At 43.2% G+C, this 288,358-nt stretch overlaps 1 protein-coding gene across 6 annotated transcripts; it reads right to left on the bottom strand.

The window, feature by feature from the left end:
- Window positions 1–20,782: 20,782 nt before the first annotated feature.
- Window positions 20,783–172,820, bottom strand: LOC115176735 (semaphorin-6D). 6 transcript variants are annotated; one of them, XM_029736973.1, is made up of 22 exons: window positions 172,594–172,820; window positions 150,289–150,394; window positions 101,140–101,336; window positions 69,464–69,630; window positions 67,630–67,838; window positions 63,893–64,007; window positions 63,467–63,524; window positions 53,693–53,749; window positions 53,189–53,290; window positions 51,003–51,093; window positions 50,616–50,738; window positions 50,258–50,346; window positions 48,464–48,681; window positions 48,019–48,150; window positions 47,669–47,824; window positions 46,642–46,815; window positions 46,160–46,297; window positions 44,024–44,101; window positions 41,255–41,313; window positions 40,817–40,867; window positions 36,405–36,569; window positions 20,783–24,545 (listed from the first exon to the last, which is right to left on the bottom strand). In XM_029736973.1, exons 5-22 carry the CDS (start codon window positions 67,775–67,777, stop codon window positions 23,179–23,181), a joined length of 3,321 nt encoding a protein of 1,106 aa, XP_029592833.1. In that variant the 5' UTR covers window positions 67,778–67,838; window positions 69,464–69,630; window positions 101,140–101,336; window positions 150,289–150,394; window positions 172,594–172,820; the 3' UTR covers window positions 20,783–23,178. The 6 variants fall into 6 exon arrangements, with proteins under 6 accessions (XP_029592833.1, XP_029592832.1, XP_029592838.1 ...); XM_029736972.1 differs by lacking the exon at window positions 69,464–69,630; XM_029736978.1 differs by lacking the exons at window positions 69,464–69,630; window positions 101,140–101,336.
- Between the last annotated feature and the right edge of the window lie 115,538 nt (window positions 172,821–288,358).

Consider the following 288,358-nt stretch of genomic DNA (forward strand, 5'->3'; position numbering starts at 1 on the left):
TTCAAGGGAGTTCCTTATGTGGGAGGGCCGTAGAGTATTATGTTCAACAATATCAAAACAAATGTGCCAAATCAAAAATGTTGTTTTTTCAACATTCATAAAACATTTTTAAATAAAAATGCTACTCATATTACAGAGCAAGCGGTAAAGCTTCATATTACACCAATTTTCATCTTTGCAGCCCATACAGATTAAACATTATGGCGTATTTAAGGAGGCCTGAGTAAGGCCAAAATGTCATAAATATGACAACTTTGATCAATTATTTTTCAATTATGCTTTTAGATACAAATGTCAAATATATGTCAACAATCATTCTTTCAAAGGACGAAATCTTTTTTCATCTATGGATGAAATCTTTTCTTTTTTTTATCAGCAAAATGATGGCCTTTTTTCCCCCTGGCTTCGTATGGAATCACTCGTATGTGTTGTCATTAGGGTGATAAGGGCTGGCTATTACTGCTCATGACTGCAGTAATTGGTGAAGGAATTGATATAGCATGTTACAATAGAGCAGACAAAGGCCTTAGGTGATGCATGCTCGAAGGCTGCATCTAATACAAAGGGGTCCCTGGTGGTTTGGCACCGGCAGTCATATAGCATGTGGTCCTTGGGCAAAATAGATAAACAAAGTTGCTCCACGAGCATTGCAATAGTTGTCAGTGCTTCAACTGCAATACAGTGTCGAGGGAGCTGCTTAGGTCCTCCTTAGACAATGCGGTAGTCAAACGTGTCCTTCTCTGTGTGGTCTGTCCAGTTGGAGGAGGGCATGCTGCGGTATGGGTCCAGCAGGATGCGGAAGCAGCGCACGATGAGCAAGGCCAGGGCGATGAAGAGGAGGAGAACGAAGACAAAGGCAGCCTTCCCCTCAGCCATCCTGGACCCCTCATCCATCTCGTCACTGCTCCTCCTGCCTTCCTCAGACAATCACTTACAGATGTGGGAAGATACTGGAGCACTGGTGGCTCCTGTAGGGAAAGCCAAACCAATCAAATATGAGTAAATGCATTGTATATAATCAGTGGCGAGCCGCCATTCAGGGCAGGTGGGGTTTGCCTGTTTTGCATGTTATTTTGGAGTTAATACATGTCACATATCAGTTTGCAAACAATGTAAAATATATATATTTGATTTAATTAAGCTGCATACAAACATGGTCTCTTTTTTGTTTTCTTGAGTAAGGCAGCTCCAAAATGCAGGTGTTTCAGCCTAGCTTAGTGCTTTCTGTGGTGGTGGGGCAAGCCAGCAGAAAATACGGAATGTTGCGCCATGACTGGCTCAGTGTTCTGTCACTCATGGGGACACTACGTCACCGCCAAGTCTAAGGGTAGACATCGGAAATTCTAGCCCCTTGGGTGCTGCCATAGAGTTGAATGCCCATCCAAGAAGGCTCAAGGTCATTGGCCACAGATAAAATGATGTCAAATCATGTTATACAGTAGCTTTGATTGGACTGATCATGTCAACATCATACTTTAAAAATCTTCACTAGCAGTCATCATCACGAATGGGCCAGCAGGTAGCCTAGTGGTTAGAATGTTGAACTAGTAACCGAAAGGATGCAAGATCAAATCCCCGAACTGACAAGGTAAAAATCTGTTGTTCTGCCCCTGAACAAGGCAGTTAAACCACTGTTCCTAAGCCGTCACTGAAAATAAGAATTTGTTCATAACTGACTTGCCTAGTTAAATAAATAAATGAATCAAGTTAATTGGCTAATCCTTGTCATATGAAGAGAAATAATGAAGAGAAATTATAGATAAAACTCATTGGACATAAACATTACACAACAAGTTGGAAATCGCAAATTCAACAATGAGTGGTTTGGAAGGAATCAGTAGCTAACTGAAAGCATTGCAAAGCAATCATTAGCCTGCTATTCAGTAGAGTGGCTGTGGCTGTGTGGTTCTAAGATTAAGGATCTCTTTTCCTAGTTTAAAATGATAAACATTCAACATTGACCGTGCTGTCAATGAAGCAAGATTTGTGCCGCGCTCAAAACAACTGTTAACTCGGAACTGCAAAATCTGACTTTAGTGAGTTCAAGACAACTGGGAACTCGGGAAAAACGAGTTACGACTGGGAAAATACGTTTGGAACTTTCACCCAACTCGGAATTGTAAATCCGGAACTCTTTCTAGAGCTACGACCTGAAGATCACTGACGTCATCATGATTCAAACTTTTTTTCCCCAGTTTCCAGTTGTCTTGAAAGCATCCTAAATCCAGAGAATGACAGACTTTTATGACAAAGTTTGATGACAAAATTTGCCCACGAAGAACCGCCATGTTCCTGTTCAAGTGAGCACAGCACAACAAGGTGAGTCCAAAAATGTCTTATATGCTGCTGCATAAATGATTTAATATGCCAGAAAGATATTTTTACTGTAGATAAGAAAGTAATAAAGTAATAAACTAAATGTATGTTGTGTAGTAATCTGTTAGTAGCCCATGTGCCTCACCCTAATAATTTGGTCTATTTTCACCTCTTAATTTTGCCTACTGTTCTGACTTGGTGGTAGCCTATAACTTGTTTTTGAGAAATGTAATCATTGAATATTGTAAGACCTTTCATTGTCTGCTCATATGCCCCCTTCATTTATCCTATGGTTCTGACTTGGTGTACAGGGAGAACACTGTAAGAACGGCCCATGTTCCGAATTCGGTCTCTGTACATTTCAAAAGTGCTGAACAAATAGTTATGTCGACTACGTCCGTCCTAGCTCGCTCATTAATGTCTTAATCGAAATTACGGATTGCCTCTGATCCGCTTGTCAACCCCCTTATGCCATAGATTGTACATCTCAATTGTCAGTAGAAACCACATTTGTTTAAGCAAATCAGCCATATCAGCTATGTTTTTTTAAAAGGCAGCAAATGTGGCTGAATGAACTGTTTCGCTGCCAGACAAGGCTTCGCTGATAGCCAGGTGTAGCAGTGGTATAGTGCAATTAATGTATATTTTTGTGTTGTGTAGTGGCTTTGTTGGCATGTATCCCACTTTTTTTTTTTGCCCCACCAAGATTTACGTGCTAAAATCGCCACAATGCTTTACAGTGGAAATAAAAATGTATTTTAGATTCTTTCTTGGTCTACTAATGTAGAGGCTTGGCAAGAATAGTAAATACTTGCAAGGGTAAAAAGTATTCTAACTACTGGCTTGTCTACATCAGAACACTGCAACATGGCCATGTAAAAGGACAAGCCAAGCGGGGGCAGCAAACACAATGCCAGCAGAGTGTGTGGTAACACTCTTAAACTGGAGCAGGGTGGCTCCCTGTTGCTTTGAATGGGTCAGGTTCCAAGCAGCAGCATTGTGTAAGAGTGTTTTGCTCTCTCGACTGTGAGCTTTAAGAGGCTCTTTTGGGCTGGATTTAGGCCTCATGGTTCTGTAAGCGTTAAGCGTTGTCACAGAGATTGAGAACGTCACCTGGGAGGGGATGACAGGCAAAGCCGGTGGTGTTATGTGATGGCTTATGGTGAGGAGGAAGACGAAAGAGCCCTTTGTTCTAGACATATCTCTGCCAGTGACTCTCGGGAGAGAAGCCTTCAACTCTGCTTCTCTGTGATGGGCAGAGGATGAACATCCTGTAATCCATCACACTTAGGGCTCAAGAATGATATTTCACCCTGCTGACTTATAGTGTTGCCAGAGGAAAGTGACAGGTGATGTAGCAGTAAGCACAGCTGAAGGAAAAGGAACCAAAATAATTTTTTGTCTGGTTTACTAAAAAAAAAAAAAAAATCAGTCTGATGTAAATCAATATTAGTTAATACAATATACTTGTTGATGAATGTAAGCTAATATCCATTTCTTACCATGATGAAATTAATAATTTAGACTACAAAAAAAAACATGTTTAAGCAGTGCTTTTGATATAAGCTACCTCCTCCGGTTCTTTAATTCTGTCCCTTCAAGGTACTTTCATTGAGCAATTAAGTCTAGCAACCGCATTTTACTCTGCTGATTGTTGTTAAGCAATATAAAATCCAGTCTCCTCACATTTACTTGACCTTTTTGCATTGTCATTGCATTATGGAAGCCTCAGTTACACAAAGAATAAAGGAGGCAGTTGACACATTAAAGAATATGATTGTTCATGCCTGTGTAGACATGGACAGAGTTGACTATGAAAGTGGCAAAAGAATGAGTTTTGTTTTGATTTATGATTTTATTCTACAGCTGACTTCTAGTGTCATTTTGTAGGGTGGGCTGTGAACAGCATTAATTAAATATGTTTTTATTAGTCAAACTGGAGAGAATAATACTTTTATAAGAGGGGTTCCATACGTTTTGTTACTGATTCTACAGTGTCGAGAATGCATAATGTAGGCTATATCTCATAAACACATACTTGCCTGGGATCTACTGACTTCTGATATAATGGAACAGAATGGCACGTGTTGCGCATTGACAAGCCACACCATTTTGATAATAGAAAACAGCTATTTTTAGAAAACAGGACACACCCTTAAATACATGTTTATTTTCAGATGTTTTGTAAGAGTTTATAGACTATTACAATAGCAATCGATATCAGAAAATATTCTATCAGTGCGACATTGGGAAATTAAAAGGAAAATTCAAGGCATTCTCTCGCCTGTGCGCAGGTGCCAAAATGACAATACACAAAAATAGGCAAGTTTGTCTCTTTAATGTCACTCAATGAGCAGCATGGCATTTAAATGCTAAAATAAATTACCAAAACATTATTCAAAATAATTTATGTATTAGGCCTACTTTAGACTAGTGAGAAGATGGCGTGACGCTTACCTGTTGTATCAGAAGAGCGCGGGAAATTCCGTCAGCGCGCGCACCAAAAGCAATACATTTATGAATAGCGTAATATTTTTCAGTATTTTGCGAGAAAAACAATAACAAGCATTTTATCTAAACATACCCATTTTCATTCTCTTTCTTTCAAGCTGTTAATATTTCTGCCTGCTCATCCACCCAGAGCTTTTGTCGTCCCCCTCACTCACTCCCACCAAAGAGATGTAGTAGGCTATCTCGTCGCCAGTGGCAACCTGTTGCCATAGTAATCCATCCGTACAGGTGTAAGTGCACGAGAGAAAGCAAGGTGTGGTTCTGTCTGTGTATTTCATGACATAGCAAATTGATAAGCTTCTATTTGAGACATATAAGAATAACTGGTTCTTCCACAACCTCATTGTTAGATAATTCTTGCAAAATGTTCAGAATATCTCAATAAATAGAGATAACACATCGAAAAGACTAATTTCTGGCCTTTGATTTAAAACATTTTTTTTACTTCGCTGGAAGAAACATGTGGAGAAACCTTGCACAGACTAGCATCTTGGTTTTGACTCATATCCCATTCCCTGAGTCCCACCATAGTCCAGGCAACAAACTATTACTTAATATCCGAATTATTTTTCATAAAAAAACAATGATGACCATGCAAGTCAGTTGCTTAATGGTCTGTGAGTAATAGGCTACAATAGACATACCTCAGTGGTAAGATGTGACTGAATTACTTAATTCATAATATAAGCAGACTAATACTGTTTTGGGTCACAGAGAGTGGGTTATTTGACCTCAGTGTTCGATGAACATGATTTTCTCTGAGCCAGACATGAAGCAGTTCGTCTTCCACATTTAAGAATGATGGGTCAGACTGCTTGCAAAAACCAAATCCCCATTGTTGTTCACTAATCTAAAACTCACTGATGGGCCTGGCATACAAAGCCCCACAGAGCTCTCTGGTGGTTATTTTATGCATTGTAGTTCAAAGCACACAATGGAGATGTACTCAATGTACAAAACAGGAACCTTTGCTCTTTACATGACATATACTGACCAGGTGAAAGCTATGATCCCCATTGATGTCAACTATTAAATCCACTTCAATCAGTGTAAAGGAAGGGAAGGAGCCTTGAGACAATTGAGACATGGACTGTGTATGTGTGCAATTCAAAGGGTGAATGGGCAAGACAAAAGATTTAAGTGCCTTTGAACTGTAACGGCTGTCTTCGTGAAGAGAGGACCAAGGCACAGCGGGTTGCGTGCTCAACATTATAATTTATTAAATGTGAACACCAAAAAAACAATAAACAAAGAACCGACAACAGGACACAGTTTTGCAGGCTACACCAACGCAATGCAAAAACAACTAGGACTCTCAATCAAAGGCAACTACAAACACCTGCCTTCAATTGAGAGTCCAACACCCAATTACCTAAGATAGAAAATACTAAACTAGAAAGAACATAGAATTACAAAACATAGAACATAACCCAAAACCCGGAAATAATAAATCAAACACCCTTCTAAACAAACCACCACCCCGAACCACATAAAACAAATACCCTCTGCACGTCCTGACCAAACTACAATCACAAATAACCCCTATACTGGTCAGGACGTGACATGAACGGGGTATGGTAGTAGGTGCCAGGCGCACCGGTTTGAGTGTGTCAAGAACTGCAACGCTGCAACAGTTTCCCTTGTGTATCAAGAATGGTCCACCACCCAAAGGACATCCAGCCAACTTGACACAACTGTGGGAAACAGCCTCAATTCATGCCCCGATGAATTGAGGCTGTTCTGACTGCAAAAGGGGGTGCAACTCAATATTAGGAAGGTGTTCTTCATGTTTTGTACACTCAGTGTATAAGAATATACTGTATAACCTGGTATTGAGACTCAGGCGTTTAGTTACCGGACAGCTATGGGCCTATACCAGTGCTGTCATTGACTCAAAGGGAAGCTGAATCTAAATAAATCTACACCCCCACTGCATGCAGGCTATTATTATGCAAAAACAATACACGTATAGGCAAACAATAGTTTTTTATGTTTAAGTAAGAATCAAAGGTGTACTTATTTGTTGATCCCTATAGAAGTTCCACTGTTAACACTTTGGAGATTTGTAGCCGCTGACTGTTTCTTGCTTTCTTTCCAATAGAGAACTGAAAACACAGTCTGATTACGTACCCTCTAATTAGAAGACATTCTCACTTTATCTTCTTTTCTGGAAATGAATTGAACCATTTGCATAGTTCATTCAAGAAGCTATATACACAAGAAGCTGGGTACATTTGACCATAACACTTTAGTTCACACGCCAAAAACAAACCCATATGAATTTACATTTGAAAGAGGAGCATAAAAAATACATTTTACCCAGGGGGAAGGTGGTTGCAGAACAGATGAAACAATTTTCAAACATGCACTCAGGCCATCCCTTGATAGATGCTTTTTATGTTGGCTACATAGCTTATAGAGCTTTAAGGTCAAATTTCTACTGAGAAATGAGTTTGCACATGTGCACACACACCCTCTCATGTGAAACACACCTTCACCCAACACACACACACACACACACACACACACACACACACACACACACACACACACACACACACACACACACACACACACACACACACACACACACACACACACACACACACACACACACACGAGGCTGCTGAGGGGAGGACGGCTCATAATGGCTGGAATCGAGTGAATGGAATGGTATCATACACATGGAAACCATATTTTTGATGAGTTCAATACCATTCCATTTATTCTATTCCAGCCGTTACTATGAGCCCATCCTCCCCAATTACAGATTTTTTAAAATCCCTTTGGTGCAATTTTCACAAGTACGTGGTACATTTTTACAACTCTTAGTACAAAACTCAAAACAGATCATCTACAGTGAGGGAAAAAGTATTTGATCGCCTGCTAATTTTGTACGTTTGCCCACTGACAAAGAAATTATCAGTCTATAATTTTAATGGTAGGTTTATTTGAACAGTGAGAGACAGAATAACAACAAAAAAATCCAGAAAAACGCATGTCAAAAATGTTATAAATTGATTTGCATTTTAATGAGGGAAATAAGTATTTGACCCCTCTGCAAAACATGACTTAGTACTTGGTGGCAAAACCCTTGTTGGCAATCACAGAGGTCAGACGTTTCTTGTAGTTGGCCACCAGGTTTGCACACATCTCAGGAGGGATTTTGTCCCACTCCTCTTTGCAGATCTTCTCCAAGTCATTAAGGTTTCGAGGCTGACGTTTGGCAACTCGAACCTTCAGCTCCCTCCACAGATTTTCTATGGGATTAAGGTCTGGAGACTGGCTAGGCCACTCCAGGACCTTAATGTGCTTCTTCTTGAGCCACTCCTTTGTTGCCTTGGCCGTGTGTTTTGGGTCATTGGGGGTGAATACATATGCACGCACCACTTTTCAGTTTTAAATTATTTTGAATTATTTGAAACAAGTTATTTTTTTCATTTCACTTCACCAATTTGGACGATTTTGTGTATGTCCATTACATGAAATCCAAATAAAAATCTATTTAAATTACAGGTTGTAATGCAACGAAATAGGAAAAACGCCAAGGGGGGTGAATACTTTGCAAGGCGCTGTACATGTGAAAATAGTACCAAAGCGCCAAAAGAAAGGTGCCACCAACCTCCTGTGAGACACACACACAACTAACCTTGTGGGGACACACAATTCAGTCCCATTCTAAATCATATTTTCCCTAACCCCTAACCCAAACTGTAACCTTAACCCAAAAACCTAACCTTAACCCTAGCTCTTAACCTTAACCCTAAACCCCCAGAGGTAACATCCACACATCCACACACACACACACACACACACACACACACACACACACACACACACACACACACACACACACACACACACACTCTTGTACAACTCATCTTATGGGGACACACAATTCAGTCCCGATCAAAATCCTATTTTCCCTAACCCCAAACCTAACCCGTACCCTGACCTTAACTGTAACCTTAAGCCAAAAACCTAACCTTAACCCTAACCCAAAACCTAACCCTAGCTCCTAACCTTAACCTTAACCCTAAAACTAACCCTAGTTCCTAGCCCTAACCCTAATTCTAACCTTAACCCTAAACCCCCTAGAAGTAGCCTGTGACATTGTGGGGACTAACAAAATGTCCCCCAGTTGGTCAAATTTTTGTTTGTTTACTATTTTTGTATAGTTAAACATGTCCACACACACACATAAATGCCCACTCAACAAAAACACACATATCCTCTCATGTGAAATCCTGATTTTCCTAAACTATTCATCAGGCATAGCCTCAATAATATTTTTTAATGTTATTCAAATTTTTTTAACTAGTGGGCTGAAATTAATTTCCTTTCATTATTTTTGTATGAATGTATGTATACTACCTGACCAAAAGTATATGGACACCTGCTCGTCGAACATCTCATTCCAAAATCATGGGCATTAATATGGAGTTGATCCCCTCTTTGCGGCTATAACAGCCTCCACTCTTCTGGGAAGGCTTTCCACTAGATGTTGGAACATTGCTGCAGGGACTTGCTTCCATTCAGAAAGAGCATTAGTGAGGTCGGGCACTGATGTTGGGCAATTAGGCCTGGCTCGCAGTTGGCGTTCCAATTCATCCCAAAGTTGTTTGATGGGGTTGAGGTCACGGCTCTGTGCAGGCCAGTGAAGTTGTTCCACACCGATCTTGACAAACCATTTCTGTATGGGCCTCGCTTTGTGCACAGGGGCATTGTCATGCTGAAACAGCAAAGGGCCTTCTCCAAACTGTTGCCACAAAGTTAGAAGCACAGAATCATCTAGAATGTCATTGTATACTGTAGCATTAAGATTTCCCTTCACTGGAACCATAAAAAACAGCCCAGACCACTATTCCTCCTCCACCAAACTTTACATTTGGCACTATGCATTCGGGCGGGTAGCATTCTCCTTGCATCTGCCAAACCCAGATTCCCCTGTCAGACTGCCAGATGGTGAAGCTTGATTCATCACTCCAGAGAACGTGTTTCCACTGCTCCAGAGTCCAATGGCAGCGAGCTTTACACCACTCATGTCTTCGCTTGGCATTGAGCATGTGTTAGGCTTGTGTACGCTGCTCGGCCATGGAAACCCATTTCATGAAGCTCCCGATGAACATTTCAGTTCTTGTGCTGGCGTTGCTTCCAGAGGCAGTTTGGAACTCGGTAGTGAGTGTTGCAACTGAGGACAGTCGATTTTAATGCTCTATGTGCTTCAGCACTTGGCGGTCCCATTCTGTCCTGTTCGGCTGTGTGCTCGATTTTATACACCTGACATCAACGGGTGTTGCTGAAATTTCCAAATACACAAATTTGAAGGGGTCCACATACTTTTGTATATATAGTGAATGTGTATGTATGCGTGCACATGCAGTATATTATTATTTTCTTTGCTACTGCAGATGCAGTGTTTTGTAAGCCCATGTGGGCTTGGCATCCTGAAGATGTGACACTATAGTAATGAAATCAATCAATCAAATCCCTGCTTTTCTTTAGGCATTTCCAGCTAAGACATACTTTGTCTGCCACCAATAGTTCCTCTCCATTCCATGTAGACTCATCTGTGTGTTCTCCCCAGCTTCAATTAATTAATAGCTTTGTGCTCACTTCAACAAATCTATTTCTTAGACAGAAATCCCGGTGGGAATAACCTGAATAATCTAATTTGGAGAGGAGTGTAATAGTCAGAGTCTGCTCAGACATGATTAAGTATTAGTTTGACTTTGAACCAAGAATAATACCTACAATGCACGTGTCCCACTTAGCAACACTCTTGAGACATATATTCAAGTGTGACAAGGAGAAATGTGTTGATGACATTTAAATGTGTTAATGAAAGGTCTATTTACTAGAATTACGTTTAGTGGCTTTGGGGCCTGAATGGACTAGGTGTGACGAACATATATTCTATTCGGAAACATACCTAACTCCACGTCTCAGTAGTCTGACTGATTTCATGTGTGTATTGTAGTAATATGCTATGTTGTTGGATGGTGTTGATCTGTCAGTAAACATGTGGTCTATTGAATGTGTAGTGAAAAAAATGTAAGTAAACCCTTGAATCTTGAACACGAATGTCAAAATAAAGAGAATTCATTATTGACAGTTCATGCAACAGTTAACATTACATTTGTCCATCGAAGAGCTCATATAAGGGCACGGAAGGACATCACAAATGGATTAATGGTTGCTACGTTTCTATCCACAAGAGGGCAGTATAATATCATACATCTCATGTACATATCCAAAAAGGACCTTTAGTCAGACGCCATTCATGTATAAAGCAGTAAATAAACATCTCAAATGTTTATTGACCATTGCCTAGATCCTGTCGAATATGGATTCTGCTACTCTGTAAATTTGATTAACAACAGCAGCCCTGAAAGTGGCTTTTGTGCCTGGAAAATATCCTGCATGTACTGTACAGGAAGTTTGACAAGTGTTTAATTTCCTGAAGTGACTGTCTGGGAGAGTTGTGGCCTCTATGCTCTTGGCAGCTCTGCAGCAGAGCAGGCCCACTGTATACAACTGGAGAACAGACCACAAAAAATATCAGTCCCAATTGCTCGCGCGCTCCCTCTATAAGTTATTACAGCATGTTTGCTTCTCTTCCATAAAAAATCTATGTAGAAATCACTGTACTCTCATCTTTAGTGGTGATGTGGAGCTAGTAATGTCTGGATGCTTTTGACTTGATCCTGCTCTGTTTACAATGTAAAATAAGGGGATCACAAGCGCTTTTAAAACATACACTTTGCTGTTAATTACCATGAGTAATCGACCTTTTGATTGCCACAACAGGATTCTATGATGTATCACATCATTTGAATTAACGAGGCAGAGAGCAGATACATTTGGTGTGAAAACAGAAATGAAATACAACATGAACTATCTGCCTCAGACTGCAGAATCCCTATTGGCGAGTATTCTTCATCACACAAAGATTCCTCTGTTCTGTGGCCCATCTTTATTTTGTGTTCTTGTACTTTGGGGGCAATCTACTGTATGTAATATCCATTGGCAGATGAATGACCGATTTCTTTGTGAAAGTGAGAAATTAGTAATTACATGATACACACCTCTGTGTTATCAGCAGCCTCGCACTATGCACGATGGACAATATACATTCATTCTTCACAAAAACAAGTTGAAAAATCAATGAGCTAAGGCTTCATGATCAATTCTTAGGCAGTGCTTCTGGTCTTCACGTTCCCCTCTCTCATTCTCTGGCTTGTTACCTGATGGAACTGTAGAGAATCCGGAAATAGCCCAACTCATTTAAAATGACAAAGACTAAAATGTTACCGCCTGAAAAGAAAATGAGCATTTCTCCAAACTGTCATCTCCTCAATCTCCCAAAGACAGTAATGATCCTTAGGCTGTGCAATTTAAGGAAAAAATTAGTTTGGGGAAAAAAACAAAGAAGGAATGATGTCTCGGGGAAGGATGGGAAGAGGTTCCGAATCATTAGCTCTGTGGAAGTGCCGCTGTTACGGGACTAATTGAGTGTCCGGGTGAGCCATCGTTGGGTCGGCCTCAAAGCGCTGGCGTCAGCATAACCAGGTGGGCGGCTGTAAAGCTAGGAAAATGAAGCCCCACTTCCAGGCAGGAGTGCATTTTAATAGGGGCGACTTTGAGCCGATTCAACCGATGAGCGGTGGGCGGCATAAAAGGTCATGAAAGGCAGAGCGAGGGAGTGTATGGCGTGTTAAGTGAGGTTAGGTACACGTACCGCTGAGTTAAGCAATTTAATTAGAATGTAAAAACACCTGAAGATGTGTAAGGAAGTGGAAAAATTGTCTATTGTCACAGTACACTCCCCGTTCTGTTTGATCTTGCTCATTTCAACAATGACTTTAAAATCCAGGTCACACCGCCTTTCTCAGACACTGGAACAAAGTGAACAGTGGTTGAATGCTTTAGCAGGATCTTATCTTTCTTCACTCCTTGCAGCCTAGAGTCTTGCAGAATCACCACACATGGGTGGAGGAGCTTTCAGCTTTGTTAGTTGTAGATCTTAACTTTTAAGATAATAATGATATCATTCCATTGCTTCACATCCTGCAAGTCACCTAAGCCATTTATATGACTCAGTGAACTTCACGTGAAGTTTATATACCCACTCTTTTTTTATGTCAAGAATTTAGAAATGGTGGTATTCCTCAAGAGCTATAACCACATAGCTGCTAGACGAGCTACCCACTGAGCTGGAAGTGGAAACCAATTTCATCATCCATTCCACTTCATCATCCACAACTGGGCAGGACGTATATCTCTGCATTCAGGATTTCAGTGCAGAGGGAGAGCCTGTTTTATTGCGCCTATCATTTTCAGAGCCAAGTTGAGAACGGCCTCTGTTTAACACTAGGATAACGGGACGCGCTGTGACCACCACTAACGGCCCATGATGAGAACACTCAACCTGTCACTTCCTGTTTCCTCTGTCTCTGATCACCTCTCTGTTTATGCTCCCCGGCCGTTCCATCATAGAGGCTTGGGGCAACACAGAACCAACCAAACAAACAATAATCACCCTGTCAGGTGTTAAAACCCAGAGGTGTTCACCACATCACAAGGCAAGACGCTCAACATACTTTCCCTGAAGACATCGATAGTTGATGTCGTGGTATTGGTGTCGGGATAATCGATTGTGGTCCGCTTTCGACTGCAACAGAAAGCCTTGGGTTTGTCTGAGGACACAGTCTAAATATAGGTGTAGCTTCCAGGGCAGCTGTGGTTGGGGTTAAGTGTTATGATAGATATCAGTGTGGACTGGACTGGCTGAAGGCTGTTTAGACTGGTTGTGCTGGGGGACTTCCAGTTGTCTGGCAGGTCTGAGGCTAGCAAGTGTTGTGTGTTGGGGGTTGTAACTGTGGCGGGATGTCCTGGTCTGGACAGGTGCAGGGTGAACAGGTTGAGATAGGCAGGGAACATGGGAAGAAATGGGAGGGGGCACAAAGGGCGAGGAGTGGGTGGTGAAGGAGGGAGGGGCAGAGGAGACTCGTCAGAAACAGACAAGCACAGGTGGCTTCTTGTCTCCGGGTGAAAGTGTCAGAAGTGCTGAGTCAAGACCTCTACTGTGCTGGAACGGGCCGGATTGAACCAGCACCCTTCCCCTCCGCCCTCTGCCAACTGGGGGTGTGCTACGGTCCACGGGCGCCGGACGTGCCAGGCATGCCAACCATACAGCATAGCTCTCTACTGACCTAAGCCCTTATTGTGACTGAGCCCAGCGCGACAAGCCTCCTCACCCCACAGTGTAAAGGCCACGTAGCTGGAACAGAGAGTGTAACACTGGATATGGGCATATGTTTCACATTCCCCGTTGAACAACATACACACAGTCTGTGGCTTTCTCAGTGGCTAGCTCACAAAGAATGAATGAATAAGCCAGTGAATTTAGTTAAACATAATAATCTTCCTGTAAGCTAATTTTATCCAAGCCCATTTTAAATGTACGGAATATACTGTGTGTTCTAGGTCCTGGAAATAGGATCTTGTTTTAGGCAATAGTTGAACATTTTGAAATAACCCTTGAGGTCAGATTTGTGGGCAGAAAAAAAGGAAAGCCATTTAGAAAGCCCTGAAGAGAATTATCCAATCAATCACAAAACAAGCAGAAGAGAAACAGAAACTGTCTGGTAAACCAATACGTTTCAGAGGGAGACTTGATGGTACGTGGTTGACTGCTTTGCAGTGGTAGGAGGCCAGAGGGTAAGAGAGGACAAGGTCAGCGTGATCGTGTTGGGCAAGCTACTGTAAGACCTGCATGGATCCAGAGTCAGATCAATGCTGAACAGGGGCCATAAGAGGCCACTATATGGTTAGTGTTAGTGTAAAAAGCCTCTCCCCATGAACCTATAGCCTAGCTGATAGGATTTCACCCTTAATTCATAGTAGGTATGCCTGTCAATTACCCTCGCACGACACGTTTGTGTTGGTGATGATGAATTTTGAACAGAGAATGGATCCTATAGTATCTATGTGGTGTAGATGAAATACTATTACAGCAAATTCCCCCCACATTCATTTCAGCATGAAAGGGTCTTTCATGAAAAGGCAATAAAGGAAGAAGGAGAGCATGAAAGAGACATGTAATATTTTTCATACTGCAATTTTCAGGAAAATTAAATGGTTTTCACCCTAGTAGGAAAGAGACTAGAGGCTGCTTGTCTCTGCTGTTGAAGCCTTGTGTTTCTCCACCAGTGTTTATGGGCCATTTAAAAGGCTCCAAATGTACTGTGGTTTGTGGCCTACTAGTCCTTCCCGACTCCTCGCTGGGAGCGAGGCCAAACTGGGCCTACTGTAAAAACAAATACTGCAGAAATAGTGAGGAGTTTGAGTTATGGTTTTGTGGATAGAGAGTTTTTGGCTTATATGTCTGTAAGCGCTTCCATCCTTCTGACATCCATTTTTATTTCACTGAGTATAGCTTCTACAGAGCTTAGCAATAATCTGGTCAATAAATGTTTTCATTTCTCAGAAGGAAACCATTCTGAGAGGATCTATTTCACATACTCAAGCACAAGACCAAAACAAGATATTTGAGGACGTGTCCCTCTTCTTCTCAAACAAATAATAAATACTATTCTTATCAAAGAAGAACATTATTAATTATGATTTTAAGTTATCTTGACTAAATGCACTAAGAGAGTCTGTAAGGAATGTTTTGCATCCAAGACCAATGTACAATAACAAGCATCATAGGGTACTGGACCAAATTAGTCATTTCAATAACCCCCCTATCTGTTCAGATGTGTACTAATGACCTTCAAAGCATACCAAAGTTAATTCAAAGCTGACTTGAAAAAAACCTAACCTTGGTTTCCTCATCCCCTTGTGATACATACTGACAGAAGATAGTATGCCACTGACTTTTAAGTGAAAACTTCTTTACTGTCAACTTCAGCAAGATGTTTCTGTCGCCAAATGAGATGAAAGCCTTAGTGGTGGAGTATAAAACAAGCTCAAATTAATATCCAGTTTAATGAGGAGCTTCCTCAGATCGTTTCCATCGAGTCTTGGGGGCATTCATAAATGGAGTCCTTGTATTCTACTCTCTAGAAAAAGCACAGTGTGAATTTGCCCTCAGAAGGCTGGCGTCGCTACATCTCTTAGTTGAAGCACACATGCGCTGACTGTGAAAAGAAAATGAGGAACTTTGAGGTTAGAGATTTTACAGTATTTATCATTCACCAAATAATGTGCAATCAAATAAAGCGTGTTAATATTGTAAAGCCTGGATTCACATTAGTTGACAACTCAATCAAATGTTCTCAGAAAATACTTCTTTATTCTGTGGTCATATTTGTTGTCTGGATTGTCAAACAGCAATGCTGTGGTCTGTATAGTGACAGCCAGGTGCGGTGAGGCCACCTTCTTTGTTTAAGGCCAGTGACAGTGATGAATGGGACTATATGAACGGGCCACAGAAAAACACAAGAAAGGTTGATGGAGGGAAAAGTATGAAAACAAGGAAGGGACAAGCAGCATTACACGTGTCCTGAAACCTGGATCAATGTTCTCAGCATCGTCTTTTTTTTGCAGGCAAAACCCTGTCAACTTTTCAGTGACAGTGATTATTTCACTGACAGGTCTCGCTGGTAAGAAATGGGGACTGCGTCTGCCCAGCCTTTCAGACGTTCCGTTGGGAGATATGTAATGAATTCTGATGCCAGCTGTCATTGTGCTGTCGCTAGGGTGGACACGTCGGGAATAGGAAGTCATTTTAAGGCGATTCCATGATTCCACTGGAGCTATATTTGTTAGGGGAGGGGTATGGGTTGGGTTGGGGGGAGTGGAATGGGTTGGGGGGTGCAGGTAGGTCACGATGGAATAGCTGACAGCATATAAACCTATGTAGAAGGAAAAAAATACATGGTTTGTGAAGTCAACAGTCATGCGGATTAAGGGAGGTGTGGGACCATGCAAGGTAATTGGAAAATGTATTTTTCTGTCAATCATACGTGGTGTTTTCTTACATCGGTATTCTATTAGTTTTTCTTCGATGTAGAAAAGTTGAAGGACCAATCTAGTTCTGGAATTTGCCAGACAGTGACTTATTTCAGGGCGTTTGATTTTTCTCATCAGGAGAAAAAGTGTAGGTGGTGTTCTGATCGAATTTGTTTCACATGAACTTCCAGGGGTGAAAATCCTTTATTTGAGGCCAGAGGGCTTTCTCATACACCCTCAATTCAAAGACGAGACACAGAAAAAAAACAGTCTTCCCATATGGATTCAAGTCACACAGGTGTAGGCTTGATTTGTGTCAGATAAACCAGCTTTCTGCGTAATAAACTGAATACAAGCAACTGAATATACTCTTTAGTTTCCCAAAGTAAAATATTTGCAGTTAAAAGCACCAAAATAAGGTTTATACATTTAAAAGGACGGCTCTTTCATTAAGGTGCAAAGTGGTTTAAGTGATATGTCTCTGATAAGCCATCATAAATTATTTCAAGGGTCTTCTACTTATTTGACCACAGCAGTAGACTCCTATTAAATAAACGCCTCACCTCTGTGTGAGTGGGGCCTTTTGACTCTGTACTCTCTCCTCACTCCCACCACTACCCCCATGCTAATGCAGTCATGATTACCCAACAGGCACTGAGGATAATTGTGTACGCTAATCAATACAGGCCTGTCAGGTGGAGCCAAAGTCAAGCATTTTCAGCGCAGCATTATTGTACCTCATCAACAACATGGAGAAGGTTTACAGCCAAGAGGACAATCCCAGGTCACATCAACACATGTAAACAGTCCTCTTGACTAGGATTGAATATTTTCCCGGTATTTTACAAATGTTCTATCCCAAAAATAAATCACTTTTATCCTGGGTAACCCAGTGTTTTCCCGCCAAAACCGGAAGTGTCATTCTAAAGCATACAAATACTGTCTGGATTTGATTCGAGCTTTGATCGGCATGAAAATTCAAGCCGGATGCTGCCTGATGAGCCATAGACTACGGACATTTTATGAGCTCTACAATAAATACATTTTATGAGCCCAAGCCCAATGAAGCCCAAATGATTGTGCAGTCATCCAATACATAACCTATGGTGACTCCCTGCTTATATAAAAGGTAAAATAAAATATATAGGTTACCTCACATTACGCACGACAGAAAACATAAAAGCCCATACATGTAGCTATTCTGTCTGAAACAAGCTCCAGTAGGCTACTTTTTTTGAGTGTGGATCAAGTCCATTCAGAGACTTTTCCAGAAGCCACTCCTGCGTTGTCTAGGCTGTGTGCTTAGGGTCGTTGTACTGTTGGAAGGTGAACCTTCGGCCTCAGTCTTAGTTCAATCTTGGTTTCATCAGACCAGAGAATCTTGTTTCTCATGGTCCGAGAGCCCTTTAGGTGGCTTTTGACAAACTCCAACTGGCCTGTCATGTGCCTTTTACTGAGGAACTGCTTCCGTCTGGTTACTGTACCATAAAGGCCTGATTGGAGGAATGCTGCAGAGATGGTTGTCCTTCTGGAAGGTTATCCCATCTCCACAGAGGAACTCTAGAGCTCTGTCTGAGTGACCATCGGGTTCTTGGTCAACTCCCTGACCAAGGCCCTTCTCCCCCGATTGCTCAGTTTTGTTGGTCAGCCAGCTCCAGGAAGAGTCTTGGTGGTTCCAAACTTCATCCATTTAAGAATGATGGAGGCCACTGTGTTTTTGGGGACCTTCAATGCTGCATAAATTCTTCGGCACCCTTCCCCAGATCTGTGCCTCAACACAATCCTCTCTCGGAGCTCTACGGACAATTCCTTCGACCTCATGGCTTGGTTTTTGCTCTGATATTAACAGGTGTGTGCCTTTCCAAATCATGTCCAATCAATTTAATTTATCACAGGTGGACTGCAATCAAGTTGTAGAAACATCTCAAGGATGATCAATGGAAACCAGATACACCTGAGCTCAATTTCAAGTCTCATAGCAAAGGGTCTGAATACTTATGTAAATAAGGTATTTCTGTTTTTTTCTAAAGACCCGTTTTTGCTGTGTCATTATGGGGTATTGCGTGTAGATTGCTGAGGATTATTATTATTTTTAAATCCATTTTAAAATAAGGTTGTAACGTAACAAAATGTGGAAAAAGGGAAGGGGTCTGAATACTTTCTGAAGGCACTGTATATAATATACACTGAACAAAAATATAAATGCAACATGTAAAAAGTGTTGGTCCCATGTTTCATGAGCTGAAATGAAAGATCCCAGAAATGTTCCATAAACACAAAAAGCTTTTTTCTCTAAAATGTTATGCACAAATTTGTTTACATCCTTGTTAGTGAGCATTTCTTCTTTGCCAAGATAATCCATCCAACTGACAGGTATGGCATAACAAGAAGCTGATTAAACAACATGATCATTACACAGGCGCACCCTATGATGGGGGCAATAAAAGGCCACTCTAAAATGTTCAGTTTTGTCACACAACACAATGCCACAGATGCCTCAAGTTGAGGGAGCATGCAAATGGCATGCTGACTGGCAGGAATGTCCACCAGAGTGGTTTCCAGAGAATATAATGTTAATTTCTCTACCATAAGCCACCTCCAACGTTGTTTTAGAGAATTTGTCAGCATGTCCAACCAGCATCACAACCAGGCGTCGTGTTGCCGAGGGGTTTGCTGATGTCAACGTCGTGAACAGAGTGCCCCATGGTGGCGGTGGGGTTATGGTATGGGCAGGCATAAGCTACGGACAACAAACACATTTGCATTTTATCGATGGCAATTTGAATGCACAGAGATACCGTGACGAGATCCTGAGGCCCATTGTCGTGCCATTCATCCGCCGCAATCACATCATGTTTCAGCATTATAATGCACGGCCCCACGTCTCAAGGATCTGTATACAATTCCTGGAAGCTGAAAATGTCCCCGTTCTTCCATGGCCTGCAGACTCACCATGGCCTGCATATTCACCAGACATGTCACCCATTGAGCATGTTTGGGATGCTTTGGATCGACGTGTATGACAGCATGTTCCAGTTCCAGCCAATATCCAGAAACAACACACAGCCATTAAAGAGGAGTGGGACAACATTCCACCGGCCACAACCAACAGCCTGATCAACTCTATATGAAGGAGATTTTTTGACCCAAGCCCATACTTTTTTTTTGATGGTATCTTCGACCAACAGATGCATATCTGTAATTCCCAGTCATGTGAAATCCATAGATTAGGGCGTAATTAATTTATTTCAATAGACTGATTTAATTATATGAACTGTAACTCAGAAAAGTCTTAGACATTTTTGCATGTTGCGTTTATATTTTTGTTCAGTATATATATAAATCTTGAATAGGATGATCTATTTGGGATGCCATTTGAATGAAATTGATGGAGAGGGGGAAACACTGAATGCTCAATTATCCACTGATTTAAAGCAATTATATTCGAGTGATAGGCTGTTAAAAAACTCTGCAGCTGCGAATAAAAATATAAATAATGTTACAATTAAAAAGTAAAGTGAACCCCGAAAGATGGAGATGTGTAAATTAGACGTCCATTCAGTCCTTATATTATCCTACTGTGGCAAAGGCTATGCTGCAGCTAATGTAGGGCTACCTGTCAAAAATAAGTTACCATGTTAAGATCATGCATTGGACTGCGCTTCATAGCCTACTGAGATGCGCTCTGTCCCAACCCTGAGCGTTGATGATTGATCATGCAGAGAGAAGGCCGGTGAGAAGCCAGATTTAGCCAGATATAATTTAACAGTTCAATTTCATGTCCTGCTGTTGATAGAAATAATGTATTACAATTTACGGGTTTTTCGGAAGTTATTTATTCCGGGGAAAAGGGAGTGGGTTTGGGCGGGAAGTCTCGGTAACCCTGTTCCCACTATTCAACTCTTGACAATGGTTAATAAAGTTGTTAAATAGTTTTGTAATAAAGCACAGGTAACTTCTATGTGAGAATAACATGACACACATCAGTCAGTGACACACTTGCAATGTATTTTCATTTATTTCTATTATAAGAGACATACAATGGTATTCTGTGAGACCAAATTCATAAAAGCCCAAGAGCTTCTGCCAAGAGAATGAAAACATTCTGCATCAACGAGTCCCCCCCCCCCCCAAGAGAATGTATTTACACTCTGTGCAATACTGATAGCTATTAAAAGTCAAATAGACCATTCCCTTTCCCATACAATCTCAATGCAAACTCAAATAAACTTCACGTCAACTCACCAATAAGTACTGTAGCTGCCCTTTTCCTGTCATGAGATATGGTCACATTCAAAATAAAATACTGGTTTCATGTGTAATGGGAGGGATCCATATGGTCTGTGAGGATTCTACTTATGCATGTGTTGCATCCACACAACTAGTTTGTCTAAAATGCAAGAATGTAGCCATCTATAACTAATGTTGTAGTTTAGGCTCATGTATCTATCGGTCAGCCCAAGGTGAATTCAAGTGTGAATGGTAAACTTGGGGTCAGACCAGCTTCAGGAATCTAGGGCATAAATACTATTTTCAGATACAGTAATAGTGTTTTTTTCTCTCTGAAATAATTGACCATGAATCCAGCAACCCATGAAGTAGCCCAGAAAGTGCAACAGCAGAGGGAGTGGTATTTCTGAGGCCGATCTGACTGCTTTCCCTCTCTCTCCCCGAGGAGAACGCCCGGCAGACGCTTCCGATCCCTTCCAGTCTATGCTCATCGGATCAGGGAGTCCATTCAATTTCTACCTAAAACAATTATAACATCTTCTGATCAGACAAGAAAACACTAAATCCCAACCTTCCGATCTTTTTCGCTACCTGTGGTGTTGAGGTTGAGACCAAGTGATATGTAGGGAGTATCAGAGAGCCTGAATAATCTTAACATCTGAGGGACTGATGTCCCCCTTTTAATCTATTGAGTAGCCTGCTATGCTACAAACAATCAAAAGGTAAAGTTAGCAATCAAGGAAAAAGCCAACCCAGTGAAAACACATGAAAAGGAGGCAAACAAAAAAGATGCAGCCTCAAGCTGTTGTAGTCACTATGCCAGTGTTGGCAGGCTCACAGTTCAGGGATATCAAAAACCCTAGTTAGAAATACAAATCTACAATAGATATGACACATTCCGACGACCATAACAAAAAAATCTAACACCTATTATATAGCATCTTGGCGCCTTGCATTTACCCCTACCCCATACCACATACTATATTAAATAAGGCACACATTTACACATACAATTAACATTTGGCTAGTATTATTCCTTTATTTACAACCAATAGCCAAAGTTAATAATTATAACTGCAGTCTGTACCATGTTGAGTGTTTTTTGGGGGGCGGATGGTCTGATCTTGATCTTGATTCTTTGGGGGTTGAGTGTCTGGTCCTCTTTGGGTGTGATACATGATAATTATATTAGAATTCATGAGGATCAACTAAGCACCAATGTGATAAAAACATTCTTTAGGAATTATAGTAGACCCTACTTCATAGACCAGCTGTATTAATGCCTTTCATCTGTTTCTCAGGACTTGGCAGGATAGTAGGGTCTCCATTTTCCAAAAAAGAGAAACGCCTAGCATAGTTGCTTTGAGTAGTTTCCTTTGCTTGTCAGTATCCACCATCTTGGCTCTCTTTTTGAATGTGAGTAGTACATTCACCATGAACTTGTTAATATGGTAAATGATTACTTATTCCCCTAGTCCACATACTAACCATGCTGAAACCGGGGCAGGCGGGGCCTTGCCTCATTTCGAGAACTTCTATTTGAGATGCGAAACACCAACTAGTAATGTATTTCAACATAATGGGTTCAGTTTCAAAGTAAGGCAAAAAGACAGAGCTACCTTTAAAGGAGTTTTGTTGATGTCGTTTCACGGGATACATATACTGCATATGTATATGTATACATATACGGTGTAGATAGAAACACACATATATATACACACACATGCATATATAGAAACACGTTAGGGGGATCAGGACTGTTTGTCAACACTACATAAGAAAAGGTAAGCAAAAGCAAGTTTCATAGGCATCGCAAGAAGCTCTAGATTCAATCTTAAGATGTCCGATGTTTGATGGCAAACCCTTCCATAACTAAGTTGCATGGTAAATCCACTGAGGACATTGGCAGCATAATATAAGGGGGTCACGTTTCACCAACCCCAGTCCCTCACCTTCTATAAGCAAATAGCTGAGCAATACCAATATGGTACAAAGATATTCATTGGACAAAAAGGGGGAAATAACAAGTTTGTTTGAGGTTTGTCGACAGCAAGAATGGCTGCCACAAATTCCAGGGCACGTCTTACACTTTTCAACCATTGAGAGGAGAGGACGAGGCACAGTCACTATTGTCCTGTTCTCCTCCTCTCCTCTTTCTCCTCAGTAGTTGAAGTTTCCCTGTTGGTTGACGGGAGAGGAGGCGGGGATGAAGAGGGGTTTGGGAGGGACGTCGGGTTTGAGGGAGGTGGTCCGGCGGACTATGGCCCCCCGGTGGAGGTATCCTCCGGTATCCTCCTGTTGCTCTCCATTGTAGCTCTGCTGGCGCGTCAGGTAACCATTGGGGATGAGCGGGTAGTGGATCTCGCAGGCGCTGCCGGTGGAGTTCATTCGAGCCAGCATAGGGGGCGGTTGGTGCTGGTGGCCGTTACGCTGGCTGAAGCTTTGCTGTCGGTGGACCATCCCTCCACCACCCCCTCCATTGGCAATCTTAGTGGCAGCGGTAATCAGTGAGTGTCTCTGGGAAGAGTGCCTCCGCTCCAGAGTGGACTGGTGGTGAGGGGGCATGTCCGGAGGTACGTCCATGCGGCGGGTCAGGCTGTCTCGGGGCAGGGTGGACGAGCTGTAGTAAGGCGCCGACTCCGTCTCTGGGATGTGCGGCTGGACGCGGTTGGCAAAAGCTAGTTGACCCCCATGGCACCCGCCGCTGGCTGACAGGCCGGATGAAGTCATGACCTGGGTGTTCTTGCTGGAGTTGGCCTCGTGGATGTGTTTGAGCAGCTCGTCCAGCGATGTGACCTCCATCACCTTCTGCGGGTAGCAGGGGTAAGGCTGCTGGACCAACATGCGCTCGGTATTGTGGATCTTGCGTTCCTCTAGGTGCTGGGGTCCACCGACCAAGGCATGCCCATTGGCCAGAGCTTGCCCATTGGAGAAGCTGTGAGAGTAGGGGTAGATCTGTTGGTGGAGAAGGCCTGAGCTGGGCCTGGAGCCTTGTCCCATGTTGTGGGACTTGGGCTCCTTGGCATTGTTACAGTTCTGGTTCTTCTCCCACTGGTTCTTGAAAGCCTTCATGTTCTTGATGGGCAGTTCAGGGGTGGAGTCTGGGGTGGGCAGACCAGAGAGCTCCGAAGAGTGGTGTAGGTGATGGGGGTGGACCAGGTCTCCCATGGTCATCCCTGGGTGGTGACCACCGTTCCGTCTGGGTGCTCCTTGACGATGCTCCTTCCCGTTCTGGAAGAAGGAGTTGTAGAGCTTGGGCGAGGACACCTCCATCTTATCCTCCTTGTTCTGGCTGTCCAGCAGGCCATTGAGCTTGGCCAGGCTGCGTAGGGACAGGGCGTGAGGGATGGGGGCCTCCGGGTCCTTGGCCAGCCTCTTGGTCTTGTTGCCGGTGTGGTTGCAGTAGCAGGAGACCAGAAAGCCTGAGAGGAAGGCTCCAAGGACAAAGGCCACCAGCACACAGGCGATCAGCAGGGTGTAGTGGACACTGTGGTTGGTCTTCTCCATCTCGGGAGGACGTCGGACACCTTCACAGAAACAGAGAGTGAGAACAAAATGGTCTTTAGTGTAATGAAACCAGAGATCTAGAAGAGACTATAATTTCTATGAGGTCAAGCAGGCAGCAGCTGGAAAATACCGGTTGTGTTTACAGAAGCTCTACTACGTGGGAAGCAGCATTGCAGAGGTGTTGGAACCAGCCCCTTGGCTTTCCTCCCTCTCTGTTAATGAATCAATAAAGTATTTCTTGCCAAGACCTCATCTTTCGTCTCCAACTGCAAAGAGTGGCAGAGGGCAAGAGCTCCCCAGTCAGTGAGAAATCAACTCCAAAATGAAATTGGGCTTTAAATATTGATGGGTGCACTGGCAGGAGTCTGATGTCATTCACACTGGCTGTGCTTTCAAATGCATGGATCAGGATGTGTGCACCTGCGATGAACTTGCCAAAAATAACCAACTCGACCAACCAGCTCATAGAATACATCACTCTTTAATTGAACGAGAATCTGACTGATTCAAATGGTTGTTTGGGAAAACAACTAAGCACCTGAAAATCTCAAGGTTATCTCAACACTATGAAAACGCCCTTGGATGGTGTGACCCTGCCACTATATTTGCCTAATGGCATCTGAGATTCGACAGGAGGAGTGATACTAGCCACCTCTCTCGCAATCAGAGCTCATTTACAAAGGCTGCTGCCATCTGTGGTGTCAGGCCCTTCTCCAACCTTAATGATAGTCTCTGTGAAATTGATAAGTCTGGGGAGGGGAATTGGCCCGCACTGGGAGGAGAAATGCAGGTGTCCCAAATAAGCTAATTTCATCCCGTAATGAGAGCTCAGGTTAGGCAGTAATGGGCAATGATAGTGCCAGCTTTAGACGTAATGGTGGTGATGGGATGTTGAAGATGATGAGGAGGAGGGTGGGGTGGGGGGGATTTAAATGATTGGGCCTAAGAGAGACTTGTCGAGGGTTTCTCTCTTTCGATGAAATTACAAAGAGCTGCCACATGCTTCAGCTTTAACAGAGTGAGGGCACTTGATTAGAAGGGAATTTCACTGAGGGAATTTACAATTAGGCGTTTAGCGGAATCAAACATCTCGTACAACAATTTCAATGACAGCAGTGTCTTACACTTCATAATTTCTTTAAATGGGTTTTGTTCAAATAGGTTGCCAATACATTATTCTGTCTGAATCAGAAAAACAATGTTGGGCCGAAAACTGGAGTCTGTGAGGGTAAATGCAGGCAGCATACCAATACCATTTGAAAGAAAGATATTCATTAATTTATAAGGGAAAGGGAGATGTGAATAATAACTCGCATGAATCTACAGTACATGGAGAACACTGCACAGAATGACCTTGGATACATTTTTTTAAATGTTCTTAGGTCAAGTGTGTGTGTATATCATTAGGTATATATGTGGAGAACAAGTATGCAGTGCACACACAGTATGTCTTCAGGTATATTCTGAATGTGGAGAACAGGTATGCAGTGCACACACACACACTGTAGGCTGAAGAAATGAGTAGCAAAGCTCCACTGCAGCTTCAAGCAGAAACTCATCATGAATCTATACAAGTAACAAAAGCACAACGGGAAAAATCTCAATGTGTCAATAGAGGAGCACTGGCATCAGCCTTGAAGCTCCTGGCACTTTGCTAGTAACTCTAAAGGGTACTTGTCACCATTACCGTTTTTCTTCGACAGCCTCTTAATACAAACAGAGAGAAGATGGGGCAGAATTAGCATCAAACAAGGCTTCGTTCTTTGGTCTTGAAGGAGCTGCCGACACAAGTGTCTCTTTGCCTGGTGTTGATGGAAAGTTATATGTAGGTCACAAAGTTACAGGAGAAGTGTCTGCTCCCCGTCTCTCTCCCAGCGCTCTCAGGACTGCAAAGCTCTCCATCACTATCAATTTGGCCATTTGCTCTACATCAGTGAGTAGAATAGTGAGTGCCATTCCCCTATAGAGAGATGCAATATACTGTACTATCACATTCTCCTGGCGATAATGTTAAATTCACAGAGTAAGTTTGACGTGCTGCTTTGAAATCGCGAGATCTATCCATTCATGTGCTATATCCATTGTATTTCTATGGCGTTGGCATGGCAATGCTTCGTTTATCCTATCTGTCCTAGGCCAGTGTGTCAGAGTGAGCCGAGGCAGTGTGGCAGCATGGGAGTTTTATGAATAATACAGACCAGGATGCCCATGTTTCTGTGTGGCTTCCCCCAGCCTCCCTGTGGCTCCCAGCTCCCAGTCCTGTGACTCATCTGGAGCCCTGACCAGGACCCTATGACTATTGAAGGGTTCCACATGGCTGAGGAGCTATGAGTCAAGCGACACAGTGGGGATACACAGATCTCCAACCTCACGCACAACCTGTCACAACACGTTTGGGGCTGGAGTGGATGACTCAATCGGGCCGTATGCGTGACATATGGTGGCATGGTCACAGTGAAATTAATACCCACTGAATCATGGCATGGGGGGACTGGTGTGCTGCTAGACGGCGCACAGGAGGTATAGCATGCAGGCAAACAGTATACTGCCAGTTGATGATAAAGCATTGCCTCAATACAGTGTTGAACGAAAATACCTTTAAAAAGGGTCAAATTAATGATTTTACGATCCAATATTGTATGAGACCTCTGATAAAGAGGCGAAACAAAAAGGTTTGAGAGCGCTGCTTTAATGTAACATGTGACCATTAATTGGAGTTGTCTGCACCTGTGTAGTGGTAGAGTTGCATTAAAAATGTTAGTAAAATATAGGTGTGTTATATAAAGATATGTGGTGCCGCAGGATAATTGAAGCTACTCAAAGCAAAAATAACCTCCTCTCAATGGTTTATATAATGTTAATAACAGTGTTTTTCCATGTTTGTTTTTCTCGGTTGTCACACTACATCTTTAGCCAAAGTGTGGGTTCGGCATGGTCTCTGCTGAACAGAGGCCTACTATACATGTAATGCGTGACGAACAAGACCACACACACATTAAGAACGCTCAAGTCTTCTGAAAGGTAAACACACATATGGTTGAGATTTGACAGGAGGGAAGGAGGGGAGAAATGGTGACAGAAAGGGAGAGAGAGGGGGGACAGGTGGAAGTATTCATGCTCGAGAGGAAGAGAGCGACAAAGAGAGAGAGATACAGTAGGGAGAGAAAATATAACTTCAGTAAGAAACTGCCAGGCAACAGAAAAGAGAGAAAGAGGAACAGGACAGAAAAGAGACGAGCAAGAGAACTAGAGAAAATAAAATGAAATAGAATGTGGCAGAAAGCTGGGGACAAAAAGTGACAGAAATAGAGTGTGAGAAAGAATGTGCAGGGAGCAGATTGTAAGGGGGAGGCTGGGAGATGATGATGGAGAGAGAGAGATGTGTCAAAGTGAGTGACAGATTGTCAGCCTGGTGGGTTTTGAAGCTTCGCTCTCAGAAGCAGCTGTGTTTTGGTACGTAGAAGGACCCCGCTTGACGCTCTTTACCATAATGGTAAAAATAGACAAGGCTGTGCATTATGTAACTGAGCTAAAGCGATACGCAACCTGGAGTCTGTTCTGCGTTTCACTAATTGGGGATGGGTTGGAGCGAGGAGCGATTCTGGAGTGTGAAGTGCTATTTCGGCAGGTGATAAAATAGCTCCAAAACAAACAAAAACAAAAGAAGTGAAACACAAACAATGCAAGCAGGGGTTTTCACCTTTGACTCAGATCTAACCCTTCTCTGAGATGCTTAAAACCGATAGTTATATAAATCATACAGATTCATTTATCTCCATAAAATGCCCAACTGAACTACTACTCTACATACCTTAGAAGTGTATCAGCGTCAAGCTGTGCTTTATTCTACTGCATGTGCACCATAGAATCAGCTAGCCATCTGCAGTGTTGACGGCCATATGGATGGTCTTGAGAATCAGGGATTTAGGATAAACTGGACATCAACCGATTATTGAGCTGGGATACTACGGTGCTTTTGGTAATCCTGATTGCTGATACCTAACTATGGTGAGGAATGTTGGAATATAGACACGGCTCGACTTTGGGACAATTACAAAGTACAGTACGCAAATGTTGTTTTCAAAGTCAACTATCCCTTTAAAGATAACTTTTCCATTGTGTCAATACACTGCTCAAGATCACACTTACAGTGCCTTCAGAAAGTATTGATACCCCTGTACTTATTCCACATTTTGTTGTGTTATAGCCTGAATTCAAAATGTATCAAATGTATTATTTTTCCTTTCCATCTACACACAATAATTACAAAATGGAAACATGTTTTTAGAAATTTGCAAAATGTATTGAAAATTCAAAACAGAAATAGCTAATTTAATTAAGTATTCACACCCCTGTCAATACTTTGTAGAAACAACTTTGGCAGCGATTAGAGCTGTGAGTCTTTCTGGGTAAGTCTCTAAGAGCTTTCCACACCTGGATTGTGCAACATTTGCCCATAATTCTTTAAAGAATTCGTCAAGCTCTTCAAGAATTCTTCAACAACTTTCAGGTCTTGCCATAGATTTTTAAGTAGATTTAAGTCAAAACAGTAACGTGGCCACTCAGGAAGATTTACGGTCTTCTTGGTAAGCAACCCCAGGTGTAGATTTGGCCTTGTGTTTTAGGTTATTGTCCTGCTGAAAGGTTAATTAATCTCCCAGTGTCTGATGGAAAGCAGACTGAACCAGGTTTTCCTCTAGGATTTTGCCTTGCTTAGCTCCATTCTGTTTCATTTTTATCTTGAACAACTTCCCAGTCCTTTAAGATTAAAAGCTTTACATTTTTTATGAATTTGTAAACATTTCGAAAAACATAATTCCACTTTGACATTATGGGGTATTGTGTGTAGGCCAGTGACCAAAAATCTAAATTTAATCCATTCAAAAATTCAGGCTGTAACACAACAAAATGTTGAAAAAGGGGTGTGAATACTTTCTGAAGGTACTGTAGCTAGGCACTGGAAACGACTCCTCAGTTATATATTTGCATCAAGTAAAGACGTTCCAAAATAGCCTAATTAGTTTCTGTTTCTCTACAGCTGAGGGGAGAATGTAATAGTTCCATTAAAGGGTACTTCATTCCATAGTGCTGCAATGAGTCAACATGGCCCCAGGCTTCGCAGGCAACTACTACCCCCAACTAATGCCAGAGATGTATTTTCTGCCGTGGAAAACACAACAACAAATCATCGGCTGATACACTACAAGCACTGTGAGTGTTTTCAAAATTAGACACGAACAGGAGTCTGCTAACAAAAATTTGGAGTACTTTGACAATTCAAATAGCTGATGCTTGGGTAATGATGAACACAGTTAACGCTCTGTGTTTGTGGTGTGTGAGCGTGTGCAAAAGGGGGTCTGGGTGTTCATGTCAATGAATTCAATCATGTACTCTCATTATTAAGAATATGCATAATATTACACATCAGTGCCCAACCAATTGGACGCAGCTTGATTTATGCACACACGAGGTAATATGATACGCTGTAATGTAACTGGTTCAGTCCAATTGAAAAATAGTGCTAATGAACATGGCATTTTATTAGAAGTGTGCTGATGCATGTGGAGCATCAAGAGGTTTCACTGAGGAGACTTGTGTTGAATACTAGTCCAAAAATGAAAAAGGCGCTAATGGAGAGATCGAGATGTACACAATAGTTACTTGGAGGAAAATGGGGGAGGGTCATGCTTTTTCTATTTCAGTCAGGGGGAGGGTTTAGTGTAACAACAATATCATGGAATAAAATATAATAAATTAGGAAATGATAGTTTCCCATAGACTGTTCATATATGCCTACCTGTTGTGTGGCTGCGGTGTTAAACAATGAATGGCTTTTCTCTTACTCATTGATGATCAGATACTTCAGCTGTAACTGATTCTGTTGTGATACATTTTAACAGTTGATCACTCTAGCACTGTTCCAAACTTAGACTATGCTCTATTTTTTGTGGTACTTTTACCATTTGTTCCTCCCCAATTTCGTGATATCCAATTTGTAGTTACAGTCTTGTCCCATCACTGCAACTCCCCTACGTACTCGGAAGAGGTGAAGGTCTAGAGCCATGCGTCCTCCAAAACAAGCCACAATGCTTCTTGACACACTGCTCGCTTAACCCGGAAGCCAGCCGCACCAATGTGTCGGAAGAAACACCGTCCAACTGGCGACCAGAGTCCGCTTGCAGGCGCCCGGTCCGCCACAAGGAGTCACTAGAGTGCGATGGGACAAGGAAATCCTGGCTGGCCAAACCCTCCCCTAACCTGGACGACACTGGGCCAATTGTGCGCCGCCTCATGGGTCTCCCGGTCACGGATGGCTGTGACACAGCATGGGATCGAAACCGAGTCTGTAGTGATGCTTCAAGCACTGCGATGCAGTGCCTTAGACCTCTGCGCTACTCGGTAAGCCGACTATCCTCTTTTTTAACAATAGCCAGAATTTAAATCTAAATGGCTTCGGTGCTGCAGCATGCGCACATTTGTTGTCATGCTCTGTTGTGGTATTAAAAAAGATTCTGCTTGTCTCCAGTCATTTTCATCGAAATGACGTAGAATTGCATAGAAATGCATTTATAAAAGGCATTTTTTTCGTAGACTAAGTGAATAAGAGGATAGATTCATGCAGTGCTTTTATTATAATGGATATCTTTTCACCCCCCCTTGTCCGTGGTGGTTTGAGAATCCACAACCTTCTGGCTACTTTGCATTGTAATTCTTACAAAAAGGCTCTCGTCTGTCCTAGGAGTGAGGGTAAACGGTAGGCATGTTTTTTGCTATCCACTTTATATTTTAATAATTATTTTGGGTATTGGGGAGTTTTTTTCCCTCAAACGTTCAGGGAGGGTCAGATAAAATATATTTTACTGAAGGGAAGGCCATCCATTTTAATTTCAGAGAGATCCGATTTTCTCCAAGTCTCCCTCGTTACAAATAACATACAATCCCTTAGAACCTGGAAAGTAGAGACCAATTTGCCATAATATCTCAGTACAGTACATCACTCAATGCTGACTTTGAAAACCAAGATATTATCAGTCAAAACATGAGTGATAATAAAGTTCAAAGACACATTTTACATTTTTCAAACTGCTTTGGAACAGACATAGTTCAAGTAGTGTCTGATAGCCTCATCATCCACCATCAAATCAAGCATGGCACTACATGCAGTGGGACATTTTACATGCAGTTGCATCAGGAATAAAATAGAGAGAATAATGAGGGCATTCACCATTCAGCACCTGGAAAAGCTACTGTATTCCAGAGCCAATCCCTAAACAAACATATTAACTGTCTGGAAAGAAAAGCAGTGCTGGAAGAACCATAGCTTTACCAAACAGTGGCCTGAAAGCACGCCTAAAGCCACAGAGAAACAACTGCTTGTAGGCAACAAAAACACACAAAGCACAGTTTCAGTCATAGGCTTTGAAACTGGGTAGAGAGGTCACAGGGGGAAAAGGGGAAGAGGATTCAACAAAGGAGGCAGATAAGGGTTAGTCAGTCCAACCGAAAAACAGGCAGGTTAATAGAGAACTATTCCCCAGGGGTCAGGGGTCGAGGAGACAGAAAGGGGTAAGGGGTCGGGGTTAGGAGTCAGGACAACTGCGTGTGTGGATCTGTACACTGTGGGCCCAAACGTCACTGGGACACTCAACACTGATGTTGACTAACACTCTGGTCTCCATGGTGTTAACATGATAATAAAAATGTAATGGTGACACTAAGCATTCTGAACTCAAGGGTGACAGTAAACATATAGGAAGTTTCCCAGACACAGATTAGGCCTAGTGCTGGATTAAAAAGCATGCTCAATGGAGAATCACCATCAGCTTTTTTTTGTCCAGGACTAGGGTTAATCTGTGAACGGGAAACCAGTCCCTAATGTTGACAAACAGGCAAGAACATGTTGTGAACAACTTTAGTATAGTGCATGTTTTGAGGTGTTCATATTGCTGCGTATGGAAAGATGTAGTATTGTGCATGTACTGTATATGACCCGTGGGGAGGTGTACAGTACAGAGCCCTACAGTGTGTGTTTTCATAGTAAAACCTGATGTTAATCATAGTTGTCATGAAGAGCGAGTAATTCGGGCAGAAGAATTAAAGGAAACTGTGATCTAGTTAAAGTGACCTTTATTTAGTGTCATTACCACATGATTAAGAAGTGATACTAAATTGGCTGTAACAGCTGTGACTGAGGCATTCTAGTGAGGTGGGCAACATTTTCCTGATTATGATGAATAGCTTAATTTACACACTCAGCTTGAGGAGGATGCTGCATAGGATTGTTGATATGCCTAAATTATCCACATTTTTTGAGTTTCTAATGCAAAACTTAAAATTAATTTAGCGACATAGCATGACTGATGATGTCGTAATCAAGAAGAAAGGTGATATGAAAGTTGAGTTGTATTGATGGCTAGACGGGAAGTGATGTAACCTGGTGTCTATATTCCTCGAGCCACTGAGATATAAAGAAGAGTAAGGAACTGGCACCGTCCCTCCAGGACACCAACCCCTTTTCAGCAGCAAAGAGAAGTTCAGCCCGAGTTCATTCTCTGCTGTTCTCCTAGGGCTTTAATGAGTTTCAAAGCCCTGCCTGCTTGCCTCTATTATCGAGTTGTCTCCCTGTACTTGTCAGCTAAATTAGCTACTAGCAAGGCTTCTTTTGCCGTACCCACACAGGTTCATTTGAATATGGAGACGACCCCGGAGGTCTGTTTAAAATAAGCTAAGCAGGAAATAACACTGGGAAAACAAACAGCGCGGTCTAAAAGCTGGGTCGAAATAACGTGCTTTTGCAAACGCGTAGGTTGAAGCATTCTGACACTATAGGGAGGTAGGCGTTCTCCCTGGATGGAAACACAGGGTCGAACCGCAGCTAAATGATTGCTGGAAATGTTCATAACAGCGAGGTCTCAAAAGGGGTGCTTGTACTTGTATTTTGGTCAGTCATAGTCTTTATATAATACATTGCTTCTATCCGTAGCTGGATGAATCATGTCACCTTGTATTTGCGTCTGTGTAGGCCTTACATAAAATAAAAACAAAAGCTGTTGGGATGCAATTCTAGAGGGCTTCAGAATTGCTATTACTGTAGCTTGCGGTAAATTGTTTTTGTTTATTGTGCCAAAGATGTTTCAAACCTGCCTCAAGGCCAGCCTTAAACTTACATCAGTGCTATCTAGGCTCTTCTCAAATTAACCTCAGTTTACAGAAGTACATTATGAGATGCATTGGTGCTGAGCTAGAACAAAAGCCTGCACCCACGGCTGCCCTCCAGGACCAGAGTTTCTTGACCCCTATTCTACCTACAGTATACTGCATCTCATCTGAAGTTATACACACATATATACACACACTGCTCAAAAAAATAAAGGGAACACTAAAATAACACATCCTAGATCTGAATGAATGAAATAATCTTATTAAATACTTTTTTCTTTACATAGTTGAATGTGCTGACAACAAAATCACACAAAAATAAATCAATGGAAATCCAATTTATCAACCCATGGAGGTCTGGATTTGGAGTCACACTCAAAATTAAAGTGGAAAACCACACTACAGGCTGATCCAACTTTGATGTAATGTCCTTAAAACAAGTCAAAATGAGGCTCAGTACTGTGTGTGGCCTCCACGTGCCTGTATGACCTCCCTACAACGCCTGGGCATGCTCCTGATGAGGTGGCGGATGGTCTCCTGAGGGATCTCCTCCCAGACCTGGACTAAAGCATCCTCCAACTCCTGGACAGTCTGTGGTGCAACGTTGCGTTGGTGGATGGAGCGAGACATGATGTACCAGATGTGCTCAATTGGATTCAGGTCTGGGGAACGGGTGGGCCAGTCCATAGCACCAATGCCTTCCTCTTGCAGGAACTGCTGACACACTCCAGCCACATGAGGTCTAGCATTGTCTTGCATTAGGAGGAACCCAGGGCCAACCGCACCAGCATATGGTCTCTCAAGGGGTCTGAGGATCTCATCTCGGTACCTAATGGCAGTCAGGCTACCTCTGGCGAGCACATGGAGGGCTGTGCGGCCCCCCAAAGAAATGCCACCCCACACCATGACTGACCCACCGCCAAACCGGTCATGCTGGAGGATGTTGCAGGCAGCAGAACGTTCTCCACGGCGTCTCCAGACTCTGTCACGTCTGTCACATGTGCTCAGTGTGCTTTCATCTGTGAAGAGCACAGGGCGCCAGTGGCGAATTTGCCAATCTTGGTGTTCTCTGGCAAATGCCAAACGTCCTGCACGGTGTTGGGCTGTAAGCACAACCCCCACCTGTGGACGTCGGGCCCTCATACCACCCTCATGGAGTCTGTTTCTGACCGTTTGAGCAAACACATGCACATTTGTGGCCTGCTGGAGCTCATTTCGCAGGGCTCTGGCAGTGCTCCTCCTGCTCCTCCTTGCACAAAGGCAGAGGTAGCGGTCCTGCTGCTGGGTTGTTGCCCTCCTACGGCCTCCTCCACATCTCCTGATGTACTGGCCTGTCTCCTGGTAGCGCCTCCATGCTCTGGACACTACGCTGACAGACACAGCAAACCTTCTTGCCACAGCTCGCATTGATATGCCATCCTGGATGAGCTGAGCCACTTGTGTGGGTTGTAGACTCCGTCTCATGCTACCACTAGAGTGAAAGCACCGCCAGCATTCAAAAGTGACCAAAACATCAGCCAGGAAGCATAGGAACTGAGAAGTGGTCTGTGGTCCACCTGCAGAACCACTCCTTTGTTGAGGGTGTCTTGCTAATTGCCTATAATTTCCACCTGTTGTCAATTCCATTTGCACAACAGCATGTGAAATTTATTGTCAATCAGTGTTGCTTCCTAAGTGGACAGTTTGATTTCACAGAAGTGTGATTGACTTGGAGTTACATTGTGTTGTTTAAGTGTTCCCTTTATTTTTTTGATCAGTATATATATATATATATATATATATATATATATATATATATAAAAATAAACACACACATACACATACACACACATACACACACACACGTGTGTGTCCTATAGCTAGCACAGTGTGTGGGTGCATCAGAGAGAGAGAGGCCTTCCTGGAACTGCCACGCTGTTACTTCCAGAATAGTTCCTCTCTCGCCTTATCAGCCGGGTCCCCCGTGCTTTTGATTGAACCGGCAGCCAGGCGACACTAGCCCATGCTGAAATAGATTGCGTTGCCCAAGTTTCTATTACGGTTTCCCCTTGTCCGCACGCCAGCTGCTGGTTATTTATTTGTTACAGGCTTTTCTCATTTGAGCCTGGGTGGCTCATCATTGCAGCCGGAGACTCTGTTGGTCTGAATGGAACCCATCACTACCAAGGATTTATGGACTCCTGACAAGGTGCCAGAGGAGCGCAGCAAGGAGAGCCTGGGCTAAAGGAAATAGCATCAACGAACAGCCTTCCCATCCTGCTGAATATTAGGAGCTCCGGTTGGTTTCCTATTGGGAGTAATCTGGGAATGACATTTAGGAAGCAGCGCTCTAGACAGCGTGAGAAGAGAAGACGCGCTTGGTCGTGTGTGATTGTTAAAAGTGTGTCCCGCTGGAGAGCGGAGAGTAATCTACCCTAGTATACGGACAAATTAAGAGATGAGGAGACAAGCAGGAGTCATTTTGTTTGGAGATTGATTGAAGAGTTAATTGAAGGGTTAATTGGAGCCAATGCAGTATCTATTTAAGTGATTAAGCCTCTCTAACTCATGGTTGCTTCATTAAGTGAGTGGATATATGGTTAAACGTTCAGTGTCCTACACACAGAGATTAGAGTGTTAGTGCTCAGCCTGGTTAGCAGTGTGCAGTGAAGCTTCAGGGCCCAACAATGCAATCCAGTGCAGGTCAAAGTTCAGCAGACACAGACACCCCACCCCCTTACCCTCCATCTCCACACTGATTGGTTCCGAGTCAGGTGACCCCTGGTCCCCAACTGGGACTGGAGGACCGCCATCTGGACCTGTACCTCTTTCAGAGTCACCTGCCACCTTTGGGAATGGGGCCACCTGATTGGTTGTGCTGGCGGTTGTTGTGGGTGTGGTCTTCCCTGTTGTTGTGCAGGTGGGGGAGGGGTAACAAAGTAACCCGTTAGTGAAATGGAAATGCAGCACACAAAAACACCTAAATATAATGTTGTTTTATGACAAGGGAAGGATTCTTAGTGCCTTGGAGAAAAAAAACATAAATCCAGCATGAAAAAAAGATTACTGTCATAATTACTGTTAAGCTGATGATGACAATGAGGACATTAACATAGAGTGCTTTGAAGACAATTCAACTGAATCCCTGATTGCAATAAATAAAGTAGGTAGCCTATACATTACACGTAAAGCACTCCTCCATAGGTGCAACATGATTCAGTGCATTAGAACCAACGTTTTTCCCCACTGTTTAATGCCCTTAATAGATAAAACATTCAGGCGTTGCAGCAATTACGAGTCATTGGAGAAATACACTCAGGGGCAATATGGTCATGATTTGGCTGCAGTGCCGGCCTTAAGATTTCCAAACCTGCTGCCTTTGTTACCGAACCAGTGAGAAATCTCTTGACACGGCACTGTAGCACATTCTACACAGCAAAACCCTGTTGTTGTGGACGCTACCAGCTGGTGCATGAATGACTCTTCCAGCACATACAAAGTTTGATATACAGTTACCTTTCACGGCCGATTTTCTTTGCTAAGTAGTTTGACAGATGAGGTGAAATAGATACCAGTAGCTGAGGTAATGGTAGGTAATGATTTACAGCAACTTTCAGTTCTCTGCTTCACTAAACTGTTTTACAGGTAGTTACCGTCTAACCTACATATGGAATGGTCTATGGAAAATGTGACAATGTTTACGGAAATGTGACAATGGCAACATATCCAATTAGCATCTATACTGGTACTGTGGGGTTATGTGGTGTCTGAGTCTGTGGATCCAATACGGGTCTGTACTGTGAGAGATCTGGCAGAAGAAAGCACTGTCATCGTCACAACACCCATCATGAGTGTCTTCCTAATTCTCTGACAGTGGATGTCCTTGAGGCCTTGTGTGCAGCACGCCGCTATTGACGTGGATGTTTCGCTAATAAGCCGGCCATAATGTTAGCATACTGGAGGGTGCCAGCCCAGATTGAAAGCGAAAGGCCCGCTCTCGATGCCAGTTGATAGTTTTCACTCTGAATAAGGTGCCCTGTCAGAGCACCATCTGCGCCAGGCAAATTAAAACTGCACACCGGGGAATTCAGCCTTGGCATGCCAGACAACAGCTCCAGGCCTGCATTATTACTTCAATTTATCAACATTGTGTGTGTGCCTGTGCATTGTTTTCTCCTTTGCAGAGAGAAAAGGAGAAAAGCACAATATGCAATGGGGAATGGTTTGATTGTCCACACTGCTGGGTGTTTGTCTCTCGCTGCTTTCTCTATGGGACGGGATTGTTCCATTCCGTGGAATAGTAAGAAAGAGCACTTAGGAACCAATGCACACCAGCGAGAATGGCATTGTTCAGCATTATGGGGTGTTTTATTGTGGGGAAACCTTGATCTTCAGCTTGGACTCAAAGGTTTTTGTCATTCTGCAAGTCTGTGTCTGAAGTATGACAGTGTGTGAAGTACTTCAAACAGAGTACAGAGGCATGGATGGAGTAATCGCCTGGCAGAATTAGCCAGTGGGCTAGTCCCACTGCCCACTGAGCGGCACTACTTCCTCCAGCAGAGAGGATACGGAGAACAAAGGCATTGTGAGAATGTGGAGGTCTGAGGCTAAGCTGCAGTGCAGACAGTATTGCTTCTGTTCTGAAGTAGATGGAAAGGCTGGACTGGACACTGGATGGGTGGTATTGTTGAGATATAATAATGGCCAGCAACTCTCACTAAGATGGTCTCAATGCTGTGTTTATCACTTCTAGGGATAAGCAGCCACCATCAGTACCCATGGATAATTTGTAAGGTGACAAAGGGATATACAGTTGAAGTCGGAAGTTTACTACATACACTTAGGTTGGAGTCATTAAAACTCATTTTTCAACCATTCCACACATTTCTTGTCAACAAACTATAGTTTTGGCAAGTCAGTTAGGACATCTACTTTGTGCATGACAAGTAATTTTTCCAACAATTGTTTACAGACAGATTATTTCATTTATAATTCACTGTATCACAATTCCAGTGGGTGAGAAGTTTACATACACTAAGTTGACTGTGCCTTTAAACAGCTTGGAAAATTCCAGAAAATGATATCATGGCTTTAGAAGCTTCTGATACGCTAATTTACATCATTTGAGTCAATTGGAGGTGTACCTGTGGATGTATTTCAAGGCCTACCTTCAAACTCAGTGCCTTTTTGCTTGACATCATGGGAAAATCTAAAGAAATCAGCTAAGACCTCAGAAAATTGTTGACATCTACAAATCTGGTTTATCCTTGGGAGCAATTTCCAAATGCCTGAAGGTACCACGTTCATCTGTACAAACAATAGTACGCAAGTATAAACCCCATGGGACCACGCAGCCGTCATACCGCTCAGGAAGGAGACGCGTTCTGATGAACGTACTTTGGTGTGAAAAGTTCAAATCAATCCCAGAACAACAGCAAAGGACCTTGTGAAGATGCTGGAGGAAACTGGTACAAAAGTATCTATATCCACAGTAAAACGAGTCCTATATCGACAAAACCTGAAAGGTCGCTCAGCAAGGAAGAAGCCACTGCTCGAAAACCGCCATAAAAAAAGCCAGACTACGGTTTGCAACTGCACATGGGAACAAAGATCATACTTTGTGGAGAAATGTCCTCTGGTCTAATGAAACAACAATAGAACTGCTTGGCCATAATGACCATCGTTATGTTTGGAGGAAAAAGGGGGAGGCTTGCAAGCCGAAGAACACCATCCCAACTGTGAAGCACGGGGGTGACAGCATCATGTTGTGGGGGTGCTTTGCTGCAGGAGGGACTGGTGCACTTCACAAAATAGATGGCATCATGAGGTAGGAAAATTACGTGGATATATTGAAGCAACATCTCAAGACATCAGTCAGGAAGTTAAAGCTTGGTCGTAAATGGGTCTTCCAGATGGACATTGATCCCAAGCATACTTCCAAAGTTGTGGCAAAATGACTTAAGGACAACAAAGTCAAGATATTGGAGTGGCCATCACAAAGCCCTGACCTCAATCCCATAGAAAAGTTGTGGGCAGAACTGAAAAAGCGTGTGCGAGCAAGGAGGCCTACAAACCTGACTCCATTACACCAGCTCTGTCAGGAGGAATGGGACAAAATTCACCCAACTTATAATGGGAAGCGTGTGGAAGGCTACCTGAAACATTTGACCCAAGTTAAACAATTTAAAGGCAATGCTACCAAATACTAATTGAGTGTATGTAAACTTCTGACCCACTGGGAATGTGATGAAAGAAATAAAAGCTGAAATAAATCACTCTACTATTATTCTGACATTTCATATTCTTAAAATAAAGTGGTGATCCTAACTGACCTAAGACAGGGAATTTTTACTAGGATTAAATGTCAGGAATTGTGAAACTGAGTTTAAATGTATTTGGCTATGTAAACTTCTGACTTCAACTGTATATATTTTTTTTAACCAGCAACTACTTTTGGGGAAAACTGTGGATTCCCATTGAATTAGACTGATAAGTAAGTTTGAGAGGAGTGAGCCTGAATGAGTTTGCCAATTGTATCACTACCTACCTGACTAGTTAACTAACTAGCCGGCTAACTCAGCTAACCGAAAACCATTGAGCTACGTCAATAAGAGCAGTAAACAATTCTGCTCTCTGACAGAAAACAATCATTAAGTCATGGCCCATGGATGTCATTATCATAATTTGAAGATAATTCTGCAGTAATTGTTTATTAATGCTACGTTAGAATACATCTCAGCTGAGAGCGCTAGCAATGTGCTTTAGCGCCTGCTGCCAGCCACTGAGCTCTGTAGACACCCTGCTCTATGGGCAGGCAGTGGGGAGTAATGGAGCGTTACAGGGATGATGATTCTCCTTGATAAAGGGAAGTAGGCAGCTTGGCCACTGGCGCTGCTAGCCTATTAAACAACCATGCTGGTGCTGCTGCCACGACTAGCTTTGGACAATAGCTCCAATGTTAAAGATAGCTGTTTGTGTGAGAGGTGGTGTTCTCTGCAACAAATATTCCTGAACTACTCATGTTGCATAACAAGTTCAAAAAAGGGGAATAGAGATGTTGCTTACCAGGCTTTGTTAGCGTTAGCCTGTTTGCTAACAACCTCAGACAGTTCGACAAGCTTTAAAAATAGAGGATAAAGAAATGTCAACTGACCATATGCAGAATCAGCAAGAGTGTTTTGCTTGCGTGTGGTCGCCAGGACGTCTAGAGAAGAAAATGGAAAGCAACAGACATATTGACAGAACAGTACATTGTGTAAGTCTGAGTAGTGGTTAAATACTCAAACTGTTTTTAGTTAAATGTATAATTGACTGCTTGTTTAACGTGACCATCTGCAAGGGAAAATTGAGAGCAAAATTCCCACCTGGGTACTCTCTTCAGGTAGGAAATGACAGGCTACTTATACTTGTATTGAGTTGCTGATTCATTTCATTGTAATATCATTCCCCAAGTATGGCAATCACTTTTTCTGTATCATTTTGGACAATTAAACGCACTTGATAAGCTTCGCTTGTTATGAAAGAGCTTTTATGATGGCTCTGTGTGCCAGTAGTGGAGAGTCATTAAGAACAGATGATTGGTCCACCTTACCGTGGCAGCTATCTGGGTAGTGAGGGTAGCCGTTCTCCACATCCTGCTCAAATCCGCCCCTGAGGAAAAACAAACAGAAGAGGACAAAACGGCCTGTCAGCGTGTATGTGTCATTCCTCTTTCACCATTTAAACACAACCTTCGCTTTCATTAATTAGGTACATTATCAAGCTTTACAAAATGGTTCTGTTGATGACAAAGACTAAAAGAAATTGTGCTGCAAAAGAAAACCATTTAATTGGTTTTGTCTCTGCAAGGTCAGGCTGACTGTTTTGTTAATTCACCTGAGTCCAAATTCAAATGGATGTGTCGAGGCGCTATCATCTAGCTAGAATAATGTTTCACCACCTTAACAGTGCATCCATGATGATTCTCTAGTTCTCCACTTTTTCTCTTATACAGCAAAATAAACACTGCATTCTGGTAAGACATTTAGTACCTCTAGTATTTATTTACATTTGGTTGTGCTCCAGTGCATTGGACACTTTCTTGGACATCCTTCTTCTATGAATCAAAGGCTTGTACACATTCAGAAATCATGCATTCCCCCTGGTGAGTAATGTGATTGCGTTGATGCACAGTGGAGTGAGTGGCCCCTTAGTCAAGCAGAACATAACATCAATGGCACTGAATCTTCTACAACGCAGTATCGACTGAGCAGGCAATCAAAGAAAATAACAGATATAAATACTCATGAACATTCACACATATGCAAACACACACACACAGACTTTCCAGGCGCGGCCAAAAACAAATTACATAAATGAAAAGCAGGCCTAGATGAGTGAATACAGACCCAGTGAGCAAATCAAGAGTGAAAAAGTAAAACATGGAATTCAGAGGGGAGGAATAATAAACTCAGAGAAATAATAACTTCACTTATCTTTCTATGCTCAGCAGTTGGCCCACTGACAGCCGATAGCATTAGTTGTATTACCACAGCAGAGTGGGTTTGTTTGTGAGTGAATAGGTCGGCCTGGGAGATTTTGCGTGATTGTGTGTCCGTGTGTGTGGACCACAACTAGTAACCAGTATTACCGTATGCCTCCATTCCCTTTCTGTCTGTTCTATTCATGTATTTCTTTCTTCTGAGAGTGTGAGAGAAAGAGCCATGGAGAGAGACCTAGACTGGCCTCTTTGGCACGCCATGTCCCCAGGCGTTGACAGTGATGGGAGAGAGACAGGAAACCATGGAAACGGTTCACCTCTGGCTCAACCCCCCCCCCCCCCCCCCCCCCCCCCCCAAGCAGCCGGCAGAATTTATGCCACCTCTGGAGCGAGAGAGTAAGGGAGGAGAGAGAAGGGGGGGATATGTCCCCTGTTGCTCTCCGGTCCAGCCCCATTACAGCCTTTATGAGCTGTTGCATCTGTTGTGGAGGCATGGCCATTCTCGGGTTCTGACTATTTCACACCATATCAACTCTCTCTCTGACGTGGACAGAGCAGGCACAGCGTAATAGCTCTACTGACTGCATGTATAATATTTGCCAATCTCTTCGGTTCCACTCCATTGGCTTGCTGCATGGCACTGTCCCGCTGGTTAAAAACGTGATAAATCAAGCCTCAGTCCAATTCTGATTACCTGCCCAGCACGTACACACCGCCGCACACACACATACACACTTTTGGAATCTTCCATTAACCTCTGGCTGTGAAGCTATGGCAAATAAAATCCATGGGTGGCCAATCACAGGATATGCAATAAGTCAATCCCCAGCAGAATAATCAATTTGAAGCAGTCCATATGACTATTAGGATAGTGACAGCTGCCTTTACTGTGATGCCTGTCCACCCATCCACACTAAGTTTACAGCCCATGTTTGCAGAGGTGAATACCAACAGCAGGTGATTTAAAGCCACACTGAAAATCAGAGGAACAGTGACAGCCCAGTCCCTGAGTGTCAGGAGGTAACATAGGAGGTGAAAGTGTATTCTACTGCCTCTCCTCCTCTACCTCTCTCCTTCCCTCCCTCACTCCCTCTGTTCGGAAAGAAAGTGAGGTACACACAACATGATTGAAATCCACCCAGCTGAGCATTACTTTCGATTCCATGCTACAGTGCAGAAAGAGAAAGACAGTGGGTCAGGAGGGAGTCTCAGACAGAGGAATTGATTGGCTTTTTGTTTGCACACACACACCCTGCTTGGCGCTGACGCTGAGCCAATCGATAGCTCTAAGTGTCAAATGGCTTCCTTCCAGTTCATCAGAATGGATCAGTAAATTACATTGAGGTCATTTTGATCGATGCCTTTCAGTCCCACCCCAGAGTGACGCACGACCCCTCCAAGCGGGTATTTGGGGTTTCATTTCCGAGTGATTGCAGACGTGATGTATGTCCGCCACTTAGAAATAAACAAGATGGATGCTCGTCCTATATGTGAAATGGAGCCGACAGACCAATGTTTTGACTGTAATTTAGAGGCCGTATTCATCACGTTGACAATTTGGGCAAGTCAAACTCCAGATTAGGTATCGATTATTGAAAGCATACAAGAAAGTGGTATGCAGAGTACTATGAAGCTACTGCTACTTCATTCATTTACTGTATGTTTCATTCAAGGTGATATGGCCATTTGATGTTGATAAATTGTCAGTAAAATGTTATTTTTCTGATCGAAGACTCAACAGTAATATTTGACAAATAGTACTCAACAAAACCAGGACCAAAGAGTAGGGGCTAGGGATGGGTTTGGTACTTGGCCTCTAAACCTAATCTCTTATGATTGGCTGCGTGGTGGGGTGGTGCTTATGCAGCGTCTGTGACTTACCTGAATCCGGGCACCACCGTAGCACAGCTCCCCGTCCTCTGCCACACGCAGTAAGGGTCCCTCGAGGACAGACAGCTCCTGCGAGACAGACAGACAATCAGAGTTCGGTGTGTGAACACTATCAAAAAGTAATAGAGACCAAATACATATTTTAATGAAGACTCTTTGGTAAGGCATGACCTGAAGTGACATGTGATATCTATTCACCTATCAACACCCCCATATTCTGGAGTGTCTCATTAACATTACAGGCCACAGTCACACCAGACGAAATAAAACAGATCAGGCCAGGGTGTCATTTTACCTCACAGAAAAAACCTGCCATTTCATTTTTTTCAACTGCCGGGTGAACCTAGCTTGTAACTCTCCTATCTAGGAGCTCAGAAAGAGGCAGAGATGAATATGAGAGATGGTCAATGTAGTGTGACTGTCTGTCGGTCTGTGAGGCTGCAGACAGCAGTGTTTGGTGAAAGCCCCCTGGGTGTCTGGTAGCCTGAGGCAGTCTTGGACAGGGACTCAGTGACACAGCCCAACTAACAGGCCAGTATGTAGAAGAGATGTATGGAGCCAGAGAGGAGGACTGAGAGTTAGGTCAGTCATGCTCAACATGGTTTACAATTCAGAGGGCCGTGTAGAGTGGGAGGGTGGAGGGGTCCCCACCAGACCAGCATAGACAACATGTCAGAGTTAAAAGGTAATGACCCCTCTCTGTAGGGGAGACTTGAAGCATTCCTGCTGGCTCCTTTTCTCTGTGCCTGTCAGGACATGATGAAGACACAGGTGTTCCTCTCACCTATGGATCACTAGAGCTGTGTATATATCCATAGCTCTGTATGGAACCACTCATTAGAAACTGTCTGTCTGGAAGAAAGGTCCACCATGTCTAGTCTCTCCTCTCTCTGTGGTGTAAATTCATGATGTCTCCTCCCTACATGTGGCTTGTCAGTTTTGCTGATTTCTGTTCTTTACTGAGAATATCACCCCTGGTCTGTGGGGTTACAGCTGACCTATTCTGGGGGTTCTCATTAATCCAGCACTGTGATGCAAAACAGATGCAAATGTGACAACTTTTTGTAACTTTAGTGCTACAATAACTAAAAAGGGGGGAAATAAAAATGTTATGAACATTGTGTGGGTCAGAGGGTTGAGAATGTCACACAACTTTTGATATCTCTCTTTGCCATCTTTTTCACTAAATCTCTTTTCTTTATATATTTCATTCAATGTGTTTCTGCTGTCTGAATCATATCCATTTCTGAACCCTAATAGAAACAGCAGCGAGAGCGAGAGATAGAAAAACGGTTTTGCTTTGTGCAAGATAGAGGCTACAGTAAGGTGGAGAGATGGACCAAACCAAACAAACCTAATTTGGAGGCAGACAGATGGAGAGTGTGGAGAGGAGGATATGGGCCTGAAACCTGACCCCTGCAAAGCATGATGGGGCTTAAGGGGCCCCTAATCCCTGGTTGATGTGCACTGGGCTGTTTCAGAGGGATCCAGCGATGGAGGGGCTTTAAGCCCTCTAAAGTGAGCAGGCCCTATCCTTCTCCTTGTCGCGTTGAAACCCTGGCCGTGGGTTGGCCTGCCGCCAATCAGCTGGTTCCAATTTGTGCGTAAATGCTGTTGAGCACTTCTCTAAGGCTCGCAATGAGGGTTTAGCATGCTATGGGGGATACGCATCCCTGTTCAAATTTTTCTTGGGAGGTTGGGTAGAGGCGGGGGGAAACATTCCGCCACAACCCCAAAATAGGACACAAGATTGTCGAGTACACTAGCTCGGACAAAAACAACCCTGACTAAACAAATCAGCTCCAGCAGTCGCTCTGACTGCAAGGAAGCCCTTTTCACTGCCCTCATAACAACGTCAGCTTCTAAACTCTTGGTTATTCATATTTTGAATATAGGTCTGTTGCATACAGCATATTTACAATTTGGCATAAATGATACCACCCTGCTGCTGATTGATTGTAAGTCGCACATGTGTAACTTCACATCACCATAGTAGCACTGGGGGAAGGAAGCCTCTATAGCGGCAAACACATGAAAAACAGAATTCCATTGCATTGTATTAACACACACTTGGCAACTGTTAACAGTGCAGTACTAGCTCTATATAATAGACCGGGTATCACTCACTCCTTGCAGGAGCCGTAGTCGTTGCAGCGGCTCAGAGGTACTCGGACCACACAGCTGGAGAAGGCCACGAACAGAGCGTGATGTTCCCTGTCCAGCTCCAATCCCAGAACCCGTCTGTCCTCTCCGCGGACGTTACATCTAGGAAAGAGGAAACAACAAACACGACTCATTATTTCCGAAATTTATGCTGATGGATGGTGACAACAACAACATCCTGGGAGACTATGCAAATGAGAGAGGAGTTGAAAAGCTGTTCAGGACACATACTAACAGCTCCACAACACATATCTCCGTCTTATTACAGCGGAGTCGGCTTGAAAGCATCACATACAATAACCATCCTCTTACAGTGGTCAAAAAACGAGGGACTTTTGTTTGTTGCTGAACCAATAAAAGTGAATGTTATGAGAGGAGTGCACTGTATTATAAAACAAATAGTTTGTATCATATATCTGAAAGAGAATGGAGAAAGGGAGGCTGACTTGGTGGGGTTGTAGACATCGATGTCCTCCAGTAGCTGTGTGCTGAAGGAGGCGTTGAGATGGGTGCTGGCCAGGATCTTTAGTACCCTGCCGTCCTCGCTCCCCAGGAACAGCACCGTGTGGTTCTTATAGGGCCCAGCTGACGTATCCACTGCTAGCTGGGTCAACTTGAACCTGGGTGGACACAACAACAGGGTTGTGGTTCGGGGTTAACATGACGATACCTCCGAAGAGACTAAGCATCTGCAATTAAAGATGTGAATTACTGTCAGAGTGTGTCCACGGACTGCAACGTCACACCACTGTGTAAGATTATGCAGGACACTATTGTAGGTAAAACCATTGTACAGCTGCTCTCAACTTTCCTTCAGTCCCACACAAGTTGACGACATGTTTACTCAGAACATCCCACTGACTAGCACTACGCTAGCTAAATGACTCAACAAAGTGACGCATTCATCGTTGAAGTTCCGTTGTTCAACTCGTCTTGGGAGAGTTCTGAAGCAGATGTGACGTTTGGAGGCAGATGTGAGACAGACAGCGTGCCCTCCCTCCGCTGTGTGAAGACGCCTGGTTGTCTGTCAGACTGGCTCGGCTTCACCATGTAAGTCACGGCAGGGGATCGAGCTAGGGGGCTGTCTGACAGCCCTCTGACACCCACTCTACATTCAGCACTGCTACATGGCTGGGCTTCTAATGAGCCACTGGAGCTATTTCCTGTGTTAGTCTGGTAGACCACATCCGGATGTTGTCTTTAATTGATGCGCTTTTCAGCTTTTCACAGACCCCCTTCTGGTTGGATCTATAATTTGGGGAGGCCCTATCCTGCTTGTGTCGATCTTTGATGTGGTGTTTTGGAAGACCCCATCCTGACTGCGTCTAACTTTTATATTTAAAGGGCTTTTCATGTTGATACAAGGCACCAACTGTTATCTATTTCACCAAGGAGATCGATTAAATAGTTTTCTACCCATCAATTTTCCCTTTTATCTTTTCATCCCTCCATCCACCCTGCTGCTGTAGCTACCTGCTGGTTGTGCGTGTGAAGTAGGGCCGGTGGTTGACGGAGGGAACCGCCTCATCCATCAGGGGGTGGTTCTTGATGAAGGTCAGGGTGTCGTCGGGGAAGGTCGTGGACGACTTGTAGGCAGCGGCAGAGCCATCGCCGGCACAGCAGCCTGGTCTGTGAGACAGAGAGGAGGAGAAGAAGCTAGTCAGTGGAGTTTCAAAGTCAGTGGGCTAGATTTACTAAGCATTCACGCTGAGGGAATATGATATTGTAGATGCAAACTTTTGTTGACAGTCTTTACACTGGAATAAAGTAAATATGTCTGGACTGAGGCTGTCAAAGTTCCCACTCATATGTGTTGGTCTTACCTGGGTTTGGGTACCTGCTCCTCAAGCACGGGCGTCCAGGTTGACTCACTGTTCCTCTGCTCCTTGAACTTCCCATTGAAGGCCTTCTCAATGTCGTCCATGTAGAATGCACATACTGCCGAGCCTGTGATACTGATGAGGAAAACAACAGAGACGGTCATGGGAAAGGCCCATATTAACCCAGGTTATAATGGATTGTATAGCTATAAAAGCATTCAAGACTGCTGCCCAGGGTTGTATAGGACATTAAACAACAATCTTATAAAATAGGCTTTTAAAAATATACAATATCAAGGGGTATGATATTGCAAATGTGAACATAATTTTTTTCTTTATATTTTCTAGAAGAGGTGGTACAGTAAAACCTCATTATACTCATTGTATGAGTATGTACTGTATATCTGTATGGCCGTCTGTAATGTTGCCGCTTGGTACTGTGACTGACCTGTTGGCCTGTGTAGTGAAGACCCCCAGCACGGCTGGTCTGTGATTGATCTGCAGCACGTTGGTCAGCGACTGCAGAACGTCAAAGTAGAAGAAGGAATCGCCCGGCACCGAGCAGTTGAGCCGCGTTTTGAGGAACGACGTCCAGTAACGCTCTAGAACTCTGGGAGAACCTCCGTTGTCGTTCTTACATACACGAGCCACTCTGGAAAACACAACCTGAGGGGGAAAGACAGAATGGAGAAAGGTTAGATTTTATAGGATTTTCCAACAAATTTTCATTCCTTTTGTGTTCATTCAGTAACAGAACATAGTGACAGGACATTACACTGTTTCACATGACATTACATTGCAGCCTATTCAATACATCATTATTGTCCATATGTTACAGTGAACAACAGAAGTTTTGTCTTCTTAACCCCCCCCCCCCCAGACAGCAGAGGTTCTCCCAGGGTTCTACAGTGTTACTGGACATTGTTCCTCAAAATAAAATTGATTGGACATGACTTGGAAAGGCAAACGCCTGTCTATATAAGGTCCACAGTTGACAGTGGATGTCAGGGCAAAAACCAAGCCATGAGGTCGAAGGAATTGTCCGTAGAGCGCCGAGACAGGATTGTGTCTAGGCACAGATCTGGTGACGGGTACCAAAACCTTTCTGCAGTATTGAAGGTCAAGAAGACAGTGAGCAATCGGGGAGAAGGGCCTTGGTCAGGGAGGTGACCAAGAACCCGATGGTCACTCTGACAGAGCTCCAGAGTTCCTCTGTAGAGATCTCTGTAGCACTCCATCAATCAGGCCTTTCTGGTAGAGTGGCCAGACAGAAGCCACTCCTTAGGAAAAGGCACATGATATCCCATCAGACCGATTCTCTGGTCTGATGAAACCAAGATTGAACTCCTTGGCCTGAATGCCAAGCGTCACGTCTGGAGGAAACCTGGCACCGCTCATCACCTGGCCAATACCATCCCTACGGTGAAGCATGGTGGAGGCAGCATCATGGTGTGGAGATGTTTTTCAGCGGCAGGGACTGGGAGACTAGTCAGGATCGAGAGAAAGATGAACGGAGCAAAGTACATCTCTGGAGAGACCTGAAAATAGCTGTGCAGCAATGCTCCCTATCCAACCTGACAGAGTTTGAGAGAATCTGCAGAGAAGAATGGGAGAAACCCCCCAAATACAGGTGTGCCAAGCTTGTAGCGTCATACCCAAGAAGAGTCAAGGCTGTAATCACTGCTAAGGTGCTTCAACAAAGTACTGAGTAAAGGGTCTGAATATTTATGTAAATAAGGTATTTCATTTTTATTGTATTTTTTATACATGATCAAAAATATTTAAAAAAACTGTTTTTGCTTCGTCATTATGGCGTATTGTGTGTAGATTATTTTTTACTGGTACAGGGTGATCTTCAGATGAGTCTTGAGGCTTGTCGGCGTCCTGGAGCAAAACAACGGACATGTACGTATTTGTGAGAAACTCACCTTTCCACAGAGTGGTCATATTAGTGTGTAAACTATGTGATTTTGATGGGGATTAAAAAAAAAAAAAATGCTAATTAGATTTTCATGGGGCTGCAGAAATCGAATCTAGGGGGTAAAGGGTCTTGCTCAAGGGCCCAACGGTAGGGGAATGTCTTGAGGATGAGAACCCAGCAGCCCTCTAGTTGCCAGATCAATTCTACCCTTTTTTCCAGCGCCCGTCCTGGGAATCGAATCGGCCACCTTTCGGCTACAGGTCATTAGCCGCTGGGCTACCTACCACCCCCTTCTGTAGTATTGAACTACAACTCTCTTACCTTGCCAAGTGTGGTGTACTCCACAGCAATCTCACTGAAGAAGAAGTACACGTAGTTCCCATACTCAATGGCATGGAGGAAATGAGGCTCTGAGGAGACAAAGGGAGAAATATGAAACAGTAACACTGACTGTACTACTTGGTATTCACAACAGTTAAGCATTAGGCAGTCAGTGTTTCGGTAGAAAGCATCACTCATGTGGGTACCACACTTTGATTTAGAATGAAATACTGCTCTAATATGTAATGTACTGCATACAAATAGATAATGATATTTGAGGAAGATTTTGAGGAAGATTCTAAAGGTAAATTCACAAGTTGGTTCAAATTAAGACCTAAGGCCAAGGCCAGGGGCTCACCTCGTAGCCATTTGGAGTCGTACTTCACGGTACGAAGCACCGGGCTGCTCTCTCCCAGACTACGGTAAATTACTGCATCACTCGCCAGGAAGTCTGTCATGGTGGCCGAGTAGAAATCCCCACCTGAGAGGAACAAAATTACTAATTTAAGAAAGGTTTGCTTTTTTCAAATGAACACAATTGCAATGAAGACTAGAAACCCATGCCTCCCAATGTGTATTTTTATTTCATGGCTACACTTGATGTAGGGGCTGTGCTGCTCTCAATAACACTGTGTGAACTATGTCTAAATGTCACTGGCAAATTGGCAAGATTGAGGGCAGGTTTAGTGATCAAGTTGCTGCCCCCAGCTGACATGTCTCTCTGTCTCTGTCCAGAGCAACTCACCAGCGAAGAGGCCGACGTTGGATTGGCGAGACTCAAAGGGACAGCGGGCCTGACCCACCACCTCCTCACCATCCTGTTCCAGTGTAGACATCTGAGAGGGAAGAAAGAGAAGAGGGTATTTCATAAAGCTATTAATAGGAGTGTAACTAAAACAAAATAACTCCAAGGAGCTTATATTGAAAAACCTCAACTAAAATAACTAGGTCAGTGTTTGCAGTTGTTAAGTTTACTGTTTTCCCCTTACTGAAAAATCGATTTCAGTCCAAACTTGAGTATTGTTCTGTTTTATATCAGGTTAGCTTTACTGCTAACTGCCAAGTTATAAAGTCGACTCCTTAAAGTCATGGACAGAATGTGCCTCTAGTCAATCCTGATGAATAAATAGGAACACCTGTCATAAAGATACCTTTTATTTAGTATGTTTTACACTGCATTGTAACAACAGTGAAGTCAAAAGGTCAGGAGTAACACTCCTGTCAGCCTGTGCTATGGCTGCTACTCTGGTGGCACTGTGAGGAGACAGTATCTCCTAACCACAGATCTTCAGCAGCTATTCCTGCCCCACAGTTAACAAGGTCGTAAACCTCGGCTCAGACAATGTGTGTGAATCCCGCTGTGGTGGGGGGGAGGGGGGGCAGAATGCGACCCGGAGGAGAGGTCATTCTCGGCAGCTCCAGCACACTCCAGCAAACAGCTACCTTCACAAACACACAGTGACAGCTGTCAACATGTGTGTTTATATTTAATGCTGTGTCACTGCTCAGTGTTCCCTGTGGGTACACTCTCTAAGTGAGAAATCCACCAATGTTACTGTGGCAGTTACATCTCTGATCTGTCTGCTAAACCATGGTTCTGGGGCTTCAGTACTACAGTACAGTGTGATTTAGACTAGAGGATACAGGTTTTCACTTCCTGGTCTAGCTACCATCTGGTCATACAACCCCTGTCTTTGATCCAGCTGGCTCATTGGGCAGTGTTTTGTGGTGATCAATTTACATGGAAAATGCACTCTGTGCAAAATAAAACATCTTCCACCCGTCCACACCCACAATCCAATCCCCTTCACCCTAACACACCCTCTCCTGACCCCACTGCCCTCCTCAGTCTTTCCAAGGAATGTTGCAGACAGATTGCATGATATGATTTACACTTCAGCACACTATTCCCAGTTCTCCGGGTAGTCATCGCTCCCGGTTTTTCCCGAGCCGGGAGGGAGCGGGACAGGGAGAGGAATTCGTTCTGGATAAAGTGTAAATCAACGTCTTCCATTGGGAGTCTATGGCGGAAAAGGTAAAGCCTCTGCAGTGGTCTGTATGGATTTAGCCAGCTCCCCATTGGACTTCTCACACTGTAGACGTTACATCCCCTCTTCCAAAAAACACACTGTGAATCATTGCCCAGAACCGTGATGTCATCTCAGCTCAACCAGACTTCTTTTGTATTGGTAGACATCCTGAGGAGTATGAGTCTATCTATGCACCGTTGTCACGATTAACGTATCGCTATTTTCCTATTGTATGTTTCCATTTAGCCGACATCTCTCTCTGGCACACTTTGGGTTGTTAATCATTTGAGCAGTCAGATAGCCATAGAGAGTAGGTGGCGTGAGTTCCTTTATGGAACTAAAGTAGTGGCTCCCCTGGGATTCTGACTCTAGTTTTCAGGCATGTTTTCTCTCTCTCTCTCCCCCCACTCTCTCCCCCCCACCCACTCTGTCCCTCAGTGGATGACAGGATCTCAAATCATCTGCGGTTGCAGTTTATTCCTCAGATGTGTGAATAAAGACTGTTATTATCATCCTGGATCTGTGTTCAGTCAACAGACCGTTGCCAACCTCGGGTTGAGTCAACATGTTTCTCCATCAACATCCAGGATAGCAGCACTCCTTTGAAGTGGTTCTGCAATCTGGAGCGCTATAGGGGCCTATCTGTGCACGACAATGTCGACTTGATGATTTTATACTGTAGATAAAGAGGGGACACTTTTTTCTCACAAAAAGTTAGAAAGTCAGGATGTCAACACCTGTAGGCATATGCTCTGACTGCAACGCCCTTAGCCACTAAACCTCCCCATGCGAACATTTTTTTTAACTAAGTTTATTTACCCCAGCTGTTATGTTTCAGAACAGTGCTTGGTATGGAGCTGGGGGCTTTAGATAGAAAGGTTACTGAGGTGTAGTGTCCTACCTTGTAGTTGCGGCAGGTGGGGTTAAAGGCGTTGGTCCCGCAGGCAAATAGCGTCTCATCGTTGCGTGGAACCAGAACTTTGATGTAGTTGTAGCATTCATCCTGTCAAAGGGAAAGAGCTGGGTTTCAGGGGACGGCAATGTGACTACTGGCTGCTGGTGTTATCACCCCACCTGCAGTGTCATTGCACAGCTTATTATGCACTGAATGGCATTTTGCTAAGGGCGCACACACGCACACACACATACACACAACCTCCCTCTCAGTCATACTTCTGTTCCTATTCTTGTCATTACCATAATCCCTGTGCTGATCTCTATGGTTTCACTAGAGCTCTGGGAGGCTGACGCTGCTTGTGCCAGAGACTGGTTCTGGAAGTACAGATACCTGTGGTGCTGATTTTGATAAGCAATCTATGCTATTGTTAGTGCTACCCTCCCACATCGCAGACCAGACAGTGGGAAAGCAAGAAACAGAGAGAAAGAAAGGGAGAGAGATACTCACGCTGTTCTTCCCCCTCACTGTGCATTTATCCACGTCCTTTGTCTTCCAAGTCAATTTCTGCAACACACAGACAGACAACCAACTGTCAGAGCAAGAAAGAGACCCTTTTTTCACCCAGCCATTCAAATGCTATTAGGAGACAGCTATAATGAAAATCTCATCAAGTTCAACTAAGCTTCTGACAAACAAACAAACGGACAAACATCTGAAACACATGAGGAGCTGTGTCTAACCTTGTCAGCATGCAACTAAAAACTATTGTTCCTCTACAATCCATCTCCCATACAATCCATCACAACCCACCTGTACTTCTTAACAACAAGACATCTCTACGGATAATTAGACCAACAAGAAGATCAAGGAATACGAAAGGAATCTGCAATGCATTCCTATGGGAAGTAGACTGCCCTGATACTAGCTATCTATGGTCCTCCTGGAAATCTTTATCTCCTAGCATTGGCCCCCCAGTGGGCCTCCGCTAGTGGAGTGAATAGGAAGAGATCCATCAACTTGTTAACAAGGTCGCCTGGTTGAAGGTGGTTTAATGCACTGCCCACCAGTGGAGATCCACTGTTCCACTGCCGACTGACTGGGAGGGTGATTTGCTGACCCCGCTGTCCTCTCTGCAGGAGCTCCAAACTCATCAACACCATGGGGCATGCTGGGAAATAAGATTTATCCAGAGACTAAGGTGAAATCCCTCTTTTGGCTCTAGACTCAACTGCTACCCTTCTGGGCCTTAAAGTGGAGTGAAATGTTTCCCCCAAGGCGCTTCTCACTTCCCTATTGAAGATCCAATATGATAGGATAAATAGGATAGACGTCAGCAATATGCTAATAGTTCCCCTTAGCACTCTGGCAGAGTGAGGTGGAGTTAGCTATTTATTGCTTTTACCCATCCAGGCCTTTGATATACAGTATCTCTGAGTGGGGGATCATGGTGGGCCTGGTGAGGAGACGGGATTAGAACTGGGCCATAGAAAAGGAATAGATCCATGATGAAGCAGACTGTGGGTTTTTGATTATGACTCAGGTGCACACTAATGAGCTCACTGAGACAGATAAGAAGCATGGGAAGGTGAGAAAGCCACGTTGGTATTATGGCTACTAGCCCTGGCCCGCTAGCTTTTCTGAACGCTGTGTCCCCTGCTCGCCTAGCATAGCAGTGACTACCGAAAGCCACCGTGACTCACCTATTGCTGCTCTTTTGACCCTATGATAATTTACATTTACATTTTAGTCATTTAGCAGACGCTCTTATCCAGAGCGACTTAAAGTAGTGAATGCATACATTTCATTTCATGCATTTAAAAAAATAATAATTTGTACTGGCCCCCCGTGGGGATCGAACCCACAACCCTGGCGTTGCACACACCATGCTGGCGTTGCAAACACCATGCTCTACCAACTGATCACTCGGCTACACAGCTGATGCCCCTAATTTTATTTACCTGTCGGCCCCAGCCTCAAACTCAGGTCCTGTATGTACCTAACTGACCCGCTCTGCCCATTCATCGCCATTTACCCGTTGTTGTCTTAGGTCTCCTGATCAACACCTGTGATTGCTTTATGCCTCTCTCTACTGTCAATATTTTTATTTATTTCACCTTTATTTAACCGGGTTGGCTAGTTGAGAGCAAGTTCTCATTTGCAACTGTGACCTGGCATATGCCTTGACTAAGGCTGTCTTGGCTAGTTCTTATTGTTTTATTTCACTGTAGAGCCCTCAGTCCCACTCACCTTGCCTTAGATAGCTCTTTTGTCCCACCCCACACACATGCGGCGACCTCACCTGGCTTAAATGGTGCCTCCAGAGACGAAGCCTTTCTCATCATCACTCAACGCCTAGGATTACCTCCACTGTACTCACATCCTACCACCATTGTCTGTACATGCCCTGAATCTATTCTACCACGCCCAGAAATCTGCTCCTTTTATTCTCTGTCCTCAACGCACTAGACGACCAGTTCTTATAGCCTTTAGCCGTACCCTTATCCTACTCCTCCTAAGTTCCTCTGGTGATGTAGAGGTTAACCCAGACCCTGTAGTCCCCAATTCCACTCCTATTCCCCAGGCACTATCATTTGTTGACTTCTGTAACCGTAAAAGCCTGGGTTTCATGCATGTTAACATCAGAAGCCTCCTCCCTAAGTGTGTTTTATTCACTGCTTTAGCACACTCCACCAACCCCAATGTCCTAGCCGTGTCTGAATCCTGGCTTAGGAAGGCCACCAAAAATTCCAACATTTCCATCCCCAACTACAACATTTTCCGCCAAGATGGAACTGCCAAAGGGGGTGGAGTTGCAATCTACCGCAGAGATGGTCTGTAGAGTTCGGTCATGCTATCCAGGTCTGTACCCAAACAGTTTGAGCTTCTACTTTTAAAAATCCACCTTTTCAGAAATAAGTCTCTCACTGTTGCCGCTTGTTATAGACCCCCCCTCAGCCCCCAGCTATGCCCTGGACACCATATGTGAATTAATTGCCCCCAATTTATCTTCAGAGTTTGTACTGTTAGGTAACCTAAACTGGGATATGCTTAACACCCGGGCCGTCCTACAATCTAAGCTAGATGCCCTCAATCTCACACAAATTATCAATGAACCTTCCAGGTACAACCCTAAATCTGTAAACACGGACACCCTCATAGATATCATCATGGCCAACTTGCCTTCTAAATACACCTCTGCCGTCTTCAACCAGGATCTCAGCAATCACTGCCTCATTGCCTGCGTCCGTAATGGGTCCGCGGTCAAACGACCACCCCTCATCACTGTCAAATGCTCCCTAAAACACTTCAGCAAGCAGACCTTTCTAATCGACCTGGCCCGGATATCCTGGTAGGATATTGACCTCATTCCGTCAGTAGAGGATACCTGGTTATTCTTTAAAAGTGCTTTCCTCACCATCTTAAATAAGCATGACCCATTAAACATTTTTTGAACTAGGAACAGATATAGCCCCTGGTTCACTCCAGACCTGACTGCCCTTGACCAGCCCAAAAACGTCAGGTGGCGTACTGCATTAGCACTGAATAGTCCCCGCGATATGAAACTTTTCAGGGAAGTTAGGAACCAATATACACAGGCAGTCAGGAAAGCAAAGGCTAGCTTTTTCAAAAAGAAATTTGTATCCTGTAGCACAAACTCCAAAAAATTCTGGGACACTGTAAAGTCCATGGAGAATAAGAACACCTCCTCCCAGCTGCCCACTGCTCTGAGGCTAGGAAATACTGTCACCGCCGATAAATCTACAATAATCGATAATTTCAATAAGCATCTTTCTACTGCTGGCCATGCTTTCCACCTGGCTACCCCTACCCCGGTTAACCTCTTATGGTTCCCTTCACGCGCCAATCCCTTTAGCAGGATCGATTTGACAACATCCAGTGAAATGGCAGCGTGCCAAATTCAAACTACAGGAAAATCAATATTGAACATTCACGAAAATATATGTGTAATACATCAAAATAAAGCTTAACCTATTGTTAATCCAGCCGCTGTGTCCGATTTCAAAAAGGCTTTACGGCGAAAGCTGAGGACAGCGCCCCGCATACAAACACATGAAAATAATTTTCCAACCAGGCAGGTGCGACACAAAAGTCAGAAATAAGTCAGAAATAGCCATATAATAAATGCCTTACCTTTGAATATCTTCTTTTTGCAATCCCAAATGTCTGATTGACACAATGAATGGTCGTTTTGTTCGATAAATTCCTTCTTTATATCCCCAAAATGTCCATTTATTTGGCGCGTTTGATTCAGAAATACATCGTTTCCAACTCGCCCAACATGAATCAAATCAAAGTTTATTTGTCACGTGCGCCAAATACAACAGGTGTAGACCTTACAGTGAAATGCTTACTACAGGAAAAAAGGTGTGTGTGTGTGTGTGTGGTGTAGGTAAGTAAAGAAATAAAACAACAGTAAAAAAACAATTGAAAATAAGAGTAGCAAGGCTATATACAGACACTGGTTAGTCAGGCTTATTGAGGTAGTATGTACATGTAGGTATGGTTAAAGTGACTATGCATATATGATGAAAAGAGAGTAGCAGTAGCGTAAAAAGAGGGGTTGGCGGGTGGTGGGACACAATACAGATAGCCCGGTTAGCCAATGTGCGGGAGCACTGGTTGGTCGGGCCAATTGAGGTAGTATGTACATGAATGTATAGTTAAAGTGACTATGCATATAAGATAAACAGAGATTAGCAGCAGCGTAAAAAAGGGGTTGGGGGAGGGGTCACAAAGCAAATAGTCCGGGTAACCATTTGGTTACCTGTTCAGGAGTCTTATGGTTTGGGGGTAAAAACTGTTGAGAAGCTTTTTTGTCCTAGACTTGACACTCCGGTACCGCTTGCCATGCGGTAGTAGATAGAACAGTCTATGACTGGGGTGTTTGACAATTTTTAGGGCCTTCCTCTGACACCGCCTGGTGTAGAGGTCCTGGATGGCAGGCAGCTTTGCCCCAGTGATGTACTGGGCCGTACGCACTACCCTCTGAAGTGCCTTGCGGTCGGAGGCCGAGCAATTGCCGTACCAGGCAGTGATGCAACCGGTCAGGATGCTCTCGATGTTGCAGCTGTAGAACCTTTTGAGGATCTCAGGACACATGCCAAATCTTTCTAGTTTCCTGAGGGGGAATAGGCTTTGTCGTCCCCTCTTCATGACTGTCTTGGTGTGTTTGGACCATTCTAGTTTGTTGTTGATGTGGACACCAAGGAATTTGAACCTGCTCCAACCTGCTCCACTACAGCCAAGTCGATGAGAATGGGGATGTGCTCGGTGCCTGGCCATGCAGACTTGGGTGAACAGGGAGTACAGGAGGGGACCTAGCACGCACCCCTGGGGAGCTCCAGTGTTGAGGATCAGCGTGGCAGATGTGTTGCTACCTACCCTCACCACCTGGGGGCGGCCCGTCAGGAAGTCCAGGATCCAGTTGCAGAGGGAGGTGTTTAGCTTTGATGAGCTTTGAGGGTACTACGGTGTTGAACGCTGAGCTGTAGTCAATGAATAGCATTCTCACATAGGTGTTCCTTTTGTCCAGGTGGGAAAGGGCAGTGTGGAGTGCAATATAGATTGCATCATCTGTGGATCTGTTTGGGCGGTATGCAAATTAGAGTGGGTCTAGGGTTTCTGGGATAATGGTGTTGATGTGAGCCATTACCAGCCTTTCAAAGCACTTCATGGCTACGGACGTGAGTGCTACGGGTCTGTAGTCATTTAGGCAATGTTGGTATTACAGACTCAATCAGGGACATGTTGAAAATGTCAGTGAAGACACCTGCCAGTTGGTCAGCACATGCCCGGAGCGCACGTCCTGGTAATCCGTCTGGCGCTGCAGTCTTGTGTATGTTGACCTGTTTAAAGGTCTTACTCACGTTGGCTACGGAGAGCGTGATCACACAGTCGTCCGGAACAGCTGATACATGTTTACATTTACATTTTAGTCATTTAGCAGACGCTCTTATCCAGAGCGACTTACAGTAGTGAATGCATACATTTCATAAACATTATTTTTTCCCCCCCCCGTACTGGTCCCCCGTGGGAATCGAACTGAGCCTCAGTTTTGCTTGCCTCGAAGCGAGCATAGAAGTGATTTAGCTCGTCTGGTAGGCTTGTGTCACTGGGCAGCTCGCGGCTGTGCTTCCCTTTGTAGTCTGTAATAGTTTGCAAGCCCTGCCGACAAGTGTCGGAGCCGGTGTAGTAGGATTTAATCTTAGCCCTGTATTGACGCTTTGCCTGTTTGATGGTTCGTCGCAGGGCATAGCGGGATTTCTTGTAAGCTTCCGGGTTAGAGTCCCGCACCTTAAAAGCGGCAGCTCTACCCTTTAGCTCAGTGCGAATGTTGCCTATAATCCATGGCTTCAGGTTGGGGTATGTACGTACAGTCACTGTGGGGACGACATCCTCAATGCACTTATTGATAAAGCCAGTGACTGATGTGGTGTATTCCTCAATGTCATCGGAAGAATCCCGGAACATGTTCCAGTCTGTGATAGCAAAACAGTCCTGTAGTTTAGCATCTGCTTCATCTGACCACTTTTTTATAGACCGAGTCACTGGTGCTTCCTGCTTTAATTTTTGCTTGTAAGCAGGAATCGGGAGGATAGAGTTGTGGTCGGATTTACCAAATGGAGGGCGAGCGAGAGCTTTGTACACGTCTCTGGGTGTGGATTATAGTTGATTTAGATTTTTTTCCCCTCTGGTTGCACATTTAACATGTTGATTTAAGTTTCCCTGAATTAAAGTCTCCGGCCACTAGGAGAGACGCCCTTGGGTGAGTGGTTTCCTGTTTGCTTATTTCCTTATGCAGCTGACTGAGTGTGGTCTTAATGCCAGCATCTGTTTGTGGTGGTAAATAAACAGCCACGAAAAGTATAGCTGAGAACTCTCCAGGCAAGTAGTGTGGCCTACAATTTATCACAATATACTCTACTTCAGGCGAGCAAAATCTAGAGACTTCCTTAGATTTCGTGTTTACAAATATGCACAGACCGCCCCCCCCTCGTCTTACCGGAGTGTGCTGTTCTATCCTGCCGGTGCAGCGTATATCCCGTTAGCTGAATATCCATGTCGTCATTCAGCCACGATTCCGTGAAACATAGGATATTACAGTTTTTGATGTCCCGTTGGTAGGATATTCGTGATCGTACCTCGTCTAGTTTATTGTCCAATGATTGCACGTTGGCGAGTAATATTGACGGTAACGGCAGCTTTCCTACTCGCCTTCTGCGGGTTCGGATGAGGCATCCGGCTCTTCGTCCTCTGCGTCGCTTCCTCTTGCGAATAATTGGGATATCTGCCCTGTGGGGTGTTTGGAGAATATTGTGAGTCCTGCTTGTTGTTGAAAAAAATATATTTGTCTAATCCGAGGTGAGTGATCGCTGTCCTGATATCCAGAAGCTCTTTTCTGCCGTAAGATATGGTTGCAGAAACATTATGTAAAAAATTATTTACAAATATCGCGAAAAAAAAAGACAATTGGTTAGGAGACAGTAAACCGGCGGCCATCTCCTCCGGCGCCATCTAGGGGAATGGCTACAAAGTATCTAATAAGTTACCTGTAAACTTGGTCCAAACATTTCAAACAACGTTCCTAATCCAACCTCAGGTATCCTAAAATGTAAATAATCTATAAAATTTAAGACGGAATAAACTGTTTCTAATACCGGATAAAAACAACATGAAGCGCGTTCCAGTTCACGCGCACCAAAACAATAGAGTCCACCTGGAGTGACACTTACAATGAATCTGACTACTTCTTCAATTCTCAAAAGAAAAACATTGACCAATTTCTAAAGACTGTTGACATCTAGTGGAAGCCATAGGAACTGCAACCAGGTTCCTCATAAATAGGGGTTCCCATAGAAACCCATTGGGAAATCCTATGACCTCAATTTTTTTCCCCCCCTGGATGGTTTGTCCTCGGGGTGTCACCTGCCAAATCAGTTCTGTTATACTCAAAGAACATTATTTTAACAGTTCTAGAAACGAGAAAAAGAAAAGAGTGTTTTCTATCCTAGCTTCTATCCTTGCTTCCGGGCCTGAGTAACAGGCAGTTTACTTTGGGCACGCTTTTCATCCGAACGTCAAAATACTGCCCCCTAGCCTTAAGAAGTTAAACAGATCACGACCATTTCGAATCCTACCGCACCTTCTCCGCTATGCAATCTGGTTTCCGAGCTGGTCACCTCAGCCACACTCAAGGTCCTAAACGATATCATAACCGCCATCGATAAAATACAATACTGTGCCTTCTTCGACCTGGCCAAGACTTTCGACTCTGTCAATCACCGCATTCTTATCGGCAGACTCAACAGCCTTGGTTTCTCAAATGACTGCCTCCCCAACTACTTCTCAGATAGAGTTTAGTGTGTCAAATCGGAGGGCCTGTTGTCCGGACCACTGGCAGTCTATGGGGGTGCCACAGGGTTCAATTCTTGGGCTAACTCTTTTCTCTGTATACATCAATGATGTCGGTCTCGCTGCTGGTGATTCTCTGATCCACCTCTACGCAGACGACACCATTCTGTATACATCTGGCCTTTCTTTGGACACTGTGTTAACAAACCTCCAGACGAGCTTCAATGCCATACAACACTCCTTCCGTGGCCTCCAACTGCTCTTAAATGCTAGTAAAACTAAATGCATGCTCTTCAACCGATCGCTGCCCGCACCTGCCCACCCGTCCAGCATCACTACTCTGGACGGTTCTGACTTAGAATATGTGGACAACTACTGTAAACTCTCCTTCCAGACTCACATTAAGCATCTACAATCCAAAAGTAAATCTAGAATCGGCTTCCTATTTCGCAACAAAGCATCCTTCACTCATGCTGCCAAACATACCCTCGTAAAACTGAGTATCCTACCGATCCTTGACTTCGGCGATGTCATTTACAAAATAGCCTCCAACACTCTACTCAGCAAATTGGATGTAGTCTATCACAGTGCCATCCGTTTGCCACCAAAGCCCCATATGCTACCCACCACTGCGATCTGTATGCTCTCGTTGGCTGGACCTCGCTTCATATTCGTCGCCAAACCCACTGGCTCCAGTACATCTATAAGTATTTTCTAGGTAAAGCCCCGCCTTATCTCAGCTCACTGGTCACCATAGCAGCACCCACCTGTAGCACGCGTTCCAGCAGGTATATTTCACTGGTCATCCCCAAAGCCAACTCCTCCTTTGGCCGCCTTTCCTTCCAGTTCTATGCTGCCAATGACTGGAACGAATTGCAAAAATCACTGAAGCTGGAGTCTTATATCTCCCTCACTAACTTTAAGCATCAGCTGTCAGAGCAGCTTACCGATCATTACACCTGTACACAGCCCATCTGTAAATAGCCCATCCAACTACCTCATCCCCCAATTATTATAATTTTTTTACCCTTTGCACCCCAGGATCTCTACTTGCACATTCATCTTCTGCAAATCCATCACTCCAGTGTTAATTGCTAAAGTGTAATTATTTTGCCACTATGGCCTATTTATTTCCTTACCTCCCTAATCTTACTACATTTGCACACACTGTATATTGATTTTTCTATTGTGTTATTGACTGTACGTTTGTTTATCCCATGTGTAACTCTGTGTTGTTTGTGTCGCACTGCTTTGCTTTATCTTGGCCAGGTCGCAGTTGTAAATGAGAACTTGTTCTCAACTGGCCTGGTTAAATAAAGGTGAAATAAAAAAATGCACAATGTACTATGCAATGCACATATTGTTAGTTCTCCTAACTTCTTTTAAAATACATACGTTCTCTTCTGACAATTCTCTGCACTACACATCATTCTGCTCATGTATTTCCACTGCAATCAAATACAAGTCAATAACGTTAGATCTCATTGATGTTGAGTGGGTCCCTTATGGGGATGACTCATGCTGTAAATGAATCTAAATACGATAGGGACAAGAAACACAAACCCAGGCCTTAAAGTGATTTTTATTTAAGAGCAATCGTGTTTGACAAATGGGATTCAGATGGAAGAGAGAGAGCACAGCACTTTAAAACCAGGAGTGCACGACATAACTTCTATTGGATATCTGTCTGAAGTGAAATGGCTTTGTATCTGCATGAATGAAGACACCGGCTGAGTAAGAAGAAAACGACACAAATAAACTATAATTAAAAGATGAGCAGAAAAGTAGGAGCCATTGAACCACCTGTAATGCTCTTATGTCCAGCCAGCTGCAATGATACACTACTCTATGACCCATGAGGTCATGACTCATGTAAACAATGTGTTTGTGAGACAACATAAGGCTTACCTGTTGTGGGACGATCTGCTCAGAGGAGGCGCTGAGACTGATAGCAAACACATGATCCCTGTAAGAGGTCAAAGGTCAGAAAACATTTGAAGATGTCTCCTCTCTGCCCTGAAACCCAACCCCACCACACCACACCCAAGCTGCCTGTTCTTAGCCTAAATTAGATTGATTAGGGTCAGTCACACAGTTCTTTAACGCAGGCTTATTGATGTAGAAGGGCTTCTTGCTGAGCCTGAGGAAACTTTTACATAATGAACCTACAGTATGACAATATGAACGTAATGGGAGCTATCCAATGCGGTTGACTGATACAATGACAGAAATACTACAAAGGGATTCAATGAAGAGTTGTCAATACAGGGATAATGTAAGGCAGTCCAGTGCATTGAAGATGAGTGAACAATACTGAGAGGCGTGTTGACTGACCTGGCGGCGATGTAGAGCATGTGGTTGATCCGGAGCATCCTCTGGAAGTCCAGGCCCAGTCGTACTGTATCATTGTCCGACATGAGGCCCTGGAAGCTTGGGTACAGGTAGGAGTCTGCATGGGGAGGGGGAAAGAGTAGCAAGCTCAGTTCAGTGACAGTGTTAATCAGGGGGAAAAAATCTCCATAACGACAAACCAAGCACTAAACAAATCAAGGGTGTGAATCTGAAAATAAGGTGTATTCAAGCACAAAAATAAAAATTGTTTGAGAGAGTACAAGAGAGAAAATAGGTTGTTGACTTGATATAACCCTCTGATTGCAGTATGCTTTCTCAGTTTCTATTTTGTATGCTTTTCCTTTGTCCTACATTTGCTGCAGATGCCTAGATTGCAATTTGTTCTAACTGTCATGTGATTGTTAATGTATCAGTCTGGTGTTTTCTGTATTGACCTTAGTGATCACTGTTTTACAGCCTGCGTTCGTAATGGCTGCTCAGTGAAATGACCTGTCCTGATTTGTCATAGATGCTTGCTGAAAAACTTTAATGAGCAAGCCTTCCTTCATGAACTGGCCTCTGTAAAATGGTATAGAATCAGCTTGATCCCCTCTGTCGAAGACGCTTGGAACTTCTTTTTTGATATTTTCAGTGGTATTGTTAACAAACATGCCCCCATAAAGGAAATTAAAATTCAAAACAGGTTCAGCCCCTGGTTCGACCGTGATCTTGCAGTATTACTCCACCTCAAGAATTGCATTTGGCAAAAGGCTCGGCACACACATACTTAGGCTGACTGGCTCTCGTTCAGGCAAATGAGAAATAAGTGCACTCAGGCTATCCGGATGGCCAAAGTTAGTTACTTTAAGGAGCAGTTCTCTCTCTGTGGGTCTAACCCCAAGAAGTTCAGGAAAACGGTTAAAGACCTGGAAAATTAACACCCCTCCTCACAGCTGCCCATGTCCCTTAATGTTGATGATGTGGTTGTTACTGACAAGAAGCACATGGCTGAGTTCTTTAATCACCACTTCATCAAGTCAGGATTCCTATTTGACTCAGCCATGCCTCCTTGCCCATCCAACATTTCCTCATCTCCCACCCCTTCTAATGCGACTAGCCCCGATGTTCCTCCCTCTTTTTCCCCTGCCCCACTACAAAGTTTCTCCCTGCAGGTGGTCACTAGGTGCTAAAAGGTGCTAAAGGAGCTCCTTAAACTTGACCCCATCATCGCCAAGCCTATCTCTGACCTTTTTAACCTGTCTCTCCTCTCTGGGGAGGTTCCCATTTTTTGGAAGGCAGCCACGGTTCGTCCTTTAGTTAAAGGGGGAGATAAAGCTGATCATAAGTGTTATAGGCCTCTTTCTATTTCGCCTTGTTTATGAAAAGTGTTGGGGAAAAAATGTCAATAATCAACTGACTGTCTATAGTATTCTCTCTGGTATGCAATCTAGTTTCCGCTCAGGTTATGGATGTGTCACTGCAACCTTAAAGGTCCTCAATGATGTCACCATTGCCCTTGATTCTAAGCAATGTTGTGATGCTATTTTTATTGACTTGGCCGAAGCTTTTGATACGGTAGACCATTCCATTCTTGTTGGCCGGCTAAGGAGATCTGGTGTCTCTGAGGGGTCTTTGGCCTGGTTTACTAAAGTCAGAACGCCTGCTGTCTCAGCCACTGCCTGTCACCAAGGGAGTACCCCAAGGCTCGATCCTAGGCCCCACACTCTTCTCAATTTACATCAACAAGATAGCTCAGGCAGTAGGAAGTGCTCTCATCCACTTATATGCAGATGATACAGTCTTATACTCAGCTGGCCCTTCCCCGGATGTTGTGTTAAATGCTCTACAACAAAGTTTTCTTAGTGTTCAACAAGATTTCTATGCCCTTAACCTTGTTCTGAACACCTCCAAAACAAAGGTCATGTGGTTTGGAAGAAGAATGTCCCTCTCCCCACAGGTGTGATTACTACCTCTGAGGGTTTAGAGCTGAGGTAGTAACCTCATACAAGTACTTGGGAGTATGGCTAGACGGTACACTGTCCTTCTCTCAGCACATATCAAAGCTGCAGGCTAAAGTTAAATCTAGACTTGGTTTCCTCTATCGTAATTGCTCCTCTCACCCCAGCTGTCAAACTAACCTATTCAGATGATCATCCTATCCATTCTAAATTATGGAGACGTAATTTATAGATCGGCAGGTAAGGGTGCCCTCGAGTGGCTAGATGTCCTTTACCATTCGGCCATCAGATTTGCCACCAATGCTCCGTATAGGACACATCACTGCACTCTATCCTCCTCTATACACTGGTCATCTCTGTATACCCGTCGCAAGACCCACTGGTTGATGCTTATTTATAAAACCCTCTTAGGCCTCACTCCCCCCATCTGAGATATCTACCGCAGCCCTCATCCTCCACATACAACACCCGTTCTGCCAGTCACATTCTGTTAAAGGTCCCTGGGTCGCTTCATTTCAGTTCACTGCAGCTAGCGACTGGAACGAGCTGCAACAAACACTCAAACTGGACAGTTTTATCTCAATCTCTTCATTCAAAGACTGTTGTGGCTGCTTTGCGTGATGTATTGTTGTCTCTACCTTCTTGCCCTTTGCGCTGTTGTCTGTGCCCAATAATGTTTGTACCATGTTTTGTGCTGCTACCATGTTGTGTTGCTACCATGCTGTGTTGTCATGTGTTGCTGTCATGCTATGTTGTCTTAGGTCTCTCTCTTGTCGTGATGTGTGTTTGGTCATATATTTATTATAATTTTTTTAATCCCAGCCCCCGTCCCCGCAGGAGGCCTAATGCCTTTTGGTAGGCCGTCATTGCAAATCAGAAAAATGAGTTTGACACCCCTGGCTTTGGCCTTCCTGTCCAACTTGGCAGTTGTAGCTGAATTAGCAGACCTCTAAAATGGGACACTATCTGAAATTATAATCTCCTCGGGGGAAGCATCTTTCCCCCAACCAAGAAAGTCCGACTCGACTGTTTAAAGATTTTAACTCGGGGGCGATTGGGTCAAGCAGAGCAGTGATTCGCTGTGGGGCAGAAAGGGAGAGGGATAAGTCCACCCCGGCGACCTCTCGTCCCTTTAAATTACTCCTCAGCACTTTCACTTCCTTTAAAGTTTTGGGCGCCACGTCGCCAAGGAAACCTCTAACCCAGTTCCTCCAATTAGCCTCTGTGAGGGAGATGATTCCGGCGGTGGAGCTGGGCGCTGGATGTATTACCATACATAATGGACATCCTGGGGAGTTGTGAGGGGTTCTGACGCCCAGACACCTTCAGACCTGCTGACAAATGGCCCTCATTACACCTGAGATGGGCTCCACATATAGATCTATTAGTGTGGCTATTTATGCTAATGTTCCACTCCTCCAGATAGATCAATTAAAGCGCCAGGCCTCAGTCTCTGTCAACTCTTAAATAAAGGATGGGGCTGGCGACTGTAAACACCAGGACCTCCTTACTACACCTCCTATTGATTAGGTGCCACTGATGGGCTGTACGCGTGGCCCAATCAGATGCTGTATTATGTCATATAGCTAAAATGTATAGCCATTTTATTTTGATAGTGGTAATTATGTATTTGAACAGGGCTGCCCAACCCTCTTTCTGTAAGACGACTGACAAAATATGTGTACATACAACTGACAAGATGCTGCCCTTTAACGGTACATCAGAACTTCATGCCCCCCTAAACTAAGGAGCAACATTGCATCATGACGGGCTTGCACTCACGTTCTCTCCCTACAATGCTGATTGGCTCCAGGTCCTGGGGGAAGGGTGTGACTCCCATGGCCAGGTGAGGTAAGAGGGCTGTGAGGGCTAGAGCCAGGCCCACTGCCAGAAGGGGGAGGGGCTGAGGCGACCCGGGCACCAGCCTCATGTTGGCAGGGGTTCACCACACCTCACCAGAACAGCATGGCCAACAGCGGGCACACCACCACCTAGAAGAGGAGAGAGAGTGAGACACAGGTTAACATAGCTACAACCAAAGTTAGCTATACCCATATCTGTTAAAACGGTCACAGGCTAATGTGAATGACTACAACAGCAGCATCGGCTTCATAATGATCACTATAATTCTGCTATCAAGTTCTACAGTAGCTGTTGGAACTTTCTGAGTTTGGATGCTAAGCTCTCATTAGCATGCGATGCTCATTGCCAGTGCGGCATTGTGATTGAGTGTTAGCTGAACTGTGATGGCAGTGTGAACACAGAGAGAGAGAGAGGGAGAGAGAGTGACAGGAACGGAGAGAGAGGTGAGGCCACAAGGGCCCCTGACTGGGACACCTGGCTCATTTACTCCCAGCCTTCAGTCTTTCACAGGTGACTTCACACAATTAACCACCGCCCCCACAGGGGAACGCGACTCCCTCTGTCTGCAACAAAACACCAGGCCCAAGGGGAGGCGACAGGTACCCACTTTCACCTAATATACAAAACAAACTATAAATTGTTTGACTAGATAGGAAAAACGAGCGGCTCCTGTAAGAAGGTCAGAAGATTCAAGTTTGAGCAAAGTTTACTCTGCATTATTAAATCACTCAGGTAAGCTATGCGTCAGACCTGAATTGTCTCAAAATGCTAATTTCCACATCTGCTTGATTTCTGAGATGAGACCGGGACAGATGGATGCGGATTGCGCAGGGATTTGTTCAACTAAATCTCCAGAATGCTGTGACCTGTGTTTTGGCACCAACTTAATAAGGGCAGCGTGTCCTCTAAGGGTTTCAACTCAGCACAGCCCAGATTGATGTACTGCACCAATGAGATCCTGCCACACAGCTTTTAAATGGGGAGCCGAAAACAAAGTCAACAGAGATATGAACCCCCATCAATATTGATAACGGGCTGCCTCATTCTGATTCAGAGGAGACGATTGCATTTAGCGATGAGGTCAAGCGATGATCACAGTGTCATAAATCGAGGGGAGGTGGTGTCTGCTCCTGTTTACTTCATGAATTACTGCCTCCTGCGTGTCCTGCCTGGGCGATATATGAGGACATTACTCCCGATGGATTAACTCACAGGCTTTTCGGCTTCTCAGAGGAGGCAGACAGCTTGAGCAAACAGGATATGATGCAGTGGCTTCCTGTCTGAGCAAGCCAAACAGCATGTCCCCTAAACACCACTGTCACCCCATCTAACCTGAATCTATCATTGAAGATCTAAGATCTTAGTACATGCTCTGATGGTTGAGCAATGCCCTGAAGTTAAAGAGTAGGCTCACATTTATACTGCTTATGCAAATGCTTGAGGGATCTTGAAATAAAAAAAAACACTTGGTGAAGTTGCAGTTAAAACATGCTAAATAAACTCAATAAAACGATGAAATTATTTGCGTAACTGTCTCTCTGCTCTCATGAATATGCATAGACTAGACCGACGATCATAAACATGTAGAGTGCGAAAATCAAAGGTTATGGAGACTGGGCAGAGATCAAATATCGACAAGTGCAGAGAATTTATCCAATGGATATAAAGCCAGGAAAATGCAAAGATGACTCACAACAAGACAAGCACAGTGCCTGCAGGAGCTTATGCAAGACAGACCAACAGATACACTGACCCTACAGACCCGCTGAGGCTTCTGGACCTTCCACAGATTTCCACACAAAGACTCTGAGTGGATGAGCTTCTTGGCGTGTTTATCAGCAGCACCCTGAAGAGTTGCTGTTTCTGTTTGTGACGTTCTCCACATGTTGACGAGCCTCACAGCTGGGGATGGATGTGGAGCTTGAGGAAGTGGAAAATGCTATTACGAAATGCCCAACGTAATCCAATTCAGTCCTAGCTATAGTAATGTAATATAAACCAGCATAAGTCCCTTTGATCTGCTGCATACACTGTTGTCCTGGGGTTCACTTCCAGACAGGTGCTGGTGGTGGGGATTTGGCAAGGAGCCTTTATCTAGGGCTTGATGACAGTGACATGGTAGAAAGAACCCTATCATGTAGACTTGCAACGTACTGTATGTGAGGCATGTCCAGTCTTTCATGCTGAGTGAGTGACAGATGTGATGGTAAGCATCACTGCGAGAGCAGGGGCCGACTTCCACCTCTTTAAAAGACATGTATAGACAGTCGACAGTGACAAAGTCAACATCTTTGGAAGTTCCAAAAGGGACAGAGACTCAGAGGCTCATTATGCTCAATCCCCATAATGTCAATGGCTTCATTTAACAGTCTTTTAAGATGTGGTTTTACATCTTTTACATATTTGGGGACTGCCTTCAAATTGCTCTGCATGTGGAGCATCTAATGTGTTCATGTTGTTTATTGCCTCAACCCGTAAATTCTTCAGTTTCTTCTCAATGGGATATTTCCATAGTGACAGGGGGCATGATCTAAAACCCGATACCAGGATCCAGCTGCTACCGCCACACCGAATGCCACGCGCCAAAACTTGCCAGGTCACAAACCCACCGTACCCTCCCCATAAACATGTAAACCATGCAGCACCCTTCAGGAATTTGTTGCTCTCCGTTTTCTTTCTCTAATCAATCGCCTTTTACAGAGTGAATGGGGAGGCAGGCTGATGAGCTGACAGCTGTCGGTGGGAAATAAGCCACTGCTTATCCCGACCCACACTCTCTCTCTGTGTTCTGTTTTGGATGGGAGGGGTGGGATCATTTTGTTTTTAATGAACTGGACTTGTCAAGCCATCTGGGAGATACTGGCAGTTGGGCCTCTTTGTAGGGCAAGGAATTGAGGGCCGCACATTGATTATCTGACATTCGTTTGGATTAGACCACAGTGCTGGTTCTGTGGTTTGATGAGCTGTCTTCAGTCTGGTGGTTTGAGGGCTTTTCACAGCACTGTGCGAAAAGGAAACTTCATGATGAAAAAATGGGAGCCTTTATGAGGGGTGGATGAGGCCACGGTGTCATCTTAAAAAAGGATCCATTTTAATTCGTACATAAACAAGTCACTCTTTATGACCCAGCTTCAGTTTGGCCAGGGACCACTGTTCCATAAAAAGATGCAATTAGATATTAAACGTCAATTTTATCCTCAAATCAACCGCTTTATGCACCTATCTCCTCCAGGGACGTTTATTTTCTGCCAACACCTGTCGTTCAAACTAAATAGAGGCGCATTATCCTAACGCAGACCCACCCCCTCTGACATGCTGTGACCTCACAAACTGAACACCGCTGCCGTTTCACTGGGGTGGAGGCTAATCCCTTCATTGTTTTGGATAACAGGGCAAAAGCTAGCCAACACCTCTCACCTCCCGCCTCTGTGCCTTGGGATGCCACAGGGCCCCAGAGAAGTAGGAATTGAATGAGTCCACCCCCAGTATACATGAGCCTACATAATGAGGGTGCATGTCTCTGGCCATGGACCATTACCCACCCGGGGCTCTGCTGGGGACTATCACATCACCATGGCGATGAGCAGGGACAGGGGGCCAGATGATCTGCCGCAGAATGTGTGTGTGGTCGGAGTGTGTAGGCCTTTGTGGATGTGTGTCTACCTCATTTGGGAAAGGGAACACTGCGATGCCTGTTTAGCTCTCTGACCATGTATCCCCTAGCTATCATGACTTTTCTCTGGTCTGTTTACTTTCAGTGCTCCAATGATCTTCACAACTCATAGCTTAGGAAGCACATTGTTTATTCAAGACTAAGGTTACCTCAGGACTTGGCACTCAGTTTTCTTTTCATTCCAACAAACAAGTTTAACCAACACCTTATACATTTTCTGCTGTGCAAAAACAGAAACAGAAAACTCATCCAAGACATGCATCTTGTGAGTGACCTTGCGCTACAAAAGATCCCGTTGTTAAGCATGGGCAACATCGTCCTTACCCTAATCTCTGAGAGTTCATCTGACTGTCGATATCTGAACACTGTCCCGTGATGCACCATCACAAGGCTGATGATTAGCTGCTGAATAGAGACCGTTTTCTAGTCTCACACACAACTCTCCTCTTACCTCGAGACATCCACTCCCCTACAGAGTCCTCACAGTGTGGCAGCACTGTATGCAGCTGATGAGTCACATATGTTTTTCAGGAAGTACGATGCTCCTCTTATCACTCTGAATTCTCAACTCTCCACCTTCGGTAGATTTTGTGTTAGATGCTACTTCTCAACAAGCCCCTCAACTGCCCGGGGGCCCTTTCAACTCTCTACATGACCCCCTCAGACAGAGGAACTTCGCTAATTAGATTTCCAATGGCTAACCACACAGACGCCGCCGAGGCAAATTGGAATTGGAATCAAGGAGCATTGGGCAATAATTGGGGAACAGACCCCACAGGACATGGAGGAGATTTCTATGGGTGATTTTCAGATGACTACTATTGGTAGTGCTAGGAGTTCATCCTACTGTTGCTCGTAAATTAACTTAGTTTAAGCCTGGAGACTGTGAAAGCACCTCTACGAGTTCAACCACATCCAGCAAGGCCAGCAGGCTTCAGGCCGTTTATAGCCTCTGCTGGTGTAACTACTTTCACAGTAGATTTAAAAACTTCTTTATCAGTTACTTCTGAATTCTACTCTCAGTTGGGGCAGGAGTGCAACAATGTTGGATGTCAGGGTCAGAGTTACAATATTGGCAGGCTTTGACAGGCCAAGTTCTGTGAATGAAGTCAACACTTGATCTAGATGAGGGACAGAAACTTAAACTTGCTGTTGAATAACAACATGTCAGTTGAAGTTGATGGGGAATTTCAGAGGCCCTGCAGTAGCAACATGAGAGCGGCTCAAGGGGGGTCTCAGAAAGCTCTATTAGCATGCCGGGTCAAGAGGGAGTGATGGCTGGCTGCTTTCCTTTTGGCCCCCATAGTACCTTAGTTCTGGAATTTGCATTTCAAACTGATGGGGGCTGTGTCGTGGATTCTCTCCTTATAGTCTTTATCTGAACAGTTGCATGGCCGGAGGAAAGAGTTTGGGGGAGGGGAGCGGAGATTTGGGGCACCGTGGCATCCAGGGCGAGATGTGTCTGTCAGTGGAGGTCAGGACCCTCCCTGCCATCACTGCCACTCAACTTGCCCCAATGGGATGCTGTGATGCCCTCCTCACCCATAGGGTTCAGACAAAGTGACGGGTCGTCCTGTGAGATGGGCCATCTATTGTCACCCTACGTAAGAGTGCTCTACACCTTCCACATGGAAGGGTCCCCACAGATTAAAGCCTGTTTGTCAGCCACGGGCAGCGCATCAAGCCTCCAACTCATCCCCACCAGCTCCTCTCTCTTGTAATGATGTTGAGCTGAATCAAGTTGACAGTGAGAGTCAACTAAAGTTGTACTGTAGGAAGAAGTGATACTGTACAAAGTCAGTGCGAAAACTTGTTCAGTAACCCTGGGCTGAAGGCTCTCTAAAAATGAGACAAAGGGAGCATCTAAACATTAGGTTGAAATATTGCATCAATGTTCAAGGGCCGAGAGATGTTGACAACTCAAACACAGGTTCCAAAATAACTGGCACCTGTTACTTTCTGTTTACTGGTATCAATCTCTGAGAAAAGTGCCTCTGCCACCAGTCTGGGCCTAAACCTGTAAGGCATCCCGCCACAGTGGGCGAGCTGGCCAGACTTCAGAATGGGATCTATGCGAGACACAGACACTGAGACGGTCGTCCGGTCGATCGGGAGAACCGCTGAGAGCGTCATCCATCGTCTTTGTGTCTACTTGAGATGAAAAAAGCCCCAAAGGCTATCAGCGAGAGAGAGATCAGACACACACTAATGTTATCCTCTACATTTGTCTGCCTCGTCTTCATTATTTATTTTTATCTTCAGACAAGCCCTGTAATTCACAGGCAAATCCCTCTCTCTGTCTATCCATCCATCTACACTATCTATCCATCTACAGTTCAAGTCGGAAGTTTAAATTCCAACCTGTGTCATTAAATCTCATTTTTCACCACTCCACAAATTTCTTGTCAACAAACTATAGTTTTGGCAAGTCAGTTAGGACTTCTACTTTGTGCATGACACAAGTCATTTTTCCAACAATTGTTTACAGACAGATTATTTCACTTCTAATTCACTATATCACAATTCCAGTTGGTCAGAAGTTTATATACACTAAGTTGACAGTGCCTTTAAACAGCTTGGAAAATTCCAGAAAATGATGTCATGGCTTTGGAAGCTTCTGATAGGCTAATTTACATAATTTGAGTCAATTGGAGGTGTACCTGTGGATGTATTTCAAGGCCTACCTTCAAGCTCAGTGCCTCTTTGCTTGACATCATGGGAAAATTAAAAGAAATCAGCCAAGACCACAGAAGGAACATTTGTAGCCCTCCACAAGTCTGGTTCATCCTTGGGAGCAATTTCCAAATGCCTGAAGGTACCACGTTCATCTGTACAAACAATAGTATGCAAGTATAAACACCATGGGACCATGCAGCTGTCATACCGCTCAGGAAGGAGACGCGTTCTGCCTCCTAGAGAAAAACGTACTTTGGTGCGAAAAGTGCAAATCAATCCCAGAACAACAGCAAAAGGACCTTGTGAAGATGCTGGAGAAAACAGGTACAAAACTATCTATATCCACAGTATAACGAGTCCTATATCAACATAACCTGAAAGGCCGCTCAGGTTATGTTGATATAGGACTCGTTATACTGCTCCAAAACCGCCATAAAAAAGCCAGACTACGGATTGCAACTGCACATGGGGACAAAGATCGTACTTTTTGGAGAAATGTCCTCTGGTCTGATGAAACAAAAATAGAACTGTTTGGCCATAATGACCATCATTATGTTTGGAGGAAAAAGGGGGATGCTTGCAAGCCGAACAACACCATCCCAACCGTGAAGCACGGGGGTGGCAGCATCATGTTGTGGGGGTGCTTTGCTGCAGGAGGGACTGGTGCACTTCACAAAATAGATGGCATCATGAGGTAGGAAAATTACGTGGATATATTGAAGCAACATCTCAAGACATCAGTCAAGAAGTTAAAGCTTGGTCGCAAATGGGTTTTCCAAATGGACATTGACCCCAAGCATACTTCCAAAGTTGTGGCAAAATGACTTAAGGACAACAAAGTCAAGGTATTGGAGTGGCCATCACAAAGCCCTGACCTCAACCCCATAGAAAATTTGTGGGCAGAACTGAAAAAGCGTGTGCGGCCTACAAACCTGACTCCGTTACACCAGCTCTGTCAGGAGGAATGGGCCAAAATTCACCCAACTTATTGTGGGAAGCTTGTGGAAGGCTACCCGAAACGTTTGACCGAAGTTAAACAATTTAAAGGCAATGCTAACAAATACTAATTGAGTGTATGTAAACTTCTGACCCACTGGGAATGTGATGAAAGAAATAAAAGCTGAAATAAATCACTACACTATTATTCTGACATTTCACATTCTTAAAATAAAGTGGTGATCCTAACTGACCTAAAATAGGGAATTTTTACTAGAATGAAATGTCAGAAATTGTGAAAAACTGAGTTTAAATGTAATTGGCTAAGGTGTTTGTAAACTTCTGACTTCAACTGTATCTATCTATCATCCATCTACAGTATCTATCCATCACACAGTATCCATCCATCTACAGTATCATCACACAGTATCTATCCATTAACAGTATCCATCCATCACACAGTATCCAGCCATCTACAGTATCCATCCAGCTACAGTATCCATCACACAGTATCTAGCCATCTACATTATCCATCCATCCACAGTATCCATCCATCCTTCCATCCACAGTATCCATCCATCTACAGTATCCATCCATCTACAGTATCCATCACTCCACAGTATCCATCAATCCACAGTATCCATCAATCCACAGTATCCATCACACAGTATCCATCCATCTACAGTATCTAGCCATCTACAGTATCCATCTACAGTATCCAGCCATCTACAGTATCCATCCATCTACAGTATCCATCCATCTACAGTATCCATCCATCTACAGTATCCATCCATCCATCCCCAGTGTCTATCCATCTACAGTATCCATCACACAGTATCTAGCCATCTACAGTATCCATCCATCATCCATCTACAGTATCCATCCATCTACAGTATCCATCCATCCACAGTATCCATCCATCCACAGTATCCATCCATCCACAGTATCCATCCATCATCCATCTACAGTATCCATCCATCTACAGTATCCATCCATCTACAGTATCCATCCATCTACAGTATCCATCCATCTACAGTATCCATCCATCTACAGTATATATCCATCCACAGTATCCATCCACAGTATCCATCACACAGTATCCATCCATCTACAGTATCTAGCCATCTACAGCATCCATCTACAGTATCAATCCATCTACAGTATCCATCCATCCACAGTATCCATCCATCTACAGTATCCATCCATCTACAGTATCCATCCATCATCCATCTACAGTATCCATCCATCTACAGTATCCATCACAGTATCCATCCATCTACAGTATCCATCCATCTACAGTATCCATCCATCTACAGTATCCATCACACAGTATCTAGCCATCTACAGTATCCATCTACAGTATCCATCTACAGTATCCATCACAGTATCCATCCATCACACAGTATCCATCGATCCACAGTATCCATCAATCCACAGTATCCATCACACAGTATTAGAGGTCGACCGATTAATCGGAATGGCCGATTAATTAGGGCCGATTTCAAGTTTTCATAACACATTTTTTTTTCAACCTTTATTTAACTAGGCAAGTCAGTTAAAGAACACATTCTTATTTTCAATGACGGCCTAGGAACGGTGGGTTAACTGCCTTGTTCAGGGGCCGAACGACAGATTTTTACCTTGTCAGCTTGGGGATGCAACCTTACGTTAACCAGCCCAACGCTCTAACCACCTGCTTTACATTGCCATGGTAAGTTGCTAGCTAGCATTAAACTTATCTTATAAAAAAAACAATCAATCAATCATAAACACTAGTTAACTATACATGGTTGATGATATTACTACTTTATCTAGCCTGTCCTGATTTGCATATAATGGATGTGGTGCGCATTCGCGAAAAAGGACTGTCTTTGCTCCGACGTGTACCTAACCATAAACATCAATGTCTTTCTTAAAATCAATACACAAGTATATATTTTTAAACCTGCATATTTAGTTAATATTGCCTGCTAACATGAATTTATTTTAACTAGGGAAAATGTGTCACTTCTCTTGCAAACAGAGTCAGGGTATATGCAGCAGTTTGGGCCGCCTGGCTTGTTACGAACTGTGAAGACAATTTCTTCCAAACAAAGACAGCAGACTTCGCCAAACGGGGATGATTTAACAAAAGCGCATTTGCGAAAAAAAGCACAATCGTTGCACGACTGTACCTAACCATAAACATCAATGCCTTTCTTAAAATCAATACACAGAAGTATATATTTTTAAACCTGCATATTTAGCTAAAAGAGATCCAGGTTAGCAGGCAATATTAACCAGGTGAAATTGTGTCAGTTCTCTTGCGTTCGTTGCACGCAGAATCAGGGTATACAGAATCTGGCTCGTTGCGAACTAATTTGCCAGAATTTTACGGAACTATGAAATAACATTGTAGGTTGTGAGATGTAACAGGAATATTTAGACTTATGGATGCCACCCGTTAGATAAAATACGTAACGGTTCCGTATGTTACTGAAAGAATAATGTTTGAGATGATAGTTTCCGCATTTGACCATATTAATGACCTAAGGTTTATTATATTATAGTTAAGTCTATGATTTGATATTTGATAGAGCAGTCTGACTGAGCGGTGGTAGGCAGCAGCAGGCTCGTAATAGTCAAAGGTATATGGTTTAGAGAGAAATAGTCGACGCGTCATAATTCCTGTAATAACTTGCGGCTGAACTTGAAAGGGGCTCCTTTGTTATTTTACCGTTCATGTCTTCCATAGAGAATGTCTTGATCTACTTCAAATAAGGTCTGTGTTTTGTGCTTAAACCGCCTCGGCGTTTTGATACCCGTGTAAATCTCACTAGGTAACGTTTGTCAACATATTTTCATAAATCCACTCTACAAAAAAATGTATCTTCGCTTATATTGATCAGAGTTATATCCTATGGATATCTACACAGTTATAAAATTGGCAAGGTGGTGTAAACCTAAACTAAACACAGACCTTATTTTAAGTTAATCAAAAAATATCCTATGGAATAAATGAAGGAACCGCTTTTCAGATTTTGCTAGAAGGTGTCATGGGAATTATGACTCGCACTTTGGTAGTCAATTCTTACCATGCCCATTATTAAAATAGGATTTCCTGCATATAGAAATTACAGTTTTTGTTTTCCGCATTCATCACAGGTAACTTAAACTCTATTTTTATTATTCAAACAGTTGAGAGTATTTGTCTCCTAAGCAGACTCTTCAGTATCGTTGTCACTTCAGAGCTGTGTGTGTGTGTGTGTGTGTATATATATATACACATATTAAAAAAATCACAATAATAAATTGGCCGATTAATCGGTATCGGTTTTTGGACCCGCCAATAATCGGTATCGGCGTTGAAAAATCATAATCGGTCGACCTCTACACAGTATCCATTCATAGTATCCATCACAGTATCCATCCACCCACAGTATCCATCCATCTACAGTATCCATCACACAGTATCCATCACAGTATCCATCCATCTACAGTATCCATCACACAGTATCTATCCATCTACAGTATCCATCCATCTACAGTATCCATCCATCACACAGTATCCATCCATCCACAGTATCCATCCATCCACAGTATCCATCCATCCACAGTATCCATCCATCCACAGTATCCATCCATCCATCCATCCATCTACAGTATCCATCTACAGTGTCATCCATCTACAGTGTATCCATCCATCTACAGTATCCATCTATCAACAGTATCCTCCATCCATCCACAGTATCCATCCATCCACAGTATCCATCCATCTACAGTATCCTCCATCCATCCACAGTATCCATCTACAGTAACCATCCATCCACAGTATCCATCCACAGTATCCATCCATCTCAATTTTCTTCTACTGTTTCTAGTGTGACATCTTCAGATGAGTGTAACCCCGGGTCACCTCATCAGACATACTGGCAGGAATATGCAGATGTCGTTCAAGCTCCCTCCTCGACCCTCCTCCCGTCGTCTCCACCTCATAACTAAAACTGAATGTTATCTACCTCCTCCTCTCAATCTCCCCATCATCAATAATTCAAAGTGTTATTGAGAAACACTACCTGGACCTCTATTGACAGAAACTCAAGCACTGTCATTCCCTCAAGGGCATCATAATTGGATCCTCAAAGTCTGCTGCTGCAGACCCAGGCGGGGGAACAGGAGTCTGTGTTTATGTTTTTTGTTGAGGTGTCATTGTGTGTGTGTGTGTGTGTGTGTGTGTGTGTGTGTGTGTGTGTGTGTGTGTGTGTGTGTGTGTGTGTGTGTGTGTGTGTGTGTGTGTGTGGTGTGTTTGTTTTTATTATTACATATTTATTTCAGTTCTCCAAACCGGCTGCCTCCAGACCCAACAGCACACAGCAGGAGCCATCCCGTGCATAGAGAGACTCGGCTGGTCTTAGGACCATTCCCCCCAGGGGTGTTTTAAAGGTGGGCGGGAAAGTGTTTGGTTATCTAGCACCGTGGAGAAAGGATTGTGGAGGGATTGCGGATGTGTCAGATTGGGAAGGGCAGTGAAGCTCTTTATCAATTGCAGTACTGCACTTTCTCAAACCTGGAGAGGGCAATTGTTTGGCACAAGTCAAAGGGTGAAGAGAGGTGCATTGCAAGCAGGAGTGACAGCTTTTGAGAAGCTTACAATTCTGAGAGTTTGATTTCACAAAGCAACTCCCACAGTACATGCTTAAAAATAACAGGCTCACCAGTATGACATACAATTGTATCATAACATGCAGTATGTCAACAGCTTTAATATTTCAGTGTTGATGCGGGTGGTAGAACAAAAAAAAAATACAGCATTCATAGAGCTAGATTAAAGTTTAAACAATAGCAAAACTGTCAAAAACGGAACTACAGTATTCACACTAAACATCTTCAACGACAAAGTCAGTGGTATTCAAAGCCTCGCTTTTATGCACAATATACAAATATGGCAAACTCAACACTGCTGTCGTGCAGTGTCCTCTCCTTTGACAGCTCAACAATAGGAACAGAGATAGTGCTCCCTCCCACTACGCTTTGTAGACTATAGTACCAGAGGAGCCTATTTCACCAGAACTGCCGACCGCCCGGAGGGGAGGGGAGAGGCGGGTAGAGGAGAGAGCAGCCAGATGAAGATGCTATTCACCCCACTCCTGCTGGGAAAGATGAAACGCGCTGCACCGATAGAGCGAGGGAGAGTAGAACGGGAAGAGAGGATGAGGTGAATAAGCAGCGATGTCAGTGCTCATCAGGTTGCTGATCGCTCAGCGTTCTCCAGTGGCTCTTTATTACCACCAAGGGGGGGCTAGCCCTGGACCCTCCTATCACTTAGGACCCCTGTGTTCAGCCTGGGTGGTACTGTACAGTGCAGCAGCGGGGTGGAGCTGTGTCTTCCTGCTGGTGCCAGGGCCCCTTGGGTGGCGGTGCAAGCTAATGGGCGGGGGGACCAAGCTAAGCGGCTGGTCTGCCTCCCTGTGATTAGATTTGGGCTCGTTGAGAGAGAGAGAGAGTGAGAGCGAGAGAGCGAGCAAGTGTGTGTGTGTGTGTGTGTGTGTGTGTGTGGTGCTGATCCCCCTCATCACACGGCTCTGATTAGGCACTGCGGTGGTTCTCTGGCTTGGCAAGCCCTCGTTCTGCTGCCAATACAGAAAGCGAGCGCCCAAAATAAAGCCCGTCTATCAGCGCATCGGAGCTAGGCTGATTCTGAAGGACAACAGTAACTATGCTCACTGCAGAGCGATGAGAAATAGAAGAAACGAAGTTTACTGTTATGGCCAACCTTGAACTGTACAGTAGGTTTAAGAACTAAATGTTCTCACATGACGAAAGGAGCAATTCATGAAGGAGACGGAGTGTTCTCTGCTAAATGTTTCTCTACTTTTCTATACCATGGCCGTACAAGGAGAGATATTGAGACTGAGCCCCATAGAAATGGGGTTAATTAAGTAAATAAAATGTTTTAAAACATGTGGAGAGCAACCTTTCTTTATGGCCCTTAATGGTGCTTGAGCTGAGGACTGCTGTGATGATGCCCTCATGATGCCTTCGTTTCCGTCTTCGTATTTAAGGTGGGGAACAATGAGAGAGTGCGACATCTCTATTAACAGAAAGCTCTTTGATCTCCATCTTTCTCTATGCTCTCCAGCAAATGGAACCTCCCCAGGCACCAATTAGATGGGTGCACTGTTTGCACTTCAATCTTTGCGTTCCAATTCTGAAAGTTGGAAGACACATGAATTATCGATGTTGCAGATCTTTTGATCCCCCCCCCCCGATAAAAAAGTGTATTTGGAGTGTCACGGTGTTCCGGAGTTAGGTTTCATCTGCGAGTGAACTTTAGAGGTAGTGAAGGAAGATAAGTCAAACCCCTCAATTTACTCATCTCTGCCAATTGAATATCTTTTTTTCATTCTGTTTGAAGGACCTGCACCATGTTCGTCAGAGCCATAGACAGCGCCCTTATAACGCAGGACAAGCACACAATGATACGTGTGAAAACATGTAGAAAGCACCTAGTCAAGGGCTCAGGCGTAACATTAGAGACAGAATAGTTGTGAAAGGAAGATAAATAGCGTCTGCAATCACACTGCCATCACCCACCAGATCCATCCTTATCACATTATCACACCCGAAAATATAATTTAAAAAAGGAAGAGTGGGCAAGACGGGTTGGTGACAGCAGTATGTTCCGAGGATCTTTAGCAGCCGGCGCACAAAATGGCCGACCTCTTTAATAAATGAAAGATTTTCCAATCTAAGAAGTCGATGCTGATGAAGGGACATATAAATCAGGTGAGGAGCGGCGGAGGGGTTCTGGAGAATGCTCCTCGCTGTAATGGTATTATCATGCCTGCGTGCTTCACTGTTCCCGTGGAGATTAAACGCTTTATCATTGTCTTGGCTACAAACAGTCCCCATTCCCAACATACATCCCATAATCAAACACCTTCCCATTCAGACCCACCAGGCTGCCTCTCTTAACAGCACCATCACACACCGCCTGAGGGAGAAAGAGAGGGAGCGAGCAAGAGAGAGCATGGGGTTATCAGGGCATCCCTACGTCCGGGGTTATGGCCTAGTGGATGAACCTGACATCATTAACGCCTTCTCACAACTGATGACATCATCGAGAAGCATCTCTGAGGCCCCGGGGACGTTTTGCTCCATTTATCTCATGTTATTGCTGTGGCACTTCTTTCTCAGCTCAAGAAAGTCCATGACCATTGGCTACTCATACACAGAATGTGAAGTGAGGCTCTTCTCGGTGTGCTGAAGGCTATATTTTGTCAGTCTGAAGTACTATCAAAATGCTTGGGTTGGTAGTGCAGGCCTGTCTGACTATGTCCTGGGGACATGTTGTCTAGCCCTGTTGTGCTGAGAAAGAACCAGTCGCTGTAAATGAGGATGATGTCTGTGACCTCGCAGTGCACTGATCTGGAATCAGCCAGGCAATCAATCGTCCCACTCAATCTCAGTTCAGCAGATGTACTGACAGCTCCACACAACATTGAGAGGTTAAGGTTCCAAAACAACAGCAGCTAACAAAACAGGCACACTAGAATAACACTACCTCTAATATTATTTTAGGACATATTTTATTTCATTTCTGGATGGTGTATTACAGTAAACAATGGATCTCATGACTCTAGCCCAGACCAGAGCTAAAATTGCACCAGACCAGAGCTAAAGGTGCACTGGAAGAGAAAGGAGTCATTGAGGAGCAGGACTTTCATACCAGTATCGCGATACTCGTTAGTGTCGTGGCAAGGAAACAAAACATGAAGAGGATTTAACTTCTTTAGGAAAACAACCCTAATGTTGAAAACAAACATCATTATGTTGTCATCCAGTCACATTCATTTATTTTCCAAGCAATAGCACACAATATTTTACATACAGCAGGATTTTAAAGGACCAAAGAGTTTGGTCTGCTTGGCGTTTTCATTTTTGCCATGGAAAAAAATATGATGATACTGGTATCGTCCCGGCCCTACTAGTTGGTAGTTTGTGTGTGTGTGTCTGAGCTGTTAAAGTGAATCTCTGATCACAGTGCAGATATTGTAGATCCTGCAGCCGTTAGGGAGGATAAGCTCTTATCTTTTGGCTAAATCCCAAAAATCGTTAAGGGGCGCCGGAGCTGCTTAGAAGTCCAACTAATTAGAGTTCAAATCATTTTCGGTAACACTTTACTTGACACCTAGCGTCATAACACGTAATGACACGGCCATAACCATGTCATAACAGCTGACATAACCTGTCATAACCTGTCATAATATGGTCATAACACTGTCATGACAAATACATTTAGATCTGTGACATATATTGCGTTATTTTATGGCTGGTTATGACACCTACATAACAAGGCAAAACATTCCATTACACCCTAGCCGACTTGTCAACAGTATGTTTATGTTATATACAATTTTCAGAAATTGACCATATTAAATTATCATTGTAATCGCGCACAAATCAGACATGCACCTAGCCCATTGATCTGTTGCTGATGACTGGGATAAATGCAGGAGTAGATTTCAGGAGCAGGACAAGACACCCTCTGTTAGACTGATGACTGATATAAGGGCATGTACGTGATAGGTCTATCTGGCTCATATGATTATGATGGTCATAATGCTTCTTGACAGTGTCATAATGTGTATTTTCTACAAGTTATTTAAAATATGATGGGGGGAAAAATGACTAAAGAATTCATTACAACAACAAAGGACTTAAAGAGACAAACTTTCAAACAAAAGGACACTTCTTGGCAGGGAAAAAACTATTGGATAAATGTGGGTTTTGACACTCTTATGTAGATGTCATAACCAGCCATATAATAGCGCAATATGTCACAACAGGTGTAAATTTATGGGTTATGACAGTGTTATGCCCATGTGACAGGTTATGACAAGTTGTCAGCTGTTATGACATAGTTATGACCATGCCATGACGCTGCTGTCAAGTGTTACCAAATGTTCTCCTTCTAGATAGATCTTTATGATGGACATTCAGTATAATACAGCTAGTGTATCCAGCCATTCTACCATTCTGTTGAGACACTGACTTTAGTTCACAAAGCACGATCAATGAGTTATCAAGCTAGCAAAATACTGTACACTGCAGCAACCCTTGTTTCAAATGTATAGAAAACAAACCAGCCTGGTCATTCTTGACAAACACTTGGTTAGGGTCGAGATAAGGTGAGAGCCGGTGTACAGAACGCTGCCCACAACAGTCACCGTGTGGATCAAAGCGCCAGATGTAGTATTCATCTGTCGAGTCTCCCGCTGCTCCTCCGTCCATGCACAAACACTCATCTGCATTTGTTGTCCTGAAGTCAAAAAGCGAAACGTGGCAGTCACAAAGACAGACTAGACAAATCCACAGGGCGAGGGTGAGAATGAAAGATGGACAGAAAAACAGAAAGAGCGAGAGAGGGGGAGAAAAACAAAAGCTGTCTGTTGCTTCCAGCATCCCCCCGACTTACCACCCACTTCTCACTTCTCTTCCTCCTCTCCCTCAGCAGCCCTGGGAAGCACAGGAGGTTGGTGGCACCTTAACTGGGGAGGACAGGCTCGTGGTAATGGTTGGAGTGGAATTAGTGGAATGGTATCAAATACATCAAACACATGGATTCCATGTGTTTGATGCCATTCCATTTGCTCCTTCAAGCCATTATTATGAGCCGTCCTCCCCTCAGCAGCCTCCACTGCTGGTGAAGGTATGTGCAGGCAGCCATAATGGAAAACATAAGAGACCAACAGGCCCATCTATAACAGGCTAGATAGTGGTGTATTGGTGCTGTTACACCTGGGCGATGGTGTCATTACGTGCGAGTACGTGATAAATGCACTCTGCTTGTCGTATTCGAGATTCTCTGTGTGCAGTAGGGAACCGGAGGCTATTACTCGTGGCTGCGGTGACACCGCACCGAGTGTGTGTCTGTATCTAGTGTTTGTGTTTTGTTGTGTACGTGCGTACGAAGGGAATGTGTGTTTCACGTGTGTGGCAATGTACAACTGTGAGGGTGTGTAAAAGAGTTTGATAATAATCTCCTTCTGTGTCATGGTGAAATGCTCTGTAGGTGTGTACATACACTGAGTATACAACAACACCTGCTCTTTCCATGACAGACTGACCAGGTGAAAGCTATGATCCCTTAATGATGTCACTTGTTAAATCCAATTCAAAAATCAGTGTAGATGAAGGGGAGGAGACAGGTTAAAGAAGGATTTTTAAGCTTTGAGATATGGATTGTGTATGTGTGCCATTCAGAGGGCGAATGGTCAAGACAAAAAAGTGCCTTTGAATGGGGTATGGTAGTAGGTGCCAGGCGCACCGGTTTGTATCAAGAACTGCAACGCTGCTGGGTATTTCACGCTCAGCAGTTTCCAGTGTGTATCAAGAATGGTCCACCACCCAAAGGATATCCAGCCAACTTGACACAACTATGGAAAGCATTGGAGTCAACATAGGGCAAAGGGGGAGGGCAGGGGCGAAAATCTGATATCAACTTTGGAGGGGACAATTACATGAAATTTTCTCAAGAGCAATTCCTGAGGGGGACACCAAAAGTAGTGCTGTAACACATAGCCTACATTGTAATATGGTAAATGTATATTGAGGAACCAAAGAAATAAGGTGTTTGCCGTACTCCTAACTACCGGTACCCAAAACTACACAACTAATCACAACAGCAATACCATTGCCTTTAACAAATCTTAGTTCAGTCACCAGTTTAAGTTGAGAGTGGGGGTATCCATGGCATTTTCCAATTATGTTCCTATTTTACAAGTAAAAAAAATGGAGAACCTTTCATAATGTTGCCAAACAAAGACTCAACAAACTTACCTGAGACTCCCTGTCTCTGCCAGTCTGTCCCTGCATATCTGTCCCCAACTCTGCTGTCTGTGTGCCATCTGTTGCCTGCTCTGCCTAATGACATCATTGTGAAACATTTCCATTAGAATTTAATTTCTTTCTTATGAACATTTTATCAACTAGTCTTTGAGATATTAGGCTACTAGGGTTCTTACTATGCGTTTTGGTGTATTGAAAAATACTCTGATGTCCGTCTTTTATTTTTCTGCCATTTTTCTACCTGGCTGGCTGGCTGGCTACACACACACACACACAGTGTGTAGGTTATTTACAGTAGGAGATGGGCTTCTATCATCTTATCTTTTATCATTCTATTTGGGCTTCGATCTAAAAGGTAGCTAGCAAATGTGAAACGGATTAAAATGACAAGAGTTGACAGCTGTATGAGTTCACCATTTACACAACATATGCTGCAACCTTTTGTAATGTTAATAGTTTGTTTCATATTGGCTGGCTTCCAACAATAGCTGAATTTACAAAGCTAGCGAGCACCAATTCCGTTTCAGTGGTGTTTGCTATAATCTTTGCTACCCGGGTTAAATAAAGGTGAAATAAAATAAAGAAATAAAAGTTCCCTTGCGACAATTTAGCTTTTGCAACGAGACCATTAAATATATTTAAGACAATGGTAGAAGAGAGTGTAGTTCTGTTCAGTTTGGACTTCAGTTTATCGCTAACCTTATCACAGGGACTTTGAAGCACTAACTTACATCATCTGCATGCTGATCTTGGAATAAATTGACGATAGCAAAGATTCCATCTTTGACGAGGCCACATAAATGGAATAATTACTAGCTAGCTTAATAGTTAATATTTGCCCGCTAGCTCTGCATATTCAGCTAGTGTGTGTGCGCGATTGACTGGATTAACCTCACGTCAGTTACGTTCATTGAGTGCCTTTCAGAACAGTAGACACGACCCCTCTGTTACCTTGCCAACTAAGGAACTGGCAGTGGATCAAACCATTGTGAGGCAAAGGGTGGGGGGGTCGCAATCTTTTGAAACTTAAAAACGCGCTATTAAGTGTCTATAATCAGCACAATTGCTTTCATTGCGTATTATTAATATTATTTAAATAGTTATGTTTCAGTGATATATTGGGGGGACAAATCATATTTTTCCCAGGATGGTGGGGTCGTGTCCCCCCCGTCCCACCCGGGATTTCCGCCCCTGGGGGAGGGGGGTGCCCCTCAATATTAGGAAGGCGTTCTTAATGTTTGGCATACTCAGTGTATATAGAAAGTGAATGTGTGTTTTTGCTTTGTGTGTTGTGTCAGGTTTCTCAAATGCTCCCTTCAAGGTATAGACAGCCACAGCTATAGCAGCAGCCAACCGCAGAACGACCTGTGGGTCGTCTGGACGTCTGCTCTGCTCCAATCAATACTTGGAGATAGTGTCTGGCCAGGTGTCCTGTTACCCTGTCGTCCCTAAGCCTCCTCTCCCCCCTGCTCAACGGGCAGGCTGCCCTTTGTTGGCAGTTGTTCATATCAGCGCTGGCTTATCATAGAACATCATAGGAAATGTGAGAACAGCCACTTACAGGTTGGTGACACTTTTAATTTGTCTCGGGTGATAGGGTTTGTCAAACTATTCCTGGGCCGCCTCATCATCACCGACCACATTTGCTCACTTAGAGATTGACTTTCCCCCTCTTGTGAAATGTGGCGACGCTACTGCTATCTTGACCTTGAATTGCATCATGTTTTGAATTAAATGTATTTTCGAATAGGAAAAGTCCTCTAGAATGGAGACTGCATTGTACTGCAACAGAAAGTGGTGCAATACATTCCGCACAACAACTAAGAAGGATACGAGAATAGTTTTTAATATAGGTGCCCTTTGCAGTATCTGCTCTTCAAATCATCAGGTTAGAAAAATAACTAGCTAAATCTAAATGAAGTGAGATATTTTTAAAGCTATAAGATGACACCATATAAACAGGTCTCTGCTTGGTGTTTGCGGATGTCTAAGTATTCAAAATGAACCAATATGGTACTGGGGTACAAATTAGCTTTCCTAAATAGGTCTTCCAAATAAAGTGCGCAGGATATTGTATTTCCAAGTTATCATTAAGGTGGCATCAAAATAGCTTTTAATGGATTGTGTACTGGAAATAACTTTCTAAATATTATTTTCATGGTTTATATCTCAATCTGACCAAGGTCTTACATTGAATTACCAAGATAACATGCTATTAATTATTTGGATGGATATTACTTTGAAACTAGGGAAATATGATTAGAAAACAACTGAAGCATAAAAAGCTGAGTCGAACTCAACTCTGCATGCTATAAAATAGCTCCTTCTGATAGTTGTATTGTTAATTTACACAAATCTGCCCAACAGACTACATTGGCGTCAAAATGTGTCAAAATGTGTAAACATGCAATAAAATGTACATTTCATGACTGCACTCGTTTTCCCCCTCTTAAATCTTTCAAATTTGTGGTCTGGCATTCATCCAAATCAAAACCATTTTTGTGTGAATTGAAACAAGGAGCAAGGACCCCACCCCCTACTTTCACGAGAAACTGTGCATACATGCATGCATGCATACATACATACATACATACATACATACATACATACATACATACATACATACATACATACATACATACATACATACATACATACATACATACATGCATGCATACATGCATACATACATACATACATGCATGCATACATGCATACATACTTTTAAAAGGACTCGTCAAAACATTCCATACAGTGCTACGCTTGGGCGTTAGGGTTCATAAAATCCCCAAATAGCAAGTGGTGCCTTGTAAAGCAAAGGTCGACTTTGCAAGTCACGTCTCTTACACCATAACCCTACGATAGTTAAGTTTCAATCGAAACAGACTGGCATCTCTAACGAGACCTAGGTATAGTTACAGCCCAAATAAAAATGATCTAATGTTCAAATTGTCTTCCAGAGTAGAAACTATAGCAATATTATTTACTTTGGGAGTGGGTACAATTACATTTTTGTCTATCCTATTAAATTACTAATCATACTGTAAAGAGGCAAAAGTAGCTTCCTTTGTGTTGAAATGCCATGCCAATTTAAGTCTGGAAGTAGTAATAGTGACGACTACCTTCCATTACATTACATCCCTGTGCCATCTAAAATTAGCCATGCTCATAGTCTCTCGCCCGGGTAGAGATCCACTTTAATCTTTGTTATTTTGTTTCTTCATTCCTGGGATTGGCAGTGCAGATGTCTTTTCTGTGTGCTTAAGCTCCACAGCCATATGTCACCACTGCCCTGTCCATGACACGCACACTTTTAATCAGCGCTCAGTGATGGACCACATTGGGTCCTTTAGGGCTGAAGCTTTGAGTCCTGGACTGATACAGATGTGCTCTGAGCTGGTTGGCTGCCTGCATCCAGTGCTGAGCTTCATCACACACATTCCTGAGTAGCAAAAAGTTAACAACTGTGAGTTACTGTGACCCATAGGAGTCTCATTATATTTACATCTTTTAGTGGCTGGCATTTAACAAACTGAATATATACAGCAGATAATGATAGAGGGAAAGTCCTCTATCCCTCTAGCCCAGGGAACATCAACTAGGATTCAGCCACGGTCCAATTTTGTCTTCAGCGGATGGTCGGGGGGCCGGAACATAATTACAAATAATTTGAAGACAGCAAATTGACCGCAAAAAGCCCAAACAGATACCCTACATGACCAAAAGTATGTGGACACCTGCTCGAACATCTCATTCCAAATTTATGGGCATTAATATGGAGTTGGTCTCCCCTTTGCTGCTATAACAGCCTCCACTCTTCTGGGAAGGCTTTCCACTAGATGATGGAACATTGCTGCGGGGACTTGCTTCCATTCAGCCACAAGAGCATTAGTGAGGTCGGGCACTGATGTTGGGCGATTAGGTCTGGCTCGCAGTCGGCGTTCCAATTCATTCCAAAGGTGTTTCGATGGGGTTGAGGTCAGGGCTCTGTAAGGGCCAGTTAAGTTCTTCCACAACGATCTCGACAAACCATTTCTGTATGGACCTCGCTTTGTGCATGGGCGCATTGTCATGCTGAAACAGGAAAAGGCCTTCCCTCAACTGTTGCCACAGTTAGAAGCACAGAATGGTCTAGAATGTCATTGTATGCTGTAACATTAAGATTTCCCTTCACTGGAACTAAGGGGCCTAGAACAGAACATGAATAACAGCCCCAGACCATTATTCCTCCTTCACCAAACTTTACAGTTGGCACTACACATTCGAGCAGGTAGCGTTCTCCTGGCATCCGCCAAACCCAGATTCGTCCGTCGGACTGCCAGATGGTGAAGCATGATTCATCACTCCGGAGAAGGCCTTTCCACTGCTCCAGAATCCAATGGTGGCGAGCTTTACACCACTCCAGCTGACGCTTGGCATTGTGCATGGTGATCTTAGGCTTGTGTGCGGCTGCTCGGCCATGGAAACCTATTTCATGAAGCTCCCAACGGACAGTTCTTGTGCTGACGTTGCTTCCAGAGGCAGTTTGGAACTCGGCAGTGAGTGTTGCAACTGAGGACAGACGATTTTTACGGGCTATGCACTTCAGCACTCGGGGGTCCCATTCTGTGAGCTTGTGTGGCCTACCACTTTGCGACTGAGCCGTTGCTGCTCCTAGACGTTTCCACTTCACAATAACAGCACTTACAGTTGACCAGGGCAGCTCTAGCAGGGCAGAAATTTGACAAACTGACTTGATGGAAAGGTGGCATCCTATGACGGTGCCACGTTGAAAGTCTCTTTAGTGAGGCCATTCTACTGTCAATGTTTGACTATGGAGATGGCTGTGTGCTCGATTTTATACACGTCATATATAGTGTATAATGTTTGACTAAAACAATAATTTCAAACCTTGCTTACATTTGTATATGATCAAGTTTCTCTCTAATACACGTGGCAATACTTGGGAACAGATTTCTTAAATTAAAGTCACTTGTAGCTGATTTCCTGGTGTTGTTAGTCTTATGTCCAACAAGCCAAGGGGGTATGCAGTCAATTCAATCAGGAAAGGTGAAGTGTGAAAGATGCTTATGCGGATTAATGTTGACATGATAATGCAAATGGCAGATGAAAGACTTCACCCACACTCATGTTCCACTGAACAACATCAAATCAGAATTCCTACTCAGAATATACTTTACTTTAAGGACAGTGCGTGTGCACGCGCGCATGTGTGTGCATGCATGTGCGCCCACCAATTATGTAGATTTTAAAAGCATTCTAGGTTCACCTCAATGCCCTGCACTGAAAAAGTACAGACAAGGGGCAATGTCAAGATGACAAGTGCAAACAGCCAAAAGCTAAAAAAGGACTTCCTATTAAAACTAAAGTATCCATTTTGGATGACAGCCAACTGTCCAAGTAAATCAATTTTAATTTGTTCAGGAGTTATCTGAAGGGTGAAAGTGATGTAATTTTAATAAGGAAATATGAACTTTAAGATGATTAAATGAATTAGAATTTTTTCTTCAAAGTTTACATTATTCAATAGCTGAATACATTTGCATACATGCAGTTACATTCCAAGAAAACTCAGTAAATGTCTTAAGTCCCATTACCTTACAGGCAAACCTGCATTTATTAATCAACTGAATTTTCTTTCATTAGTTTATCGTAAAACATTGCAAAGGCTTTAGGACTTTCTAAATCTGCAACAAAACCAGGACTATTAGAGCCAACAAGCATCATATAGTCCATATAGACCTTCTGAAATGAGAGCACTTTCAGTATTTATTTAGACCTCAAACCAAGAGGCTGGCAAAGAATCACCCTGGGAGGTGGTTTAGTGGGGTATAGCAAAACACAATCAGGAAACCTGAATCTCCTACCTGACTGATGTCTTCATCCAGACCGGACCGTTGGGAGAGGAGGATGAGAGTAGGACAGAGGGTTGTGGAGGTCAGATAGCCATACATAACCAGCCTTGCTGTTGACATTGTAGAACTCATTCTGTGGTTTTAGAGGCATTTCTCTTCCACTTTGGTGAGAGGATTTATTTACATGTCTCGGCCTGCAGCTTTCATTTGGCTAGATTTTATGGAGTGAGAGAGTCCTAGCGTTTGGGGGAGTAAGGTCTGCAGATAGTATGTGCTGACAGTAGAGCTGTTATCACAGAGGGAGTGCTGCTTGTCTCCTCACAGCTTAAGTACTTAAGGGTGTGTGTGTGTGTGTGTGTGTGTGTGTGTGTGTGTGTGTGTGTGTGTGTGTGTGTGTGTGTGTGTGTGTGTGTGTGTGTGTGTGTGTGTGTGTGTGTGTGTGTGTGTGTGTGTGTGAGTGAGTGAGTGAGTGAGTGAGTGAGTGAGTGAGTGAGTGAGTGAGTGAGTGAGTGAGTGAGTGAGTGAGTGAGTGAGTGAGTGAGTGAGTGAGTGAGAGAGAGAGAGAGATTTGGATCGAACCCTACTGCCTGGAGTGTCTGAGAGGACACCTCATAAAAAATTCCATGCTGTGTGAAGTTCATATTTTTTCAGAGGAACGTTAACTGGATGAAGAAGTTGCATCATTAATTTGTCTCCTTTATCATTCCATGTTACTTCGAACTCAGCAAAGTACAAAAGCAGAGCATGTCCGTAACTACATATGAGGATACCGAGGGCCAGACCTCAATATTTTTTTGTAATTTGTAATGAAATAATATACAAATATATATATATAAATACAAATATATATGTTGTACACAATAAAGAAAATAAATTACGGGTCAACATCTAAATATTGCTCCTAGCATTCATCAAAGCTCAGGACGCTTAAATTCTTTATTTGACTACTCTAAATCGCACCTGCCTTTGCGAACAAGTGGAATTATGAACAGTGGTTTGTTCGTTATGATCACCTGCATCCCCCTGATTTGCCTTTTTAACAACACATTCACCACTCTCTCAAATGGCTAACTCCACCCTCTCGCAACACAGGCCGAGGGCCTGAGTTATTTTACTTATTCCACATTTTGTTGTGTTACAGCCCGAATTCAAAATGTATGATTATTTTTTTCATTGTTTTTTTTTTTTTTTACACACAATACCCCATAATGAAAATTTTACCAAATTTATTGAAAATGAAATACAGAAATATCTAATTTAAGTATTCACACCCCTGAGTATATACTTTGTAGAAGCACCGTTGGCAGCGATTACGGCTGTAAGTCTTTCTGGGTAGGTCTCTAAGAGCTAGACAACCACTTTAAGGTCTTGCCATAGATTTTCAAGCAGATTTAAGTCAAAACTAACTCTGCCATTCAGAAACATTCATTGTCTTTTTGGTAAGCAACTCCAGTGTAAATGTGGCCTTATAGTTTATTGTCCCGCTGAAAGGTGAATTCATCTCCACCAGTCTGGTAGAAAGAAGACTGAACCAGATTTTCCACTTGGATTTGGCCTGTTCTTAGCTGCATTCCATTTCTATTTTATCATGAAAACTCCCAGTCCTTAACGATTACAAGCATACCCATAACATGATGCATCCACCACTATGCTTGAAAATATTGAGAGTGGTACTCAGTAATGTGTTGCATTGGATTTGCCCCAAACATAACACCTTGTATTCAGGACAAAAAGTTAATTGCTTTGGTACATTTTTGCAGTATTACTTTAGTGCCTTGTTTTAAACAGGATGCATGTTTGGGAAAATGTTTATTCTGTACAGGCTTCCTTCTTTTCACTCTGTCAATTAGGTTAGTATTGTGGAGTAACTACAACGTTGTTGATCCATCCTCAGTTTTCTCCGATTACAGCCATTCAACTCTGTAACTGATTTAAAGTCACCATTGACCCCATGGTGAAATCCCTGAGTTGTTTCCTTCCTCTCCGGCAACTGAGTTAGGAAGGACGCCTGTATCTTTGTTGTGACTGGGTGTGTTGATATACCATCCAAAGTGTAATTAATAACTTCACCATGCTTAAAGGGATATTCAATGTCTGATTTTTTTTTTTTTTTACCCATCTACTAATAGGTGCCATTCGTTCGATCGGGTTCAAGTCCAGGCTTTGGCTCGGTCCAGGACTTGTCCTGAAGCCAATCCTGCATTGTCTTGGCTGTGTGCTTAGGGTCGTTGTCCTGTTGGAAGGTGAACCTTCACCCCAGTCTGAGGTCCTGAGCACTCTGGAGCAGTTTTTCATCAAGGATCTCTCTGTACTTTGCTCCGTTCATCTTTACCTCGATCCTGACTAGTCTCCCAGTTCCTGCCTCTGAAAAACATCCTCACAGCATGATGCTGCCACCACCATGCTTCACCGTAGGGATGGTGCCAGGTTTCCTCCAGATGTGACGCTTGGCATTCAGTCCAAAAAGTTGGTTTCATCAGACCAGAGAATCTTGTTTCTCATGGTCTGAGAGTCCTTTAGGTGCCTGTTGGCAAACTACAAGTGGCTGTTGTGCCTTTTACTGAGGAGTGGCTTCCGCCTGGCCACTCTACCATAAAGGCCTGATTGGTGGAGTGCTGCAGAGATGGTTGTCTTTCTGGAAGGTTCTGCCATCTCGACAGAGGAACGCTGGAGCTTTGTCAAGAGTGACCAGCGGGTCCTTGGTCACCTCCCTAACCCAAGGTCCTTCTCCCCCGATTGCTCAGTTTGGCCTGGGCGGCCAGCTCTAGGAAAGTCTTGTTGGTTCCAAACTTCTTCCATTTAAGAATGATGGAGGCCACTGTGTTCTTGGGGACCTTCAATGCTGCAGAATTGTTTTTCTACCCTTCCCCAGATCTGTGCCTTGATACAATCCTGTCTCTGAGCTCCACGGACAATTCCTTCAACTTGCTGGCTCGGTTTCTGCTCTGACATGCACTGTCAACAGTGGGACCTTATATAGACAGGTGTGTGCCTTTCCAAATCATGTCCAATAAATTGAAATGACCACAGGTGGACTCCAATCAAGTTGTAGAAACATCTCAAGGATGATCAATGGAAACAGGATGCACCTAAGCTCAATTTCGAATCTCATAGCAAAGGGTCTGAATACTTATGTAAATAAACTATTTGAGTTTTTACGCTGTTTTTGCTTTGTCATTATGGGATTTTGTGTGTAGATTGATGATAATTTGTATTTATTAATGCACTTAGAATAAGGTTGTAACGTAATAAAATGTGGAAAAAGGGAAGGGGTCTGAATACTTTCTGAATGCACTGTAATTGTATGTTTGGGGTACAGAGATGAGGCAGTCATTCAAAAATCATGTTAATACAATATATTTGCACACAGAGTGAGTCCATGCAACTTATTATGTGACTTGTTAAGCACATTTTTACTCCTGAACATGGAGTATTTAGGCTTTGTTAGGAGGTGAACACCCTCCTAACAAAGGGGCTGAATACTTATTGACGCAAGACATTTCAGCTTTTCATTTTTATTTGTAAAAATAAATAAAAAAAACATAATGAGCAAAAATATTTAAAACCCAACATGTAACAATTTCAAAGATTTTAATGAGTTACAGTTCATATAAAGATATCAGTCAATTTAAATAAATTAATTAGGCCCTAATCTATGGATTTATCTTGACTGGGAATACAGATATCCATCTGCTGGTCACAGATAACTTAAAAAAAAGGTATGGGCGTGGATCCGTCAATATCTGGTGTGACCACCATTTGCTTCATGCAGTGCAACACATTTCCTTCGCATAGAGTTGATCAGGCTGTTGATTGTGGCCTATGGAATGTTGTCCCACTCCTCTTTAATGGCTGTGCGAAGTTTCCGGATATTGGCGGGAACTGTAACACGCTGTAGTACACGTTGATCCAGAGCATTCCAAACATGCTCAATATGTGACATGTCTGGTGAGCATGCAGGCCATGGAAGAACTGGGACATTTTCAGCTTCCAGGAATTGTATACAGATCCTTGCAACATGGGGCCAAGGAGGCGGCATATGGTAGAGAAATTAACATTCAATTATTTTGCAACAGCTCTGGTGGACATTCCTGTAGTCATCATGCCAATTGCACGCTCCCTCAAAATTGAGACATCTGTGGCATTGTGTTGTGTATCAAAACTGCACATTTTAGAGTGGCCTTTTATTGTCCCCAGCACAAGGTGCACCTCTGTAATGATCATGCTATTTAATCAGCTTCTTGATATGCCACACCTGTCAGGTGGCTGGATTATCTTGGCACAGGGATGTAAACAAATGTGTTCCCAAAATTTGAGAGATAAGCTTTTTATGCGTATAGAACATTTCGGGTATCTTTAATTTCAGCTCATGAAATATGGGACCAACACTTTACATGTTGCATTTATATTTTTATTCAGTGTATTTCCACTTTGACATTATGGGGTATTGTGTGTAAGCCAGCGACAAAAAATACAAATGTAATGAATTTTAAAGGCTGTAACACAACAAAATGTGGGAGGGGTGTGAATATTTTCTTAAGGCACTGTATGTCAGTCAGGTGGCTAGCTGCCAGCAGAGGCTTTTATTTAAGTAACGTTGAAGGGCTCTGGTCTGGCTAGTATTACTTAGCAAGCTAGAAGGATGAAGTAAGAAGCTAACAATAAATGGAGCCTACCTCAGCAGGATAAAAAAAATACGCTACTAAGTTCTCATAATAACTTTTCTTTACAGAGAGTAGGCTACTGAGATAGACAGTGATGTGGCGCTCAGTGGTGAGGCTGAGGCAGGCTGCAATGCTTGCAGGAGGAAGCAGAGGAGACAGACAGAACGGAAGCAAGCAAAGCGAGAGGTCAGTACAGTGGTTCCGAAACTTGGGGTCAGGGCCCCATGTGGGGTCCCCTGAGAAAATCTGTACTAATCTTATCAAACAAGTTAGGAACATAAACAAGAGGATATGTTTCAATATGAACATATCTACATGGCCCATCTTCCCTATTGGCCTATATTAAAATGCAAACAATACAGTTATTAAAGTTTTAGCTTCATCGCTATTTAATTCCTTGAGAGGAAGAACACACAGAAGAGATATTGTGAACGCTTTTCTAGCCTAGCTCATTTCTTTCTCACTCATCTCCACCGTGTTGCCTCCCATGGTCTCTAAGGACCAGCCGAGGTTGGGGGGCATTAGCATTCCCAAATAGAAAATCCCACAGATGCTTAGGGGAAAGTCCCACAAGATGCAATGATCTATGGATCAATATCCGGAGCTTAACGCAGTGTATTCACAGAATATTAAGTCATCGTGGGAAAGTTATCCCATCATGCTCCAGGTGAAAAGAGCCAAAGCCCACAATTATCCTAAGCTAGCCACCCACCCACAATGCTACGGTTTGAGATGATCAAATGCAAATCGTATCAATGAACAGAGAAAAACTCCTTTCAGGTAGAAGTCTGTCGATTTAATAAAATGCGAGAGCTACATCTGTAATCAAAACATTGATGCATAAATCAAAAGTAAGCAACATGGATTTATTTGAATAGTGTCCACAGGGACTTCGGGCATTCAGACACAAACTCATTGCTCAAACGTCAACAACGGCAACTGTGTAAACAGAACATCTCGTTGCTGACATCCTGACATGTACAGTGCCTATATTCCTATAAACCCCAGAGACTCCTAGGCCTGCCATTAGTCTGACTCTTGTCTCTGTCAAATCCCTCCTTGCAACTCACTTCTTTTCAAAGGGAGCGGAGCAGAAGCCTGTGACATGTTACGCGTGCATCCACTGCACACATCATTGATAGTAATGGGGAGGTAAAGTAGGCAGGGAGGGGTGTGTGTGAGAAAGTGTGTATGCAGGGGGGTAGCAAGTCAGGATTACACAAGCAGAGCATGTGTGCCGCTCCGCGAGATCAATTCATGTCACCATGGCAAACGGCGTGACAACCAGTCCCCTCCCAGTCACCATCTGCCTTGTCCCCAAGCCAATTTGTCACAGCACATTCATGTGTGGCGATGCCCTCCTTTAACATTGAGGAAGATGGCTGTGGGGAAAAGGAAGCAAGGAAGGAAGCAAGGAAGGAAGGAAGGAAGGAAGCGAGGAAGCAAGGAAGCGAGGAAGCAAGGAAGGAAAGAAGGGAGAAAATAGCATCGGTAGAAGGTTTAAGCTTGAGCCCTGGAAACCAAGTGTGAACGGCGGCAGGAGTTCAGAACGGTTGGCAAAGGCAAACTGGCTAAGGAACTTTTGGGAACTACTGGCAGCACACTTATTGAGGTACTACTGGTTTGGACTGGTGTCAGAACTTAGTTTGCACCCAACTGAATTAGAATTACCTAATTGAGGTGAACACCCTCCAGCATTTTGTCACGTAAGATGCCGTCATTCTAACGTGACACACAGTTACCAGGAGCCATCAGTCTAAACAAACGTGGAACTCATCTGTAAGAACCATGATTTTGCTCATCCGCCTAACACTAGTTCATAATTCTCCACTCTCTGAACCTATGATGCAGTGGCTACTACAGCAAACCATGCTCGATCAGCTGAGCCAACTAGTGCTACTCTGTTTGAATGGCCATTAGAGTAGGTAGTTTGCCAGCTTGCTGATGAAGTTGTACAGCACCAAAGTTATGGGACTATTTTAAGAAATCAGATTGCGTCTGACTGACAGCCGGCACTGTGCCTCGCTACTTTGTAACATTTGGCCAACGCCATAACGCCACAGAGAGCAGTCAGCTGTGCTGCAAAACTCAGCGCACTAGTCACAGCAGAACAGAAACTGCCTTATCATGAAAACTCACTAGTGCTATTAGCTAGAATTTCACTACACTAGCTAGCGTGAGTATTCAGCATTGAGTGTGTGAACTTGCTAGAATCTCTTTGATTTCATATGGATTGATTTGAGACTGGAAAGATGGCGCCGACAGACATGGCAGCTCTGCTTCTAGCTCCTAAGCAACTTTGCAGTATTTTGTTTTTTTGTGTGTTATTTCTTATATTATTATAATATATGACACCCTAGACCCACTTCAATTTGCTCACCGCCCCAATAGATCCACAGACAATGCAATCGCCATCACACTGCACACTGCCCTATCCCATTTGGACAAGAGGAATACCTATATAAGAATGCTGTTCATTGACTACAGCTCAGCACTCAACACCACAGTACCCTCCAAGCTCATCATCAAGCTCGGGGCCCTGGGTCTGAACCCCGCCCTGTGCAACTGGGTCCTGGACTTCCTGACGGGCCACCCCCGGGTGGTGAAGGTAGGAAACAACACCTCCACTTCACTGATCCTCAACACAGGGGCCCTACATGGGTTCGTGCTCGGCCCCTTCCTGTAGTCCATGTTCACCCATGACTGTGTGGCCACACACGCCTCCAACTCAATCATCAAGTTTGCAGACGACACAACCATAGTAGGCCTGATTACCAACAATGATGAGACAGTCTACAGGGAGGAGGTGAGGGCCCTGGCGGAGTGGTGCCAGGAAAATAACGTCTCCCTCAACGTCAACAAAATGAAGGAGTGGATCGTGGACTTCAGGAAAAAGCAGAGGGAGCATGGCCCGATCCACATCGACTGGACCACAGTGGAGAAGGTGGAAAGCTTCAAGTTCCTCGTCATACACGTCACTGACGATCTGAAATGGTCCACCCACACAGACAGTGTGGTAAAGGCGCAACAGCGCCACTTCAACCTCAGGAGGCTGAAGAAATTTGGCTTGGCTCCTATGACCCTCACAAACTTTCACAGATGCACAATAGAGAGCATTCTGTCGGGCTGCATCACCGCCTGATATGGAAACTGCACCGCTCGCAACCGCAGAGCTCTATATACATAGACATGGAATCACTATTTTAGTCAATGCCACTCCGACATTGCTCATCTTAATATTTATATATTTCTTAATTTCATTATTTTACTTTTAGATGTGTGTATTGTTGTTAATTATTACAGTATATATTTCTGCACTGTTGGAGCTAGTAACACAATAATTTCGCTACACCCGCAATAACATCTGCTAAATGTGTATGTGACCAATAACGTTTGATTTCAGCCAGCAAGCAGGTCACTAGTTACCTAGCAAATATTTGTGCACATTTCATACTGATTCTACAACCACAAAACACCTTAGCACAATGTAGAATTACGTAGTGAAGACTTTCTCATGAAACCCCCCCCATCAATATCAGCTACGGGTTTATAGTTTTTGGTAAGATTAACTGAATCTTGAGGATGAAAGGCAATTCAGTTTTGTGGATGAAATTAGTGTTTTTCAGACAGATCAGTGAAGACCCTCCAGTGGCAATGGAAACGGTTGGATGAATGTCTTATATGAGCTGTTATAGAGTAGTGAGGTTTTGGACAGGGCAATAAACTGGTGCCAACCAAGGCATTAAAAGGAGCGTACACTACAAATCAGAGCTTATTTCTTACCATCTTTCACTAGAAAATGCAGTGAAACAACCTTTGCAGCGATGCATGGAAGATCTGAATAGAATTTTACACATTTGTGCCAGTATGTGAGGCCAGTGGGACGGGGACAGTGCTTTATTGTGAAGTGAGTGGGTGTCAAGGTATGAAAGCAATGCGAGACAGTCTTCTCATATACATACACACACTGTTTGCTCTGACAATTCCTCCATTCAGTGCTCCGTCTGATCACATTTCATGCCTATGCTCCCACTGACTGGTGTTCCTTCCCATTTTACCATTTGTGGCAGTCATAATGAAAAGCAGAAAATGTCCAACCATAGAGCCAGGTGTAGACACCCAACTATTCTGCCAGTGACCAACTGAGCACAACACCCATATCCTCTTTCTACATGGCCAGCACACCAAACCCTAATGCATTGTTTGCCTGCTAAAATATTTGACAACAATGCAAGTGGCTGGCTTGCACTCACTTTGATCGATGCACAATGCTACACAATGGCCCGTGGTGTTTGTATACATAGCCGGCCAAAAGAGCGCTATCAGTACAAAGCCAATGCACATAAAGGGGTATGAAAGCAGAGGTGTCCAATGTGAACCCTCGTCCCGTCAAAAGGTTGAAAATACGGGCAACAGGGAGTGAAAAGGGTGACAGAGACAGAATAGCAGCTGTGTTGCTGTTATATAAAGCATTGAGGGCGGTTGTCCATCAAAGCCGGGCCTGTACAGGTAAGGCTTCAATGAAAGTCCTGAAGGGCTCATTTCCACGGCAGACAACAATCACTTCACGATGTGAGGGCTTACGTAAGCAGCTACGGGTGTTATCCGGAAGGCCATTGAAACATCTACTATAGGCATCATAGCACACCATTCTGTGACCCTTGAGTTATAGAACACCCATTAGATACGAGTCAGCATTTACTACACCCAGCATGTTTGGATCTTGTTTTCAAGCCAAGTTTCTATGTCTGAAATGTAGACATGAAGAGGGAAGAATAATGATGACAGTACTCACTTTCTGTATCAGTACAGATGGATTACACCGCCAAATGGGCCAGTCGATCTTTGGTTCCTCCCAACAGATGTGAAGAATTCAGAGGGTCTGATCTGATAAGTACGGAGGGGGAGAGGTTGTGCAGTTGGAGGAGGGTCAGGGGGTTGAACCCCCCTCAGATTTTTTCACAATTAGTTTTGCAATCCTCAGCAAACTTCCTGTGAGAGAAAAAAAACAAAAGACAAACAACATGAGCCGTGCGCTGCAGCAGTGATGGCCCAGTACGTAAAACAACAGGAGGGAGATTCTCAAAGCACAGCTGCGCTGCAACACACAGGCTAATAACCTCTGCCTTTTCAACGCACAGCCTCGGCAGGATACTGCAACGGGCCACTGACCCATGACTGAGGAAGACATGCGGGGGGCAAACATCCACTTAGCATAATCTCCTCAGTCGCTTTACTGTCATAACATAGCAGCATAACACAAGCAGATGAGCTCTAAATAGAACCAGATGCATGGGGCTCCACAGGGGTAGAGGTGGTGAGGCGACAGAGACGCTGCGGCGCTACAGTATAGTGAGAACTTATCTCTATACTTATCCCTTTCTTAACCTTTCTGGGAAGGGGGTTCCGCTAGCAGAACACCTGGCCTACAGCCAGTGAAATTGCAGGGCGTCAAATTCAAACAACAGAAATCTCATAATTAAATTTCCTCAAACATACAAGTACTATACACCATTTTAAAGATAAACTTCTCATTAATCCAACTACAGTGTCCGATTTGAAAAAGGCTTTACGGTGAAAGCACCCCATGCGATTATGTTAGGTCAGCGCCTAGCCATAAAAAAACCATACAGCCATTTTCCAAAGAAGGAGAGGTGTCAAAAGTCAGAAATAGCGTTAAAATGAATCACTAACCTTTGATGATCTTCATCTGGTGGCACTCCCAGGACTCCATGTTAGACAATAAATGTTTGTTTTGTTCGATAAAGTTAATCTTTATGTCCAAAAACCTCATTTGAAATTGGCGTGTTATGTTCAGAAATGCATTGTCTCAAACAAACATCCGGTGAAAATGCAGAGAGCCACATGAAATTACAGAAATACTCATCATAAACATTGATATAAGATACAGGTGTTATACATACGACTAAAGATACACTTCTTGTTAATCCAGCCGCTGTGTCCGATTTCAAAAAGGCTTTACGGTGAAAGCACACCATACGATTATGTTAGGTCAGCGCCTAGCCACAAAAACCATACAGCCATTTTCCAACCAAGGAGAGGTGTCACAAAAGTCAGAAATAGCATTAAAATGAATCACTTACCTTTGATGATCTTCATCTGATGGCACTACCAGGTCTCCATGTTAGACAATAAATGTTTGTTTTGTTTGATAAAGTTGATCTTTATGTCCAAATACCTCCTTTTTGTTCGCACGTTTAGTCCAGTAATCCAAATGCACAAAGCGCGGGCACAAAGTCTAAACGAAAAGTCAAAAAAGTTCCATTTGAGTTCGTAGAAACATGTCATACGATGATTCTAATCAATCCTTAGGGTGTTTTTATCATAAATATTTAATAATGTTTCAACCGGACAATACTGTTTTCATTAGAAAGGAAAGCGAACGGAGCTCGCGCTCACGGCCACGCGCGTGACTAAACTAAAAGGCTTTCACCTGGGCCATCTGCTTAGAGTGCTCTTATTCGCTCCCCTTTCATAATAGAAGCCTGAAACAACTTCTAAAGATTGTTGACATCTAGTGGAAGCCCTAGGAAGTGCAATCTGACCCCACAGACACTGGATATTCGATAGGCATTCACTTAAACTACAAACCTCAGAATTCCCACTTCCTGGTTGGATTTTTCTCAGGTTTTCACCTGCCATATGAGTTCTGTTATACTCACAGAAATTATTGTAACAGTTTTGGAAACGTTAGAGTGTTTTCTATCAAAATCTACTAATTATATGCATATTCTAACTTCTGGGCCTGAGTAACAGGCAGTTTACTCTGGGCACGCTTTTCATCCAAACTTCCGAATGCTGCCCCCTATCCCTAAAAAGCTAAATAGCCGGTTTCCCCACAATCCCAAATTATTTAGATTATTCAAACAGCCTACAATGGATGTGTAATACAGACACTAATGAAAAAAAGAGCGGTCAATCACCGAAGGTTGTTTGTTACATACAGTAGTAACGCTAACAGCCTAATAGTACTTCATATAAAGTTGCTGCTAACAACTCTGTTACAAATGGTTATTCCAGTGAAGCTTGTTTATGAGCTTCAGAGCCTCATCGGTTTGGAACTATCTAGGGGTTTGAATTATAACCGGCCTTGTCAGCTAACTGTATCGTCATGGTTTTACCATCTCTCCTAAAGAAACCCCCTTGCAGTGATGGGAACCCGTGACAGATGAACTTCCCTTCAATCCATTCCAGACTAATGGCATGTGGTCGATGCGTCTTGCGCTCATCGCTAACGACCAGCGCTGACTAATAGCATGTGGTCGATGCGTCTTGCACCTGCAAATACGCCCCCCCGCAGCACATCCATTCATGCGCACAGGGTCGCACACAAATGGCTGCGGATTGCAGGTTGTGACCCTGGAGCTCTCCCTTACATCCTCAGTGATTACTAAAGTATGTCCACTCACTAAACTGACTCACACAGCCCAGCAGATGAAGGACATCAGTCTCCCTGACCCCCCTGGATATTAACACAGCTGACAGCAGCTGCTATAGACTGCAGAGTGACTCAGGAGCCTAACCAACAGTGGTCTAATGCACCCATGAATAAGGCTATAAACCCAGAACCACCCCAGCATTCTCCACATTAACTAGGCTAGCGTGGGTTCCTTGGCATAATGACCCACAGTGACTAAACCTATGTGGTGAAGAGGGAGACGCGAACCTTCACTCACACGGTGTGGGTCGGTAAGTGGATGCGTTTTGGTCTACATGACAAATGACAAAGGTTCCCAATCATGGGAAACAGAAGTTTGCTGTATAGGACTGATGTCAGTGCAAAAGACTTGTTTAAGATCACCAGGCTCAACTACAAATACCCTCTACCACTCATTCGCCTTTTCACATACTTAAGACCTAAGACCACAGTGGTCACATTTGGCACAGAGCAGCCATTTTGGACTCACACTAAACCATCGCAGAGGCCCTGTCAACATGTGTTGAAAGACGACAACAACAAGCATCCTAGATAGCTAATATAGCAGCCTCTGGCACATAGGATAGCTCAAATTAAGGTCAGCTGATTTCGTTTGTCACACAATGTGTCTTTTCAGAGTAGAGGCAAAGAGAAGGCATGAGCAAGGGGTTTTGTTGTTTTAGTTTGCTTGTTTTCCCCAGCCCAACATGGAATGACTTGCAGTATTGATTTCACAAAATTAAAAAAACTTCTAGATGGGGTCTTTACTTTTTTTCCTTCTTAAAACAAACAATACCATGCCCTGGAACTGAAGTTGAGAGAATTGGTTTTGGTGCACACATAAATATGGAGAATATAAAGCATTGATCATGTTTTTACCGTTCAGATTTTGTCCAATAATTTCTCATCTAATTTGCTTGAATTGGCCGCACTGAGCCTCACTTGTCCAACTTGGTCTCATTAAAAAAAAAAAAAAAATGCAACCAACATTACAAATATTTTCACATGACCCTCCCCTTGTACTGTAACAAAAAATGTGCACACCCTTCCCCTAACTGTAGCGACCCTGTGTTTATTAACGTGGATATAGACTTTGCCACATCAGCATGCTTTTGTGACTCAGTCGATGCCAAGCAGGGCTACGGGCCAGAAGGTTAAGGGTTCGCCGACCACATACTCTCCCTGCCTTTCTCATTACACTTACACTACGATCATAGCCGGCTGAAGATAATGATCAGCTAGGTGGAAATCAGATTTCAACATTTTGATGCTATATTTAAAATCATATAAAATATATGAAACAAATTTTCCACCAACAGGTTTCTGTGCCAACGCATCACAAGCAATAAGCAAAGCCACTTCAATGTCATGGTTTGCGATTTCAACACCACCATCTGCACAGTTTGGAGGCTGGAATGATATTTTGGACGAACGTGCGCAGGTAGCCTACAGGAGACTTTTGAAGTAGCCTAATCAGGTTAAAACATTGTGACTAGAGCTGTGACGATACCAGTATCGCAATACCTTTTCCATGGCAAAAATGAAAACATGAAGCAGCCCAAACTCTTTGGTCCTTTAAAAACCTGCTGTATGTAAAATATTGTGTGCTATAGCTTGGAAATAAATACATGTGACTCTGGATGACAACATAATGATCCCACTGGGCACAGATGTCAGTTCAAAATGTAGTTTTGATTTACATTTTGTTGAGTTAACTAACATGAATTCAACAACAAATATGGTTTTAGGTTAAAAGTCGGGTAAAAAAAAAAAGACAAAATGCCCTTACATCGATTACTTTTTGAAAATCCAATCAGTTTTCCACGTTGATTCAATGTCATCCCTTTTAACTCTGCATTGTTGTAAAATGACCCGTAAGTAAGCATTTCACTGTTCGTCTACACCGGTTGTTTACGAAGCATGTGACAAATTCATTTTATTTGATCACATTGATTTTCTTGGTTGAAATGATATGGACACCAGGGATTTAACATTTTATTACTGTTCAAGTACTCGCATGATTTTTTTGGGTGTACGAGTCAACTAGTTATATTATATTGTGGAACACAATCTTCAAAAAAGTAGTAACCTCAGCAGTGGGGCTTGCTTGTAGAAGCATATGACTGCAATGGCATAGCTTTGCTTTGTTAATATAGCAGCCCATAGCTCCGGAGCACTTACCACAGTCAAGACACCTATTTTATAGTAAATAAAACCCATCTAAAATAACAGAATAAAATAGAACATAATGCCAGTGCGAAGTGATGCACATCTCAAGTCTGGAACAGCTATTCTCAAAGAGTGATCATTTGAAACAGGGCTCAATATGGCGAGTTTAAATCATTTTCAATATACCGACGTTCCATTTAATATATTCAAACTGTTCTTTGGAATTTCCCAAATGGATTAACAATTCCACATTGAATACTGCATGGTGATAAATGATGGCCATGGAATCTGTTTGGTGAGCAGGTTTGTGTATTTTCAGTGTGAAACCTGTCTATGTTAAGCCTAAACAATTCTAAATGGATCTTGGCTTTCACCTGGATTCACCTGGTCAGTCTACGTCATGGAAAAGTTTTGTACACATTGTATTTTCCTACTTCAATCAACCAGTCCATTTTGAATTTGTGATAAAAATTTTGTCATTTGGCAAGGAATGTACCTTGTGTATTTTCCATTAGATAAATCCGTTTTTATAGGCATTTCATTCTGTAGGCCTAACAGGAGCTTGTGTGTGCAATCAGTAAGCATGTGTTTAAGGAGCGGTCGGAACACAATTGAGTGAATGAGACAAGGAGGGGAAAGGGAATTTAGGGAGAACTGTGTGATTCTTCGCTAGGTTTCTTCTTTGTTGTGCCCCACAAATACACATGAACACATGTAACACTAGAGTCAAAGCAAATTAACTTGTCAAGACAAAATTTCACTTGCCATTTTGGGCAGCCACAAAGCACATTCCACCAAATAGTTTTACAGCATCTGAAAAAAAATGTGATCTCTGGTTAAAGATTGAGCTTTGACGTCCATTCGAGTACTGATGCCCATCCCTAGCGGAAACAACGTCGATTCTACCCGTTTTTGCCCAGTGGGATGTTTGTTTCCAATATTAGGGCAGTTTTCCTAAAGTTCAATTTGTCTCCTTGCCACGATACTAACGAGTATCGCGATACTGGTATCGTCCCGTCCCCTAATTGTGTCTGGATGTGTTTATGCCACACATAAAAGGTAATACATTTTAAAAGTTAAATTACAAATATTTAGGGTACATAGAAGCTTTATTGGTTCTACGTGCGTAAGGAATATCGGAAGAGGCAGAGCGCGCGTTAATCTTTCCTGAGTAACTGGGCCTGCTGGGAGCATATTATAGGACGACTTGAGAGAATGATGATCCACAACAGACAGCGCGCATCTCAGTATCAGAACTTAAAATACAGCCAGACTGGCTTGCTACTGTGCCTTTCTATACCTTATAAACTGTTCAGTAGACCCCTGATCCAAATGGAATGAAATATTCAAAATCACAGGGCATTATTCAAATGACATTTGCACTGCAGTTTACAGCCTAGAGTAGAATTTTGTACTCACTTGAAAACAATAATGCAATTATTCATTGTATGGTGGTGTTGTAGGCTAGTCTAGGTAGGATAATTGTATTGTTCCTAAACAAGATCAATAAGGGAGCTGCGTGTCTCATGTCTTCACTGTTCTTTCCAATTATATTGAAAATTGGTGCAGCTTTGAATGATTTTATGTGTAGTATGATTGCTAGTTTGCATATTGCAGAACTGGACAAACGATCCACCTATCACTATTGTCACTATGAATGGGGGATAGAGGGCAGAATAGACAGCGTGGGAAGTAGCGTGGGAAGTACCAAACCACCTTGATATAGGGGAGGTGCATTCAAGCAGATGAGGACATTTGGCTAGGATGGAAGAAATTATAATAGTAAAACCTGCAAAAGGGCAAATGCAAACCAGGGGAAAAAAGGCACTTACCCTCCCCCGTGCCCAGTTCATCTCTGCCCTCAAATCCCTCCTTCTTCCCTTGCAGGCTCTTCACCTCTCACCTCCTATTCTCTATTTTTATCACTTCCAACCTTCACCTCCTATCATTTATGTGCAATTCCTCCCGCCTTCCAAAAAAAAACCTTTAGTGTCCTCCTTAAGTCTTGGAAAACCCTCTTTCCCTCCTCCACACCCTCCCTCCATCTCTCAGATCATTCTTCCCTCCAGATATCTCCCAGCAGGCATAGCACAGTGTGGTGGTTCGCTCTGCTGTAGAGGTGATCAATGGCCCCTGGCACCTCTGGGCCCCTGGGCTCCTGAAATGGAGGTATTAATAATGCAGGGCCCGGCTGTCATATCCTCCATTAGCCTGGGGGAGACATGAGGCCCGGACGGCTGATTGATTACTAATTGGATTAATTGCCATCTTTTAGGGGAGGAGAATGTAATAGTCTGGAGGCCTAGCTGGCAACAGAGGGGAGTGCATTTGGCATGCTGGCATTCAGAGATAGGGATACCGAATGCTGTAACGGGTAGCGTAAACTGTGAGGGGGTTGGGTAGACTGGGGTTGCCTGTTCAGTTTCTTTGGTTGAGAGTGTATGTCATTTGAGATACCGTAACATTTGTGCAACATGCACTTGACAGAAACGAGGAATTGATCAAGCGGCTTCTCAATAGAGGCTTTCTCCATTATTGCACAGTGTGTGTCTGCTGAACGAAATTAACTCAACACCCTGTACACCAAATCACCCATCCTGATGATATCGTTAATTTCATTTGCTAGCTATTTCCTCCTCCTATTTCCTTTGGAGGTATCTTCTTAGCCATCAACATCTGGCTACACACTTTGATATGACAGAGATGTAGATTTGGTATAATGTGTGTAATGATAGTGTTGTTCATCAGAAACATTCTGTAATCTGCCTCCCGAATGGTGCAGTGGTCTAAGCATCGCAGTGCTAGCTGTGCGACTAGAGATTCTGGGTTCGAGTCCAGGCTATGTCGCAGCCGGCCGCGACTGGGAGACCCATTAGAGCAAGCTATGTCAAGAATTCAGTATATAAATACATATCCTGTGTGTATAAACAGTAACTACAAAGCAATGTACAGTAGTAGAAATGTTAAAATTAACTATGTCGAGAATACAGTTTTTAAAACACATCATGAAACTGTATTTTGCAGGAATTGCAGGAAATTAGCTTCCGGACCAGACTCTGTGTGCATTATATATATATATACATAGAGAGAGAGATTAGATAGAAAGATCTATCTATCTATCTATCTATCTGTGTATGTACACATACACACACACACACACACACACACACACACACACTCAGTGGCCAGATATTAAGTACACTCATCACCGACCATTTCGAATCCCACCGCACCTTCTCCGCTATGCAATCTGGTTTCAGAGCTGGTCATGGGTGCACCTCAGCCACGCTCAAGGTCCTAAACGATATCGTAACCTCCATCGATAAGAAACAATACTGTGCTGCCGTATTCATTGACCTGGCCAAGGCCTTCGACTCTGTCAATCACCACATCCTTATCGGCAGACTCAATAGCCTTGGTTTCTCAAATGATTGCCTCACCTGGTTCACCAACTACTTCTCTGATAGAGTTCAATGTGTCAAATCAGATGGCCTGTTGTCCGGGCCTCTGGTAGTCTCTATGGGGATGCCAAAGGGTTCAATTCTTGGGCCAACTCTTTTCTCTGTATACATCAATGATGTCGCTCTTGCTGCTGGTGAGTCTCTGATCCACCTCTACGCAGACGACACCATTCTGTATACTTCTGGCCCTTCTTTGGACAATGTGTTAACAACCCTCCATACGAGCTTCAATGCCATACAACTCTCCTTCCGTGGCCTCCAACTGCTCTTAAATACTAGTAAAACAAAATGCATGCTCTTCAACCGATCGCTGCCCGTACCTGCCCGCCCGTCCAGCATCACTACTCTGGACGGTTCTGACTTAGAATATGTGGACAACTACAAATACCTAGGTGTCTGGTTAGACTGTAAGCTCTCCTTCCAGACTCACATAAAACATCTCCAATCCAAAGTTAAATCTAGATTTGGCTTCCTATTTCGCAACAAAGCATCCTTCTCTCATGCTGCCAAACATACCCTCGTAAAACTGACCATCCTACCGATCCTCGACTTCGGCGATGTCATTTACAAAATAGCCTCCAATACCCTACTCAATAAACTGGATGCAGTCTATCACAGTGCCATCCGTTTTGTCACCAAAGCCCCATATACTACCCACCACTGCGACCTGTATGCTCTCGTTGGCTGGCCCTCGCTTCATACTCGTCGCCAAACCCACTGGCTCCAGGTCATCTACAAGACCCTGCTAGGTAAAGTCCCCCCTTATCTCAGCTCACTGGTCACCATAGCAGCACCCACCTGTAGCACGCGCTCCAGCAGGTATATCTCTCTGGTCACCCCCAAAGCCAATTCCTCCTTTGGCCGTCTCTCCTTCCAGTTCTCTGCTGCCAATGACTGGAACGAACTACAAAAATCTCTGAAACTGGAAACACTTATCTCCCTCACTAGCTTTAAGTACCAGCTGTCAGAGCAGCTCACAGATCACTGCACCTGTACATAGCCCATCTATAATTTAGCCCAAACAACTACCTCTTCCCCTACTGTATTTATTTAATTTTGCTCCTTTGCACCCCAATATTTCTATTTCTACTTTGCACTTTCTTCCACTACAAATCTACCATTCCAGTGTTTTACTTGCTATATTGTATGTACTTTGCCACCATGGCCTTTTTTGCCTTTACCTCCCTTATCTCACCTCATTTGCTCACATTGTATATAGACTTATATTTCTACTGTATTATTGACTGTATGTTTGTTTTACTCCATGTGTAACTCTGTGTTGTTTTATGTGTCCAACTGCTTTGCTTTATCTTGGCCAGGTCGCAATTGTAAATGAGAACTTGTTCTCAACTTGCCTACCTGGTTAAATAAAGGTAAAATAAAAAAAATAAAAAAATAAAAATCTAGTACCGGGTTAGACCCCCCTTTGCCTCCAGAACAGCCAGCCTGAATTCTTCGGGGCATGGGCACGTTGCTCAATTGGTATCAAGGGACCTAACATGTGCCAGGAAAACCTTCTCCACCCCATTACAACACAGCAAACAGCCTGTACAGTTGACACCAGGAAGGATGGGGCCGTGGACTGCTTACGCCAAATCGTGACTCTTCCATCAGCAAAACGCAACAGGAACTGGGATTCGTCAGACCAAGCTATGTTTTTCCACCCCTCAATTGTCCAGTGTTGGTGATTGAGTGCCCACTGGAGCCACTTTTTGTTTTTAGCTGATAGGAGTGGAACACAGCATAGCCATCTGCTGCAATAGCCCATCAGTGACAAGGACCGACGAGTTGATGCGTCCCGAGATGCCATTCTGCACTGTTATTTGCCTGTTTGTGAACCGCCTGTTAGCTTGCACCGTTCTTGCCATTCTCCTTCGACCTCTCATCAACGAGCTGTTGTTGCCCACAGGACTGCCGCTAACTGGATGCTTTTTGTTTGTCGCACCATTCTCGGTAAACCCTAGACACTGTCGTGCGTGAAGATTCCAGGGTGCCGTCCGTTTCTGAGATACTGAAACTGGCACACCTGGCACCAACGACCATACCATGCTCAAAGTCGCTTAGGTCACTAGTTTTGCCCATTCTAACGTTCAATCGAACAGTAACTGAATGCCTCAATGCCTGTCTGCCTGCTTTATATAGTAAGCCACGGCCACGTGACTCACTATCTATAGGAGTGAACCATTTTCGTGAACGTGGTGGGTGTACCAAATAAACTGCCCATAGAATGTAAGTGAATGGTGTGTATAGACAGCATAGACAGTATGTGAAAAGAAAATTAGTTATATAGGATGAGCCATGACTAAAAGGTTCAGGGCAAGGTAGTGGGTGGAGGCCAGCTAGTGGTGACTGTTTAACAGTCTGATGACCTGGAGATAAACAGCTTCTATCAGTCTCTCGGTTCCAGCTTTGATGCACCTGTACTGTCTCCGCCTTCTAGATTGTAGCTGGGTGAACAGGGCAAGGTTTGGGCGGCTAAGGATCTTGATGATCTTCTTGGGCCTCCTGTGACACCGGTTGTTGTAGATGTCCTGGAGGGGAGGCAGAGTTTCCCCCGATGATGCGTTGAGCTGACCGTACCATCCTCTGGAGAGCCCTGCGGTGCAGTGTTTGCATGTACAGTGGGGGGAAAAAGTATTTGATCCCCTGCTGATTTTGTGCGTTTGCCCACTTACAAAGAAATGATCAGTCTATAATTTTAATAGTAGGTTCATTTGAACAGTGAGAGACAGAATAACAACAAAAAAAATCCAGAAAAACGCATGTCAAAAATGTTATAAAATGATTTGCATTTTAATAAGGGAAATAAGTATTTGACCCCTAGGCAAAACATGACTTAGTACTTGGTGGCAAAACCCTTATTGGCAATCACAGAGGTCAGACGTTTCTTGTAGTTGGCCACCAGGTTTGCACACATGTCAGGAGGGATTTTGTCCCACTCCTCTTTGCAGATCTTCTCCAAGTCATTAAGGTTTCGAGGCTGACGTTTGGCAACTCGAACCTTCAGCTCCCTCCACAGATTTTCTATGGGATTAAGGTCTGGAGACTGGCTAGGCCACTCCAGGACCTTAATGTGCTTCTTATTCAGCCCCTCCTTTGTTGCCTTGGCCGTGTGTTTTGGGTCATTGTCATGCTGGAATACCCATCCACGAGCCATTTTCAATGCCCTGGCTAAGGGAAGGAGGTTTTCACCCAAGATTTGACGGTACATGGCCCCGTCCATCATCCCGTTGATGCGGTGAAGTTGTCCTGTCCCCTTAGCAGAAAAACACCCCCAAAGCATAATGTTTCCACCTCCATGTTTGACGGTGGAGATGGTGTTCTTGGGGTCATAGGCAGCATTCCTCCTCCTTCAAACACGGCAAGTTGAGTTGATGTCAAAGAGCTCCATTTTTGGTCTCATCTGACCACAACACTTTCACCAGTTGTCCTCTGAGTCATTCAGATGTTCATTGGCAGACTTCAGACGGGCCTGTATATGTATTCTTGAGCAGGGGGACCTTGCGGGCGCTGCAGGATTTCAGTCCTTCACGGCGTAGTGTGTTACCAATTGTTTTCTTGGTGACTATGGTCCCAGCTGCCTTGAGATCATTGACAAGATCCTCCTGTGTAGTTCTGGGCTGATTCCTCACCGTTCTCATGATCATTGCAACTCCACGAGGTGAGATTTTGCATGGAGCCCCAGGCCGACAGTTCTTTTGTGTTTCTTCCATTTGCGAATAATCGCAACAAATGTTGTCACCTTCTCACCAAGCTGCTTGGCGATGGTCTTGTAGCCCATTCCAGCCTTGTGTAGGTCTACAATCTTGTCCCTGACATCCTTGGAGAGCTCTTTGGTCTTGGCCATGGTGGAGAATTTGGAATCTGATTGATTGATTGTTTCTGTGGACAGGTATCTTTTTTACAGGTAACAAGCTGTGGTTAGGAGCACTGCCTTTAAGAGTGTGCTCCTAATCTCAGCTCGTTACCTGTATAAAAGACACCTGGGAGCCAGAAATCTTTCTGATTGAGAGGGGGTCATATACTTATTTCCCTCATTAAAATGCAAATCAATTCATATCATTTTTTACATGCGTTTTTCTGGATATTTTTGTTGTTATTCTGTCTCTCACTGTTCAAATTAACCTACCATTAAAATTATAGACTGATCCTTTCTTTGTCAGTGGGCAAACGTACAAAATCAGCAGGGGATCAAATACTTTTTCCCCCCACTGTATGTGCATATTAATGCATCTAATGCTGTGCTTATGTGTGTTGCCCTTGGTAACTGGTGGTCAGGCATAGATCATGGTTGGAATAACTAGTGTGTGTATTTGTGTGTATACTGTATATTTTGGCTGGTATGACCAAACTTATTACAACACGCCAACACCCACAATAGAAACGAATCCATTTATGCATGGATCTGACACATCATTGTGTGTGTGCGCGCGTCCACATTAAAGCATAGCAAGTCATATCCTGCCAGCTGGGGCACAGAAACCTCAGGAGTGTGTGTACAGTGTGTGAAACAACACACTGTAATGTCCTACTTCCAAACTCATCAGGTTATTTTGAAGTGAAAATACAATTTACAAAGGCAACTCATTATTCCTGAACACAGTACAGCCGGACTGCATCATCCTTTCCCCAGTATAGAATGTCAGAGTGATACACCGCTGTAATGGGATTTATAGAGGAGGTCTTTCGTCTGATCCTCTCTGTCTTATGAATCATTTGAAGATCCTCATCCCTTATCAGGATTTTTGACAGTATGAGATGTCATTCCGCTTTCTTCCCAATGAGGTGTTGTCAGGATTCCATCATGGTTTCAAACAGTAAGCCTATCTAAACATGAATCTCTTCCTTTCACTCTCGAAACGCGCACACACACACACTCTCTCTCTTTCCTTCCAGGCATGCAAAAGCGTTCTTCCTTGGGCAGTCGGGGACAAGCACGACTCTCTTTCTCGCTCTGTGTCTTTCTCTCTCGCGCGCCGTGCTGCACCTGCTCCCCCATCCCCTCCGCTCCTCAGCCGCTCCCGCCACCTCCTCCCGGCCCCTGTGGCTAGTTGCAGAGATGGCCCGCTGCGCTAATTGAAAGCGACCCTGACTCGTCCTTTTCCCCCCAGGCGCTCCAGCCGATGCCCCATTGTTTTCTTTCACCGGCCGTTGACAACTGGCCTTTCAGCCGCGGCGTGCTGCAGCGCAAACTCTGACCCCAGTGCTCGGTCCTCTCGACCTAACCCCTCTCCCCCCACATCCCCTTTTCAGGCCCATGGTGAAATGGAGAAACTGCAGAGTTGCAGATGTGGTTGTTGTTCTGCTTCTAAGGTAAGAATGGTTTGTCTAAATTAGACAGAATTGCATGTAAGTGGATTTAGTCATTTTAATAATGGTCCACTTATAGGAGCCAGCAACCCAAGAGGTGAAAATGAGACAGTGATGTTTTAATACTACTGCTGCTGCTGATGATGATCATTCATTACATCCCCTTTCTAAGAGAGACTCCCAAACTTTTAAAGGATAAAACATTCAATTGGAACTCTGATACACCCACAACACAGGCAACGTGCTTAGATGTAATTTCCTTCAGATGGCACCTTGTGAAAAAAACAGCAATGTCCCCCTGAAATGAGGCGTGTGAACAGGGAGTTTTCCCATGGCGGTAGGCTGTTCTTATCACCCACACGGAGCAGAGCTGGAGCCCATAATCTTATAGCCTCGCAGCACAGTCATAAATCACGCTGATAGACTGCATACTGCAACACACTGACACTTCCAACCTGGTAACTTGTGTCTTTATTAAAGACCACATTATACAGGGGAGACCCCCTCTTCTCCAACTATCCTCCATTGGAAAAGCATACATCCTGTACACACACAAACACACAGAGATGCTATACATGCCGTGTAAATGTATGACCTGCGGACTGAGGGGGAGGGTCATGAATGCTAGCGTGATGGCTGTAGTTAAGAAGCACACTTCAGTGTATGTCTGTGTGTTTGTATGTGCAGAAATGCACCCAGTATGGTTGGTTTTTGCCTGGCTGCGTGCCTGCTTGCGTGGGTCCATGCATGCATTTGTTTCCTTTTAGTAATTTTGACAACATTTGATTGGAAAATGTCAACATAAACATGGATTCTGACGAACTGTAACAATGTACGGTCTAAGATAGCCATCTTAGGCTCTCTCGATAATTATAGCACAGTCACACAGAGAAATTACAACAAAGCACATCCAAAATGGAGAGAGAACATTGGCCCAGGGACGTAATAAAACTAAATGAACAGGCAATTATAAGCCATCCACAGGTCTAGCTTATCGAACCTGAAGGACCAGCAGGCCTATTATAAAAACATTAACATTTTGAGGAGGAGACAATGATTTTGGTAACAAATTCACAGCTATTCTGTGCTCTTTCGATCTATGAAAGCTCTCTCTTTAAAGTTCACAGAAATACTTTACTGTAGACTCACTGAATCTTTGTCAAGACACTAGATCCATCGCTCATTGGGGCAAATGAAGCTTACTGTACATTTACCAACCCCTCACTGAGTACAAGTCGCTCAAGCTGACAAAGTGACATTTTGAGTTGAACAAACTTTGGTAGAGAAATCTATTAGACAGTGTCTAATTTTAGAGGAAAAGCCGTTGACTGTTTAAACTCACTGAGCGATGCATGTACCAATCAAATGAAAAATTCAGCTTTCGCTGCCTGCCTCAGTACTCTCAACCAAAATAATGCAAATTCCGAAAGGAGAGAACTCCCAAATACCCTTTTCTCCCCAATCCGTGTGTACACATTAAATGCCCCTCTGTAAACATTGCAGGAGGAACATAACCTCCAAACCGAGCCTTGCTGTGGAAAGACATTACTGAAGACATGATATTTAAATAGCAGTTGTTATTCTGTAGCAATACCGTTGAGGAAGTGGATAATACAAAGACAAGAGTCAGGGCTGTTCTTGGGGTTTTCTTGTAATCCATTCCACTGTAATGTGACCTGTAGTTCTGAACCACAAGAGACAAGTCTCAGAGGACCTCTCTCACACACAGAGCTTCAGTGTAGATCTTTATCACACCCTGCCGTGCTTCAGAACCAGACACCCCCAGTCTCTCTGCCAGCAGACATCCAGACAGCAGCCCCCTCACCTGTGTCAATACCACACATCCTCCCAGACCCACTGTGGGAACCTGGGCACTGTGCAGGCTGGGCAACTCACAACCAACTACCGCTACTGTGCTGATGTTGCAGAGCCATAACACCGAGACAAACACTCACAATAGTGAGTCAAAGTCTTGGCCGGTGTCGTTATCTCTGCTGACGTGGATCGTTGACACAGACGACAGAATCGGACAGGTAATCCTGGATTACAGTCCAGTCGTGTCATATCCTGGATGCCCTTTAGACGTGGGCGTAACCTCATCCATCCTTCCATCCTCTCCTTTGGTGCCCATCAACAGAGTGCCGTGCCCCTGCATAGATGGAGAAATAATGAGCTCTAGTTGCCTTGTCAACGCTGTCCTTTCTACCACCGTGCTCTAAACTCCCATTCGGTCATTCCCTCCCCACCAGGCTCTTTGGTAATCATGGGGGTCCAGGAGGCAGATGAGATTTCATATTGTCTGAAATCCCTAAATCTCTGACTGGAAACCAGGAATGGAGCATGCATACTCTGGCTGCATAACTACGCGTGTAGATTGGCTTCTTAACAGCTTCTACACTCAAGCCATGAGACTGAACAGCTAATCAAAGGGCTACCCAGACCCCTCTGTTACACTGCTGCTATTCTGTTTATTATCTATGCATAGTCACTTTACATGTACATATTACCTCGACTAACCGGTTCCCCCGCACATTGACTCTGTACCGGTACCCCCTGTATATAGCCTCACTATTGTCATTTTACTGCTGCTCTGTAATTATTTGTTACTTTTATTTTCTATTTTTTACTTAACACTTGTTTTTCTTAAAACTTCTTAAAGCATTGTTGTTTAAGGGCTTGTAAGTAAACATTTTACTGTTGTATTCGGCGCATGTGACAAATAACATTTGATTTGATTACTTCCACGCAGGTGATGATTATAAGGGGAACATATAAAATGCTCCTCAAGGAAAAGGTCACGCTTTGCCTCCGATCTCAAAGCCAGCAACCTGGCTTTGACAATAGATGGGGTGTTTTATATGGGAGGATTTAACAGCCCTATATATTGGGTGGAACGAACTCACCCTGAGCAACAAAAATGATCTCGTCCCCAATTGGGTGACTCACTACAGCCAGTTTACACCAGTAAGCTCACCGCACAAGTATCGCTATAGGGCGGTATCCAACCAACTTCCCTAAAGTCATACATCAAACGGAAGAGAGCATTGGCTTGTAATTATGGAGGTTGGTTTTTGGTTAGAAGTGGTTGACTTTCTGGTTTTGCTTCAAGTCCTCTTAGGTTCATCAGTCTACTACATGACTTGAGAAGACACAGTATACTATGACATTTCCTGTGGGGGAGCATTCTGCTCCATGCCCATGTAACAACACTCCAAAACAAAACCTCAAATTCAGACAAACTGAAAAGTTGTTTCCTCGTGATGTAGGCAGTCTGCCATGACTAAAGAAATGTCTTTAAATGTATGTAGAACGAAATGCGTGTGATGTGTTGGTATTACGGTTCAGAGAAACATTTACAGGTTGAGCTTTTCAGCATTCTCAACCTCTAGGTAACAAAACGTCCTCATTCCTCAGGTTAATGCTCTACTTTTTTAACTCCACTTCTCTTAAGCATTTCATATGCATGACAGACCATTTTTCAGACTAGCTTTTTGTATATTCATTGCTTAAGTGATTCTTACTTCTAACTGCCTTCACCTTGTGAATAAAACATGACTTTAAAAAAGGTCAAACAGGAATAACTAGTATGGACTTTCTCAGTATTTACTCAACCTATTTGTCTTTTAAAATACTTTTAGAATGGGAAGTTCTACTAAACCCAAGGGTGTGTGTAACTTCATCTACAATCCCAAAAAGTTATTAGGCTATTTCATACTCTTCATCCCTTCAAATATCCATTGGTGCTTAATGTACTGCTAATTTAACAGTTACTATAGCATACAGACTTCCAGTTCTGGCAGCAGGGTAGAATTAGCTCATGTTTCTCTCCCCATAACAGACTCATTATATATATATATTTGAACAAAAAACAAGAGATTTTTTTCCTCAACAAAAGCAGCTGCTCAAACAAAGAGAAAACACATGCTGACATTCAGAAAAACAAAATGTCTCTTTACCGAGCTTGGTTAATTAACGCAGGAAAGCTAACCTCTCACCCAGTAGAGAAACAGTTAAAAGAAAGAGAGGACTTGCTGAGTAGTGAAATTCCTACTCAAAATCAAATCAACACAAATTGTTACACATCCAGTTGGAAAAGGACATGAGTTAGTTGGGAAGACACTAAAATGCTAACCTTTCACAAAAATTACAATTCCCCAGCCTTGGATATGGAGATGCCTCATGTTTCAATTAAACCTTTTTTTTTACTAGATAATAAATTCATTTTTGACAGACACTGAGTTACTATAAACCATTACTCATGAAATGTTTCAGAAAATACAAAAAAAACCTCTGACCCTTGAACCATTGGAGGGTGCACATAAATGACCGCACTACCATATGTCAACATGCTGTTTGGATGAATGGATGCAGTGAGGGCCAGGGGGCAAGGGGTGCCCATACACACTGACATGTCGTGGCCTGGCACGAGCCAGTGTTTTGGAAGGAGACTCATGGAAACCAGTGGGACACGGGCCGCCAGGCAGGCCCGCTACAGGACTACTCTGGTCTGCTAATGTTCCTCAGGGTTTGGGGCTGCCAATGTCGGCCCCACTGATGTGAGTGCCAGAAGGACCAGCCTCTTTCCATCGCTCCACCAGAGAAAAAATACTGCAGTCCCGCTGGCCAGCACTGCACAAACACACACCCACTCATAATGATCAAACATACGACAACACAGGCATAGATATAGAATACTGTACACAAAAAGGTGGTTGTATTGCACATGGGAGGAACATACTTGCAGCAAGACTGTACTCCAACACAAACTAACCCACGTACAAAGAAAAAAGCGACTTGGCAAACTCACCCCGTACCTGATACTTCAACAGCAGACACAGCCAAAAAAAACTGAAAGCAAGATGGTCTGTTGAGATCGCTGTTCCGATTCTTGGCGTGCTCCCAGCGCTTTATGAAAAATGTGTCTCTCTCTTTCGACTGATTCGTATTCAAACCAGGCAAACGGGATCCCAACAGGAAACACTAAACCTCCCGTGAAGAGAAAGGGGGATAGAGAAACAAGAGTGCAAGAGAGGGAGCAAGCTAAAGACAAAATAAAAGAAGAAAGCTGGAGAGGTTGTGGGGCCCCGAGCGTGCCCCGTGGTGGGCCATTTCACAGTCCCACAGACTGACTAACACTGACAGGTCAGCTGGAAGACTCGCTGCCAAGAGAAACCCACAGCGGAAAGATCCAGGCACCAGGCTGCACACGCTCGCACACAGACCACACCTCCCAGCACAGCAAAACAATTTCCTTTCCAATCTGCCACACAATAACTGGGCCGCTGTTTATTGACCTTTTGCATGGGCTTTCATCAGGCAATCAGTTCCCAGCTCCAGATACAGAAATATAATCTAAGCCCTCTGCCCTTGGCTGTAAACTCGCCACCTTCCAGTTGGATGGAGCTGCTAACCCTGATTCTCCATTCACATCAGGGTACGTCAGGGACCTTGGGCTGCGAGTGCCTATGGGACTATACGTCTCAGTACTGTCAGCTGTCACTCCTTTCAGAGTTGATAAAATGATCATGGGTGACAATGAGATATATCGCAATAATTAGTGGAATAACAAATCAATTAACTGTAATAAATGGAGCTGAAAGCCTCCATACACAAGGGGGTGTGAGAGAATGTCTGAATGCAGCGCACACTGTTTGAGTACTCATATCATGTCCCTTTGACTGCAATAGGAACACACATAATTCATTTATGGGGTGAATGGCAACATTCCATATTATGACAGTGTGAAATTGCAAGCCACTTTCTGGTCTATGGGATACTGAATCTTTATAAAAACATACAAGGGAAAAAAATAAACAATAGGACAGAATTTGTGAAAATTATAGAACTACAGCGTTTCAGCATCACCGTTTCTCAGCGCTAAACTTTTGGAAAAGTTTTGGCAACAGGCTTTTTGGCAACAAACTTTTGGTTTGACAGTTTACAGCAACACTTGTACGAGCAAGTCCAAATAAATGACTGAATTATTATCATTCAGAAAGTTCTGTCCTATTGTTTAAAGACCATCTTAGCAACACAAGCTACTTCGAACATACCATCGCTGTGATGCATAGGATCTTCAGCCATGTGGACAAGGCTTTCTATTTTCAGTTCATTATTTCCATTACCGTCACTATCTGTGTAGCAGGAGAAGGAGCTGCTCTGTTGATTTGGTCTCTCGCCATCTCTCTCTGGGACAGGGGATTAGGCGATGGTTGGCGACGGGGGCTCGTTCGCAGTAGAAACCTGCCCGTCCTGCGTGAATAACGGTGACAGTGCGAGTCACGTTCGACTGACGAGCGGCAGGAAGCCAGGCGGGCAGGCAGCGGCTTATCTGCCAAAACAGCTGGAGTGCTCCACATCCCCAGCTGTGAGCGCCGCCGCGACTGAATGACCCCACGTAGAGAGAGAGAGAGAAACAGTATAAAAAGAGAAAATTGGAAAGCGTGGTAGAGGGAGAGAAAAACTAGGTGGGAGGAATCACACTCGCTCTCTACTTTTTGCACTCCCTCACCTGGAGATTACACTAGCCTTGTTCCGCTGTTCACTCACGGCTCGTTCCACCTCCTCTGCTGCCATTTCAATATAGTCCCAATGTAACGCATCCGGAACGCACAGGAATTCCATTTGGGGCAGCGCTCTGTGCCAAACTCATCTCTGGAGCCTGTGAAGGGTTGACTAAGCATGGGGGGCCGCTGTCAGGGAGCTGTACTGGGCTTTGTGGAAGGTGTGAATGTGAGACCCAGGTGTCACTTTAATTGAGACTGAGATACTGCTGTAGGAGCAATACAACTGAATTGCGGGTGGACATTTTAACTTTGCAACAATGTATAACCTTACTGAGATAGTGGGATGAATAGCTTTTGCCTCTAAATAAACTGAAAGTGTCTCATCCCCAGTCACAGCCATAGACCCAGAGAGGGTTAAGTCCCCAAACAGCAAAAGGAAAACAGCGATCTGTCAAGGAGTCTGTCTGCTGCATCTGCACACTGGCTCCTCTTTCTGCCGTTGTAATGAAATTACAGTGGGCCCCGTCTGATTGATGAAAGTGTCATGTATGCGAGTGCCTCTTTTACATAAAGGAGAGGCTCTCCCGCAGACTGCAATTCATCATCTGACAGTCGGATGGCTCCATTCGTCTTAATTCACGCCAGACCCAAAAGCAAGGGCCCGGGTCGTGCAGCCCTGCCTCAACCTCCCTGCTCGGGTTGGAGAGGGGTTGGCGGGGCTATCAACGGAGTTTAACCTTGTTATTTACTGCCACTCAACCTCCCTTAAGACAGAGTGTATGCATTTTTCTGGGTCCAGTAAAAGATGAGACAATACAAACAACAAATGATTACTCAGATCCTGTGCTCTCTATGTATTCCTATGGCAGTCCCTACAATCTATATGAAGACAGGCCTACACCGCCCAAGGGTTGTAATGAGGGGTCATTGTAATAGAGGCCTATTCATCCCTTAGTACCACCCAGACTGCAAGGAACATTCCCCCCAACATCAGCCAATAACTCTGCCACTTTTAACCACCGCCACACTCTACACGGAAATGTCACCCTCCCCAAATAGACTGCCACAATTACAAGTGAATCCTGATCAAAATACTCACCGGCAGATAGAGCGTAAAATATGGTGTGATCACACACTACAGTGAATCCTGCTATCCAGGGTGAGGTAAGAAAAACCCTACCAGCCCAAAAAGAGAAAAGTCTCATCTCTAACTCTGAGGGTAAACTGCTGGTCAGTGCCATCTGGGATATTTGGGACGTCCTTACCCTAAATCCTAACCATAACCCCTACCCTAAGCCATTTTCACTTCAAATGGGGGGGGTAGTGACATCCCAAGGATTCCGGATAGTGCAGACTATACACTGCCAGCCTTATGTTGTTTGGCCAAGCCACATGTGAAAGAAACAAAGCCTATGGCTGCAGTCCATAACCTACCATGAAAAAACATGGTTATTTGAAACGTCATTACATTGCGTGACTGTTTCTTTTGACTCATGTAGTGAATACAAATGGTGCTTTAGAAATGTGTTTGTCTCAGCAAGTGAGAAAATACCTCTATTTTTTTCTTTCTCTCTTTCATTGTTCTTGGCAAGTCAGCAGGGGTAATTGGCATGCATGCCCTGGCAGTGCACTCGACGAGCCAGGTCTTGAGTTTGGGCACGGAGCACAACGGCTCCGCTATGCCCACGTAACTTGTTTAAAGCCATGATTCAGCTACAGGCAGCGTCCTGTAGGGCTCAACTGATGCAATCCATCACTGCAAATCCATTTCTCTGGGTGAAAACAACTGATCCACACTGCTCTCTCCCCACACAACCCCCTGCAACCAGTTACCACTCCTTACCACTCCTTCAGAGTAAACAGCAGGAATGAGGCAAAACTAAAGAAGGCTGGGAGGTGGCTAACCAGCCACTACCCTTACAGCCATGAGTCAAGCAGCCATGAGAGAAAAGCAGTAGCGGTGATAAGGGGCTAGGGATGAGGGGGAGGATTTCAAGGGGCTCGCATCTTCTCATTAACTTTGGCCAGGCTCGGGGAGTGTGGGAGGATGAGGTGGAAGGAGGGATTGGTTTAATGAAGACCCCTGCCGTGAGGGTCCGTCTCCTAACTGCGCTGCCCTGTGAGTAAGCTTGGCTGACAGATGGGCTGCGGAATTGATCAGTAGAGACTGTCCAGAGACCTGAGCAGACAGAGACGCTATATATAGGAGTTCATCCACGATTATAGATATGAAAACAATGATTTCAGGATCTGCTAATCAAGAGGAAAGGTTGTATTTGAAGTGGATGCGCAGCTGAACTTGAGGGATGAGATTTTTACTCAAGGTGCACCACATCAGAAACACTTCTACTAATTCTTTATCAAAACAGAAAAACATGGCACACGCAACACCCCAGAGCGCAGGAGACTGATGAATAAACGTCTGTGCAGGTGTGCTCAGGTCAGTTTTCCCCACGAATTAAGAAAGAACCGTCTGTCATTTGGTATCATCCCTGCCCTGGCGCTGTCACTCCGCTGTCCTTCTGAGAGCTGTCCTACTTTCAGCCTCTGTGTGACATCCATCTTTTCAACCTCCCTGCCAGTCTCATTCTTTTGTTCAAGGCTCAGAGATGGAACCCGGCAATTCTGTCATCTGCAGAAGCTCAATACCTGCCTGCCGCACTGATAAGCAGACAGGTGCTAGTCGAGGCAGAATACAGCACATGCAGTCACAGGGAGGGCGCCTATTTGTTCCATATAACCCAAGCCGAGCATTTTGAATCAAGCCCTGAGGACAGGGAATATGGCTTTTCTTTGTTGCGGGCCCAGAATTTAAACCCTGCGTGAGTGACCTCTCAGGCTAAAGCTTCCCATATCCCCCCTGTGTTATTGCAAAATTCATGCCAAAGGGATATAAGGACAGTTGGGAGAGAGTAGAGTATCTGAAATGTTCATTTTGTTTAACCTATTGGTAATCTCATTGTATGTATAATTATAGTGTCGCTTGGCCAGTGAGCAGGTTAGATATGTATGCACTCTCACTTCTGTCACTGTTGACAACACAGGCAGACATAATTAGCATAGCACAGAAGGATTAACGTGTTACCACACCGCTCATTTGCCCTGTATTGTGCACTTTTGTCAGTGCAGACAGTGTTCTGGACTAGCAAATGTGCAGACAGTGTTCTTTGTCCGGACTAGCAAATATGAGATGAAAATGTATTTTCTATTGACGTCAGTAGATGCTTTTTCTTACATCTCTATAACCCTTTAAAAACGTCCTTGCAAGGTAACAAGGGCTGCTAGGCGCCCAGTTTCAGATAGCTCAGTGGTACTCCCTGGGGGCTCTGAAACCTCTAGCTGTTCAGAGCACAGTCACCATAGTTACTACCGCTTGATGCTGCTGGCAAATAGACTGACCACAATGGGGTACACGGGAGGGCACTGCCAAACACGCTAAGGGTCTTCACACACAAACAGCTAGAGGGCACCAGAATCGCCCTTCTAATGCCATTCAGGGAATGCCAGTTAAGGTTAGTACTTTCAGGATGTTACCCGAATGCTCTTTTAGGAGAAATGGACAACTACAGGGGAAGGACTTGCAGGCTGGGTGCCTCTGTCTCTTGGCACAACGTGGAATGTATAATTAGGGCCTTAAAAAACAGGACATCGCTCTCTTAAATGTCACATCCTTGTGAGGAAAACGGGGACGGTGGCGAGTTAGATTGACTTCTGTGAACTGATTGATGCCAGTGTTTATTTACCTTTCCCTCGGCAATTCATGCTCCCCATCCCTGCCTTTCCCTCCCACTCGCTCTTTCAGCGCTCCCTTTCTCCCTCTCCGTTCCGCTGTTTACTTTGTGATGCATGGCTTCATTTCAAGTTAGGCTTTTAACCAGAATGAGATTACAATCTGTGCAATTGTGCGGAAACAAGATAGATCTAGCAAAAAAAAGGGGGGAAAAGGGAAAGAATGTAAGAATGGACAGCAGTAGCACTTTTATAAGTCCTTCCCTTTCTGATGTACCGTATTCTCTCCTTACCAAAACATGTCCTGTTGCATTGAACTTAAAAGTGGAGGTTCTGATAAGGTGTCCTGCAGACCAGACAGTGCTTAAAACTGAGACCATGGAAGAAGGTAGGAGGAGAGAAGAAACAAATATCAGAGTGGTTTGTAATGAGAGGCGACACTTGAAGAATGCAGCCGGCAGCAGCCTTTTAAATGGCAGGCATCGTTACCGGGCTGGTTTCATACCATCAGAAGGGCAAAGACAAAGATAAAAGGGAGTATTGTTAATGGATGGGAAACACTAAGGGCTGACATGTAGCGACTGAACTAGCCAAACTCGCAATGTCACGGAGGATGCATGACAAAATACCACACAGTCCATGGATATGTAGGCTATTTGCGTTCATTTCCTGGTTCTGTCCTTGACATTGCTTTGTAATAGCACTACTTTTCCTGAGTAATGTCTAGTGATACAGTATCAAAATAGTAGCTTGGGGTACTCATTGAATAATTAAGCAATGCAAAAAAATTACTTGAAATAATAATTGCCTCTCTCTAAATTCCCACCAAATTAATCAAACAGGCACCAAAAAGATTGAAAAATGAACCATTCCTTTGCAGAGGTGAAAAGACTGTCATAATGGTTAATGCTTGGGTGGGGAAAACATTATTATTTTTTTTTACGAACTTCGAAGGAGCAAATTCATTTTAGCAAATTCATCCCAGAGGTGAGATTCCAGATTGTTTGCAATGGCTTTTCATGAAGTGATTACAGGAGTGGTGCAAAGGTAAAACGCCTGTCAAAGCAATGACTCAGGAGTATGTTCCCAACCCTCCCAACAGAGGGAGCTCAGCAATTCACACACACTGAAAAAAATGCTTTAATATTCTAAACGTCACAGGGAGAATCTGAAGAGACAGGGAATGAGTCTTATAAGGAAGAAAAAAAAACTGTTGAAGCTCTGAGGAGTTGAATGGGTTACACGCTGGCTGCCAGCTCGCTTTTCATCTCAGAGTTACAATTTGTTTGGAGAGTGTCATGGACATGCTAAAAAGAGAGGGCACACCCCGAAAGCCTTCCCAATGGCTGCAGACTTGCTAAACGTCACTCAATCTTTCAGTCAACAGGGAGGGAGAAAGGGAGAGAACAAGAGAGGGGGAGAGGAGAGAGAGAGGGGCTCATGCATCCTAATCCATGCCTCCTGTGGTGCTTGCAGTATAATCTGAGAAGAGACTATAGAGTTCAGGTTTCAAAGCAGGGAGATGTCGAGGGATTGGACCTGTTTTCCATTCCAGCCAGGCACACATGCATCTATATGCCAGCTGACTGTTCAGAGGCAGAATCTTTTGACTCTACAAGTTGGTCTCGTCTTTCGCTCTATCCAAACAGATCCCACAGGCACTGAAAACCACTCTATATGTAGGACAATGTTCTTCTGTATCGGAGAGTCCACACATTTTTTGTTGTTGATGGTTGTTCCCTTCCCTTGGTGGTTGCAATTTAACTTGTTCTAATTTTGAACCGAATTGGCTTATATGAAGCTTTCATTGCCTAGCCCACGCTGGTATAAGAGCCATGAGCAAGAACCAATGACTGTTACAAAGTTATCCCTATCTCAGATAAATATCAACCAGCTCTTGGTGGATTCAGCTGGATCCTATTATTTCAGCTGGTCCTGTAAAAACAGTGTCTGCAGGTGTTTTGGCTCGCTCAAGAACCAGGCGCTAATGTTGAACATGCAATCAAACGTCAATGTGCTTTAAGCATCAAATTCTGTGAATGACAGCGTGGTGAAGAGCCCCTTCTCTTGGCTGACATGGCTGCTTTGAATATCAACACATAATGTAAAACGGTGATTAAAACCCAATTACAGCGCACCCCGATGAAAAGTCAATTAGCACTTTAGAGGCTGGGAACGGGCAGCTGCCAAGGTGAGGATAGAGGGAGAAGAGAAAGGAAACAAGAGAGAGATAAAGAGAAAAGGGCTGGAGGAGTGTGTCGGAGAGAAGAAAACAATCGCTGAGGGAGCGACAGAGAGAGCAGCAGTGAATGAGTCAGATAAACACAGCCTCTTGAATTCTGGAGTCAGACTGCGAGCACAATTTACAGTAGAAAAGGATTTCTGTCAGTCCCTTCACAAACCATCCATAAATTATGACCAATTTGCATTAGGAGGCGTTCAATTAAGAGCCCGATCCATTGTGGGACAAGCGGGGCCCTTTTCTGATGAGGCCCCCAAAAAACAAAGGTCCCTTATTCAAATAACTCCATTATACAGTCCCTGAGCTTCCCTCCAGGCCAAGTTCTTTCTGATTGATCATGCATTACTTATTTATGCACCCGTAATGACTGTTGAATATAAAAAAAGAGAGAAATGGAGAGAGGGAGGGGGGGAAAGCTCAGGCATGGTGCCGTGCTGGGAGCCCGCAGGGGAGTGGTCTTTAAATACAGTAGTGGTGACACACCGTCGCAGGAGCCGTGTCGCCATGGGAGAGCAGGCAGAGGTTTAACAGCATATGTGGCACAAATCAGCCGTCACGTAGAGCCCCTTTCATGACAAACCAGCCTGTGTCCCCATGGACTGCCCCACCGGAAAATAAATACATATAAATTAATAGTAGTGCTGCTTAACCCTTCGCATGAATTATTGAAAAATGGCTGAAATTAGTGATACACGCAAGGCTCTCGTGCTGAAGAGGTTTTTAAGAGGGTAATGAGAGGGTTAGGACAAGAGGAGATCATTTCAGAGAGCTGCCAACCTGGGGCTGACATGCTTCAAGTGGATGTCTTTTGAAGTGTTTGGCTGCCTTTTAAACAGTTCATGGAGTGGAGGAATATTTCAGGAAAGCTGAGAAAAGCACCACAGATAGAATAGCAAGAGAAAGTAAGGGCCTGGTCTTTAAACACATTGCATTTGCTTGTAACTCAAGATATTTGGCAGAATCCAAGACGGCATACACACATACACACATACAGGGCAATCAATTGACGCACGCACCACCAGCAGGACTCCGGCACGCACACACACACGCACACACACTCACTCATCACCCAGTGAAAACAACCACAGGGTCAAATGTTTACTCTGAGCATTTTTCCCAACATCTGAGGCCTGGAAAGGTCTGGGAATTCAGACCAGTGTTATCTGAAGAAAAAGTCTACAGGATATCAATTAGGGTCACTGACAGTGCATGGGCCAGACAGCCAGCAGTTTCAACTGTACTCTCGCCAACAGCGCCAATGGCCATTGCCTCATCTGTGTGTGTGTGTGTGTGTGTGTGTGTGTGGTTAATAAAGAATGAAACACTCAATGGGCATGAATCACAAATAGAACAAGCCTCAAAAGCTGTCCTCCCTCTACATTAGTGTGTGAGTGTTTCTTGTAATGCTGGAATTATTCTTTGCTTCTCTTAGTATTTTTTAGATGGTGTGTGGGTGTATAAGACATGCGAATGTATTTACATGCAAATTAGTTATTCCCTCCACTGTGTTTTTTGGTTTGTGTGCAAATTTTAAGCCACCACCCAATTACCTCAGGGGACCAGACTTGATAGAGCTCAAAATAGTTGGCTATTGGCAAAGTCCATCCACAACCCACAAGGAAGAGTCATCCAAGGATTCAAGCTGTTTATATTACTCCACAGAAAACTGCATTAGATTCATTTGTCATGGTTTGGGCATTAGTCAAGGCAATACCAGCAGAAAGCTGCATAGGCATCAGCTGAAAAAGACTCATGGCTTATCTGGATTCTCCTAAATGGGGGTGAGTGCACAGAGAGGACAACACTATGCACATGTTTTTCATTTCAGCCTTCACTTCATTACTGCAATAACAATAATCATAGTGTTGTGGTGAAAAGCTGGAGGCATCGCTCAAATGATTTAGCAGAGACCAGATTCTCAGCAAATGGCGGCCGATGCCTTGGAAACCCTGCGTGAGCGCCCATAAAGGAAATCTTTTAGGAGTAGAGTCAACTCTCGGCCAGGATGCTCCAACATGTTCCCGCAGCATTACCATTTTAAAAAGAGAGGAGAGGAACACACCAGGAGAGAGAGTGAGGGGAGAAGGTGAAATGGTGTGTTTCATCCCACTGACTTCTGGGAACCTATAGAATACAGGCACAGTCCAATCTGAATTGTTTTACTGTATCTTGTGTGCGTTTCAAAGTTCCGGTTACAACCCTTTGATACATACAAACACACAGGTATGATCAATCTACAGTGATCTCTGCAGCGTACACTCAAACCGGTGTGATTAGAACACTTCTTTAGAACGTCCAGTTACGATTGATGCAACAGTCAGCGTTTGAGATGGCCACACTTTTTTCACAGAAACATTTTGCACAAACACAGTCTTTACAATGTTATGTCCTCAATGTGAGCAGTTTATTTTGGGATGCCATGTTCAGACATTCACAGAAGTAGTGACAGCATAACACATTCTCATCCAAACCAGAAAAATGTAGGCTACATTAGTCCTAGCGCTGAGGAATGAGTGATCTAACACAAGTGGTTATATTTAGCTAACTCTCGCCTGACAGAAACCATAATATGAATTAGTTAATAACAATTACTATTTAAAATTCATCACAACATGGGTGAGCTCACCAGTGAATCAAAATAGTTGAGTAAAAAAAAAAAAACACTTTCTAAAAGTCAAAACATAGCTGGCAATTAGCTTAGCATTAGCTCATCATAATCAGTACAACCTTCAAAAAAGTGTGCAAGAATGCAAGAATCTGAATGCATGATTTGTTATCAGAACTTAAAAACGTGAATAAAACAGTAAATCAAATCAAACTTTGTCACATGCGCCGAATACAACAAGTGTAGACCTTACCGTGAAATGCTTACTTAGAAGCCCTTAACCAACAGTGCAGTTCAAGAAGAGTTAAGAAAATATTTACCAAGTAGACTAAAATAAAAAGTAATAATAAAAAGTAACAATAAGAATAACAACAACGAGTCTATATACAGGGGGCACCGGTACCAAGTCATTGTGCGGGAGTACAGGCTAGTTGAGGTAATCTGTACATGTAGGTGGGGGCGAAGTAACTATGCATAGGTAACAAACAAACAGTGAGTAGCAGCAGTGTACAAAAGGGGGGGTGGGGTCGATGTAAATTGTACGGTGGCAATTTTATGAAGTGTTCAGCAGTCTAATGGCATGGGGGTAGAAGCTGTTGAGGAGCCTTTTGGTCCTAGACTTGGCGCTCTGGTACCGCTTGCCGTGCGGTAGCAGAGAAAACAGTCTATAACTTGGGTGACTGGAGTCTGACAATTTTATGGGTTTTCCTCTGACACCGCCTATTATATAGGTCCTGGATGGTAGGAAGCTTGGCCCCTGTGATGTACTGGGCTGTTTGCACTACCCTCTGTAGCGCCTTACGGTCAGATGCCGAGCAGTTGCCATACCAGTTGGTGATGCCATACCAGGATGCTCTCGATGGTGCAGCTGTAGAACCTTTTGAGGATCTGGGGACCCATGCCAAATCTTTTCAGTCTCCTGAGGGGGAAAAGGTTTTGTCGTCCCCTCTTCACGACTGTCTTGGTATGTTTGGACCATGATAGTTTGTTTTGTGATGTGGACACCAAGGAACTTGAAAAACTCTCAACCCGCTCCACTACAGCCCCATCGATGTTAATGGGGGCCTGTTCAGCCGGCCTTTTCCTGTAGTCCCCGATCAGCTCCTTTGTCTTGCTCACATTGGAGGGAGAGGTTGGTGTCCTGGCACCACACTGCCAGTTCTCTGACCTCCTCCCTATAAGCGGTCTCATCATTGTCGGTGATCAGACCTACCACTGTTGTGTCGTCAGCAAACTTAATGATGGTGTTGGAGTCGTGTTTGGCCACACAGTCGTGGGTGAACAGGGAATACAGGAGGGGACTAAGTACACACCCCTGAGGGGCCTCAGTGTTGAGGTTCAGCATGGCAGATGTGTTCTTGCCTACCCTTACTACTTGGGGGCGGCCCGTCAGGAAGTCCAGGATCCAGTTGCAGAGGGAGGTGTTTAGTGGGCACTATGGTGTTGAACACTGAGCTGTAGTCAATGAACAGCATTCTCACATAGGTGTTCCTTATGTCCAGGTGAGAAAGTGCAGTGTGGAGTGCGATTGAGATTGCGTCATCTGTGGATCTGTTGGGGCGGTATGCGAATAGGAGTGGGTCTAGGGTGTCCAGGAGGATGCTGTTGATGTGAGCCATGACCAGCCATTCAAAGCACTTCATGGCTACCAACGTGAGTGCCACGGGGCGGTTAACTTCGCTTCCTTGGGCACAGGGATTATGGTGGTCTGCTTGAAACATGTAGGTATTACAGACTCGGTCAGGGAGAGGTTGAAAATGTCAGTGAAAACAATTGGACAGTTGGTCCGCGCATGCTTTGAGTACACGTCCTGGTAATCCGTCTGGCCGTCTGAATGTTGACCTGTTTAAAGGTTTTGATCACATCGGCTACTGAGAGCGTTACCACACAGTCATCCAGAACAGCTGGTGCTCTCGTGCATGCTTCAGTGTTGCTTGTCGCGAAGCGAGCACAAAAGGCACTTAGTTCGTCTGGTAGGCTCACGTCACTGGGCAACTCGCATCTCGGTTTCCCTTTGTAGTCCGTAATAGTTTTCAAGCCCTGCCACATCCGACAAACATCAGAGCCGGTGTAGTAGGATTCAATCTTAATCCTGTATTGATGCTTTGCTTGTTTGATGGTTCGTCTGAGGGCATAGCGGGATTTCTTATAAGAGTCCAGATTAGTCTCCTGCTCCTTGAAAGCGGCAGATCTAGCCTTTAGCTCGATGCGGATGTTGCCTGTAATCCATGGCTTCTGGTTGGGATATGTACGTACAGTCACTATGGGGATGACGTCATTGATGCACTTTTTGATGAAGCCGATGACGGAGGTGGTGTATTCCTCAATCCCATTGGATGAATCCCGGAACATATTCCAGCCTGTGCTAGCAAAACAGTCCTGTAGTGTAGCATCCGCGTTATCTGACCACTTCCGTATTGAGCGAGTCACTGGTACTTCCTGCTTTAGTTTTTGCTTGTAAGCAGGAATCAGGAGGATAGAATTATGTAACATCTTGCATTACGCTCCATACATAAGGTGTGCTACAGTGTTTTATTTGTATTAATTTATTGAACCTTTATTTACCTAGGCAAGTCAGTTAAGAACAAATTCTTATTTACAATGACGGCCTACCAAAAGGCAAAAGACCTCCTGCGGGGACGGGGGCTGGGATTAAAAAATAAATAACATAAATATAGGACAAATCACACATCACGACGAGACAACACTACATAAAGAGAGACCTAAGACAACAACATAGCAAGGCAGCAACACATGACAACAACACGGTAGCAACACAACATGGTAGCAGCACAAAACATGGTACAAACATTATTGGGCACAAACAACAGCACAAAGGGCAAGAAGGTAGAGACAACAATACATCACGCAAAGCAGCCACAACTGTCAGTAAGAGTGTCCATGATTGAGTCTTTAAATGAAGAGATTCAGATAAAACTGTCCAGTTTGAGTGTTTTTTGCAGCTCGTTCCAGTTGCTAGCTGCAGCGAACTGAAAAGACGAGTGTGTGCTTTGTGGACCTTTAACAGAATGTGAAAAAAAGTAACATCCCTTTTTCAGGACCCTGTCTTTCAAAGATAATTCATAAAAATCCAAATAACTTCACAGATCTCATTGTAAAGGATTTAAACACTGTTTCCCATGCGGGTTCAATGAACCATAAACAATTAATGAACATGCACCTGTGGAACGGTCTTTAAGACTAACAGCTTACAGACGGTAGGCAATTAAGGTCACAGATATGAAAATTTAGGACACTAAAGAGCCCTTTCTACTGACTCTGAAAAACACCAAAAGAAGGATGCCCAGGGTCCCTGCTCATCTGTGTGAACGTGCCTTAGCCATGCTGCAAGGAGGCACGAGGACTGCAGATGTGGCCAGGGCAATAAATTGCAATGTCCGTATTGTGAGACGCCTAAGACAGCGCTACAGGGAGGCAGGACGGACAGCTGATCGTCCTTGCAGTGGCAGACCACGTGTAACAACACCTGCACAGGATCGGTACATCCGAACATCACACCTGCGGGACAGGTACAGGATGGCAACAACAACTGCCCGAGTTACACCAGGAACGCACAATCCCTCCATCAGTGCTCAGACTGTCCGCAATAGGCTGAGAGAGGCTGGACTGAAGGCTTGTAGGCCTGTTGTAAGGCAGGTCCTCACCAGACATCACCGGCAACAACATCACCTACGGGCACAAACCCACTGTCGATGGACCAGACAGGACTGGCAAAAAGTGCTCTTCTCTGAGGAGTCGCGGATTTGTCTCACCAGGGGTGATGGTCGGATTCGCGTTTATCGTCAAAGGAATGAGTGTTACACCGAGGCCTGTACTCTGGAGCAGGATCGATTTGTAGGTGGAAGGTCCGTCATGGTCTGGGGCGGTGTGTCACAGCATCATCGGACTGAGCTTGCTGTCAATGCAGGCAATCTCAACGCTATGCATTAAAGGGAAGACATCCTCCTCCCTCATGTGGTACCCTTCCTTCTCATTCTGACATGACCCTCCAGCATGACAATGCCACTAGCCATATTGCTCGTTCTGTGCTTGATTTCATGCAAGACAGGAATGTCAGTGTTCTGCCATGGCCAGCGAAGAGCCCGGATCTCAATCCCATTGAGCAAGTCTGGGACCTGTTGGATCGGAGGGTGAGGGCTATGGCCATTCTCCCCTGAAATCTGAAATGTCCGGGAACTTGCAGGTGCCTTAGTGGAAGAGTGGGGTAAAATCTCACAGCAAGAACTGGCAAATATGGTGCAGTCCATGAGGAGGAGATGCACTGCAGTACTTAATGCAGATAGTGACAGCTACTTTTGATTTTGACCCCCCCTTTGTTCAGGGACACATTATTCAATTTCTGTTAGTCACATGTTCACACTTGTTCAGTTTATGTCTCAGTTTTTGAATATTGTTATGTTCATACAAATATTTACACACACACACACACACACACACACACACACACACACACGTTAAGTTTGCTGAAAATAAACACAGTTGACAGTGAAAGGACATTTCTTTTTTTGCTGAGTTTATCCCAGATAGGCAGGAGTGAGGCCTAAGAGGGTTTTATAAATAAGCATCAACCAGTGGGTCTTGCGACGGGTATACAGAGATGACCAGTTTACAGAGGAGTATAGAGTACAGTGATGTGTCCTATAAGGAGCATTGGTGGCAAATCTGATGGCAGAATGGTAAAGAACATCTAGTCGCTCGAGAGCACCCTTACCTGCTGATCTATAAATGATGTCTCCGTAGTCTAGCATGGGTAGGATGGTCATCTGAATCAGGGTTAGTTTGGTAGCTGGGGTGAAGGAGGAACGATTACGATAGAGGAAGCAAGTCTAGATTTAACTTTAGCCTGCAGCTTTGATATCTGCTGAGAGAAGGACAGTGTACCGTCTAGCCATACTCCCAAGCTCTAAACCCTTAGAGGTAGTAATCACACCTGTGGGGAGAGGGACCCTCTTCTTACCAAACCACATGGCCTTTGTTTTGGTGGTGTTCAGAACAAGATTAAGGGTAAAGAAAGCTTCTTGGACACTAAGAAAGCTTTGTTGTAGAGCATTTAACACAAAATCCGGGGAGGGGCCAGCTGAGTATAAGACAGTATCATCTGCATATAAATGGATGAGAGAGCTTCCTGAGCTATGTTGTTGATGTAAATTGAGAAGAGCGTGGGGCCTAGGGTTGTGCCTTGGGGGTACTCCCTTGGTGACAGGCAGTGGCTGAGACAGCAGATTTTCTGACTTCATACACTGCACTCTTTGAGAGAGGTAGTTAGCAAACCAGGCCAAAAGACCCCTCAGAGACACCAATATTCCTTAGCCGGCCAACAAGAATGGAATGGTCAACCGTATCAAAAGCTTTGGCCAAGTCAACAAAAATAGCAGCATAACATTGCTTAGAATCAAGGGCAATGGTGACATCATTGAGGACCTTTAAGGTTGCAGTGACACATCCATAACCTGAGCGGAAACCAGATTGCATACCAGAGAGAATACTATAGACATCAAGAAAGCCAGTCAGTTGATTATTTACACGTTTTTCCAACACTTTTGATAAACAGGGCAAAATATAAATAGGCCTATAACAGTTAGGATCAGCTTGATCTCCCCCTTTAAATAAAGGACAACCCGTGGCTTCCTTCCAAGCAATGGAAAACTCCCCAGAAAGGAGAGAGAGGTTAAAAAGGTCGGAGAAAGGCTTGGCAATGATAGGGGAAGCAACCTTAAAGAAGAAAGGGTCTAAACCATCTGACCCAGATGTTTTTTTGGGGTCAAGTTTCAGGAGCTCCTCTAGCACCTCGGGCTCAGTGACTGGCAGCATGGAGAAACTTTGTAGCGGGGCAGGAGAAAAAAAAATAGGGAGAAGCATCTGGGATAGTTGCATTAGAAGGGGTGGGAGATGAGGAAATGTTGGACGGGCAAGGAGGCATGGCTGAGTCAAATAGGAATCCTGACTTAATGAAGTGGTAATTAAAGAGGTCAGCCATGTGCTTCTTGTCAGTAACAACCGCATCATCAACTTTAAGGGACATGGGCAGCTGTGAGGGGGGGTTTTATTCTCCAGGTCTTTACTCATTTTCCTGAACTTCTTGGGGTTAGACTCACAGAGAGATCACGATCAAACCAGGAGCTGAACCTGACAGAGGGGATCAAGCTGACTCTATACCATTTTACAGAGGCCAGTTTATGAAGGAAGGCTTGCTCATTAAAGTTTTTTTAGCAAGCGTCTATGACAAATTGGGACAGGTCGTTTCACTGAGCCCCCATTATGAACGCAGGCTGTAAAACAGTGATCACTAAGGTCATTACAGAAAACACCAGACTGATACTAATCAGGATTATTTGTGAGGATAACATCAAGAAGAGAAGCCTTTTCTGGGTGTTTGGAGTCAAACCTTGTGGGATTGGTAATAATCTGATAATCTGTGTAACCAATAGAGAGTCAGAGTCCTGAGTGTGGGAACAAACATAGTCTGTTCCACAGTTGGGTAAAGAAAGTTTGTAGTCAACAAAGCATGAAGGAGTCATAAGGCAAATATCAATATACACAATAAAAAAAAATTAAAAAAAAAAAAATATATATATATATTTAACAACTTGGGGCTAGCCACTGTAAGTTCAGAGTCACTCGCCCCAACAGTGCACGTGTGCTGGAGGCGAGCGAAAGCCCGGGAGAGAGACAGGCCAGGGCAGACGGTGAACAGATCGCCAGGTGTAATCCAAGCAGCAGTGCAGCAGGCAATGGGAGTAGGTGTCACCCACTTGGGAGAAGATTTTATTTCTGCAGGCAGATTTCTTGTAGAAAATGCCAGTGGATGGTCTTTGAACAGTAGGAAGGAGCTTCAAGGCCTCTGGATCTGGGAGGGGTAGCCTGCCATTTGTTGGGCTCAAAGACTTTGACACCTCTCGCTTCACACGTCAGTGCTAATTAAAGTTGTATCTCTTTGTCCTAGCAAAGCTTGGTAGCCTGAGCATTCAGTCCTTATTAAGTAATATATATAATTGTAATGTATTTTTCTTCTTGGCTTTTGAAAGTACAAAAATTGCTTCAGACTAAGCATTACTCACTCAGCTCCAGGTTGGATGGGTTTTTCAGGTCTCTGCTTGTTTGCCAGAGCATTTGATGAATAGTTTGGGAATAATAATCCTTGAGTGTAGGAAGCATTCCAAGTAATTCCATCCAAAATCAGGTTGTAGGTTTGGAGTTTCAATTTGGAGTGAAGGTTATGTCGTTTAGGGTAGCATCCTGTATATGTCCATCCCAAAAAAATCTAAGTGTTTCTAACTCTAAATCTATCTATTTTTAAAAACATGCTGAAAAATGTGGGAGCTCATCTGCTCATGACCTCTATCAAGCAGAAACGACAACATGGTATACTGAAACTATAATGACTAATGTTGTTAGGCCCGAGATGAAGTCTAGGGCCGGAAAACCGTGCCAATAAATCCTCCAAACACCAGCTTTGAGGGCATTATCACTTTTATACAACGGGTTACCAACATATTCAAATAATGATTGACATATTTTAATTAAAAATGTTATTTTTATGAATTTAATCATACTATTTCATCATTCCACAACATATAGTCCCGAAACAAATCTAGGGTTGCTACCCAAGCTGTCTGGTCATTCGTTCATTGGTTCGGTTGCCAGAGATGCGACCCAGTCGTTCAGTCTTTTTGTTCTGTATCTATATGGACATGACCCAGTTGTTCGTTCTAAATGTTCCATTGCCGTACTGGCTGGCAACGTTCTTATGTCTTGCTTGCCAGCCAGCTAGCTAACTTAGGGTTAGTCACGACAAACAGCGCAGACAGAATAACAACATTTTACATTTACATTTTAGTCATTTAGCAGACGCTCTTATCCAGAGCGACTTACAGTAGTGAATGCATCCATTTCATGCATTTTTTTTGTACTGGCCCCCCGTGGGAATCGAACCCACAACCCTGGCGTTGCACACACCATGCTCTACCAACTGAGCCACAACAGTAGCTGCATTTGTTTAAGCTGTTTTCTAGTGACATTTATTTGGATACACCCATAACAAATGAGCTAATGAGACACGATTTCGCCTGGCATAGAAAATGTGCTTACTCATTAGGACACTGTTGTTCAGAGGAGCTAGCCAACAATACAGCTAACACAATAACTTCAAACTGAAGCTGGAAAGACTGCAAACTAGCTGCACCTCGTTTGGCTTACCTTTTTTCAATTGACATTTCTTTGTATATATATCCATAAAAATGATGCCAGCTGATTCATGATTTCGACTGGCTGAGAAACACTGCCTGCCTCTCTCTCTCTCGTCCTGACTCCTGACCCCTACACGTTCATTACTATGGGACAGTTGGAGACCGAATTTGAATATTGTAACAATGTTGCAAATGTCAGGGGCACAGAAAGGTTTATACAAATCTCCACTATTGAAAACTAAATGTTAGTCTAAAATAAAATGTGAGATAATGTCTAGATGCTTTTTATAGTGAAGATCCAGTTTATAACTTCCCTGCCTGGGCTGATGAAACAGTGAATTGCGCAGTCAGATGGAACAGAGTAAATAGCCATTTAAACGTCATAGATTTAACCGGTGGTAACTTGTGGAATAGATACCGGCTGGAATACGCTTTTAACCAATCAGCATTAAACCCACCCATTGTATAATGGGGTGAAACACACCTGAATTCAAACTGTTGTTAGAAAATAAACGCTTTTAGAAAATAATTAGAAATTGAAACATAGCCCATAGTTAGCAGGCAGTGTACCTTGGTTTGAGGGCAGCGCGGGTTAACTGCCCTGTTGCATAACAATCACATTTTGGAACAGTGTGTCACTACCTGCATTCTGAGTGCACATCACGCGCATAATTATTATATATTTTTTTTCAACTCACGCTGGGGCGACCGTTAGAGATATTTGGAACTCACACGTGAAAGGTGCATTCAAACATTTGACTGGAAATTGAGGAAAAATTCAGGAGATCTGTAGCAGAACCACTTAAACTCTCAAACATTCATTACCTGGTTAAAATGCCACTGTTAGCTGAGCTCTGTTCTCCCGATCCAATCTCTACACCGTTCACCACTGCATTGTTGCCAGGGTTGGTGGCAATGTTTTGAGATGGAGGTGTGAAGAGTCCTGCATCCGCAGTAGACAAGTGTTATCGATTTCTCAACCTCTTCAACCTCTCTAAGAGACACTGGGAAGGGCAAAACATTGAGAGGAGGGAACTCAGTCTCACACACATCGTTGTGTTGGTGTCATCATTTAGCTAGTTTTTCTGAGAACTGGTTGGTCTCCTCCACCCCAGGGCAGGTGCCTACAAGCAGGTAGTGACACCTGTTTCCACATGCTGTTGTTGGGCGTTCTCCACCAGCAGTTCCATCCTCTTTTCTTTTTAGTTGTTCAATGAGTTCCACCCATTCAACAGCTGGATGCAGGCACCCACACATGCACCGACCGATCTAGAACAGCTATTTCACGGCACACTGAAGCACAGACAGTGGCCACAAAGCCATATAGACTGAGGAATGGCTGTGGCTAATTGTTTCGCTGGTCTAAGCTAAACAATTTTGCCTGTTTTTTCCCTTAATCCCTTGGAATGCAGTTCTGGGTACGGCTGCAACGAAAGAATGTGACGTTTCTCACATACAGTAAATAACTGCTAATACCCATTCTATGGAATAAGCACAAGAGACATTTCTCAGACAAAAAGGCAGGCGATCATTACAGGGAATCACCTAACCTTGTGGAAAGTGTCCCCCATCTACCTGCTCTGCCCAATGGTCAATTCTTGACAGCTTGATCCCATGTTATATAGCCCCATGCGCTGTAGGAGGCCAGGAGTGAAAGACCGAACAAAACCTCTGCAAAAGTGTGCTTGACAGGGCAATCTGAGAGTAATGGAATTGAAGTTCTCTACTTAGAGCACAGAGTGGAGAATCTCCATGGAAACCCAGATCGTGGCTTGGTAGTTTTGAGCTTTCTGCAATTGAAACCCTTTTATTTGGAGGACCTTAGGTATGGTGCCATTTTGGAAGTGATTTCCTTCAGAAGTGTGAAAAACCCTGCTTACATACTGTACCTCACTTACATACTCTGATCTGCAAGGTAATCATGGCAGCCACACAGTGAGAGAAAGCCTTAGCGGTGGGTGATAAAGGCTGGGAGATTGTCAGAAGGCAGCATAACTTCCGAGCTGCTTGTTTCAGCAGTAATTATGGAGAGTGAACGGTACACTGTGGCTGGTGCTAAATAGCTTACAAAGCCTTTTGCTTGTGATGCAATGTCAACGAGCTACTGGAGGGAAGTCGATCGAATAAGTAAAAGTGACTATAAAGCCAAACAAAATGTCTTAAACAAAGACATAAGAAGTGGAAAGTGGAGAGACTGTTGGAGGGATGCAGAGGGAAGGGGGCAGGGGAAAGAGATGTGTTCAGAAGACTATGAATAGGGATGAGATTGGTTCACTGATGCGGTGTGCTCTCCAATCACAGGCATATTGAAAAATCTGGAGAGAGTGGAGATAAGGAAGGAGAAAAGAAAGGAAGAGAAGATGGGAATAAATAATGGAGTGGATGAGAGGGCTAGCATAGCCACGGGAGCAGGTGATTGAAAATAACCACCAACAGGATGAACAGATTGATAGAGATAGGCTGACAGAGAGCAAGGCTGTGTGTGTGTGTGTGTGTGTGTGTGTGTGTGTGTGTGTGTGGAGGGGGTTGCAGGTTGCTCCATCCTAATACCCATCACAAAGTACATGGAATCTACCACCTCCCTCGCCCCCCTGGTCTGCCCTAAGTAATCTCCTTTTCCCTCCACCTCTTCATCTGCCCTCCTTGTCCTTGTCTCATCAGTCTGCCCTCATCCCATCTCTCTCCCTGTGTCACACAGGTGCTTGAAAGGAAGGAGCTTAACCCATCTCTCAGGCTTGACCTGGCAGATATGGAAGGAGGGTGCCGGTGGAGCATGGTGGCAGCGGTAGGTACACAGTGTACAGTGCCTGTAGAAAGTCTACACCCTCCTTGAATTTCTTAACATTTTGTGTTACAAAGTGGGATTAAAATTGATGTAATTGTCAACGATCTACACAAAATACTCTAATGTCAAAGTGGATAATTTTTTTAATACATTTTTTTTAAAGATTAATGAAAAAGAAAACAATAATATATTTTGATTAAATAAGTATCCACCCCCAAGTCAATACATGTTAGAAACACCTTTTGCAGCGATTACAGCTGTGAGTCTTCTTGGGTAAGTATCATAACAGCTTTGCACATCTGTATTGTGCAATATTTGCCCATTATTATTTTAAAAAGTCTTCAAGCTCTGTCAAGGTGTTGAGGATCATGGCTAGACAGCAATTTTCAAGTCTTGTCAGATTTTCAAGCAGATTTAAGTCAAAACTGTAACTTGGCAGCTCAGGAACATTCACTGTCTTCTTGGTAAGCAACTCCAGGGTAGATTTGGATTTGTGTTTTAGGTTATTGTCCTGCTGAAAGGTGAATTCCTCTCCCAGTGTCTGGTGCAGGTTTAACTCTAGGATTTTGCCTGTGCTTAGCTCCATCCTGTTTTTCATCCTGAAAAACTCCCCAGTCTTTGCCGATGTCATGCATACCCAGACCATGATGCAGCCACCACCATGCTTGAAAAAAAGGAGGCAGTTACTCAGTGATGTGTTGGATTTGCCCTAAACATAAGGCTTTGCATTTAGGCCAAAAAGTACATTCCTTTGCATTCTGTATATTTGTATTCTTCTTTTCACTCTGTCATTTAGGTTATGTGGAGTCACAACAATGTTGTTGATCCATCCGCAGTTCTCCAATCACTGCCATTAAAATCACCAATGGCTTCATGGTGACATCCCCAAGCAGTTTTGTTCTTGTCATGCAGCTCGGTTCAGAAGGACAACTGCATTAGGACCATGCCTCAAGACTACCTGGCCTGATGACTCCTTGCTGTCCCCAGTCCACCTGGCCATGCTGCTGCTCCAGTTTCAACTGTTCTGCCTGCGGCTATGGAACCCTGACCTGTTCATCAGACGTGCTACCTGTCCCAGACCTGCTGTTTTCAACTCTCTAGAGACAACAGGAGCGGTAGAGATACTCTGAATGATCGGCTATGAAAAGCCAACTGACATTTACTCCTGAGGTGCTGACCTGTTGCACCCTCAACAACCACTGTGATTATTATTATTTTACCCTGCTGGTCATCTATGAACATCTTTGCCATGTTCTGTTATAATCTCCACCCAGCACAGCCAGAAGAGGACTGGCCACCCCTCATATGCTGGTTCCTCTCTAGGTTTCTTCCTAGGTTCTGGCCTTTCTAGGGAGTTTTTCCTAGCCACCGTGCTTCTACACCTGCATTACTTGCTGTTTGGGGTTTTAGGCTGGGTTTCTGTACAGCACTGAGATATCAGCTGATGTAAGAAGGGCTTTATAAATACATTTGATTTGATTTGATTTTTGTCTGGGTGGTTTAATACATCACCCACAGCATAATTATTAACTTCACCATGCTTAAATATATATTCACTGTCTGATTTGTTATAGTTACCCGTGTAACAATCACTGCCCTTCTCTAAGAGGATTTCGGAAAGCTCTGTGGTCTTTGTACTTGAATCTGTGCTTGAAACTCAATACCTGACTGTGGGACCTTATATGATCTGTCCACCATACATACAACATCTAACTTATGTGATTTGTTAAGCCAAATTTTACTTCTCAACTCATTTTAGGCTTACCTAAACAAAGGGGGTGAATACTTATGCAACGACAATTTTTTAGTGATAGAATTTTTATTAATTAGACATTATGGAGTATTGTGTAGATCAATGACAAAAAAAGAACAGTTCAATCTATTTCAATCCCACTTTGTAATGGAACAAAAGGTGAAAAATCTTCAAGGGGGTGTAGACCTCTATAGGCACTGTACATGATCTGGAAGAAATTGGATATTGAATGCAGGAAGGGACGAGGGCCCTGGTGGAAGATAATTTCGCCCACCCACATAGGGAGCAAGGGCTATGAGCAAGTCGATAATATTGAGTATGGGGAGGGGACTCCGGATCAAGAGGTTTAGTGACCATGTCCAATCCACCGGTGTCGGCATCCATAGAGAGGTCATTCATCATGGGACAGACAAACGGCAGTGGGGGAGGGAAGGTTTGCGATAAGAATGGGAAGCTCCAGATTGCACTACAAACTCAATTGGCTGCAAAAATGCAAGGTTGTGGTTCGGTAGAAAAGGTAAGATAACGACATGCATTTTAACACGAAAATAGGAAATGTCCTTGAAATGCACAGCCACGTACTAACTGAATGGGAGGAGTCGAACAAATATGGCGAGAGGTCAAGTAAGGGAAAGCAACTATTTTATTGTCTGTATTTATTAATGAAATGGGCCTGTAGTACTTCCATATAAATAAACTCCATTAAACACAAGCAGAGTGCATTTATATTCCAGCAAACGGCTTGCAATTACCTATTTACAAGACATACGTTGGCAATTAATACAGCAATCCCTGTAATGCTGTACCTAGGGAATTTATAAACATCAATTATATTAAATAGGAGAGTCAATGAGATAGAACTTGTAGCCTGCTGCAGCAGTCACAGCATGATACCACTACCAGTAAACATCCCCCTCAACGCTAACAAATGCTTCACTGGACAAAACCATCCAACTCCACCATGTAATTTCCAAGAGAAATTCTGATTGGGGGTTTTGTGATCTACTGAAAATACCAACAGTCTTCACATTGTAATAACCCAGAAGTCCCTTGACAGATAAAGAAGGAATAAAGGAGGAGCAAAAACAAACCAGCTAAGTGGAAAACAACCTGCCACTGTAAATCTCCAAGCCCTGCTCCACTGTCAATTTCGCTGATCAGACTGGTTCTTCCACATTATGGAGACAGCTCCAAGTCCATTGCTGCTTACAGTATCAATCTTTCACATAAACCATCCGTCTCATGGCCAGATCAATACACGCCGTCTCTCCAGCTCCCTGCAAAGGGTAGGCACTGTTTTTGTGGACGCTGGACAGAATACACTCCAAAACACAGGGCTCTACAGTGCGGCCATTTTACACGCATATGTGCCTAAATATTTGTGTGCGACCTGGAATTTCTATTTAGGAGCGCCAGTGCGCCTCGAAAAAAAAAATGGCCCAGATGAAAATTGCACTTCACTATAGCGCAGCCCCTGAGGGCCACTGAGAAAACACAGAGTGCAGATTCATGAACTCTTGCATTGTTCTCCTAAAATGTATGTGCTCCTACATTTTTCAACTTAGGCACACACGTGCTCCATTAAAAAGGTAAGAGTAAAGCCCTGATACACAAGACAGTAACTCTAGTCGTTGTATATTATCAATGCATAGTCACTTTACCCCTACCTACATATTAACTCAATTAAATCGACTAACCTGTACCCCCGCACTTTGACTCGGTACCCTGTAACTTTTTTTACTTTAGTTTGATTATTTTTTAGCAAATATTTTCTTAGTTAAGGGCTCGTAAGTAAGCATGTCACGGTAAGGTGACCACGGTAACCTGTTCAGTATTCAGCGCATGTGACAAATACATTTTGATTTGATTGAGAAGTTTCAAGTCATATTTCTGAAATTTCAAAGCTGACCTATAGTGGTTGCTCCATTAAAAGTTTTGCGATTATGCTGCGGGACTTTAGAGGTAATTTGTGGTCTAGTACGGTACCCTGCGGCACTCCTTCATTGCTCCAGACCAGCGCAAGGGGGAGTTAGATCACGGATTATGCTTTTGGGTCCCAAGGCGCTCCTATGTCTCTGTATTACTGTAGCCTACTCCTGACTGGTCTCTTTGTACAGCACTTGAATGGCGCAGCGGTCTAAGACACTGAATCGCAGTGCAAACTGTGTTGCTAAAGATGCTGGTTCAATATACGTGCCGGCCTCGACTGGGAGACCCATGAGTTGACAGCAGGTTTTTGGTTTCTCTCCCTCTCAAAACAGAAATAAATAATTCTAAATTACAAACTGGCTTTATTTACAAATTAGTAACAATGTCTCACCCCATGTTCAAGAATGGCCTTTGTTCTCGCTCATTTTACGTTATTTGAAAACAAAATAATCAAACAGAGAGATTATTATTACTAATTATATAAAAGCCCCTTGGATATTCTCACAGATATATTATTAACAGGACAACATATATTGGTCATGGCTCCCGAGTGGCGCACAATGCGATTGGCTTACAGCTCTCCAGCTGTATCTAGTGAAATAGCGGTGGGCAAGTGAGGTTCAAGGCACGAGGGCAGGGGGCACGGGATGGGCCCCAGAGCCGCGCACAGAAGACGGACCTAGCCCATGGGGAAGGGAGGAGGCAGCACAGGGTAGCAAAGAGCAACACTTTAAGGGGCATCGCACTAATAATGGCGCTGACTAGGGAAACGTTCCCGCTGTTCTTAGTGCCTGTCTTCACGCGTGAAAAATACCTCTTAGATATGAATTCGGAGGGCAGATATTATTAAATATTAAAGCATTAGACCGCTCACTAAAGGCGTCACTCAAAAGTTCTAATTAAATCTAAACTGGATTTAACGAAAAATGTCGTGAGAAGCACACATTTGTAAATCCCAAACTCTAAAAGTAATTGGAAAGGTAGTTACAAATCATTTGTAAAATTGTGGTTACAATAAAGAATGTAAACAAGATGCTGTGTTTTTATTTACAGTAGTGATGGACAACTGGTGGCATTTTGAAAACAGGTTTTCAAACACTTGTAGCCCGATTAGCAGGACAAAAGACACTTTATAGCCCGGCTACTGTAGGTGTGAAAGTCACACGTTTCAAGTACACCTCACACCGCACCAAACTCCCTCCTTAACACAGTTACCATTCAAAAACGAGCTGTTTATCAACAACAACAAAAAATGACATTGCGACCAAAGAGAACAGACGAAATGGACTTTGTTTTCATCAAGCCAGCTTCTTTCTATTGTGCTACCCGGTCCAGGGTTAGGACCGTAGCCACAACTTGAAAATGAGCCGGAGCTGAGAGGATCACCAAAACTTAAAAAAGGTATTTTGGTTTCAGTGCATTTTCTTAAAAACAAAATGTATATAGCCTATCAATGTGTAGGCATACTGTGTAATAAAATCGAACTGGTCTTGATAAATGAATGAGATGTTTGTTTTCACTGAATCTCCATTTGGGTATTGTTTAGACTACAATTAGAGCATAATATTTCCACACCCTTAGTGTAACCTTTATTTAACTAGGCAAGTCAGTTAAGAACAAATTATTATTTATAAGGACAGCCAACTCCTTCCTCCCCATCAGGGAAGTGAACCCCGGTCTCCCGCGTGCCCGCACGACACAGAGATTCTTTAGCTAAATAGCCCAATACTGTAGCCTACCCCCGACCGTCACATTGTACAGCGCCATATTTTCCGTTCCATCCTAACGGAAACCCTGAGGGTTTTTCTTGGAATAGAAACACCATAATATTAATCAAATGAATTAAGCAACATGTCTTAAAATCAGTCCCATATACTATGTTCTTACAAAAAAGGTTTTAAATGATCTAGTACAGCCACTACTGAAGGCTATCAAATTATTCTCAAAGATGCCCTCTGGTGGTCAAACTAGCAATAACTAGCATTAATGTTTACAATGGCTGATACTTAAATAACGTGCCATAGAATTCTGCGGCACCATGCAAGCTGTGCTGCAGTACGCTGAAACCTTTAAAGGACGAACCACTGTAGAAATCAAGTATTTTTATCACCTAACAAAGGAGGGAAAAGGTATGTAAATCAATCTGTAGAGAAAGATCTGCACTAAATAATAGGCTAGGGTTTGCTAATTGAATAAGCGCAATGAATTGCAAAATCACATCTACTAATGTATCCGTAGTTAACAGAACCTCCTCATTATTCTACTAAACCTTGCTGACCACTGACCCCAGGGCAAAGCTGTCTCAGAGCATTAGGGCTGAATCCCACTTGCCACACATCACAGCACTTTCCTGGTCGGGAAGGCAAAAAGCATCATCTGGAGCTGGAGCTAATTGCCAGGTGGCACGGGCACGCTGCATTCGTTAAACAAGCGAGCAGGCAAGTTATCAGGAGTAAGGAGTCCTTCACTGTAATCATTCCTTTATTCTAATCAAGGGTCTACATTTTATTTTACCTTTATTTAACTAGGCAAGTCAGTTAAGAACAAATTCTTATTTTCAATGACTGAACAGTGGGTTAACTGCCTTGTTCAGGGCAGAATGACAGAATTGTACATTGTCAGCTTGGGGATTTGAACTTGCAACATTTCGGTTACTAGCCCAATGCTCTAACCACTAGGCTACCCTGCCGCCCCGGCAGAGCAAACCGTCCAAGAACCAAAGACTTCTGATTACATTTCGGTAACGAGACAAATAACTCAAGAGGATGACAAAACGAGGGCAAATATTTTTGAAAACTGGATTTCCACTTGGTCGGACTAACAAGCACATGGGTACAAACATTTGTACTTAAATGCTTTGAATTTGAAGCCCACAAGATTAGTCATTACAATTGAAATAACAAGTATGCTATTGTGTTAAATAATTTTTAAGAAAGGGCGACAGATGCTGAACAGAAAACTCGGAGAAAATGTCTACTAACAAAATTATTATCACAGGCTTGTTAAGACAGTAAACTATTGTTTATCACAAAAAAATAGTAAGTGCAATGACCCTGAAAATCCTACTAAGCTGGCATGAATCCTTGCTGCTCCAATCAAGAAAATTGTTATCCGAGAATCTAACTAGGTATGAGGACCCAAAATGAATGTACATGGTAGTAATTGGAGTGATTCTTGGCAAAGGAGCTGTAAAATTATAAACAGTGAGATGTCTCACAATGAATACATCCAGAGCCAAAATCCTGACTCGCGATGCATCCTATACTTAGATAGACTTGTTATGACAGCTCAATGAACATAATCTGGCAAGATTGGCACAAGTTATCATCATCATCATCACTATAAATGATGAGGATCAATCAAAATGCCCATATTCAGAATTAGGAGTTTGTCAGTTCAATAATTAAAAAGACTTAAAAGGAAGGGAGAGAAGGGTTTTCCATGTATTTATTTTTTTCCCTATATTTCACTTGAAATGGTACCTTTTAATTTGGCAGCAGCTCTTCAAATTGGGAAAAATAGCTTCACAGCCCTGCCATCCTTCTGTCAGGTTTCACAAATTATGGCCAGAGAGGGCCTCCACACACTTCTGACAAACCAGCTATCCCCCACCCAGTACCCCAATCAAGAAAGCCATCCCCTCGAGATTGAACTTCTCAGTGTTGCCTTGGGGAAAGTGCATAGGTAACGTTTGAGGTGACCCTCAGAGCAGGTTTGCTCGCAGCGGACCTCATTCACCAAGCCCACTTTCTCAAGCCTTGTATCGCTGTGACTTTGAAGTCTGGCCAGAGACGGCCTTTGAAAAGCCAGCAATCTCCACACCATGACCAGGCACAGGATTAGCAAGTCCCTGTAGGATTGGGTAGGAGGACAGGGGGTCGTTTTTGGGGGGTAGTGTGTGCGCAAGCATTTCCCCTCCGGACAGAGCTGGGGATTAACAAGCTACTAAGGAAGCAGAGAACAAGGAGCCAGCCTCTTTCTTGAGTTCCTCAGAAACCAATTTGTATTGGGAGGAACTGAGGGAGGCAGCTAATTCTGCCCGTGACCTCTCCGCATCAACTTTCTCTTGTTTTGCTGCTCAGAGTCTAAAACAATTTTCTCAGGAAAAGAGAGCTGTGTCCAGGCTGTCAATGTCCCTCTCCTTCACAGTGGCTTTGAAAAACAAGCCTCTACAGGGCATAGCAGAATAAGAGCCTGAGCGAAGGGGAGACTTCAATGACTGAGCATTAACAATTTAGCATTTACTGTTTAAAGAAAATAAAAACACATTTCTCCAACTGACGACGTCACTGAAAAAGTGTTGCGTCAAACTGGCTTTGAAACAAATAAAAAAGCCCTGAAACTACTGAACACACTTGCATATTAACTAATCAGTCCTTAAAACATAACTATCTGACAGAAGCATATGTTTTCAACTGGAACTGTGTCAACCATTTGGACACAGGACCATAGATAGCTTTCCCACTAGCATTTGTAGATTAATAAGGTCTTTGTCTTTTCTCTGATTGAAAGGAGCCTGAGGAGTTTGCCCTCTATGTCTTTGTTGAACAGAGTCTCTTGTGGAAATGGAAGATTGGCCTGTATGTGTGGGTGTGTGGGAAAGCAAGGTGGACGGGCCACATCCGAGTTCAACTGACTTAATAAAGCTTCTCTCTATCTACCCCGAGATCTCCTCACCCCAATTATACGCCCGACACCTCTAACCTCACCCCCGGTCCCCAATCCCACATCCAGCTCTTGTCCTGCCCCTCCCTTCACTGCTCTTAAATCCCTCTACAGGGCTGGCGAGTGTTGGGCTGATGTGGCAGTCATTCCCCAGGCTCCTCTCACTCGGTTTCTGGATCTGGCTGTTTGAATTGGGCCAGGGTTGGGCATCTCCTCTGAGAGCCCTGGATGGTCAAGTGGCAGGTGAGACGGGAATTATTGAGAAGAGAGAAGCTGCTGTTTAAACAATAGAAGGACACACTCCCCAAAGACTGCATATGTGCAGAAATTGCTAATTATACCTGTATGTCCTCAAAATGTAAAATAAATGTAAATCACTCACTAACAGACACCAAACAATAACAAAGTACTGTAAAATGGGTCTTAGACTGATATTATGGACATGTTTTTTTAGACATTTGCACTGGTTCTACCCTCAGATTGGTCCAAGGTCACAGCTAGATTGCATCTGGCCAACCATCTGTTTAGACCCATCCCGTGAGATGGCCTGTCACCAGCACACCTTGGCCCTGTCCTCTACTGTCCATGGTCATGGTCGCCAGGGACTGTCAGACTAGACAGGATGCCTCTTCATCTAGGCTACAGTCACTAGGGGAATCTATGCAGTTGTTTTTTTCAATACCCGCATGACTGGCGGGTTGGCCATAACGCAATTAAACCACTTTCCATCACGGCCTATTCCTCAATCTGCTATTGTCATGCTAATAAACGCATAACATGATAATATATGTCTAATCTACTTCTACAAAAAGCAAGGATATTTCAAAGTTATGAAGAGGAGTTACCCCCTACATTTGCCCATGAAAATTACTCAGCTCTGCAGATTGATTAAAATATTTTATAAAATCTAATGAATAATATAGGTAATTACAGGAATTAAAAAAGTGGCTTAATAACCTTTCACACTGCTTCCATTTATCAATCTGTCACTGGGTGCCTACAGCCAGCAAACCTTCCCCCATCCTATCAAACCACTCTTATCCAGAATTATTAAAGATCAAACAGTAAGAAGAACGTTCCTAGTCAGAGCTACAACTCCCAATCAACATTCATCTCATTGTAATTAAAATACATGACAGCCTTACCTTAAACTTTCGACAAATATGACTGCAGAGATTCAGCCAGCTGACACGGATAGATGATTGGCATTAGCTGGTTAGGATCGCCACCCCGGGTGAAGACATCCACAATCTAAACAAAAACCAAAATAATAATTAATTAAAACAGGGGCAAATTCAAGATTGACATACAGTTAGACATTCACCATATGTAATGTTCTATTTCTTGGCTAGACCATCTGCTCCATTTGGTCATTTTAATAAAAAATAAAAAAGTGTAAATGAAGATCTTCACACCTCGGAGGTCCTGCATGTCACATCAATCAAATCCCTCTGTCATACATCAATTAATATATTGTGAAGCAGGGTTCCCAAAGTTCCTTTAGAACACCGACAATTATATTAACAAGTGGACTACTTCTTAAAAACAAGATGCAGCAGGTCAATAATATTACAACTGGACAGTCAAGAAACTTTATGAATGAAGATCTATTATCATTTCTACACAGTTGGTTTAAGTCATTTAAAATAATAATAAATATATATATATATATATATATATATATATTTATTTTTTATGCTCAAAAAAATAAAGGGAACAATAAAATAACACATCCTAGATCTGAATGAATGAAATAATCTTATTAAATACTTTTTTCTTTACATAGTTGAATGTGCTGACAACAAAATCACACAAAAATAAAATCAATGGAAATCCAATTTATCAACCCATGGAGGTCTGGATTTGGAGTCACACTCAAAATTAAAGTGGAAAACCACACTACAGGCTGATCCAACTTCGATGTAATGTCCTTAAAACAAGTCAAAATGAGGCTCAGTAGTGTGTGTGGCCTCCACGTGCCTGTATGACCTCCCTACAACGCCTGGGCATCCTGATGAGGTGGCGGATGGTCTCCTGAGGGATCTCCTCCCAGACCTGGACTAAAGCATCCGCCAACTCCTGGACAGTCTGTGGTGCAACGTGGCATTGGTGAATGGAGCGAGAAATGATGTCCCAGATGTGCTCAATTGGATTCAGGTCTGGGGAACGGGCGGGCCAGGCCATAGCATCAATGCCTTCCTCTTGCAGGAACTGCTGACACACTCCAGCCACATGAGGTCTAGCATTGTCTTGCATTAGGAGGAACCCAGGGCCAACCGCACCAGCATATGGTCTCACAGGGGGTCTGAGGATCTCATCTCGATACCTAATGGCAGTCAGGCTACCTCTGGCAAGCACATGGAGGGCTGTGCGGCCCCCCAAAGAAATGCCACCCCACACCATGACTGACCCACCGCCAAACCGGTCATGCTGGAGGATGTTGCAGGCAGCAGAAGGTTCTCCACGGCGTCTTCAGACTCTGTCACGTCTTTCACATGTGCTCAGTGTGAACCTGCTTTCATCTGTGAAGAGCACAGGATGCCAGTGGCGAATTTGCCAATTTTGGTGTTCTCTGGCAAATGCCAAATGTCCTGCACGGTGTTGGGCTGTAAGCACAACCCCCACCTGTGGACGTCGGGCCCTCATACCACCCTCATGGAGTCTGTTTCTGACCGTTTGAGCAGACACATGCACATTTGTGGCCTGCTGGAGGTCATTTTGCAGGGCTCTGGCAGTGCTCCTCCTGCTCCTCCTTGCACAAAGGCGGAGGTAGCGGTCCTGCTGCTGGGTTGTTGCCCTCCTACGGCCTCCTCCACGTCTCCTGATGTACTGGCCTGTCTCCTGGTAGCGCCTCCATGCTCTGGACACTACGCTGACAGACACAGCAAACCTTCTTGCCACAGCTCGCATTGATGTGCCATCCTGGATGGGCTGCACTACCTGAGCCACTTGTGTGGGTTGTAGACTCCGTCTCATGCTACCACTAGAGTGAAAGCACCGCCAGCATTCAAAAGTGACCAAAACATCAGCCAGGAAGCATAGGAACTGAGAAGTGGTCTGTGGTCTCCACCTGCAGAACCACTCCTTTATTGGGGGTGTCTTGCTTATTGCCTATAATTTCCACCTGTTGTCTATTCCATTTGCACAACAGCATGTGAAATGTATTGGGCCCGAGTGTTGCTTCCTAAGAGGACAGTTTGATTTCACAGAAGTGTGATTGACTTGGAGTTACATTGTGTTGTTTAAGTGTTCTCTTTATTTTTTGAGCAGTACACACACACACACACACACACACACACACACAAACCACCCGTGGGCAGGATTCGTATGTTCGATACCCCTCTTAATAATATAGCCAGGTTTATAGTGGAAGGCAAACAATGATTATTGAAGTAAAGGAAAGACCCGAGCAGCGAAAAAAAAGAGACATTTAAAATGTCCTGTGCTTAAGATGTCAGAAGAGAAATTCCATTGACTAACGAAGCAGAAGAGGACAAGTTTCTTTCCAGGTTCTTCTCTATTCAGAGAAAGGGAAGTTAACAAAACTGCACTTAGTTTACATTGATAATGGGCAGATTATGAATAAAATCTGTTGACAAATCCTAGAGAGAGTTGGAGATGGCCAAATCACAGGGCAACTCAGAACACAATCTGTTCTGGCAATCTGCTTAAAGAGAATTAGGCTTCACTTGGCCAGTTCCCCTTTCAGCACAGAGCGGTTTGAGAGAGCTTAGAAATTCTCTTTGAATTCTCCACTCTCTGACAATATGGCAAAGAGATCTTTCAAACAATGAAAAATAACAACCTGTTGGTTTAGTAAGTGATTTTGTTCCTCTGGATAGGCTGACACCTAGATTTAGGTCCAATTTTTTAAATGATGCCAGAGCATGTCCATGCTCTTGCAGTACACGGTTCATGTTGTGAATTATAGCACTTTATGAGAGTTATCCAAGTCCTTGGCCACAAAAACGTACACTACAGAAATCCCAAATCAGGACAAGGCCTTGCTTAACATGAAGGCCATCAATCACAATTAACATTTTGTAAATACATTAACCTGGTCATTGTTCTGGAAAATTCCTTCTGCCAGTCGATTCAGCAGAGCCTCAAGAAAGTGCAGTGGCTATTTATAGTTAGACTGAACTTGGTCGATCAAAATCATCTGCGATTGAACATTTTTGGGGCCATGATTACAGACCATTAAATCCAACACTAGGACCTTATCTATTCTAGACAAATGGTCAAAGTCGTGTAAGTGACCTAGTTCCCCAAAAATACAGCAGGTAGTTCAACCTGTAAAGACATGTTAAAAAAAAGAAGCCACTGGACTAAAAAAAAACAAAAAACAGACCAGCTGGCAGCCACATGCTAACGCTGGTTCCTCTATTGTCTCAAATTCTATAATAGCTCTGTTTATTTGTACTTTGTTCTATTTTATCTATGCCCCCAGTATGAGTGAAAAAGGCCAAGAGCACCAAGAGAGAAAATCTAAACTGTAGTGTATCAATAACAGCCTATTTGTGGGTTGCGTGATATGCATGGGCTTCTGGCCAATATTCTATTGTTTTGCTCTTTTTTGGTCTGTAGCAAAATGTTGATCGATGAATGCTGGTACTTGCCATCTGTAAGAGCTGTAATGGATCCGTTCAGATTTCAAAGCACAGCCTGGGAAAGAACAAAACAAAATAATAACACATTCAACGCTTGTGTGCAGTGAAAACCAAATTCCATTTCAAGTTCAACAGCAAAACATGATTAACTCCAAGGCACTAAAAGGTCCTAGACTTCAAATTGCTCCCAAATGCCCAGTACATTTATTTTAGAGGGTAGGACTATATGTTTTATTTTCCTTTGGAAAAGAGGGGAAAGTTGCACAGTTTAATCAACACCACAGATCAATAAGCCACCTGTTAGGATCATGCTCGTACTATCTGATTGGTGCACTGCGATCAACTAGTCAATGCAATTTCTAAATATATTTTCCAGGAGTAAGGGAATCTGGAGTAAGCAAGAATCTGCCAGGTTCAGTAAACTTTCAAGGCTCTTACCATATCGTATGTGGAGCTCAATCTTATTTTCCTTAAAAGAAAAAGAAAACTTGCCTCAATCTAAAAGTATGATACGCAAGCCAGCATAAGCTAAACACCTAAAAAAAGGAAAAACGGAAATGTAAATTGGAAGGAAAAAGGGCTTTTAGATAACGATGCCAGCATAATATTTTCTTATTGGGTAACATCAGTAGAGATGAACGAGTCCACCACCAGAGCTAAGGCAACAACGGTCCAGCCTGGGCTTCCTCTCAGCTCTGAGATAACATGTAAACACCGCTACAAAATCCACTGCTCGTAATCACAACTTGGTACATAATCATGTACAACTCTGGCTGCTGAAACATTTTACAGGATGTTTGTTTTATTTGCAACTTTATTCTACTCTTTTCAGAAGCTTCCATATATGGTTGGAAGGACAAACAAGCAGCTCACACACCTACATGTTAACGTGTGTTGACATGAGCATGTGCAATTCTGCATATGGATCTTCAACAGTGAAAGAGGAGATACCACATCTCCAAAGAAACCCGAAAATCTCCATTAACCAGCAAAATAACACAAATGACAACCACAGATCTCGCCAAGCGGAGGAAGAGATGAAGGAAAGGGATAGAGGTTTGGAGAGGACAGATTTCTTCCAAACCCTGTCCCCTCCCCTGACCTGGCAGCAGTTTGATTAATCACAGAGACGAAAGCGGGAAGACTTAGCTGCTCATTATCCCGGATCAGGACCAGGGTGCAGGATCAGGACCAGGACTCGAACATTAAGATATTGGGATCATTTACAGTTGTGGACTACCATGTCACTGCGGGTGGTGCCATTGTCCAACCCCCCTTGAAGGTTTAACACAGGGGCTCCAAAATGGTCGCTGTTCAAGCATATGTTTCAAGCTCCCTTCATTTCTGTTACAGTCAATATTAGCAACGGTTTGCGGTTCAAACTACCTCATGGACTACCTCAAACTACTTAAGACGAGAGTGCCAGAATTTCGATTTTGACAATGTTGATGATATTTCCAATTACTTGAGAAGAGGAGAGACATCTAAATTGTAGACTTTGGAAAGGGACTAACTTGGTGCACATAATTGAGCACTTTCTCTAGAAATGCATGAATAACCATCCATATGTGAGCCACATATAGCCACTCAAAGATCATCAAAATATCATCGGTTGAGTTCAAGTTAAACCCAAGAGCTCCCTTGTGTATGTCATCTCATTGTCAAAACAACTTTACTCGGAGAAAATGCAAGACAAGCAAGAGAGTTTTTCAGCTCTACATAAAATGTTTAAAAAAAACTGACCACAGAAATGAGCATATCTACAGAATACAAAGAACATGTTCATCGGGCACACAGAGTACCCTGTAACTGTCCTTCCTCCTCTCAGCTGTCTATTTGTGGGTCAGTGAGAGTGAAATCACAAGGAGCACACACACACAGTCCAGCAAAAGGGCGAGGCATGTTGTGACTACTCGTCTCACGCCATTCCTTCACCACATTCCCATACTCTACGTCTTAACAGTGGATAAGGGTAAATGACTTGACCTCCCTGCTAACATGGCCCCCTTCCCCAGATAACCACAAAGAGGATTCAGGTCAAGCCACAACTCCACCTTAACTCCTGACCCCTGACCTCACCCGGCTCTCCTCAGACCATGACGGGGGTTTGTCTGTGCTGCCTGTGTCAGGCTTTAACAAAGTCCTCGTGTCAAGGGGAGGAGCAGCGGTCTAACCCTGTCAAGGCCAACACAATCAATCCAGCGGAGGAGTTCAAGGTGGTCTGACCCACACCTGACCCTGACGCCGAAACCGGGCAACAAGCTCAGCCAATGATTTTCCCGTCAAACCCCCACCACCACAGAGAGTGTCTGAGAAACAGTCCAGGATATGCTCATGTTTCAGGGGAGGCACTGGAGGACAATATTATTATAATTAATTTTTTTAATCGTTGCTCTAGTTTCACTCCATCTACAACGTGACATAGCATAGTCTAATCTGCAATGCTGAACAACCCTGCTGCAGGTATAACTGGGGACCAAGGGGAGGGTATTAGCATAGCATAATTACACTGGGGAAAGATTCATGGAACAATAGTGTGGACACCAGGGAGCAAGACATAGCCCACAATTTGCCATTGCGCTCCTTCCCCCTTTCTTACCCTTTTGATATTGGAGAATAATGCCGGAATTCAGACTGTTAGTTTAACCGATGGTGCATTTAGTATAATAATACCAGGCGGTGCACACGGTTAATATGATTAGAAACCCTTTGCTGGTATCTCACCATCCTCCCCCTGTGGGGTATTATCATGCTAATCTAAAAGAAAAAAAAATATTTGACTGAATGGAAAATATAGGAGGCAGGGACCTCGGAAGCCAAGTGAACACAATGCCTGCGTATTCAGCCTAGTCTGCCAAGGCGCGCGGGTAGACAAATGGACATAGACATAATGCTCAGTGGTTAATTAAAAGAACATAATTAAAAAGGTATTGTGTGTGAATGGTCGCCTCAATGCAATCACTGACCTGATTGTCCGATACATGTTCCTCAGAGCGCAGTCAGTCTCTCCATTACGACTCCATTAGCACCTCAGAAGTGTCCCGACTGAGAAAAGGGAAAGACGAAATGGGACAAACTATGGGAGATGTGTAGTTCATTGTGGTGGTGGTGGTGGGGGGGGGGGGGGGGCTTGCTGGTTAGATGAGACCTATCCCATCTGGACAAAAGGAATACCTATGGAAGAATGCTGTTCATTGACTACAGCTCAGCATTCAACACCATAGTACCCTCCAAGTTCATCATGAAGCTGGAGGCCCTGGGTCTCAACCATGCCCCCAGGTGGTGAAGTTAGGAAACAACACCTCCACTTCGCTGACCCTCAACACTGGGGCCCCACAAGGGTGCGTGCTCAGCCCCCTCCTGTACTCCCTGCTCACCCACGACTGCGTGGCCATGCACGCCTCCAACTCAATCATCAAGTTTGCAGACGACACTACAGTGGTAGGCTTGATTACCAACAACGACGAGACGGCCTACAGGGAGGAGGTGAGGGCACTCGGAGTGTGGTGTCAGGAAAACAACCTCTCACTCAACGTCAACAAAACAAAGGAGATGATCGTGGACTTCAGGAAACAGCAGAGGGAGCACCCCCCTATCCACATCGAAGGGACAGCAGTGGAGAAAGTGGAAAGTTTGAAGTTCTTTCGCCGTACACATCACAGACAAATTGAAATGTTCCACCCACACAGACAGTGTGGTGAAGGCAGCGCAACAGCGCCTCTTCAACCTCAGGAGACTGAAGAAATTGGTCTTGTCACCCAAAAACCCTGACAAACTTTTACAGATGCACAATCGAGAGCATTCTGTCGGGCTGTATCACAGCCTGGTACGGCAACTGCACCGCCCTCAACCGTAAGGCTCTCCAGAGGGTGGTGCAGTCTGCACAACGCATCACCGGGGGCAAACTACCTGCCCTCCAGGACACCTACAGCACCCGATGTCACAGGAAGGCCAAAAAGATCATCAAGGACATTAACCACCCGAGCCACTGCCTGTTCACCCTGCTACCATTCAGAAGGCGAGGTCAGTACAGGTGCATCAAAGCTGGGACCGAGAGACTAAAAAAACACGTCCATCTCAAGGCCATGAGACTGCTAAACAGCAATCACTAACTCAGAGAGGCTGCTGCCTACATTGAGACCCAATCACTGGCCACTTTAATAAATGGATCACTAGTCACTTTATACAATGCCACTCTAAATAATGCCACTTTAATAATGTTTACATAACTCATATTGCATGTATATACTGTATTTTATACCATCTATTGCACCTTGCCTATGCCGCTCAGCCATCGCTCATCCATATACTTATATGTACATATTCTCATTAACCCCTTTAGATTTGTGTGCATTAGGTAGTTGCTGGGGAATTGTTGAATTGTTAGATATTATTGCACTGTCGGAACTAGAAGCACAAGCATTTTGCTACACTCACATTAACATCTGCTAACCATATGTATGTGACACACCTTTGGAACCTTTTTTGTGACCATCTAAAATGGTCACGGACACTGACTGTGATTATAGTAGTAGGTAATGGAACCATGTTTAGAGTGTGACAGTGGGAGGTAGGGGTCATTTCCGCTGTGGTGGCTATTTGGGTCCTTTCAAATTAGGTGACTAAAGATCTACCCGGTTTACTGTACCTCTCTCTCTCATCTCTCTGAGACGAGGCAGTAAAGCAGTATCAGGCTCTGCAGTTGGAGACTTGTTTACCTTGAGTTGTCTTTCATACCGTCCGTCACCAGTGATCACCCCTCAGGGAGAGACTGTCGAGGCAGAGAGATAATGTGGGAAAGCAATAAAGGGAGGATCAAATCAAGCCGCCTTGGAGGCTCTGGGCAGGAGAAAGAGAACCTGTAGTGTGTTTGTGTGTGTCAACACAAATATGTTTACTGTATCTGTGTAAAAGAAAAACAAATGGTAAACATCGTAACAGCTGTTATAACACACAAACACACACACAGCTGCATGTATGAGTCACCACATGGTTAACTGGCACACCCGTGGAATGGGACGATTGCAGTGAGAAGGGGGGGGGGGGGGGAAATTGTACACACCCTGGCCGGGTGCCCAGGGTATATTTATTTGACACTAACCCCCTGGACCTCTACCCCCACAGACCGGTTTAAAAATAACCCTGATTCAGGCGAAAGGGTCTGGAGTTCTGAGAAATCCAGGAAAATGAGAGCGATAGGAGTCTGTTACGGAACTAATCTTGCACCTCATCCAAACCAAACGACTGATATCATTATCACCACCCAGAGATGTAGACCTATACTGTAAAAACCAGCACATACACCAACACATGCATAAATACACACACATAGACATTAAACAAAGCGAAGACTAGCAGACACTTGAATGCGATCCATTGTCATCCCTTCCCTAAGTGCATACATGTACAGTACACGTCAAGTCTTGATAGACCCCGGCCAAGTTTCCAGTAACAAGGTCAAACAAGACAGCTATTTATGGATAGTTGGGAAATTCAATGCAGGGTTTTGAACAAGCTAATAAAAACCCAATTGGCAGTATGCATGTCATATAACACCAATGTGAGAAACTAGCACATATTTTTTTCAATAGTCGCATGATACCATTCAACAACAAAAAACTAAGCGGTTTAAACAAAACACTTTTGTGTAAATGAATACCATTCACTTTTTGAGTGCGTGCAGAGCTTGAAATCGGGTATGATGAGGCATTACTGCATGAAGCAGCGGCTTTAAGCGGGAAAAACAAGCTTAGGTTTTTAATTTCCTGCTTCATTTCACGTTTCGGGCCCATAAAAATCCTAATTTCCAAAAACTGCAATAAACTACTTTGAGACATGATCATGACTCAATAGGTTCTGCAGTAGCTGAACTCTAAATAGATTTTTTCCCATGCAGTTATTGCTTTACGGTATATGCTATATCTGTGACAACAGACACAATAACTGTTGCCCCAGATTCTAAGAACACAAACAAAGACTAATAGGGGGGAATTCCGACCACAGTTAAGCGTGCGTAAATGGAACATAAAATGTATTTTTATGCACTTTTCTCTATATCTGTATTCTGATGTTACGCCTAAGAATAGCATGTTATTCAGCCACTATTCGTTTGGGGTAGAGATCAAAGAAATGAAGGTGTGGCAGAGGTGTCCACAGACACAGTGTATTCTGATGTTGACTTCATTTCGTTATAATTCCAACACCTGTACGCAAAAAATGAAATGATGAATAAGGTCAAGCAACCTGTCGGTACCAAGTGCAACAACATCTTTCTTTTACAAATTTACAGAGCTATTTGAGGAATCCGTTTGGATAAGGGAATTGTACATATGACAATTGTTTTAGATCCATTTTACCTTACGATCCCTGGAGACAAATGTGAATGAAACCAGTCATATTTCAGCAAGCTAAAAAGCATGTCAACATGACAGGTATTTCGTACTCTTTTCCACAGTGACGTACAGTGAGGGAAAAAAGTATTTGATCCCCTGCTGATTTTGTACGTTTGCCCACTGACAAAGAAATGATCAGTCTATAATTTTAATGGTAGGTTTATTTGAACAGTGAGAGACAGAATAACAACAACAAAAAATCCAGAAAAACGCATGTCAAAAATGTTATAAAATGATTTGCATTTTAATGAGGGAAATAAGTATTTGACCCATAGGCAAAACATGACTTAGTACTTGGTGGCAAAACCCTTGTTGGCAATCACAGAGGTCAGATGTTTCTTGTAGTTGGCCACCAGGTTTGCACACATCTCAGGAGGGATTTTGTCCCACTCCTCTTTGCAGATCTTCTCCAAGTCATTAAGGTTTCGAGGCTGACGTTTGGCAACTCGAACCTTCAGCTCCCTCCACAGATTTTCTATGGGATTAAGGTCTGGAGACTGGCTAGGCCACTCCAGGACCTTAATGTGCTTCTTCTTGAGCCCCTCCTTTGTTGCCTTGGCCATGTGTTTTGGGTCATTGTCATGCTGGAATACCCATCCACGACCCATTTTCAATGCCCTGGCTGAGGTAAGGAGGTTCTCATCCAAGATTTGACGGTACATGGCCCCGTCCATCGTCCCTTTGATGCGGTGAAGTTGTCCTATCCCCTTAGCAGAAAAACACCACCAAAGCATATTGTTTCCACCTCCATGTTTGACGGTGGGGATGGTGGTTCTTGGGGTCATAGGCAGCATTCCTCCTCCTCCAAACACGGCGAGTTGAGTTGATGCCAAAGAGCTCCATTTTGGTCTCATCTGACCACAGCACTTTCAACCAGTTGTTGAAAGTGCTTTAGAACTAATAGAAATGTATTAAAAATGTCTTGAGTCAATAAGTATTCAACCTCTTTCTTATGGCAAGCCTAAATAAGTTGAGGAGTAAAAATTTGCTTCACAAGTCGCATAAGTTGCATGGACAATGATAAGTGTTTAACATGATTTTTGAATGACTACCTCATCCCTGTACCCCACACTTAGAGATAATTGTAAGGTCCCTCAGTCGAGCAGTGAATTTCAAAAACAGCTTCAACCACAAAGACCAGGGAGATGTTCAAATTCTTTGCAAAGAAAGGGACCTATTGGTAGATGGGTAAACACAAAAAAGCAGACACTGAATATCCCCTTTGAGCATGGTGCAGTTATAAATTACACTTTGGATGGTGTATCAATGCACCCAATCACTACAAAGATACAGGCGTCCTTCCTAACTCAGTTGCCGGAGAGGAAGGAAACAAATCAGGGATTTCACCATGAGGCCAATGCTGACTTTAAAATAGTTTAATAGTTTAATGGCTGTAATAGGAGAAACATAAGGATGGATCAAAAACATAGTACTCCACAATACTAACCTAAATGAAATACAAACAGAATACAAGCATTCCAAAACTTGTATGCTGTTTGCAATAATGCACTAAAGTAGAACTGCAAAAAATGTCCTGAATACAATGCATTATGTTTGGGGCAAATCCAACACAACACGTCAGTGAGTACCACTCTTCGTATATTTAAGCATGATGGTGGCTGCATCATGTTATGGGTATGCTTGTCATTGACAAGGACTAAGGAGTTTTGTTTAGGATAACACGAAATGGAATAGAGCCAAGCAGGCAAACCCTTAGAGGAAAACTTGGTTCAGTCTGCTTTCCAATAGACACTGGGAGACACATTCACCTAATAACCTAAAACACAAGGCCAAAAATACACTGGAGTTGCTTACCAAGAAGACATTGAATGTTCCTATGTGGATGTAGCCTAGTTACAGTTTTGACTTAAAAACATCTTGAAAAAAATCTATGGCAAGACTTGAAAATGGCTGTCTAGCGATGATCAACAAACAATCCAAGTGTGCAAAGCTCTTAGAGACTTACCCACAAAGACTCACAGCTGTAATCGCTGCGAAAGGTGATTCTAACATGTATTGACTCAGAAGGTTGAATACTTCTCTAATCAAGATATAGTAGTGTTTTATTTGATACATTTTATAGAAATATGACACTTTTTGCATCGTTCCCTTACATTGTTAGTTTACTTTTCTTTCATCTGTCAAGTCCGTATGGTTGTTCCTGAGTGTCAATAGTGTTTTACATATTACAAGTGCCATAATTTGGGACATGTAGCCTATTTGAATCATTATGTAACACAGACCATACATAGTGTCATGACTGTCCTGTGAGGATCAAATGGCTCAGCTCAGCAATGGCTGACAATAACCAGACCCTCTCCCACCTACAAAGGGGGGGGGGGGGCACACGACTGCTGGGTTGATAGCTCACACTCAGTTGTAAACTCTAACATCCAAAAAGTGAATGTGGGGAATGGTCAGTGGGGAACCATGGAAAACTAATATTGTAATATTGTTTTTTATTTTGTGATGTCATTTAAAAAAAAACTGTATGGATGAAATACTGTAACTTGGAAAGTATATCTCTTTTATCTATCAAGTTTCCATCCAATACGTTGTGCATATAATAAAATACATTAAAGTATTTTAGTTAAGATAGGAATGTGATTTTAGGAGGTATAAGAGAATCTATCTCCTATAAAATGTGCATAAGAAGTAACCACGCCCCAAGTGAGGTTGGAGAGCGTGTCAGAGTGCATAAAAAGCCTTGGTAATGAAATGAACATTTGACCAGGAAACATGAGATGTTAGCTACATGTTTGAAACTTTGAACCTCAACGCGAGGTGAAGAAATAAACTCATCTTCCTTTAGACAAGCAAGACGAAGAGCTGCAGCCCTTTTCCATAGTCGTCTGAATCCTGCACCCTGAATAATCAACGAGGAGGAAGAGATGACAAACTACCCTCTCAGAAAATCACTGGTACAGCTGATTAGCTGTCCTGAGTCAAATATCTCGAACTCTTCAAACCATCCCATCCTACTACAAGTCTCAAATCACCGTAGTACGCTACTCTTATCACCCCACTGGAACCATCGGCACGGCTGGAAAATCTTCAAATAAGCAGCTTCAGGAGCCAATGGCAGAGAACTCTTTAGTTCGGTTTAGGACTACACAATGGACAAAGGCACCCAAACGTAAATACACTACTCAAAAAAATAAAGGAAACACTAAAATAGCACATCCTAGATCTGAATGAATGAAATAATCTTCTTAAATACTTTTTTCTTTACATAGTTGAATGTGCTGACAACAAAATCACACAAAAATAATCAATGGAAATCCAATTTATCAACCCATGGAGGTCTGGATTTGGAGTCACACTCAAAATTAAAGTGGAAAACCACACTACAGGCTGATCCAACTTTGATGTAATGTCCTTAAAACAAGTCAAAATGAGGCTCAGTACTGTGTGTGGCCTCCACGTGCCTGTATGACCTCCCTACAACGCCTGGGCATGCTCCTGATGAGGTGGCGGGTGGTCTCCTGAGGGATCTCCTCCCAAACCTGGACTAAAGCATCCGCCAACTCCTGGACAGTCTGTGGTGCAACGTGGCGTTGGTGGATGGAGCGAGACATGATGTCCCAGATGTGCTCAATTGGATTCAGGTCTGGGGAACGGGCGGGCCAGTCCATAGCATCAATGCCTTCCTCTTGCAGGAACTGCTGACACACTCCAGCCACATGAGGTCTAGCATTGTCTTGCATTAGGAGGAACCCAGGGCCAACCGCACCTGCATATGGTCTCACAAGGGGTCTGAGGATCTCATCTCGGTACCTAATGGCAGTCAGGCTACCTCTGGCGAGCACATGGAGGACTGTGCGGCCCCCCAAAGAAATGCCACCCCACACCATGACTGACCCACCGCCAAACCGGTCATGCTGGAGGATGTTGCAGGCAGCAGAACGTTCTCCACGGCGTCTCCAGACTCTGTCACGTCTGTCACATGTGCTCAGTGTGAACCTGCTTTCATCTGTGAAGAGCACAGGGCGCCAGTGGCGAATTTGCCAATCTTGGTGTTCTCTGGCAAATGCCAAACGTCCTGCACGGTGTTGGGCTGTAAGCACAACCCCCACCTGTGGACGTCGGGCCCTCATACCACCCTCATGGAGTCTGTTTCTGACCGTTTGAACAGACACATGCACATTTGTGGCCTGCTGGAGGTCATTTTGCAGGGCTCTGGCAGTGCTCCTCCTGCTCCTCCTTGCACAAAGGCGGAGGTAGCGGTCCTGCTGCTGGGTTGTTGCCCTCCTACGGCCTCCTCCACGTCTCCTGATGTACTGGCCTGTCTCCTGGTAGCGCCTCCATGCTCTGGACACTACGCTGACAGACACAGCAAACCTTCTTGCCACAGCTCGCATTGATGTGCCATCCTGGATGAGCTGCACTACCTGAGCCACTTGTGTGGGTTGTAGACTCCGTCTCATGCTACCACTAGAGTGAAAGCACCGCCAGCATTCAAAAGTGACCAAAACATCAGCCAGGAAGCATAGGAACTGAGAAGTGGTCTGTGGTCACCACCTGCAGAACCACTCCTTTATTGGGGGTGTCTTGCTAATTGCCTATAATTTCCACCTGTTGTCTATTCCATTTGCACAACAGCATGTGAAATTTATTGTCAATCAGTGTTGCTTCCTAAGTGGACAGTTTGATTTCACAGAAGTGTGATTGACTTGGAGTTACATTGTGTTGTTTAAGTGTTCCCTTTATTTTTTTGAGCAGTGTACATGAATGATTTCTTATTCCAAACGGGCGGCGGTTCGTGTGCAAACTATATGATTGTGAGAATAGTTCTAGAATATGTCACTCTCTCTCTGTGTCTGTAAAATGTTGCGTCAGTCCACTAGGGACTTTCTTCTCATGTATCAAGTGTGTATGTTATCCTGTTATTATTTAGTTAGCTAGTAAATCAATAATTAAACCATTTTCTGTAGTACTGAATAATGAGCAAGGCTGGGGTTTTTGCAAATCCAAGAAGGTTACAATTGGTCAGAATAATGATATGATAAGAGGTAATGATTAATAAAAACTTTATCGATGAAATAGATATATACACACACACATTTATTTTTAATTGAACCTTTATTTCACTAGGCAATTCAGTTATGAACAAATTCTCATTTACAATGACGGCCTACCCCGGACGACGCTGGGCCAATTGTGCGCCACCCTACGGGACTCCCAATCATGGCCGGATGTGATACAGCCTGGATTTGAACCAGGGACTGTAGTGCCTTAGACCGCTGTTCCACTCGGGAGCCTTATAGGAGTTTAATTCGGGAGACGGTAACTCTTTAAAACAACCTCTTCCGTGGTGCCCCAAATCCTAATGAGTTAATTGTTGCATGACTCATTTAAAAATCAGGTGACAATTAAACGCAGTTAGTTGATTTAATAGATAACATCAGATTAATGAAAGAAAAGTCACAACAATAGCAGTTTAAACCTGGAGCACGGTTCATGATGACTGGATCGTTGTCATCACAGTTCCAGGATTAGTGAGGATTATTAGGGTAGATTTATAGGACTGCTGTTCAACCCCTATTGTACCCTTTTCTCACCTTCCAATATTTCATGAATTGAACACGGAAACTTTCATGATGAATCAAACCGCTGTTGACTCCAATGCTTTCCACAGTTGTGTCAAGTTGGTTTGGTAGTGGATCTCTACTCTGAATAGATCATTCCATCTCATCCCACAGATGCACTATTGGATTGAGATCTGGTGACTGGGCAGGCCACTGCAGTAAACTGAATCGGCCGTAATTTTCTTGGAACCATTCCTGAACAATCCTAGCCTTGTGGCATGAGGCATTATACTGCAGAAAAAAATGAAGGGATGCACCTGATTGGCAATGAGGTTCAGATATCCTGTGGCATTCAAATGTTGCTCCACTTTTATCAAGGGGCCCAATATGTGCCATGAAAACACACCCCCCATTACACCATCACCACCCTGCAATGTTGACACGAGGCATGATGGATACATGTACTCATGTGGTTTTCTCCACGTCCTAGTCCTGCTATCAGCGTGAAACAGCAAGAACCGGGATTCATCAGACCAGGCATTGTGTTTCAGATCCTCCAGTATTCAGTGTTTTCTCCATTTAGCCCACTGCAACCACAGTTTCTTGGTTTTTGCTGAAAGAAGTGGAACTCTGTAAGGTCATTGACCTCCATACCCCATTCGTTGTCAAGGAGTTGTGCATTCTTTTATTGTTTTTTGGGCACCAATGTTGTACTGGACTGTTAGTTGACTAACTGTAGCCCATCAGTGTCAGACTCCTTGGTTGAAGTGGATTTAACAGATGACAACAATAAAGGATCATAGCTTACACCTGGGTTCACTGGTCAGTCTGTTACAGAAAGAGCATGTACACTGATTGTACAATGTTTTGTACACTCAGTGTACATTTTAGTGAGCCTGTCAAGAAAAGTATAATTAAAAAGTTAAAGTATTTAAAAGGGATGGTTTTAGATACATGTACTGAAACACTATTGAATAAAAACTCCACAAGAAAACCTGTTGGCCAGCAAGTGGGAGGCTTTTCAGAGATTCAATGTAATTGATTTAGCGCCCGCAAGGGAATCACACCTGAAAAGCCCATTACGCACCTGCATAAGGTAAGTCTGAATACCAACTACTGAGAAGTGCCTAGTAAATGCGTACGTAAGAAAGGCGTACATTTCCTAAGTATGAATCGGGCCATAAATGCATAAGGATTACATGTATTTTGTAGAATGAATTATGGATTTTTGTTGATGTTATTCTCCTACTTACTCTGCCTATTTCCCAATCTCTCTCGCTCTCCCTCTTTTACTAATGTCCTCCTCACACATTTTCTCTCTGTGGAACAGATCTTTCCTGCATGCTAAGAAATTGAAGAATAACACGCTCCAGCATGCACCCACATTTAAAATTCCAGGAACATAGTTAGTAGAGTCGGTTTTGTATTTTATTTCTAGCCTAAAAATAAAAACATATTTTGAAATCATGCAGGAACTAGGTGGTTTTCAGCTATAGTGAAATCCATTGCATGATCACCAAAATAGACTATACAAAAACTGCATGAATGCACCACCAGAAACAAAATCAACTTAAACACATTATAAGGATTTCGGAGACAGCCCAAACACCAGCGAATCCAAAGTAAACATTTAGTGAAGTGAACGGACTGCTTTGGTTTCAACATGAGCAGCTAATCGATGAGGCAGGATGGAGGGAGGCTGCCCTCATTATGAAGTGATTAAGAGATCATTTGGAACAAAAACCACTGCACCTTTAGCCCCACTAGGACTGCGCCAATCAATAAAGTCTATGTGTGGCCAGCACCAATTTACAGGAGGGCTTGTTTCGTTAACTTGTATTCTATGAGAAGATGAGCAGCAGAGTAACAAGATTGTGGCAAAATATGTTGCTTCCTGCATTAAGTAGCCAGTGGGAAAGTGTTTTGATTCAAGTTTACTGATACCTGTTGGTTCTGTATGCATATAATAGTATCTCAATGCCTGACTATTGCCCTTGAGTTTGTTAATGGTGCTCTGGGGGATTGTGGGGGCTCTGGGGGATTGTGGGTGTCGCAGTTAAATGTGAGTTTAAAAAAGGCAATGGTCTTAGTCATCGCTCAGTAATCCTCAGGGATGATGAGACTCAATGTGCAAATGAAGAAGTAGCTACCTCCTCAGATGAAATATGCATGAAAGGGAAAGACGTTTCATCTCAACAGGATGTATTTCTTGCCCAAAATTCTTCTCCTTTACCAGCCCTGAGGGTACCGAGCACAATCTTCCCGTCACACTAATCAAACAGCCGTGTGTGTGTGTGGCCAATCTCTTTTGAGGAAGACAAAGAGGTAGTGGAATCTAAAAGGATTACTCAACTGCAGATTGTAATTCTTTGATTTGGGAAGGTGCTTCAAACAAACATAGACAAGCCACTCTGACAGCATGATTTACATACTAACATAACACAAATAAAGTAGGATGAAATCATTTTCACATGCAAATACTTTAAGGGTTGGGAAACCTTTACTGACCTGAATACATAAATATGATACTATCTGCTGACACAGGTTACATTCACCCTGTAATTGCTCGAACCCTTACACTTCAGTTCATGAAGCTTAACCAGACAGTTACCCGGCATTCTCGGCCCGTGGCTGCTGCGGGTTAGCCGAGCAGCCTAAAACCATGTTTGACAAGGGGTTAACACTGCTGAAAAACATTTATAAAACCACAGGAAGACAGCCAGTCTGGAAAGGAGGACCGAGGCCTGTCACTTGTCCAGAGTGTTCTTTTTTTCATTCTATCCTTTGGTTGAACTCAACTCTTTTTCCTCCCAAATTCACGCACTCACCAGCTCTGGTATAATTACCCATACAGTGCTAACCACGGCGGTGTGACAGGAGGGCAGCCATCGCTCGCCTGTTTTTAGAATCAGAGATAATTACTGCCCTGTCAAGGACTCTATTTAAATGACTGCAACTGATGGGGCTAATAGGATAAAACAGTGTCAATATTGAACACAGTCAATTAAATCAGACATTTATTTTGGGCATGCAGGTCCTGGTGTGTCAGCCTTGGGTTATGGATGATGGGGAGGCTCTGGGGCTGACAGGTAATAATTCACTCCCCAGGGTTCCGGAACCCTTCGCTGAACAGAAGCAGGCAGGCAGGGAGGGTGGAATACTGCACGGCCTTGCACAACCCTTCTTTCCTTATCCCCCCCCCTTTCCACTCCCCCTTAAGCCAGATATGGGGTCCCCATCGGCTGCCCAGTTGCCATGGGTAACAAACTACCATCAATATGAAATATGAGATGCCACAGTCCAGTGCTTCACTCCGGTGCAGGGCCAAACAAAGTCCCATATGCTGGGGGTGGGAGGCGAAGATTAACTGTTGCTTCTTCAAGCCAAACATAGTCACACTGCCCATTTTTTAAACTCCAGCAGCCTTCCAGTGCCGTAGGTAGTACTTCAAAGTCACCTCAGACATATTGGTTACTGTCAATCCTCTACACTTAGAAAAAATATACTATAAAAGTCATATTGATCTCAAAATGGAAGTTATCAACACAGAAGGGACAGATCGCAGTAATTCAACCACTGCAATTGATATGTGGCAGGGCATCTAGGGACTTTCAGGTTCCTAACCGAAACCATTCAATATAATATTATGGATAGTATAATGGTACCACAGTCTTCTGCAGAAGACAGTTGACTCAAAAGACAGTTGCTTCTCTAAACAGTACAGTAACTTGAGTCTGGGCCAGTTCTGAAGTGTGTTGGAACAGTTGGAGAGGCAGCAGAGTTGGATGAGGGAATATCTGCATCACAGGGGTGACCGTGGGCTGGGAGGTATAGGCTGTACTGTACGTCCCACAGGAGCCTATTTCTGCCCTCATTACCCCGCGGACCATTACGGAGACACAGCCATCCACATGTCACAGCCCAGCACAGCCCTGAAGCAGACCTCCCGTCATTTAATACAAAACTACAGCTCCATCGGAAATTGGAAATAAAATTACACCCTAGTCTAAATGCACCATTAGCCATGCTAACCGAGCGCCGGCTCTTTCAGGGCTGAAATGAGAGCCGGACAACATGCAATTTGGGAGCCGACAGAGAGGGAATGGGCCGCCGACACTCGCTTCTCTCAGCTCCAGTCATTTACAGCCATCACCCACCAGCCTGCAAGACCTGAGTTACTTATTGAATGGGGTTGGGTAATAAGAAAGCGGAGATGTGTGTTTCTGGGAGGTAGAAAATGAGAAAGCGAGAAAGCAAAGTAAAAAGAGTTCAGAGAGGGCATACTGGTTGGGTAGGAGTTACAAATAATATGATAAACATATTATTCTAAAATGACAAATCCAGAAAAAGCTACAAACCAACTCTGGTGAAGGGAAGCAATATCACCACTTGTTGATTAGGCTATGACATCTAAACTACCTTCTGTATAACAGTATTGTCATTTTCTCTCAGATCAGCTTAGCCCTGATGACAAGCACCTGTGAAAAACTATGATACCAACTACAACTTTGGTTTTCTTTTTAACATGTCAAAGATGGGGGTGAATATAGTTTTTAATAAAATATCGGCGGCAAGAAACATTCAAAAATGTTGTACTGAAAGATAATGATACCCTAGAGCTGGTGAGTTTTGCACCAGATTAACATGGATATTTACATTTCTTCTAAACTGGAATCTAGACACAGTAATCACACATCACCAAAACTATTATGGAGGGGAAACACAGTGGCAATAAAGATGTGTCTTTATGTTAGTTGTGCATGCTGCCAGTGGCGTCATGACCATAGGGGGCACAAAGGCACGTGCCCCCTAATATGTCACGTTTTGAAATTAGTCATCTTCATTTTTAAGCCCATGTTTTATCATAATTATTTATAAAAAGATCTGTCAGCGGTATTTTACAGAGGGGACACACTGACTGGACTAGGCAAAGAGTACCCCTTGCCCCCCATTCTCCCTAGTAAGTGGTCCCTTCCCAGGTGCACCAAGAAAAGAAAGGCAGGACACTATTCTCTAGTGCGTGTAGTATCGTCAGGAGGAGAGAGTGTACAGTAGAGTGACACACAGCGTTTGATTTGATTTTAGCTGACAGTGCTGGGTCGAAGGTATGTTTTTAAAGGAATGTGATCAAGCTATGTAGCCTATTGATTTCTTCTTCATGAATACATAAAACAAAAATGTTCTGTTGTTTGTCTGCTTCTACATCTGCATTGCTTGCTGTTTGGGGTTTTAGGCTGGGTTTCTGTATAGCATTTTGTGGCATCAGCTGATGTAAAAAGGGCTTTATAAAAACATTTGAGTGATAATACTAGCCACCTAGCAATTTTATGAAATTAGCTTTAGATAGCCAGCCAGCTAGATTCCCAATCTCATAACTAGCTACCAAACCATGTCAGGCTATCAATCAAGTTAGATTAGCTTGTCTAACCTGCCTGCTGGCCAGGTTGCTAGCCTTTTGAAAAGCAAGACATTATTAAATGTACTGAATAAGACTCACATTCCTTTCAATCCTTTACCCAGATTTCAGCAGAACCCCTATACTTCATGCCATACTTTGGTCAAGATATTTGACTTGCAGATATAAGCCTACAAAAAGCTTATCTCTGTTGGGCATAGCTGAGAGTGGTTCTAAAGAGCATAAAAATATAGCCTATTTTGTCTCAATCCAAGTATGTAGGCTACACACAGACTGTCACCCAGACCTGTACATTCAATGTCCTCCCATCTGGAACTATTGGACATCATTCTCGCTACTTCGACACAATTTTGGCTATTATATTTTGGCTAGTGTTTATCAAAACGCATAAAAAACTGCATGAAAAAAAACTCATATCAACATGTAACTCGAATCACTGTTATTGATAGCCTGAAAATACAGCTAGAGGCTATAAATATGTGCACAAACTCCAAAACCATAAAACAATTTAAGAATCAAGTTAGTCAGCCTAAACATACAATCAAAGGATTCATCATGTGTTTCATTGCATTAGGACAGACAGCAGTTGTTGTGGAAAATTCTAAATCATCCACAACTAAAATCCCCCAATGCGCATTTTAATTAAGCTGCTGTCAAAATGACAAGACATTGCTCTATAATATAAAGCTGGTGAACCAAGTAAGGTAAATCTAGGTCTACAACAAGTTTGTCACACCACACAAAGGACTGCGAAATCTGTGAAATCCCCCAACTCGATACATCTTGGCGCAAGCAGCTATGCATTTCAACTTACTCTTTAACTGGCAACAATTTTCTACAAACGCGATCTTGTATTCACCCTGTTCAAATGGCTCAGTGAGATTATATAACAGCGTTTGAAAGACATGTATGGTTGCAGGTCTATTATATAGCCTACTCAAGTCTCATTTTAATTTATGTAAACTATAGCCTACATAAATACAAACAGATGTCCGTCTCTGCACAATGACAAAACACAATCATATAGCCTATCCAAAAACAGAGTATTCCTAGTATATTATTTTTGAATATTTATTTGCTGACAAATGCTCTTATAACATGCATTTAGCTGAAAAGATGATCGAGCTGTAGCCAATGGTTTAGGACAGGGTTTCTCAATCTCGGTCTTGCGGCCCCTCCTGGGTGCACGTTTTGTTTTTTGCCCTAGCACGACACAGCTGATTCTAATAACTAACTCTTTATCAGGCGTTGAATCCGCTGTGCAGCGCTAGGGCAAAAAACAAAACGGGGTCTGGAGGTAGGTGGTCTAAACCTTCCTATAAGTACCCACTAAGAACTAGAAGACGACATCGTTTTGTTTTGAATAGCCCAATGTCCTCTATGTACTACGTAGATACTGGGGCAAACTTGTGGCACCACAAAATACTCGGATGCGCAAGTTAAATGTAGGTGCAGCAACCGAGACAGTCAGCTACTGGAGAAAGTGCCGTAGTATAATTCTTACCTTTTTCTTACGTCTTGGCTATCTTGTTTCGTTGACAATAATGTGATTATTGCAGGACAGAGACCAGTGTTACAGAAGCGTTGAGAGAAGATTCGTTATTTTTTTCCAAAAAGGCTCGTATTCCCAGAGCGCGAAAGAGCGCCCTTTGTTATGACAGAGACCCGCGCACGCTCGAGCTGGACTGCAATCACAACATACTTCACCCAGCGAAGAGCAGCGTCGGAGAATACACGCCCTGATGTGTTGAATTACAGCCAGTCGGTCCAATGGCAAGGGGAGGGATAGTACCAGACCTTGTTTGAGACGTGTTTTGTTCAAACCTTCTCTTTTGACTTCTCCCTCCACATCTTACTTTTGTCCAGTTGTTGGATACCTACACATCTGTATCTTTGCAACCCGAGCTTGCAGCCAGTCTCTCCGCCAAGGGTATTTAAATCGAGATATCATTGAGCTTATTTCTGAAGGAGGTTACTTTGCTCCACATATAAGAAAACTGAAAAAAATACTTTCATTCTGTCAACAAGTTTCTTCTCCGTTGCCTTCAGTTATTAATAGTTGTCCAAATATCAAATAGCATGGACCTAATTTACTCCATGTTTTGCTCATACATCCCTATAATTACATGCATCATGCCGTTTTAATAGCATTTTCAGTTTTCACATTAAATATGTGTAATAGCATCCTTTGTATTGTAATAATGGTTAAAGAGTTAAACTGTTCTTCAGATTATCAACAACAACAAAAAGCCGCGCACTTAGTAAAAGCTGCACAGAGCCAATAGTCTATGCATTTGATTTCTGTTTTCAATAGGCCTTTTAGGTTCAAAATGTATGCAGCCTAGCATACAGTATGTCAAGGTGCTAAGTAGAGTTGCCCTGTCTATGTTGACAGGCAGGGAATTAGGCAGGAGGAAGACAGAGTGCGTAATGAGGGAACCAACCAGTAGGGTTAATTGGTGAAAGTAGTTATACTGTATGAAGCTATTGCTCCCCTACTGGGGGATTCTACTGAGATATCTGCATAGGATAGCCTTGCTGATCATTATAAATGATCCAACTGCAAATCACTGTCTAGTGGAGATAGTAATCATGTAGATAGACATGATTAAATATTCCAGTCACATCCTGTCTTTTAAATAAAAATGTATATTTTCTATCTATCACAGATGTCAGCTGTTAATGAGATTTTATTTTTTATAGCTTCTTGGTTACACAAATAACAGATTAACTTTAGTTTTATATTGACGGTTTATATCCACTCTTAACATGCTTAGTCGTGAACATTCCGTTGGGTTCAGGATGGCTGGAACAACAAAACAATGGCCGATCATTTTTGGTGAGTTTAGGGTCAATGCTGATAGATTTACTCCAGTAATTTCTCTTGGCAGTGAAATAGAGTCTGTGAGCCCGGCCATTGTGGTAAGGTGCCTTCAGGAGTAAGGAGAGGACAAGTTCCCAAGTCCACGATCTGAGTGGACACGCTAAATCTCAGTAGGCATATGTTCAGTGTCAAATTTGCTTAAAGGCACAGTCAACTTAGTGTATGTAAACTTCTGACACACTGGAATTGTGAAACAGTGAATTATAAGTGAAATAATCTGTCTGTAAACAATTGCTAGAAAAATTACTTGTGTCATGCACAAAATAGATGTCCTAACCGACTTGCCAAAACTATAGTTTGTTAACAAGCAATTTGTGGAGTGGTTGAAAAACGAGGTTTAATGACTCCAACCTAAGTGTATGTAAACTTCCAACTTCAACTGTATATAATTCATCCTGTTAACACAGGATATACCCTGTTTGTAACATATGACAGGAACATACACACACACACACACACACACTCTCTCCAATCAATCCTTCTGTGAATGTCTTGCCTTGCTGTGTGGGTGTCATCATCTTCTCCAGTGCATCATGTGCTCACTCTTCCAGGAGCCTGGTTGCAGTGAACAGCAAGTGACATTGTTGTCAGCGTAGGGAGTTAAAGCAACGGGAAAAGACTCTGTCAGGCTTATCTTTTCTCGTTTGTGTCCAATCCCCAGAAAAGAGCCAAAACGTATAGTATAGTGCTTAACATGACAGTAAAATGATCAAATTCAAGCACTTATCAAGAGAACATCCCTGGTCATCCCTACTGCCTCAGATCGGGCGGACTCACTAAACACAAATGCTTCGATTGTGAATGATGTCTTAGTGTTGGAGTGTGCCCCTGGCTCTCCGTAACTAGATAAAAAAACAAGAAAATTGTGCTGTCTGGTTTGCTTAAAGATGGACCACAGAGGTTCTAAACCCAGAGACGCAACATGACGAGACTTCCGGGAATGCTTGCGAAGCAGACCAAGCAGACCAGACCGGGGTTTGAGAAGTCAATGAGAGAAGTGAAAAATTCTTAGTTGGCTGTTAATTATCTTGAAATCTAAAGGCACAACCTTAAGTAAATGAACAACAGGTCAAAACAAACTTAATATTGAAGGTGTGCCTTTGATTTGACGACCTGCACACGTGCAGTTCGATGCGAGATGACCATTGGACCCAAATACTTGTTTCTGAGCATGAGCTTAGCTAGCCAATGTCGCCATGACATTGCCTACAAGCGTGATCTAGGATTTCTATTGGATAAACAGTTTTAGCCTGTCTTCATACTGTACTGTTTTTGGATGTATTATGCAGAAATCACTCTGCCATTTCCTGGTTGCTAAAATGTTAATACTTTTTCTAATTTCAGTTTATGTGACAAAACAAGCAGTCATCCTGTAGACTGTAGAGAATCATTGTACCATCTAAACCACTGTGAAATATATTTTCCCTAACCAAAAATATTGTATTTTCAGCTGTTCGAAGCTGGTGTACAAAAAACTGAAAGTAAAAAACGCAAAAGGAAACTTATGAACTGATACGGTAAGCATAGAAATAGCGCACATAGAGCAGATCTACCGCTTCTTAGACTTACTTGTAATGAGAATGAAAGACCTATAACTCAGGCGCCTAAGGTCAGGCACCTAAGTTACATATTGTAGCTTTAATATAAGGAATTTGAAATAATAATTTATACATTTACTTTGATACTTAATGTAATTGCTAAAATATACTTACATTTTGATACTTAAGTATAAAAAAAAGTATCAAAAGTACCAGTCAAAAGTTTGGACACACCTATTTACTATTTTCGACGTTGTAATAATAGTGAAGAAATCAAACTATGAAAAAACACATATGGAATCATGTAGTAACCAAAAAAGTGTTAAACAAATTCTATTTTATATTTGAGATTCTTCAAAGTAGCCAGCCTTTGTCTTGATGACAGCTTTGCACACTCTTGGCATTCTCTCAACCAGCTTCATGAAGTAGTCACCTGGAATGAATGTCAATTAACAGGCGTGCCTTGTTAAAAGTTCATTTGTGGAATTTCTTTCCTTCTTAATGCGCCTGAGCCAATCAGTTGTGTTATGACAAGGTAGGGGTGGTATGCAGAAGATAGCCCTATTTGGTAAAATACCAAGTCCATATTATGGCAAGAACAGCTCAAATAAGCAAAGAGAAATGACAGTCCATCATTACTTTAACCTGTTGGGGATAGGGGGCAGTATTTACACGGCCGGATAAAAAACGTACCCGATTTAATCTGGTTACTACTCCTGCCCAGTAACTAGAATATGCATATAATTATTGGCTTTGGATAGAAAACACCCTAAAGTTTCTAAAACTGTTTGAATGGTGTCTGTGAGTATAACAGAACTCATATGGCAGGCAAAAACCTGAGAAGATTCTGACCAGGAAGTGGCCTGTCTGACAAGTTGTTGTCCATCTTGGCTCTTTTTATTGAAGACTGAGGGTCTTTGCTGTAACGTGACACTTCCTACGGCTCCCATAGGCTCTCAGAACCCGGGAAAAAGCTGAATGACGTAATTCAAGGCCCAGGCTGAAACACACTAGCGCGTTTGGCAAGTGCTCTATCAGAGGGCCTTTAGACTGAGGCTCGTGCATGAGGGGATAGCATGCTTTTACTTTCTCTCTCGTTGAATGTAAACAGGCTTTGCCGGTCGGAATATTATCGCTTTTTTACGAGAAAAGTGGCATAAAAATGTATTTTAAACAGCGGTTGACATGCTTCGAAGTACGGTAATGGAATATTTAGAATTATTTTGTCACAAAATGCGCCATGCTCGTAACCCTTATTTACCCTTCGGATAGTGTCTTGAACGCACGAACAAAACGCCGCTGTTTGAACATAACTATGGATTATTTGGGACCAAACCAACATTTGTTATTGAAGTAGAAGTCCTGGGAGTCCATTCTGATGAAGACAGCAAAGGTAATAACATTTTTCTTATAGTAAATCTGACTTTGGTGAATGCTAAACTTGCTGGGTGTCTAAATAGCTAGCCCTGTGATGCCGGGCTATCTACTTAGAATATTGCAAAATGTGCTTTCACCGAAAAGCTATTTTAAAATCGGACATATCGAGTGCATAGAGGAGTTCTGTATCTATAATTCTTAAAATAATTGTTATGTTTTTTGTGAACGTTTATCGTGAGTAATTTAGTAAATTCACCGGAAGTGTTCGGTGGGAATGCTAGTCACATGCTAGTCACCTGCTAATGTAAAAAGCTGGTTTTTGATATAAATATAAACTTGATTGAACAGACATGCATGTATTGTATAACATAATGTCCTAAGATTGTCATCTGATGAAGATCATCAAAGGTTAGTGCTGCATTTAGCTGTGGTTTTGGTTTATGTGACATTATATGCTAGCTTGAAAAATGGGTGTCTGATTATTTCTGGCTGGGTACTCTGCTGACATAATCTAATGTTTTGCTTTCGTTGTAAAGCCTTTTTGAAATCGGACAGTGTGGTTAGATTAACGAGAGTCTTGTCTTTAAAATGTTGTAAAATAGTCATATGTTTGAGAAATTGAAGTAATAGCATTTCTAAGGTATTTGAATAACGCGCCACGGGATTCAACTGGCTGTTGAGTAGCCCAGAGAGGTTAAGACATGAAGGTCAGTCAATGCAAAACATTTCAAGAACTTTGAAAGTTTCTTCAAGTGCAGTCACATAAACCATCAAGCACTATGATGAAACTGGCTCTCATGAGGCTCGCCAAAGGAAAGTAAGACCTAGAGTTCCTTCTGCTACAGAGGATAAGTTCATTAGAGTTACCAGCCTCAGAAATTGCAGCCCAAATAAATGCTTCACAGAGTTCAAGTAACAGACACATCTCAACATAACTGTTCAGAGGAGACTGCATGAATCAGGCCTTCATGGTCAAATTGATGCAAAGAAACCACTACTAAAGGACACCAATAATAAGAAGAGACTTGCTTGGGCCAAGAAACACGAGCAATGGACATTAGACCGGTGGAAATCTGTCCCTTGGTCTGATGAGTCCAAATTTGAGATTTTTGGTTCCAACCACTATCTTTGTGAGATGCAGAGTAGGTGAACGGATGATCTCTGCATGTGTAGTTCCCACCATGAAGCATTGAGAAGGTGTGATGGTGTGGGGGTTCTTTACTGGTGACACTGTCAGAGATTTATTTAGAATTCAAAGCACACTTAACCAGTATGGCTACCACAGCATTCTGCAGCGATACGCCATCCCATCTGGTTTGCGCTTAGTGGGACTATCATTTGTTTTTCAACAGGACAATGGCCCAACACACCTCCAGGCTGTGTAAGGGCTATTTGACCAAGTAGGAGAGTGATGGAGTGCAGCATCAGATGACCTGGCCTCTACAATCACCCAACCTCAACCTAATTGAGATGGTTTGGGATGAGTTGGACCGCAAAGTGAAGGAAAAACAGCCAACAAGTGCTCAGCATATGTGGGAACTCCTTCAAGACTGTTGGAAAAGCATTCCAGGTGAAGCTGGTTGAGAGAATGCCAAGAGTGTGCAAAGCTGTCATCAAGGCAAAGGGTGGCTACTTTGAAAAATCTCAAATATGAAATATATTTTGATTTGTTTAACACTTTTTTGGTTACTACATGATTCCATATGTGTTATTTCATAGTTTTGATGTCTTCACTATTATTCTACAATGTAGTAAAATAAAATAATGTAGTAAAATAAAGAAAAGCCCTTGAATGAGTAGGTGTGTCCAAACTTTTGACTGGTACTCTATTTAAAACCAGATACTTTTACTTAAGTCATATTTTACTGTGTGACTTTAACTTTTACTAGAGTCATTTTCTATTAAAGTATCTTTACTTTTACTCAAGTACTTTTTCCACCACTGACAGAATGACTTAACTATTGAAGTCTTAGATATAATTTTGCCTACTCAAAAAACAATGTGATAGCTATGAACAATCAAAATTATCCAGCATGGGACAACAATAGAACAAATATTTGGATTGACAGCACATCAATTGTCATGTTACACTCACAATCACATGTTCTCTCATTCATTATTTCGCTGAGTAAACATCTCTGGAAAGTTGTGGTCCCATCCTAATGTCCAATTAATTTGCTGGAAAAGCTCCCTTTTACAAGAGGAAAGCAACCAAACATTTTATTTTGTGGAGAAATGCACAATGAGAGAATTTGTCAATAATCTTGGTGAAAAGTATAATTCCAATTATGCCATTAATGACAGAATAGAATAGATGGATACAAACTGAGGATATGGGATACTCTCTGAAATGTCAATGCTTCAGAAAAACATCCACTTTGCAGCCAAGAGCCAATTTACGGCTAGAGGTAGAACAGGGACGATATATCCAGCATCAAGCCTTTTTGGGGTAGAGTAGCCAAGACCTCCCTCCACACAGCACAATTACCTGGCGATGAAGGAAGAGTCAGGTCACTGAGGAGAGAGGAGAGGAGGGAGGAGGGGAGAATGAGGAACCAGCTTAGTAAGGACCTGTCTATTATTACGTCTCTAATAGTTCAGATGAATGTGATTTCACTCAACTGCCATTTATTCTGGGGCCATTTAGAAAGTTACAATCAAAAGTGGGCAAAAGCATTTAGAGAAAATGACTTCCTCATATTCGTTGAACTACCCACCACCTCTGCTCACCACCATGATGGTAGCTGGCTCAGAGACAGAGGCTGGCCTGACAGAGGATGATGGAGCCGTCTCCATCGGGCATGTGAATAACAATTAGGGAAGATGTTTTGGGAGGTTGGTGGGAGGTTAGGTTAGATCAGTTGGGCTGCTGAGCCGTACCCTTGGGTGAGGGTCATGGCTGGGTGAGCAACCTGGATGCCCTGCCCTGGGGTACTACTGGCCAGGCTCCGATGCTAACTTTGGGCTGACATCTGCCTGCTGGCTCCTCTGCTCTTTCACTGGTGGGCAGTTAAACGCCGACTCATATTACAAAACTAGCCTGAGACCCCCTGGCCCTGGGCGGATATAGGGCGGTATTTTAAACAGATCAGATCACACCATCCTGGCCCTCGTGGTGTTCGGTGAATAAATCTGGGCCTTTTAAAGAGTGGCGATAAAATGTTTTACCGGGTCCGTCTGCTGCGACTCAGGAATGGGGACTGGTTTAGTTCAGAGAAATTAAATAAAATCCTCTTTTACTCAGCATTGTTTAATGGCTTACAATGTTGATGGCTTTTTGCTCCGCAGACGTCCTCCTGAGATGTCCTGAGTCAGTTATTGGCCATGATATTAAAGCCTAATTCCTCCAACCTTAATTGTCTGTTTGTCTCGGGAAAGGTTAGCTAAAAGCTCCTATTTGTTTAGAACTAAGAGAAGTCCTTGAAGATTTTTTTTAAATGTCAAGAGAATATAGTTTAATAATTTAGAGGACCATGGGATTTTACAAAAGACAAATGCCTCATACCCTACTACACCGCAACATGACACTTTTCTCTACCAGCAGCAGCTAAACAGTAGGCTTGTTTACATGGAGCAGACAGCAGGAAACAAACAGCAGTTGGTGTGGAAGGAAAGAGAGGGCTGTAGATGGCGTCGTTAGAGCAACAGTGGCTTGGGCTGGGAGCGGTTGGTGGCATGGTGTTAATCAAACCAAGGTGGCAGTATGGGAGCAGGGGGAAAGAGGGGGGAGAGGTAGGGAGGGAGGGGTGATTAGTAAAGAGGCAGGGCGTTGATGACCCATAACTCCGGAGGGCATTTCCCACTCTCCACACACACACACACACACACGCACTTTACTGCTCAGAGCCTGTACTAAATAAGACTAATTAGACTGTCAGAGGGACAAGAGGGGGGCTATACCCCACCCATCCCCCTCCCCCCAGTGAAGTGAAAGCAATTAATTCTGTGCTGAATGTGGCTGTAATGGAAGTCCCCCTCCTGGAGTTGACAGGCACACTGACACCTCACCTCACCGTACCCCAACTCTGTTCTGTCGCCCGTAGTGGAAAACAACAATAACAACAACAACAATAAACAGGAAAGAGAGACTGGGAATGAGGCGTTCTAGGTGCTACATATTCCACTGCTGTAAATATGGTACACTGAATGAGTCCACCCTAATGGAATTCAACACCACACAGACAGAAAATCTGTGCAATCTGACAAATGATCTGAAATTAGAGTAGCCTGCCAAATGATTACGAATGACCATACAAATCTAACATAAATCCACACTGTTAAAACAGCTATCATAAAACCTGACAAATAGTCTAACGGCAGCATATTCAGACAAACTGAAATAATTGGATTCTAATTATAACATACTGAAATATAAATGTAATCTCATCTCAAAAAGGTAGGCAGATGAAACTGTCTCTCACATGCACTAGTGTCTACAGTATCTTGACAGTTGCCCTCTGCTACTGATCTCCTCTCCTCAGTGCTCCATTGAGAGGCGCCGCACGTACCTTTCCACCCTGTTGTACCTATTGTCTCGTATAATACCTCAGTGACTGTATTACAGCGGGTGCCCTGTGTATCGTATATATCTGCATAACAATATGGGGCCTGTTATATTGCTGTGTAATTTCCGTCAGATCCCTGACCTGATTCATCTAGCGGGATCGCTGCTTTTCCATAATTGTCGTCCTTGTAACAATTACCTTGGGTGAAAGAGGGGCCGTTGCATGAGCTAACACGTGTAGATAAAATAAAGGTTAGAGAGGAGAGAGGAGGGATGGAGAAAGAAATAGGGAAGGCCTGCTGTTCATCTCAGCAGGCTCCATCATTGTATGATAACCAATGCATTCCTATCACGTCCTTTAACGGTAATAGTGCATCCTAAGATGTACTTACTGCATGGTTTCAAAGTAAAACAACAGTAAGACCTCACCCAGCATTCACACTCACACTATCTACAGCACTTCATGGCTGAGAGCAAGTAGCTTCCTGTCCAGGCATAATTCAATAATATTGACACAGCGACATGCTACGGCCGGTCGGCCACTCAATCCCCTGCTGCCCATTCTCCTCATTGGGAGATGAGAGATGGTGATTGCACTCTGTCACTTCCAGTTTCACTCTCTGGAGAATTGCAGAGGACCAGCCAGATGTCTGCATTTGATCAAATCAGACTCTCGCAATATCCCCACGCCGCTGGCATTTGAATATTTCAGACATGATGAGGAGGAAAGGGAAGAGGAGTGTCAAAATGGTGACATTTCACTAGTGTAGGTGACATCCCTCTGCTCACAGCTTTCCTTTCAACTTTCCTGAGGGAATGAGGTGGGGAAGGTAGGAGATACGTCATCCACCTGTAACGGTTGTCTTCGGGAATGGAGGACCAAAACGCAGCAGGAATGTGGATGCTCATATTTTATTTTAAATAAAGGTGAACACCAAATTAACAAAAACCAAGAACTCACGAACAACAAAACAGTCTTGTCATGCTCACACACGCAAAACAAGAGACAATCTCCCACAAACACTAAACCAAACAATTACCCATATATAGGACTCTCAATCAGAGGCAACGAGAAAGCACTTGCCTCCAATTGAGAGTCCAACCCCCCATTAACCTACACATAGAAATATACCAACCCAGAAAGAACATAGAAGTAGAAAACATAGAACATAAACCAAAACCCGTAAATAAAAAATCAAACGCCCTACTAAATAAACCACCACCCCGAACCACATAAAACAAATACCCTCTGCCACGCCCTGACCAAACTACAATAACAAATAACCCTTATACTGGTCAGGACGTGACACCACCAGAGCAGAAATCAGGTCAGGTAAAGCAGGTTTAGCCATAACACTCCTTCCACCTCCACCAATTTACTAGATCCAGGAAGACGGCAAGTTGAGCCACGTTCCCCTCACCTCCGCCTCCCTCTGGTACCCGGTTCTGGCCGGTCAGACCCAGACCTGCTAGGTGTATGCAGAAATATGGATAGAGGCAGAGGGCAGGATTGCCCATTTTATCCAGGGGCCTCTAAAGGTACCCAGGGGGAGAGATAATGACCTGTTAGTCTTATCCTAAACAATAAGGGGGGATTCTGCAGTGAGATTTAAAGACAGGACTTAGACCTGTCTGCATAGGTAAACCTAAGATAAAACCCTATATTGTCATATTCAGCTTTCTATTAATGGTGTATCTAATGGGAGTAACCCAGCAAACAGCTAACGTTCAAGGGAAGTTCTGTGAAAGCAACCAGATAACGTTCCTGGAAGGTTTCGTGAAGGCAAACCGTTAACGTGGCTGGAAAGTTCTGTGATAACAAACAGCTAACGTTCCTGGGCCTGGTTTCCCAAAAGTATTTTAAGGCTAAGTTCATTGTTCAAATCTTCGTAGGAACATCGTTAGATCTTTTGAGTTTTTTCCCAAAACCATTGTTACTAAAGTTGTTCTTGAAAATGCTTGTTATTTAACGACTGCCTCAGACCACCTATAGAACAGCGAAGTACGTTGTTAGATGCTTTTTTGCCCTTCCGCATCACTTTATACACAGAAGATATCTGCTAAACACAATATGAAGATGTTTATCTGTCTTTGACCGCAGATAACAAATGAGTCTGTCACACCCTGATCTGTTTCACCTGTCTTTGTGCTTGTCTCCACCCCTGTTCAGGTGTCGCCCATCTTCCCCATTATCCCCTGTGTATTTATACCTGTGTTCTCTGTTTGTCTGTTGCCAGTTTGTTTTCTTTCGGGAAACCTTTTATTTGTATTTCTTTATTTCACCTTTATTTAACCAGGTAAGCCAATTGAGAATAAGTTCTAATTTACAACTGCGACCTGGCCAAGATAAAGCAAAGCAGTGCAACAAAAACAACAACAGTTACACATAAACAAACGTACAGTCAATAACAAAATCGTTTTTTTGTTGAAAAATCTATGTACAGTGTGTGCAAATGTAGAAGAGTAGGGAGGTAGGCAATAAATAGGCAATAGAGGTGAAATAATTACAATTTAGCATTAACACTGGAGTGATAGATGTGCAGATGATGATGTGCAAGTAGAGATACTGGGGTGCAAAAGAGCAAGAGGGTAAGTAATAATATGGGGATGAGTTAGTTGGGTGTGCTATTTACAGATTGGCTGTGTACAGGTGCAGTGATCAGTAAGCTGCTCTGACAGCTGGTGCTTAAAGTTAGAGAATGAGATATAGACTCTAGCTTCAGTGATTTTTGCAATTCGTTCCAGTCATTGGCAGCAGAGAACTGGAAGGAAAGGCGGCCAAAGTAAGTGTTGGCTTTGGGGACGACCAGTGCAATATACCCGCTGGAGCGCGTGCTACGGGTGGGTGTTGCTATGGTGACCAGTGAGCTGAGACACGGCAGGGCTTTACCTAGCAAAGACTTATAGATGACCTGGAGCCAGTGGGTTTGGCGACGAATATGTAGTGAAGGCCAGCCAACAAGAGCATACAGGTCGCAGTGGTAGGTAGTATATAGGGCTTTGGTGACAAAACGGATGGCACTCTGATAGACTACATCCAGTTTGCTGAGTAGAGTGTTGGGGGCTATTTTGTAAATCACATCGCCGAAGTCAAGGATCTGTAGGATAGTCAGTTTTACGAGGGTCTGTTTGGCAGTACGAGTGAAGGAGGCCTTGTTGCGAAATAGGAAGCCGATTCTAGATTTAATTTTGGATTGGTGATGCTTAATGTGAGTCTGGAAGGAGAGTTGGATATATGGATATAGGTCTATAACAGTTTGGGTCTAGAGTGTCTTCCCCTTTGATTAGGGGGATGACCGCGGCAGCTTTCCAATCTTTGGGGATATCAGACAATACGAAAGAGAGGATGAATAGGCTAGTAATAGGGGTTGCAAGAATTTTGGCGGGTAATTTTAGAAAGAGAGGGTCCAGATATCAAGCCCAGCTGATTTGAAGGGATCAACTGTCTGGATTTGGGTGAAGGGGAGGGGGGGGCTTGAGCAAGTTGCTGCAGGGGGTGCTGAGATGTTGGCCGGGGTAGGGATAGCCAGGTGGAAAGCATGGCCAGCCGTAGAAAAATACTTCTGGAAATTATCGATTATCGTAGATTTATCAGAGGTGACAGTGTTTCCTATCCTCTGTGCAGTGGGCAGCTGGGAGGAGGTGCTCTTATTCTCCATGGACTTTACTGTGTCCCAAAACATTTTGGAATTAGTGCTACAGGAAGCAAATTTCTGTTTGAAAAAGCTAGCCTTAGCTTTCCTAACTGACAGAGTATATTGGTTCCTGACTTCCCTGAAACGTTGCATATCTCGGGGTCGATTCGATGCTAATGTAGAACGCTACAGGATGTTTTTGTGCTGGTCAAGGGCAGTCAAGTCTGGGGTGAACCAAGGGCTATATCTGTTCTTAGTTCAAAATTTTTTGAATGGGACATGCTTATTTAAGATGGTGAGGAAACCACTTTTAAAGAGCAACCAGGCATTCTCTACTGATGGGATGAGGTCAATATCCTTCCAGGATACCCGGGCCAGGTCGATTAGAAAGGCCTGCTCGCTGAAGTGTTTTAGGGAGCGTTTGACAGTGATGAGGGGTGGTCGTTTGAGCGCGGACCCATTACGCACGCAGGCATTGAGGCAGTGAACTCTGAGATCCTGGTTGAAGACAGCGGAGGTGTATTTAGAGGGCAAGTTGGTCAGGATGATATCTAAGAGGGTTAGGGATTTAGGGTTGTACCCGGTAGGTTCCTTGATAATTTGTGTGAGATTGAGGGCAACTAGTTTAGATTGTAGGACGGCCGGGGTGTTAAGCATATCTCAGTTTAGGTCACCCAACAGTATGAACTCTGAAGATAGATGGGGGGTGATCAATTCACATATGGTGACCAGGGCACAGCTGGGCACTGAAGGGGGTCTATAACAAGCGGCATTGGTGAGAGACTTGTTTCTGGAAAGGTGGATTTTTAAAAGTAGAAGTTCGAATTGTTAGGGCACAGACCTGGATAGTATGACAGAACTCTGCAGGCTCTCTCTGCAGTAGATTGCAACTCCGCCCCCTTTGGCAGTTCTATCTTGTCAGAAAATGTTATAGTTAAGGATGGACATTTCTGGATTTTTGATGTCCTTTGTCATGACGTTGGCCTGTTGTAAATACCTTTCCCCTTTTCTCTCTCTCTACTTTATAGAGTTGACTCTTGTAAAGCCTATGAAACATAGAGAGTCTGGGAACATCAAAAGGTGGGAAACGGAACCATTTTTCGGTAATCCAACCAGTTGAAAATATGCGTTGGTACTTAATGAATATGATCTCAGATCAGTTGTTGTCTGAGACGTTACTACTAAATACAGGATGACATAAACTGTATCTTGGATAGTCGATACATTCTAGTTATCAGATTCACATGGAATTGTTGTGCAATTTAAATGTTTAAATATGAAACTATTTGTGAAAAGATGAAATGTAATTTTAGACTTCTTAAATGAGAGAATGGTTTGTCATAGAGAAACTCTGCTCACTCAGAGGCCCCGCCCAAGTGAACAGACATTGGTTGTAGACTAAGAAACACACCCTTCTTTCACCACTATATAAATCCGTTGACGAAAATTCAACTTTCTGTTCCAAGGACATGAGGATTTGTGGTCCCTACGTTGAAAGGACAAAAATCACCTACAGAACTAAGCCAACCTCAGTGTGCGCTCTGGTTGAACAACAAGAGCCTAACGAAATTAGCATCGAATTTCAACGTGAAGATGACGATCAACACGCCGAAAGGATGAATTTCGACTATACCAGCCAGAATATAGCATGAGCTTAAAGTATGGCAACTTGGAATGAACTTTGAACTCTTAGTCACTAAAGAAGTGATACCTCCTAGCCAAGTGAGTTAGCCGCAGCAACTGTGAACGTGGGCTATCAGAGGATGGACAGAGTAACCATTCTACCACTCTCCAGTTCACCACTAGACATTCTGAGGACAAGAGATCCATGCTGGACAACCTGGCCTTCTATCTACGACCAATCTACCGAAGCGCAGCTCAGAGTAAATATTTATTGTATTTTCCTTTTTTAAATGGGTGGTTATTTAGAATGCATAAGATACTGTATTTACGATAGCATAGCTGCCTACGGCCAGATAGAGACAAAATCTTTTTGTTCCTCAGTCTTCCCGCTCTTTCATTCAAAACCCAACCCCCTTTCTTTGTGTAACCAGCCGTCTTATCTGTTCCGTCCGCTAGGGACGTTTTCCTTTATGACATAATTTGTAATCAATGTATGATCCATTCTGTGTAGATGTAATTCTGTGTGATTATTTAGGTATTTAGTAAATAAATAATGAAACCAAATTTTGTATTGCTGATTCAACCAGGGTTCGTGAAGATAACCAAGAATTTACAACTTTCAGATGAGACTGAATAAGGTGAGGATTAAATATTGACTGCTACTGATGTAAAAGATTACTAGGTCTTTAAGAGTTTATTCGGAAGATAACAGCTCTATAAACATTATTTTGTGGTGCCCCGACTTTATAGTTAATTACATTTACCTGATTAGCTTAATCAGGTAATATTAATTAGAGAAATTATTTTATAGAATAGCATGTCATATCACTTAATCCGGCGTAGCCAAAGACACGACACCTTCCTAAGCCAGGATTCAGACACGGCTAGGACATCAGGGTTGGCGAAGTGTGCTAAAGCAGTGAATAAAACAAACTTAGGGAGGAGGCGTCTAATGTTAAAATGCATGAAACCAAGGCTTTTACGGTTATAGAACAAATGAGAGCGCCTGGGGAATGGGAGTGGAGCTAGGCACTACAGGGCCTGGATTAACCTCTACATCACCAGAGGAATATAAGAGGAGTAGGATAGGAGTACAGCTAAAGGCTATAAGAACTGGTCGTCTAGTATGTTCGGAACAGAGACTAAAAGGAGCAGATTTCTGGGCGCGGAAGAATAGATTCAAGGCATAATATACAGACAAGGGTATGGTAGGATGTGAGTACAGTGGAGGTAAACCTAGGCATTGAGTGACGATGAGAGAGATTTTGTCTCTTGAGGAACCATTTGAGCCAGGTGAGGTCACCGCATGTGTGGGGGGTGGAACAAAAGGGCTAGCTAAGGCATATTAAGCAGGGCTGGAAGCTTTACTGTGAAATAAGACAAAAATCACTAACCAAAACAGCAATAGACAAGGCATATTGACATTAGCGTGAGGCATGTGTAGCCGAGTGATCATAGGGTCCAGTGAGTAGCTAGGTAAGCTGTAGACACATCGATTCAGACAGCTAGCAGGATGGGGCTAGCAGATGGGCCTCAGGGGGACGTCGCAACGGAAGAGCCTGTTGAAACCCCCTCGGATGGTTACATCGGCAGATCCGTCGTGATGGATCGGCGGGGCTCCGTGTCGGCAACAAAGGGTCCAGGCCAATTGGCAAAAGAGGTATTGAAACCCAGGAATTTTCTGATGGATCTCTTCGGCTAGCTCCAGGCTAACTGGTTCTTGCTTCGGGACAGTTGGTGGTTGTAGACATCCCTCTAGTGGTGTGGGGGCTGTGCTTTGGCAAAGTGGGTGGGGTTATATCCTGCCTGTTTGGCCCTGTCCGTGGGTATCATCGGATGGGGCCACAGTGTCTTCTGATCCCTCCTGTCTCAGCCTCCAGTATTTATGCTGCAGTAGTTTATTTGTCGGGTGGCTAGGGTCAGTCTGTTACATCTGGAGTATTCTCTTGTCTTATCCGGTGTCCTGTGTGAATTTAAATATGCTCTCTCTAATTCTCTCTCTCTTTCTTTCTTTCTCTCGGAGGACCTGAGCCCTAGGACCATGCCTTGGGACTACCTGGCATGATGACTCCTTGCTGTCCCCAGTCCACCTGGCCATGCTGCTGCTCCAGTTTCAACTGTTCTGCCTGCGGCTACGGAACCCTGACCTGTTCACCGGACATGCTTGTTGCACCCTCAACAACTACTATGATTATTATTATTTGACCATGCTGGTCATTTATTAACATTTTAACATCTTGACCATGTTCTGTTATAATATCCACCCGGCACAGCCAGAAGAGGACTGGCCACCCCTCATAGCCTGGTTCCTCTCTAGGTAACTTCCTAGGTTTTTGGCCTTTCTAGGGAGTTTTTCCTAGGGAGTTTTTCCTAGCCACCGTGCTTCTTTCACATGCATTGCTTGCTGTTTGGGGTTTTAGGCTGGGTTTCTGTACAGCACTTTGAGATTTCAGCTGATATACGAAGGGCTATATAAATAAATTTGATTTGATTTGAGAGACGTTAGCCAGGAGTAGCCACTCGGATAGCTACTCTAGCTAGCTAGCTGCAATGATCCGGAGTAAAGGTTCAGAGCTTGCGGTAGGAATCCGGAGATGTGGTAGAGAAAAAGCAGTCCGATATGTTCTGGGTTGATATCGCTCTGTGCAGACTGGCAGGAATTGGCCGGGCTGAGGTTGGCTGATGTCCGAGTTAACGGTGATGACCACTAGCAGTGGCTAACTGACTACTATCTAGTAGCTAGTTAGCTGGCCAGCTTCTGATGGGGGTTCCGGTTGTAAAGTATAAAAAATAGCAGATCCGTACCACACTGGGTGAGGCGAGTTGCAGGAGAGTATGTTCAGTCCGTAGATGAAAATTGAGATTAAAAATATAAAACGATATATACATGGGATGGGATGGGACAAGACAAACAAAACAGACCCCCGACTGCTACGCCATCTTGGAAGAGTTATCTGATTCAGCTAGTTAAGGTCTTGTTGAGCTGCTAATCAGTAGAATCAGGTGTGTTAAATTAAGGTTGGAGTGAAAACCCACAGGACGGTAGATCTCCAGGAAGAGGGTTGGGCAGCCATGATCTACATAGATTGGTACTGCCAAGAGTGTGCAAAGCTGTCATCAAGGCAAAGGGTGGCTACTTTGAAGAATCTCTAATATAAAATATATTTTGATTTATTTACCACTTTTGTTGGTTACTACATGATTCCATATGTGTTATGTCATAGTTTTGATGTCTTCACTATTATTCTACAATGTAGAAAATAGTGAAAATAAAGAAAAACCCTTGAATGAGTATGTGTGTCTAAACTTTTGACTGGTACTGTATGTATTTCAATCATATTAAAATCAATTTCATGTTCAATCAATCGTTTTATTTAGCTACAGTATTTGTACGCTACTGTCCCTAATTTGTGCCTCAATATATTTCATGATGTGGAACATGTGCGGAATGATGTGGCGCATTATTGATTTAGTGCATTATTATGGGGTACGCATTAGAATAAGACACCTCAATATTTGTAGACATAGGTGATATCTCTCTAGGAGCTGATCCGTTGTCAGTACTTTGGAATAATTCTAATGTTAAGGTAAGATTGGAAAGGGAGAACGCTGATTCAAGAGCAGTGCTTCCTTTCTTTTGATCCTATCAGTATCGACACATGCCTCAACGATGTACTTATCAAACGTTCTCTCTGCGTGGTGTTTTGGAAAACGCATGTTACGTCTTCGGCCGCTGTAGGTAAGAAACATCATTAAAACACACATAAGCCTAAGTTCCAGTGCTATCGGGAAACGGGCCCTGGACAGTTCCGTGACAGCAAACAGCTAACGTTCCTGAAAAGTTTGTTTACAGAAGTCATCTTCTATTTAACTTCCTAGTCATGTAGGAAATCTAACAAAGGGAAACGATGCTGGTGCAAAGGATTATGGGCTTTTGTCTGACCTTTAGGCCTCGTGCTCCTGTGTAGGGCAATGAGGATCTCTCTCCAGAGCAGAGTAGGAGACTATAGCCAGACTGGCAACGTTCAACACATTAACAATATCCATATTCATAAAGGCGTTCAGCTGTCACCTGTTATCCGTTGATCTACATTTGTATGTGGGAAGCTGACAGATGTATGAGGATGCGTTTAGTCTTCAAACGACACTGTGCTGCCCTGAGGCGGCGCAGTGGGTAGAGAGCAAAACTCAAAGTTAGTCTCTGTCTGGGCCACTCACCTGGCTGTCAGTGATCACTAAACAATGTCTCCACTAGAACATCCATTGAAGTGCTCATTTGAATGGCTGTATTGTATTTGTGTGTGTTTAGATGAATATATGATTCGCACGCAATCCAGTGATCCTCTGTGGCTAGGATAGTAAGCCACAGTGAAGCTGTTAGACATTTGTTTGACTATTCACCTTCCTGTAATTAGTGATTCTGAAATTTGTCTCTTCTCATTTTCAACCAACAGTGCCTTTGAGCATGTGACAAACCCCCCCTTCCCATCTTTCAACATCTAGACACCCAGTTCACCTTAACTGTGATAAAAGGCTGATTAGTAATTATGAACAGGGCCCCATGTACTTGGCCTTAATTAAGAAAAATATACTGTAAGAGGAAGGCAGTGGAAGAGGATAGCTGTTGATACAATAACAAAGCATATCCCCGCTACTCTTTTGCTAAATATCTGAGACATGGAGCTGGAGAAATGTAACCATTTACAATTTTTAGACTATATGGTATTTGTTTACATGTACGTTGTTTACAAACATTGGAGTAAAACCAATTATATTTTGGGTTCTGATGGGGTGGGACAGTTGAACTAAGCTCATGAGGCATTTATACGTTTCTTCAAGAATTAATGGGTACATATCGTTAACTTATATGTCCAAAAATGGATGTAGCAAGTGCAGATTGCCCTTTTAAGTATTTAGGCTGTGACTGAGTCTGAGTCATGGTAAACTTAGTGACACTTTGCGTTTCCCTAACTTTAGCCTGAGGACCGTTTCCTGACAGACGCATCAATGAGAGTGGGCAAAAAAGCTCTCCCCAACTTCAAGGGTACACCGGAAGGTCAAATATCATTTTAAAGGGTGTGCTGGCCTTGGGCATCAATTCTGGAAAAAAATCCCTAATTTAACCTTCTGTCAGAATCTGAAGCTTTTCAACTCCCCAAATGTGGAAGTGATCAGACAACATCGTATGTGAACCTGCTAACCCCAACTAGACCCTCTCAAATATTACTGGCTTCAAAGAGGATGTGAACTGAAGACATGAGCAGAGAAGAGGCCTCCTCCGACCGGGAGAGAATCATATCTAATTCACAAACCCAGAAACACACTCCGAGTGTGAGGTTAACAAGAGCCCTGCATGTGTTTTGCTCAGAATATGAATTCATATCATCCACACTAACAGAGGTTATAGGGGTGGAATCATTAAAAAAACTATCTAGAGAGTTGGAATACTACATATACGTAGGTATAGTGAACTTTGATACTTTCAATTTATAAAGTACTTGAAAGACATTAAAGAATCAAATATTGGGCTTACTTGGTACTCCTTGGTTGTATTCCACATCCTGTAGGTGTCGAGACTGATGATTTGGAGACGTGAGATCGACTTTGAAGTAAAAAACACTATCTTGCCTTTAGAGAACTTTAAAGTTATGTGAATGTCTTCTCTGTTTCATCAATAAACCACTGTTTGGAGAACATCAGAGTTGCGAAAAAAAAGTAACCTTTATTTAACTAGGCAATTCAGTTAAGAATAAATTATTATTTACAATGACGGCCTACCCCGGCCAAACCCTAACGACGTTGGGTCAATTGTGCGCCGCCCTATGGGACTCCCAATCACGGCCAGTTGTGATACAGCCTGGAATCAAACCAGGGTCTGTAGTGATGCCTCTAGCACTGAGATGCAGTGCCTTAGACCGACCACCACACCACTCGGGAGCCATACCGAGCTAATAAAAAGCAAATAAAAAGTTACCTACATAAACCACTGTGTCTCATGGTCATATCGGAGCTTTTTGTGATGAATACTCTAATGGTTTGACCTTGTTCTTTCCCTTTCAATGTCACTGTCGGCATAAAAGCAACACTTCAACAACAACAGATATTCATTTGTTGGTGAGGCGGTGAAATATGTTAATGCTGTTTCTGTTTATGCCGTATGGATGCGCTAACCTTTTCCGCCCACGCAAAGGCTGTTTCTCCCAGCTAATGTGTTTAGTGAGCACTGCTGTTTATGTTTCCAACCTGCAGGTTCTCCTCTCTATATTAAATAGTCTCCGTTTCTAAAAGAATAAGTAACATTCTTTTAAATGGCAGGATACAGACTTTCATTTTCAGAAATAGCAACAGATCTAATGACATGAATGTACGAGTGTGCCAAATCCAGCGAGAGAGAGAGAGAGAGAGAGGAAACAGTCTTTTTTTTAACCTTTGAATGAGTTTGAGGTTTGAGGAGTGAAGCCATCATTTATCATACATGGGCTGTTTTATTTGATTTTGCAAGGTCACATTTAATTTTATGGTCAAATGTTGATATAGAATAAATGCTATTACTTTGGCAAATAGAAGTGGAGGAAGTGACTGTTTCAATGCCCCAAAAAAGCCAAGGGATATTTTATAATAGAAGAATGATACAGTGGACTCTCTAAACTGGTAACTAGAATCTGCCTATTATACACTCTGATTCTTACACACAAGCCCCAGTTCAACTCCCATTATCTCTTTCTACCTCCATATCTCTCTATCTGTCTGCATCTCTCTCTCACTCCTCTCTGTCTCGCTCTCCCATGGTTGACCTTCGTTGCATGTGAATGAGCTGAAGGTGGCATCAGCTTAAATCTTTCCCGGAGACGCCCGCTGGTTCCTATTAGAGAGAACATAAATCAGGCTGGCGCTGCTTGGCATGGTACGGAGCCCCTGTGGGCATGGTACGGAGCCCCTACGGGCATGGTGCCAGGCTCGCGTGGCAATGGCACCCACACCCTGTGCTCATTACTGTCACCATACAAGCTGTCCTAGAGGGTTCCTGTCTGGAGACAGCTAGGCTGGAATGATGCTCTTAGTCTATTCCCTGACATGACCAAAACTGTGCCTAGGAAACCACTGCAGGCATCATGGTGTAATGCTGGATTGTCACAAGACTCTGTCCACCTTTCAATACCTGGGCATCAGCTTTGATGTTTATCCCCCTTGAATAATATGCACTCAATAACACAAACCTGTTTGAAACAGGTTTGAGCACAGCTGTGCATGAATGAGACAACATTCCTGAGTAAAGAAAATGATTAGAATTGGAACAGTCTTCTCTGCCTGACAGAGGACAAACTGAGATTAAAAGTCAAAATGTCTGCATGCAGATTTTAAAATAATGTTGTTTTGCTACTGGCCACACCCCCCTGTATCCCTCCGCTGGCTTTCATCTGAAGCTAAGCAAGGTCAGACCAAGCCAACAGTTGGATGGCAGACCACCTGGGAAAATGAGGTTGCTGCTGAAAATGGTGTTGGATGGTCAGTAAGGGTCAGTAGAGGTTACTCATCCATCTGGTCTGAAGGAAACCCTGAATCACCCAGGGCAGTGATGAGGACCCTGTCCTGCAAAGAACTTTCAGGTCCTGTTCCCAACCTTGACAAGACTTGTTGCACATACAATATGCCATAGTCCTAGTAAAAACAAGGAGGCTGCATTTTCAGAAAGAAAAGTAATGTGGTGTTGAAAGGTCAGCAGACCATACCAAAGCAATGAACCAGTCTCTTTATCACATAACCTATAGAACTAACCTAAATCCTCCAAGTAAATTGCTAGGATAATTAATACTAATGCTGTCACTTCTACTGAGGCTGCTAATGTTGATCATTATTGATGAGAGTCAGTACTTTGAAGATGACATGTCTTTAATCAAGAATTTCAGCTGGTCTTGCAACTTCTGGGCTATGTGCGTGAACACGAGGGTGATCAAGCCCAAAAGTTGACAGCACACTTAGACTGACTATTAACCCCCCCCCCCCCCCCCCCGACTTCCTGGTGAAATAAAGGTTAAATTGCTCAAGTAAATAAATAAAAGCCAGTGGTACTTGGTTATAACAGGCGGCTACTGCCATTGGCTGTAAACTATGGAAGCTTTAAAACTCTACCCCCTCTGAACCCCTCTCTGGTGCCCCTCTTCTCGAAACTGGTTTTGATTTATAGAAGCAGGGCATTTCTGCTCACAACCCTCTCCTAAAACCCTACCACACACTTTTCCTGCCTTACTCTCCCACAGTCAAGTCCCATTAGCAGTGGGGCTAGTGTGCCTGTACAGCCCCAGGCCCACCAGTAAATGACTTCTAAATGAAGACCAAATGTTGGTTTAGGGGGGAGGAGAGGGACGGCACTGAAAGAGTGGGACTTGGTAGTTCATTTGGGAAAATAAGCTGGGTGTGAGGGTTAGGGGAGGTAGGGAGACTCAGGGGGTGATTCTATATATTTGGGGATAACGTGGGAGTGCGGGGTGAGGAATTATAGCTCCTAAGTGTTGACACACTGAGAGGCAGGTCATGGGGAGAGAAAAATGTGCCTCTTGTTCAACGTATGTGCTAATTATACGAGAAGCTGTGTGTGTTGCTATAAATGTCTATCCATAGTGTATTCTACATCAATGTATTCTAAACGTTTATTCAAAACACATGATACTTTATCTAAATGTATGTTTCCCCTGTAAAACCTTAGTTGGAGGTAGTTCCCTGAAAATATTTACAGTAAGATGGGAAACTTCCTTGCATGCAGTCTGCAATGAAGTGTAGAAATGTAATGTGGTCTCATGGGTCCACTTTTATTGAATTGAAAGTCGCCTGCTATATTAAAGAAAAAATGAAGGAGCTTGAAACAATTGCCGCACCACAACAATATACTGTATGTACATGGCCATCGTAAGTCATCCTAATTTGACAGTACACAAAGAACTTCTGTGAAGACATTTTCACTGGAAAAACTGTGGAAAAACAACTATTATATATAATCATAGATTCATATCCAGGAATTCCACAAAAAGGAACAATTACATGTTAAAAAGTGGAATGCCTAAGACAGTCAGTAATGACAAAGAGTTTAAATTGGAAGAGATGATCAGTAAGGCTCGCATTGTCAAAGTCACACCACAACTCAGTGCTAATAACTTCATGCCAGAGGGGATGTATCTCTCAGAGGGGCTCCATCTCTGCATGAAATGTAAACTGTGATGACTTCTCTGCTCAGCTTGGGACTGGGGATGTAACTGTTACAGGGGACTGAGCCAGACACCAGACGCTCTGCCTACAGGTTTATCAACCCCCGACTATCCAGCTCAGTATTTTAATTGATATTATTCAGCAATACAATACTGCTTCCAGGGAAACACAACTCAAATTAGCTATCTTGCACATTATGGTAACGATAGCTCTAATAACTGACTTTACATAGACTTGAATGCAAACTAGTCAATAGACCCTTATATACCAGGCAAGTTCATCATGTTCTTAGTTACCCGAAATCTGAATGAATGGGCAATGTCACTCTGTCTCACAGTTCCCTGACAGCTTAATCAGATCCAACCCCCCCCCCCCCCCCCAAAAAAAAAATCCCCCCATCCGGTAGCCTCACACCCAGGGCCATTTCCAATGCATACACAATAAGCTGCTTTTGTGCTTGTGTCAGACTGAGAGCGATAAAGAGAGCAATGCATAGGGGTGACTAGCTGAGCTGAGGGAGAGGCTGCCTCAGAAAGAGAAAGAGCGCATGAATCAGAGAGCACCCTGAGATAGATAGGGAGACATTAGATGGTTGTGGGTGGCGACCGTGCCAGGCTGTCAATTGGTCCACTGGTGTATAATCAAGTTTTGCTGATAAGAACAAAAAATCACACCAGGAAGGAAGTGACACCTATCTGTCATGACAAATTTTCAAACCACGGTTGTCACCAAACCAGGGGCGGTCCAATTTAATGGCGTGTGGCTGGTGACGTGATTCGGAGGGAACTCAATGAGGGTGTCCTGACCTTGCAGAGGCTGTGTGTGGTTTTGTATTTGCGTCACTGAGGGGACATGACAGGATTAGTGTCCTAGCGAAACACAGGAGTCTGTCGGCAGAACGTAAACAGTCTTGTCTTACCCTCTGTTGGCTACTTAGCCTGCATGACAGCAGCAGCAGCATCGGAGAGGGAGAGACTCATGTGGTAACACATCGAGTCATGAGCTGAATGCACTGCAATTGAAGATGAAGTTTCTCATTCAAAGGGAATCAAAGCTTGAGCAAAATATCCAAACTTGTGAATGAAACAACGGCCGCTGCCTGGGTTCAGGCGATGAAACATCAAGTAAATAAAACTAAAACTCAAGAACAGGGTTAGCACACATTGCAACAAAACGTGACTTTATTCTCAGGTGTCCACACACCACATCTCCAAGGTCACATGACAGGCATCATAATTCGCAACTTCTGTACTCTAACACTAAGTTAGACTTTAGTTGAGAATCCTGTTACATGTAACTAAACAGCCAAACATTACAGTGACAAAAGGGAATCTGGTCATTCTGTATGGTAGAAACGATCAAGAGACTATTTCACACACAACTCATTACAGCTATCCTTTAAATGTCACAATTATCTATAGTATTTCCCTTTCATGACCTGCTGGAAGCTTTCAGTACTCCTGCCTGTTGTTTATAATTTCCAGGAGACTCATAATTTCCAAGCTTTTATAAAGCTAAGTGTTTTTGCCTTTAAAACATTGTGAGCGATTTACAGTAATTATTAAATCCTGCTTCCGAAATTGCTGTACCGAGAGTTTCCATTTCATTCTTGGAAAAAAAGAAGGTGGACATTTTTCATATTGCTTTGAAAAGAGAAATTCATGTGGACATTGGTCTGAAAGGGCTAAGTCTGTCTACGCCTTATCTCCAAGGTTGTCCTTCCTCTACTCTTCATTCTCTCTCTCGTTTCTACGCTCCCTCTCTTCATAACACACACAAGATGAAGTGGCAAGTTTCTATCTGTCAGAAATCTTTCCTAAATAAGGGTCCTTGACTCTTTCAATCGTGTCCTTCAGCCTTCAAAATGGCTTTGATTATACTCACTATAATGCTCAAGAGACGGTATGATTGCAGGGCAGGTAGGAACCATTCTCTTCACTCTTGATAATCTAAAGGATGCATGTGGTTGTGGGTGGATAGTATATTTGTGTGAGTGTGTGTGAGTGTGAGCGTGATTGCGTGCAAGTGCGCGTGGATGTGTGTGTGAGACAACTTTAACATAGTTGTAGAAAGCCAACCCACCACCCTCCCTCTCCTACCACATCTCCTTCAATGACAGAGGTCATTACTAACATAGAGAGGGTGACAGGAACAAAGAGCAGGATAGAGAGGGAGAGAAAGATTAAGGGGATGAGGAAGCAAGAGAGACAGCAGGAGAAAGAGAGAAGGAAGGGAGGAAGAACAGAGGCTGACAGGAGAAGAAAGGAAAGATTGAAGATGAGGATAACAGAGTGGGAAGGACAGAAAATGGAGGCAGACTTCAGGAGTGATGATGACTGAGAAATAAAAAGAGAGGAAGGAAGAAACCAGGAAGAGAAACACGGGCATTAGTAACAAAATGGTGGTGACCTTTTATCCACGCCCAACCACTAACCTCATCAGGTCCGAGCACCCCAGCAAAATTCAGCATTTTTTTCCGCTACTTTAATTTATTTGCATGTCCAGCACTTATATTTAGCATCACAATTAAGTGTTTTACAATTGTATTTTCAGAACAACCAGGGTGTCACGCCCTGACCAGGGGAACTCTGCTATTTTGGTCAGGGTGTGGTATTTCTATGGTTTATTTTCTATGTTTTGTTATAGCCTTTCTTTGTGGTTTATTTCTATGTTGGGCTCGGGGTGATTTCCAATCAGACAGCTGTCGCTAGTTATGTCTGATTGGGAATCACATTTAAGTTCCTTTCCCCCTACGATGTTTGTGGGTTGTTGTCTCTTTTGTTTGAGCAGTTAATGATCAGGCATTTTCTTGGTTTTGTGTACGTGTTTAATTCAGTGTAAGAATAAACATGTGTTCGCTCCCAGCTGCGTTTTGGTCCGCTTCCTCATCACCCGACGCCAATCGTTACAGAACAACCCACCGAACCAGGACCAAGCAGCGGGAGGATAAGGAGCGCGAGAGATGGGCTCGCGAGGGGAAGGAGTTCTGGACCTGGGAGGAGATCATGTCGGGGAAAGGACCCTGGCGGAAGGATTCCCAGGTCGAGGAGGTGATGCCAGCCGGTGGAAGGAGTCGCAGGCGGCGGTCGAGGAGGCCCGGAAGACACCCCCAAGAAAAGTTTTGGGGGGGGCTAATGGGGTGGTCCGGAAGGGCAGAGGAAGAGCCCAGACCACTGCTCTCGTGGGGATAACGGCGAAGGAGGAGGCAGAGATGTGACAGGTCCTGGAGGACCTGCGTAGGGACAGCGTGGAGGAAGAGCCTTGGGTGGCAGAGGTGCGCACGGTATCGCCAGTGCGCCTGCACAGCCCAGTGCGCTCTGTGCCAGCGCCCCACATTTGCCGGGCTAGGGGGAGTGTTCAGCGAGGACGTGTTGTGCCGGCTCAGCGCTCCTGGCCTCCGGTGCCCCTTCTCGGTCCGATGTATCCTGCGCCGAGGACGCGCACTGTGTCTCCGGTACGGCTGCACAGCCCAGTGCGTTCTGTGCCAGCGCTCCACACTTGCCAGGCTAAGGTGGGCGTTGAGCCAGAACGGGTGATGTCAGCTGTGCACTCCAGACCTCCAGTGCGCCTCCTCGGTCCAGGATATCCGGCGCCGCTTATGCGCACTGTGTCGCCGGTGTGCGGTCACGGTCCAGCACGTCCTGTGCCAGCACCTCGCCCTTGCCGGGCGAATGTGGTGCGTGTCCACAGTCCAGTCCGGCCCATCCTTGCTCCCCGCACCAGGTTAGTGGTGCGTGTCCCCAGTCCTGTCCGGCCCATCCCTGCTCCCCGCACCAAGTTAGTGGTGCGTGTCCACAGTCCTGTCCGGCCCATCCCTGCTCCCCGCACCAAGCCAGTGGTGCGTGTCCCCAGTCCTGTCCGGCCCATTCCTACTCCCCGCACCAAGCCAGTGGTGCGTGTCCCCAGTCCAGTCCGGCCCGTCCCTGCTCCCCGCACCAGGTTAGTGGTGCGTGTCCCCAGTCCTGTCCGGCCCATTCCTGCTCCCCGCACCAAGCCGGTGGTGCGTGTCCCCAGTCCTGTCCGGCCCATCCCGGCTCCCCGCACCAAGCCGGTGGTGCGTGTCCCCAGTCCGGCCCGTCCCTGCTCCCCGCACCAGGTTGGTGGTGCGTGTCCCCAGGCCAGTCCGGCCCGTCCCTGCTTCCCGCACCAGGTTGGTGGTGCGTGTCCCCGGTCCTGTCCGGCCCGTCCCTGTTCCCCGCACCAGGCCCACGGCGCGTGTCCACAGTCCGGCACGGCCTGTGTCCGGTCCACCGGTGACCAGTCCTGTTCCAGTCGGCGGCTCCGCTCCGGAGCCTGAGCATGCCGCTCCACCGTGGTCCAGTCCGGGCCAGAGGGGTAGGGCTAGGGTGGAGGCAGGGGGAGAAACACGCCCAGGGCCAGAGCCTCCACCGAGGGTGAGGCGCCCACCCGGGTCCCCCCCCTAATAGACTTTAGGTTGGTGCGCCGGGAGTACGCACCGTTGGAGGGGGGGGTACTGTCACGCCCTGACCAGGGGAACTCTGCTATTTTGGTCAGGGTGTGGTATTTCTATGGTTTATTTTCTATGTTTTGTTATAGCCTTTCTTTGTGGTTTATTTCTATGTTGGGCTCGGGGTGATTTCCAATCAGACAGCTGTCGCTAGTTATGTCTGATTGGGAATCACATTTAAGTTCCTTTCCCCCCACGATGTTTGTGGGTTGTTGTCTCTTTTGTTTGAGCAGTTAATGATCAGGCATTTTCTTGGTTTTGTGTACGTGTTTAATTCAGTGTAAGAATAAACATGTGTTCGCTCCCAGCTGCGTTTTGGTCCGCTTCCTCATCACCCGACGCCAATCGTTACACAGGGCTACAAGTAGAAAAGAAAACAATTTGACATAAACAGTTGTTTTACTATTTTCTTTTCAGGACAACCAGAGTTACAAGTAAAACACAAAACAACTTGACAATCTGACATAAACAGTTTCAATAATGAGTTTTATTGACAAATAGAACATTTATAAAAAATAAAGTCCTATTTTAACGAGCATTACTGTTCATCTCTTCCAATTTAAACTTTGTCATTACTGACTGTCTTAGGCATTCTACTTTTTAACATGTAATGGTTCCATTTTGTGGAATTCTTGGATATGAATGTATTATTATATATAATAGTTGTTTTTCCCCACAGTTTTTCCAGTGAAAATGAATGCTGCAGGTACAGAAATTGTTTCCTCAGTAGGAAATGAAAATCCAACTAATTAGTAACAACTGTGTGGAGTTTGTGACAGCAACTTTGTGAGCTTATTACATTATTATAGACACTGTCCTGGGATTTCCTATGATGTTCTAAGAACTCCTTACCTTCTCTTCTAACTACTCGTGTGGCTTGTGCGCATCATAGAGCAAAACAGATTACATGTATGTGTTTGTGAGAGTCTTAGTTTTGTAGCTCAAACCATTTGCACTCTATAGACATTTTTGTGAGAAAACCCTAGTGCTGAGAGATGAACCCCCAAAACATTTTTGGTTTCTAAACAACTAATTCACCAACATCAGATAAATTATTTGAATTCTATATAGTAAAACATTTTCTGTGAGCTCAATGCATGGTTTCTCTAGAGATAAATCAGATCATGCCCAAATTGTGCGATGAAGTAGGGAGTTGTAGTTTTCAACAGTCCAATATTCTACATAGTTTGATACAGAAAACGTGGTAATTCACTACAATGACCATGACCATTCACTACAATGACCATCACTTACTTATCTGATCTGTGTGGGGCGAGAAAAACGTGCAATGGAGAGAGATAGAGAGCAGTTGCTTCATATCTCTATCTGAAAATACAGTGCCTTCAGAGAGTATTCACACCTCTTGACTCTTTCCACATGTTGTTGTGATACAGCCTGAATGTTAGATTTTGTGTCATAATGTGTAAGTGGAATTAGGTTTTAAAAATGTACAAGAAATGTAAAGATGAAATGTCTTGAGTCAATACGTATTCAACCCCTTTGTTATGGCAAGGCTAAATACGTTGGGGAGTAAAAATTTGCTTAAAAAGTCATACAAGTTGCATGGACTCACTGTCTGTAATAATAGTGTTGAACATGATATCTGAATGACTACCTCATCTTTGTACCCCACACATAAAATGATCTGTAAGGTCCCTCAGTCGAGCATTGAATTTCCAGCACAGATTCAACCACAAAGACCAGGGAGGTTTTCCAATGCCTCGCAAAGAAGGGCATCTATTGGTAGATGGGTAAAAAAAAGAAAGCACACATTGAATATCCCTTTGAGTATGGTGAAGTTATAAATTACACTTTGGATGGTGTATCAATACACCCAGTCACTACAAAGAAACAGGCGTCCTTCCTAAATCAGTTGCCGGAGAGGAAGGAAACTGCCAGGGATTTCATCAATAAATTTTTTTTAAAACATGCATATTGTTTACAGTAAGGCACTAAAGTAAAACTGCCAAAAAATGTGGCAAAGAAACTAAGTTTATACCCTGAATACAAAGCGTTATTTTTGGGGCAAGTCCAACACAACACATCACTGAGTACCACTCTTCATATTTTCAAGCATGGTGATGGCTGCATCATGTTATATGCTTGTCATCGGCACAGGAGTTAGTTTTTTTAATGAAAGAAACAGAATAGAGCTAAGCACAGGCAAAATCCTATAGGAAAAACTGGTTTAATCTGTTTTCCAACAGACACTGGGAGACAAATTTACCTTTCAGCAGGACAGTAACCTAAAACACATGGCCAAATATACACTGGAGTTGCTTACCAAGACGACATTGAATGTTCTTGAGTGGACTAGTTACAGTTTTGACTTAAATCGGCATGAAAATCTATGGCAAGACTTGAAAATGGCTGCCTAGCAATGATCAACAACCAACTTGACAAAGGTTGAACAATTTGAAAAAGAATAAGGTGCAAATGTTGTACAATCCCGGTGTGCAAAGCTCTTAGACGAGCGTCGCAAAATAAATTTCGAAATCCATGTTATTCAATTATTGCACCCACACTGCTCGCATGCGCCAACGAGTGTCTGCAATGCCAAGGGCTAAAATAGAACTCCTTTCTATTTCTGACGCAGATCGCGCTGAAAGCCCTGCCTCTCCCATCTCCTCATTGGTTTATAGAAGCAGGTACCCACGTGCCATCTCCTCATTGGTTATACCCACGTGGGTGATTGAAAGACGAACTGTTTTGCCGGTCGTCGTGGTAATACTATGAAAGTTTAGATGCCGATCACCATATAAGTTCAAAGATGAAAAAGCCTGGAAGGAGAAGAGATGACTAGAAACAATTCGGTTGGCCGTTTTATGTGTAGATGAATTGTCGGAGTAGAGGATATTGTGCATTTCAGGTAAAATAACAACTCAATGTTTATATCCCAGGACAAATTAGCTAGCAACAGCAAGCTAGCTAAATAGGACAAATTAGCTAGCAAGTGCAAGCTAACTAGCTAAATTGCCATACATATTTAATAGGAACAGATATAGCCCTCTCCAGACCTGACTGCTCTTAATCAACACAAAAACATCCTGTGGCATTCTGCATTAGCATCGAACAGCCCCCGTTATATACAACTTTTCAGAGAAGTTAGAAACCAATATACACAGGCAGTTAGAAAAGCCAAGGCTAGCTTTTTCAAGCAGAAATTTGCTTCCAGCAACACAAACTCAAAAAAGTTCTGGGACACTGTAAAGTCCATGGAGAATAAGAACACCTCCTCCCAGCTGCCCACTGCACTGAGGATAGGAAACTCTGTCACCTCTGATAATAACTATAATTGAGAATTTCAATAAGCATTTTTCTACGGCTGGCCATGCTTTCCACCTGGCTACCCCTACCGCGGTCAACAGCACTGCACCCCCCACAGCTACTCGCCCAAGCCTTCCCCATTTCTCCTTCTCCCAAATCCAGTCAGCTGATGTTCTGAAAGAGCTGCAAAATCTGGACCCCTACAAATCAGCCGGGCTAGACAATCTGGACATTTTCTTTCTAAAATGATCTGCCAAAATTGTTGCAACCCCTATTACTAGCCTGTTCAACCTCTCTTTCGTGCCGTCTGAGATTCCAAAAGATTAGAAAGCAGCTGCTGTCATCCCTCTCTTCAAAGGAGGGGACACTCTTGACCCAAACTGTTACAGACCTATATCTATCCTACCCTGCCTTTCTAAGGTCTTCGAAAGCCAAGTCAACAAACAGATTACCGACCATTGCGAATCCCACCGCACCTTCTATGCAATCTGGTTTCAGAACTGGTCATGGGTGCACCTCAGCTACTCTCAAGGTCCTAAACGATATCGTAACCGCCATCGATAAGAAACAATACTGTGCAGCCATATTCATTAACCTGGCCAAGGCTTTCGACTCTGTCAATCACCACATCCTCATCGGCAGACTTAATAGCCTTGGTTTCTCAAATTATTGCCTCGCCTGGTTCACCAAATACTTCTCTGATAGAGTTCAATGTGTCAAATCGAATGGCCTGTTTTCCGGGCCTCTGGTAGTCTCTATGGGGGTGCCACAGGGTTCAATTCTTGGGTCAACTCTTTTCTCTGTATACATCAATGATGTCGCTCTTGCTGCTGGTGAGTCTCTGATCCACCTCTACACTGACGACACCATTCTGTATACTTCTGGCCCTTCTTTGGACACTGTGTTAACAACCCTCCAGATGAGTTTCAATGCCATACAACTCTCCTTCCATGGCCTCCAACTGCTCTTAAATACAAGTAAAACTAAATGAATGCTCTTCAACTGATCGCTACCTGCACCTGCCCGCCCGTCCAGCATCACTACTCTGGACGGTTCTGACTTAGGATATGTGGACAACTACAAATACCTAGGTGTCTGGTTAGACTGTAAGCTCTCCTTCCAGACTCACATCAAACATCTCCAATCCAAAGTTAAATCTAGAATCGGCTTCCTATTTCGCAACAAAGCATCCTTCACTCATGCTGCCAAACATACCCTCGTAAAACTGACCATCCTACCGATCCTCGACTTCGGCGATGTCATTTACAAAATAGCCTCCAATACCCTACTCAATAAACTGGATGCAGTCTATCACAGTGCCATCCGTTTTGTCACCAAAGCCCCATGTACTACCCACCACTGCGACCTGTACGCTCTCGTTGGCTGGCCCTCGCTTCATACTCGTCGCCAAACCCACTGGCTCCAGGTCATCTACAAGACCCTGCTAGGTAAAGTCCACCTTATCTCCACTCACTGGTCACTATAGCAGCACCCACCTGTAGCACGCGCTCCAGCAGGTATATCTCTCTGGTCACCCCCAAACCCAATTCCTGCTTTGGCCGTCTCTCCTTCCAGTTCTCTGCTGCCAATGACTGGAACGAACTACAAAAATCACTGAAACTGGAAACACTTATCTCCCTCATTAGCTTCAAGCACCAGCTGTCAGAGCAGCTCACAGATCACTGCACCTGTACATAGCCCATCTATAATTTAGCCCATACAACTACCTCTTCCCCTAGTGTATTTGTTTATTTATTTATTTTGCTCCTTTGCACCCCATTATTTCTATTTCTACTTTGCACTTTCTTCCACTACAAATCTACCATTCCAGTGTTTTACTTGCTATATTGTATTTACTTTGCCACCATAGCTTTTTTTGCCTTTACCTCCCTTATCTCACCTCATTTGCTCACATTGTATATAGTCTTATTTTTCTACTGTATTATTGACTGTATATTTGTTTTACTCCATGTGTAACTCTGTGTTGTTGTATGTGTCCAACTGCTTTGCTTTATCTTGGCCAGGTCGCAATTGTAAATGAGAACTTGTTCTCAACTTGCCTACCTGGTTAAATAAAGGTGAAATAAAAAAATAAAAAATGTAATAATGCTTTTCGACCTGTCCCCAAATTAATGTTATTGATTCAGAGTTTGTTTTGATATTTTAACCTGGGTGTCGTGATCGCGTTTGGTGTAGGGGGACAAAATACATTTATGCACGATAGCGCACGATGGCGCACGTGCGCAGCCGGTTTGGGTTTTGTGTTACCCAGAAAGACTCACAGCAGTAATCATTGCCAAAGGTGATTCGAACATGTATATACTCAGGGGTTTGAATAATTATCTAATCAAGATATATTAGTGTTTTATTTTTCATAAAATAAATGTTTGCGCCCAAAAAATTATTCCACTGACATTAGAGAATTTTGTTTAGATTGTTGACAAAAAATGGAAATCGCTCAGTTTTGCCTCCAGGACAAGGCTCATGGCAATAAACGTCATCCTGCATAAAAGTGTGTCTTATTTACTTTGAAGAACTATAAAAAAATATATATTATTTTGTCAGACAGCATAGGCAGCAGCTCTATAGAGATGAGATGATGACTTGGAATTAAATAATAAAGTAATCAAATAATATACACAACAACGGAATATTTTTTTTAAGTAAAAAGTAATAAGCAGTAATGGGCAGTCGCTACCATCATGAGACTTTTATTAATTGTTTTATTCTGTGTTGTTACAGCATTCAACCAACATAATGCATAGTGCATTTAATGTGGAGGGGGAGGTTTTTCCGGGGGTGGGGGACTGTCGGGGTGTCACGGATAGTTCAGGGGCAGCTCTCGGGGGAACTGTGGGGAGATCTTATATGGTTGGGAGCTTGGGTGTAACCAACTCGCTGGTTTGGGTCCCCAACTTGACTTGGTGGGAGATCTGTCGAAGTGCCCTTGGGCGGGACGCTTGATCCTGGTTGCTCCTGTGGGTCGCTCTGGATGGTATCTGCTAGATGACGGAAAGTAACGTAAATGTTGAGCAACTTCCCTGCAGGTAGATTGTTTTAAAATTCAATAAAAAAATATACAGTTGAAGTCAGAAGTTTACATACACCTTAGCCAAATACATTTAAACTCCGTTTTTCACAATTCCTGACATTTAATCCAAGTAAAAATTCCCTGTCTTAGGTCAGTTAGGATCACCACTTTATTTTAAGAATGTGAAATGTCAGAATAATAGTAGAGAGAATTATTTATTTCAGCTTTTATTTCTTTCATCACATTCCCAGTGGGTCAGAAGTTTACATACACTCAATTAGTATTTGGTAGCATTGCCTTTAAATTGTTTAACTTGGGTTAAATGTGTTGGGTAGCCTTCCACAAGCTTCCCACAATAAGTTGGGTGAATTTTGGCCCGTTCCTCCTGACAGAGCTGGTGTATCTGAGTCAGGTTTGTAGGCCTCCTTGCTCACACATACTTTTTCACTTCTGCCCACAAATTTTCTATAGGATTGAGGTCAGGACTTTATGATGGCCACTCCAATACCTTGACTTTGTTGTCCTTAAGCCATTTTGCCACAACTTTGGAAGTATACTTGGGGTCATTGTCCATTTGGAAGACCCATTTGAGCACAAACTTTAACTTCCTGACTGACGTCTTGAGATGTTGCTTCAATATATCCACATAATGTTCCTTCCTCATGATGCCATCTATTTTGTGAAGTGCACCAGTCCCTCCTACAGCAAAGCACCCCCACAACATGATGCTGCCACCCCCGTGCTTCACGGTTGGGATGGTGTTCTTCGGCTTGCAAGCCCCCCTCTTTTTCCTCCAAACATAACGATGGTCATTATGGCCAAACAGTTCTCTTTGTTTCATCAGACCAGAGGACATTTCTCTAAAAAGTACGATCTTTGTCCCCATGTGCAGTTGCAAACCCTAGTCTGGCTTTTTATATGGTGGTTTTGGAGCAGTGGCTTCTTCCTTGCTGAGCGGCCTTTCAGGTTATGTTGAAATAGGACTTGTTTTACTGTGGATATAGATACTTTTGTACCTGTTTCCTCCAGCATCTTCACAAGGTCCTTTGCTGTTGTTCTGGGATCGATTTGCACTTTTCGCACCAAAGTACGTTCATCTCTAGGAGACAGAACGCATCTCCTTCCTGAGCAGTATGATGGCTGCATGGTCCCATGGTGTTTATACTTGCGTACTATTGTTTGTACAGATGAACGTGGTACCTTCAGGCGTTAGGAAATTGCTCTATGTTTTGTAGAAATACAAAACAGAAAAACACAAAACACCCCGTCACGCCCTGACCTACTCTACCATAGAAAATAACATCTTACTATTGTCAGGACGTGACAGTACCCCCCCCCCCCCCCCCCCCCCAAAGGTGCAGACTCCGAATGCCACCAAACAATACATTTAATAAAAAGGGAGGGTAGGGTGGGTAACTCCTATCTATGGCGGCTCTAGTGCAGTCCACATAACCTCATCCTCCAGCAGAGGAGGCGGCTCCGGTTTGGGGCGTAACCCCCGCTCCACCCGCTGATCCCTCTGCTTTAGTACCACCGGAGGAGGAACCGGGCTACAGGCTGCCGCTGAAGACTCTGGGCTGCAGGCCGCCGCTGAAGACTCTGGGCTGCAGGCCGCCGCTGACCTACTCTACCATAGAAAATAACATCTTACTAAGGTCAGGACGTGACACTTCTGACCCACTGGAATTGTGATGCACTGAATTATAAGTGAAATAATCTGTCTGTAAACAATTGTTGGAAAAATGACTTGTGTCATGCACAAAGTAGATGTCCTAACCGACATGCCAGAACTATAATTTGTTAACAAGAAATTTGTGGAGTGGATGAAAAACGAGTTTTAATGACTCCAACCTAAGTGTATGTAAACTTCCAATTTCAACTCTATATCTTTAAAAAAAAATAACATCTTTGCTACATTGAACAAACAGAGAGAGACACTCATCTACTCCTCCTAAAATGGTGTCTAGGAACATTTCCCCTAACAAAGCCCCCACATTGCTACTCACCCATTTAGAAACCCACTCACTCCAAACTCCCCATACATGGACAGGGAGTGGGAGGACGTATGTAATTGGTTATTAGATAGATTCCCACTAGGTCGGCTCATTACAAGGGGAAATGGATGAACCTAAATGGGCTACTTTCTCGCCCATTTCCCAACCCTAAAGAGCTGCTACAAATGCTGCAATTCCAACAACTGGCAATCACAAATGCCAGTCAACATCTAATGGCTAGAGTGCTGTGTGTGGGTGTGTGACTTATTTTTTTAAACCTACCTAGTGGGGGAAATGTTGTTGTTGCCGGGGTGTTTTTAGAACCCATATCCATAATATGCAAATACTGTAGGTTATGTCAAATGCATAGTGACCAGGGTACTAATTACAGCAATTTCACCAACACAATAATGATACTATGATGCCACTCAAAGAATATAATTTGAACAGTAAACAGGGTCTAAAATTATACTAATTACAGCCTGTGGTGGCTTGACGAGTAGCAGGGTTATTTCCTTTACTATACAATATTTGTGCTTCTGGCTGTGGTCGACTTGAATTGAAATGACTGGCACCAGGTTGTTGCTGGAGGTAGTCGAGACCGGTGTCCAGTGCCAGTAAATTAGAACATGGCAGTGTTTGTGAAGTTCAGTTTGTATGGGACAAGGGGTAGTGTTTGTCCATGTGAGAGTGTGTATGCACACGTGCGTTTATAAATATGTATATTTTGCAGCAAGTCGCTGGGGAATTAGGGGACAAGCCTATCTGTTTCACCTGACTATTTCATTTCCTAATCGCGGCTTATCGATTGTTCGGCTGCTCGATCAATATTTGTTATCCATGGCGTTTTTCTTCCAGTAAGCATTTCAAGCCATGATTTCACTGGGGTCACATCTGCAAAGCAAACGATTTCTTGTCGAAACTCTCAGAGACATTTTAGAGCGAATTTGTACAAATTTGCATTGCTTGGTCATTGGGGGTTTTAGGATGGGTTTCTGTATTAGCACTTTGTGACATCTGCTGATGAAAAAAGGGGCTTTACAAGTACATTTGATTGACTGATTGATTGATAGATACAGTGCCTTGTAAAAGTATTCACCCCCTTCCCGTGTTTCCTATTTTGTTGCATTACAACCTGTAATTTAAATGGAATTTTATTTGGATTTCATGTAATGGACATACACAAAATAATCCAAATTGGTGAAGTGAAATGAAAAAAAATTACTTGTTTCAAACAATTCCAAAAAATTTTAAATGGAAAAGTGGTGCGTGCATATGTATTCACCCCCTTTGCTATGAAGCCCTTAAATAAGATCTGATGCAACCAATTACCTTCAGAAGTCACATAATTAGTTAAATAAAGTCCACCTGTGTGCAATCTAAGTGTCACATGATCTGTCACATGATCTCAGTATATATATACACCTGTTCTGAAAGGCCCCAGAGTCTGCAACACTACTAAGCAAGGGACACCATCAAGCAAGTGGCACTATGAAAACCAAGGAGCTCTACAGACAGGTCAGGGACAAAGTTATGGAGAAGTACAGATCAGGGTTGGGTTATAAAAAAATATCCCAAACTTTGAACATCCCACGGAGCACCATTACATCCATTATTTCAAAATGGAAAGAATATGGCACCACAACAAACCTGCCAAGAGAGGGCTGCCCACCAAAACCCACGGACCGGGCAAGGAGGGCATTAAGAGAGACAACAAAGAGACCAAAGAGAAACCTGAAAGAGCTACAAAGCTCCACAGCGGATATTGGAGTATCTGTCCATAGGACCACTATAAGCCATACACTCCACAGAGCTGGGCTTTATGGAAGAGTGGACAGAACAAAATAAGCAAACATGTTTGGTGTTCGCCAAAAGGCATGTCAGAGACTCCCCAAACATATGGAAGAAGGTACTCTGGTCAGATGAGACTAAAATTGAGCTTTTTGGCCATCAAGAAAAACGCTATGTCTGGTGCAAACCCAACACCTCTCATCACCCCGAAAAATACCATCCCCACAGTGAAGCATGGTGGTGGCAGCATCATGCTGTGGGGATGTTTTTCATCGGCAGGGACTGGGAAACTGGTCAGAATTGAAGGAATGATGGATGGAGCTAAATACAGGGAAATTCTTGAGGGAAACCTGTTTTACTCTTCAAGAGATTTGAGACTGGGACAGAGGCTCATCTTCCAGCATGACAATGACCCTAAGCATACTGCTAAAGCAACACTCGAGTGGTTTAATGGGAAACATTTAAATGTCTTGGAATGGTCTAGTCAAAGCTCAGACCTCAATCCAATTGAGAATCTGTGGTATGACTTAAAGATTGCTGTACACCAGCGGAACCCATACAACTTGAAGGAGCTGGAGCAGTTTTGCCCTGAAGAAAGGGCAAAAATCCCAGTGGCTAGATGTGCCAAGCTTATAGAGACATACCCCAAGAGACTTGCAGCTGTAATTGCTGCAAAAGTTGGCTCTACAAAGTATTTACTTTGGGCGGGAGGGTGAATAGTTATGCATGCTCAAGTTTTCCGTTTTTTGGTCTTATTTCTTGTTTGTTTCACAATAAAAAATATTTTGCATTTTCAAAGTGGAAGGCATGTTGTGTAAATCAAATGATACAAACCCCCCAAAAGCCACTGTACTGTATAGGGAATCACCACTCTGGAACATGAGCAATATCTCCTTCTCAAGGTTGGGTCTTCAAATATTTGCGTCTGTTTCGTCATAAATAATGTGATCACAGGTTAGTGTAAGCAGTAATATCTGTGCTCAACATCCTCCTAATGTACAGATATTTTTGAGCTGCTTTTATGTTGGCAGAAAATCAAGGCCAGGCTAGCTATTTAGATATCCCACAGAGAACAAAATGAAATCTTTTTAGCTCCTGTTCTCCATAGTTGCTCCATAATTTCACTGCTGTGTATTTCCCTACTGACATAACAGAGAGAAGAATTACTACACAACGCAATGTCTATAGGGCATTACTAAATTATCTGGCTGCATATTTAAAGTTGCACATCATTTCAAACTGCTGTTGTTGTTTTGAGTTGTTTTGAGCTCTAAATGATCAAGATAATTGACTCATTATCAACAGAAGCAGGAACAATAATCTAGATAAACGTGCATTTATGCACAAATGCCTAATATACACACACTCACATGCACACTCTTCCTAAACTTCTATTTAAAACCCCAGAAGGTAACCCAGGATCTACTATTCCTAGGGGATGGTGCTTGTCACACCCTGATCTGTTTCACCTGTCCTTGTGATTGTCTCCACTCCCTTCCAGGTGTCACCCATCTTCCCCATGATCCTCTGTGTATTTATACCTGTGTTTTCTGTCTGTCTGTGCCAGTTTGTCTTGTTTGTTCAAGCCTTCCAGCGTTTTGTCTCAGCTCCTGCTTTTCCCCACTCTTTTTCTCACCCTCCTGGTTTTGACCCTTGTCTGTCCTGTCTCTGAGCCCGCCTGCCTGACCACTCTGCCTGAGCCTGCCTGCTGTCCTGTACCTTTGCCCTACCTCTGGATTACCGACCTCTGCCTTACCTGAGCCTGCCTGCCATCCTGTACCTCTCCCCCACTTCTCTGGACTATTGACCCTGCCTGCCTTAACCTGTCTATTTTGCAGACAAAATGCTGGTAGGCTTGAACAAACAAGACGAACTGACAGACAGACAGAAAACACAGGTATAAATACACAGGGGATAATGAGGAAGATGGGTGATACCTGGAGGGGGGTGGAGACAATCACAAAGACAGGAAGGATGCCAGGTGGTGCCCCCCCCCCTAGAGACATCCTGGACCCAGCCCTCATCACCGACTTCCGGCACCCCGGTCAACCAGGTACGCACCCAGGTAGGATGCCAGGTGGCACCCCTAGAGGCGGGGGGGGGCACCACACCACACCACACCACACCACCTGGTGTCCTACCTGTCTTTGTGATTGTCTCCACCCCCCTCCAGGTATCACCCATCTTCCTCATTATCCCCTGTGTATTTATACCTGTGTTTTCTGTCTGTCAGTTCGTCTTGTTTGTTCAAGCCTACCAGCATTTTGTCTCAGCTCCTGCTTTTCCCCAGTCTCTCTTTTTCTCGCACTCCTGGTTTTGACCCTTGCCTGTCCTGTCTCTGAGCCTGTCTGCCTGACCACTCTGCTTGGCCCTGACCCTGAGCCTGCCTGCCATCCTGTACCTTTGTCCTACCTCTGGATTACCGACCTCTGCCTGACCTGAGCCTGCCTGCCGTCCGGGACCTCTCCCCCACTTCTCTGGACTATTGACCCCTGCCTGCCTTGACCTGTCTATTTTGCCTGCCCCTTTGGGATTTGGTCTGCATCTGGGTCTTACCTTCAAACCTGATAGGTGCTGCTAAATACAGTATAGGTCATTAACATTCCGCCCCCTCCCTATTCCAATATCAGAGGCATCGTCTTGGTTTTCTATACAACACATATTCCACTAATCTGTCTCCTGAGCAAACCTTTAGAACTGTCAACAACAACAACCACACCTTTAATGATGACTAATTGCATCCAAAACTCATATCCGTTTCCGCCCCAAAAGAATAGACAAAAGAAACCTTCAGAACAACAAAATTATGATACGCCGCTAATCATTTAGTAATTAGGGAAGATGGATTAATTATAGTACCTGCTGAGAGGGTGAGAATACTAATGTTTCAGAAGAAATCCCAATGCTGTGTCAATCTAGCCACAACAGGTGTTCCAAACTTTGATCCACAGATATTTATGGGTTATAGGCTATGGGGTAGCTTGAAAGGGAATGACTAAAGACTTAAACTAAACAGAGAAAAGTGGTGTGGATAAAATTGATTTTCAACAGTATTTCTATGCAGTGAACTACAGTGAGGGAAAAGAGTATTTGATCCCCTGCTGATTTTGTACGTTTGCCCACTGACAAAGAAATGATCAGTCTATAGTTTTAATGGTAGGTTTATTTGAACAGTGAGAGAGAATAACAACAAAAAAATCCAGAAAAACGCATGTCAAAAATGTTATAAATTATTTGCATTTTAATGAGGGAAATAAGTATTTGACCCCCTCTCAATCAGAAAGATTTCTGGCTCCCAGGTGTCTTTTATACAGGTAACGAGCTAAGATTAGAAGCACACTCTTAAAGGGAGTGCTCCTAATCTCAGTTTGTTACCTGTATAAAAGACACCTGTCCACAGAAGCAATCAATCAATCAGATTCCAAACTCTCCACCATGGCCAAGACCAAAGAGCTCTCCAAGGATGTCAGGGATAAGATTGTAGACCTACACAAGGCTGGAATGGGCTACAAGACCATCGCCAAGCAGCTTGGTGAGAAAGTGACAACAGTTGGTGTGATTTATTCGCAAATGGAAGAAACACAAAAGAACTGTCAATCTCCCTCGGCCTGGGGCTCCATGCAAGATCTCACCTCGTGGAGTTCATAAGGGGGGGGGGGTACTATCACGTCTAGTAAAAGGGTTTATTTGTTATTGTAGTTTGGTCAGGGCGTGGCAGGGGGTGTTTGTCTGTGTGTTTTTGGGTTATGTTCTGTGTTCTTCGATTTCTATGTTTATTCTAGGGTATCTATTTCTATGTTGGAATTGTTTGGGGTTGGTCTCTAATTGGAGGAAGCTGAATCTCGTTGCCTCTAATTAGAGACTATATTTAAGTAGGGTTTTTTTTCTCCATTGTGTTTGTGGGTGGTTATTTTTCTGTTTAGTTCATGTTAACCTGACAGGACTGCTGGCTGTTGTTTTCTTGTTTTATTTATAGTGTGTCGGTATAATAAATACAAATATGAGCACTCAACACGCTGCGCCTTGGTCTACTCCCTTCAACAGCCATTACAGTTATTGTTGGAGTGTGACCCTGTCTATCCGTAAATTTAAAAAACAAGAACATTGTGCTGTCTGGTTTGCTTAATATAAGGAATTTTAAATCATTCCTACTTTTGATACATAAGTATATTTAAAACCAAATACTTTTAGACTTTTACTCTAGAATTTTACTGGGTGACTTTAAGTTTTATTGAGTCATTTTCTATTAAGGTATTTTTACTTTTACTCAAGTATGACAATTGTGTACTTTTTCGACCACTGCTCCTATGTAGAATTCTGGAAAAAAAATGGCATCAGAAACAACAGACATTAAATAATTGAATTACGAATCACTTAAACATAATTAAAAGACTGTGAAGACCCTTTCACTGAAATGCTGGTTCAAAAAAGAGTAACCATACTACAAAATGTCAAATATAATATAGAGGTGATACTGATTTGCTGGCTGCAATGGCCCTCTCACCACCTTCATAATCATATCAACCTCTTTAGTATAGCTCCACAACACATTGTATTACTCTACCATTATCTGATAGGAGGCCTTAGAAAAGGGATGGGAGACGAAGTCAGTGACTTTTCCATTTGAAAAGCCTGACATATGACCCAGCAGAGCTAGCCCCTTATCAAAAGAAAAGACAATATGAGGAATTCTTGAAACTGACAAAGGACCTGAAGAGTGAGGACATGCCGAGAGTAAGGACATGCCAATACCCGCTTTGACGATGGGGAAAACGTGGGACAACTGTTAAAAAGGTATGTCAAGTCATAATCCTCTGCTTACTGTCAGGAAAAATGTACAGCCTTTCTAATGACTGTAATTTACGGCTAATGTAGTGTACAGTATAATAATTGTCCTATTCATGAAATTGTCGGCTATGCAGTGCACAGATTATGATTATTTAACTGTGAAATATGCCATGGAACTTCCAAATATAAGATTATGAATAAACTTTTGACTTTTCCATGGAATCTCCATCAGTACATTGAGAAGGAAGGATTAAAGCATAGTAACATTGCATTACAGTGAAAATAGTACGTACCTAAATAATATTGCTAACACCAATGTGTTCCTGGACACAGAAGCACATTCGATGGAAAATCTCTATTAAACAGGCTTTTTAGTGCAGGACTAGGCTTAATCTGTGTCCGGGAAACCCTAAAACCAAATTGTTCTATAGTGTTCATGTTAGTGAAACTGTCCCTGCATTTGACTGTGTATAAGTCACATTATTAAATTGCAATCCATGGAATTCAAACTTCTGAAAAGCATCTCTGCAGGAGGTCTTTTGCCTTTTGGTAGGCCGTCATTGTAAATAAGAATTTGTTCTTAACTAACTTGCCTAGTTAAATAAATAAATAATCAACACTGTGCTTTTCCATAATATAAATATTTAAGTCAATCAATTACTAACTCACTCAATCCATCACTTACTCACTGACATAGCACAATAACTCTCCACTAACTTCTGAGCTCATTTCTCCCCTGAGTCGTATGGTTGGCAGGGCATGGCGTGTCAGACAGTGTGTCTGGGCTGGGTGATGCCAGTGACAGGGGCATGCCCCTGACTGTCACCAGCCTGCATGGCACTTCCAAGGGACAGAGCATGAGCTAGAGGGAGAGTGTGTAAGTAAAACACCCTTCAAAGTCTGTCTGATGATACAGACATACAACACCTCACTACACTCTGTCTCAGAGCCTCCCTGATGACATGCAGCACAAGCTTTACATACAGTATGGGAGAGTAAGCACAGAGAAACTGTATCAGACTATTGTGATCGGGAGTTTTCAGTTAGTGCCATGATATATTTTATTGCACTCTTTCACATCTTTATTAGTTTGCATGTTACATTGATAAAATGTCAGCCATAGTGTAAACACAAGCAGCCTGGTATCATAGACTAGACGTAACATAGTGAACATAAATTCGGTACACTCAAACTAATATGATATATATCCATATCAAATGTAACATAAGACAGAAGGTTACTTAAAAATGAAAAGAAGGGTGGTTGGTTGGGGTGGATGGGTAGACGTATAACAAGAATATCTAGTAACCCAAAGGTTGTGTGTTCGAATCTCATTATGGCCAACTTTAGTAAATTAGAAAACTTGCAACTCCTTACTACTTTTGAGCTACTTTGCATCTACTTAGCATTCCAGCTAACCCATCTCCTAAAGCTAACCCTAAATTTTAACCTAACTCCTAACCCTAATTTTAATCCTAACCTTAACCCCTAACCCCACCTAGCTAACGTTAGCCACAACAAATTGGAATTCGTAACATATTATACATATTATACATTTGTAACATACTGTACGAATTGCAATTCGTAACATATCATACAAATGTTCATTCATAACATATCATACAAAATGGATGATGGACGTCCACAAATGAACACATACCATACCAAACGGAACATATCATACTAATTTGAGTTGACTATGTTACGTCTACCCCTAGATCAGGTTGACACAGGATATGCTCGAGGTAATTCAGTGGTGTTCCACTGTTATATCTCTGAAGCATTTAGCTGTATAAAATCAATATGCTCTTGAACCGCAAGTTACCGCTTACTGCAAAGTAATGTTCGTGAATGGGGATGTTGTTACCATGAGGGAATGAGTTAGGAGACATAAGTAGCTATTAGAGGTATTTAAACAAAATGCTGTAATCTAAAAGACTCTTCGGGTTCTTCTGCCCTTTGGCTGTGAATCACTTGGGGTCCCAATTAATCGTTGGATGCCTTGAAATGGGTGTAGCTATGATGTTATGAGAAGAGTGGGTACTGAGAGAGCAGAAGTATCAGGGAAATAGCTGGCCCGAGGCTAGATAACACAATTGCAGCACTCTCATTCTCTCCACAGCTGATAAAGGCTTGGGCTGTCTGTGTCTACATAGAGTGTAGCTGCCTTGTCAGAATGGGAGAGATGCTCCGGCTTACAGGCAGGAAGCTGTTCATTAAAAACCATGCAGAATGTGACACAAAGCAGGAAGCTAAATGTGCCCCAGTGGATGGGTGTTGACAATTGAACAGCTGTTGGCTTCATCATACAATACCAATCGATTAGATGGCAGGATATGAATCCCTGCGCCTGGTAACTCTAGGTGTGAATTTTCTCCTGTCTGGTTGAAATTGAAATAGCATTTTTGGAAAACAAGAGTTTCCTGTGTGTGTGTGTGTGTGTGTGTGTGTGTGTGTGTGTGTGTGTGTGTGTGTGTGTGTGTGTGTGTGTGTGTTTGAGTTTGAGTTTATTTTATTTTTACAGGGACAGTGCACATTAATCAACGTTTCAGTAAAAGTGCCGGTTTTAGCCAGCCGGCTAATTTTCAACCGCAGTCCCTGGGCAGGTTATTAAAAACAATTACAATATAGACAATCATAGAACAGTGAGCACACGCAGAGTAACATAGGACAAGCAAGACATAGCATACAGACAGAGCAACATAGGACAAGCAAGATGTAGCATACAGACAGAGCAACATAGAACAAAAAGCAACAAGACAAAATCCATAAAAACAACAGTGTTTCCACACCTCACAAGCTACTGACAACAGACAACATGGAAAGCGGCAATACACAGCTAGGGATTATGTTCACAAATCTGATTGACCTTTAGCCATGTCTTCATGCATTTTGTGAAAGTGTGATATGTGGTGCAGTTATGTGTGTCTGATGGCAGTGTATTCCAGACATGGGACGCTCTCACAGAGACAGCGGATTTACTAAAGGTGCTTTTCCTTAAGGGAACTAGACAGTCACCTCTCATGGCAGACCTTGTGGATCTGCTGCCATATGTTTGGATTTTCTGTTTAACAAAAATACTGAGTGGAGGGGGAGCCAGGCCATTTAGGATCTTGAATACAAGACATGCGTCGGTGTATTGCACCAGATTTTCCCAACTCAGGAGCTCATGCTTTCTGAGGATGTAACAGTGATGATGGCTATTGGGCTTCCTATCGAGCACTTTGAGAGCCTGTTTGTAGACAGACTGAATAGGTTTTAATGTTGTATAGCAAGCTTGGGTCCAACTAGTCAAGCAGTATGTTAAGTGGGGGAGTATCATCGATTTGAAGTACAGTCTTGCTACCTCTGTGGTCAAACAATTTCGTATAAATCGGAAATTGCTAGGTTGAATTTGGTTATTTGAATTACCTTTTTCACATGCTTTTTAAAAGAGAGGTTGGAATCAAGTATGATTCCAAGGTACTTAAAATCAGATACCACCTGGAGCTTCTCCCCTGACACATAGACATCTGGCTCAGTAGCATCTGTTGCCCTCTTTGTGAAGAACATGCAAACAGTTTTTTTCACATTGAGATGCAAACACGAGTCACTGAGACACTTTGTAACCTGGACCATTACAGTAGTGAGTTCTTGTGCAGCTTGTTGTTTGCTCTTTGCATGCACATATATCACTGTATCATCTGCATACATTGGAACTTCAGACCCAGTGCAGACGGAAGGCAGATCATTAATGTACAGGCTGAACAAGAGGGGCCCCAGTATTGACCCTTGGGGCACACCCACATCATAGCTAAGAGTGGGCGACAGCTCATTGCTCACTCTGACACTGAGTACTGCCTTCAAGGTATGATTTCATCCATCTCAAGGCATCGAGGGAAAAGTTGAACTTGGACAATTTTGTGATGAGAATCTCATGGTTAACAGTATCGAAAGCCTTCCTTAGGTCCAGAAACACAGCCCCAACAACGCCCCCTTTGTCCATCTTGGACTTCACATTTTCCAGAAGAAAGCAGTGTGTGTGTGTGTGTGTGTGTGTGTGTGTGTGTGTGTGTGTGTGTGTGTGTGTGTGTGTGTGTGTGTGTGTGTGTGTGTGTGTGTGTGATGTGAGAGGTGTGTCTAATGCATTAGATTAGATGTTGCCCCAGTAACAGCAGGAGTTTTAGCCCTGGCCCTTGCACGTCATTGTCCCAATATAACATTATGGGATGTTATTGGTCCTTTGCTCAGCTGTTGCTCTTTTTTACTCAACTGTAAAAGCACTTTAAAATCACTCCATTAAGCTGAACTAAACCCACAGACTATAACAGGGACTTGTATTATCTGTATGATAATTCTGGACTCCCGAAGCGACACACTATGTCACTTGAAATAACTGTAGCATCTCCGGAATACCAACCAGAGGATTAGGATGGGAGAGACAATGACTTTTAATAAATCGATTCATATTTTACACCCATAAAAAACAAGTGATGCAAAAAATCGGCTCCAATCTCCTCTCTCGTCAAGCAATCCACAAGCCCCACAAGATGCGATTATGCCTGAGATAAGAGGATTTGGGCTATTATTCACAAGGAGATTGTGTCTTTTTTGGACTGCAAAAATCAAAATGGGTCTGCTGATCAGAATCCCCTATTTGTGTCTCAGTGGTTGCTAATCCATGATGATACTGAAGATTGCACACTCACGTGATCTTGAATATATTTCAGAGAACTACGTCAAATGAACACGGGACCACGCCTAAACATGGGGGAAATGTTAAAATGCCTATTGCTCTGTGATCCTGTCTAAATGACAACTACTCGTTGTCACCACACTAATAAACTGTCTCTGTAACATTCAGCCAAACACTGCCACGTTCACAATCCGTCAGTGCTTTTTAAAGGCTTAATAAATGACCATGTCTAATGCCTAAGACATCCTCAAGGCCTCAGAGCAGCCTCAGAGATATAAGCATATTCTAATAAGCACCCAGACAGTCAGGGTAAAAATGATAACCATCTGGACATTTCCATATCTGTCTCGTCATTCTCCATTCATTTTCCTTACGACTGGCCCTGTTTTCTGAATCTGTTCCAGCGATATGAGACAGCCAAAGGACAGACATTCTTTGAGAGCTCTCTTAGGGTTCCGGCTGCAGACAGAGAAGCAGTCACAATACGGGCCATTTTCTCACTGTAAACACTTAACCCAAATCTAAGGGTGAAAATTTGATTGTGTCTATGGAAAGAGTGGAGGGAAGGGAATGAGGGATGGAGGGGGGAGGGAAGGAAGGAGTAAGGGAAAATGAAGGTGAAAATGAGAGCAATAAGGAGAGAGGATTGGCACACGTATTCTTGTAAAATAATTTAACAACAGTGATCTGGATACGTATTGCATTAAGAAGAATATGTGGAAAATGTAATTTCCTCCTCTCTCTGAATGTGCATGTTTTGTCAAATAATGTTGCCTGAAGACCTGCAACCACTTAACTTTAAACATACTAGCATACATTCCACCAATTCGGTGCCTTCTGAGATGTGTAATTGGGTGAGAGAAAAAAATGTCTGATTTCACAAAAAAATTCAATTCTGTCATAAAGAGCACATGTTCAACTGAATTTTGGCAGTTTAGCAAGTCTTTACTAATATAAAAAAAATATATTTATTTAATTCTCCTTGCGGTCTATTTTACTTCATTGACTATAACAGGCTTTTAAAATGCAATATTGGTGCACAATTTCTACTTAAAATATTAAAGGGTCACTCATTTCATGGAACGACCCAGTAATGGAAAATACATGTTGGGTTATTGGTTTCTATTCAGCTCCAATATTCCCTCATATGGTATAGGCTACAGTCAAGACAAATTACTGGAAATGTTATGCTCAAAACACTGGAATGCCGTTCAAAACCAACATTAACAAAAACTGCATGCATGTAAAACTGACAGCCATCTAAGCTAATCCGCAATTCCGTCAACACTGGCCTGCTTCCCCACTGAACTGAGTCAGTATACAACCAGTATCAGACTCCAGTCTGAAGCCAGTAAAGGTGGCCATCAAACCACCATAAAAAGCAAGTATCACCAGGCTTATGGTGACACATTGAAGTTTGAAGCCCAGTTGTGGTTGACTGGATCTGTGTGTAAAGTCAGGAAATCACTCCAAGCTGGTGCTGAGGCTCCATAATGATATAATGGGGCTGTGGTGCATTCAACAGAGACGTTTTGGGCCATGATACAGAGGAATGAAGCCATAAAACCTAGATCATCGGCTTAACGTACCGGACTAAAGCTATACACTACTTAATCTGAGGAGAACTTGTCTATCACTGTTATGGAGTCGTAGTCCTTACAATATCTTGTAAGAGTATACATCTGGCTGTCTTTTTCAAATAAAAAGCACCTAAAGATACTATGTTGCTACAGTACACTCACAGTCACAATATACAAATCCACCCTATATTATGCAGTCAGGCTTTTGCTTTGCTGTTGTTGAATGAACAGATGTGTATTCTTGCGAATAACCATGCACAAATGATATCAGTACTCTATACTGCTAAAGGGTGACTCATTACAAAGGTGTGCCATGACAGAAGAATACTTGATACAGAGGCTTCCCTGCTGCCACTGAAGTGCAGAGGACATGAAGTGTAGTCATCCATCTTGTTCCCTGTAAGCCAGGGTTTCATCTCGCAGGGCTTTTGACAGATGGCTGCAGGGAACTGTTTTCCTGTGAAAGGTCAGGATCTTTCCAGATCTCATATGTGGTGTAGACTCTTCATGTCACAGGGGGAGCACATAGACATGAGAGGGGAGAGAGGTGATGCTATCAGACACAACCTATCTTTATGTGATGTTAACTAAAGAAATGTTGTGTATGATCAAATGGAATTTATAGTTTAGATACAGTATGTTTCTGAGATGGGGTAATAACCTAATATTGGAGAATGACTTATTCAGTTAAAGTTTATGTAGCCAATTGGAAGGTCTCGCATCTATCCTATTGCATAACGGAACCCTTCTCTCTCCTGTGCACCCCGTGAACATCATCACCACTCCTTACCGCCTCACCCAAGTCGAGAGACACTAATTAAAAAAACAGGTATGGAAGGGTGGCGTTGCTGCCGAGCACAACACAGTCACAGCCGTCAAAAACCTCATCTTGGTAATTACACCCCTCAGTTCCGTAACATTTACAGCGTGGCACTAATTGCTTTCTCTGTAATTGTGTTACTTTTTTTTTCTTCCCTGTGAGAGATAATGAAGGAGAAGTCATTGGCCATCTGCGCCAGCGGTACCTGATAGAGCCTGGTAGAGATGGGAGGATCAACACTGCACGCGTTTATAATACATTGACAAATATGGGACCATTTAGCAATGCTAAGCAGCTGAGAAATGACTTCTTTATTATGATGACAAGGCGCACAGGTGAATTATGGGTGTTTAGCGCAGCACGCCATGGGTGCGGTGCCTGGAGCATCATTTTTTATACTCACAATTTAATTACATCCCTGTAATCGATACAGGACATTTGATGAATGGTTTAATAAGAGAGTAACTTCAGTCACATGCACACAGATGCGCGCACATACAGTACACACACACACACACACACACACACACACACAAGCGCCCTAATGCCTTGTTCAGTTCCTTCATACTGAAGTGACGTTGAAACTGAAATTTGTAACTGCGAACCACTTTCCTGACAAAATCTTTGAAAGGATGTTAAAAGGGTTTCATAGCAATAAGAGAGGAGTATCTAAACTGAATAAACAGTTTATATATTTTAAAACTCAAATATAAAGTGCTAAATCTGAATGAGATAAAAAATAAATCATATTTAAAATTCTACCCTTCACGGACAGAAGTGTTTGGAGTAATTTAGGAATGGGTTTCTTTCATGTTTTGTGGTCAAGTCCTTTTCTTACTAGTCGTCCTATGTTACAGTTACAAAATGTGCTGATAAGGCTCTGGCTCTGTGAGCTTATTAAATCGTTAATATTATTTTTTTATTTCTTAGAGCTTTCCTTGGATATTAAGCATTTTATATTAATGGGAATATCCCACATCAAAGTTCTTTTTGGATTGGGGACAGAAATGACTGTCGCAGAAGTGAGGTGCAAAGTGTAAGTGAAGTTTGGCTTACATTCTGCAACCGTATCCCTCCATATAAAGAATAAGCTGACGGATCATAAAAAGGAGAGGGATTTTAAAGTTCTGGAGCATATCCAGTCCAGGGATTGGAACTGATAAATTTTAAGTTATAATAAGGTCTTTGAATCCCCTATGGATCTCTCTCTCTCTCTGTCTAAATATTGAACTAGCTTTATGGGACAGTGCTCAGTGTTTTGTGCGGACTGTTTTGTGCGGAGAACATCATGCTCAACTCAAATGCATTGTCTGCCTGATAACTCACCCTGATTTTTAACTCAACAAAGACAAAGAATAAACTCATCCAACACTTGGCACAAGATGTCTACTTCGTCATATACTATAACATACATAACATATAACACAACATAGCCCACTGTAAGTTTATTTGACATCAAAATATCCATGGGTTAGCTTTCTCACCACTGCACCTGTCACAATATTATGATGTCATTTATCACATGATAGAAATGCCAGTTGATGTGTCATATTTTGAATACTATTCTGTGGATATTTGAAAGTGGACTTTCAACATAAATCCTGTGAGTGAAAATATTGTGACCTCAACAGAGGTCAAACCGATCTGGAGCAGTGTTTTATCTCCAGTACTAATGGTCAATGGCTTGTGACCGGCAGAGTTGCCATGGAAATAAGGCAGCCTTCCAAAGCCCTGACGGCTCTTAAGAAGGTCATTGCTTCATACCAAAACAATGTGAAGTCACACTTGAATGTTTGATCTCATCAACCACAATGCATTGCATACCTCATTGCAGGTTTAATGTACCTCAGCTTTTCCTCCTATACATCACCAGCTAGGTAATGGCTGTAGGGAATACGAAATCTGACAAATCCTCCAATGACACAATTAGCATTGAAAATGTTCTCCCTCCAGAAGGACAGAAGAACATGTCTGGTAACAGCAACTCAAGTTGATCAGTTGCTGATCACAAACTGTACAATTTAATTTGTTGACATGCCAATGAATGCTAATGGCATTCTTCTAGAATTGACACAGTTATCGGGAAGTACTGAATTATTACAGAAATATGCTAATATGTTGCATGTACATTAGGAAAAAATTAATTTTTATCATATAGCCTTGCTGCTTAAGGTATGTTTTATTGTCAATATTGCAAGGTCTTTACCAGATGTACTTGCAGACAGCCAGTTTGTCACCTGTTCTGCAGTGATTCAATGGTACTTACCATCTGTGCAGCCAACTTTGTGGCAGCCAGATCTCAGTCAATCTCTTTTCTCATAAACATGACCCAGACAGGTCTAGCATTTAACTTTTGCCACTTTTGAAAATCAACAAGAAAAGTAGTCGCGAAACTACTGTTAAGAGGCTCATGCTAAGCTGCGAGAGCACTTACAAAACCTGCTGGATCGCCTCCATTTAATTAACTAGTCTCACCATGGAAACCACAGCGCCAGACTACAGACCTATTACTGTGTTGAACATTGATATCAACTCCAAATCAAAACTGTAACCCTCCTGACAATCCTGCCACAGTGCCTCTTCTCCTGGACAATGAATCAATACAAAGAAGTCCCAATACAAGATGGAGAGGTATATGAATGCGTGGGGAAATGATAGAGGAGCCAATAAAAACATTACCAAAGAACATTTCAAGCAATAGCTAGCTCCCTGCACCCCTTGTATATAATAAGGTTTTGCCTTCGACTGGTGTAATCATACAGCAGTCTGTAGTGGAGTCTTGACACAGGCGGTGGGCAGGAATCATTATGCAGTCTCATCAGGGATTACCCATTTTAATTACTTCCCCCTCTCAGCTATTGACGTCTGCCTCAGTCTGGATGGGCCTCCTCAAGCGACATGCTATTCAAATCAATTGCTGAAATCTGCACAATGTTTGCATGATAAGCTACACTGAGGTATTTTCTGGGCTTTGTAATCCAGTTTGCATTGAATAGATAAGGTTTATTGCTTGCTGGGTAATCTTTAGATGTCTGGCACCATTCCGACTCATTCCAATTAGTTTGCTACCAAAATCGTCCAATACAGCAAGACCAATGGATAGAGCAAATAATTAGTATGTTTTGATATACGTACATGCTAACTAAATAATGTACTTTTACGTTACCCTACAATACCAGGTTGAATCATTACACAATTGTCTTTTCCCACACTGACTCCATACTGTTTCCTGAAGGTTATGCTGTGCCTCAAACAATCGATCCAGTCATTGGTTCAAGACAGCAATTACCGCCGCTAGCGGTAGATGCCATGGCCTGAATATGTAAGAAAACAAGGCTGTTGATAAACACATGCCCAATGCAAGATGTACTGTAGATATGCTGAACAGAAGATCAATCTTCTTGACTAGGAGTTATATGAGTGTACAATATTCTCTTCCAGAAGAATGATCATAGCCTAACTACTGGAGCTAGTAAGGAACACTTTCCCAAACACCTGTTCCAACAGCTAGCAGAGGTTTGTTAGGTCCACTTATGATTATTGGTATATAGTTGCCGTTACAGTTGGAAGTAAATACGTAATATTGATGAATTTGACCAAATGTGCATTTGGCCGATGATTAGCATGGACAGACTCTTTTAAATAACTGCCAATAACAACAAGCACAAACCACCCACGAGCCGTATAGACACCTTCATACGAAGGAGACTGGTCAGACTATTTGATAGAGTAGAAAAGGCTCATTAAGGGTTTCTCGCTGTCAGTTTCAATGGTTTGAATGGCACTGACTATGCTCTGAAATACTTTAGTGGTCTCACCAACAGCAGCCTCACTGACTATGAGAGAGGGAGTGGGGAGGAGACGGGATTGAGAATAAGAAAGGAGGAGGAAGAAGAAGAACAAGAAGAAGAGATACATTTGAAAGATAGAGGGTGAGACAGAATGTTAGCTTTAAAAAAGTGTCAATGGGGTATAGAGTGAGAGGGAGAAAGAGAGAGAAGCTCATCAGTGTTAGGGGTGTTAGAGGCGCGTTAATGAGGGTCACAGCAAAGAAACTCAACTCCACCATGTTAACAATGCGGCTGTGCATTAGTCCAGAGATGGCCTTATTTAAGCAGCAGACAGGATCAATTGGGCTCCCTAATGCAGCACAACGAGATGGCCGCCTCCAGCAAGACAGGGTCAAGCACTTATCGCAAGTCTGGTGAGCACATCTTAATTTGAGTTAATAATGTAGATGTGATGCGATGTGGAGCCTACTGACATAGCAGCCGCAGATAAAAGCCTGTTTGTTTTTGAGCAGTGTTGTCGTTAAGCACAGAGGCTGTTTTCTCAATAAATCACCGCACAATATTAGTCACCATGGATGTGGGTGCGAGGCAACTGTGACCATACACGAAAATATACAAATGTGTCCCTTCAGCGTGTGGTTTGACGAATGTGCTTTGTTCGTTGACAATTGTAGAGCTCAAGCTAACAGTGCCAACGTCAGGAATGAGTCACAAAACTTCAAGTGCCAGGTTCATTGTTACCTAGCAGACACAAGTCTTCTGTAAGATAACGTCATTACAGTTCCTTAAGAGAACTTAGGAGAATAGTCAGGCTCAGTTGCGTCATGCTTTGCTTTGGTCTGCGTGATTTGTGAATCCGATCACTTAGCCTGTGCCTTAACAAGAGCTCCTTACACAACTCAGTGGCTATGATGTCATTGATGACTCATGAGGCACATTAACTGTCTGCAATTTTCCAATCAAATTAGAGGCAATGAAACAAAGTACATTTTCTTACTAGAACATTGTGCTTCTCTGGTAAACATCAAAGAAACAATGCTATATATCAAATTAGAAGGATTAGAAGGCTTTCGCAAGATTTTAATCTATTATAATTGTCACTTATTCAAATATTTTGACTTTGTTTAAGCATACATCTATAGCAATTATGTCTACATTATTCATGTTTTAGGGATTTTCTTGGAAGGGCAGACCAAAAGCCAAGCCAAAGTTTTTGCATGTATTTCTTGTGTAAGTGAATTGTCTGTTATTACATGTCTGTTAATGCTCTCTTTTCTCATCTTTAATCATATTAGGCCCCGCAAATTGCTTTTGGATATTGTCTTCTCTGATATATGACCCTCATAAGAAAATAGCTGTTTATCCGGTGGTGGGTGATGGTAACTTCATGTTGTGTTAATTAATAGATTGTTCTCAACATCTAACATTGAGATATTAAACAAGAAATGAGGCATTACACAATCAATCAAATGATGTACTGCTGACAAATGAAATGTCACAGAAATGCCAGCTGGTAAATATGTAATAGCCACTAAGCCAAATCACAAAATATACCTTTTCAAATTCTATTTTAAGCACAGACTCCAGTCCAGCACTGGGATAAAACTGCTTCATGTCACTTAATGTCTCCAATGAATCCCTTTGATTAAAGAACAGTTTGAAAGTTATTCACAAAATCTGGCATCCTGACCGATGTCCACAAAACACGACAGGGAACTTACTGGATGAAGTTCTATCCATATGAGCCCCTCATTCGGTTTCCCAGAATTCACCACTTTTATGACAGGGAGAAGCCTGAGTTAGCGCCTTCACAAAATCTGTCATAATCTTGCAGCAGTAAACAGAGCATGACTGAGAGGTGGTCTCAGTAGCTAGCGATGACAGTGCATTAGAACAGGATAAACCAGATCCTCTGTGGCAGAATGGCCTTGTTGGATTGAATAAACGCCATTGTAGGACAGCGGGATCCAAACCACTACATGTAAGGGGATTTTCGATGTATCATCTACATGGGGATTTGCTCTAATTCCGTGTTCCAAGGAGGTTGACAATCCAATAACTGGGAATGGATTCAGAGGAGAAGTGCAGGGACATGTCTGGAGGCAGGAGACAGTAGGCTATCACAATAGCGTTGCCAACCTCTTTATAGTTTATATTTAAGGCAGCATTTTAGTTACCGTACAATGGGGTCAGATTTGAACAACTACCATATCTCTGCTGTTAAAACACAAGTCAAAAGTTTGCACATACCTACTCATTTAAGGTTTTTTCTTTATTTTTTACTATTTTCTACATTGTAGAATAATAGTGAAGACATCAAAACTATGAAATAATACATATGGAATCACATAGTAAGCAAAAAAGATTCTTCAAAATGGCCACCTGTAACGGTCGTCGTAAGGAGTGGACCAAACTGACAGTGACAGTACCCCCCCCCCAAAAGGTGCATACCCCGGATGCACCGAAACACAAAAACCCCACAAAATAACTCCAAACTTAAAGGGAGGGAAGGGAGGGTGGCTACCGTCACCGACGGCTCCCGTGCTACACCCCCCCCCAATCCTCCAACTGCGGAGGTGGCTCAGGCTCTGGCTTTAGTCCCCATCCTAACCTGCGCACCCCCTTGAGGGTCATGGCTGTAGACCACTGCTGAAGACTCTGGGCTATGGCGCGTCGCTGGAGACCTCGGGCTGAGGCGCGTCGCTGGAGACCTCGGGCTGAGGAGCGTCTCTGCAGGCTCCGGACTGTGGGCCGTCTCTGCAGGCTCCGGACTGTGGGCCGTCTCTGCAGGCTCCGGACTGTGGGCCGTCTCTGCAGGCTCCGGACTGTGGGCCGTCTCTGCAGGCTCCGGACTGTGGGCTGTCTCTGTCGGTTCCGGAATGTAGGACGTCGCCGGAAGCACTGGACGGGGCACTGTCGCCGGAAGTTCTGGACGGGGCATTGACGCCGGAAGCTCTGGACGGGGCATTGTCGCCGGAAGCTCTGGACGGGGCACTGTCGCCGGACGCTCAACTGTCGCCGGAAGTTCTGGACGGGGAACTGTCGCCAGAAGCTCTGGACGGGGCACTGTCGTCGGAAGTTCTGGACGGGGCACTGTCGCCGGAAGCTCCGGACGGGGACTGCGCACTGTAGGCCTGATGCGTGGGGCTGGCTTTGGAGGCGCCAGACTATGGACACGCATCTCAGGGCTAGTGCGAGGAGCAGGAACAGGACGTACTGGACTGGGCAGGCGCACTATAGGCGTGATGCGTGAGGCTGGCTTTGGAGGCACCAGACTATTGACACGCACCACAGGGCTAGTACGAGGAGCAGGAACAGGACGCACTGGACTGGGCAGGCGCACTATAGGCCTGATGCGTGAGGCTGGCTTTGGAGGTGCCAGACTATGGACACGCACCTCAGGGCTAGTGCGAGGAGCAGGAACAGGATACACTGGGCCATGAACCCTCACCGGCAGCTGGCTCTAACATGACACCTGTAAGGAGCTTTCACCAAGCGCACCAGACTGTAGCTGCGCACTGGCGATACCGTGCGTATCTCTGCATAACATGGTGCTTGCTTGATCCGTCGCTCCCCATAATAAACACAGGTGCCCCTTCGTGCCCTTTCCGCCAGTACCTCTCTCCGGAATCTCGCGTCAAGCTCCTCGCTTGATTCCTGGACTGGTTCCCCATAATAAGCACGGGGAGTTGGCCTAGGGTTCACCACAGGCTCAGCCAACCTACCCGTGCCCCCTCCCAAAATTTTTTTGGGGCTGCCTCCTCTCCTCCTGAAATGGAGGATATAATGCCTCATACCTCCGTCGTTCTGCCTTAGCTGCCTCCAGCTCCTCCTTCGGGCGCTTGTACTCCCCAGCCTGGTGCCATGGTCCTTTACCATCTAATATCTCCTCCCATGTCCATGACTCCAAGTATCTTCTCTGTTGCTCCTTCCTCCGCTGCTTGGTCCTTCTTTGGTGGGTGGTTCTGTCATGTTCGTCGTAAGGAGTGGACCAAACTGCAGCGGGTATATTGAACATCTTCATTTTGTTAGAAGGAAAAGAACACTTACACAAAACAAACAATGAAAACAGTCCCATAAGGTGCACAGACCAAACAGGAATCAACCACCCACAAACACAAGAGAAAACTAACCCACTTAAATATGGCCTCCAATTAAAGGCAACGACAACCAGCTGCCTCTAATTGGAGGTTGTTCCAAAACCCCAACATAGAAATAGAAAAACTAGAAAAACCACATAGAAATAGAAAACATAGAACATAAACCAAAAACCCCGAAACACACTAAACAAACACCCCCTGCCATGCCCTGACCAAACTACAATAACAAACAACCCCTTTTACTGGTCAGGACGTGACACCACCCTTTGCCATGATGACAGCTTTGCACACTCTTGGCATTCTCTCAACCAGCTCCATGAGGAATGCTTTTCCAACAGTCTTGAAGGAGTTCCCACATATGCTGAGCACTTGTTGGCTGCTTTTCTTTCACTCTACAGTCCAATTTATCCCAAACCATCTCAATTGGGTTGATGACGGGTGATTGTGGAAGCTAGGTCATCTGGTGCAGCACTGCAGCACTCCATCACTATCCTTGGTCAAATAGCCTTCACACAGCCTGGAGGTGTGTTTTGGGTCATTGCCCTGTTGAAAAAGAAATGATAGTCCCACTAAGCACAATGGGGTGGCATATTGCTGCAGAATGCTGTGGTAGACATGCTGGTTAAGTGTGCCTTGAATTCTAAATAAATCACTGACAATGTCACCAGCAAAGCACCGCCACACCACCTCCTCCATGCTTCACGGTGGGAGCCACACATGCGGAGATCATCTGTTCACCTACTCAGCATCTCACAAAGACAAGGCGGTTGGAAACCAAAATCTCAAATTTGGACTAATCAGACCAAAGGACAGATTTCCACCATTGATCATGTTTATTGGCCCAAGCAAGTCTCTTCTTCTTATTGGTGTCCTTTAGTAGTGGTTACTTTGCAGCAATTCCACCATGAAGGCCTGATTCACGCAGTCTCCTCTGAACAGTTATGTTGAGATGTGTCTGTTCCTTGAACTCTGTGAAGCATTTATTTGGGCTGCAATTTCTGAGGCTGGTAACTCTAATGAACTTATCCTCTGCAGCAGAGGTAACTCTGGGTCTTCCTTTCCTGAGGTCGTCCTCATGAGAGCCAGTTTCGTCATAGGGCTTGATGGTTTTTGTGATTGCACTTGAAGAAACTTTCAAAGTTCTTGACATTTTCCGTATTGACTGACCTTCATGTCTTAAAGTAATGATGGACTTTTGTTTCTCTTTGCTTATTTGAACTGTTCTTGCCATAATACGGACTTGATCTTTTACCAAATAGGGCTATCTTCTGTATACCACCCCTACCTTGCCATAACACAACTGACTGGCTCAAACACATTAAGAAGGAAAGAAATTCCACAAATTAACTTTCAGCAAGACCCACATGTTAATTGAAATGCATTCCAGGTGACTACCTCATGAAGCTGGTTGAGAGAATGAGAAGAGTGTGCAAAGCTGTCATCAAGGCAAATGGTGGCTATTTTGAAGAATCTCGAAGATAAAATACATTTTCATTTGTTTAACACTTTCTATGGTTACTGCATGATTCCATATGCCTTATTTCATATTTTTGATGTCTTCACTCATACTCTACGGTGTAGAAAATAGTAAAAATATACAAAAACCCTGGAATGAGTAGGTGTGTCCAAACTTGACAGGTACTGTATGTTGGATGTTTTCATCTTCTGCACAGTGGTCGTTATATCTTTCTCAGAGGGACCATTTTGTGCAATGTGGGGGCGTAATATAATATTTGGAGATTTTGAAAAATATTTACACGTTTACTGGGTCTTGAATTGGGAGGGAAATGTGATCATGGCTCCCTGTTGACGAGCTAAGCCCCTGTCTGTCTGAGCCTCTGCAGTGACCCCATTTAAAAACTATTCGGTTGCTCGGGTACCCTAAATGTTTATCCCAGTTCGTCTCAGCAGCTACCTACACAGTCCAGCTGGAGGCCCCAGGCTTGGTGAAAAAAATATGCTGCTTTCTGAGGAGAGAGAAAGTTCCATCTGATTGAAGTGATGGACAAAATGAAGTGGGGTGGTGCTTAATTGTCTAATGTTGACGGCAAAGGTGTTCACGTGTTACAAATCCCATCGGGAGGGTTATGTAGCTGTAGGTTGTCTAATGATGAAGCCAAGCAGGCAGGGAGGGATGCTGATGCGCCACCAGTGGGAATAGAAGCTACAGCCAGCCCAGAGAAGCTTGGCTACTGCACTCAGGGCGCTGGTGTAAAGGGTGCCCAACTCAATATTGATTTAAGGGCTTCAGAACATTCCCAGAGCGTTTGAAAAGGTTTTAAGTAAGATAAAGGAAACTTCCTCTATGCAGATTTTAGAGCTGTTAGAAGGTAATGTTTTCAGAGCAGCAAAAGTGAAGAACAGTGATTTATGTCCTGACTGAAGTTTGTACTGCAACTGATGGAACTTAATAGGAACATTACCTTATTGGGGGGGGGGGCTTCAGTCGTGTTCCTCCATCAGTGGTTGGCCTGGCTGGATAATCCCCGCCAATCAATTACTCTTCATGGGCAAAGTCAATCAGGCAACGCTGGCAAGGCTTATTTCGTCAGTCCCCGAATCAAGGGAAAAATGAGAGAATCATTTAAGCGCAACACACTCATTCTCCAACGCTGTATAGCTTGCTAATGGAGCTTCGAATACCGCTAAATCCTATGTGACCCTCGCTCAGGAAGTGATGGATTCAGGTGGTTTAATGGTGGTCTCCTGCTTTCATTTGTTCTGTTTCGGCCACTTCTATCCTAAATACGGCTATTTATTATAAGTGGATGTCAGGCTCAATACTGTAAAGGAGAACTATTGCACAGGCTTGGCATAGCAACTCACAAATTACTGATATTGTCCCTCAGTTTTTGGTCCCGGCCTCAGAAGTTTGTGAAGAACTAGTAAATTGTGATTATTACATGAGTCACAACATCACACTTCATCTTTCTTTAAGTTAACCAGCATCAAAGCCAGAAGGACACCTTTTAAATACAAGAGCTCACTTCCACTATTTGTCTTATCTTCTAAATCCAAAACAAATCCCCCAGTACGCTAGTGGAGTCGACAGGGCTTAAGGCAACACACCACCATAGAAATCTAATGGAGATAACATCTGAGGACTCAAACTGTGTGCTCCTTCAGGCATAGTCGTTCTGTATTTCATATCCATTAAGAAAAAGGATGTGTATTCCCCCCACTGTTGGCGTTCAATGCAATCTCTGCCAGTTTATTCTACAGATGATACAAGCACTAATCTAATAACAAAAAGAAGGGGAAATTGCTACTCTCAAACACACTGTTTCAGTGACCCTCAAGGATGTATGTGTGTGTGTGTGTGTGTGTGTGTGTGTGTTTGTGTGTGTGTTTTTGTGTGTGTTTTTGTGTACTACTAATCATTATGTGAATGAAGGATAATGAGGAGGAATATACAGTGGGCTCTGAAAATATTGGCACCCTTAATAAAGATGAGCAAAAATTACTGTATAAAATGAATAATTCAAATACTTAGCTATATTGTACGCTACAAAAATTGGGAAATTATACTGTGTTATAGTAATACAATTGCTCATAGAAATAGATTTTGTAATATTTTTTTCTCAAAAAGATAGGGGTCTGTTTTAAATACCTTTCAATACCTCACTTTGTGAGGATAATGAGACTTTTTCTAAAATGTTTTAAATATTGGGAGTGATCTTAGACCTCTACTCAATACAGAATCTTGGTCTTATGGACTGCCCTCTTCAATTCAAACCACAGGTTTTCAATGGGATTCAAGTCAGATGTCTGAGACTGCCATTGCAAATGTGGATTTTGTGGTCAATTAACCATTTCTTTGTGGATTTTGCTGTGGGTTATTGTCTTGCTGGAAGATCCACTTGCGGCCAAGTTCCAGCCTCCTGGCAGAGGCAATCAGGTTTTTGGCTAAAATATCCTGGTACTGTGTAAAGTTAATGATTCCGTTGACCTTAACAAGGGCCCCAGGACCAGTGTAAACAAAACAGCCCCATAACATCAAAGATCCACCACCATATTTTACAGTAGATATGTTTTTTTTAATTTGCTATGCATTCTAATTTCAATGCCAAACCCACCACTGAGTTCTATTTTGATGTCATCCAAGAAATGTAAGCGCCTAGAGTTTGCTAAATGGAATTGGCACTTGGATTGAAACCGGTGCTATGGTCAGATAGATTACATGAAAATAGAGCTCTTTGGCCACGCACACCAGTGGTGGGTTTAGTGTCGAAATAAGGATACATAAGAAGAAACAATATAATAATCTGATAATACAATATTTAAATGTTTTATTTTATACAGCAGTTGTTTTGCTCATCTTTATCAAGGGTGCCAATATTTTTAGACCCCACTGTACATTACTTAGAATTACTTATACAATATTGGACCTTTCATCTGTGTCCCACTGTTTACATTATAGTGGAGAGTGAGTCAGTGAGTCAGTGATTTCTGTAAAATGGTGCCTTCCACCACATTGCTCATCGTTTTCCCTTGATACACTGCAATCCTGTAAAATCGTGTCAAACAGACTCTCTTTCCCCATGACATGTCCCCCTGGTGGTCTGCCATGACAGAGGACTGATCATGTGTGAATGTGTTTGTGCATGTGAGCCACATGAATGTCTGTGCGAGACATAGCATATGAAATTGTGCGTTACTCAAAACATCTCTGCTTCCTAGGACAGAGCCAACATCGCTTCACTAACACCCACCTGAACCTGCCTGAATGGACCGGACTGCTCCAATGAGGCGGCAAAAGGAGACAAAGCACTCATATGGGAGCAGAGGGATGGAAGGGGGTGGGCATGTCACTCTCCTCCGCAAGGGACAATGTGTCGTTTTGTGGGGGACGGAGGCTAAGAGACAAGCCATTGACCCGCTATAGTTGGTCACTGAGAAACCAGAGCTAATGTTCCCAGGTTAGTTTTGAGGATGTTTTGTCAGAAAAAGGGATGAGAACCTCTGTGACAATGAGCTTGATGGATGTCCATGTCTCTGCCCCTAACGTCTGTGGTAAATGATGATTTTTACAGGGGCTCGTGGTTTTGTTGGATAGTGACAGAAAAGAAAGGGTTGATCCTAAGCCAGATACTCCTATTGTACAAAATAAGTTCCCCAAAAAAGTTCTCACAATTGATGGAAAAGCTCAGAATATTTCGACATTGTCATCCTCTTCTAGGCGTTTCAACTTACTGCTTTCAAAACAACAGCATACCAACTAACCTGGCACAGTAGCATTAATACTAAAGCATGTCCTAATTACACCTCCAAATATCTGAAGTGTTGGTGCTGCCTCAAGACAATACTGGTAACTGTAATTGGTCTACTCTTTGAGATATGCTAATCAAGCATGCTGATGGTTGTGATTGGACCTACTCTCTAACTGATTATGGGTCTGATTGGATAAAAACAAGAGTAGACTTACCAGTAGCATAAAAGAGGTAAACCTGTGTTAATCATACTTTCTGAAATGTGGAACAATGCCTTTGCCCTTGTAATCCACTCTGTCTCTGTCTTTATATCATGAAAGTGCCTTCATAATGTAACCGGTAATTGCTGGCCATGTCCAGTTTGTCATCAAAAGATCTATGAATGACAACTAAATCATAATGATAGGGAGCATAGCAAACCTCTTCCAGCCTTCAAAATTGTATTTGAATTGATGAGTAGGTGTCAGGAAGAGAGACACCGGCACAACACAGTGACAAACAATGTCATTGCCTTTGTGACACATCTTACTGAGATGGAAAATGCTGAATAGGACTTTGTCAGCTCTCCCTTTGTGCTCAAGCAAGTCCAATTATGCTAACCCTTTCTTACCACTTTTTCTCTTTTTTTTCGCACTAGCTTGTATTAGTATATGGTGATATATGTATTTTATGAAGTTCTTTACATGTTATTTAAAAATATATATACAGTACCAGTCAAAAGTTTACACACCTACCCATTCCAGGGGTTTTCTTTACTTTTACTATTTTCTACATTGTAGAATAATAGTGAAGACATCAACACTATTAAATAACACATATGGAATCATGTAGTAACCAAAAAAGTGTTAAACCAATCAAAATATATTTTATATTTGAGATTCTCAAAGTAGCCCCCCTTTGCCTTGATGACAGCTTTGAACACTCTTGGCATTCTGTCCCAGTCGCTCTGGATAATAGTGTCTGCTGAATTACTAAAATGTCAATGTGAATGTAAAACACAATCATAGAAAACAAACACATTCTTCAATGAAAATGTCTTCAATCAGCCAACCAACAAATTCAATTTTTGAGAGCCTTGGAGATTATTCCACAAGTAAGGTACAAAAAAAACTCTAATCAGATTCACCTAAATCAGTGGAGATTGAAGTGATCTCCAGAGTTAGCCATCCCTGAGACCGGCTCTGCTATCTTGTTTGTCTGTCTATAAGTTAACAGTGGAGTAAGGTACAGAGGAAGTTTATGCAGGAGGGCTAAACAAAAGAGTGCAATGCATCGATCTACGAGATTTCAAAAAGGGCCAGCATTCTCTTGATATAGAATGCAGTGATGCGCACTGAGCCTGTCGCCCATAATAAAGCACAGTGCGCTGTGATAAATGTTGTCCAATGGCATCAATACAGCTGCAGCTGCATTCAGGAATTAATTAAAGCTGTACAAGCAGTTAATTAAGTTGCACAGGTATCATCGAACTACAGTTGAAGTAGGAAGTTTACAAACACTTAGGTTGGAGTCATTAAAACTTGTTTTTAAACCACTCCAGAAATTTCTTGTTAACAAACTATAGTTTTGGCAAGTCGATTAGGACAGCTACTTTGTACAAAATTATACAAGTAATTTTTCCAGCAATTGTTTACAGACAGATTATTTCACTTATAATTCAGTGTATCACAATTCCAGTGGGTCAGAAGTTTACATACACTAAGTTGACTGTGCCTTTAAACAGCTTGGAAATTCCAGAAAAGGATGTCATGGCTTTAGAAGTTTCTGATAGGCTAATTGACATCATTTGAGTCAATTGGAGGTGTACCTGTGGATGTATTTCAAGGCCTACCTTCAAACTCAGTGCCTCTTTGCTTGACATCATGGGTAAATCAAATGAAATCAGCCAAGACCTCAGGAAAATAATTGTGACCTCCACAAATCCGGTTCATCCTTGGGAGCAATTTCCTAACGCCTGAAGGTACCACGTTCATTTGTACAAACAATAGTACGCAAGTATAAACACCATGGGACCATGCAGCCGTCATACTGCTCAGGAAGGAGATGCGTTCTGTCTCCTAGAGATGAACGTACTTTGGTGCGAAAAGTGCAAATCGATCCCAGAACAACAGCAAAGGACCTTGTGAAGATGCTGGAGGAAACAGGTACAAAAGTATCTATATCCACAGTAAAACAAGTCCTATATCGACATAACCTGAAAGGCCGCTCAACAAGGAAGAAGCCACTGCTCCAAAACCACCATAAAAAGCCAAACTACGGTTTGCAACTGCACATGGGGACAAAAATAGTACTTTTTAGAGAAATGTCCTCTAGTCTGATGAAACAAAGAGAACTGTTTGGCCATAATGACCATCGTTATGTTTGGAGGAAAAGGGGGGGGCTTGCAAGCCAAAGAACACCATCCCAACCGTGAAGCACGGGGGTGGCAGCATCATGTTGTGGGGGTGCTTTGCTGCAGGAGGGACTGGTGCACTTCACAAAATAGATGGCATCATGAGGGAGGAAAAGTATGTGGATATATTGAAGCAACATCTCAAGACATCAGTCAGGAAGTTAAAGCTTGGTTGCAAATGGGTCTTCCAAGTGGAAAATGACCCCAAGCATTCTTCCAAAGTTGTGGGAAAATGACTTAAGGACAACAAAGTCAAGGTATTGGAGTGGCCATCACAAAGCCCTGACCTCAATCCTATAGAACATTTGTGGGCAGAAGTGAAAAAGCGTGTGCGAGCAAGGAGGCCTACAAATCTGACTCAGTTACACCAGGTCTGTCAGGAGGAATGAGCCAAAATTCACCCAACTTACTGTGGGAAGCTTGTGGAAGGCTACCCGAAATGTTTGACCCAAGTTAAACAATTTAAAGGCAATGCTACTAAATACTAATTGAGTGTATGTAAACGTCTGACCCACTGGGAATGTGAAGAAAGAAATAAAAGCTGAAATAAATCATTCTCGCAACTATTATTCTGACATTTCACATTCTTAAAATAAAGTGGTGATCCTAACTGACCAAAGACAGGGAATTTTTACTTGGATTAGATGTCAGGAATTGTGAAATGTTTTAGTTTAAATGTATTTGGCTAAGGTGTATGTAAACTTCCGACTTCAACTGTATGTGTGTTGAGCTGAGCTTAGCATACAGGCCTGAGGAAAGTATACGGAAACAAGTATATAACAATTTGGGCCTAGTTGGTAAAGTTAGAGAGGTATACGATTGAGCAATTTAAGTCATCTGTTATGTGTCACATGCCCTGCAACGTACCCTAAATGCATTATCATAAAGACGTATGCATGCATTTTGCTTTGCATTGCAATCTCATTAGCGTCTCAGTAAGACACGGACATTACCTTCATGCTCCATCGGTGGCGAATGCCCCCACACTTAGAGCTAGTGGTTTATTCATCATTTTCAGAGAAACAACACATTATGCAAATGAGGCAAAAAGGATCCATTCAGCATATTCCCAAAAGCCTTTTCCTGTTCTTTATTCAATGTCCGTTGTTGTGCGTTGTTTTGTGTTTTGATGAATCAAGCGAAGCCACAGGCTATACATCACTCCATGTCTGACAGCAGAAAATGAATGGTTATTTGTTGCTGTATTTAAAGCTTTTGTCTGCCATCCCCTTTAAGATAGGAAGGAGACCAATGACAACAGAGGATGGGATTGATCAGTGATATTACAATTCAATATGCGTTAACACATAGCTGTGACTGTGTATGGCAGTAAAGAATACACTTCAATTGTTCCCGGAAATTGTCTACGGAAAAGGTACCACAATGATAAATCTATTGAGACCATTGAGGTCAGTCACAAATGAATAAGTGCCGAAATAAATTACAAGTTAATTTATTATGCACTTCTACTGTAGACAGGAAAAACGATCAAACAAAACCATCAGTGTAAATCTATGCTGGGTTTGGACATATTCTGTGTGCTATATTTCCATCCCTCCCACCACCTTATCGTTGTCTTCCACACTCTCTTCCTGAAGGTCAGATGTTCCTTGTGTTCATCCTTCCTCCCCAACCCTCCCCACCACACAACCCCCCTGTCTCCATCTTGCTAATCTGAGAGTTAACATTAGATGTACAGCCCCTACCGTATACCTAGAACACAAACACACGAACACACACACACACACACACACTGGAAGCTGAGATAGTCCGTCTGAAATCAGTGTGACTGAACATGTCTGTAAATATACATTGGGAATTAGGGAGAGATTGTGATGGGAGACAGTTGAGTCCCCTCTCTGCTGCTCTCAATCAAACTACACTGATGACACGTGGCAACAATCCCAGACGAACAGACAGGTGCTATAACAGTTTCTCTGGCTATTAGGTTGCTAAACAACATTGATATGCTCTTGTTACTCCCCACCAGTATATAAATGAAAGCAAACCTTTATTGTTCTGATACACCTGTTTTGTTGTGTATTATTATAGAGTGAACATATTGGAAATAACCCATAGCGTCTCTGTATTCTCATGTTACTCTTATTGTAGGACCAATGGCCTGGAGACTATATAATGCCATCCAATATCAGTCTGACCATGTGTGACACATACAGACTTACCGTGGCTTCACACTGCCACTATGCATAATCAATACATGGCATGAAACACAAACAACCATTAACATCATTTGTGCCCACTGAAGAAATTAGTATGCTGGGCACACCTAGGTTCACAGAGTCCATATCCATACTGAATCACTGTAACGTCAGCCACTGTAGCATGCGCCACACACTTGGAATTGCCACAAACACAGAGTCACAGTCACAATATCGCTCGCCTTCTGTCTCACATTAGAACAGATTTCAGAGCTTCAAGGTCTCAAGAACGGAATTTCATGCATACATAAAACATGAGCACTAATGACTATTCCCGTATTACTCCAATGTTCAATTAGCATTATAATGATTTGCCATTTATTTGCTTTTACAGCGATATGAAAGAATTGGGTTTCATTAATAATTTGTGAATGTGAAATTAATTGAAATATACTGCCATAGCAGCTGTGTGTCCTGTTTTGCATAGGGGGGCACAATTAAATGACGCCTCTCTGCCATGTCGAAATGTGACCTGGGTTTGAAGACCAAGGAGGAGGTGGCGGGATGGAAGGGGGGGGGGCATGGAACATAGAACAGACAACTCAGACTGATAGACTAATGTGGCCTGTTAGGCTTGGCTACTGTCATTGTGTCATCTCTCACAGCACCTTTTTGTTGTTTCCCACCACGGTGCTGCATACTGATTGGCTCTCCTGGCTCCCAGAGAGAGAGAGAGAGAGATAAAGTAAAAGAATCACCTGTCCTCTACAACCCTGCTGACAGCTGCCTTCCCTTTGCCATTGAGCTGTTCTCCTCCACTCCCTAACACCACACCTTGAGGCTGTTGCAATAGTTATGCTGCCCACTTTTGATATAGACGTATCACAAATATCAGCTCTGCATCTGTCGAGGACAATATTAGAGGTAGATATTACAGTACTAGAGAAGCTTGGTATCATCTTTCAACTGAGCCTTTTTAAAGATTAAAGCATGTTTACACGGGTAGAGGTAATCTGGGATACAGCCGGCAGAAGTACACAATCCACCATATGTTCCTCCAAATGTGCATGAACATTATATGAGAAAGATATACAGTACACAACATATATTGTTGCTCCTGTATGTATGGTGTTTGGATATACGGTTTACTAAGAATGTAGTATATCTGCACATTCATTGTGTATCAACAGCAAGAATGTGATGAAAAAAAATCACAGCTCAATCAACATTGATTAATAAGCAAATAAATGAGAGGAGGAATGAGAGCCCATGTCTACCTGTGCTGTCTCCCAGTCAGTGAGTCCCTCTGAGCTGCTAACACAGAGGTAATACCCAGCCCTGACCCCCGGAAGGTCTACACTTCCCTCCCCAAATCCTTTTAACAGGCTTGGGAGGTAAATCGTAAATATTGTATACCGGGGTATTTGGAAGTAGCCATGGGATGGTTTTTCGATAACGTCAATAGAGTTGAAACTATTTCTTTGACAGTTTTTTTTTTTTATAAGTGTGAATATTTGTCGCTACTTTTTAAGAAAATACCTGCAGTCAACTTGTGCACTACCTTAGGTTCTTCATTTCACCTGTCACATAATTGTTCTTTATGAAGCTTACCGGTAGTCCACAGTCATGTGGTGTTTGTTTACAAGCACACAGCGACGAGAGACTGGAGCCTTGTGAGTCACTCACTTGGGTCTAGAAATGACTGGAGGGATTAAACTAGCAAAAGAGTGGGTGGAATATACAGTAAGTTAACATCCTCTGCCTCAGATGTAAAAAAAAAACTAAACAAAGAGCCCTCAGGAAAAAAAGGTTTTTGAACATGTCCGAACCAAGGCAAATTTGGTGGCAGCAAGCCTTGTAGACAAGGTTAAAGAGGACACCCAGAATATATACTGAACAAAAATATGAATGCATCATGCAATAATTTCAAAGCTTTTTCTGAGTTACAGTTCATATGAGGAAATCAGTAAATTGAAATAAATTAATTAGGCCCTAATATATGGATTTCACATGACTGGGAATACAGATATGCATTAGTTGGTCGCAGATACCTTAAAAAAAATGGGCCTCACAATGGGCCTCAGGATCTCGTCACAGTATTTTTGTGCATTCAAATTGCCATCGATAAAATGCAATTCTGTTCGTTGTCTGTAGCTTATGCCTGCCCATACCATAACCCCACTGACAGCATGGGGCAGTCTGTTCATAACGTTGACATCATGCATTTATATTTTTGTTGACTATAGTTAACACTCAAATTGAAAAACTAAACACTACAGCCAGAGTCTTCAGAACAGGAAGCTAAACATCACAGCCACTGGTCCAATAAATTGACTGTCAGGAGTTAAATGGACTTGACATGGGGAGAGTCATTGTGGGAGGTTTTGAAAACTAAGGTAGGAAAATTCAGTACTAGGAAGCTAATCTGAATATGTGCTTCATATTATCACATAGGCAGAAGACCTATATATTCTCATGCGTGTGTTATATTCCGATATTGTGATATTTGTTCTACTGCTACATTGATGTCTTGAAAATTATATGAAATTCGGGTCTTGTAAGCCCCACAGATAAGTATGTGTGCATACGCATATGGTGGGGGTTCTGCAGTGGTCTAAAAATGTTGCTGTAAATTGATTACACAAGAACGGCGCAGTCTAAACTACCAATGGTCACAGCAAATGAACGTTCGTAAGGTTAAAATATTCTATAGAACAATCTAATGATTAATTATATGTAATTAATAATGACATAGGGCAAAGAATACTACGCTTTGACTTACATTTCGTAGCGCCCTCTTGAATTGCCTCCTGGATCAAGAGCCTTGCTGTCTAATATTTGTTTTGTGCGTACAGCAAACTGTGTGTATCATTTTTAGTTAGTTGTATAACTTTATGAGCTGGGATGTCTGTCCTGCAAATAGTTTAGGTCAGAGACTGTATAAAAAGTTAGCAATGTACTCGTTAGCATTGAGTTAGCATTCTCTATGGGATTTTAATTGTACTTGTGGGCATTGATAACCTTCGTATTGTGGGTTGAAAATAGCACCCCTTGGGTTCAATCAATCAAATGTATTCAAAAAGCTATTTTTACATCAGCAGATGTCACAAAGTGCTATACAGAAACCCATCCTAAAACACCAAACAGTCATAGATGACCAGCAGGGTTGTAAGAGGGTGCAACAGGTCAGTACCTCAGGAGTAAATGTCAGTTGGCTTTTCATAGCAGGGCATTCAAAGGTCGAGACAGCAGGTGCGGTACAGGGAGAGAGAGTCGAAAACAGCAGGTCCGGGACAAGGTAGCACATCCGGTGAACAGGTCAGGGTTCCATAGCCGCCGCAGACAGAACAGTTGAAACTGGAGCAGCAGCATGACCAGGTGGACAGGGGACAGCCAGGAATCATCAGGCCAGGTAGTCCTGAGGCATGGTCCTAGGGCTCAGGTCCTCCGGGAGGGGAGGGAGCGAGAGAGAGAGAATTAGAGGGAGCATACTTACATTCACACAGGACAACAGATAAGACAGGAGAATTACACTAGATATAACAGACTGACTCTAGCTCCCTGGCACATAGACTATTGCAGCATAGATACTGTAGGCTGAGACGAGGGGGGAAGGGGGGGGGGGTCGAGGGACCCTGTGGACACGTCCGACGATACCCCCAGACAGGGCCAACCAGGCAGGATATAACCCCACTCACTTTGCCAAAGTACAGCCTGCACACCACTAGAGGGATATCAACAGACCCCCAACTTACTACCCTGAGACAAGGCTGAGTATAGCCCACAAAGATCTCCTCCACCGCGCAAACCCGAGGGGGCGCAAAATCAGACAGGAAGATCACGTCTGACTCAACCCACTCAAGACACACACACCTCCTAGGGATGACATGGAAGAGCACTAGTAAGCCAGTGACTCGGCCCCCATAATAGGGTCAGAGGCAGAGAATCCCAGTGGAGAGAGGGGAGCCGGCCAGGCAGAGACAGCAAGGGCGGTTCGTCGCTCCAGTTCCTTGCCGTTCACCTTCGCACCCCTGGGCCAGACTACACTCAATCATAGGACGTACTGAAGAGATGAGTTTTCAGTAAAGACTTAAAGGTCGAGACCGAGTCTGCATCTCTCACATGGATAGGCAGACCATTCCATACAAATGGAGCTCTATAGGAGAAAGCCCTGCCTCCAGCTGTTGCCTTATAAATTCTAGGGACAATAAGGAGGCCTGCATCTTGTGACCGTAGCGTACATGTAGGTATATACGGCAGAACCGAATCAGAGAGATAGGTAGGAGCAAGTCCATGTAATGCTTTGTAGGTTGGAAGTAAAACCTTGAAATCAGCCCTAGCCTTAACAGGAAACCAGTGTAGAGAGGCTAGCACTGGAGTAATATGATACAATAGCAACCCTGTTTAGCACTAACATAAGTTTATTTGGTTCTTTATCCGGGTAGCCGGAGAGTAGAAAAAGTCTTGATATGTTTGTCAAAAGAGAGATCAGGGTCCAGAGTAACGCAGAGGTCCTTCACAGTTTTATTTGAGACGACTGTACAACCATCAAGATGAATTGTCAGATCCAACAGCAGATCTGTTTGTTTCTTGGGACCTAGAACTAGCATCTCTGTTTTGTCCAAGTTAAAAAGTAAAACATTTGCCTCCATCCACTTCCTTATGTCTGAAATACAGGCTTCCAGGGTAGGCAATTTTGGGCCTTCACCATGTTTCATCAAAATGTACAGCTGTGTGTCGTCTGCATAGCAGTGAAAGTTGACATTGTGTTTCCGAATGACATCACCAAGAGTTAGAATACATAGTGAAAACAATAGTGGTCCTAAAACGGAAACTTGAGGAATGCCGAAACGTACAATTGATTTGTCAGAGGACAAACCATCCACAGAGACAAACTGATATCTTTCTGACAGATAAGATCTAAACCAGGCAAGAACTTGTCCGTGTAGACCTAATTTGGGTTTCAAATCTCTCCAAAAGAATGTGGTGATCGATGATGTCAAAAGTAGCCCTAATGTCTAGAAGCACGAGGACAGATGCAGAGCCTTGGTCTGACACCATTACAAGGTAATTTACCACCTTCACGAGGGCAGTCTCAGTGTTATAATGGGGTCTAAAACCAGACTGAAGTGTTTCGTATATATTATTTGTCTTCAGGAAGGCAGTGAGTTGTTGCGCAACAGCTTTTTCAAAAAATGTTGAGAGGAATGGTAGATTCGATATAGGCCGATAGGTTCTTCATTTTTGGGGTCAAGGTTCAGCTTTTTCAAGAGAGGCTTAATCACTGCCACTTTTAGTGAGTTTGGTACACATCCTGTGGATAGGGAACAATTTATTATGTTCACAATAGGAGGGCCAAGTTCAGCAGTTCAGTGCCGGTATTACCAAATATCCTGGTATGGCACAAGGTCCATAAGAAGGTATGACAATCTGGACACCGCCCAAGCCTACTCTGCATCACCCTGCTCCAGAGGAGATAAATAACTTTTCCAGGGTACCTTCTCTCTCTCTCCCTCTCTTTCTCAGGGGTCATGTGTCAAGGGCATACACACAGTACAAGCCAGCCCATATATTGCACAAAGATTGAGAACACAGCAGAATAGAAATAAGACACTCTGGGAAAAGGGAGAGATCGGCAGTTCAGTGGTGATGTCTAGTGACATGTTTGGATTTGTGCTGTAGCAGTGGTCAGAGCAAGATTGTGGTGAATGCAGGCACAGTTGTGAATTTTGAGTTTATTGTTTGAATTCGCCCCCGATCAAAGGTAAAGCACATGCCCAGAGTCTGATATCAACTAGAAGGGATTATGTATACTATACTCTATAATCCATAAAAATGACAAAATACCTGAGGCACTAGCTACGCCTCCACAAAGTCCATAAAGATGAGAATATTTACAATGCTGACTGTCAGTGTGCTCATTATTTGCAACATAAAAGCGGTTTGCTCATTTTTTTAAAATCTTGTATCTTTCTCAAGGTCGGACATCTCCTCACAGGGAAACAACAGTGTTATGATGAAAATAAGTCTAGATCTTCTCCTTAGCCGAACACACAGAAAATGATTTGCAACCTGGCCCAACCTTGGTGAAACAACATAAAACATAAATATAAAAGCTTTACAAAAAGCTTGTTTACTTATTTTCCCTGATTTTAGAGCTTTTTATGTTCTTGAGTGAATTCATTTGAGTAGACTCATGTTCATGACATGGTTATTTGTATCTGTGTCTTTTTCTCTCTCATTAGCAGTAATAGCAGTAATGGTTGCATTTCAGTTCCAAGGAATATTCTCCAGTTTCTGAAAGGTGGGCATTAGTATTAACAATGTTAAAGGACATTGATTCTTTGGTCTTCTGCTAAGATACTGTATTGGATTGGCCCTAAAACCCCACAGGCTTACCAAGAATACAAATGACAAAACATGAAAACGCCTCAATTAGACAAGTAGCAAACCCAGTCTTTTCATTTCATTGCACATTTTACACTATTATTTCCCCTGTTTGGGCCAGATGAACCCCTTTCACCTAGATCTGCTCCATTCACTAACACCAGCACATTAATAATGATTAGATGCTGCCATTTCCACCAGGGCTCTCAGGAGAGAAGTGCAGAGAAAGAAATGCTATCTTGCCATGATGATATTTCAGGAAAAGGTTACTGTTATTGCACAAGACAGAACAGGGAAATGGAAGGGGGCGTCACCAAGCTCTCTACTAAGGAACAAGCTAATAAGATGGTCGCAGCTGGTATTTTCTGAATGAAATAAATACAAAGGTCACTGGTCTGAGCCAATCGTGCAAGGCGTCATTGTCCAAAAACTTTTCCATTCTGATGTTGTAAGATGGTGTCCTATGAAGCTTTTGGTGTTGCTGTCCAGTCAGTTACTTGCTGGTAACATATTTGACACGTAGGCCTGATGGTTCTCAGAACAATCAGAGAAATATCCGTTTTTTCAATTGCTCAATTACTGCCAGGACACAGTAACTTTTTCCGACAATAGTCTAAGGCTAAGGTCTAAGTACCCCATTTTGACAACACAAAAAAAGTGTCACTATGTCCAAGATACCATAATACTCCTAAGGCCGGCAAATATGTATGCACACAATACAACCACAAAACCTAGAATAAATGCTGGTCTGACTATTTGAAGAGAGACTGCTTCTTTTGATAACACTACTGCACTGTCAAAATGTCATCCTGTTAAAAACACAGGGGTTGAGAGGAAGTCTCACTCAGCATCCAGATGGCTTTGGAATCACACCCACTGCTCTCATTTGCTTTTCAATTATCCCTGGACAGCAACACCCTCAGGCCAAAGGCTGCTGCACTCATTCACTATGGTCACCCCACTAAGATAGACATCTTTCTGTCTAACAGTGGAATAATGTTATCCCTTGCCCATGTTTTTATAACTAAAGTACATGTGTTGTGCATGTTCTTTGAAGTAGAAATAATATACCTTTTCAAGGATGTTCCTGGGTGGGAAGTTCACTGGTTCATCAGATGGTGTTGATGCTTCAGAGGACACAGGCGAATAATGCTAGGTTAGAATGTGGCTGTCTTTACCATCCATCGATGAACCAATCATCCCTTTCAGTGTATTCTGTGTGGCTCTGCAGTGTGTTCCAAACAAGCCAAGTCCACCATGTTATTTGTCTTCTGTCACTAGGGTCAATTGGACTTCGGAAAGCAACAGATCTTTATGGACTCAGAGAGGAGGCTGGGAACTGAGGAAGCAACATTCCTGTTACTGCTCTATTGCGATGAAAAGGTGTCTATGTACTTACTCAACCGTATACAGTAATTTAATGCTTTTCTGTGCCTTTGACCACATCTTCAAATGAGGTCCGACTTAGAGGGAAGCAAAAAGAAGGAAGGTAATCATTATAATTCTTACTCTGATGGGTTAGTGACAGCCATACAATATGAAATGCTTTGAAACCTACTGAGAGAAGCTAGTTGGAACTCATTAGTATTAGTATCATTTCTCACCAAGGCTCCCTTACTATCAGCCCCCGTCGCCTCCCACCAGGCTTACATCCCTCTGTGCATCTATCTATCCATACGTATGGAGGAATGAGCTCGAGCACACTGCCACATACAGCCCATCCATCTCTATAGGCCAGTGATGGATGGAAGTCAGCAGATTGTTGCAGCCTTAACCAGTTTATCCAGAAATGCAGTGACATCTATTTCTAATAACATCTGCGTTCCCTGAGAATCAGCCTAACACACTATGACAGACACATATGTCAATACTGTGCTTGTGCGATTTCTACTCTCCTAAGCCCAACTGTAAATGAAAGAATAAGAAAAGAATGGACAAATGAAAAACAGATACAACACATGGACAGTAAAGTTGTAATTAGTCATTGTGATGATTATAGTACATTATTTAATCAAACTGGTTAGAAATGTGGCCTTTTAGTTTAATAAAAGGAGCAGACTAATCAACATTTCATCATCGTTTTGATATCAAGTGAACCGGTTGCAGTGGTGTGTATTCATGGATGCCATGTGACGCCAGGCACCTACAAAAAAAGAGAAGAAAAAAAATACACAAAAAAACATACTAAATCATTTATCTTTCATCTCTCTGTGTTTTATACAGTTCCTTCAATTCGCAAGAGGCTGAATGTATCTCACTGGGGAAAGTATTCGAGCGATCGAAACAGCACCCCTCTGTCTCAGTATGTGCAGCCCATCTATCTGACGCTGTCTGGTCAGAAAGAGTATGACATTGTTGCCGCCTGTAGCATTGAATGCAAGGGAAGCCAGCAAGCATTTGGCCTCCCTTAATAATAAAATAAAAATAGCCAATCAGCGTTGAGCTAAACTGAGTGAGCTAAGCTGTGAATAGTCCTGGCGCACCCAAAAAAAGTCAAGGGACGCCAGTTTGGATTTGGCCAATCACATCACAAGCCAAACATCAATAAAAACTTGAATTGGTACATTTTGGTGTGTTGTTGCCCTTCAGTGGCTAGCTAGCTATCTAAAATCCACCCTTTCCTAAATTAGCCATGGATAGAGATAGGGATTTGGACTTCTGGTTTTACTAAATTCTCTGTACTGGCCAATGATTATAACAGCGTTTCTGATCCAACCACAAATTCTGACATTGTGCCCCTGGCCTGAGAGGATGGAAGTTCAACATGTACATTTACATTTAAGTCATTTAGCAGACGCTCTTATCCAGAGCGACTTACAAATTGGTGCATTCACCTTATGATATCCAGTGGAACAACCACTTTACAATAGTGCATCGAAATCTTTTGGGGGGGGGGTTAGAAGGATTACTTTATCCTATCCCAGGTATTCCTTAAAGAGGTGGGGTTTCAGGTGTCTCCGGAAGGTGGTGATTGACTCCGCTGTCCTGGCGTCGTGAGGGAGCTTGTTCCACCATTGGGGTGCCAGAGCAGCGAACAGTTTGACTGGGCTGAGCGGGAACTGTGCTTCCTCAGAGGTAGGGAGGCGAGCAGGCCAGAGGTGGATGAACGCAGTGCCCTTGTTTGGGTGTAGGGCCTGATCAGAGCCTGAAGGTACGGAGGTGCCGTTCCCCTCACAGCTCCGTAGGCAAGCACCATGGACTTGTAGCGGATGCGAGCTTCAACTGGAAGCCAGTGGAGAGAGCGGAGGAGCGGGGTGACGTGAGAGAACTTGGGAAGGTTGAACACCAGACGGGCTGCGGCGTCCTGGATGAGTTGTAGGGGTTTAATGGCACAGGCAGGGAGCCCAGCCAAAAGCGAGTTGCAGTAATCCAGACGGGAGATGACAAGTGCCTGGACTAGGACCTGCGCCGCTTCCTGTGTGAGGCAGGGTCGTACTCTGCGAATGTTGTACAGCATGAACCTACAGGATCGGGTCACCGCCTTGATGTTAGTGGAGAACGACAGGGTGTTGTCCAGGGTCACGCCAAGATTCTTAGCACTCTGGGAGGAGAAAACAAGGGAGTTGTCAACCGTGATGGTGAGATCATGGAACGGGCAGTCCTTCCCCGGGAGGAAGAGCAGCTCCGTCTTGCCGAGGTTCAGCTTGAGGTGGTGAGCCGTCATCCACACTGATATGTCTGCCAGACATGCAGAGATGCGATTCGCCACCTGGTTATCAGAAGGGGGAAAGGAGAAGATTAATTGTGTGTCGTCTGCGTAGCAATGATAGGAGAGACCATGTGAGGATATGACCGAGCCAAGTGACTTGGTGTATAGTGAGAATAGGAGAGGGCCTAGAACAGAGCCCTGGGGGACACCAGTGGTGAGAGCACGTGGTGCGGAGACAGATTCTCGCCACGCCACCTGGTAGGAGCGACCTGTCAGGTAGGACGCAATCCAAGCGTGGGCCGCGCCGGAGATGCCCAGCTCGGAGAGGGTGGAGAGGAGGATCTGATGGTTCACAGTATCAAAGGTAGCAGATAGGTCTAGAAGGATGAGAGCAGAGGAGAGAGAGTTAGCTTTAGCAGTGCGGAGAGCCTCCGTGACACAGAGAAGAGCAGTCTCAGTTGAATGCCCAGTCTTGAAACCTGACTGATTAGGATCAAGAAGGTCATTCTGAGAGAGATAGCAGGAGAGCTGGCCAAGGACGGCACGTTCAAGAGTTTTGGAGAGAAAAGAAAGATTGGATACTGGTCTGTAGTTGTTGATATCGGAGGGATCGAGTGTAGGTTTTTTCAGAAGGGGTGCAACTCTCGCTCTCTTGAAGACGGAAGGGACGTAGCCAGCGGTCAAGGATGAGTTGATGAGCGAGGTGAGGTAGGGGAGAAGGTCTCCGGAAATGGTCTGGAGAAGAGAGGAGGGGATAGGGTCAAGTGGGCAGGTTGTTGGGCGGCCGGCCGTCACGAGACGCGAGATTTCATCTGGAGAGAGAGGGGAGAAAGAGGTCAAAGCACAGGGTAGGGCAGTGTGAGCAGGACCAGCGGTGTCGTTTGGCTTAGCAAACGAGGATCGGATGTCATCAGCCTTCTTTTCAAAATGGTTGACGAAGTCATCCGCAGAGAGAGAGGAGGGGGGGGAAGGGGAGGAGGATTCAGGAGGGAGGAGAAGGTAGCAAAGAGCTTCCTAGGGTTAGAGGCAGATGCTTGGAATTTAGAGTGGTAGAAAGTGGCTTTAGCAGCAGAGACAGAAGAGGAAAATGTAGAGAGGAGGGCGTGAAAGGATGCCAGGTCCGCAGGGAGGCGAGTTTTCCTCCATTTCCGCTCGGCTGCCCGGAGCCCTGTTCTGTGAGCTCGCAGTGAGTCGTCGAGCCACGGCGCAGGAGTGGAGGACCGAGCCGGCCTGGAGGATAGGGGACAGAGAAAATCAAAGGATGCAGAAAGGGAGGAGAGGAGGGTTGAGGAGGCAGAATCAGGAGATAGGTTGGAGAAGGTTTGAGCAGAGGGAAGAGATGATAGGATGGAAGAGGAGAGAGTAGCGGTAGAGAGAGAGCGAAGGTTGGGACGGCGCAATACCATCCGAGTAGGGGCAGAGTGAGAAGTGTTGGATGAGAGCGAGAGGGAAAAGGATACAAGGTAGTGGTCGGAGACTTGGAGGGGAGTTGCAATGAGATTAGTGGAAGAACAGCATCTAGTAAAGATGAGGTCAAGCGTATTGCCTGCCTTGTGAGTAGGGGGGGAAGGTGAGAGGGTGAGGTCAAAAGAGGAGAGGAGTGGAAAGAAGGAGGCAGAGAGGAATGAGTCAAAGGTAGATGTGGGGAGGTTAAAGTCACCCAGAACTGTGAGAGGTGAGCCATCCTCAGGGAAGGAACTTATCAAGGCATCAAGCTCATTGATGAACTCTCCAAGGGAACCTGGAGGGCGATAAATGATAAGGATGTTAAGTTTGAAAGGGCTGGTAACTGTGACAGCATGGAATTCAAATGAGGAGATAGACAGATGGGTCAGGGGAGAAAGAGAGAATGTCCACTTGGGAGAGATGAGGATTCCAGTGCCACCACCCCGCTGGCTCGATGCTCTAGGGGTATGCGAGAACACGTAGGCAGACGAGGAGAGAGCAGTAGGAGTAGCAGTGTTATCTGTGGTAATCCATGTTTCCGTCAGCGCCAGGAAGTCTAGGGACTGGAAGGTAACATAGGCTGAGATGAACTCAGCCTTGTTGGCCGCAGACCGGCAGTTCCAGAGGCTGCCGGAGACCTGGAACTCCACGTGGGTCGTGCGCGCTGGGACCACCAGGTTAGAGTGGCAGCGGCCACGCGGTGTGAAGCGTTTGTATGGCCTGTGCAGAGGGGAGAGAACAGGGATAGACAGACACATAGTTGACAAGCTACAGAAGAGGCTACGCTAATGCAAAGGAGATTGGAATGACAAGTGGACTACACGTCTCGAATGTTCAGAAAGTTAAGCTTACGTTGCGAAAATCTTATTGACTAAAATGACGAAAATGCTAGCTAACTAACACAACACTACACTAATCAAGTTGTTCCGTTGTAATGTAATAGTTTCTACAGTGCTGCTAGTCGGTAGAGGTTGGCTATTATACAAAAGCAACTTTGTAGCTAGCTAACATAACATAACACTAATCAAGACGTTCCTTTGTAATGTATTTAGTTTCTACAATGCTGCTCGTCGGTAATAGTTGGCTAGGTATGGAACAATGGCGTCGCGGGGGACGGAAATAGCTGGCTAGCTAACCTAGCTAACCTCGATAATTACTAAACTACACAATTATCAAGCTATGACAAAGACAGCTATGTAGCTAGCTAGCCAACACTGCACTAGTCAAATCGTTCCGTTGTAATGTATTAGTATCTACAGCGCTGCTAGTCGGTAACGGTTGGCTAGCTAGCAGTGTTGACTAGCTAGCAGCTAGCAGCTAGCAGTGTTGACTACGTTAGGAGGACGAAAAAATAGCTAGCCTCGATAATTACTCTAATTACTCTAAACTACACAATTATCTTTGATAGCTAAGAAAAATTGCTCAGATCAAACAAACCAAACCGTTGTAATGTAAAGAAGTGTAATATTACCTGTGGAGCGAAGCGAAGTGCGACTGCTCGCTCCGGACCGGAACAAAGAAAAAGTAGCTAGATGTAGTATGATGATGTTAACTAGCTGGCCTGGCGCATCGCTGCAAATGAAAGGAAGTTAGGCTAGTGAGCAAGTATTTTAGCCTAGGACAACAAAAACTAAAAGTGTGTACTGTATGAGAGAGTCATAGACCATTTAGGCAACATGAATGAGGAGGATGGCATTGGCGTTTCTCTACAAGTAGGGTGAGTCAACATGTTTTTTCTACATGCACAGATGCACACACACACAGAAATAAGAACCATGGACAGCCACATCATATTTAGCTTACGTTGATTGGACTAAATTGTTATTGGTATCTTTTAGTTGACACTGTATTAGACTAAACATAGGTGATTAGATGATGTTGAAATGTTGAAGTTGAAATGGTGCTGGAATAGTGGAGACAGTGCCTGTTTTCTTTGTGACTTGAGGTAACTCTGTGGTTCTAAATCAATAGTTGTTTAGTAGTGCAAAAAATGTGGAAACATTACGTTGCTTGACCATGCTGGAGGTCATGTAACTGTTTGTTACATGCTAAATGTTTTGTGGACTTCACCGGACAGATGTTGCTCTACGGTTTTATAATGAAACAAAGGTGTGAATGAATTTATTCAGCCACTGTGTTTTCTTATTGTCTCGGCCTTTGGCCTATATATCACAGTGTCAAGGCATATGACCTAACAGGTTATAGAGCAAACAACACAATTATCACCACACATAGGTTGTAAAAAGGCTTTTTTTCCTGGATTGGCTTCCCAAGTGATTTTACCCACACACCGCTACTGACAGGTAGACACATGGGAATAAACTAAACTTAGATAGTGACCATACTGGGACTTTCTCCTTTAACAAGATCTATGAATGAAAATATACACTGCTCAAAAAATAAAGGGAACACTTAAACAACACAATGTAACTCCAAGTCAATCACACTTCTGTGAAATCAAACTGTCCACTTAGGAAGCAGCACTGATTGACAATACATTTCACATGCTGTTGTGCAAATGGAATAGACAACAGGTGGAAATTATAGGCAATTAGCAAGACACCCCCAATAAAGAAGTGGTTCTACAGGTGGGGACCACAGACCACTTCTCAGTTCCTATGCTTCCTGGCTGATGTTTTGGTCACTTTTGAATGCTGGCGGTGCTTTCACTCTAGTGGTAGCATGAGACGGAGTCTACAACCCACACAAGTGGCTCAGGTAGTGCAGCTCATCCAGGATGGCACATCAATGCGAGCTGTGGCAAGAAGGTTTGCTGTGTCTGTCAGCGTAGTGTCCAGAGCATGGAGGCGCTACCAGGAGACAGGCCAGTACATCAAGAGACGTGGAGGAGGCCGTAGGAGGGCAACAACCCAACAGCAGGACCGCTACCTCCGCCTTTGTGCAAGGAGGAGCAGGAGAAGCACTGCCAGAGCCCTGCAAAATGACCTCCAGCAGGCCACAAATGTGCATGTGTCTGCTCAAACGGTCAGAAACAGACTCCATGAGGGTGGTATGAGGGCCCGACGTCCACAGGTGGGGGTTGTGCTTACAGCCCAACACCGTGCAGGACGTTTGGCATTTGCCAGAGAACACCAAGATTGGCAAATTCGCCACTGGCGCCCTGTGCTCTTCACAGATGAAAGCAGGTTCACACTGAGCACATGTGACAGACGTGACAGAGTCTGGAGACGCCGTGGAGAACGTTCTGCTGCCTGCAACATCCTCCAGCATGACCGGTTTGGCGGTGGGTCAGTCATGGTGTGAGGTGGCATTTATTTGGGGGGCCGCACAGCCCTCCATGTGCTCGCCAGAGGTAGCCTGACTGCCATTAGGTACCGAGATGAGATCCTCAGACCCCTTGTGAGACCATATGCTGGTGCGGTTGGCCCTGGGTTCCTCCTAATGCAAGACAATGCTAGACCTCATGTGGCTGGAGTGTGTCAGCAGTTCCTGCAAGAGGAAGGCATTGATGCTATGGACTGGCCCGCCCGTTCCCCAGACCTGAATCCAATTGAGCACATCTGGGACATCATGTCTCGCTCCATCCACCAACGCCACGTTGCACCACAGACTGTCCAGGAGTTGGCGGATGCTTTAGTCCAGGTCTGGGAGGAGATCCCTCAGGAGACCATCCGCCACCTCATCAGGAGCATGCCCAGGCGTTGTAGGGAGGTCATACAGGCACGTGGAGGCCACACACACTACTGAGCCTCATTTTGACTTGTTTTAAGGACATTACATCAAAGTTGGATCGGCCTGTAGTGTGGTTTTCCACTTTAATTTTGACTGTGACTCCAAATCCAGACCTCCATGGGTTGATAAATTGGATTTCCATTGATTATTTTTGTGTGATTTTGTTGTCAGCACATTCAACTATGTAAAGAAAAAAGTATTTAATAACATTATTTCTTTCATTCAGATCTAGGATGTGTTGTTTAAGTGTTCCCTTTATTTTTTTGAGCAGTATATATTTTTAAATTAGAGTCTGCACATTTCCATTCAAAACAGGAGGAAAAAGCAATATGTTGATCGTGCTCATTCTGTCCAATTCCAAAGCAATATACATCTCTGGGTCATCATTTTTTATCAGAGATTAAATTAAAATTACAGCTCTGGTCAAAGCACATTTAATCACTTTTTTCTCACTCTTTCTTTACAGTTCTCATTATTGTTGTATAACACATTTGCGATCAGTCTCAACACTTCCTGCCTCTGAAAAGCTCTTTATTCATTCAGTCCAGAGCCAGCCCCATGCTCTGACTTTCCCCTGACTCGGCAAGGCCGTATGAAATAACACTGTTTCAATTTAGACCGCTCATCCAATAACGAGATGGAGTTCAAAAGGTGCTTAATCTCACCTGCCACTCAAGAGACTTGGCAGGAAGACTGACAAGAATGGAGTGCAAAATGGTGGCCGGTGTGGACACTGTCTGCTGAACTAGCAAGAGTGCTTTTTAATGAAACATCTTAAAAGACAGTTTGTGGATTCACTGCAGTCTTGCAGGACCAACATTTTCTGTTGGTCCTAAGCTACTATACTCTTGATTGGTCTGATAAAATGTAAGCCTTATCAACATCAACAAAAACAACAACAGTACAGTGCAAACATGGATAGGTATGGATAAGTATGAAATACAGACATCGTATATTAAAAATACACAAGTGCATTCAAATGATCAGGCACAGTACATAATGCATAATATAGGCCTTATATATCCAAATGGATGGCCCATTATACAGTATATTTCAGGTCTGTACTACATTTCAAGGGAGCCATACTTCTAGTGTGACTTGGCTCCTAAAGGCCCATCATTCTCTTTTGTCGCCGAGCTCGTAATCAGTGTATAAATATGCATGAGTCGTGCTCCAAGTGCTTCTGGAGGTGTAACTCTTCACAATGGAACAGACCTCAGACCTGCCACAAATCCTGGCCAGAAGTCAGCAATTGTTAGGTGGTGAAGAAATAATTGTATGAACGTTTTTGACATGAGAAATAATGCAAAAAAGAATATGTAGGCACCTGAACCATTTCTTTAGCATTCAACAAACAACCTAATGTATTTCTTCTCATTCATTTACAAAGGGTGAAATATGGGATGTCAGAATGTGAACAATTATGGAAAACTATAAATGTTTGACCAATTTGGACAAGGGTATGAGCATGTCAGGGACCTGAGAAGAATGCGTTTTCAATTTGGCATCTCTTAGTGGCTGCCAGGTTCTCTCTCCCTGCGGTAAAGTGCCATTTCTCCTTGTACTAATTGAATACCCCCCTGCTCCCCCCACACCATAATGTCTTGCTCATCTATCATTGTTTGTTGGGAGCCAGTGTGGTGTCCTTTCCCCTGACTTTGAGAGAGCACTTCATCTTATTTGTTTGTTCCCTGACACGGCCATGATGCACTCGACCAGGCTGGCCATTTAGAAGCTGGGTAGCGTTCAAGAATGGATTACTTTATCATAGAACACAACCAAGTGTGGTAGATTTGTAAGAGGACTATCTATAGAGATTATTTGTCACACGAGTAAACAAAAACCATACATCATGGATTCGCTTTGGAAACTATAGTTTACTGATAGTAGAGGTACTTGTAACAAACAAAATTGTAACAGATGGTCATATAGAGAACAATATTTCCAAGAGTACTTATTCATAAATTGATGCAATCAATAGTCTAGCCAACGCCAGAGACTATCCAAAACCCATAAAATCCTTAAATCAGTCCAAAATATAAACTGAAAACCAGCAGACACTGCAGGCCTTAAAGACGGAAGCTCCTGTGCGATAATATGAAAGTCACTGCAGCCCCAACATGAGCACACAAGCAGAACCCCTAGGGACCCTGACAACACAGTGTAAATCTGATGAATATGTAGAGAGGAGAATCAGGGGGTGGTGAGGACTGGAGGCTTCTGGGGAGTATGGTTCTGTGTAGTAAACCCTCAGGTATAGTAGAGCGATATGGAAGGACATGATTTCCCTAGATATGAGGTAACATTTATTTGCAGTGCATTTGCCATCACAGAGTCTTCAATTAGATGCAAGTCACTCTCTGGTATAATCTATTTACCTGCAGCCCCCATCTGACATCGATCCCCCCGCAGTGCAAACTCTGACCGGTAAAAACAGAATGAGAGGTAGGTGATTTCAATATGGCCGCAAGCGCTGTTTTCAGAAGCCACTTCAAACGATGTTGTACCCTCACTCAAAGCTATTTTTCTATTAATGAACTAATGTAGAAGACAAACAACAAGACTCCATATGCTATCAACATATTGGTCCAGTTCTTGATTGCTGATTCATATTAGTTTTGATTGTCCTGATAGGGACTAGAGGTCCCACTTATCTCATTTATAATGATGACCCTTATAGGGCTAATGATGATTTTATCACGTTGGGGTCACCAAACTGATGTGTCGAAAACCTTGGCATCTATTTGGGCTCTGACTTGTTTTAACTATGTACAGTATGCCCTTGGTGTGCCAAAACCAGCATGTCAACCCTATAAACTAAAGTATTGACAAAGCAATGGGTATTGTGATGATAGCCTGGCATCTTTTACTACCACTGTGAAAGAGCCCAGCATGATAAATCACAGAGTAACCTTCCTGTAGCTTAAAACCCACAAATATGTTTACGTTTTTTTCCCTCCCATTTCCAGTTCAACTGAGGCTCTAGTTCCAGGTCCCTCACATGGGATGTGTATTCAGTCTCTCTTTTTTTCTCTCTCTATGTTATTCTCCTTGTCTCTCCCTGAGGTAAACTTCTCCTTCTCTCTGATGATATTCATTGTTGCAGCTGGACGATGGTAGTTTTTCAGGGAGCCGTGGTTTGTTTCTCCACACCACAGGTCGAGTTATACCCCTTTTAGGATGGGTTGAGTAGGTAGAGCCGTCTCTAATGAAAACCACAGGGCAGCTCTTTGCTCGGCTCGACTGAGACTCTCTGGGATGGAGGCCATATGACCTCAGATGAATCCAGTTCGACCCCTAGCTGTGTCTTACTTTAGATGGTAGTGGGAAATGGACCCCCATCAAGTGCAGCAATATATAGTCCTATAAACACTCTGGTGCTAATTCAGAAGTTCACTGCTGTTTAGAAGAAATGGACAGCAAAAGTAAAACAGTTGCATATTTGAAATATAATTATAATTTAGTCTAAACAGTGTTGAGTTTGACCGGCCATGAATGCATCTTCATTTAGAATTCAAATCAACATCTGTTCGGTACAGTAATTTAGATTTAGTTTAATTTGTGTGCTTGGATAGACCGATGCAGGGATGTGACAACTCTCTTCGTGGCAACTTTAAATGTTTGTAAATAATGAGTAGGCGTAGTATTTTCAGGCAAGTAATTCCAAGGAAAATGTTGTATGCTAATACAATCACAGCGATAGACAATGCTGATAACAATCTCTCTTAAATGACAGAAAGCAGATCTGGGTAAGATCCAGGCTCTATATATTCTGACAGGGGTAAACCAGGGACTTTGCTAAGGTTACATGCTTAGGCAATTGGCATATGAAAATCTGTCAACCATTTCATTTAATTTGATTTAATTTCCAAAATGCTCAGACAAGTGAAATGTCCTACTTAAATATCAACTCAAAACCCTCTAGAATAACTGTGTTCTACTTAGCTACCCCCCATCACACACACTCACTCGATTGCTGATAATATATCTTAAAGGTTGAAAAATACAAATACATTCGTCACTTACCGTAATCTGTGGCTATATGAAAAAAGTAATTTCCTTTTCTTTTCCTGCACCACACAGCGCAAGAGGGGCAATAAGCAAGCATCACTTGATTAGCAACCGTGCTTAGATTATCCATCACATTGGCATAGGAAACATATCCTACTGCACTATCTGAAAAAAAGATAAGGCTGGTCCAGCATCTTCTCTTTGTCAGCATGGGCTCATATTGTGTGCAAACACAATTACACACTTCGAAAGGCTTTTGAAACATCAAATACACTACAACTTAAACATGTCCTGCATTGCAGGAAAGTTCTCCTGCAACAGGGTGATGAAATAAAGATCCTACATCTGTATAATGTATATGTCAGCACATCCCTCCCTCTGGCATGAGCATAGTTCAAAGGGAGTCCACATAGTCCTCTGGCAATTCTACGGTTTGATTTGTTTATCCTAAAATGTTTTATCCACCTGGGGGAAACAAGATAGGGCATCATAATCAAGTGACCGACGAAGCTTCGAAGAGAGTTTAGGGTGAATTTGGTTGGTAAGTGGAAATTCCAGGACAAGTGGAATCTATTATGGTATCTTTACAAAAGGTGAGTTAGCCTTAGGTACAGGTATTTACATTAATATGGTAATGTATATTATGGGCCAATGACTCTACACCAGGGGTGTCAAACTCATTTTGCCCCGGGGAACGCATTCTGGCTTCAACGAGATCCGGATACATTGTTTTTGGAATTTCCGATGCTCTCTGACTTTATAGCTTTCATTTCAGTGATTATTAACAAGCTGGAAACAGTATGAATGTAGGTCCATTATAATTTTTACAGTTTCAATTTGGTTTTAGTCATTTTAAAGTATATTGAGTTCGTCCCCCCCCCCAATTTTTTTTTTTTAACATTTTTTTTTATCACCCCTGGGAGTGATTGGACCCCTTCAAGTATGTTTGACATCCCTACTCTACACCATGTCTCAACAAATGTGCTGTTATCAAAACTGTAACTATCACATGCTGATGAGTCATCCAATGATATATAGAGAGAGGGGGTGGGGGGGTGAGAGAATGAAAAAAGACTAATGACAACTGGGAGAACAAAAAATGAGGGTGAGGGGAGCATCCCTCAACTAGATATTGAGGTCATCCCAAAAAATATTTCATTTTCACCTCAGTCACTGTCACCCATTCCAGTATAATTTCAGCCCATTAGCACTGGTCATATTTAGTCAATCAACCACTATTAGTAGAAAGTATATACATTTTAGCAATGCCATTTATAATCGTTACCTTGAATTTGGGATTTAGCTCAATTTCAGTTTTCAAAAACAAGTGTTTGTGCTACTGTTAGTGTGTGCTGATTTGTCACTAATTGACTGTATTCTCCTGGCAGCTAGAGTTACTTCAGAGAGGCCGTTGTGTGGAGTTGCTCATTGCTCAGTGCCGTGCACAGATGTGGAGTAGATGACATTTGCACGTTTGCAAAGTGCTGCGTTGGCATTCCATTTACAGCTAAGGCACCAAACGGTGTGGTTTGCTGCTAACTATGTCGATAGTGCTGATACTCTACAAGAGAGCTGCAAGACGAAAATAAAAAAACAACAATAACAACTACGAACACTGTCAAAGTTCATGGGGGTAGGGATAATATAAAATCCCTCACTTTACACATGATCTCTGTCTATGCACAACAAATCCTAACTGAATGTACCCAAATCAATCAAACTTCAATTCAAATCATAACATTCTAAAGACAACTGCAATTTTGGTCAAGATGATTGGATATCCCTGTGGAATGAAGCAATTGTAATCAAGCCTTTATTATGCTAGAGTGGATTGTGACATTTTGGTTGTGACATCTGATGTTCTATGTTGGGTGTTTAGGGGCTGGGAAGCATACATGCCTGCTCCCTATCCTGTGAACCATACATCCAGAACCACCCTCTGGGTCAGACGAACAAACGTCTGAGAAGAAAAGGGACAAGGAACAGTTTGAAGAAACCCTGTCGCCTCCCAATGTTTTGTGTCTCTCCTGTGCCAGTGGGAGGGAGAAGCTGTCTGCCAGTGGTGGAGAAGTGACCTTGTTGAGAAGGGAACGGGGCGTTTGGGGGTGCATGGGGGGGATTGATGCCAGGCCTTGGCCCGCTGTGGTCTGTCAGACTATTATCAATACGATTGAGCTCTGACGGTAGGAGGGGGGTGAGAAGGGAAAGGAGAGACATTGACAGACTAACTGGAATCAGAGGGAAAGGGAGGGAGAGCTGAAGGTAACGATGGATGGATGGAGGGGAGGAGGTATATGCAGGAGATGGCCCGAGGTCGTGGCGTTGTTTGTTCCCTTGCTGGCTGTCAGCCGGCGGTAATGAAGTTAAATGAGGGCAGCAGCTCCGTGGAGAGACGTGGAGGGGGGATCACCTCTGTGCAGAAGAAAGGAATGTGGAGGAGAAGGAATGGAGGTGATTGACCGTGGGAGGGAGGAGAGAGGGCGGTGCGGTGCTGGTTCAGTCAATCAATAGCTTCTTTTCTCTCCAACTAACCACCTCCCCCCCCCCCCCGTCTCTCCTGACCTGACAGGGGAGGCTCTTCGTGTGTCTGCATGTGTCACCAGTCTGAAAGGGAAAGTCACCTTCTCCTGTTGTTTAATGGGATTCTTTAACAGAAGAAGCCCCCCTCTCGGGCTCTAATGCAGTTCTCCATGTGCTGGGAGCCAGGTGGTCCAAAGTCAGGGAGGACTTCTCTTTTTAGATCATCTCTCAAATGTAGAGGCGAAGACGTCCAGCTGAATACATACATTCAATACAGTGCAGTTTCCACTTATACCCTTAGCTCTCGCCCCCTCCCTTCCACAAAGATGCACTTCAGGACTATTCCATCACCCAGGATATCTCTGTGCTCCTCCGTGCATATCACCGGACTTCTTATCAGTCAGGAGTAGGGCTGTTGCAGTGACCGTATTACCGCCACACCGGCAGTTATGAGTCATGGCCGCTGTAAATTTCCATGTGACTTTGAGTTAAGGTAATCTGCTCTTATGCACTCTGGACATTGCTAACGGTCATCAGGTCCTAATGGCTAGGTACTAAGGGCTCTGTTGTCTCTCTAACCACTCTGACATCAATGCAAATGCAATCTAAAATCACATCAAACACTTATCATCAAAACAGTATTGTGCTTTTAAAACTCACCTCACTGTGGTTGATCAATTTGAAGAAAGAAGTTCAACAACAGGTTGAAACTGAGTGTAAAACATGGTCGTTGTGTATGTTGTTTCAAAGCCAAACACAACGAAATGGACAGCGCTTTTTAAGGTGATGATTCATTCAAAACACCCATATTCATATTAAAGCTCATGCATACACATAGGCCTATATATGAGCCCAAGCCCCCGCAAAAAACTAAATTTAAATAATGATTGTGCCATTATACAATACATAGCCTACCACATATTATGCATGGCCCAGGTATTCCCAAACTTGGGTATGCGTACCGTCGGAGGTAAGCCAAATAAAAATATGATTTACGTTCAAAAAATTCTAATAATAATAAAAAATAAATCTTCACATTTTCAAACAGTCCATTTATATTTTCCAACAGGGCTATACATTTGGGTGATGTTTTTTCTCGCCTGAATGATCTGAATCTAGGATTACAGGGACTCTCCGCAACTATATTCAATGTGCGGGACAAAATTGAGGCTATGATTAAGAAGTTGGAGCTCTTCTCTGTCCGCATTAACAAAGACAACACACAGGTCTTTCCATCATTGTATGATTTTTTTGTGTGCAAATGAACTTTTTTGTGTGCAAAAGAACTTACGGACAATGTCATGTGATATAGCGAAGCACCTGAGTGAGTTGGATGCGCAATTATGCAGGTACTTTCCCGAAACGGATGACACAAACAACTGGATTCGTTATCCCTTTCATGCCCTGCCTCCAGTCTACTTACTGATATCGGAACAAGATTACCTCATCCAAATAGCAGAGATATGTGCATACTTTCAAATCAAATCAAATCAAATGTATTTATATAGCCCTTCTTACATCAGCTGATATCTCAAAGTGCTGTACAGAAACCCAGCCTAAAACCCCAAACAGCAAGCAATGCAGTTGTAGAAGCACACCCTTCTCGTTAACCTGTGGTGAGTTATTCACAATGTAAGTTGTGAACAAATAAAGTTTTATATGTAAGAGGGCTAAATAAAGAGCAAAAGTATTGATTATTATTATATTATTATTTATGCCCTGGTCCAAAGAGCTCTTTGTCACTTCCCACAAGCCGAGGTGTGACAAAAACCCACACTCATTCTTATGTTTAATAAATGTATCGTATAGTGAGTGTGTGTGTGGCAGGCCTACAATGATGGCAAAAAACAACATTTGAAAGTGCGCTGACCCTGGTGCTAGAGGGGGTACGCAGCTGGACGTTGAATGTTTGAAGGGGTACGGAACTATAAAAAGTTTGGGAACCACTGGTCTAGCCTATACTAAAAATTCAACAAATTCAGAGTTCGCCTACAACTATAGTGAATTTGTATTTGATTTTGAATAGCCAGTAATAGGGAATTGTTTGAAATAGCATTTTTGTCCCCCCAGTTTTATAATTGGAATGTGATACAAAACGAGGAAATAGTGTGCTTTAGGACCATGCAGACGCCTCAGAGCAGTCGGGTAGGCTGTTTGGAGTTTTCATCTGACTGGATAAAAATATATACATACCCCCCACTTCTAAAATCAAAGTTGCACCCCTGGTTAATTGAAATAGGTTTTATTGTGAAAACATGTTACCATTGATGTTCCCAAACAGATTTAACTTGGTTTCCCAAATGAATCACTGGGAAACTGCAGGAACCGGGTTGGAGAGCCCATGGCATACAGAGTTTGGGCGGAATATCACCTGTTGTGCAGCGTGAGACTGCATACTCCTCAAACAGTGGTTGATGTGTGGAGTGAAATAACTGGAGTAGCTTACCTGCCATGTACAGTACCAGTCAAAAGTTTGGACACACCTACTTCTTCAAGGGTTTTTCTTTCTTTTTACTATTTTATACACTGTGGAATAATAGTGAATACATCAGAACTATGAAAGAAATTCCACAAATTAACTTTCAACAAGGCACACCTGTTAATTGAAATGCATTCAAGGTGACTATCTCATGAAGCTGGTTGAGAGAATGCCAAGAGTGTGCAAAGCTGTCATCAAGAGAAAGGGTGGCTACTTTGATGAATCTCAAATATAAAATATATTTTGATTTGTTTAACACTTTTTTGGTTACTACATGATTCTTTTTTGATTAATACATGTGTTATTTCATAGTTTTGATGTCTTCACTATAATTCTGCAATGTAGAAAATAGTAAAAATAAAGAAAATCCTTGAACGATTATGTGTGTCCAAACATTTTACTGGTACTGTATTTTTTCCCCTGCCCCTGTTACTACCCATTTGATAAAGGATCATTCTAAATCGAAACTAATTTGACATATTAGTAAAGACCAGATTCAATTGAGCATAGTCTGAATAGTGAAAATATGATCACTTGATGAGAGAACAGCGTGTGCAGTCTGAGGTAAGGAACAGAGTGCAAGCTTTTTTTGTGACTTTCTCAAATCACCAATAGCCTATAGTCACATCATGCAGCCTATAGTCACATCATACAGCCTATAGTCACATCATGCAGCCTATAGTCACATCATACAGCCTATAGTCACATCATGCAGCCTATAGTCACATCATACAGCCTATAGTCACATCATGCAGCCTATAGTCACATCATACAGCCTACAGTCACATCATACAGCCTATAGTCACATCATAAATCCTATAGTCACATCATTCAGCTTATAGTCACATTATACAGCCTATAGTCACATCATGCAGCCTATAGTCACATCATACAGCCTATAGTCACATCATACAGCCTACAGTCACATCATACAGCCTATAGTCACATCATAAATCCTATAGTCACATCATTCAGCTTATAGTCACATCATGCAGCCTATAGTCACACCATACAGCCTATAGTCACATCATACAGCCTATAGTCACATCATAAAGCCTATAGTCACATCATACAGCCTATAGTCACATCATACAGCCTATAGTCACATCATACAGCCTATAGTCACACCATACAGCCTATAGTCACATCATGCAGCCTATAGTCACATCATGCAGCTCATAGTCACAGCATGCAGCCAATAGTCACATCATACAGCTAGTCACATCATACAGCCTATATATGTTTTGATTTCAAAGACATTCCAAGGTTTGTATCATTCACAACTAAATTTGCCAAATAACTCAAAATCTAGCATATTGTTTCAAATGATCACTTTACACTCAACATAGCCATTTCGCTCCAGAAAGCAAAACATATCCTTTCTATTTTAAGTTAAATTATATTCTTATCAATATAAAATCATACAGTATAATATTAAATAAGGACACGGGACTTATACGCATATATTGTCTGCTAAATGAACAAGCCTATAGCCTATGGCATGGCGCATAGCCAGATTATATACAGTAGGCCAACTCATATTCTGTTCTTCTGAAATACATTTTCTTCATATCATGATGTTTCTTTAGACCGGCCTAAAATAATGGATTTATTGTGATGGTGTATATTTAATTTATTGGACTGTAGATGTGTGGAGGCCTGGAGATGCTAAATGTGTTACTTAATGGTCAATTACCATGAGACAGTTTTTTAGTTGACAATATTTTTTTATTTTACCTTTATTTATTTGCAATTTATTTACTAGGCAAGTCAGTTAAAAACAAATTCTTATTTTCAATGACAACCTAGGAACAGTAGTTGGATTAACTGCCTTGGTCAGGGGCAGAACGACAGATTTGCACCTTGTCAGCTCGGGGATTTGAACTTCCAACCTTTCGGTTACTAGTCCAACGCTCTAACCACTAGGCTACGCTGCCGCCCAATAACCGGCACAGCCCTAGTCAGGAGGCCTTGAGTTATTGGAAGTACACATTCCTACAGTCCACTGCAGTACACAAAGAGCTTGAACCTAACACTACTTTCAATCTTTAAGGATATAAACACAATCTATTCATATTTAGAGGATATAATGATATAAAACAGTAATATAAAACAGTAATTTACAATCTAGCAACATGAGTAAATGAAAATGTCCACCTTGCGGAAGAGCATATTGTTACTCCATCTTGGTCTTAATAACACACCAATTCAATAACGGGCTGTGACCTTAGGCTTGGAGCTCAGGATCAGTTTTTCAAAAGTTAGCTATCTGGATGTCGGCTATCGGATAGGATTAAATGCATAGAAATAGAATGATAGAACAGACAAATCATCGACTTGAATGGGGGCTCTTGTTCTATTCATTCTATTTTTATGCATTTAATCCTATCCGATAGACGAAATCCAGATAGGTCATTTTTGAAAAACTGGACCCGAGTGTTACTTCTAACTCGCTCCTGTTACAGTATGTAACAATGCTACCAGGTTGACATAGCTGTGTTGACACGGCTATTCCGGAAATTGGCATCAAGGAACGTTTCTCTTTCTGATCAATTTAGCAACAGAGGTCACAAGCCCTGTCATCCCTGCTGTACGGTATTTTTCAATCCAATTAGTAGAACAGGAGATGAGTTATACAACCTTGTGAAGGTGTAAGACAGAGAAACGTAGCCAGCGGGGGACAGAGTGTACTGCCGGTAGGCTACTCAGCATTCTACTGATCACGATGGCATTGCAACTTGTGAAACACTCCAGAATGCACATTCTAATCAGTGAGATACTGGAGCTTGTGTTGTTGCTGTAAGAGAGTACTATCACAGCCCTGAACTTAAGGTCAGGAAGTCCTACCTCAACGATTGCCAATGACATGGTACTCTACACTCTGGCCAAAAAATTTTCAATTACCTTTATTGGTGGTGTGTTCTTTTGTTCTCGTTAATGTCTAGCCAGCGTTAATTAAATCCTTAATTGCATTTTAAATTGGGAATAAGGTGCCATTTGCAATAACAGCAAGGGCAAGAGGCTCGGCCAATGACAGGCAGATGACATAAGGTCGATAATGAATTAAGATCAACAATGAAAAGGTCCATCATAAAGAAACCTTTAAACAATCATTTACAGCCGCCATTTTGTTGAGCTCATGTCCCTTATTGTTGTATGTTTCTCCTTAATCTATCATCCATCACATTTTGATGAGGAGTCTCGCTTCACTTATTCCATTAACTTTATTACTAATAATATATTTCATTATTCCCATTATTAAATAGAATTGCAATCTGCTTATGATAGCTCGCGTCCAAACAGTTAATTAACTAAATGAATGGTGAAACCCAACTAAAAAAACACAACAATTTGCATACAGTAATTGAATGTCACTATTAGTTATTCTGCTTTCTTGAAAGGATGGATGGGCACTCTATACACACCATGGTCTTCAATGAAGAATGATACACTCACACACACGTGCATGCACGTAAAAAACACGCATGCACACACACACACACACAAGCAGACACACAGACACACACACACACACACACACACACACACACACACACACACACACACACACACACACACACACACACTGTCTGCAATGTTAAATACAATTATCTCCACAGACTAATCTACAATATTGACTTCGACAGTTCATGTTACGCTTCTGTCCTTGCAGGCAAATTATAAATAACTCTCTGCCTTGGGGCACATCAGCTGTGGTGCATCGAGTCAATCACATGTCCACAAGCTGAATAGCAACCATTCAATGAAATGTCTCATGAGATTCATTTCATAACCATCCACACTTTATATACCACAAAAAAAGACAAATGTTGGGATGAATTCAAAGCGGTAAGCATCATGTCCTAAAGATACTTCCTACTGTACGCTTTAGATGCACAATGGCAGTTCAGACCCAACCAAGATGGCTTCCTCTATAAATATCAAGAAGTCCTACAATATACCCACGAGCAAGAAAATATGTCATTTTCCCACCTCACTGCTCCTGCTATAGCACCTTTTGCAGAGCATCAATATCTCTGGTGACGATCACATAGCACATGGCAGGAGCTCCATCTTGGTAAGGAGACATATTTCATAGACAAAGGGAGGCAGGAGGGCCAAGAAAGAGGATCTTTGCTTGCTCTTAATGAGGCTAAGAAAAAGGATGGGCCTTTTTCCTCTCCTTTCCCCCCTCCTTCAGCTCCTGAGAAGCCTGGCCAGGCACGATAAAGGGGAAGAAATTTAATTCTTTATGGAAGTGGCACTAGCTCGAGCTCCGGAGAGATGAGGGAAGACTCCAGAAAAAGAGAGGGTTAGATGTGCTAACATCATCCTCTAACGACAAATGTGTTTCAGCCCTCTGTCGTTTCATTCCTCTTATCTGACTGAGGAAACTTTCTTGCCCATTTCCAATTTTACGTGTCTAGCTAGCTACTTAATTTCCTCATACAGATTTGGTCTTCCATCAACCTCTCCTCTCTCTGTCCACTCTGTCTTCATCCGCTTTTGTTCTCAACTCCATGGCCCCCTTTCCCCAACTCTCCTGTGCTAAATCACCACACTTCCCATAGAAATTAAAACTGAAATTGGACAGTGGGCATCCCCTATCATAAAATGTGTACACATTTCAAAAGAAAAATGATAATACTTTGCCTCAAAATCTAATTCCTGAAATCTTGATACATTTCTTCAGCATAATATTATATTTTTAGGGCTTGTGCTTTGGATGCTATCCTGCAATTAAGCTTAAAACAGAGCACCAAGATGTTTTTATTATGAAGAGATATGATGTTTGAAGATAACACGCAGTTTGGTTTATTTTGTCAGTTAGCTGGCTGGGTGAGGAAGGGAACATTTTGTTCCAGATTCTCTGCTCCCTGGGGTTAGACAGACCAGCTGCAGACATGACTGACTGACCACTTGTCACAGGGAAAACAAAAACACAAAATTAAGCAAACTAAATCATATTTCCAGATGGTGTGGCAAAAATAGCATTATTTAAATCAGACCTTCACACTCCCAATATGCCCTGTAGCAGCCAGGTTAATGACAGTGGGATGGAGGTTTAATTTCATTTCATCCCCTATTAAACCCTGGGCCCATAACAACCCTAGCCATCTACAGGTGTTGTCCTGTCACTCTCAATTAAACGCCCAGCCATCCAGCCACGGAGCTACCAGACCGAGCTACACACAACAAGAGTCAGGGCATCATTAGCCATGGGTCAAACAGCATTAGGTTCCAACACCCATACTGTCATGGCTAGGTGCACAGTACATTTTGCAGTGTTAAATCAACACATAAAGAGTACATTTTAACACTATATCAGAGTACATATGGTCCCACTCTACAGAGTGTAAAAAGTACTCTGATTATAGTGTTATATTTTGAGTGTTAATGTAACACTCCATAGTATAAAAAATTACCACTGAATTACACTTGGTGTAATTAACGCTCACAGTGTTATTTTTATTCAACACTAGGTGACTCAACGAAATGTCGTTGCCACGAGCGGCACCGCAGATATTGAGATGAAAGAGATGCAAGACTTCACCAGGGCACTAAAACAGCAGAGAAGTTGAGCCTCGTGCTTCAACGATCTTAGTTGCAGAATTTGAAATTGCCCTAGTGTGCTGTTTACTTTCTGCATCTAGGCCATATCGCTGAGTCTACCTTTAAGACTGTATGGTGTAAAGCCTAATTTGCATATTTCCCATGGTGCCTTTCTTTGAGTGAATTGTAGAGTTACCACCTATGCCGGCTCATTTGGCTCCGCTCACGTAAAAGAGCAAGCTCCCAAACGGCTCTTCCCACCTAGAACCATGACAAAAGTGTTCATCTCCAATGTAAAGCCCAAAAGAAAGGATACCATTATATCAGATTGTGAAATGCACGTTCAAATACATTTTTACCTGGCCAATTATTAGAAGGCCTGAAAATATCTGCGTGGACCAGTTGCACTCTCCCCACTATTTAATGTTTCTGCAGTGAAGATTCACCCTCGCTACAGAATTATTTTGTAACTTATCTGCTCAAAAAGCAGTAGTATTATTATTTGACCATGCTGGTCATTTACGAACATTTTAACATCTTGACCATGTTCTGTTATAATATCCACCCGGCACAGCCAGAAGAGGACTGGCCACCCCTCATAGCCTGGTTCCTCTCTAGGTTTCTTCCTAGGTTTTTGGCCTTTCTCAGGAGTTTTTCCTAGGGAGTTTTTCCCAGCCACCGTGCTTCTTTCACATGCATTGCTTGCTGTTTGGGGTTTTAGGCTGGGTTTCTGTACAGCACTTTGAGATTTCAGCTGATGTACGAAGGGCTATATAAATAAATTTGATTTGATTTGATTTGATTAGTAGCAGTATACAAATCAGGGAGTCTAATGTATGGATCTTGCAATTCGGTTCCAGTAGTTAACCAAAAAGATCTGTTCAAAAAGAGCTGTTTGTTTGAGAACGACCCATCACTAATGACAATACATTACGTTCACTGAGTGTACAAAACATTGGGAACACTAATATTGAGTTGCACCCCCCTTTGTCCTCAGAACAGCCTCAATTCGTCTGGGCATGGACTCTACAACGTGTCGAAAATGTTCCACAAGGACGCTGGCCTTGCTGACTCCAATGCTTCCCACACGGGAAACTGTTGAGCGTGAAAAACCCTGCATTGTTACAATTCTTGACACAATCAAACCGGTGCACATGCCTGGCACCTACTACCATACCCCGTTCAAAGGCACTTAAATCTTTTGTCTTGCCCATTCACCCTCTGAATGGCACACATACACAATCCATGTCTCAAGGCATAACAATTCTTCTTTAACCTGTCTCCTCTCCTTCATCTCCACTGATTGAAGTAGATTTAAGTGACATCAATAAGGAATCATAGCTTTCACCTGGATTCACCTGGTTAGTCTATGTCATGGAAAGAGAAGGTGTTCCTAATGTTTTGTACACTCAGTGTATATCATGAATCCTTATTTTGATGGCTTAGTTTTATCCTAACACAGTGGTGTTAGGAAACTCCTGGTTTACAGGCCACATCAGGCCCACAAGTCACATTATGATGGCTTAGTTTTATCCTAACACAGTGGTGTTAGGAAACTCCTGGTTTACAGGCCACATCAGGCCCACAAGTCACATTATGATGGCTTGCAAAGTGATGTGTAATTCATATTGGAATCTAGCCAGAGTTAGACAGTTGAAATGTGTATGTACCCGCATTCAGAATGATATCCAGGGTTAGGAAACTTGATAGTAAAGGCTACCTAAACTATTTAAACTGAAACAACCATTTCAGTAAAAGGTGCAAAAAAATCTAACTAACCGATTGGATTTTTTGTATTTATGTATTTTATCATTATGTAGCATAAGATTAATGAATTGGTTGATTAATCCCAGCCATGCTATCCCAACCATGCTATCCCAGCCTTGCTATCCCAGCCATGCTATCCCAACCATGCTATCCCAGCCATGCTATCCCAGCCTTGCTGCCCAGAAAATAATAAGTCATGCTGTACACTTGCTGCTTTGAATCAGGTTTGAAGGTGAGGAAGAGCAATTAAAGATTAATCAACCAATTAATCAACCAAAACACAGATATTAAGAACAATCCCAAAAAAATCTGCCTGCTGGGAAATATGAGTGGGTGTGGTTTTGATGGGACTGTTTCACTCTCCACAGTGTAAAACAATAACTCTGGTTATTAACACCAACACTGGCGGTTATTTTACACCACTGACTGTTAATTTCACTCTTACAGAGTGAATTTAACTCCTGAATCAAGATTACAAATGTTACTCTGAAAAATCAACACTGGTCATGTTGCTGTGTTGGTGAGCACACAGCACACTGGTGCAGCTAGATGTCAGAGCAGGTCAAAATGGATACAACTCAAACAGCCATGCTATCCAAGCCTTGCTTCCCCAGCATTGCTATCCAAGCCTTGCTTTCCCAGCCTTGCTAACCCAGCCATGCTATCCCAGCCATGCTATCCCAGCCTTGCTAACCCAGCCATGCTATCCCAACCTTGCTAACCCAGCCATGCTATCCCAGCCATGCTATCCCAGCCTTGCTAACCCAGCCTTGCTATCCCAGCCTTGCTAACCCAGCCATGCTATCCCAGCCATGCTATCCCAGCCTTGCTATCCCAGCCTTGCTATCCCAGCCTTGCTAACCCAGCCATGCTATCCCAACCTTGCTAACCCAGCCATGCTATCCCAACCTTGCTAACCCAGCCATGCTATCCCAGCCATGCTATCCCAGCCTTGCTAACCCAGCCATGCTATCCCAACCTTGCTAACCCAGCCTTGCTATCCCAGCCTTGCTAACCCAGCCATGCTATCCCAGCCTTGCTATCCCAGTCATGCTATCCCAGTCATGCTATCCCAGCCTTGCTAACCCAGCCATGCTATCCCAGCCATGCTATCCCAGCCTTGCTATCCCAGCCATGCTATCCCAGTCATGCTATCCCAGTCATGCTATCCCAGCCTTGCTATCCCAGCCATGCTATCCCAACCTTGCTAACCCAGCCTTGCTATCCCAGCCTTGCTAACCCAGCCATGCTATCCCAGCCTTGCTATCCCAGCCATGCTATCCCAGTCATGCTATCCCAGTCATGCTATCCCAGCCTTGCTAACCCAGCCATGCTATCCCAGCCATGCTATCCCAGCCTTGCTATCCCAGCCATGCTATCCCAGTCATGCTATCCCAGTCATGCTATCCCAGCCTTGCTATCCCAGCCTTGCTATCCCAGCCATGCTATCCCAGCCTTGCTAACCCAGCCATGCTATCCCAACCTTGCTAACCCAGCCTTGCTATCCCAGCCTTGCTAACCCAGCCATGCTATCCCAGCCTTGCTATCCCAGCCATGCTATCCCAGTCATGCTATCCCAGTCATGCTATCCCAGCCTTGCTAACCCAGCCATGCTATCCCAGCCATGCTAACCCAGCCTTGCTATCCCAGCCTTGCTAACCCAGCCATGCTATCCCAGCCTTGCTATCCCAGCCATGCTATCCCAGTCATGCTATCCCAGCCTTGCTAACCCAGCCATGCTATCCCAGCCTTGCTATCCCAGCTATGCTATCCCAGCTATGCTGCCCAGAAAATAATAAGTAACGCTGTAAACTTGCTGCCTTGAATCAGGTTTGAAGGTGAGGAAGAGCAATACGAGCTCGTAATGAAAATAAAAACATGATGCTTAAATTACAGATCATGTTTGGCCGTCTGCCCAGCCTCCATCAGATGAAAAGACTGTTGCTTCTATAGCCTAACTATGGGGAGTTTCCAACTGTTTACACAACACTGTATATACTGTATATGTTTCGCAAAGGCTGGTTTATTCAGGTAAAAAATATCCTTTGATCCAAGATGATTATGGAGAATGTAGCTACATTTATGCTTTAGTGTAGATAATTGCAATGTCGCTGTCAAGACTTCGCTTCTGACTAAGAGCAGAGAACTGAGCTAAAAACAGTATTTTTGTAAGCTGTCTTAAGCCATTAACCATGAACAGTAAACCTTCTCATTTGAATGTTCTGATTGGTTCCTCACGCTTTCATACGTCTTACTGAAAAATACAAAGGACAACATAATTCCATGCAGTGCAGGAAAATATGATAAATACAATGCATTATTTGTCACAGTGTGCATGCACAACAGAAAATTACATTTCACAGACTTTATTGATGCACAGTTTGTGCTCATAATTCAATAATTTCTTCAAGGGTGGGAAAGCATTTTCCAATCCTACCCATTAAACCTTGCAGAGATAATGGTACACTTACTGAATCTATAAATTATGCAGTTTTGGAAGCATTTCCTTTCACATACAACAACGTACAAAATCCATATTATTGGGCGACTTCAATTCGAGCAGTCTTTGTTTACTGTGGAGGTTAGTTATCGGTCTTGGAAGACTTGCAAAGCCATTATAGCTGTAGTGACCCAAGAGTAATCTAAGAGCAGAATAGACAGCGGTAGTGGCGCTGGCAGAATAGACATTAAGATCCCTTGATGTAGCCAATCAAGCTGCAATACAGTTGTTAGTCTCATTGGGAGATATATAATTTCAAATAATTTAATTTTCATTCAAATGTTCCAAAGAAATCTTTATTGAAAGGATTTCCATAACAATTCAACCTAACAAGAAAAATACATCAGTATCCAGAAGCATACTCTTCAATATCGTTTGACCCTAATAGCACACCTTGGGAGCACTCTCCCAACCTCGAATGCGTTACCCAACGATAGAGATATAGTTTATCATCACAACAGGGAAAATTTGAAACAGCATGATGGGTATCGGCAACAACTTAAGTTACCACACACCTCTCGCTGTTACAAATCATGAGATGGGGCACAGGGTAGGAAGGATGAATGTGCATCTAGCGGTATCTAGCTTCCCTCATCCTTGCAGGGGTTGGTTAGACTGCCTGGGAGGGAACAGAGCAGCGGAGGGAATGGGATGAGATGAAAGGGATTCATTCTCCAACAGTTTGAGGTTAACAGCTTGTCATTGGGCTTCCTAATCTGATGCCTAAGATCGATTGCAGAGTGGCCAGTGACCACAAACACATCTGTTCTCTAACCCCACAATGAACAATCCCGCCAATCCCCAGTATATCGGCAGCAGGGGTGAACGGTGATATAAAATCATTAACCACCCTCCTCCATTGCTGTCCGGGGCCTGTATTCTTGTTTTTCTCCCAATACCGCATAAATGGAGGAAATTCAAGGGTTTGGCAGAGGACGATGCCAATTACAAATCATGTTTTTCATTCGTAATGTACTGAGAAATGGAAGAAAGTTTGATCGATGGAGGGAATGACTGCATATGTCTTTCATTCATACGAATCTGTTTCTATAGGCTACTACTTTGTTGAGCAGGAGGTAAGATAAGCCACTGAAGCGGTGAGTGTGTCCAGGTGTCTGTAGAAAGGTCACCAAGGGGTATTATAGCTGTGGGATGTCTTAAAGGTTACCGCCATCATGCTCCATCCAATATTAATAACACCAGACTACCTAGCAAGACCCCCTGCAGATAAACAAGACCATTTAGAAAAGGAGGTGTCATAAGAATCCATAGAGGACTATTATAGAGTACTTTGTGTCAATGTACTTCAAGCCAAACTTCTTTTAGTGTTACCTCTGTCTAGTGTAGGAAACAAGTGAAAGCTAAAGTATACCACTGTACAGAAGTGAATATGTCGTCTTTTCAAACCCAGACATTCTTCAGGATTTCTTCGAAAGGTCACACAGTCAGGTAGTCGATGACTCTTTGCCCTTGTGTTTCTAGTGATTGCCATTACCTTATCGATCCAGTGACGACATCAAGGAGAGCTTAAAGGTTATAGTCAAGCAGGCCATCTTTTGCGTTGCCTCAATACCTACCTGTATGGCTAGGTCCAGGATATTATAATGACTGGCTTTCATAGCAGCCAAAACAAATGTTTTGCTATTAAAAATGCTTATAAACACAAGGCCGTCTCCTCTATAAGGATTTGTCAGTCTTCCTCCGGCTAATATTTTAAAACGGTGCATTGCTCAAACCCCTCCCAAAATGGAAATATTTGCCTGTTGAATGGGTGGTATAAACAATGGTAAAGAAAATATCAAAATGTGAATTAATCTTTTTGCTGGCGAATCACGGACAACAGGAATTTGTTTAAGACAAAGGCAATGACAGATGTTGGCCAGATGTTCACGTGCATGTAAAACTCTGCCACATTACGTATTGCCAAACATTTACATAATGAACTGATAGAGAAAGTGATAATTATTCATTTTCCACCTAAACTTTTTGGTTGCTACTGCTCTATCCTCTTACTGTTAAGTCTCATCCCTGGAATCATTTCCAAACAATGACCTGCTGTTTCCTTGCCACAAGTGTGGATTAGACCCCAAATCTGGTATTCAAAATGGAATGCAAATAAGCCAAACCTCAAGCTGTTGCCTGTGGCTTTTTAAATAGGGTACAGTGCCTTGCAAAAGTACTCATCCCCCTTGGCGATTTTCCTATTTTGTTGCATTAAAACCTGTAATTTAAATAGATTTTTATTTGGATTTCATGTAATGGACATACACAAAATAGTCCAAATTGGTGAAGTGAAATGAAAAAAAGAACTTGTTTCAAGAAAAAATAAAAATAATGGAAATGTGGTGCGTGCATATGTATTCACCCCCTTTGCTATGAAGCCCCTAAATAAGATCGGGTGCAGATCGGGTGCAACCAATTACCTTCAGAAGTCACATAATTAGTTAGATTGCACACTCCTCCCAGTTAGGGGGAGTGATGAGCTCTACAGCAGAGTCTCACAACTCAATCGCTGGTTGAAAACTGTTTTCTGCCCCTCCCAAAAGATAGAATTTGTAGATAATTGGCCCTCTATCTGGGACTCACCCACAAACAGGACCAAGCCTGGCCTGTTGAGGAGTGACGGACTCCATCCTAGCTGGAGGGGTGCTCTCATCTTATCTACGAACATAGACAGGGCTCTAACTCCTCTAGCTCCACAATGAAATAGGGTGCAGGCCAGGCAGCAGGCTGTTAGCCAGCCTGCTAGCTTAGTGGAGTCTGCCACTAGCACAGTCAGTGTAGTCAGCTCAGCTATCCCCATTGAGACCGTATCTGTGCCTCGACCTAGGTTGGGCAAAATTAAAGATGGCGGTGTTCGCCTTAGCAATCTCACTAGCATAAAGACCTCCTCCATCCCTGCCATTATTGAAAGAGATTGTGATACCTCACATCTCAAAATAGGACTACTTAATGTTAGATCGCTCACTTCAAAGGCAGTTATAGTCAATTAACTAATCACTGATCATAATCTTGATGTGATTGGCCTGACTGAAACATGGCTTAAGCCTGATGAATTTACTGTGTTAAATGAGGCCTCCCCCCCTGGTTACACTAGTGACCATATCGCCCGCGCATCCCGCAAAGGCGGAGGTGTTGCTAACATTTACGATAGCAAATTTAAATTTACCAACAAAAAAAAACAACAACAGCGTTTTCGTCTTTTGAGCTTCTAGTCATGAAATCTATGCAGCCTACTCAATCACTTTTTATAGCTACTGTTTACAGGCCTCCTGGGCCATATGCAGCGTTCCTCACTGAGTTCCCTGAATTCCTATCGGACCTTGTAGTCATCGTAGATAATATTCTAATTTTTGGTGACTTTAATATTCACATGGAAAAGTCCACAGACCCACTCCAAAAGGCTTTCGGAGCCAACATCGACTCAGTGGGTTTTGTCCAACATGTCTCTGGACCTACTCACTGCCACAGTCATACTCTGGATCTAGTTTTGTCCCATGGAATAAATGTTGTGGATCTTAATGTTTTTCCTCATAATCCTGGATTATCGGACCACCATTTTATTGCGTTTACAATTGCAACAAATAATCTGCTCAGACCCCAACCAAGGAGCATTAAAAGTCGTGCTATAAATTCTCAGACAACCCAAAGATTCCTTGATGCCCTTCCAGACTCCCTCTGCCTACCCAAGGACGTCAGAGGACAAAAATCAGTTAACCACCTAACCGAGGAACTCAATTTAACTTTGCGCAATACCCTAGATGCAGTTGCACCCCTAAAAACGAAAAACATTTGTCATAAGAAACTAGCTCCCTGGTATACAGAAAATACACGAGCTCTGAAGCAAGCTTCCAGAAAATTGGAACGGAAATGGCCCCACACCAAACTGGAAGTCTTCCGACTAGCTTGGAAAGACAGTACCGTGCAGTATCGAAGAGCCCTCACTGCTGCTCGATCATCCTATTTTTCCAACTTAATTGAGGAAAATAAGAACAATCCGAAATGTATTTTTGATACTGTTGCAAAGTTAACTAAAAAGCAGCATTCCCCAAGAGAGGATGGCTCTCACTTCAGCAGTAATGAATTCATGAACTTCTTTGAGGAAAAGATCATGATCATTAGAAAGCAAATTACGGACTCCTCTTTAAATCTGCGTATTCCTCCAAAGATCCGTTGTCATGAGTCTGCACAACCCTGCCAGGACCTAGGATCAAGGGAGACACTAAAGTGTTTAAGTATTATATCTCTTGACACAATGATGAAAATAATCATGGCCTCTAAACCTTCAAGCTGCATACTGGACCCTATTCCAACTAAACTACTGAAAGAGCTGCTTTCTGTGCTTGGCCCTCCTATGTTGAACATAATAAACGGCTCTCTATCCACCGGATGTGTACCAAACTCACTAAAAGTGGCAGTAATAAAGCCTCTCTTGAAAAAGCCAAATCTTGACCTAGAAATTATAAAAAAACTATCGGCCTACATCTAATCTTCCATTCCTCTCAACATTTTTTAAAAAAGCTGTTGCGCAGCAACTCACTGCCTTCCTGAAGACAAACAATGTATACGAAACGCTTCAGTCTGGTTTTAGACCCCATCATAGCACTGAGACTGCACTTGTGAAGGTGGTAAATGACCTTTTAATGACGTCAGACCGAGGCTCTGCGTCTGTCCTCGTGCTCCTAGATCTTAGTGCTGCTTTTGATACCATCGATCACCACATTCTTTTGGAGAGACTGGAAACCCAAATTGGTCTACATGGACAAGTTCTGGCCTGGTTTAGGTCTTATCTGTCGGAAAGATATCAGTTTGTCTCTGTGAATGGTTTGTCCTCTGACAAATCAACTGTACATTTCGGTGTTCCTCAAGGTTCCGTTTTAGGACCACTATTGTTTTCACTATATATTTTACCTCTTGGGGATGTCATTCGAAAACATAATGTTAAATTTCACTGCTATGCGGATGACACACAGCTGTACATTTCAATGAAACATGGTGAAGCCCCAAAATTGCCCTCGCTAGAAGCCTGTGTCTCAGACATAAGGAAGTGGATGGCTGCAAACGTTCTACTTTTAAACTCGGACAAAACAGAGATGCTTGTTCTAGGTCCCAAGATACAAAGAGATCTTCTGTTGAATCTGACAATTAATCTGGATGGTTGTACAGTCGTCTCAAATAAAACTGTGAAGGACCTCGGCGTTACTCTGGACACTGATCTCAATTTTGAGGAACATATCAAGACTGTTTCAAGGACATCTTTTTTCCATCTAAGTAACATTGCAATAATCAGAAACTTTCTTTCCAAAAATGACGCAGAAAAATTAATCCATGCCTTTGTTACTTCTAGGTTGGACTACTGCAATGCTCAACTTTCCGGCTACCCGGATAAAGAACTAAATAAACTTCAGTTAGTGCTAAATACGGCTGATAGAATCCTGACTAGAACCCCAAAAAATTGATCATATTACTCCAGTGCTTGCCTCCCTACACTGGCTTCCTGTTAAGGCAAGGGCTGATTTCAAGGTTTTACTGCTAACCTACAAAGCATTACATGGGCTTGCTCCTACCTATCTTTCCGATTTGGTCCTGCCGTACATACCTACACGTGCGCTACGGTCACAAGACGCGGGCCTCCTAATTGTTCCTAGAATTTCTAAGCAAACAGCTGGAGGCAGGGCTTTCTCCTATAGAGCTCCATTTTTATGGAATAGTCTGCCTACGCATGTGAGAGACGCAGACTCAGTCTCAACCTTTAAGTCTTTACTGAAGACACATCTCTTCAGAAGACACATCTCTTCAGTAGGTCCTATGATTAAGTGTAGTCTGGCCCAGGGGTGTGAAGGTGAACGGAAAGGCTGGAGCAACGAACCGCCCTTGCTGTCTCTGCCTGGCCGGTTTCCCATCTTTCCCCTGGGATTCTCTGCCTCTACCCCTATTACGGGGGCTGAGTCACTGGCTTACTAGTGTTCTTCCATGCCGTCCCTGGAAGGGGTGCGTCACTTGAGTGGGTTGAGTCACTGACATGGTCTTCCTGTCTGGGTTGGCGCCCCCCCTTGGGCTGTGCCGTGGCGGAGATCTTTGTGGGCTATACTCGGCCTTGTCCCGGGATGGTATGTTGGTGGTTGGAGATATCCCTCCAGTGGTGTGGTGGCTGTGCTTTGGCAAAGTGGGTGGGGTTATATCCAACCTGTTTGGCCCTGTCCGGGGGTTTCATCGGATGGGGCCACAGTGTCTCCTGACCCCTCCTGTCTCAGCCTCCAGTATTTATGCCGCAGTAGTTTATGTGTCGGGGGCTAGGGTCAGTCTGTCACATCTGGAGTATTTCTCTTGTCTTTTCCGGTGTCCTGTGTGAATGTAAATATGCTCTCTCTAATTCTCTCTTTCTCTCTTTCTTTTTTTCTCTCTCTCGGAGGACCCGAGCCCTAGGACCATGCCTCAGGACTACCTGGCTTGATGACTCCTTGCTGTCCCCAGTTCACCTGGCCGTGCTGCTGATCCAGTTCCAACTGTTCTGCCTGCAGCTATGGAACCCTGACCTGTTCACCGGACGTGCTACCTGTCCCAGACCTGCTGTCCCAGACCTGCTGGAACCCTGACCTATTCACCAGATGTGCTACCTGTCCCAGACCTGCTGTTTTCAACTCTCTAGAGACAGCAGGAGCGGTAGAGATACTCTCAAAGATCGGCTATGAAAAAGCCATCTGACACTTACTCTTGTGTTACTGACTTGTTGCACCCTCGACAACTACTATGATTATTATTATTTGACCATGCTGGTCATTTATTAACATTTGAACATCTAGGCCATGTGCTGTTATAATCTCCACCCGGCACAGCCAGAAGAGGACTGGCCACCCCTCATAGCCTGGTTCCTCTCTAGGTTTCTTCCTAGGTTTTGGCCTTTCGAGTTTTTCCTAGCCACCGTGCTTCTACACCTGCATTGCTTGCTGTTTGGGGTTTTAGGCTGGGTTTCTGTACAGCACTTTGAGATATCAGCTGATATAAGAAGGGCTATATAAATACATTTGATTTGATTTGATTTATTTAAGTGTCACATGATCTGTCACATGATCTCAGTATATATACACCTGTTCTGAAAGGCCCCAGAGTCTGTAACACCACTAAGCAAGGGGCACCATCAAGCAAGCGGCACTATGAAGACCAAGGAGCTCTACAAACAGGTCAGGGACAAAGTTGTGGAGAAGTACAGATCAGGGTTGGGTTATAAAAAAATATCCCAAACTTTGAACATCCCACAGGGCACCATTAAATCCATAATTAAAAAATTTAAAGAATATGGCACCACAACAAACCTGCCGAGAGAGGGCCGCACACCAAAACTCACAGACCAGGCAAGGAGGGCATTAATCAGAGAGGCAACAAAGAGACCAAAGATAACCCTGAAGAAGCTGCAAAGCTCCACGGCGGAGATTGGAGTATCTGTCCATAGCACCACTTTAATTTGTATACTCCACAGAGCTGGGCTTTAAGGAAGAGTGGCCAGAAAAAATACATTGCTTAAGAAACAAATAAACAAACACGTTTGGTGTTCACCAAAAGGCATGTGGGAGACTCCCCAAACATATGGAAGAAGGTACTCTGGTCAGATGAGACTAAAATGTAGCTATTTGGCCATCAAGGAAAACGCTATGTCTGGCGCAAACCCAACACCTCTCATCACCCCGAGAACACAATCCATGTTTTTCATCAGCAGGGACTGGGAAACTGGTCAGAATTGAAGGAATGATGGATGGCGCTAAATACAGGGAAATTCTTGAGGAAAACCTGTTTCAGTCTTCAAGAGATTTGAGACTGGGACGGAGGTTCACCTTCCAGCAGGACAATGACCCTAAGCATACTGCTAAAGCAACACTCGAGTGGTTTAAGGGGAAACATTTAAATGTCTTGGAATGGCCTAGTCAAGCCCAGACCTCAATCCAATTGAGAATCTGTGGTATGACTTAAAGATTGCTATAAACCAGCGGAACCCATCCAACTTGAAGGAGCTGGAGCAGTTTTGCCTTGAAGAATGGGCAAAAATCCCAGTGGCTAGATGTGCCAAGCTTATAGAGACATACCCCCAAGAGATTTGCAGCTGTAATTGCTGCAAAAGGTGGCTCTACAAAGTATTGACTTTGGGAGGGTGAATAGTTATGCATGCTCAAGTTCTGTTGTTTTGACTTATTTCTTGTTTGTTTCACAATAAGAAATATTTTGCATCTTCAAAGTGGTAGGCATGTTGTGTAAATCAAATGATACAACCCCCCCAAAAAAATCTATTTTAATTCCAGGTTGCAAGGCAACAAAATAGGAAAAGTGCCTAGGGGGGTGATTACTTTCGCAAGCCACTGTAGTTTGTAGTGCTCTCTTAGCCAATGCTTTACCGTCAGGAGCAGAGCGGGTGTCTTTCTTTGTTGTTGTATTTATGCAACAACTTAATACTATACAGTTCAAGACCCCGCCCTTCTCCATAGCACAAAGCTCCGGCTTCTTAAGGTGGGCGTAAGGACTTGACTAAAATCTGAATACCAAATATTGTGAAGCACAAATCTCCTGCTTAAACGTGCAGGTCCTCTTTTACAGAGCAAACAAATCAATGCACAAAATAAGAGAATGTTATCTTCCTCTTAGCTTAAGGCACAGAGAATAAAAGGTATATTGGTGCTGCCAACACACCTCCACGGCTTAAAAAATTGTCTCAGTCTGCTGCTCTTTTGACCTAGCTAAGAGGTCACTAAGTAGAAAGTAGTCTCGAATGCAAAAAAATACCATACATTACAAAGATCACAAACTTGTAGGAAGCGAATGTACAAGTATTCCTTCCTTCCCACTATATGGTATACCTCCAATACAGTTCAGTGAACTGTGCATCCCCCTAAGGCTCTGAAAAGCCCCTCAGACCCCTACCCTCTTGCAGCCTTGATCTTGTGGTTAACAATAGACGGTGGTCAGGCCAGCTAGTTACTGTTTCCTCTCCTTTTACGGAGCCTCCTCGGCCAGGCTACAAGGCCACTGGACCTGGATACCTCAAAGAGGGAATCTGTCTTTCCTGTCATCAGCAGCAGCTTCCCTTTTCTATACTGTGGCACTGTGCTCCATGGTGGTAAGAGAGAGCTTTGATGGTATCTTTCTGCAGTTGATATCCTCTCAAAGTAAATTAAAAATAGTTTTTCCAAAACTGACAAAGGTCAGTGAGGAAGTATTATACACTTTCTCTTAGCTTGTCTGTATAATGCCTGTATTCCCATTGATCAAAACAATATAGTATGCATGTATTTTCAGGGATGAGAACTCCATAAGTAAGGAGACAATAGACATCAGACTGTGAATAAGGCATACAATCCATATATTTATTGCAGAATGAGACTGGGCCTAAAACATAATCTAAATAAGCATCAGAATTGCAGAGCAATACCCCGAAGCTCACTGGTTATATAAAGCGATTCACTTGCGTCAAATATGCACCAGATTACTTCTATGGTATATCTGGCCTGAAAATATCTCCAGGACAATGAGTGGCAATATAGTGAAAGCTTGAAGGAAGACTTTGAACTGAATTATGAACCCAAACAAACAAGAATAAAAAATTGAAAAAATACCCATGCAGATGCATTCACTGAAGTCTGGTTCTCGGTATAAGAGAATCATCTCAGGAGAGAGAGAGAGAGAGAGAGAGAGAGAGAGAAAGGTAGGGTTAATGCCTGTTCATTTAGCCTACATTGGATATCAATTTGGGGAGTGTTTCTGCGAGCAGCCTCATCGGAGTGTATCGATTTATTGATTTATGAGTTAAGTTGAAACTGCACCATGGGAAAAAGAGCCTCGTTCTGTTTATATGGGAATCGATACTACAACTCTAAATGGTGAGAAATGTGTGCGAGAGAGAGAGAGAGAGAGAGAGAGAGAGAAAGATAAAGAGAGATGTTGGAACATTACACAAGGTTACTGCCTAAACTCTCTGTGATTTGATTTAGGATCACTTTTACCATATCACAGGCAACAGTCTCTGTTTCCCAGATGGAAAACAAGACAAAGGAATAAAAAGGAGAAAGAAATTAAGGATTTATTCACAATATCGTATTGCTATATCAATCACAATGTATTACTCCTGGGTTATTCAAATATCTGCACTGTTGATATATCAAACCATCTTAGTTCATCATTTCACTTGTCAGTTTTCGTGTGAGAGTCGAGGGGAAATAACATTAAATGTATCTAAAATATCAATATGTTATAGATATGTCACCATAAAGATTCATTTTCGATACGTTATTCCATTCAGGGTCAGATAAAAGCTTGAAATAATATGAGAGAAATCTCATCTAATGACTTTCCCAGCTGTGGATGAAATATTAAACAGAGGCCTCTGGGGCACACTAGCTATGTGATTCTTAATATAAAAAAAACATTTTAAGTGAAGTTAATTGCTTTAAGAAAGCGGGAGAGAGGGAAATAATTGGATTGCATTATGGTGCATAGGTTTGCATTATGTGTATTGGACTGTATTCCTGATGCATTGGAATGAATGCAAGTGTTGCATTAGCTATTATGAATGAGCCTAAACATAGATACACTCAAAAGACAATGGCTAATACAGACACCTACGAACTTTAAAACAGAGTGGACTGACTATTTCTGTCACACTTTAAGCATAGTATATTTTATAAAGGCTACGTAAACCATTCATAAACCCTTCATCGATTCTTAATTTGACCCTCATTTGAAATGAAAGAGAATTAACTTTCTGTTATGTAGGCCTGCCATTTATGAGTATTACGGTTTACTTCCAGGCTGTCCAGGTTCTGAAGAATCCCCAGTCTAGACTATCCTTTACCGCTGCAGCCATCTATCTCAGAGACAGTCTTCTGACCCAAACTCATTCTATTTTTTATCGTCTATTGTTACCAGGCTTGTTCAAATGTACCTCACTCTCTAGAGAATGAGACAGAAAGAGAGAGAGAAAATAAGAAAAGCCTGCTGTTATACAGATACATTTTCTCTATGGTCAGAATGCAATAGGTCCATTTATAGTGCTTTCAGAAATGTAATCTAGCTTGGCGGTGGAGAAATGTAGCCTGCCTTGGCTTCAGATGATTCTGATAGCAGACTGATAACAGGTAAAGCCCTAGACGTTCTGCTGAGCATCCTGAACAGTGTTTACTCCCAACTCTGTCCTTTCTGCTGTCTGTGTGTGGCGATGACAATGCAGCCAGGGAGATTTGCCCACCTCCTTTCTGCCAATTTCCTCCCAGGCTGATGAGATGCTTAAGCAATGTTAACAGAATACAGAGCGATGGGTGGAGAAGAGTGGGAATTACAAAATGCTGAGCAGCAATCTCCTTTACAGCATTCCTTAGGCGGGCTCTTGGACCCTAAACACATTGACTCTCTCCCTGAGGGTGGAATAGGGGTAGATACGAATGTAAATGGACTGGAAAAAGAGACTGCTGAGTCCACACACAGATGGTTGTGTCAAGCTGGCACTGGCAGGGTGGCACGTGGATGCCTTGGCACGCCGCAGCATCTGGCACGGGTGGCATGGAGGAAAGCATACCCCGCCAGAGTTGGTTTATCTCACCACCCAGCATTCAGGAAGACAATAGCTGTGGAAATGCAGTTTCCGCCTCTCCGCCCCCCCTGCTGGGGTGTTGGTTTGGGCCGTGCGCGGGGAGGGAGGGTCAGGGTTTTATGGTAATCTCCTTCTGTGGGTGACAGAATTACTCTGGGCTGGGTGGTCGCTGGGAAGAGAAGAAAGCGTCTTTCACTAAACAAATGAGAGGTTTTACTGACTAAATGAGAGGCCGTTTCCTGTGGCAGCACAGCTCTCACTAAACTAAAGCACACTTGAATGAATCGATTGAGTTCCCACCTTCTCTGGCTAACAATCCCTTCCCAAATATAGTTGGCAGACTGCAATCTCCGTGTGATTATGTAATTGGTCTTAAGCTTAGTGTTCTTCTCAGGAATAATAATGGTGATTATGTAACAGACAAATAACATGGCTGCCTAGAGGAGGAGGGAGGAGAGAAGCCTGGATGCAGCCTGAAGCCCAGAACGAAGGATAACAGAAAACTCAACAATAGGTTTTGATTACCTGATGGAAATGACAGGGAAAAAAACATGTTAAGTGATATTCAACTTACTGAGCTTTTCAATCGTTCTCTTTCCTTTTGAGTAGTTGTCGGTATCGGCAAGCTGTTTATAAAGCATAAAGTTAATGACTGTTTATTTTCTTTTAAGCAAAAAGGCTGAATTTAGAAATAGACAACAAAATCCAATCCAGAATGAAGAGATAACCACTGTTCCCAGACAATTGACAGCTATCCTTAACTGGGCCATGCTAAATCTTTATAACAACCACAGATTTTATAGCAAAACGTATCTACCAAAATAGAAAAGCAACAGAGAATAGGATGGTATCAGTGTGAGGCACAGCTCTAGATTCTCTTGTAAATGTCCTGAAGCCAGTGTGTGTTGCTGTTCCACACACAGAGCCCCCTCATCCTCCCCTGGGTCTGTGTTGTTCCTCCAGCAATACAACTCATTACTGGGGCTCACTGTCTGCACACCACTGTGTACCACTCACAATGTATGCTATCTACCTACAATTACCAAATAAAGTGTGTGTATTAAACTAATCTGCAATATTAATGTTTACTTTTGTCGTGTCGTTTTTCGTGTATACTATAACTAACCTGAAGTTCTTTTTTTTTTTACATTGAACAATTGAATAAAAAGAGGATTTGGTGGCTTCATTGCAAGAATGCTTAAGTATTGAGCCCATACAGATTCCAGCAGGCCAAACAGAACCAAACAGAAGCAAGAGGATTAGTGCTGGGCCAATCAATCATATAGGCGGCCATTTTGGCAGACCCCTCATAAGTCCGTTCTACATAAGGGGCCAACATTTTGGTTTCCATTTCCCCATATTGTGTGGAGATCCTGCAAAGTCCCAAAATTTGGCACAGATTTTCTGTAAAAGCAGCCCAAGCTTAACCACATTGAGACATGTCTAGGGATCCACAATTAAAACACACACACATGCAAGCACTGGCACACACACTCACACACATACACAACCAGACAAAATAATCTAAAAAGAGGTGATACAGTATACATTTTTGTTCCTCTGATTCAAACTATTACTTATATTGCGACACAGACATAAAGGCTATTGTACGCAGGAACAATAGGTATTTACAGCCATGACCATAGTTACAATAAACCCTCTATGAGTCACCTGCAAGCTCATAGAAAACATAACAGAACATTTTATAAATACTTCTAAGTTAATTCATTGCATTCAAAATGGCTGACAGAGCCAAGACAGTATAATACTTTTGAAGGTCTGTCCAGTGCTAGGCTGAGGCTCCAATCGAGAGGAAGGACTTTGAGTGGGATTAGAGGGACATTGGGCCCTTCTAGACCCTTCAGAAGGACAGAATGGTGCAGTAGTCTCCAGCGGAGGGGCATCATTAACTCACCACAGACAGAAGTTCTGCTAGGCTGAGGCTGACAGCTGAGAAGCAGCAGAAGTGTTGCAGTGGATTAACTGGGGCCAAAGTTCAATACTACTGTCGATCATTGAGAAAAAAAACGTTTTACAATCCACTATCTATATTAGATCAAATGTGAAAATGGTAATGACATAATAGCTTCCTTTGGTTTCAATTAAACATGGTGAACAATGAATTCTGGGATTTTTATTTTTTAATTAACTAGGCAAGTCAGTTAAGAACACATTTTTATTTTCAATGACGGCCTAGGAACAGTGCCTTGTTCAGAAGGACGGATTTTTACCTTGTCAGCTCGGGGATGTGATCTTGCAACCTTTCGGTTGCTAGTTCAACGCTCCAACCACCAGGCCAACTGCCACCCCAGGTGGGGGCGGCAGGGGAGGAGTGTTGAATATGAGTAGGAGCAAAAAGCTGGTGTCATATTTATTTTATTTATTTCACCTTTATTTAACCAGGTAGGTTTAGTTGAGAACAAGTTCTCATTTGCAACTGCGACCTGGCCAAGATAAAGCATAGCAATTCAACACATACAACAACACAGAGTTACACATGGAATAAACAAAACATACAATCAATAATACAGTAGAATTTTTTTAAATAATAAATAAATAAATAAATTATTAAAAAAATAATAATAATAATTTAAAAATACAAGTCTATATACAGTGAGTGCAAATGAGGTAAGATAAGGGAGTTAAGGCAATAAATAGGCCATGGTGGCGAAGTAATTACAATATAGCAATTAAACACTGGAATGGTAGATGTGCAGAAGATGAATGTGCAAGTAGAGATACTGTAATCGGCCTGTGTGCAGGCGCAGGACAGCAGAAATGAGTAAGGAACGTAATTTACTCAAGGAATCAATAAATATAACACAATAAACTAGCCCACAGTAACGGACCATATACATACAAACAAT

The sequence above is a fragment of the Salmo trutta genome, chromosome 37 (assembly GCF_901001165.1).
Source record: "Salmo trutta chromosome 37, fSalTru1.1, whole genome shotgun sequence".
Classification (NCBI taxonomy): Eukaryota; Metazoa; Chordata; class Actinopteri; order Salmoniformes; family Salmonidae; genus Salmo; species Salmo trutta.

Excerpts from the sequence above, each read along its gene's own strand:
- LOC115176735 (XM_029736978.1), bottom strand. The coding sequence starts at position 67,777 with ATGAGGCTGGTGCCCGGGTCGCCTCAGCCCCTCCCCCTTCTGGCAGTG. Across the intron at positions 63,525-63,892 it reads ATGCTCTACATCGCCGCCAG|GGATCATGTGTTTGCTATCA; the intron begins GTCAGTCAACAC and ends GACCTCTTACAG. Across the intron at positions 51,094-53,188 it reads CCACCTGCCGCAACTACAAG|ATGTCTACACTGGAACAGGA; the intron begins GTAGGACACTAC and ends CTTCCCTCTCAG.